Here is a 275,309-nt window from a genome sequence, read left to right as displayed (position 1 = left end):
AACTGTGTAAATCTAAAACAAAACATTTTCTTAAAGATAAAACTGATATCAGCACGTATTAATCTCCCGAGGAATATGAGGGTTTGCTTCTCTATGTATGGCTGCATAGAAATGAGTCCCAAACAATAACTGAGCTGGATCGTTTGTATAGACCTTGAACCTTTTTGCAGAAATATTTTTGTACTAATTCCAGCATATCATATTCTTTGGGAGATAACTCACACCAAACATTACAACCATACAAAGCACATGGTAGAATTACATTTTGCCAAATGCGTACAGCATGTAAGGGATTAAGACCACCAAAGTACAAGCCATGATTATGATTAACATTTACAATGAGTCACAGTTTTTCACATACCTGGAGAGTGCGAGCAGAGGATGATCTTGATGTACAGATCAGCCACACCGGCATAAACAACACTTGTTTTCACAGGGATGTTGTTTCTGCCAATGTAGACGTCTGGAAAAGCACCGTTGCAAATGCTGTTAAAAACAATAATTGCACTTTTGCATGCATTGAACTTGAGATGCCACCTGTTTGCATAATCATATAGAATGTTCAAGAGAGACTGCGTCCCTTCAGTAGTACAGCTAAGCAGTGTGGTGTCATCAGCTAGAAGAATACCTGGTGTATTACCCCAAGGGAGACAGAGTCCATAGTTTGAGTGATTGAGTTCATGCAACAAATCATTAATATAAAGCGTAAACATCCAGGGTGATAAAACACGACCCTGGCGAACACCCTGTCTTACATGGAAGATGTGGGATGAGTGGCCATTACACTTAACGTAAGATTGCATGGATGAACACATAATATAGAGAAGACCGGTTATTCCAAAATGATGTAGTTTATAAAACAATCCATTAAGCCAAACTCTATCAAAAGCCTTTTCGTTGTCCATAAACGTACAATACACTGTAGAGTCTCTTTCCGTATAGTACGAGATACTTTCACGTAACACAAGCGCAGCAATCTCTGCACCAGCTCCCTTCTTAAATCCAAATTGAAAGGGGTGTGGAAAGCCTTTGTATTCTTTTGCCCACTTTTCAATTCTACACAGCAGAAGCCTTTCAAATAATTTACCAATGACAGAAGTAAGCGTAATCCCTCTATAATTAGAGGGATTATCCTTACTTTTACCATGGCCTTTATGTACTGGTAAAATGCTACCAATATTAAACATCTGAGGAACATATTCATGTGAAACAATAGCGTTATACAACGTAAGGATATGGGGAAATAGCGATCTTCCCGCACGTTTAACATGTTCATTAAAGATGCCATCTGGTCCAGGAGATTTACCACATTTTAAACGTTTAATAGATAGAGACAGTTCATCATTGTTGAAGGGGCACAGTAATAGTGGATTTACATCTTTGTGAAAATAACGATAGTCTTCTGGGGATGACAAGATATCACCAACAAAATTATTTACATGCTCAGTAAAAGATACATCAAATGATTCATCATGATATGGTTGCGATAGGTCGTTAAAGTACAGACCAAACAGATTACATATATCTTCCTGTGTGTCGCACGAGTTGCCATTGTAATATAAAACTCGTATATGATCTTTATTGCGTTTGTTACGCTTTGTAACTCTGAAATATTCTTGTATGTCAACTTCAGCAGCTTCATATATATCTTGAAATTTATCATTTTTTGAATTTGCTTTTGGAGTGACGATGTTGCTTCATCAAAATACATACTGACAAGTTCTTCACCACTGAGCATGAGACACTGATGATGACGTTGGGAGCGGTGATCTATTTCACACCCATAACAGTTATTACTACACAGTTCATGCACTTTCACTTGTAGTGAACCAAGTAAAGAGCTTCCAGAATAGATTCAAATCGCAATCTATTTTGCCGCAGTTCATGATTTCTGAAAACTCTTTGTTCAGGAACACTAACTTCCAGAACACTGACACTGGAAAAAAAGTCCATGTTTACAAGCTTGGAAATGTCTTGGAAAGATGATGTTTCCAAGACATTTCCAATTTTGGAAAGATGATGTTTCCAAGACATTTCCGATTTTGGAAAGATGATGTTTCCAAAAATTTCCAATTTTGGAAATATCCACAAGGGGAGATAACTGGTGGGTGATGGTAAATTATTGTTATTTGCACGCCCCGGGACCTAATCCCTTGTTGATTGATGAGTGAATCAAGGCAGTTAATAGTCACCAATGAACAAGGCCTACTGCCTTGTTAATTAACAAGTTTTTTATGCCTCTTAAAGAAGCCCCTGGAAGTGAGTTAAATCTTTGATGGGCATTAAGAAGTGGAATGCATTACTGTGACCTGATTTTCACCTGATGAAGGAGCAAGCATATGCTCCGAAACTTCGTGTTATAAAGAAGTTGAAATCCATAAATCTTGCTTTTCTTATTAATAAGGTAAGTTATTAAAATCTGCTGAGCTGTAGGCTTGTTAATCATGTCGCGATGTGATTATCGCTCTAACACGCCTGAGAGATTCGTCAACAGTGTGGTATGCACAGGCGTTGAAACTAGTATTGTATTACATTGGGTTGGTTGCATATTGTTTTGTGTTATGCTGTCAGTTTGTATGTATGTGTGAATGAGGAACCTCACATATTATGACATTGAAAACAGACTAAGCTTAACATTATTCCATGGTCAATATCGCAATGTTAGTGATATGGTAGTATACGAAAGTTTGTTTCACATTTCTGATAATACCTTCTTTTATGCAGATAAAATTATGAAAAAAATGAACGAATAATGCCATGCTTCTCTCATAGTAAGGGAAGATAATTTATATACTGATTCTGACCAAATTATATATTTCTTTATCGTCCGAACAGAATTCACAAATTACGGATGTTTTGTGTGGGTGGGTGTGCATGCACGCGTGTATAACATCTAACTTGATAGGTATTAAAATCAGGTCGTTTGTAACCATAATGACTATATTGGTTGGAACACTTGAGGAACAAAAATAATTTCACTCTTCAAAAGGAACTAGAACAATAACATTTCTCATGTTTTCATGTGAGCTTCAAAACATTGAATGAAATAAATGCTGTATGATGAAATGGATCAGAGAACATTATCATGGCATAAATGACGTCTGAATGACACATGTAATGGTCACAAATATATAAACACTATGTTAGACACGTCAACTACCGACAATAAGTATGGGAACACCCAAATATCAAAGTATAACAAAGTAAATTTAAAGTGGCAGGGTCGGTTTATTACAAGGGTACATAAAACATTATTTGTTCTTAAAATGTAATGGATTTATGGGCAGATATCATTTACTGCAATGACAGTACAAGCAGCGGAAGAGGATAGGGGTCAAAACTGAAAGTCACAGTATCAATAGTGGGTGTGTCCTCCACGTTGATTGATGCATTCTGTACATCTGCGCCTCATGGACCTGACAAGGGTCGGAGGGTAGCTTGGGGAATCAACTGCCATTCCATCTGGAGCCACTGTACAAGAACCTGAAGAGTCGGTGCCATTCCATGATTGTCTCTAGCACGTCGTTCAAGAATGTCCCATAGATGTTCAATTGGAGCCAGATCCGGTGAATAAGCTGGCCACTGCATCACATTCACATTACTTTGTTGCAAGAAGTCTCTAACGACTCGAGCTCGATGTGGTCTGCATTGTCATCTTGCAGCTGTGCTCCGGCACCAATGGTGTTCAAAGCTGGAAGAACCAGAGGACGCAGAATCTCATCCCGGTACCTCAATCCAGTCAAATTGCCCTGTACATGGTACAGAGGAGTACGGCGATGTAAGCTGAAGCCTCCCCAAACCATCACAGAGCCACCACCAAATCTGTTCCTCTCCCTCACAGTAGCATCGTGGTAACGTTCTCCATGCCTCCTGTAAACCCTAATCCTTCCATCGTTGTGCTCAAGACAGAATCGTGACTCGTCAGTGAAGAGTACCCCGGATCACTGTTGCTGATTCCATCTCAAATGTGCTCTGGCCCAGGCCAGTCTTGCAGCTCTATGATGTGGGCGCAGATGAGGACGTACCGCTGGACGACGTGACCGTACATTAGCAGCTCTGAGACGGTTCCTGATGGTTGAGATGCTGACGTTTGTGTTGGTTGCATGTCTGAGCTGCAGCCGTAGAGCACTGGCAGTTGTGAAGCGGTTCCTAAGGGCGTGGAGTACAACATATCGATCGTCTGCCCTTGTCGTTTTTTCGTGGCCTTCCTGACCGAGCTCTGTCTTGTACTCGGCCGGTGGTTTGGAACCGTTCCCTCAGCCTATGAATGACGGAAGGGGACACCTGAAGACGACGACCAACGCTTCTTAAGGATTCACCATCCTCTAGCCATGCAATGGCCCTGCTTCTGTTGTTGTCGTTTAATGGTCTACGCTGAGGCATGTTGGGGTAATTGTGAGGCTTCAACACTGTCTGCAGCTTCTTTTAAGGAAAAGTTGCCACAACATGCATGGGAAGTCTGTCTTTCACGTGCACTAGGTTGTTGTGTTTGGGCGTTTGAATCAGACACAGTGCAGGTGTGTTTTGACACCTTCGTTTTTTGCTGTTTTGAACACTTTTTAATTTCATCAAAACTTCACGAATATTGAAGCAATTGCTTCAACTGTTCTTTTAACATGTCTTTTAAGTGTCCACTAAGCACATGTCACAGATACATTTCACTTTTATGAATTAATGAAGCCACCGCTGTCAGGTTTGTGCATGGCGATCAAATTTGAGGGTGTTCCCAAACTTTTTGTTTGTAGTATATATCTAATACGTAAAAATTCAGTAGTAAATTTTCTTAGTACCTGAAATATAAAACACGAATTTGGGATGAGATGTTTTAATCTGAGATCAATCTATTAGGTAGCAGTTTACTAAAGTAGAACTTTAATCAACTTCAAAAGATTGATCATTCGCAAAGTGAAGCAGATTTCACTTATACTGCAGTAAACAGTATGGGGATACACACGAAACATACCACTTACGTGATAACAATTCCCTGTTTATTGCATAGAGCTACAACGTTCAGGATAAACAAGCTGATTGAATGTTGATTGATTCCATCTCTTGGACAATGGAGCTGATTTCGACTTGTTGATCTTACTCTCCTGTTGGCCCCAACGATGTGCTACTTGCTGAATTACCTGTTGTTAATTTGCTGCTTGTCACCATGCATATATACTTCTATTCACCTGGTTGTAGTAACATTTATCTTGATAACGGCGTGAGAATATACATGGAAACTCCACTTTATCGACCTTTGGTCCAAACGGTTGAAATAAAAGAAATGTTGATGCCCGTCTGTTAGCAAATTAACATTGGATGATAGAGACAATGATAGGTCTACGTGTTGATAGAAGAGGATATTCCGGATTATGCAAATGAGAGCACACCTAATGAGAAAACGAGCCAAAAATATGTATAAAGATAGTGTTTTATTTCAGTCTCATTTCACTTAGCATATATACATTGAAATATAAAACACATAAAAAACATAGAAGGCGTAAGCCACGAGTGGTAACGGGAGACTATATGGACATATTTTACTTAATCATGTTACAACATGCTACATTTTACATGAATTATAAATAGTTATATTACATCATATTATGAAATGTTTCAAAATATTACAAAATTTTAAATATACATACACGTTTATAAGTACATTATAAATATATTAAAGATGAGAAAGAAGAGACGCTGAATCAGCAAACTGTCTAACAGTTAAAATTCCATTTTGAAACTGGTGTCTCAGTTCTAGAAGACGACGTTCCAGGTATCGGTATTTCTTCTTCGTGGGTTGTCTTTGGCCTTCGGCATATTGCACCAATGAGGTGTAGGAATGAACTTCTGTTCAAGTTGAGCATTAGCCATTTCGAAGTCGAATGTACACTTTCATGCTTCTTCTCATTATATATCCCCATGTAATTAGAGGGGAACTGATCCAGAGCGATTAATGTTTCTCGCCAACAGTCTAATTTCCAAACCAAACTGCAAGCTTTACGGTATCTGCTCCCTCGACCGTGACGGACACAGGGACTGGGCTTCTGGCCACCTTGACAAAATTTCTTCAACCCAAACAGCGGGACATTAGGAAGGGTGGATGCTCATCAGATGCTGTTATTTGAGAATACCCCCGGCAGTTCCTGTCTGATTGCAATAAAGTATACCAGCAGTGTATGCTTTTCGGATTTTCTAATGCATAGATGGCATAGTGACTGATCCAATTTGATCTTATTTCTGTGTTTTTTTACCTCGATATTTAATCATGCCACGTAAACATATGATGTCTATTACATATTATATTTATGACAAATGAAAATTTACTTAGGTATCTGCAATTTTAACTTCAGTACACATCAAATGCTTATATGTATTTATTATGCAACAATGAAGTTCCGTTCGTATCCTCCAAACAGTGTCGGCCCATAAGTTTTTTCAGGGGTCAATTAATATTGCATGCAATTCAGCGATTACTACCCCCTTTGCTGTAACCAGTATTTGGTGGTATAAACCTACACATGTTATATGTTCACCACTGCAATTTCGACTAGTCAAGTCGATAATCCTTTCGTTAATCCCTTAACCAATCATTACTAAAACAACACCAAACATCAAAGACTACCGCCAGTCGCTTTAACGCCCCCATGAAACATTCATGCCGCCCCCGTGCCGCTATTAGCCCATGCAGAACAATCATTTACCATCACCCACCAGTTATCTCCCCTTGCGGATATTTCCAAAATTGGAAATGTCTTGGAAACATCATCTTTCCAAGACATTTCCAAGCTTGTAACTGTGGATTTTTTTTCCAGTTTGAATTTATAACTTGTATGATGGTAAAACCACTCAGATTATCCGACAGAGGTTCCCATTTCGCATTTCTTGTGTAAATACTCAGCATTATGAATTAAGGTCTGATGTGCCAAATGTATTACATTTTATGTAATATGCTCATGGAAGTGCAGCAAGACGAATTATCAGCTGAGATACAAAACAAACATTGATCAAAGGATTAACCGATAACACGCTGGTTGATTAATTACTTTCTTGCACAGCGGATTTGTCAAAAGGTAGTGTTTTTGTATGTAGATTTACTAATCTATACTGATTACACCCTGTCGTAAAGTACCTGTGTAAAAACAACATCTTTCCTTTAATGTATTAACCGCCAGTAAGTTGATGGGGGAGTTCCTCTTTTGCTAGTCGGGCATGTTGTTTATTTAAAGGTCACATGCAACGTAAAACACAACTTTGCAGATTCTGATACCTTTCGGTATGGACTTACCGAAACAAATCGTCAAAAATGCAAATTCAACTTATAAAGTTGAAAAATAACGCGATGAAAAAACCCGCGCGAAATCGGAGTTCAAACGATCCCATAAGTTTCCCCCAGCGCTTTTGGGAAAAGTGGTTTCAACAGATGGACTGTGAAATAGGTTAGCGCAGCTTGGAAGCGGGTTGTCCGGTGAATACTCGGTGAAGGCTTTGGTGTGAGCTATATTTCTAATGTGTTGTTGATATTTCACAGGTGCGAGCATTTTATATGTTATGACAGTAGATTACTGATATAACTGTTTATATAATTTCATTTGTCTATTTCACCACACGTTCTTCTTACCGAGTCACTTTCTCAGTTTGATACTTAAAAGCAATGTGATTATTTAGCAAAAATGTCTAACTGTGATATAGATATGTCGTTGTCACAGACACAACTCAAAGTCTGTTTTATTGACACCTATGTGTCTGCCTGCCTGTCTGCTAATGACAATGTTCAATACACAACTTCGATCACTGACCACATGCAAATTGAACTTAACACCAATCAGGCTACACACCATAAGCAAAAAGCATCGATTTATGGCCCACACGCTCGGTCTCTGTCACATTATGTAATTACACAGACAGGCAGGTGATACTTGTACACATGACATGTTATGATGTCTGTTGATTGCAAAATGTTATACACAAGAAAGGAGCATGTTTTAACAAAACCTAACATCTATCTATATATACACACACGAGACGTGAGGCATCTGCAAATGAACCAGCCGTTACACTTGAGTGCACACCCACCCGCTCTGACTGGGTTCGGTATCCCGGCTGCTTCGTTTCTTGGGAAGTAAACCCAAGTACAAAATATTGCACTTTTGATTTGCGATTGTACGCTTATAATTTTGTTTATATCTGTTTTCATAATCAGCAATGTATATTATATGTCATGAATAAGTGATAATTGTGTTTTAATTATGTTTGATTTTTTGATTGCATATGACCTTTAAGGCGCAAGAGGATCACCAGACCATGTTAATTAGCAAGACAATGGTACGGGCGGGTGGGGATTGTGGGGGAGGAGATGACCAAGAAAAACACAAGTGGATTGATTGCTCATTATTGGCTAATTAAATTACCTTTTTAAAGAAAGTTTCGCGAAGTTTCGATCTCAAACCTGGGATAACTAGCTGCACCAATTAAGGATAGTTATGTACCAGTAAATGCAATCACCCGAGAGAAGTACAGAACAAGTAACATTCTTGAACACTAATATCACAATCAACTGAGGGAAAAGGATGCGAGAAGCAGCATTATCCGTTGAGATGTATGAATGCAATATTTAAAAAAGGATACGTCATGAGCAGGATGGGAGAAGTAGCTTTACCAATTACTTGCAAAGTATATATGCCCACATATACATCACATTTCCTTATCGTATTTCATCATGGCTGAGAAAGGTACAAAGTTAGATGGTAGGAGAGCAGATGGAGAATCGTTGCTGGATGGATATAGGTATCTGAGATGAACTGCCAACAGGAATGGTACCATTATATGGAGATGTCAGTGCCTGAAAACAGCCTCAGTCACTACAACAGCAGATGGGACTGTTGTCAGAAGAGGGGACAAACAGCATACACATCCAGACCAAAGCTCTATTGGTTCCTATATCCTTACCAGTAATGTATAAAAACGGGCACGAGAAGAGCTGACAAGGGTACCAAAGTTCATTGTCAAAATTGGGACAACTGGCGAGATAAATTACAGAAGTGAGAAATTTCACTGTCAAATTTGAGGCTGTCAAAATCGGGACTAAACCTATGTGGATATTGATGGATACATTACTCGAACAAGGTAATAACCTGCCATTGTTGCAGACTAAACTGTTTTATTTCTAATATTTGCATTTTGTTTTTATTCATTTGTGGTAGCAATCAACAGAATAATTTGTTTTGCCGTGTAGCGTAATGCAACAGACAACATACACTAGGTCATACCTAGGGCGTGTGGGAAATATGATTCATGTTGGCATTCTATAATATGTCTAGATATTACTGACATGTTATAAATACGCTATAAGTATAAGTAGATCGTATGCTTTTTATTAAGTTTCAAAATGCACACAAATATGGCAATAAAATAATTAGGATTATAAGACAAAATATAAAGACATACATTGACTTCCTTATTTTTCAGTCATGATGTTTTACCACTGGCAGATGATTAAACTTCAAACTGTTTTCATTTGTTATAATAAAAATGAAGATGGAAATATTATCGAGTAAAAAAGATTTCATTTTGTTGATCAATCTATACCTATACGATCAATTGCGCAGGCGGGTGGCGCAGCAAAGGTCACGAACCCATTGAAAATACTGGGATATCATCCGGGTGCTCAGGGGAGAAAAACAATAACAAAAGCAACAACCAGTGCGCGGAAATTGCTCTGGATCAGTGCCTTGCTAAATGTGTTCATCATATGATTGTTTTTATCATGTTTTTACACCGTCGACTTCCGTGTGCGATGTGTTCACTTCCATCAACCACCAGCTTATAATAACACGTCACATGAGATTAGCCATGTGCTAAAATAACACACAAACTTCAAAGCCTACCCCTTGTCAACGTCCTGATTCTTATAAAAATTGAAAGGTCGGCTTCCTGAGTCGACATCTCAAACTATTTTCATGTGAGTGGTAATAATTCCTGAGCATTAGAGAACAGATTGGCTTGTTTGGAATTTAATGCTTTTCATTAACTAGAATCTCATAAACTATTTGTCTCTGGAATCATCTGTGATATAGAGATATGAACTTATGAAGTGATTTCTCTAGAAATTATTTAACGTTATCTAAAATTAAACATTTAGTCACCTTTTATTGTATATGACCAAATTAATAGTTACACTATAAAGATTTTAAGAAGGAATTCATTTGGGTTCTTTTGCCTCAGTCCGCCCGTGTGTGGACAATATAATAATTATCTATTATCAAGTTCATGATATTTCGTGAATACACCAACTGCATAACACCGTCTCTGACCACAAACCCAAATGGGTTGTTCTCTATTCGCCTACAGTCTTAAAACAACAGTATTGACTGTTGATTTCGCAATGATAAACCACCCAAACGGTCCATCCCTTGTGACAGGTTAGAGGGTACCATTAAAGAATGTATTCTACTACAATAAACCTATTATTCCCTGGCAAGGGTTCACTTTTATGACATGTAATAAACCCTGTCCAGTTAGTCAGTGGGTCCGGTAAACTTTTATGTAATCAATGATGTAACGTAGGTCTATGTAATTTATGTTTATGCAAACCGTGACAGGTCAAAACTATTTGCGCTTCTGTGGATAATAAGTAAAACATACACTTAAAACGGTATTTTGGAAAATGCTAGCCATATCAGGGCAAATATGACAGTCAATATCAATTTTTAACACCTAGAACAACAAGGATGCAGACGAGTGAAGTTATACCAGGGATAATCTACAACGTCTTATAGTCTCCCTGGTTATACTATATAGAATTGGTTCTTAGTTGATCGCATAGGAGGACGAATACACTCCTAGAAGGACGAATACACAGTTTATACACTCACGGGGATCCTTGGGAAAAGGAGAAACTGAAAGAAGTAGTGGTAAAATCCTTCCTAAATTTCCAAAAATTTCCAAGCCTTGGAAACATCATGTTTCCAATTTTGGAAATTTTTGGAAATATGATATTTCCAAATTGGAAATTTTTGGAAATCACCATTTTTTTTCTTGTGTGACAGAAAAGGGACCCTGGTCTTCTGCTACTGCTGCTAATGATGATCTTAATCGATTTCTAAGAACCTTCTCAGGGCATCGAGCTCCAGCAAGATAGGCAGCAAGCTGACTTCTTCTGGACATTGTCCCTTCTCTGATCAGTCCTTCACGTCTTCCGGTCACCTTGTATCTGTACCGCCTAGTAAGATTTCCACTCATCATGTTTCTAGAAACAAAAAATAGCAAAACTGTATTAGTATTTATTTACTTACATGTGTCCTGTTTATGATGACAAAATATTTTTTTGTGTAAAAGGTTTTGTTTCTGTCATACACATTTTAGTTTCTGTCAAACACATTTCAGTTTCTGTCATACACATTTTAGTTTCTGTCATACACATTTCAGTTTCTGTCATACACATTTTAATTCCTGTCATGCAAGTTTTTTGTTTCTCTCATACAAGTTTTTATTTCTGTCATAGATGATCAAGTTTTATCATACAAGCTAATAACTAGAATGTTAAAAAAAAAAAAAATGAACATTGAAATACCTGTTGTTGTTTTTTTGTCAGAGGTGGTTTGGAGTGTTTTTTTTCCCCACATGTTCAGCAACACCGGAGTGCTCATTGTCATGTTTGCTAGACACTTAGTGCACCAATGAGGGAGAGATCTTAGAAATCTTTCTTTCAACCTCCCCCCCCCCCAAAAAAAAACAAAACAAAAAAAAACGCGTTACAAAGTTCTAAATAGGATTAAATCCATAGGGTCGAGATTCAATGCCATCTGCCAACAGGTATCGCTTATCATCTTGAGGCGTTAAAGCCAATTTGGTCACTTTGTCCGTGTAGAGGGTGTTGTGAATGGATCCAATCTGATGATAAGTGGCCATGTTTTGTTTGTGTTTGAAAAGACAGTCTTTGAACATGTGGTGATGAAGATGTTTCTTTCTGAATGTTTCTTGCACCCCTTTGGCGGTGCTCTTCTCGACCCTTTCACCTGAAGTTTTATCAAAAATGAAACTATAGTTTTTGGGTCGAAGTCCGACAAACTCTCTGATAGTCTGACCACCCACTTCATCTTTCATCAGACCAATGACTTTGTGTCTTTCCATGGAATGAAGTGGGTGGTCTTCGGGATAGTTGGAGGTATCAAAGAGGTGGAGGTTAGCTAACATAAAGTCTTGAGGATCGCGGAGAGGAGTACCCACTGGGGACCAGATTTGAAAAAACAAACTGTCTGTGTCTGTCATCAAGACCCTGACATGACCACTTGCATATTCCTTTAACATCACATTATAATGGAAATCGTACAGAAGTCTCTAAGCATGTTCCAAAATGGTGAAGCCCATGGCGACAGGTTGGTTCAAAGTGACCGACACTTTCTCCATGCTCACAACAACCAAATTTTCCGAAAAAACATTCATGCTTTTGAAATTAGGCTTTGCCGAAAACCTTCTTAGTCTTTCTTCAGTGATGATTAACTCAATTTGCTTGTAATTTCTGACATTTTGTAACTGTTTTCCATACACGGCATTGGAAAGCAACTTGAAAAAATCTTTCGAAAAAGCGTCTGTTGCCTCTTTGCGCTTTTGGGTGTTGAAGTCAATGTAGGGTTTCATCCATTTTGACTGAGTAAATTTCAAAATCTTGTGAACTTTCTGCAGCTTCAAACCCAACCGCAAATATTGTTGAAAAGTGCAAAAATAAATGACGTAATTCTCTTTGTCTTTGGACCCGTGAAGATCCGGGGTAGAATAGGTCTTCAGCAACCCATGTGCTTGCCATAACAAGGCGACTATCTTGTCGTAAGAGGCGACTAACGGGATCGGGTGGTCAGTTTCGCTGACTTGGTTGACAAATGTCATCGGTTCCCAATTGCGCAGATCGATGCTCATGCTGTTGATCACTGGATTGTCTGGTCCAGACTCGATTATTTACAGACCGCCGCCATATAGCTGGAATATTGCTGAGTAAAACTTAACTCACTCAATCACCCACTCACTCTTTGTCTTTGAGGGTGGAAAACAGTTTGGTGCCCGTGGGTGGTTTCCTCTCATGCTTCTTCCCCAACAGATTTAATTTTGCGAGCAGATTGCGCTGATAGGGGGACAAGTCTTCAAAGGGAATGCTTTCTTTGGTGGGAGTGAGGGGCAAGGATTGATGGACAGAGTTGAAGATGACGTGGGTATTCTAAATCACACTCTAAAACGTAACCCACATCACCATCGGGGTCCAGTTGCAACCAGTCGATGGCGTCTATTTCCGTTTCATCTACCCATTCAAAATCACCTTGGGGTAAAGGACAACTCATGGCTGCTCCGTATAAATTGTTAATATCATAATACATTAGGTGAGATTTAGGCTTGGATGGATCATAATCGGACATGCATTTGTTGTTGGCGTGGGCATGACGATGATTAATACTAGCCACTCCCCCTCTCACTGCATCAGAGACAAAGTTGTACATGTCTGGATCAGTCATGAGATCAAGGGTCACGCCTGTCATCAAGAGACACGCGTCCATGGCCATCCCCGGGAGAGTAAAGTACTGACATGGATCGAGCTTGTAATAGCTTAGACACATGTTGCGAAATGCTTCGAACACATCGGTCAAAATCAAAGTGTCCACAGCAACGTACAATTCCATGAATTCTCTCACCGATGTAATTTTGAAAGTGTCCCAAATATGACGAGCAAGGCTATACTCTTCTTCGGAATTTGTGTCCTCCGACAGAGAAGAATAAAAGTCATCATGACTCGGAAGTTCCGTGTGGTTTAATTTTTCAAAACTGTCCACGTATTCATAGAAATAGGGTAATTTCCGAGTCAACAAATCCACATGTTTGGGATAGTTTTTCCTCATATAGAGAAATTTTCTTGACCTTTGCTTCTCAAATTGTTTGCCAATGTTTGGAAGCTGGTGTTCAAAAATTTGAAGCTATCCAAAAAACCCAAGGTGATCAATTTGAAACATGATGAAGTGTTCAGAATTTTGACCTATGCAGGTCAATTTGCGATTGGGAAATAACTCAGCCGCTTGAAGAATCAAATGGTTGTCATAACGCGAGGCATTGTGACAAATGACATTTACAAATGTGGATTCCACGTAATTGACGTTGCAATAATTGTGACACAGACCCCTGACTCGACCTGTCAAATGATCGTGATCGATGTGTCTCTCATTGAACTGCACTTTTTCTCCGCAAAGTTAACAATGGGTCTCCAAATCTAAAGCCGACTTTTCCTCCTGTGTCAATTTCATAGGAACTGGGTTGTTTAATATGTCCATGATGTGATCATCCCTGTTCCATAAAATGTTGAGCAGCCTGTTCACCACTGTAGGTTCTTAATGGAAAAGTGTACAAGTCAGGTTCTCTGCACACGATTTGATAATTGTAACCACAGGGAAGGTGCTCTTGCACATGACGACTTCCCCCTGACGTCACATTATGTTCTACAGGAGCCAAGAAGGACTCGAAATCTGCATAGATCACAAAGGGCACTTTATTCGTTTTGCTATACTGACCAAATCCAAATTTTCGATATGCTTGGTTTGGCTCAGGCATTTTAATTCGTTGAGCTTTGTGATGACAGTACGGAAAATGCTTTACCAAAGCGTCTTCAGAAGAAAACGTCCACAAACATTTTCGACAAATGAATTTGGTGTTAAGATCGCCAGCTTTTCTTACCAAACCTGGCAAACTTGTGATCAGAACATAATGTGACAGTGGGGGTTCGCCTTGCTCCTCTACTTCTTGAGTTAACAGAAGGAGGTCGATGTGACGATCCTTAGGGTACGTCAGAATTTACTGAACTGACTCGTAAAGGAAAGACGTGCTGTTGTTGATTCTCGTCTTCATCACAACCATAGACATTGATACTTACATTGTTTGTTTTTTCAAATTTTGAAATGTGATTGAGGCTCATGGGAAATGAACACCCTTTCAAATCTAACTCATGCATTTTACCCTTATAGTGACTCACTTGTTGTCTGACTAGATGGGGTTGAACGGGAAACAAGTGAGCCAAAACGCAATAGACAAAGCACATGTCATCGCCCATGTTCTTGATGTTTAGCAGAGAGCGCTTTTTCTCCAAGGAAGGGGGGGGGAGATACGAACTTCCACGAAAAGGTTGAAATTTGACCACGGATAATGTAACGCTCAACACAGTTTCGAAATTTAAGTTTGAACTTTTGCCTTCATAATTGTCCATCAGTTGCATTATTGTATTCATGGCTTCAGTGTACAACACATCCAAATCATCAGCTTGTGTTGCCTGAGACATTTTTGTTCTAAAGTAGGGCTCAGAATACGAAGTATGGCCATCTGCGTTGGTTTTGCTGAATTTAAATTGAGTACAAAGTGCCCATTTGATGGATCGTTTTGCTTCAATTTCTGTTTTCAAATGTTCTACGATTTCAGACTGAATTTTCACAAAATAATAGAAGGGGTCGTTTCCTTCTTGGCCCTGTGGCAGAAAATTAAATTCCATCGCAGTCCCGTTCAATGCTTGTCTAGAGCACGATTGTTGATTATCACCATTAACTTTCCTATGTTTAGCTGCCCCTCCACCACTTTGTTGATGGTTTGAATGTGACTGTCTTGTGTGTTTGTTGAGAGCTTTTAGCGTGGGGAAGGTTTCTGAACATGCATGACAAGTAAAGGATTGACAAGGAGATGCATTTGGTGTATTGTCTTGGCGATGGGTTCACTTGTGTCTTAGCAAATTATCTCTACATGTAAATGATGACTGACAAAGGTCGCAGTCATAATTTTGTGAAAAAGGTCCGCAGTTTCTCTGGTGTCTAACCAGTGAGCGTTTCAAATCATAGCTTTTTTGACAAAACTCACATGTATACACTGGTTTTGTAAATGGATTAGTCATTTTAAAAAAAATAATTTTTTTTTTACAGAAAGTCTAGCAAACAATGTCAGTGGAACAGTTTTTTTTCTGAAAACGAACAAAGAAACAAGATAGAATTCTTTCAAGGTCAAACAAAATGTTCATAAACACAGAAAATGCACATGTTTGAAGTTACAATAGTTACAATGTCTGACTTTTTTTTGTTATAATATACTCTGCAAAAAAAGAAACGCACAGGTGATAATGAAATTTAAAATTAACTTTATTTTATTTCTATGCAAACAAAACCCGGTTACTTTAACCAAACATAATGTATACTTGTTCATATCCATTAAGTATCGCTCAAACACACCATTTCATGAAATATTGTTGTTTGATGATGGTTTTTGAAAATATCATGAAATGTTCACGTGTAAATGACACTTCGAACGATATGCACGTGAAAGTTGCTTCACCTATGCACCAGTGTGTAGGGTATATGAGGAAGGCAGTTTAACGTGTTCAATTCACTTTCAACGCCAGTTTACTGACGAATTCAACATGCCACGACTTAGCGAAGCTGACTGGAACATCGCCATCGGACGTCTTGAGGCTGGCGAATCTCAGTCATCAGTTGCAAGACACTTCAACGTGCATCACACAACAATTTCCCCGTTTATGGAGGCGCTACAATCAACTGGGCTCGACCCGCGACCGACCTCGGAGTGGTAGACCACGGGTAACCAATGCTGCACAGGACCGCTACATCCGGGTGTTCCATTTACGTAACCGGGCCGTCCCAGCAACACAAACAGCAGAGAACGTCCCAGGTCTTCGCCGCGTCTCCGCCCAGACCATCAGAAATCGCCTCAGACAGCACGGGATACGCCCTCGACGACCTCACGTAGGATGCACACTACGACCTCATCATCGCCTGGCACGTGTTCGATGGTGCAGGAACGTCCAGAGATGGAATTGGAGACATTGGCAGCGAATTTGGTTCAGCGACGAATCTCGTTTCCAACTTCAAAGACACGATGGTAGGACGAGGGTCTATAGACGGAGAAACGAACGTTACGCCCGTAATTGTGTAGTTGAAGCGGACAGATTTGGAGGGGAAGTGTGATGGTATGGGGCCATTTCTTACAACGGGAGAAGTGACTTGGTGCACGTCCGTGGTAACCTGACTGCAATTCGTTACAGGGATGAAATTCTGCAACGTCATCTTTACCTGTCATCAACCCTCAACGTCACGTTTTCCAACAGGACAACGCCAGACCGCACGTGGCTCGCATCACGATGGACTACCTGACGAATCAGAACATCACAGTTCTTCCCTGGCCTTCAAAATCCCCCGATTTGAACCCAATAGAGCATTTGTGGGACCAGCTTGGGAAACGCGTTCTACGTCGTCAGCCTCAACCCCAAACGTTGCAACAACTGTCTCAAGCCTTGCAGGAGGAATGGAGGAGGATCCCCCAAGCACGGATTCAAAGACTGATCATGTCCATGGACAGGAGGTGCCAAGCTGTGTTGCAAGCTCGAGGTGGTCACAACAGGTACTGACCTCCACGCCATCTGTACGCCCGGTGCAATGGTTTAGAAAAATGATAGCTGCATGTTGTAAAGCTGACTCTTGACAACATCCATGTGAAATTTCACGTTCGTGCGATCATTAGTTAAAGTTTTATTTGGAAACAAAATAAATTGTTTACATTCCTGAGTTTTCACCTGTGCGTTTCTTTTTTTGCAGAGTATATATTATTCTGTTGAAATGACTGCATAATCCTATCTGCTATCTCATCATGTTGTGATCTCCTGTAGGCTTCTATCATGTGCTGGAAATTGCTGTGTCTGATGAGAAAGCACATCAAGTCTCGATTGGTTTCAATCCTACCAATTCCCATTTCAAACAAAACATCGAGTAAATATGAGGTTTCCAAATGTTGAACAATATAAGTCCAGTTCGAATGAAGTGCAGTACGTTCTAAGGGATTCATTTTCCTCTATTATTTCAAAGGAATCAATGTGGTCTAGCAAACAATGTAGATGTGAAGAGAAATATTCTGAAATATAGTGGAAAAATTTATTAAGTAACGTTTGGGGTTTTTTTTAACTTGAAAGTGATGTTCATTCAAGGAAAGTAACACTGGTATCTGTGAATAATATCAATGAATTTAAAAATTATTTAATCATAAACTTTAAAAAGAACTCTTACCTTTCCTCAAAGAATATTGCCAGTCCAACTTGAAAATGTTAAAACTCCTGAGGCACCACCTTTGCGTAGGGAACGATAGGAAGAAACTTGAAAGGCACAGATATAACTGATGTATGAGCCAAGTCAGATCAGAGTGAGGGTGCGACCACAAGACCGTCATTTTTATAGTGGTAAAAAAACCGTAGTATTTTAACTGAATATACAGAGCTGTTGATGGTGAGGTACCCTCCCAGCCTCAAGACACGAAACGAAGTGGTATCACATCTCCCCTCCCCGCTCTCGCCCGTCCTCCCCTCCCCCATCCCCCCATCTTTTATACACATGTGTTTTGAAATTGGACGAGGCCCAGCACAGCGCTTGCCACGCGTTTTCGCGTAGTAGCATATACCCTTATATGGAAAACGTACTACTACTACAACTGTGCCTTCGGGTAAAAAGATGGTTCTAATTTTTTTTAGATGGATTGAATGCAGTATTATGTGTCATCGCGTGTGGGAAACTTGTGAACATACTCCGATTCACAGGCTATGGAATGTCATTTTCTTATTTTTGTTTTAACCGTTGGAACACGACAGAGCAACAGCTGGCATTCCATTGCATGTGACTCATGGAATCTAGCCCACGAGAAAAATCGCGGAAACGTAGTAGGACTTCCATATACGGGCATTCGTTACTATGCACCGATTCTGCTTCCTCAAGGCTCTGTTAATGAATTGCATTGGTGCAGCATGATTACAGAATGCCCTTTGACCTTTCTGACCAGTGATACCGTGCACACCTCTGTGGGTTCAGTTCATGAGTTGGAAACAGTCCCCTGCGAGACAAATCGCGGAAACGTAGTAGGACTTCCGTATATGGGCATTGGTTACTATGCACCGATTCTGCTTCCTCAAGGCTCTGTTAATGAATTGCATTGGTGCAGCATGATTACAGAATGCCCTTTGACCTTTCTGACCAGTGATACCGTGCACACCTCTGAGGGTTCAGTTCATGAGTTGGAACACGACAGATCAACAGCTGGCATTCCAATTGAGTGTGACTCATGGAATCTAGCCCGCGAAAATCGCGGAAACGTAGTAGGACTTCCATATACGGGCATTCGTTACTATGCACCAATTCAGCTTCGTTAGGGCTCAGTTAATGAATCGCATTGGTGCAACGTGATTCTAGAATGCCCTTTGACCTTTCTGACCTGTGATATCGTGCACACCTGTGAGGGTTCATGACCTATGCCTATGAAGTTGCCCTTGATGATGTCATCGTTCACGTGACTCCATGTATCGTATTAACCGGAAGTCTGATGACGTCAGACTTCCGGTCACGTGACCTGCACCTCCTCAATGAGACGCTGAACTTATTATATTTACCCTACTTATGCGGATAAAGACTTGTCAGTTAAGTTGTTTTGTGATTCTAATATCTGTGAGATCGATGTTAATGTGACACATCGTATGCTTACTGACAATTATTTTGAATATGAACAGGGCACAGCAGAAATCATTGTTAAGGGTCGTTTAAAAGCTAACTTGAACTTTTGGTGTGATATTGGTACCTCAGATTACATCCTTGATATAATCGGTAATGGCTACAAAATTCCTTTTATTTCCAGACCTCCGAGTATGCATTTGTGCAATAACAGTTCAGCGTTAAAGCATGTGGAGTTTGTGAATGGCGCCATATCTGATTTAAAGAACAAGCATTTGATATCGGAGTGCGAGTTTCCTCCATACGTTGTTAATCCATTGTCTGTGGCCATTCAGTCATCTGGTAAAAAACGTTTGATCTTAGATTTATCTAGAGTTAACAATTATGTTTAAAAGAAGAGTGTCAAGTATGAAGATTGGAAAGTGACTTGTGAGTACATAAACATGAATGACTGGCTTATCAAATTCGATATCCACTCGGCCTATCACCATATCGATATTTGTCATCATCACACAGATTATCTCGGTTTTTCATGGAGTGATTCGACAGGGGAGAATCGCTATTATAAGTTCTTGGTTATGCCATTTGGGCTTACATCTGCTCCATATGTATTCACTAAAGTTATGCGTCAACTTGTTAAGAAATGGCGGTATGAGGGCAAGAAAATAGTAACATTTTTAGACGACGGTATTTTATCTGCTTCCTCTCCTGATAACGCTAATTCTACAGGTGAATGGGTGAAAGAAGATTTGATCTAGTCAGGCTTTGTCACTAAAGTTGAATAGTCGTTATGGTCGCCCTCCCGGTCCTTGAGTGGTTAGGATTCCATATTAACACTGTTTCCATGGTATTGTCTATCCCACAGAGAAAGAGGGATAAGTTAATTTCAGACATTCAGTATCTACTTACGCATAAGCATAGATATCAGAGTGTTAGGTCACTGGTCTCAGTCGTTGGGCAGGTAGTATCAATGAAGATGGTGACAGGCCCAATTGCTCAACTTATGACTAGATCGCTCAGTATGGATATCATATCTGTGTCATCTTGGAACAGCAAAGTGAAGCTATCCTCTCAAAGTGTTTATCAATTGACATTTTGGTTGACGCATATTAATGCTTACTCAAGTACTGTGCTACAGACAAAATCTATTGCAACGCGAGGTGTGTACAGTGATGCGAGTGGCTCTGGTTTTGGTGGCTATTGTGTGCAGTTTGGTCAAGCTATATCTCATGGTCAGTGGTCAGATGACGAAGCTAAGTCAAGTTCTACTTGGGAGAGAACTTCGAGCAGTGCACTTTGTGTTGAAAAGCTTTATTCCCAGCCTGTCTTCACACAAAGTTATGTGGAAAAAAGGAGCATGAAACCTCATCTCCAGGCGGTTGTGCTGGATATCTTCAAACTGTGTTTCTGATTTTACTTATGCAGTGGATACCTCGTTCTGATAACGAGACAGCGGATATGCTAAGTTAAATTGTTGACTATGATGACTGGTCCATTCCAAGCTATATTTTCAAGCAGATAGATGCTAAATGGTGACCCCATAGTGTGGACAGATTTGCTTCGTTTTATAATACCAAGCTCCCATGCTTATAATTATGAGTTTATTCCCCAAGTGAAGGATGTGATGTACCTTTCCAGATCTACAAGCCTATGTTGCGTCTAGGGTTAAAGGAGGCCTCTTTGGCGAACGTGATTTGGATTTTGATATGTTAGCATTGTTTGTTGATTTCAGCATTATCTAATTTCACGTTTCTGTTTACAGATTTGTTGTCCAATGCTTATGGAGATGAGTCGGAGAGGTTGCCAAGTGGTGTGAGGAGTTTAGCTGACGAATTACCTGGGTTGTTGTCTCACTGTAGGGCTGATTCTACGGCACGGAAATACCATTATGGTATTGCAGCATGGAAACGGTGGGCCCTTTCTTGTGATATGCCTTATCAATTGCCTATGTCACCATTACATTGCTCAATATATCTTGTATCTGTTGTTCAGAGATGTGATTCGTTCGCCCCAGTGCAAACTGCGTTTTACAGCATTCGTTATGCTCATGTTGTTGTAGGTCTACCTAGTCCTACTGAGAATAGTTTGGTAAGAAACGTGTTAGAGGCGGCTAAAAGAAAGTTAGCCAGGTATGTTTCTAAAAAAGAACCAATTACTATTGATTTGTTAGAAAAATTGTATGACTTTTGTTTTGTTTCACCAACCCTTAGTCGTTTAAGAGTTATATGTATGTGCCTTATAGCTTATGCAGGATTCTTAAAATCAGCTGAGCTTTTGCATATTACAAGAAAAGATGTTGTATTTTATGATACTCACTGTTCGGGAGAGTTCACTCAAACGCATCTCGTTCAGTTAGTGTTTATGGAATTTAAAAACATTCATGGAAACGCATAGACACTGACTGCACGAGATTTGCCTGCGAGTGAACTAGACACGCTCCCAGATTTCATATGTTAGAATTTGAATTCAGTTTCGGTTTTCAACTTCGCTGACACCAGACGTACATTTAGAGTTAGGTTGGAAAGTCAGTCAGTTGTTAGATATTCATAAATTAGATTAGACAATCAGTGGGGTTTAGTTAGTAAAGAAAGTTAGAGGTTAGATATTCAGGGTTAGATTAGTTTAGTATTAGTCGGGTTTTGAACATTAATAGAGTTAGAATTTAGATATTAGGGGTTAGTGAAATTAGTTAAATTCTTAGCAATTCTTCAACGCAAAAGTTTACACATTCAGTTAGTTCTTCACACTTTCGTTCTTTACCCATAAGGGTTATCATATTTAGTTGTTCAGTTCCTCATTAGAAATAATTGTTATCACATTTAGTTCCTCAGTTTTACATTGTAGACAATAAGTGTTATCACGTTTAGTTCATTAGATTAAATTAGCAAATTTACGTTTCCACAAAAAGCGTCAGAACAAAAATGGTAGCAGAGCGTGGTTAGAATTAGTTCAGTTCAGTTTAGTATGATATTAGTCTGTCGTGTGTTGACAGATTGGTACTCATTATTTTGATAGTGAAGTTGTTATTTTGTATTGTGTTTGCTTATTGGTGGTAAGTTAACACATCTTGAGTGGGTTCAATATGTCGTTACCGCAAAGTAAACAGGAAGAAGCATCCCCCATGAATCCTACAGAAAGTGAGTTGAAACTTTTGAAATTAAAAAAGCAAAAAGCAGCTGCATAAACGTCTCTTACAAAAAGTAAAAACAAATTGTTGAGGCTAATAGAAGAAGAGCTGCCCTCTCGAAATGCTGTGAGGGGCATGATAAATCAGGTAAATGTTCTACAGAGTAAAGCTATTACTGTCATCTGTGAACTGTCAATAGCTTATAGTGAGTCTGGTGAGGTTGATCTGTTCAAGAAAACAAAACAAGAATTAGAAGCAGTTGAACGCGAAACTGACGCTGCTATTGAGCAGGCTAATTTGTTTTTAAAACATACACTAGAGACAAGTTCTGTCAGATCTGTCAAGAGTGGCATTTCAAGGTTGTTTCGTTCGGAGGGCAATGCGCATTCACAGTCACAGCATGTTAGTCACAATTTCAGTCCACAGAAACAAGAAAATGAAGTTAAAGTGGGTTCCAATAAAATTGGACAGAATGATGAACAGATGAAACCGGTAGATAGTTCGAATAGGAACAATGCCAGACATAATCATGAACACACTGCAGATTATCGAGAGTCAGCAATCTCTATGCTTCCTGACAGACCACATGTTAGAACAACGCGGCCAAATATTGCTGACGATTTATGGAGACAACTTAAGCGAGTGTCTATCCCTATTTTCTCAGGCAAAGTGTGAATATGAAGGGTGGAAAGCAGCCTTCATGGCCTGTGTCGATAGAGCACCTGCCAGCAATGAATATAAGCTGCTTCAATTGAAACAATACCTATCTGGAGAAGCAGCTCAGCTTATTGCAAAACTAGGGCATAGCGCTGCTGTTTATGACATTGCCTTAGAACGGCTTGAAAGAAAATATGGGGGCAAAAGAAGACAGATTGCCTTAAAGTTAGAGGAAATATCTAACTTCAAACCATTGAGTCCTGGACATGCAAAGGATTTAGACAAATTTGCTGATCTGTTGGACATTGCAGTAGTTAGTTTTCGAGAGGCTGACAAAGTAGAGGAGTTAGGAGCTGGATGTCTCTATGCTCTACTGTTAACAAAGTTAACAGAAAGCATGATTACTCGTTACAAAAGGTGGATTTATGAACAACAGCGACAGGAGTCAGTTGAGACTCTACGAGAATTGACATTGTTAGAGTCCAATTTTCAGACAATAGCAGTTGAAGCAAAGCAGGGCTTTTCAGGAAAATCAACAGTTGGTAAATCCAAACCAGGCACTTTCTTTGGCAATAAAAATCAGGATAAGACATCGAAATGTATTGCATGTGAGGCTACAAATCACAAGATTTGGCAATGTAAACAGTTTAAGGAATTAGATTTAGGAAGTCGATGGGATAAAGCCAGATAATTGAGTCTCTGCTTTCGATGCCTAGGTACAAATCATCGTGGAAGGTTTTGTAGTAGATATGTTGTATGTGGAATTGATGGCTGCAAAGCAGATCACAATCGATTGCTTCATGGCAAGCAAGGGGCGGTGGGGTAGCCTAGGGGTTAAAGCGTTGGCTCGTCACGCCGAAGACCCGGGTTGAATCCCCACATGGGTACAATGTGTCAAGCCCATTTCTGGTGTCCCCCGCCGTGATATTGCTGGAATATTGCTAAAAGCGGCATAAAACCAAACTCAGTCAGTCAGTCAGTCATGGCAAGCAGAGAACAAGTGGTGGTCCACCTGCAGAGACAACCTTTAGCAAACCATACACGCCTCAAGCTATAGGGTCAGAAGCTGGTACCCAAACAACAATGTCTACATTAAAAGACACGTCAAATTATTTCGCGTTGATAACTATTCCTGTTTTTTTTAAAAAAGGAAACTGTTCTTTGACAGTTAACGCATTAGATGATGCTAGCACTCAAACGTACATCAACGAGGATGTTGCTTCAGAGCTTCAGCCAGTAAATGTCCTGAATAATAAAAAGGAATCATTTAGGAGCATGTCGGTTGAATGTGACCTTGAGAGCTTAGATGGGTCTTTCAAGACAAAGGTCAATGCTTTGACTACTCGAAAAGTAACAGGCAATATGAAAGTAGTCGATTGGAGGAAACATGCGCATAGATGGAAACATTTGAGAAATATTCAGTTTCCAAAACATTGTTTTCGTCCAGTTGTTGATATCCTCATAGGAATGGATTGTTTAGATTTGCATTGCTCACAGGAGATGTGTGTGGTGATCCTGGAGAACCTATTGCCAGATTACCACCTTTAGGTTGGACGTGTGTAGGGAATGTATCAACGAATGAAAACAGGACACATTCATCAGAAACCTTCTTTGTCAGGAATGATACGTCTGGTACAGACAATCTTGATGTGCAATTTTGGGAAATGGCAGAAATTCCAAATCCAAAAACTGATATGAGTCACAATGAAAAGATCGCATTTGATATTGTCCAAGATTGACTAGAATATCAGAATGGGAGATACCGAGTTGCAATACCTTGGAAGGACAATAATGATTGTCTAGCAGATAACTATGAGATGGCACTTAATCGCCTTGTGAATTTGGAGAAGAAATTGTCAAAAGATAAGGTTGTTTCTGATGCATATGCTGGAGTCATAAATCAGTATGTTGAGAAAGGCTATATTAGAAAAGTAGATCCAGAAGAAACTTGAAACAGTAAATGGATTATGCCTCACTTCCCAGTTGTGAAACTTGATCGGACAACCACAAAGGTTCGTGTAGTTTTTGATGCCTCTGCTAAGTGTAAGGGGATATCTTTGAATGACTGTATTCATCCAGGTCCAAAACTACAGAATGACCTATTCGAGATTCTTTTGAGGTTCAGACAGTTTCCTGTTGCTATCATCTGTGACATAGCAGAGATGTATCTCCAGATCGAGATCAGTGAAAAGGATCGACCATACTTTAGGTTTCTCTGGAGAGATATTGATCAGGACAAAACACCTGGTGTGTACGAGTTTTCTAGGGTCGTTTTCGGGATGAACTGTTCCCCGTTCCTTGCTCAATCGGTTTCACAGAATCATGCCGAATTGCAAAGAACAACATTTCCTTTAGCTGCACAGACAGTTTTGAAATCAACATACATGGATGATAATATGGATTCCGTTCAAACAAAAGAAAAAGCAATAGAACCATATGAGCAGTTGAATGCAATGTGGTCATCAGCAGGGATGCATGCAAGGAAATGGATATCAAATTCAGCAGATGTACTTGACAATATTCCAGTAGAGGACAGGCTGAAAGAGATCCAAATAGGCATAAGTGAATTACCTTCAGTGAAAGCTCTTGGACTAACATGGAATGCTGAAAAGGATGTTTTTCAGTTTTCATATCAGATCCAGAACAAGAAGTTAACAATTACAAAGAGAAATTTCCTGAAAGAAATGGCAAAAATATTTGATCCTCTTGGTTTGTTGACACCATTTTGCATGAGATCTAAGATCATACTACAAGAAATGTGGATCTCTGGTGTAGATTGGGACGACAATGCTAGTTCACATTTAACTGAACAGGCATTGCAATGGTGCAGTGAGATTGAAGGTCTTGCATCTCTTCAGATTACTAGATGTATGAATTTCCATCCTGACAACACACAGTTACATGTCTTTGTTGATGCGTCTCAGAGTGCATTTGGCACTGTGATCTATGCAGTTACAAAAATACATGATGGCACTACATCGAGTCATCTTGTTGCTTCAAAAACTCACGTGGCACCCATAAAGGCTGTTAGCATTCCTAGAATGGAGCTTATGGCTGCTGTTCTTGGCGTGAGGCTTCTTCTAGCTGTCTGTCAAGCAGTTGAAATGGCACAACACAGAGCGATTCTATGGACAGATAGTTCTAATGTGCTATGCTGGATCAGAAGTCAAAGTCGCTGTTTCAAAACATTCATTGCCAATCGGATAGGTTTCATACAAGAACACACAAATCCTTGTCAGTGGAAGTATGTTCCATCATTAGAAAATGCAGCAGACATACTTACACGAGGTACACATGTTCAATCCTTAGGGTCTAAAGAATGGCTGCAGGGTCCTGATTTCCTTGTATTGGACAATTGGCCAGAGCAATCTGAAAAAACTTGACTTACCTGAAAACCTGGAAAAGAAGAGGTCTCCTTCCAAAGCAGTAACTTCTTTATTTGCAAACCTTAACTGCGAAGATAATTGGATAGTGGAACCATCAAGGTTTTCCAGCTGGAAACGATTATGCAGGATTTATGCATACGTTTATAGATTATTGAGTAACATCAGATCATCAGGTCTGAACAGGAAACAGGGAGTGATAGATTGTGAAGACATTGAAGATGCTGAAATGAAAATTATAGCAAAAACACAGAAAGCTTCTTTTCCTACTGAATACGTAGCTTTGTTGAAAAGCAACATCTTACCTGTTAGTAACCATATCTTAGCCTTGAATCCATTCCTGGATTAACATGGGGTTATCCGATCAGCAGGAAGGCTGAAATATGCTGAAGTACTTTCCTATGATGCAAGATGTCCTGTAATACTTCCTAAAGGATATCATGTTACCAAGCTGATCATCAAGAACTACCATGAGAAGTGTTTATATGGGGGTACCAATGCTACGTTAGCAGCAATCAGTACCAGGTTTTGGATAGTGTCAGCTGGAGAGGAAATTCGAAGATGGGAGAGAGAATGCTCTTGGTGTCGCAGAAGAAGGGCCAAATCCAAAACATCAAATCATGGCCGAACTACCGCCTGTGAGAGTGCAAGCCTCATATCGGGCATTTGAAAAAGTAGGGGTGGATTATGCAGGTCCATGTATTATTCTTCAGGGTCGTGGCAAGAGTAGGCAAAAGACATATCTTTGCCTGTTTACTTGTTTAACATCCAGAGCTGTACACCTTGAGATTGCCTTTGGGTTAGATTCAGATTCCTGTTTGAGAGCATTGTTTCGTATGGCCGACAGACGTGGAATGCCCAAACTGATCATATCAGACAATGGCACAAACTTTGTTGGTGCAATCAAAGAACTGACAGGGTTGATTTCTTGTCTAAAATCAGACGATGTCAAATCCAAACTGGCCAACAAAGGTATCACATGGCGATTCAATCCACCACATGCTTCACATTTTGGTGGAGTTTTTGAAACAATGATAAAAACTGCCAAACGTGCAATTTTTCGCCAGTTTGAGTTCCAGCAGTATTACTGATGAGGAACTTATGAGTGCCTTTACTGGTGCTGAAGCCTTCATCAATTCAAGGCCAATCACTTATCAAAGCGCTCATCCTGAAGACATCGTGCCTCTGACTTCCAATCATTTTATCCATGGACAGATGGGAGGGGAGTATTCACCGGAGTTAGATGCCTTTGATCTCCATCCACGTAAACGTTGGAGGAGGGCCCCGGAACTTCTCAGACACACTTAGCAACGATGGATGAAAGAATGGTTACCATCACTGAATGTTCGCAAACAGTGGTTCACACCAACAAGGGATGTGCAAGTCGACGATGTAGTGATGGTGATCTCCCCAGAAAACCTAAGAAGTTCTTGGCCTTTAGGTCGGATTGTCAGGACTCACCCTGGGAAGGATGGTCCTTGTGAGGGTGGTCGACATTCAGGTTGGTAAGAGCAAAAGACCAGTGACAAAAATCTGTCCCCTTCACTAGGAATAAATCGAAGTGGGTGACAAAATGTGTATATAATCAGTGTAAAGGTGTAAATAGTTACCAAAATGATAGTTCAAACATATTTGGTTCATTTTAGATTGTTAGTTTATTTAGGTTGATAGATCATATCTGTGTCATCTTGGAACAGCAAAGTGAAGCTATCCTCTCAAAGTGTTTATCAATTGACATTTTGGTTGACGCATATTAATGCTTACTCAAGTACTGTGCTACAGACAAAATCTATTGCAATGCAAGTTGTGTACAGTGATGCGAGTGGCTCTGGTTTTGGTGCCTATTGTGTGCAGTTTGGTCAAGCTATATCTCATGGTCAGTGGTCAGATGACGAAGCTAAGTCAAGTTCTACTTGGAGAGAACTTCGAGCAGTGCACTTTGTGTTGAAAAGCTTTATTCCCAGCCTGTCTTCACCCAAAGTTATGTGGAAAAGGAGCATGAAACCTCATCTCCAGGCGGTTGTGCTGGATATCTTCAAACTGTGTTTCTGATTTTACTTATGCAGTGGATACCTCGTTCTGATAACGAGACAGCGGATATGCTAAGTAAAATTGTTGACTATGATGACTGGTCCATTCCAAGCTATATTTTCAAGCAGATAGATGCTAAATGGGGACCCCATAGTGTGGACAGATTTGCTTCGTTTTATAATACCAAGCTCCCATGCTTATAATTATGAGTTTATTCCCCAAGTGAAGGATGTGATGTACCTTTCCAGATCTAAACAAGCCTATGTTGCGTCTAGGGTTAAAGGAGGCCTCTTTGGCGAACGTGATTTGGATTTTGATATGTTAGCATTGTTTGTTGATTTCAGCATTATCTAATTTCACGTTTCTGTTTACAGATTTGTTGTCCAATGCTTATGGAGATGAGTTGGAGAGGTTGCCAAGTGGTGTGAGGAGTTTAGCTGACGAATTACCTGGGTTGTTGTCTCACTGTAGGGCTGATTCTACGGCACGGAAATACCATTATGGTATTGCAGCATGGAAACGGTGGGCCCTTTCTTGTGATATGCCTTATCAATGGCCTATGTCACCATTACATTGCTCAATATATCTTGTATCTGTTGTTCAGAGATGTGATTCGTTCGCCCCAGTGCAAACTGCGTTTTACAGCATTCGTTATGCTCATGTTGTTGTAGGTCTACCTAGTCCTACTGAGAATAGATTGGTAAGAAACGTGTTAGAGGCGGCTAAAAGAAAGTTAGCCAGGTATGTTTCTAAAAAAGAACCAATTACTATTGATTTGTAAGAAAAATTGTATGACTTTTGTTTTGTTTCACCAACCCTTAGTCGTTTAAGAGTTATATGTATGTGCCTTATAGCTTATGCAGGATTCTTAAGATCAGCTGAGCTTTTGCATATTACAAGAAAAGATGTTGTATTTTATGATACTCACTGTTCGGGAGAGTTCACTCAAAGGCATCTCGTTCAGTTAGTGTTTATGGAATTTAAAAACATTCATGGAAACGCATAGACACTGACTGCACGAGATTTGCCTGCGAGTGAACTAGACACGCTCCCAGATTTCATATGTTAGAATTTGAATTCAGTTTCGGTTTTCAACTTCGCTGACACCAGACGTACATTTAGAGTTAGGTTGGAAAGTCAGTCAGTTGTTAGATATTCATAAATTAGATTAGACAATCAGTGGGGTTTAGTTAGTAAAGAAAGTTAGAGGTTAGATATTCAGGGTTAGATTAGTTTAGTATTAGTCGGGTTTTGAACATTAATAGAGTTAGAATTTAGATATTAGGGGTTAGTGAAATTAGTTAAATTCTTAGCAATTCTTCAACGCAAAAGTTTACACATTCAGCTAGTTCTTCACACTTTCGTTCTTTACCAATAAGGGTTATCATATTTAGTTGTTCAGTTCCTCATTAGAAATAATTGTTATCACATTTAGTTCCTCAGTTTTACATTGTAGACAATAAGTGTTATCACGTTTAGTTCATAAGATTAAATTAGCAAATTTACGTTTCCACAAAAAGCATCAGAACACTCACATCATGATTTTCATTGAACAGTCCAAGACAGACGTTTAAAGGGACGGTTCGTGGTTGGTGATTAGTAGGACTAATTCCAAGTTATGTCCGATTGTGTGTCTGGAAAAGTATCTGGAAGCAGCTAATATTGATTCTGAGTCTGGTGAATATATTTTTAGGAGTTTAACAAAGACCAATTCTGGTTATAGATTAAGAAAGGATGATCGACCTTTGTCTTATACTCGCCTGAGAGAGATTTTCACAGAGGCGCTTGAACCATTTGTTTCCAATATTAAAGTGTATGGCTTACATAGCCTTCGCAGTGGAGGGGCTTCGGCAGCAGCGAATAATGGTGTTCCGGACAGAATGTTTAAAAGACACGGTAGATGGAGGAGTGAAAATGCCAAAGATGGCTACATCAAAGATGATCTCCAAAAACGTTTAAACGTTTCACTTTCCTTAGGCCTTTGACTTTCTTTGAATCTCTATATGTGTCGCCGAGCGGCCGTTCCAATGTTCTGAATGTGTTGTGTTTCTATTTGGAGTGAGCTCTGTTGGGAAGGAGAAATATTGTTTCTTTCGGTTAAATGAAATGAATTAGATAGAAACTATTTTCTCCTTGGTGGTATGCGAATCTACCAAGGTAGGTAATTTTGTCCGACAGGTGGCGCTGTTTAAGGTATAAATGGAGAGGGAATTTCAAATATCGTCGCTCTCGCTCTAGACACGGCAGTGTTCACATCATTTAACTTTTATTTCCTTTAATCTCATGTATATATCTATATTTCATATCCATAATATCTCATATTTTGTTTTATTGTTGCAGGTGGTGGTGGTATTTGACCGTGATGGTTGTGAATTAAGCACAGTTTGGCGCTTGTGAGCATTGTTTGCTGTCTGATTTATGTGCACTTGATGAATTTTGTAAACAGGTTTAATTCCTGTCATCTTCATGGGTAGTAAACCAAGTTTGGTATGTAGAGCTGATTTGCTCATATTTTCTACCGTGTATGGTTAGGTTGCAGAGCCTTTATAACACTGATTTGTTGTGACTTTGTTTGATTAACATGCCAGGCTGCGAAGCCTTAATACTATCCTGTTATACATTGAATGCATTATAATGGTTAGTATATTATGAGCAGCAATGTTTTGCAAACTAGGCTGCAGAGCCTTGAGAATACTGTTATGACATTGTTGTCCTGTGGTGAGACAATGTTTGTTTCATTTTGCATCATGTTGTAAATACTATAAACTTCCAAGTAAGAACTTTAGCATTCGCCGGGAGGGCACAGTTCCAGAGTTTTTTCTCATGTATGAGTTGTTATCTCTGGTTTATGTGGCGGGTTAGTTCTACTGAACATGATGTTGTATTGCAAGTTGCGTGATGTACTTATCTTGTTATAAGTGCTGAATTTTGCTGGAATGTGGTTATATGAGGATTTTGTAAAACGGAATAAATCTGCCATGTGTCGCCGAGCGGTCGTTCCAATGTTCTGAATGTGTTGTGTTTCTATTTGGAGTGAGCTCTGTTGGGAAGGAGAACTGTGCTGAAACTGTCTCTCAACTGTCTCTTTGTACGCTAGTTTACACTCATGAGCTTTAAGATTGATGTCCTTCAAGGTTTGTTCTGCATGATAGAACATGTCCCAATCCGTACACGCAAAACATCCTTGTAGGGTTTCAATAGACTCTTTGTCCCATGATTTGACAGTCTTAACAATAGCCTCTGTTTTTAACTTTTGACGATATGTTGGCAGCAAATACACAGAATTATGGTCCGAAGCTCCTAGGGGTGTTTTACTATATGATTTGCGTTCTTGATGTTACCATAACACAAGTCAAGGATTTTGTCTTTCCGTGTACAACATGTTACATACTGATTGTAGGTGGGGAGCACAGAATTCAGGGTACATCCATTAAAATCTCCAAGTATGAATTTTGGCGCATCAGGACAAATCAGCTCTAGGGATTGGACATGATTATGAACTACATCAGCTGCTTGTTTATTATCGGCAATGGGTGGTATGTAGACACTCACAGCAAAGATAGTTACGACACCACTTTTCATTTATATATACTAGGCACATAGAGAAACTGTGCATACAAAAATTGTAAAACCTAAATTTATCAAACCTGTGTAGACACATAAGGATTGAAACTCAGAGATTAGTGACATGTATCCAACATGCATGCACGTGCCACGTTCCGTGACGTCAGTGGGTTCGTCCTTGAGGCGTGCAATACGTTGTTGCACGTGCATTCCGGGAAAGAGAAACAGAGCAAATGAATGCCACACAATACTGTCACTTTGGAAAGCTCAACACCTGCCCTCGCGATCGTTCAAAAAATTAAATGGCTATTGAAACGCATAGCATGCCAAGGCTCACGTTTGCACAACGTCATGAGGCCATTGGGATGGTCCGTGGGGGAATGTCTCAACGACAAGTGGCTGCACATTTCCACTGCCACCGGAACACCATTTCTGCACTGGTGAGACGCTACCAGAACACAAATGACGTCATCGATCGGCCACGTTCTGGACGTCCACGTGTAACAACGCCAAGACCGGACAGATGGATAAGGGTGACCCATCTTCGCCACAGGTTTCAGACTGCAGTGATGACTGCCCGAACCATCCCAGGACTTCGCCGTATCCACCTCAACACAGTTCGACAACGTTTACGTCATCACGGGATCAGACCACGACGTCCCGCCATACGGCCTATCCTGACACAACGTCATCGACAAGCTCGCCGAATGTGGTGCCGAAAACATGTCCGCAGACCCTTGTTTTGGTGGGTAGAAATGTTGTTTTTACAGATGAGTCCAGGTTTAACATTTCCCATAGTGATGGACGTCAACGTGCCTAGACGCGTGGGTGAACGTTATGCATAGGCCTGTGTCTTGGAGAGGAACTGCTTTGGTGGTGCTTCCGTGATGATTTGGGGTGGAATAACAGCACGCCAAAGAACTCCTTTGGTGATTGTTCAGGGCAAACTTAACTGGTGTGGGCTACAGGGATCAGATTTTTCGACCTGTGGCAATTCTTTTTCTGCAATGTCATGGCCCTGGGTTAACATTCCAACAGGACAATGCCCGCCCTCATACGGCAAGGGTTGCTATGGATTTCTTGCAACACTACAACGTTGACTTACTGCAGGCCTGCAAATTCACCGGATCTCTCCCCGATAGAGCATGTTTAGGACGAGATGGATAGACGTCTACGCCGTCTTCCTCATCCGCCAGATAACGTCTGAGAGAATCTGGCGTGACATCCCACAAGCCTTCCTTGCACGTTTGATAGGCTCTATGCGTCGTCGATGCACTGCTGTTCTCAATGCTGATGGTGGACATATGCCGATGGTGCCGATGGTCCGATGGACCCCCCTGTCCCGCTTGTGGACTCGTGAGGTCATTGTGATTGACATTTCAATTGAAATTCTCCCGACTTGTTATGGTCTCATGATCCCTCCATTAAAGTTTGTATGTACTTTTGACATTGTTATCGTACTTAGCAACTGGGATAATATTTTGACAATGCACAGTTTCTTTATGTGCCTAGTATACATACATACATGAATGATTTCAATTCATTCTTTGAGAATAAAATTCTGGATATCAAGAAACTTCTCAGGGAGTATCAACAGCCAGACATGGTGTTCGAGGAAACCTTGTTTGATGGCATTCCTCTGAGGGAGTTCGCACTTTGTACTCCACAGGATGTTCAGAGTCTCATCAAATCATCCAACAAAACCACTTGTCTGAATGATCCAATGCCAAGCAATCTTGTGGTTGATCATCTCGATCATTTACTTCCAGTTATAACCGACATTATTATTAAAAGTCTTTCATCCGGTGTTTTCCCTACATGTTTGAAAGATGCTATTGTTACTCCACTGTTAAAGAATTCCAAACTTGATACCAACATACTCAAGAACTATCGGCCCGTTTCAAACTTAACTTTTCTTTCAAAACTTGTGGAGAAAGCTGTTACCAGACAACTGATGAAGCATATCAACCTCAATGACATCCTTGATGACTATCAGTCTGCTTATCGTCCGCAGCAGTCAACAGAGACCTTGCTCCTGAGAGTTGTTAATGATCTCAGGTGTGAAGTTGATTCTGGTGACATGGCAACACTGACTCTTTTAGATCTCAGTGCAGCGTTTGATACGGTTGATCATTACAAGCTTCTGGATATTTTACAGCATCAAGTTGGTATCAGTGGAACAGTGCGCTCTTGGTTTGCATCTTATCTCCATGTCAGGCGGCAGTCTGTATATATCTTGGGACAGTTTTCGGATAAGACAGTGCTCTCGTGTGGAGTCCCACAAGGTTCAGTGTTGGGACCTGTGTTGTTTCTCTTATACGTAAACTGTCTCAAAACCATTAACTGACAAGTTTGGGACTCCTTATTTTTCATATGCAGATGATGTTCAACTGATGAATAGATTTAACACTGAATCAATTTCTGACACCCTACAACAAATTGAAAACTGTACTTCTGAAATCAAGTCATGGATGACCGAAAGAAAACTAAAGTTAAATGACGACAAAACAGAGGTAATATTGGTCGGAAGACAAGGTAGATGTTGAGTGAGTGATGATTGCTTCTGCCTGTATCTCCCCATCACGACAATTAAAAGATCTTGGAGTACAGCTACAGTCGAATCTCTCTCCCTGATGCACATCCCATTAATGTCAGATACCATAAATCATGCTGGACCGAATGTGTGTTCCAGTAAAGACTATAAGAAGACAGCATACAATTCAAGTGTCAGCCTGACTTGAGTTGCCTAAGATAATTGACATACAGACCAAAAATATATCATATCTTTAGTATATCTAGAGTAATATGTGTTCCAATAAAGACTGTAAGATGAAAGCATCCATTTCAAGTGCCAGCCTGACTTGAGTTGCATAAGATAATTGACATAAAGACCAAAAATATATGTCAGACCAAGAGGTTGGAGCATGTACATCTATGTGCTAGTATGTGTCTATATCTATTCCACACAGTGGTTTAAAGTTCTTATCCCTTCTGAACCACCATCTATAAGGTCTCTTCTCCAATCGTACAGAAGAAAAACATCTGTTATAGTCCCCTATTGCTTGTGAAACAAATATATAGTTCATGGTGCTATTGTGAAAATAACAGTTTGGTGAACATGAACATTTTGCACAACTTTTTCATAGGAGCATTGAAATCTTTGACAAAGAATATAAAACAACCATGTCATACAAGTGAAAACTACTAAAGATGATGTTCCAGCTGAACTCTACACACTCATGTTGGATAATGATTGGAGCAGTGGATCTTGAAAATGGTGCAAAATCCAATATAGTTGACAGATCAGTACTTAAACTATGTCTGAATATAACATATGGAGTAAAGTCTAGGAGATGTGGAATGTTCAGGTCTTCACGAGAAAAAGGAAAATCCACAGGTTCCTGGATTAACCTTTACAATACAGTATGATACAAGAAACAAAATGAACATGGATCTGCTAAGTGCATACAACTATTGTATCCCATCCAAATGTGCTCTGTTGTAGGAAATATATCTCTTGCCAATGCAGATGTTGAAACAAACAGAAAGTTCAATGTCTCATATGTACCAACATTTATAAGGAAAGATTCCTTTATCTTCTTGCTATGGGCATGACCAAGTCAGACTTTGCTGAGGATAACCCTGATGGGAAAGGAACCACACAGAGCTACTATTGCAACGTATCAGGAAACAAATTTTTATTAGAACTGATATCACCACCTCTTGACATCATGGGACAGTCTCTCTGTCGATCCCTACCACACCCAGATAGTCACTTGTAGAAAAACCAAACTTCACCACATAGTGAACTCTGGTTGTGAGAAGTGATATACCGATGAAGCGACCATATCGGCCAAGTCAGACACCAACGGGTTCAAGGACAGATTATCCGTGTCAGTATACGCCTACAGTTCTGTGGCCGTATTCTCTGATCAAACCGCTAGGCCCGTGGCTGTCGGGTTGCTGGGATGACAAGCCGTTGTCAATAGCCGCCTATCCGGTATCATGGCTCAATCCGGGACAGAAATCCCGTGCACCCGGCACGGTATCAAGCCTGTGAAAGTTCTGCTGCCTAGTCCCACTATGTAAAAAGATAGCAGGCCCGTGGCTCTCGGTTGCTGGGTTGACAAGCCCATTGTTAATAGTCGCCGACCCGGTGGTATGGCTCAAGCCGGAACAGGAATCCCATGCAGTCGGCACGGTATCCAGTCCGTGACAGTCCTGCGGCCGTCCCACCGTGGAGAAGGATAGCAGGCTGTGAGCAAGAGGGAACCGCCACGGAACCAAGATCGCGGAGTGTGTAGCCTGAGTCAAGGTCACCCGGGACCGGAGCTGGCTAGACCTACTCCGTTCCCGTCCCCTGAAGCCCTTGGCTTCTCCCCCTGAAGGGGACCGGCCCTCTTCGTATGCCAGGGCACTGTAACCGGCTTTCCCGGTCATAGCACCCCTGGTTTCCGTGAGGAAATGACTTTGGCCCCCGGCTCGTGCCATCAACCACCAAGTCATTGCGGCTATCTGCCGTCTTGCCGGGTAAATATGTCTCCTCAATTGCTTCAATAGTCGGCTAAATTCACCTCATTTCTGAACTCCATGTCCCGTACGGACTTATCCATAGCGGCCTGAATATCGGACTTGAAACCAGCTAGTAAATCCGAAATGGTAGACATATCCATGTGGGTGGATGATTAGATTTTGACCTAGATCTGGATTTAGGCTCAGATTTAATAGACAAAGAAGGCGATCCCGTGTTGGATTTCTTAGTTCCCGAGAATTCAGAAGATGAAGATACTTACGCTTCCTAGCCATAGAACGACTTTTCTCCATAATAAGCCAACTCTAATCTAACATAATAGACCTCTATCTGATAAAAGCACAGCAATCCTTGAAGAATGAGCCACATAGAGAGTGGGGATCGACATCCACCATAAACTTCTGGCATAGGAGACATATGTTATGCGCCATATTCGTTCTAGTCAAAAAGTCCAAAAACAAGAAAATACACCTAAATACAATATGGAATGCGATGTGACTGACCTATTTGTGAAGAAATGAAGACTTGATTGAAAAATAAATCTCACTGATTCTCTGCATGTCATACGTGTGGACCATACAGAACAATTATGAAGGGTTCTAGGAGAACAAAACAGCGACGTCCGGATCAAGGGAGATAACTCAGGGGTAGATTAGGTATACCACTGGGAATAGCTATGACTTAGTGTTAAAATTTCTTTTGATTTTCTGTATGTATTCTGTGTATCCACAGGAATAAGGCTACCATAATTCAGAGGGAATGTTTACGTTATAGTTACTACCTTTAGACAAATCCGCTGTGCAGGATAAAAGCAATTACTCAATCAGCGTGTTATCGGTTATCCTTAATGTTTGTTTTGTAACTCAGCTGATACTTCCTAGCTCTTACTGCACTTCCATGCGCATATTACATAAGATGTAATACATTTGCCACGTCAGACCTCAATATATACTGAGTCAAAAAATAAACTTCACAAAATGTAATTTGAAAAATAATGATTAATTTTTCTCTGATGATACATCTATGTATACGGGACTGGCATAAGTAGTCAGGGAGTTGTCGATCTTTTCTCTACTCGACAATCTGTTACACTTGCCGCTGTATAAGGAAGCTATAGTTTTCCGTCATCTGAGCCCAGTGCTTCGCCTACTACTTTAGTTATTCATTAGTTGCATTGAAATCTACCTACGGTCATGGATTCAAATCAACCTGGTACAGGTGTTTTAAGTACTCTGTATCACATACAAGAGTCAAAACGGCATAGCACCAGAATAGCTAGGTGAACTGTTAATTCCCTTCAACCAGACAACTGCGATCTGTAAGCAATTCTTATTGAATACTTTTTTATATAGAGTGCCATGGCTTCTTATGGGAAGCGTTTTTTCACTGGTAGTGCGCCATTTCAGTAGAATGATCTGCCCATCGCTATAAAACTGCATCCATGGTTGATTACATTCTTTCACTGCACTATTAACTCAAACATTTCTTTATAGTACGTGTTTGAGCATTCACTTTGTGGTTGGATTTTGCGATAATTTTCAGTATTATCATCATCATTATTATTACTGAATTAGGATCACCACGGCTATTTCGAGACTAGGTACGGTTTTAAATTAATCTGCTGCCTCACGAGGCGGGGGCAGTTCAGGTAGTCAGGACAGGTGTAGGAACCTGATAACGGACGGCATGTGCGATATACGGTTTGGTTGGAAACCAGACCGATATCCAGTTCACTATAAACAGGCAGGTGACTTTATTCAATTGTCTCTATTTACCCAGCAGGGTAAATGGGTACCTGGTGGGATAAGTCATGGTGACTATTCAAATTTCTAGCGCCTCTTGGCATGACTAATAAAAGGTTATAAGTCAGCATTGTGAGCATGTGCATTGTACATGGGAAGGACGTGTTATAAAATTTCATCTATTATTGTTAACAAGCGCCTATTATCCTTCTACTTTCTTACGGATCTTGGGCAGTGTATTCTGTCGAAAGTTTAATATTTTCATCACTACAATGTTTTTAAGAACATCTGTCATTTGGGCGACCTACTTTCTGCCATGTGTCACGACCGTGTTTGAGCTAATCTAAAACGATTTATTTAATTGGTTGGTAAATAGGATTTACTGGGGATGGAATGAAGCTGATTGGCCGAGCGCTAATACATTCAAAATGAACGGTGTAAACATCGTGTTGTTATTTTGTCGTGCTTTACAGAGTGAATTAAGTTTCATCACTGTTTTTCAACGGCAAATTTAAAAAAGTGATTCTCTCATTTGACCAAGGTAGGTTCTTGAGGAATGTGACGTCGCCTTTGGAGAGGCACTGTAAGAAGTTTAGGCACTGTGTGGGAAATTATTTCGTGTTTTTTCGCAAGTCTGCGTTCACTGCATAACGCGGCAGGATAAGTGATCTCCAATATTCATTATATTGTCAAACTAAGACTTGCTTACATGGCTGGGGATAGCAATAGACAATCCCATGTCATCCTTGATAGGATGGGTCTTTCCCCGCCAGTGCTTCTATATTTGATAGGGATTTCTCACACCTGGTTTCGTAATTATCAAAACTTTGACATTCACAATTTATGAAACCATCTCATGGCATGGGATGACAGCTTTCGTTTTTCCACCGTTCAAATTCTTTTGGGAAAAGATTCTTGCAGAAGATTCAACGTCACAGTTGTATTGTATACCCAGTTGTTCCAGCGTGGCCTACAGCTGTTGTCAGACAGTTTTCTACGTCTAATGCTATGGCACAATCTGTTTAGTCAACTCAGATCCGATAAGTTCCACCAGGCTGCCTTGTATGATGCTAAGTAGAGACAAGTTATCCAGTGTAGAGGAGTTGGTTTTTACCTTGTAATACAGTCTCTCCAAGAGTCATCATATCAACCAATGCAGTATCATTTAAGACGGCACTCCTCCTAGGTGTTTTTGCTACAGCATCCAGAGTATCCGATTTACTATGCTATAAATGTTATATCCATTAATTCTTCAAAAGGTTATAATCAGATGATAGATCTGATAGGACAAGACTTTTGTGCCCAATCTGAGCGTTGCGTTGGTAGTTGCAGCTTACATTGACACTAAGACACAATCGTTACCGATTGTTCATTTCGTGCTAAACTAAAGTTGATTCTGAGATATCTAAGAATATTATCTCCTCCTGGTTCAAGAAAACGATATCTTATGCATATTGTGATCAGGATCAAGACTCTTTTAATCTCCCCATGTTATCAGAGCCTTGGCTTCAATTTTGGTGGCTTAGTCGTCAATTCCGTTGGAACAAGTAGTCGCCAGTCGCCAATGGAAATTATCTAACACTTTTATCCATTTCTATCTTAGAGACGTTGCTTCCTCTCTTGAGGGTCTCCACTCACTGGGTCCTTTAGTGGTCAGCGTAGCACCTCGCCTCTGCCTGATTGCCCCTAGGAAAAGTGTGTGTGTGTGTGTGTGTGTGTGTGTGTGTGTGTGTGTGTTACACCTAAGCCTAGGATTACAGGATATGATCAGATACAACCTACAGCAAGCCGGAGATACAACGGTAGAAATCATTGTATTCATTTGGTATCTCCTAACCGAGCACATTATGGTCTGAGTCTCTCACTTCCCGGCTATGGTTGATAGCAACGGGTTGGGAAATCTAATATCCTTAGGGATTGCTTCAAGGATCCGGAAGTGACGTCATAGTTACCGGAAGTGACGTTATGAAACAGGAAGTGACGTCATAGTTACCGGAAGTGACGTCATAATTTTTAAGGAATATTAGGTTTAATGACATATTTCGGGATTCGGATAGAATCATGATACATTTATAGAAATCTATTGTAATCCGGATTTATGGCGTCAGGGATTATATAATCCCTACTATTACGGATTAGGATTATCACGATATCTATTATATCAACCATAACTGTGGGAAGTTAGAAGACTCACCATCTCTGGGAATGTATTCCGTCACTGCTACTGACCAATCTAGAGATAAATTATTTATCTCTGACTAAGTCATAGTTATTCTTAGGAGGTTGAGTCAATCAACTCTCAGCTAGTGGTATAGAGGGTAGTATCTTCCAAGGGTAACCCTCCTTGCTTACTTGGGATTCAGGCTACCATAATCCAGAGGGAATCCAGTTAGGGAACAATTACATGTATTGTTAGTAATTGTTAGTAAACTTACCTCTGGATTATGGGGAGTAGTTCCCACCCTATGTCCTCCCCGCGAAATTATCCTTAGAAGATGTCATAGATGTGTTGTGTTTTAGAAACATTATGAAGGGTTCTAGGAGAACAATACAGTGACGTCAGGACCAAGGAAGATAACTCAGGGGTAGATTAGGTATACCACTAGGAATAGCTATGACTTAGTGTTAAAATTTCTTTTGATTTTCTGTATGTAATCTGTGTATCCACAGGAATAAGGCTACCATAATCCAGAGGTAAGTTTACTAACAATTACTAACAATACATGTAATTGTTCCTTTTTATGCATGTAGATTTACTAATCTATACTGAATACACCCTGTCGTAAAGTCTCTTTGTAAAAACAACGTCCTTCCTTCAAAGGATTAACCACCAATACATTGATTGATTGCTCATTATTGGCTAACTAAATTACTTTTTTAAAGAATGGCGGACATCATGCAATTAGTTGCCAGGTGTGCTATCTTGGGTGACAAATGGGACTATAGACCAATGTGAAAAACCTGAAATGATAGATGACTCGTTCGCATATTAGACTGTTAAAAGACACATGACATGGAACAGGATACTTTGTCAGCTTCAGATGAATGGCATCTCATTCCTTTATGTGGATATTGATGGATACATTCCCCGAACAAGGTAATAGCCTGATATTGTTGCTATAACTTTAGTCTGTTTTAATTGTAATATTTGCATCTTGTGTTTATTTATTTGTTATGGCATTCAACAGAATAGTTCTCTTTGCCCTGAAGTGTAATGAGACAGACAACATACACTAGGTCGCACTCAGGGTGTGTGTGTGAAATATGAATATAAATGTCTAGATATTACAATCATGTTATAAATTCACTAAGTATAAGCAGATCGTGTGCATTTTATTAAGTTTCAAAATGCATACAAATATGATAATGAACTAATTAGGATTATAAGACAAAATATTCAGTCCTAACATTTTTTACCACTGGCAGATGGTTAAACTTAAAATGTTTTCATTTGTTATCAAAATAATGCCATTTAATACAACATTCAGATTGACTAGTAGTGACCCAAGCTCACTACTCTCCCCAAGACTCCCCATGTACTTAGTTAGCCTTCCTTTCAAAACAATGCTATTGTATCAGGCTTCTCACCAAATTCAAGGTCAAGCTATTTCTTAAATCAAATTCTACATCCATTTACGTTAACATTTTTATAAAGTCAACATTAATATGAAATCAAAATTTTACATCAAAATCATCATTTTTATCAAAGTGAATATGTTTTGTATAAGAAACCAAATGATTCATCAAAGTCTACATAATTTTACAACAAAATCAACATAAGATTATCGAGTGAAAAAAGATTTCATCTTTGTTGATCAGTCTATACTTATACTATCAATTGCGCATGAGGGTGATGCAGCAGAGGTAACAAACCAGTCATGAATTCTGGGATATCATCTGGGTACTCACTGGAGAAAAACAATAACAAAAGCAACAACCAGTCCACGGAAATTGCTCTGGATCAGTGGCCCTTAATCTATATACTTATCCTATCTCGAGTCTTGTACTCTCTCTCTTTAATTCAACCGAGTGGAAATGAAACTGTATACAATCCTAGGCCTCGCTTGTACATTAGCCCCTGTACTCCATGCTGCTCCCCTTATAGGACAGCCCCTGTGTCTCCTGAGAAGCATGCAGCACGCTCCACAACCTGCTCATGTGACCACCACTCTCTCATCATGTTCTTGGATCAAAGTCGTAATCAAGGTAGCAGGGAGGCCAGGTGGGCATCCATCGTGGTGAGATAGGATAATTATACAATTCATAGTTAAAATTTCAATTTTTTTAAACTTATCCTATCTCACATCTTGTACTTATCCCATGCTTGGACAGCGGGCACAGATTACCCTGTGTCAAAAACAATGCAGACAGCTGGTGCCAAATAACTGTAGACAACAGTAGGTAGCGATGCACAAGTGAGGCTTGTTACGAAACCAAAGATTACATAACTTCTATGCTTGTGATGGGTTAATCCATGGAACCGCCTGGTGTACTAAGCACAAGACTCCCAAGGAGATGGGCACTCCCGAGTAATGTGCTTTTCCACGGCAACCTTCGTATGAAGACAAAAGGACGGAACGCCTCCTTGATTTACAGAAAGCCCCAGTAAAATAAGATCTCTCAATCTTAATCTGGCTATCGCTACGATGTTGAGGGAGTCTACAAGTTGGAAGAACTGATGTACCAAATCTAGGAGATGCGACGAACCCTTTGACCCTAGGTGGTTGATGTACCAGACCACGGTTGAGTTGTCTGACTGAATCAATAGATTGAAGCTCTTGTGCCCAATGGTTTATTGCCAGGATGACTGCTTTGAGCTCCGATTTGTTGATGTGCAGGGCCTGTTCATCAGATGACCACTGCCCCACCACCTGACGATTGAGTAGAGGGAGGTGTCTACGAACAGGTGATGAGTGGGAATGAATGGCGTTAAACAGACTCTTCAGCAAACGTTCTATTCATCAAGCCTCCACTGAGGGAATGGATGAAGCGGTAGGAGAAGTTGAATCAGCACCTTGGGGTCACCGACTTTCAGATACGGACGAAGGAATCTCTGAATGGGTTGAAGCTGGAGTTGACCCCTGTAGGTGAGGGCTTTGCTGACGTGAGGAGACCCAATAATTCCTACCACTGGTGAGGAGTTATTTCCTGAGACAGCGTCAGAGGGACCCAACGCTGAACTTTGAGACACATGTCTGGAGAACAAACATCATCCCCAGATGCGTGTCGAAGATAGCCCCAATGAATTGAAGCCTCTGGGTTGGTATTAACTCTGACTTCTTTTCATTGATCAGCCACCCTAACTGCCACAGCAATTTGGTGCTGAACAGAAGGTGACGAAGTAGAATAGATTGGTCCTGCTCAGCCTGAATGCAGTCATCTATGTAGCATTTGATCGTGATCCCCTGGCAATGGAGGAAACATGTGATGGATGTTGAACAGCTTCATATTGAAGATGAGGCGGAGCTTGTCGGAAACTTTCTTTGGAACCAGAAAGATAGGGAGTAAAAGACTACGGGTGCTGGACTGAGAGGCACTACCACATGTTTCTCTAGCAACATACCAGTGGTGGTTCGGAGAATCGGTAGTTGATTCATTAGATAAGTTTGTAGGTCAATGGTGGCGATCCAACGAGGGTCATCTTGTATCCCTGACACAGTGTCGATAGCTCAAATGGGAAGTCTAAGATTGTCCAGTTGGGAGCAAAGAGTCCCAATCTTCTGCCTACTGGGGTGTCCAAGATCGGGACAACTGGATCGAAAAATCTCTCATAACTTTGGGTTAGCTGGCAAAAACTGGACCATACAATGATGCTTGAGGGCCTCTTGAAGGTGTGTTTTCTGCAGTTTCATCAAGTCAACCAAAACTTGAAACTTTTCCTGGTCCACCTTGAAGGATACCTGATGGATCTGGCTGTCAACCAGGCTTGACGGAACAGTTCCATGCAATAACGGTCATCATAGGAAGCATGGCAGAGAGGGCCCCTGCATCTGACTGCTAGTATGTAGACAAAGAAGTGCGACATCTGGTCCAGGAGAGTGTTCAACAGCATCAGCCGCCGACATCCACCACAGACAGGATGCAATGGATAGCCGGTAAGGTGAGATGAATTGCAGTCTCTAAGTGGGTCAATTCGCAATCCTCAACCAATTACTAAAAAATGGTGAGTTGTTTCGCTTCAGACCCAAGGTGGCAATATCTTCATCCACAGTCCAGGCTGCAGAGATGGCCCACACCATCATATCAAAGTCGCAAACTTGTCTAGCTGAAGTGTCCTGTGATGATCCCAAGACTCGTGGAGGATGGACGACCTAACCAGAGGTGCTTGAGGGTCCACAAGATCCGACGAAGAGTGAGGCACCATAGAGAGGTTAGTGATGACTGATGATCTGATGTCCATAGACAAAGACGGGCACGGATCAGGGCGACTGACTGTAGCAGTAGGATGATGCGATGAACATAAGTTATCTGCCGAAGGGTAAGGGTTCGGTGAATGCTGCTGATTCACTGAAAGCTGTCGATTCGTCAAATGCAAACAATCCCAGGAGCGCGCGTGAGACAACGTAGACTGATTTGCAGGACGTTGCTGATCCGAAGAATGAGAGCGATCCTGGGAAGGAGGATGGTGCGAAATACTGGCCAAAGCAGGTGATGAAGTCGGGGGTTCACTGTACTGACATCCTTAGTACTAATCCTGCAGAGATGTCGGGCCGTGACTCAGGCACTGATCTAAGGGGCGAATGGAGAGGAGGCAAATCCAAAGCCTGCCCAGGTTGATTTCCGCTGAAAGTACTGCTCAGGCTGACGAAAGGGCACTCTCCGGGGTAGGTTCAGCAAACCAGACAGTGACAAGAATGGGCACATGGACAAAGTGGTATGAAGATCTTACGACGTAGAAGATTCCTTAGGATTTGCCGAATGGTCCATGACGATGACCCGTGAAGGGGAGGATCAACGGGGTGAATGTTCACCTGATGGGCCAAGCACACAATGAAGGTTCTCCGAGAGGTAAGAACCTGATGAAACCTCTGAAAAGTCACGCCATGTGGGTGTGACAGAACGATGAGCAATCTTGATGTGATGATCTTTCTTTGACTTCTTGGCGGACGAAAGACCAAACTCCTCGGACTGCTTACACGAGTCCCTATCAGCGTGGCAGCATGTACCTACCCTCCTGTAGTCGGTAAAGGTGTCGTCATCCAGAGGTTTGCACTGCTCACATCTATGGTCCCATGAACACAAACCAATACAATCCACACAAGATGAATGTGGGTCAGACGTGGAGCATGCTGCATACTTCACAGGAGACACAGAGGCTGTCTTATAAGGGGAGCAGCATGGCATGCAGGGGCGAATGGAACAGAGAGGCCTAGGATTATTTACAGTTTCGTTTCTGCTCAATCGAATTAAAGAGAGAGTACAAGACGTGATATAGGGTAAGTTTAAAAATGTTGCCTTTTTGTAGAATTTGAAATATTCCTCAATACAACATGGCGACGATGAGACAAATGGTCAAAATGTGGTTTTGTCGCATTCTTACATTGTTGTATTTGGTTAATTATGACACTTTTTGCTTGTTTTGTTTTTTTAGGCTACAGCATGACAAGGTCCCACATAGGATTCCATACCATAAGCTTACACATTCTTTACACAACAGGATGCATTATAAATTCAGCCTTTTTCATATTTCAGTGGAGGTCTTATGTGTCAAAAGTAGTGATCACAGACAAGTATTGGACAGTCTGTGAATTCAACAGTGTAGTCATAATACAGCACTATCTCTTGAGGGTTGTCCTTGCTGTTTCCTACATAGCCACAGTCCTCCAGTCTAAAATTGGGTGGCAGTCGTACATCCTTTGTACGAGTTTTGTCCCGGAAGACAGATACTTTTGTAGACTGGACACTTGTGAGATGCACCAAAAGCTGTACCAGACCAAACACTGGCAAGTGGGAGTGGACAAGAACATTCACATGGCCTGGGTGATGCTTTAACTTTTCAAAAGTCACGAGTCGCAATTCAATCTGTAGGTATCTGCAACACAAAGTAAAAAGTGTTAATGGCTCATCAGTCATGATTTACATTCCTTTTTCAAAGTCATCACACAAACTACTAAGGATCCTTTTAAAATAATTACTTAATTTTGAACCTGCCGAAGGACAAATGGACCGAAATCAAAAGTAAACAAGAAGACAAAGTCATCAATATCCCCCGCAATGGCAAAATACTCTTCATGATTATGTCTACGAGTTATGATTATGTCAAATATTTAGGTGTGTATATAGAAAAGTGGAAGGAGAGTATTGAAAGGTTTTTAAAGTTCTGCTCCAGAAAGCAGCACTATGACCAATTTCAGTCAAACTTGTTGCCATGGAAATGCCAAAAATATTTTATTCAGAATTCCAAAACTACCAAAAGGCACCAGTACACCACCAGACCAATCTATGTGCCAAGTTTGGTGAAGAAACATTTAACAGTTTTAGAGTTCTGCTCCAGAAAAGAGCACTACTACAATTTCAGGCTAAGTCAAACTTGTTGCCATGGAAATGCCAAAAATATTTTATTCAGAATTCCCAAACTACCAAAAGGCACCAGTACACCACCAGATCTATCTATGTGCCAAGTTTGGTGAAGAAATAGTGAACAGTTTTAGAGTTCTGCTCCGGAAAAGAGCAATACCACAATTTCAGGCTAAGTCAAACTTGTTGCCATGGAAACGCCAAAAATATTTTATTCAGAATTCCAAAACTACCAAAAGGCACCAGTACACCACCAGGCCAATCTATGTGCCAAGTTTGGTGAAGAAACATTGAACAGTTTTAGAGTTCTGCTCCGGAAAAGAGCACTACTACAATTTCAGGCTAAGTCAAACTTGTTGCCATGGAAATGCCAAAAATATATTATTCAGAATTCCCAAACTACCAAAAGGCACCAGTACACCACCAGATCTATCTATGTGCCAAGTTTGGTGAAGAAATAGTGAACAGTTTTAGAGTTCTGCTCCGGAAAAGAGCAATACCACAATTTCAGGCTAAGTCAAACTTGTTGCCATGGAAACGCCAAAAATATTTTATTCAGAATTCCAAAACTACCAAAAGGCACCAGTACACCACCAGATCTATCTATGTGCCAAGTTTGGTGAAGAAACATAGAACAGTTTTAGAGTTCTGCTCCGGAAAAGAGCACTACCACCAATTTCAGTCAAAGTTGAACTTGTTGCCATGGAAACGCCAAAAATATTTAATTCAGAATTCCAAAACTACCAAAAGGCACCAGTACACCACCAGATCCATGTATGTGCCAAGTTTGGTGAAGAAATATTGAACGGTTTTAGAGTTCTGCTCCGGAAAAGACAAATGTGCACGGACGGACGGACTGACGGACGGAGTCCATTTTAATACCCCCCACAAAACGCGTTGCGGGGGATAAACAGTCCAAAAAAAGGGCAGAAAAATAACACTTTAATAAATTACATAATATAATAGTGTAAATAGTGTTTAGTTTGTTGTTATTTTAAATGGCATTTGAACATGTGACTCAAATGTTTTCATTGTTAAGTGTCTTGACTCAGTGTCATGACTAATCTGTATAGGATGTTTGTTGTTGTTGTAAGTTTTTAATCCAAATCTAATTAAAACCTCTAAGTCGAATGTTTTTATTGTAAAGTATCTCAACTCAGTGTCTTAACTAATGAACTCACTTCAATTGATATCAAATGCAAAGACTGGAATGAGGTCTTTTCATTCACCCAGAACCTAAGTGGCTCTGATACTTTAGTGCTTAAGAACTTTGAATTATGAACTATATGTACTGCCATTTTCTTTTTTTTGTTCCCCCTCATTTCTTGATAAGTGGGGGCGGTGGGGTAGCCTAGTGCTTAAAGCATTCGCTCATCACGCTGAAGACCCAGGTTCAATTCTCCACATTGGTACAGTGTGTGAAGCCCATTTGTGGTGTCCCTTGCCGTGATATTGCTTGAATATTGCTAAAAGCGGTGTTAAACTAAACTCAATCACTCTTAATAAGTGTACTACTAAATAAAGCAAATAACTAACTGCCAGTTTTAGAGTTCTGCTCCGGAAAAGAGCAATACCACAATTTCAGGCTAAGTCAAACTTGTTGCCATGGAAACGCCAAAAATATTTTATTCAGAATTCCAAAACTACCAAAAGGCACCAGTACACCACCAGGCCAATCTATGTGCCAAGTTTGGTGAAGAAACATTGAACAGTTTTAGAGTTCTGCTCCGGAAAAGAGCACTACTACAATTTCAGGCTAAGTCAAACTTGTTGCCATGGAAATGCCAAAAATATATTATTCAGAATTCCCAAACTACCAAAAGGCACCAGTACACCACCAGATCTATCTATGTGCCAAGTTTGGTGAAGAAATAGTGAACAGTTTTAGAGTTCTGCTCCGGAAAAGAGCAATACCACAATTTCAGGCTAAGTCAAACTTGTTGCCATGGAAACGCCAAAAATATTTTATTCAGAATTCCAAAAGAACCAAAAGGCACCAGTACACCACCAGATCTATCTATGTGCCAAGTTTGGTGAAGAAACATAGAACAGTTTTGGAGTTCTGCTCCGGAAAAGAGCACTACCACCAATTTCAGTCAAAGTTGAACTTGTTGCCATGGAAACGCCAAAAATATTTAATTCAGAATTCCAAAACTACCAAAAGGCACCAGTACACCACCAGATCCATGTATGTGCCAAGTTTGGTGAAGAAATATTGAACGGTTTTAGAGTTCTGCTCCGGAAAAGACAAATGTGCACGGACGGACGGACTGACTATGAGATCGGAGTCCATTTTAATACCCCATAAAAGCGTTGCTATGGGGATAAAAGTCCAAAAAGGGCAGAAAAATAACACTTTAATAAATTACATAATATAATAGTGTAAATAGTGTTTAGTTTGTTGTTATTTTAAATGGCATTTGAACATGTGACTCAAATGTTTTCATTGTTAAGTGTCTTGACTCAGTGTCATGACTAATCTGTATAGGATGTTTGTTGTTGTTGTAAGTTTTTAATCCAAATCTAATTAAAACCTCTAAGTCGAATGTTTTTATTGTAAAGTATCTCAACTCAGTGTCTTAACTAATGAACTCACTTCAATTGATATCAAATGCAAAGACTGGAATGAGGTCTTTCATTCACCCAGAACCTAAGTGGCTCTGATACTTTAGTGCTTAAGAACTTTGAATTATGAACTATATGTACTGCCATTTTCTTTTTTTTGTTCCCCCTCATTTCTTGATAAGTGGGGGCGGTGGGGTAGCCTAGTGCTTAAAGCATTCGCTCGTCACGCTGAAGACCCAGGTTCAATTCTCCACATTGGTACAGTGTGTGAAGCCCATTTGTGGTGTCCCTTGCCGTGATATTGCTTGAATATTGCTAAAAGCGGTGTTAAACTAAACTCAATCACTCTTAATAAGTGTACTACTAAATAAAGCAAATAACTAACTGCCATTAAATGCAAAGACATGCTTGGCAATTACCATTTTATTATTGTCATGATTTATGTTTTAATGCTATATATGTCAATAAAAAATGAAAACATTTGTAAAAAAATATTTGTTCGGCCCATATGACTAAGAATAAGGCCCTTTTGACATTTTTTCACGGCCCATTTCACTTTCACCACGGCCCATTTCACTTTTTCCATCATGAACTGTTGCACTCCCACTTGGATTCAGTTGGAAGTTGGAAGACAACTTAACATATGATGCAGTTTTAGCAGCAGTTAAAGTATGATAAAGGTCCAAGCCAAGATGTACATACAATTGCATTTATTATATTCTTTTGATTTGATGTTAAAAAGTACTTTATTACATCATTTATGATTATCTTGTTTAAAAACAGTGTTTTAAGTACATATTTTAGTTGTTATCCCCCAAAGCGCAACTATATTCATTTTATTCCAGTCACGTTTTGAATAAATACAAATTACATAAAGCTACATTACATGGATTATAAAAAAATTGTAACAGGCCCATTGACTGACTGTTAAGGCTTATCATAAAATTGATCTCCTGCCAGGATGTAGTAAGGCAATACATACTCTCGTTAAACCTGTCACAAGGGTGTTAGAGTTTCTGCTCAGGGACGGTGTTATGCAATTGATGTAGGCACAAAATATTACTAAACAGGCTATCAATATATACTAGGCACATAAAGAAACTATGCATTGTCAAAATATCATCCCAGTTGATAAGTACGAAAATCAATGTCAAAGGTACATATAAACTTTAATGGAGGGATCATGAGACCATAACAAGTCGGGAGTTTTTCAATTGAAATGTCAATCACAATGACGTCACGAGTCCACAAGCGGGACAGGGGTCAAACGACCATGTCACAAGCTCAATAACGGGTATGTCCACCATCGGCATTGAGAACAGCAGTGCATCGACGACGCATAGAGCCTATCAAACGTGCAAGGAAGGCTTGTGGGATGTCACGCCAGATTCTCTCAAGTTCTGTTGCAAGGTCAAGGACGTTATCTGGCGGATGAGGAAGACGCGGCGTGAGCGCCGATCCATCTCGTCCCAAACATGCTCTATCGGGAAGAGATCCGGTGAATTTGCAGGCCAAGGCAGTAAGTCAACGTTGTAGTGTTGCAAGAAATCCATAGCAACCCTTGCCGTATGAGGGCGGGCATTGTCCTGTTGGAATGTTAACCCAGGGCCATGACGTTGCAGAAAAGGAATTGCCACAGGTCAAAGAATCTGATCCCTGTAGCCCACACCAGTTAAGTTTCCCTGAACAATCACCAAAGGAGTTCTTTGGCATGCTGTTATTCCACCCCAAATCATCACAGAACCACCAACAAAGCGATTCCTCTCCAAGACACAGGCCTGTGCATAACGTTCTCCCACGCGTCTATAGGCACGTTGACGTCCATCACTATGGGAAATGTTAAACCTGGACTCATCTGTAAAACAACATTTCTCCACCAAAACAAGGGTCTGCGGACATGATATCGGTACCACATTCGGGCGAGCTTGTCGATGGCGTTGTGTCAGGATAGGCCGTGTATGGCGGACGCGTCGTGGTCTGATCCCGTGATGACGTAAACGTTGTCGAACTGTGTTGAGGTGGATACGGCTGAAGTCCTGGGATGGTTCGGGCAGTCATCACTGCAGTCTGAAACCTGTGGCGAAGATGGGTCACCCTTATCCATCTGTCCGGTCTTGGCGTTGTTACACGTGGACGTCCCAGAACGTGGCCAAAAGATGACGTCATTTGTGTTCTGGTAGCGTCTCACCAGTGCAGAAATGGTGTTCCGGTGGCAGTGGAAATGTGCAGCCACTTGTCGTTGAGACATTCCCCCATGGACCATCCCAATGGCCTCATGACGTTGTGCAAACGTGAGCCTTGGCATGCTATGCGTTTCAATAGCCGTTTAATTTTTTGAACGATCGCAAGGGCAGGTGTTGAGCTTTCCAAAGTGACAGTATTGTGTGGCATTCATTTGCTCTGTTTCTCTTTCCCGGAATGCACGTGCAACAACGTATTGCATGTCTCAAGGACGAACCCACGTGCATTCATGTTGGATACATGTCACTAATCTCTGAGTTTCAATCCTTATGTGTCTACACAGGTTTGATAAATTTAGATTTTAAATTTTTGTATGCACAGTTTCTTTATGTGCCTAGTATACATGGTAGTACTGTGTTGTTTGCATTCTTTGGAATTCATCAATTTGTTAATTATTTTTTTTTCTGTCCAAACACAGGCAGCACACATGCTTGGTCTAAATAAATGAATTCATTCTTAAATACAACATAACCAATCAATTTGATCATTTTCAAGAAGTAAGTGATTGAATGATTTGATACGTTATACATTTCAGATCAAGTAAAATAATTTTAGGAGAAATCAGCACATAAGTTTGTCACATAGGATTTTGAACAGTGAAAGAAAACATTTGAAGGATTCTTGTTCAGGAAAGGCAGTAAATTACTATTCAGTAAGACAGAGTTCTGAATGGCAGGAATTACCACTTGCATTGTGAATACTGCCACCAGGCGTATATCCATTTTTGTACTTTGAATGACTTGGCAAACATTATTGTGCCATTGTGTACATCTTTATATCAAATGTATCACAGTCTCTGTAGTGACACTTGAGTTAAAGGAAATTAGTATGTTTGCACAATACTGAAACCTACAACTTTATGGCTAACAACTACCTATTTTAACTCTTATATCACTCAACATAATTACATCCTGGTGATTAGAAGTATAGATGGAGCTGCTCTGCTGGCTGACAGACATCAACTGAGCTCCCATTGGTTTTATATTTACACACGTCAGTAAGTTTTGAGGAACAATATCTTTGTGCTTAACAACCTTGCAAGTATGTGTGGATTCCACCGGTGTGTGATTTTAGCGATTACGTTAAGTATATTTGTCCGCTGTGTGTCATCGTCTTGGAGGCCGTTAGATGACTCCGTAACGGCGAACCAAGATGGATGTCATTGGCACCAGTATGGACTTGAAGATTTGCTGGCGCTGCAGGGAACCGCGATCGGAATTGAAAAGACTCAGAGACTTGCCCCCAGATTGTACATCAGACAAGAATAATTCAAATTCAGGATCAAAAGTTACTTGGAAATGAGGTAAGCGGAGAGAAGTCCGCCGACGGGTCCGCAGCGCAAATCAAGACCACCTCTTCCAACTTTTCATTTATCAAGCATGAGGTCTCTTAAGAATACACTGGACAAACTTTTGGCAAGCACTAAATATTTGTACGAATTTAGAGACAGATGCATTCACAGAGACATGGCTATCACCCTCCGTGGACAGTAACACCCTCTATTTGGAAGGATTTGGTACTCCAGTTTGATTAGACAGAGATTCAGATGCTACGGGGAAATCTATTGGAGGAGGTGTATGTATGTATATAAATGAAAAGTAGTGTCGTAACTATCTTGTGAGAGAGATATGGAACTTCTATCAGTGTCTATGTGGCCTACTTATCTACTACATGAATTCCGTCAGATCTTTGCTGTGAGTGTCTACATACCACCCAGTGCCGATAACAAACAAGCAGCTGATGTAGTTCATAATCATGTTCAATCCCTAGAACTGATTTGTCCTGATGCGCCGAAATTCATACTTGGAGATTTTAATGGATGTACTGTGCGCCCCACCTACAATCAGTATGTAACATGTTGTACATGGAAAGAAAAGATCCTAGACTTGTGTTATGGTAACATCAAGAACGCCTACAAATCTTATAGTAAACCACCCCTAGGAGCTCCTGACCATAATTCTCTTTATTTGCTGCCCACATATCGTCAAAAGTTAAAAACAGAGAAGGCTATTGGTAAGACTGTCAAATCATGGAACAAAGAATCTATTGATACACTACAAGGATGTTTTGCGTGTACGGATTGGGACATGTTCTATGAAGCAGAACAAACATTAGAACGAATGAGTGATGTCATTACTGATTATATAAATTTTTGTGTCAACAAGATAATACCAGAAAAAGAAATCAGAATTTTCCCGAACAACAAGCCCTCGATTACAAAAGAAAGGAAATCTTTATTAAATGAAAAGAAACAAGCATACATGAAGAAAGATATAATAAATAAGGACATCAATCGGAAAGCTCATCAGTGTAAACTAGCGTACAAAGAGAAAGCTGAGAGACAGTTTCAGCAAAGCAATCTGCAACAAGGCTGGCCAGGCGTGAACACGTTCATTGGAAAGAGCAAGCGACAACAAACAATCAACGCAGGGGACAATAAGACCTTTGCTGAGAACCTCAACACTTTCTACAGCCGCTTTGATTGTCATGATTTTACCAATGAGAAAGCTCAAGTTAGTAAAGCCATACAGGATAGTGAAAGTCGTATCCATATATCAGAAGCTGACGTCACTCAAAGCTTCTCCAGAATTAAAGAGGCACTGGTCCTGAGCGATTAATGTTTCTTGCCAACGGTCTCATTACAAAACCAAGCTGCGAGCTGGTCAGCAGCTGCTCCCTCGACCGTGACGGACACGGGACTGGGCTACTGTTCACCTTGGCAGAATTTCTTCAGCCTAAACAGTGGGACATTAGGAAGGGTGGATGTCCATCAGATGCTGTTATTTGAAAATATCCCCGGTAGTTCTTGTCTGATTGTAATAAAGTATCCCAGCAGTGTAGGCTAATTATGTCGTAAATGTTTCCTCTGACCTATGGTTGCCAGTTTCCTGTGGGTGACACAGATACATATAGAATGAAAGAGATTAAATTTTTTTCTAAGTCATAGCTATCCCTAGTGGTATGCCTAAATATCAACATGGTTATCTCCCTTAGCTGTGATGTCACAGCATTGTTCTTTGAACACCTTCATAATTTGTTCTATATGGTCACACATGGAATTGTCAAGTTTAATCTTACAGATTTTTTAATGTACGGTCAGTAGAGATCGCATTTGGTCACCAGACAATCGTATTGTGGCTTTATTATTGCTTATTGTAAAAACTTGTGACTTTGTGTAGTTTAGGAATTTTTCCTGCCCTTTTTGAACTTTCCCCGCCATGTCGCAAAATAAGTGCATTCCTCTAGAAGTAAAATACCTTCCTCTCAGCCTTCTAGTTCAGCAGTTAAATCGGACTCTAAGTCAAAATCTCAATCTAGATAAAGTTCACCATCTAGCCAGGTTGATTTGTCAGCTATTACGGAGCTTTTGTCTTCTTTCAAGTCTGAAATTCAATTATCCATGCGGCAGTCCTTCCATGACTTTGAGTTACGTAACGAAGGGAAAATCTCAGACTTACAGAGGCAAATTGATTTCTCCGGCTCCCTAACTCAAAATGCGGCTTATCTATATGACTCATACGATGAAGGGCATGCTAGGTCCCAAGGTCAAGAGTCATTCCCCGTAGGGCGGCGTGGTGCTCTGCTCGGTTCGGTCCAGCATCACCCACGTCCTGAAGCCTGGTTGACGATCCCCACGGTGGGAGACGCTAAGGCTTTGAGCAGGAGGGACACGGTCCCTGGCTGTCAACCCTTAGGGGTCAGCACCCAAGTTAGCTTGCCTGCCGAGCCGCCTATCATGTCACGCTCGAGTGATTCGGTGTCCCCGGCACGGCTTGGTCAGGATCCCGTTAGCCGGGTTAAGGTGGTCGGCCATTATATAACCCGAATTCCACGGCTCACGCACAGCATGGAGTAGCTTGCTCTACGGGGGAATGTAACGGATGGTGCACGGTCTACCTCAGTTACGGCTACGGTCGACCGGGAGTTCATTGACACGGACGATCCTCCTGTTATTCCGTTAGTCCCGGACCTCTCGGGATCAGAGGCGCACACGGCTTATCCGGCGGCTACCCCAGAACTAGTTATGAAGGAGGGTTTTATTACTTTACCATCCATGGATACAGCTGCGGAGGACTATATACCGGGATGGTCCTTGAAGGAGAAAATGGAAATGCTACATGCTCTTTATCCAAATACTTTTCCGCCTCCTATGGATACTATGGAACAGGAGATACCTATTGAGCTGGGGTTGTCTGGATGTTTGCCACCAGAACGTACTCTGAAGTTATCTTTATCACATTCTTCAGTTGTAAAGGCTACCCTGGATAATTACAATGAGGCATTGGCCAAGTCTACTTCGCTACAGTCATTACCTAGGATTCCTCAGAGACCAGCCTATGCCATCCACAGTCGGGATCTGCCAGCTAGTTTGCCTCATTTGGATAAGGACTTTAGTTTACTGGAGGCTAGGAGTCAGAGACAATGTCATACCATGTCTTCCTAGAGAATTCAAGGAACTGGATAATGCAGCCCATTCTTCTATTGACATACTATCATATATAAACTGTTTTGCGGCTGGTGTCCATGTTCTGCTTCCTCCAGTGTTCAAAGACTATTCGAGTTGTTAAAAAATACTTTAGTGGCTATGTCAGTGCACGTGGTTGCATTGGCTCACTCCTTCCTGGATGTGTTACATCAGAGTGTATCGGATGCTACTCAGAACCAGGTGTACTCGCTGGGCAGACTCACTGCTATGGAGAGGACTCATAAGCTAAGCTCAGTCCGGAATTTACCAGAGTCTACTAAAGATTTGATGTTCCAGCAGCCATTAAATTCTGAGGAGATTTTCAACGGTCAATGTCAGCAAGCGGTGGAAGCGAAAGATGCTACTACCGGTACTTCCAGGAATCTCAATCAGCGTTTGGCTTCGGCCCTATTGAACCAAAATAGATTCAGATCTGCTCCTAGGGGTAGGAGAGAAGGACCACAGTCTAGCTCAAAAATAATTTTTTTTAAATAATAAATTATGAAGGTGATCAAAGAACAATGCTGTGACATCACAGCTAAGGGAGATAACCATGTAGATATTTAGGCAAACCACTAGGGATAGCTATGACTTAGAACAAATTTAATCTCTTTCATTCTGTATGTATCTGTGTCACCCACAGGAAACTGGCAACCATAATCCAGAGATAAGTTTACTAATAATTTCTAACAATATCCGTAATTGTTCCTTTTTCAGATTTTCAAATGCTTGGATGGCATAGTGATCTTATTTGATCTTATTTTTGTTTTTTCCCTCAATATTTAATCATGTAAAAATATTATGTCTATTATTTTGCTATGATATCAAAAACACACATTTGATGTATTTGAATCCGTAAACTAAACAACCCCACTTTGCCATTGCTAAAAAGATCTGAAATTTTACTAAGGTACATAGGTATATACAGTTTTTAACTAAGTACACAGCAAATGCTCATACATGTATGTATTTCTTATGCAACAATGAAGTTCCGTTCGTATCCTCAAAACAGTGTCGGCCCATAAGTTGTTTTTTTCAGGCAATCAAACTTGTATGCAATACAGCGATTACTACTCTCTTGCTGTTACCCTTGCTTGGTGGTAAATCTGCACATGTTATTTGTCATCATTCACTTGATGGTCAGTTAATGAATTTATAAGAGGTATAATTAGTGGTAACACCACTCAAATTACCCGACAAAGGTCCCCATTTGGCATTTCTTGTGTCTGAAGTGAATACTCATCATTATAAATTGAGATCTGATGTGGCAAATGTATTACATGTTATGTAATATGCGTGCATGGAAGTGCAGCAAGAGGAATTATCAGCTGAGTTACAAAACAATCGATCAAAGGATTAACCGATAACATGCTGATTGATTATTGCTTTTATCTTGCACAGTGGATTTGTCAAAAGGTAGTGTTTATGTATGTAGATATACTAATCTATACTGAATACACCCTGTCGTAAAGTGTCTGTAAAAACAACGTCCTTCCGTCAAAGGATTAACCACCAATACATTGATTGATTGCTCATTATTAGCTAACTAAATTACATGTTTCAAGAATGGCAGACATCATGCAAATAGTTGCCAGGTGTGCTTTCTTGGGTGACCAATGGGACTATAGACCAATGTGAAAAACCTGAAACGATAGATCACTTTTTCGCATATTAAACTGTAAAAAGACACATGACATGGAGCTGGATTCTTTGTCAGCTGCAGATGAATGGCATCTCATTCATTTATGATGTGGATATTGATGGATACATTCCCTGAAAAAGGTAATAGCCTGATACTGTTGCTATAACTTTAGTCTGTTTTAATTTCAATATTTGCATTTTGTTATTATTCATTTGTTATAGCATTCAAGAGAATCATTTTTTCCCATAAAGTGTAATGAGACAGACAACATACACTAGGTCACACTTAGGGCATGTGTGTGAAATATGATTCATGTTGGCAATCTATTAAATGTTATACATTCACTAAGTAGAAGCAGATTGTGTGCATTTTATTAAGTTTCAAAATGCATACTAATATCATGTAATAATAATTTATACGAAAATTCATTATTAATTATAACCACAACAAGCAATATATTTTAGGATTCAGATACTAGGAAAATATAATTATAGAATATTAGTTTCATCATGTATCAGTAATAGCTTAGAGAAAGACTCCAGTCAAAAGTAGTAAAACTCATCTCACAGACATACTATTGAAAAAGGTATAAGTTACGGCTGCACAAAGTAATGTCTAGACGATTTAATGAACTGCTTTGATAATGTAAACATGTCATCACCTCCATTAAAACATATTGTGCAAACACTTTTAATTAGGGTCATTAAGCCATCTATTGTAACACCATAACCATCCAAGCAACATGTCATCACAATTAGTGCCAGTTAAATTAGGAAGCTTCCAGGACATGTGTCAATACAATTAGTGCCAGTTGAAATAGGATTAGCAGGATTAAGTACTCTCCCTGTCTGGTCATTTCATTTGTAGGACACACCCCATACCGCATATTCTGTATTTCATTGGTTAGTATAGGGAACACCCATTTTGTATCATTCAAAGAATCATAATCTTTTTATTGTTTCAATTTTAGATAAATAGTCACCAACTACATTTGTTCGTCAGTAGGGTTTAGACTCCGAACACAGGTCATCTCTAACCCTCAGCCCAGAGGGTTGTACCGACTCTCTGTGGCCACCCCATGTTATTTCTGTTCTTGTTAATAAAACTGTAATTAGCTTCTTGTGACTTCGGACTCTTTGCTGAGCTAATTCCCCCAAGCAGACCAGAACGTCAGTTAGATAAGGGGTTTCACCGGAACCAACACTTGGACCCAAGACCCCTATCATAATGCTAATATGATAATAAACTAATTAGGATATACGACAAAATATAAAGACGTACATTGACTTTGTTATTTCAGTCCTAACATTTTTTACCACTGGCAGATAGTTAAACTTCAAAATGTTTTCATTTGTTATCAAAATAATGAAGATATACTATCAATTGTGCATGAGGGTGGCACAGCAGAGGTAACGAACCAGTCATGAATTCTGGGATATCATCCAGGTACTCACGGGGAGAAAAACAATAACAAAAGCAACAAGCATTGTCACTGAGGTAACATAATGCCCCGCCGCAAATTATCAAATCAAACTTATAAAGTAATGAAAGTGAAGGTCGTAATTTAAGATGAAGCTAAATGTAAACACAAACATGACCAGTCAACCTCTCTTGATATCTTGCTCTGTAGTTGTTCAAACGCACAATTTTTTTCAAGACTCACTTTGACCTTGATATGAATGTCTTAGTGTATGAAATATGCAAATATAGTAATAAAGAAATTGCTTATTGAAAAACATTCAAGGGAAGTCTTGAAAGTCTATGAAGAAAATCCAGTGAACTGTTCTTGAGATATCTCGCTGACAATCTTAACACGCAGTTTAAGATGCTGAAATCTTCAAAGTGCTGATGTGACCTTGAAAATTATGTGAAGGTCACCTAAATCGACTGGTACTTGCACCTTCCCTAGATGAAGCTTGGTGTCAAATATGAAGAAAGTCCAGAGAACGGTTCTTGAGATATCTTGCTGACAATCTTTACATGCAGGTTAACATGCTGAAATCTTTAAAGTGTCACTGTGACCTTGAAAATTAAGGGAAGGTCACCAAAATCGACTGGGCCCTGCGCCTTCCCTCGATGAAGCTTGATGTCGAATATGAAGAAAATCCAGTTAACGGTTCTTGAGGTATCTCACTGACATGCTTAACATGCAGCTTAACATGTTGAAATCTTCAGAGTGTCGCCATGACATTGAAAACTAGGTGAAGGTCACCAAAATCGCTGGGCCCTGCGCCTTCCCTAGATAAAGCTTGGTGTTGAATATGAAGAAATTCAGTCAACGGTTCTTGAGATATCTTGCTGACAAGGGTAAAACGTTAAAGTCCCCTTGTGATCTTGAAATGAAGGTCAAGGTCACGAAACCTTTCTTTTACTGTGATGAACCTAGGTACCAATGAAAAGAATCCAGTCAACAGTTCTTAAGATATTCCAATTCGTACATATGGTAATTTCATATTTTAGTTTGTGCAAAGACAACAGCACTTACTCATGCATTCTTTATTGTCAATTCCAGTTCAGTCACCCTGGTATTGTGTTTAATCAACACGATCCCCAATCCACTAGCGTACAAACTCATGCTTCTTTCAGTCTGGATCATGTTACAACAACTCTTCCCACAATTCCACTTCCTAACGGTCTCATGCGTTGCCATGCATGCACAGTACGGCGGACATGAGATCACATTGTTTACCTTTATTAACCCATCAGTCGCACGCAGGTTCACTTTCTCCATTGTTTCAAGCCACTGAACTGTATCATCTATATCATCTATTGACTATTATCGGAACAGAATCCCTGTATTGCCATCCGACTTGTAGCTGTAACAGTAGACTATCATACAGCAATCATGGCGGAGAGGAGACGAGCTCAAGCAGCCAGAAGGCGGCGTAATCGGGTTAACGAGGGTGACAGCGATAACACAGATGTCAACACGGACCAAGTGGCAGCCATGCTCAATGATCACACACTTCCGGTAGTGATGCAGTGCGATTTAGTAGTCGACCGTATCTCACAGCGGCTGAGTTACGAAAACAGCTAGCTGAACGTGGAGTCAGCGTACCAAGGAATTGGCCAAGAAAAACCATGCTCCAGTTGTTCCAGGAGAATCAAGGCAGGAGGCCAGTAGCGGCGACAGTGACATCTTCAGACAGAGCGGCGGCGAGGCTGGATACTACATTAAATGTGGACGAAGGACAAATCCAACCCCCTAATCCGTATATACCCGCGTATACAACCAGTCAACCCTGAATACGGTCGAGGACATCGCCAGCATGACATCCAACTGCGTGCCCCCGGTCACTGTCACAAGTCTACAACGGAAATGGCAGAGTTGAAGAGTGCGGTGGCAAGCATTGCATGTCAACGACCAGTCCCAGCCGAAGAGGTGGATATCAGCTTCCCACTACAGCAAGGTCAAGAAGTGTCCTCAGATTCGCTGCTGCACATACACACAGTGGCTCCTGCTCTCAACAGGAGGATCCAAGATGGCAAGTATTGCAACCTTGCTCTACTTTTAGAGCCAAATCAAGATGCATTAGATTCAAGACTGGCAGAATTTGATGGCAATGTATACCACTTGAAAGACGATTGCAGGTTAAACCGTTCACTCACCTTAGCAGAATTTATTCAGGCACTTGGCATATACAAGGACATTTACTGTGAGAACAATGACGTTAAGCGAAAGCAGTTAGATGGACATGAGCAAACTGTGATTGAACTGGCTACGAATTAAGGGGGTACCTCACATTACGATTATCACAAGTTGTTCGCTGCCAGGGTGGCCTCTTATGCAGAGAAAGGATGCAGCATTCGGTGGGAAATGAGGGACACACGTTTGTATGGACTGTGCTCATCCGGTCGGCGGTCGAGATCATGCAATATATGCCATAGCATTACTTACGGTACAGACTTGTGTCCAGAGCGACGGATGGAGAGAGGTAGGCTAAATAACTTGGCTGACAGGACCATCTTATCAGACCGCCAGGGTGCTACTGACCGCAATGACACGAGAGGACGGGAGATTTGTAACAACTTCAATCACCAGGGTTGCACAAGATCCAACTGTATGTACCTTCATGTATGTATTAGGTGTCACGCCAATACCCATGGACAGGCCAATTGTGTTAAGTCTCCCAACAAGTCTAGGTGGGATACCCAAGCCTGACCATCACCACTGGAGGTAAATGTGGAAAAAGACAGTGTACCTGTTCACCCATCGTGGATTGGGGAATGTCTGACATTAAAGGGGCAAAACCATATTGCAACAAGTAGTAGTATATATAATGGGGGTACGAAATCAAGTCCAACAAAAGCCTCTGCAAAGCCTTATTTCACAAATAAAGCTTTTGTCAGGCCCTTAGATCCCGCCACCATTATATCTACTACTTTTGAACCCCCAGTTAACTTCCCGGCCCCACGTTGCCGGGAATATACCTATAAAAGTTGAGACACCAGCGGGATACCAACCCACATGTATACCTCACGCAAACTATAATAGGCCGCACCACTCAACCAATTGAGCTACCGGGGACTTAGCTGAAGTATCTCGGTTTAACGGGTCTATCCTGGGATTGTATCATCCAAAGCTGGGCTCCGTCTATAATAGCTCCACGTGGTACTACTATACCGCACGTGGCACTACTGTACCGCTATGATGTGTTGACAGGGGGAAACATTGTACCGTAGGTATGACTAATAATTCCTGTCTAACGAACCCTCTTCCTGGCCCATCTCTCAGGTAGTACAAGTTCGGCTCGTCGGCTTTGATGTCTACTTTATCTATGTTGTAAGTTTTGACTGACGATATCGGATCGGTGGCTCGCTTACGGCTATCACCCTCGTGTTCCCCCGGCTGGTATAGGTACCTCACGAGGGCCCTATCTGGTATCTGTTTCTCCTTCCCACGCAATGGAGCAGCCGACTCTGCCACTATTGATTTTAGTTTGATAGCGTCTGCTGGTTTCTTGCCGGTGAGACGGGTAGTTTCGTGGTTTATGGCCGACACCACCTGAGGTAACCGAGCTACCCATTCAGTCGATCGTTTTCCGGTTGGCCATCTCTCGCGCATACTGATGTCCGAATAAGCCGCCGCCAAAGTCCTATTGAATCTCTCAACTATGGCTTACTGCGATGGGCTCGGCCGTGCCATCTGACCTTGGTATCGTGTTTATCCAGCAGGTGTGACATGGCACCCATGAACTCCGCCGGGGTCAACTTGCAGCTCTGTTGGCCACGTCAGTGGACTGCGTTTTGTATATCGCGTTGAATCCTGGGCTACCTGGGCCGAGTCTTTTCGTGGTCAAGGGTTCGGCTTCCTTGTAGCGACTGGCAGCGTCCACGACGGTTAAGGCATACTTGTACCTCTTATCGTGGGGTAGGAATAGGAGGTCGGCCTGGTGAACGCTATTGGGTATGTTAATGCCGAATTTCCTTCTAGGCATGTAGCGTGGTGCCGGTAAATAGATCTGCCACAGGGCTTGTTTTTCAAGCCACGCTTTGGACTCCTCTGGGGGTACTCGCGCCATTTTAGCCAGCTTATGTACGGCGCTAACTCCTTTCCAGTACCCACGCGGGCTGTAGTAAATAGCCTCAAACTTTCTCTGGTTCCGTGACATCGTCGTCGCCCCGACAGGGTATGGTAATTACATATACACCTATGTTCTTGGTTCCATTTTCTCATGCCCGCCGCTGCAGCGTACGTGTTTATCCCATCAATAGCTATCCAACGTTTAGTGTCCATCGGCGACAGGGACGTCTTGTTTATAGTCAGTCCGTATATCCTATGCCCATCACTTCTCAGCGTGTTCATTTTATGCCTGAAGGTACGGGTCTTGAACAGGGCTTTCTTGAATCTGGCGTGTTTGATGTGTTGTTTCACCACGTACTTCTTAACACCTTTCGCCTTCGAGATCTCACCATTGTCGGCCTTCAGGATGGAGTACATCTTAGGCCTCAAACCTACGTACTCGGCTATGGGCATGCCAGCACACTTGTCCTTCATCTTACCTAGGACCTTTTTATTTACCGTGCTGTGTATGGCATGGTCCTTGGGGTAGTCGCTGGTGTCGTACAAATCGAGGCGTTTTTTCATGTCCTCTTACACGTCCTCGGTTCGAATCTCCATCAGCAGGGAATCCGTGTCAGTGTACAGCACTTCACACCTGTCGTCGTACTGTTTTTTCAGCTCGTTGTGGTAAAAGTCGTACATCAGGTGTTTGGATAAATCGAGGATGCTCATCCCCACGTAAACAGGCCGGTTGAATTTTATGTGGCTTTTCTTCATGTGTAGGGCAACTAGGTCATCGGTGAATATTTTGCTCGGTTGAATGCGGACTGGCTATCAGTCTCCTGAGCTTGTCTTCCTCATTCGACCGAACCAGCTTCACGGTCACGCGTTTCCTCAGGTTCTCCATAGTCTTACCAAACACCGAGTTGTTCATGAGCTTGTAGAGGTTTTTCTCAAAGTCACTGGTGGCAAGCTTTCGGAGGTCTGTGTTCATTCTGATGTATGGCTCCATCCAGGGGCTCTGGTTGAACACGAGCACCCTGTGTATTTTGGTCAGCCTCATACCCAACGACAGGTACAGCTGTAGGATGCGATAGTGAACGATGTACTTGGTCTTATTCATTAAGTTGGGCACGAGTTTTTCAACGTCTGTCACCCACCCACCTAACAAGTTATGTTGGTACTCAGACATCCAGTCTGGGTTAACCCTCATACGTTCGGGGGCCAGGGGGTAGCTGTTGTGTGATGTGTGTAATGCCTTGGGGTATTCTAAGTCCACCTCGAGGATATAGCCTTTGTTTGAATCGTCCGCAATGCTCATAACATCGACCTCGTCCGCGATGCCCATTCGAATCCCCCTGTGGGTAGATACTGGCTCATAGCCCAGCCGTACAGGTTGTTGGCATCGAGGTAGAGAATATGATTGGTTGGCTTGCTCAGGTCGTAGCCCTTCACGTATTGATTATTTGCTTTCGCATATCGTTTGGTTGCCATGGAAATCCCACCTTGCAAGCCTTTCTCAATGAATAGGTGCATGTCGTAATCTGTGAGCAATTCCAACTTAACTCCGGTCTTTTCAGCAAGGCATCCCACGACAGACCTGGGCTGGTGTAGTACCATGCGGGGTCGAGTTGATACTGCTTGAAACATGTCCGCCTAAACGTCTCAAACACGTCGGCTAACAGCAGTACATCTGTCCTCAAGTACAGGTCGTGATAGTCACCCAGATTCTTACAGCCCAGTTTATTCCATAAGTTATTAGCGTGCGAGTAATTGTCTTGGGATATTGCCGAGTCGGTCAGGTTCCTGTAAAATTCTCTGATGGGGGGTAGTCTGGTCTCGGCGAACTTGGCCCAGCCATCCATGTACTCGTAGGGGTACACACCCTTCCTCATCAGCAGGGGTCGAGTCTCGGTGTCGGTGTATCGATCGGTGATGGGGAAGGTATCGTTGGCCTTGACCAGACTGTCGAGTGACGACAGGAGGAACTGAACTGAGTCGATGAACCTCAAGCCATTCAAGCTGAAGGAAATGTATCTCTCCATGTTGTTGGGGATGCACGTCAGGTTGCCGTCGACTTTCGCGATGGCCTGCATGATCAAGTGAGAGTAGTACCCTCTCAAGTTGTGAAAGACCACGGGGATGTTTATTGTCTTGGGGGTGATTCTAAGCTTGAGGTTACACGCGCTGTGAGCGGCGCCTCTATACTAACCGGTGACGTGGCAGTGATCTCTCACCGAATCACCGTTAAGTGGTGAGTCACACACGTGGCAGTTAGTGCTACAGGCGTGGGCTAGCCGGTCGGCTTTGGTCATACGCATGGGAGAGACTGTATACAGTGCATTCCTAATAATTTTTTCTTCCTCCTGCAAACACTTTAGAAACTTTTCAGCCGCGTCGGGACCCCTATACACTACGGGAGCTTTCGTTTTCCCATCACATCGGACGACCACGTATCCAAACCCACAGGCCTCATGCTCCTGTGTTTTGTGTGTGAAGCTCTCGCCTGTGGGGGTACCCCCGGCAACCTCAACAGGTTTAACCAAGGCTTCAAAGTCGGCGTAGATGACATAAGGCACAGACATTTGGTTCTTGTGGTTGCCGAATTTTAGGATATTGTCACCTTCCTTAGGCATGTCGACTCGTATGGCCGTCTGCCCCACACCTTGGCAATCCTCCCGGTGGGATTCTAATAAATCAGCTCGTGTGAAGCCGTGTAGGCACCGTTTGCAGAAGTGACTCTTTTCTCTGTGTGCCGATTGGTCGTACAACAGCCTGCTAAAATATTTTATCCACGCGTAGTGGTACTTATCACCTCGCTGGATCATGAATATATTGATAACGCGGCGACCCAGACCCAACGGACTGACCCTGTGCACTATTGTTGTGTTACCTTCGTGCCCAAAGAAGTTTATAGCTATATCATTCTGTTTTTCTATTTTAGTTATCTTGGATATAGGGGTGGGTTCATCTATACCATCCCAGTTGAGCCCATCGTCTTGGGGATAACTAGAAGGCCCGTTCGAATTAGTGTCAGCTGGAAACAAGGCTGACCTGATAGCTAACCTCAGGCAATCGTTTCCTCTATTCTTGACGTTGACCATGGCCTGTTTTTTCTTATAGTAGGGGGGCAAGTCTAGGTATGACCCGCCTCTGAACGGCACGTAGTTAGCTATGTCTAGATAGACATTATCGATTTTATCAACAACCCACCCGGACCCCATGTGTGTGTAGCGTTCTAGGTATTCTCGTATCTGCTGAAAACTGGTATCGATTGATGCGTCTATGGTCTCTGTGTGAGTCACGATTTCTTGTTTACCTCGGAAGTAAGGCTGAACGCACTCAGTGACCCCAGCCCCTGCCTGCTTATCGAGTGACATTTTCACTGTGATCTGAAACTTTATACTTCCCAGATTGTTTAGTTCGTGGTTGACTTTATCAGCTATCAGAGGCTTGATATCTGTGATGTCTATGTTCCTATCAACATGCATGCGCCAGCCTCTCAAATAGTTGCCTACAGCGAGCTCAGTGGGTATGAACTGTAGGTCAATAGCTCTATTCTGCCGTAATAGTTCTACAAGCTGTGGCTTCCTCATATGGGAATAACCACCTAAACCCAAATTGCGTACCTCGGCTTTTAATTGTTTTACAGTGGGAGGTTTTGCTACGGGGTCATGTGATAACAATGCGACTAACCCGGCTCTCCCCAGGTTGGAATAACCCGTGAACCCAAGCTCTTTTGCTTGGACTTTTAGTAGTTTTACCGTGGGAGGGGCTTCTAGGCCTAGTAATCTCAACAAGGCTGGCTTCCTCATTCTAGAGTAACCAATCACACCCCGTTGCCTGGCGATCTGCTTGAGGTCCCGGGTAGTAGACATAGTTGCGTGCACACCTAAGTATATCAATCTCTAATTGGCCGCCGGCAAGGGCCAACCTTGATAAAAAAATAGTGAGGCGCCCATATCAGAGGGTTATATCCTCTCCGTCACCCCAATCAGCTATACTTAGATGAACCGTTTCGATCCAGTACTTACACTGGTGGATATAGTATTCCTTGAAGTTGTGCAGGTATTCCTGTATACTTGTAAAACAATTTATCTGGTATTGAGTCGTGATGCCCGCACCGCATGTGAAGGGGAGAGTATATAACACCCTCCTTAATCCATGCCACTTCCAATATGACCTGAAATCTGAAGCGTCCCCATAAGTTCAGTTCATCTTTGAGTATGTTTTTGACCAGAGATTCGATGTTCCTGGGCTCAATTTCCACAAACATAGTTATACCTAGGTGTTCACAGTCTCTAATTGGGGACTTATCCTGAGGAGGCGCCTACGTTCTTTTATGTAGGCCTTTTTATTCTCGTAGATGAGATGATGTCTGACTACGTTTGCTCTGTGAGCTTTGCATAGGCAGTAGTGCCCTTTAACCCCTATACCACACACAGAACACGTGTAGTTAGGGCTTCCAAAAGGAAACAACAGTACCCCTCAGTCCTGCATCTCCTACCACAGGCTTCTTTCTTCCCCATAAGTATGTATTCGCATCGGTACGGAGCAGGTCTCATCTTAAGCGTACTTATATGAGTACTTAGTCTAATTGTTTTGCAACCAACGCAGTCGCTGCTATACCCAGCGCGATGAAGACCAGTTCACGGTCCATTTGCCCCTTGGATGGTGTGTAGTACTGAGCGAGTGTGGGTTTATTGAGTGGTTCCAGCTGTTTACCTGTTAGTAGGTAGTATTCTCTCGCTGCGTCGTCGACATCGTGGAATGTTTTAACGGCATGGTTCTCACGCCAGAGTTGTTCGTTAATGTAATCGATCCTCTGAACACGTTTTTTCGTGTACTCGGATTGTGCCGATTGTAATTTCTCAACGGCAAGGTCGTGTCGCTTCCTCCCTGCCTGTATCTCAGCCGCGTGTGACTCTTGTAGTTTCGAGAAGAGGAAATTACTCCCGGAAAATGCCAGGGCATTTACTAACGCCCCACCGACCATCATGGCGATTGTAGCCATCCTATATTTACTTCATAATATTTTCAGGTAGTATCCCTTGTTTTACTAGGATGTCCTTTGTGGCCATCGCCATACCAAGGTTCATTATGAGCATACCCATATCCTGCAGGTTGAAATCTAGCTTGATAGTCGGTTGTTTAAGCACCATTTTGGTCAACCGAGCGTATCTTACGTGTATATAACCATGAGATAGCCACGGCAGCAGTTGCGCCTGCAATCAACAAGAGTGGAGCCGGGTTCAACGTGCTACTTTTATGTTGGTGACACCACCTTTTTTTACCGGCAGCTACTCTCTTAGGATTCTTCTGCCTGGTGACTGTAGGGGGGGTCCCCAACTTTGGGTTCACCTCGGGAGGGTTCACCTCCAGTTGGGGTGGGGTCTCCCCCAGTTGTGGGGTCTCCTCCTGTGCAGTATCCATCTATACTATTATTATTATTTTTCACCTCCTTAAATTGGCAATGCTTTGCCGTGATAATCGCCACCGTCACCGGGGCTAAAAACATACCGTATTTGTGGTACAGCACGCAGCTGATAGAGCTCAAGGCGTGTTCAATAAAAGCGTATTTCTCAAGGGCCTCCCACAGGTAAAGTCGGCGCTCCGGGGAGATGGGAAGGAAGTATGACGCAATACCAGTATATATCTGGGTCATAGCCGATCCTATAGTTTTCGTCATCTCTGCCCCGAGTCTAGCCTCGTATCTAGCGTACAGCTTATCGATTTCTTCGTCTGACATTTTGTGAATTTTATCGGGAGTGTAGTCTCCAAAGTAATGTTTGGCTTTGCCCCCAACAGCCAACGCCACAAGTCTCTCTCGCTTGTCATCACTCTTATCATCGCCCACTGGCACCAACAGTTGTTCCAGCAGTTCATCACACTCCATCTTATAATGTAACAAGTAAGTTTTAGTTTTAACAATATAATACCCGATGCAGGTAAAACGAAGCAAAATGAAGGTTAAGTTGCACACGACGAACACTTCAAAAAAAGTCATAGCTTAGCTTTGCTTAGCATTTCTTAGCATTTGCTAAGCTTTGCTTAGCTTTTACTTAGCATTGCTAAGCTAAAACACCCTATAGGCCACGGGTTGGTCGGTCTTGAGCACGAGCTTAGCATGTTTAGTTTCAGCGAGCTGTTTCTTCACCCATTCCCGTTCTAATTTGCTCATCACATCGTTCTCTCTCAAACACTCCTCGAACGAATCTCTGTCCTTGCAGTGAAATAAGGCCACCAATCGCGTCTGCTCCCTGAGGTCTTTCAACACCGAGCTGAACTTCTGCGTTAGCACCCAGACGCTGTGATTTGCGTGCCGGCCAGAGAAGGCCAGGTACGATAGCATGTCTCTTTTTGTTATCTCACAATAGACCGATCCAGTCCCGCCGATAAGCCCTCACCCACTTCGTTTTTGGCGTTAGGGGGACAACCACTGACTAATCACAATGGCGCCACCGCCGTGAAACGTGACGTGATTGCAAATGTTGTTGATGAATTCTGTTTGTTGTACTTTGGTATCCGTCGCCGCTTGTGAATGATATTTAAAAAGGAAAGTTATCGATGATTTTATTTTCAATATATTTTTTAGTTGACAGGTTGTATAATTGGCGGTGAAAATGTAGATCTACATGCCCGATGAAAAATGAAGCCGTATTTTCTACCAAATAATTTATCCGGCAATTCCGTTTAAGTGAAAGTTATTAGCAGGGGAAGGTAACTGAATTATGTTGTTTGTTGCTTTTCTAAAAAATTCCCATCGTAATATTATAAAACCGTGAACACAACCACATGTGCAAGTTGCAGATCGCTTCGGTATCTATAAAAGATTGTCAAAACTGCGGCGTATAAGCACCTTTATTTATTTATCCCTTGTTCAAATTTAGTTACATTAGAATTTTGTGAAAACATGGGTTTCTACCTTTCAAGGAACAACGCAGGGAAAACAGTATCCGTCTACTACTTCGTCCACCTTGTTTGTCTGTATATATTATCTGGAAAACGTTACTTGACCTGTTAACATGGATGTATCTGGACATACCCAGAAGCAAATATTCAGCAGCTTATCTGCAGCTATTCTCAGTAACATTTCTCTCTTCAAAATCTGTACACCATCTTAAAATGACACTGGCTTTTTATTAATCCTTACCAATTTATTTTTCTATGTGTACTTTGTTGTGGAATCCTAATCTACAAACCTCCACTATAATGGACTTCATGAACTGCCAGCATTTATCTACAGGTATGTCACACCACCATAAACACAAAGAATCCAAGATACAGTCTGCACTCTGTACACTGACACATCTTCCATAAATAGGAAACGGTGATGCAAAATCTTTGAACAGAGGATCCACAGTAATCCTAACAGTTAACTAGCATTGAAATAGAATGTTACACAACATACAAATATACTGCTTTTCTTCAGATATATTTAACTGCTAACTACTAATGTAAATAAGAGGCAAAGAACATATTCAAAGTTTAAAGCTTTTTGTCAATAAAATTACATATTGACATTATTGCTTCTAAACAATGATAATCTTATTAGATCTGAGACCATATCCCTTAGGGACATAACACTAATTCTGATCTATTTCCTTTTCTGAGATACTTACTAGTGTCATCAAAATTATATTAAAGTTGCTTAAAAAATTTGGTAAAAGTCATAACAAAAGTTTAGGAAAACATACATGAAAATGTCCTGAAGCTTTCACCTCCTGCAATTAAACCAGTGTGCAATTTAATATGAATTTAAGCTTATTTTCCAAATAAGCATCAACAAACCTTTAACAATTTGTCCAAAACCAACATCTTAATAAACACTGTTTTGGCTCAGTCTTCAAATATTGGTAACCTCCTCAAAAGCTGATGATTTCTAAGAAGTATTACATGAAATCGGGGTTGAATATGATATGTTTCAATATCCATTCCAGTTACATGAACAGTCAACTTAGAATTCTGTAAGTTATTTGGTTCCAAGACTGAATAGTGCCTGAGTGTGAACAAAACGTAGCCTTTGGGTTTTTTTCAAATTCTCTGGATGTTGAAATAACTTTATTATGAGTGATGATACTAGTGATCACTCTCTGAATAATCTTATTAGTAAACATATTATTTAAAGACCAAATATATCTTAAAACAATCTAGCTATCTTAGTACCAAGTGATTGTTCAGCCATGATATGTATATAGTGTTTGTTTGCCTAGTTCTGCCTTAAATTTACATGAATCTGATATGTGAGACAATTAAGTTATTATTTATAATTGATTCGATTATTACCTATTTTTATTACCTTTCCACGTTTCCTGAAGGAGGCAAGATTCTTAAAACAAACCTCGCTATCATTTCCAGTGAATTATAATTAAAATGACAGAACTATGTAATTACTCCTAAAATGTACCAATATACCCCCAACCCCCACCCCACCCCCACCCTACATGTAAAAAGTATGCTGTGACAAAAATCAAAACAAATAATGTTCTCATAGTTAGAAATAAACTTATATTTCACTCCGTCCGATATTCCAGAAAGTCACTATTCTTCTCACATAGTTTTCGTCTCCGATCCACATGGAGTAAGCTAAATCAATTCAAGGTCCCATCTCTTTATAGAAATTCAGAAATATTTAAGACATGGTTTTATAGACACTCATTTGAATTAATTTTGACGCTTGATATTATGCGTGATAGGCAACTGCTGACACTGACAATATTTCCGCTTGGATAAAAATATTACTCCTCGAATATTTTGCACTATCAACAGATACTGTACTGTTCATAGGCCTTCAGAAACTTTAAAACTTTTGAAACTTTAAAACATCTTAAAATGTGTGACAAATTTAAGAATATCTAATCGCGAATGCAACCATATCCACCACATTGTTCTTTAATGTAACAAGTTTTGCTATTTCGGTCGACCCTAACCGAAATCAGCTCGCTGTCAGATTTGTTTACATTGTGTCACGGCTTTCTCGCCTGTCTCATTTCAGGTTTATGGTGTACCAACTCAATGCCTAGTAGTGACGAAAAACGTGAAGCAAAAACAATTTTGTAGTTACAAGAATTGTCCGTGTTTATAACACTTGCAAAATACTAAACTGCTATTTGTTGTCATCTATTGGTAATGCTTTTGCACATGTGCGAAAGTGTGTAAATTCGCAAATTCTCACCTTCGAAAGCAGACGTAGGTTTCGTGGAACGACCGCGTCGACATTTAACTGCTCGTTAGGCCTATCGCATTCCTTGATCTGCCTCAATTTTTATGTCTTGATCGTAATGGTTTTGGTAAAGGTACACATCAAATCACAGCAATATGTAATAGATATAGCTGCGTGCAAATGGCATAATTCAAAGCACATCGCCTCGAGGCATCGCTTGACCCTCGAAATAAGTCTGACAAATCCACACAGCCGCCCGCCTTCTGATTGGCCAAAAGTGGCGCATGCTAGTTTTGATTGACAGACTGGATCGGTCTATTAGCTGCAGTCGAGTCCAGTATGAACAGCGTCGACTCCCTTTAAATTTCCCATGATAAGCTTTCAACCAGTCCTGCAGACGTGTCCTCGGTCGACTCTGTGTGCGTCCGGTCCGTCATCACCCAAGGTCTTTCCGTGTACGTTTTATTCATTTGCAGAGTAGGGCACATGATAACGATGTTGTCAAAGACATCCCAGTAGTACCCCTCCAACATATCCAACACGAAAACGGTCTTCCCACAGCCCGTCTGCCCGCACACTATGGCGCAGTGTGGGTCGCGGGGCAAATCAGTAGGCCGTGGTCTACTAGATGGCCTGCCGGCAGGCAAATCAATAAATGGCCTGCACGAATCTCCCTTTGTCTATATTAAGTTGTGCGTCCATAATCACGTACAGATATAATTTCAACTTGATCTGGATTGTTATCCCCTCGCTGCCGTTGTCGATGCGGCGACCGCTACCGTGCAGTTTATCGTCATCCGTGGATCGCATGTCCAACCACAGCGCATACTTGGTGGTCAGGTACTCGCCGATCTGCACAGCGGATAGGTCCAGGTCCTTGATGAGGTGTTGGTGCCGGGTCGGTAGTTTCATTATCTCATCCCACTGCTGGTTCGCCTCATACCGGCTGATTGGACAGCTGAATGGCTGATTGGGCACGCCCTCACTTCCACCTTTTCAATCTCGGGTTGAAAACTTCTCCGCTGTCCCTTCGAACGCTCGTAATCCTCCACGGGACGACCAGGATGCCTTTCATCGCGATCGGCGCACGCTTAGGTTTATGTTCCACAGCGTGTCGCTCTTATCCCGATTGATCGCTCTATGCCTCAGGACCCTATTGTACAGGATGGCCACCTTCCCCGAAAATACTGGTTTCAACCTGCCTGGCCAGCTCGGGCTAGTGACCATATCAAACCCCAGAGAGATGTTGTCGATGGTGTAACTGGCCTCTTCACCATTCGGCGTCGCGCGCGCGACTTTGCTGTAGTCGTTAAACGTGGAGCTCGCTTAGATTCAAGCCTATCACCCAGCGCGGCCTGGTAAAATGGCGCGGTCCTGTGAGCAACTTTCGAAGTCGAAGCGCACGCAGAACCTGTTCCCGTGATGCGCTTGGGCGATGGCCTTTTCACCGTCCGCGATCTTGTCTAACTGGTCTTCGCGTGAAGCCGTATCCCACAGCGCCAGCACCGGTCGATTTGTTGATGCCCTGGTACACGTCATTGACGCGTTCTCCCTCACTTTTCCAGAGGTCCCCGTAGCAATAAAATATGTCGCTGTTGTCGATGCTCAGCACCTTGTTACCACTGATCTTGATGGTGGTTTACTTGATGATGGCTCGACCTACGTTCCGCACTAGCTCGCATTTGTCATTGTCGGAGGTCAACGTGAGGTTGAACGCCAGTCGAAACGTGCCTGGTACAATGAGGTCATGAGGTTTGGGAATCTAACCAGCAGCGTTTGGTTCTGGTCTATCTTGCTGGGATTGTTGGTGATGGTCGACGACTGGCGCACGGCTCTGACGCCTAGAGGCTCTCTTGATCTTCGAAAAGGATCTAGTTTTCTACCATACATTGTTATATAAATGAAATATATAAGTTTTAATACTAAATAATGGCTGAGTACATCCCTATGGATGATATGTGGGATGATAGTGCCCAGGCATTCGGGGAGGATGACACCACATTCACGAACAACCCCTTAAGTGCTGAACTTGTACAGCCGGCCGTCGACGATTATTACGACGCAGTTGAAAATAGAGACAACATCAAGCCGTTGGTACGAGACTATGCCAAGTTTACCGTCGATAAGAAGGGCACGCTGCGATTGAAGGCTCAATCGGGATCGGGAGATCAACTGGAGAATTGATAGCATATCATGAAAAAAGACGGGAAAGGGCCATATGCTTTGTCAACACTCACCAGTCGCTGGTGGGAGCCAACTGATCCGTGATGAACTAGGCTTCATAGATTACGGTGGCGCACGACCTAAGTTTCCCCCGAAGGTCGTCCAAGATCTGCAAGCAGCCAGGCCTGAACTCAGCGGTGAAGGGGATATACCCCAACGTGCTAAAGAAACGTCTGACAGTATCGAAAATATATTGGCCACGTACCATGACAAACCCTTGCCGGGGCTCGAATTTCCCCTGAGGGAACTGCGAGGCCTAGACGAAGCCTTGAAACATGTACGCGGAGAACTCGTTAACAGCATGGGGAAACTGAATGAAGTGGACGAGCACATCGCTCGCGAGAAAATAAAACTCACCGAAACGGAGGACGATGATATGAAACGTCGTATCGAGGAGAGAATAAAAAACTTGGAAGACGAGAGACGGACTTGGTTGGAATCCGCTTCCTCGAACCGGGAAGCCCTCCGATCCCAGATCAGTCGTGTACGGGAAACCATCGATCGAGTCCTAAATGAGAACACTACGCTAGCTGACAGGATCCGAATCCTCTTCCGAGTGCAAGGCATAACCATCGCCAGCATTTTGGCTGCATTGGGCTTCATCATATCAACCCTGGTGGTGTCATTGAGTGGGGGTACCCCCACGCCTGCCGGCGGCACACCAACACCCACAGGTGGCGTCAAAGACTGGATAAAAAAACACCTGAAATCCCTCGGGGAGGCCCTGGCTAAACTGGCTGGTAAGGCCGCTGAAGCCCTGCCCGGCATCCTGGGTAGCATCGACTCGTGGCTGCTGAGCGCTCTGGCTAAAACTGCCACATGGCTCAGTCAAAACCTGTGGGCAGCCATCGTCGCCGTGGCGGGTTTGGTGTACGTAGCGGCTAAGGAATTTTTAACCAAATGAGCCCCACCCCGACCGCGACCCCGCCAACCACTAGGGCCGTTTTACGATCGATGTGCTGCTGATTGGATGCCTGAATGTGTGCAGGCTGTGGGGGTGACCCCACAGGGTGTGTGGGTTGAACCCTAGGCTCCGGGGGTGGCGCCACTATACCCGTTTCACCGGTCGTGGGTGGTAGGACGTGGGGGGTGTTAACATCGGGGTTGACACCCAACTTTTGGCCCGCCGTGGCTATGACTATTTCGTTGTTGTAGCCCACAACTTTTTTTACTCTCAGTTGCATATCACTCGGAGCCATGTACAGCCCCACGTCGAAGACGTAGTCGACTTTCGACCTGGCGTATTCCAACACGTCTTGGTAGCGTTTGATAGCACTCGGGAGATCAACTGGAGAATTGATAGCATCCTCAACGCTAACAACGAACTGTTTCTGAGCCGTCGTAAGCAGTCCCCTTACCGAGGATGTTGGAACGCGTTTGCGCCTGGCGCACCAACAGCTTCACACGCACGCTCGAATCGAGTCGTTCAATCTGATTACACCGGCACGAGTAAACCCTCTCGACGTGTCCAACATGAACTTTTCCCAGTCATCCGCTGCCCCCTGCTCGAACCTCCAGACTCGGTAATCCTTGCTGTTGTTGAAAGCCATGTAATGGTCATCCAACTCGTTCGTTGTGAGGTGATGATACGACTTGTCACCCCATTCTTTCATCTTCTCGCTGGCATCCACGAGGGGCATGTTGTGAACGATGGGGATACCCAACCCGTGGTTCGGTCCCGGCAAACGCCAATCCGTCTTCGGTTTTAGTTCAAATTCGCTGCAAATACGTTAAGAGGCCCGCTCTATCGTGATTGGTTGTTTACTCGCGCTCCATGCTTTGTCCTGTGGGACCGGGCTGATCTCTTTAAGGATACGCCTGACCTGGTAGTACACGTGGAACGTGAACACAGACTGACTCAGTGGTCCACGCCGAGTGTCGGTCAATGTCACACCACACCCCGTTGTAGCGCACCACACGGCGAAGTTGAGTTGATTCTGCCAGAACTGCATCGGGTTGTTGAACCAAGCATGAACTACCTTAGCGTTAGTCACTGAAAACCTATACAGGCCGAACACATCTATGAACTGGGCGTCGAAATACATCCCATCAGCGACCACGATCTTCAAGTGGGGGAAATCTATGTCCAGTTTAGGGTAAAACACTCCCGGGGAGTACATTTTAAAACTATTATATAATGAGCATATATACTCTAACATGTACATAACACTTCCAGGAATAACGAGCGGTGAGGTCGTTCAGCTGACGCACGCGATCGATAACACGTCGGGTAAAACTCGAAGCCGCACTCTGCGATATCACCTACCTACCGCGATGGAATAACATCAACAATAAGCTGTTCGTTAGTGGAGCTTGCAGCCAGATAACTGACGGCTACTACAGCGTGTGCTCTCTAAGTGACGAGGTCTTCAAACCCCTGGGAGCCGAACTCAAGATGAACGACTCAAACGGCACAGTGGTGTTAATCAACAACGGAAGAAACTCCTAGAGACTCGGTCGCCCATTGGCGAGGACACTCGGTATGTCGCCTGACGAGATAGAACCAACAACTACCATCACAGGCACGAAGTTACCCGACCTAGTACCATACCGAGAGCTGTGCATTCATCTCGTCCAGGTGAGCACAATGGACAACATTCAAGGGGGTCACCCTTCCACGATACTGAGAGCCATACCGGTGAAAACGGAGAAATACAACGACAGCAGAACCGAGTCGTTTTCACCGCGGCAGTATAAGAGGTTGACTCAGGGCAACATCCCTGAGCTGATAATATCGGTGTTAGATATAAATCATAATCCCGTGAATATAGGATACCTCAGCATAACGCTGCACATAAAATGACCAGCGCACAAGGCCCCGGAATGAAGTTGAAAAAATGCATCAATGTGGGGATCTCCAACCTCGGGGACACACGCAGATTCAACGACTCCGGAGTAGATGGTAAATTGTACGCCTTGCAACTGAAAAACAACATTTACAAACGCGTTGAAGTCCCCTCCATCGGGGGTACTAGCAACCTAAGTGATATAGTAGATACCTCAAGAGCGGCTGTCAACACTCGGTACACCCTAGTCAACACCGGTGATGATAAATGGATAATATACCCATCGTTCGGAGGCAAACTGTTCGACTTAGAAGATGTTGAGAGCAACGTGACGGCCATCACCAAAAATAAGCAGTATTCCCTCGTCTTCACCGAAGATGACAAGTGGGTGTTGTTACCCGATAAAGGCGACTGGTTTCTCAATATTAGGCTCGGCTCCCCCTATGTGTTCACGGAGAACAAAGACAACTACCTAAACAAAGTCGTGAACAACGGAACACTGCTCGTGGCTTACGCCCCGCTCAGAGGCGAGCGTAATCATCAGCCCAGTCGCCAGTATGGCAGCCCACATGCTATCGAAAGTAAACCGGAGTGCAAGACGTGACATTGCAGTTGGTGTCTGAATTCGAAGGCGTGGTCAACATCCTGACGAGCCTACCGGATAACGCCACTCTGATCATCAAAGTCTACCTAGGGGAACCATCGCGGGATGATGTCGAAATCGTGAAGGGGATCAAACTCGGGTGGGCGAAACGACACCAGTATCACGTTTGCACCGTTTACGTAAGTGCGGGTGGGTGTCGACTCCAAAACCAGTCTTCAGGGAGTCACCGTGATCGTGGAAGACACGATATCACTAACCAAGATCTTCCTACCCGACAACATACACTTCATGGGGGTGAAGTGCACCCCTGAACTATTATCAGAAAAACAATTGGAAACTATCTCGCAATAGTATTATAGCAATGACCAGTCATCACCCCAACGCTACGCTTAACGACCTAGGGGACACGGAGGGATTCGATCAGCCTGGTGAGGAAGACACCTTATACATCCTGCATTTCAAAGACAACGTGTATAGGCGGGTGTCGTTATCAGATTTTAAAGAGCCTGAATGGTTAGTCAACTTAACCCTCACCTCACCTTATATCTCCTTGAAACAAAATAATACTATCTCCGAGATTAGGAACAACGGCATGATTATAGGATCGTTCGTTCCGGAATCTAGTGTACAAGTCATACCAATACCAGACCACTCAGGCAACATGTTAGCTTCCAGTGGGAAGGTGAAGACAGAGATCAAATTACTCGATTACCAAGAGGTTTTTAGAGATGTCGCGGAAAACTTCATATTCATCATAGACGTCTATCTCGGAGATATAAGTTTGACTAGTAATTATATTCACATTGATATGATGATAGGTTGATCCTCGGATGGGTGAGGTTGGAAAGACTCCTGAGGTGTAATAATACCACCTTAGGCAAGTGTTTGTTCAAACTTGCCTCGTCCACCCAGCATAAATTGGGTATTAATACGGGTATCAGGAAACAAACCTTTAGCCAAGTCCTTTGAGGGAGTTCATGGATAAATGCCAATCTATTAATGGACTTAGAGCTAAGACAAACCTTTAGCAAGCCTTGAGGGAGTTTTACTTAATGGACTTAGAGCTAAGACCCGCTTTTACACGCAAGTTAATCTAAGTGTTATCAGCTTTAAGTACATTAATCGAAGGTTAAATGAAACCCAATTAAAATATCTTTTGTAATATATATTATAGGATGGGCTTTACCCAGTCGTAGAGGAAGTAGCGAAGACCCTGGAAACTGTAGACGGGTTCCGCTTGAGACAGTTATGTGATGTAAAACACCAACTAGAACAAGACCGCGACACGCGGAAAGCACTATATAAGAAGTACCATAGAGCTTTCAATGCCGTGGGCGGGACTGATACTGCCCTTATGGCAACCAGCATGGGACTAGGGGCGGCAGGTGTTGGGTTGTTAGCTACCATCGTGGCTGCACCTATAGTGCTAGGTATTGAAATAACAGCTGGGGTGACAGGGGTGTTAGGGTTGGTGCTTAAGTTTGCATCACGCAGACTGCATCGTAAAGCGTTGAAACACGACGAGATCAGGGTTCTGGCCGAAGCAAAGCTGAACACGGTAAGTGAGCGTATTTCCACGGCACTCACTGACAGTAAGATCTCAGAGGAGGAGTTTCGTTCAATCCTCTCTGAACTCACAAAATATAACAAAATGAAACAAGAGATTCAATCCAAGTCTCGTAAGTCTGCTATCAGCAAGGACGAGAAAAAAAAGTACATAGAACAGGGGATACAAAAAGCCCAGCAAGCCTTTATTACGAACACCGAAGAGATCATAGGCAATTCACATTAAACTGTTTCATCGAGGTCAACGTGACATAGCGGCACGTGCTAGTTCGCAGTCATAGCGGCACAGTCGTGCCACGTGGAGCTATTATAGACGGAGCCCAGCTTTGGATGATACAATCCCAGGATAGACCCGTTAAACCGAGATACTTCAGCTAAGTCCCCGGTAGCTCAATCGGTTGAGTGGTGCGGCCTATTATAGTTTGCGTGAGGTATACATGTGGGTTTGTATCCCGCTGGTGTCTCAATTTTTTATAGGTATATTCCCGGCAACGTGGGGCCGGGAAGTTAACTGGGGGGTTCAAAAGTAGTAGATATAATGGTGGCGGGATCTAAGGGCCTGACAAAAGCTTTATTTGTGAAATAAGGCTTTGCAGAGGCTTTTGTTGGACTTGATTTCGTACCCCCATTATATATACTACTGGTTGCAATATGGTTTTGCCCCTTTAATGTCAGACATTCCCCAATCCACGATGGAATGTATGAACAATCGTAGTGCTACTTCGGATCCAGTGGTAGTGACAGAGGCAGTACAGGCAGAAGTAGGCAGAAGTAGCCAAAGGATATGTGTTAGGACCTTTTCGACAGGCACCCTATCCTGTAAGAAGAGGTTAATTTTGGATTTGACTCCCAGTATTAATGATCTTATCAGTAAGTAATCTGCCTCACTTTCATATGTCACCATAGACAATACAATTGCAATTTTAAACAATAAGGACAAGGGGCGCAAATGTGCAAAGTGGACATTACTGATGCTTTCAAGCAGATCCCCCTGCACCCTAAATACTGACCTTTCTTTGGTTTCCAATGGGATGCAGAGTATTATTTCTATACCAGATTGGCCTTTGGGTGCAGGTCAAGTCCAAAGATCTTCGATGCCCTGTCACAAGCCTTGTGCTGGATGTTGCAGTACAACCATGGCATGCAAAATATTCTACATCTTTTAGACGACTTTCTGACAATTGACCCTGCTGGTTATGAAGCCAGTATAACTATGAAAGAAGTCCTAGACTTGTTTGATGATCTAAATATTCCACTGGCAGTACACAAGACGCAAGGACCTGTCACGAGTCTTGAGTATTTAGGGATCATCTTGGACTCGGAGACTATGACAGCAAGGCTACCAGATAACAAGTTGACGAGAATATTGGCTGTGTTAAGTTCATACTCTAATCAGAATAAGTACACAAAGAGAGAGTTGCTGTCATTGCTGGGACACTTAAACTATGCGTGTCGTGTGGTTCTCCCGGGCAGATCGTTCCTGTCGTACCTGATTCGACTGTCAACTTAGGTTACCAAGTTACACCATCATATCAGGCTATCTAGGGAATGTCGGATAGAAATACATATGTGGGACAAATTTCTGAACCAGTGGAACGGCACTTTTTTTTTCCATGATGAACACGTGACTTCAGCAGGTGATTTGAACTTGTTCACTGATGCAGCTGGGGGTGTGGGACACGGAGGATACTTCAATGGGGCATGGTTTGCCCAGGCTTGGCGTATCGATGTAAAGAACTTTCCAGATGCAGCACATTCCATGGCCTTTTTAGAGCTCTATCCTTTTGTGGTGTCGTCCATTCTCTGGGGACACAAGTGGTCAAAGAAGAGAGTATTGTTTCACTGTGACAATATCACTACTGTGCATATAATTAGGAAAGGTAGATCAAAATGTATTAACATTATGTCACTGATGCGAACCCTCACATGGCAAGCAGCTATTCATAACTTCATTGTGCTGGCAGAACATGTTCTAGGCACACAAAATAACATTGCGGATGCACTTTCTCATTTGCAGTTGCGGAAATTCCGAGCCCTAGCACCACACGCCAATTAGGAAAACACGCGGATATCCATCCAACACCTTGCCCGCCCAGCTCACAAGTAATGTGGACCTGAACAGATATCTGGATACCTTGTGGTCAGCAGCAATCAGCCAACACACAAGAACACCATATTCTACAAGTTGATTTTTTTGTATATTTTTTATTCACTTCAGTTGGATACAATCGTCATTTTGTGAGCCTTAAAGGCAACATGCATAGAAAGACATATTTAGATACTGAATTACAGTATGTGATAGGATTAGTAGACTATGCAAGATCGTGAATCACCATGGAGTGGAAGTACTGCATCTTCGTAAGATGAAGTCATAGCATTGGCAATGCTGGAGATATTACATCCCATTTTCTAACAAATGAATCTATGTTGATATATTTCGAACAAATATATTTTTCAATTTGATATACATCTTTTAATACTGCTTTATAGGTATTAAGACTGGGTTTCAAACCCTTTATGTTCATAACATATATATAGCGTTTGGCCAATAAAATCATGTGGTTGAGTAGGCGGTTGCTAGTGCAGAAAAATAAGATATCTATAGTAGAAAGCTCATATGTTTTGTTCAATAGTCTATTAACAAGATTGGTGAATTCTTTCCAAAACAGTGTAATAGTTGGACATTCAATATATACATGATAGATGTTCTCACTTACCGAACCACACGATGAACATAATCGTTATCAACCAGTTTCATTTTAAGCAAGTCCCTTTTTGTATAAATGGCTTTATATATAAATTTATATTGAAACTCTAGGAGTTTTGTGTCTTTGTTAGATTGTCTATATTGTAGAAATATATTCTTCCAATTTAAATGATCACTCAATTCGCTGTCCCATTTCTGACAGACAAAATTATTTTCTGATATGAAATTATCGTAAAATAATCTTGAGCCTTTACTGGGGTTGTTCAAATCATTCCAAGGGGAACATATTGACAATTTTGATTTATTTGGATGTTTTGTCGTTCGTATAACCTCTTTCCATTTTGGGGGAATACTGAGAAGAACACGATTTAGGTCAAGTATCGTACCCCTAATATCAAATTGTTTTAAGTTCTGAAAATGTAAGGAAATCATGGTCATTACAAATATCTTTAACGTGTACTATTCTTTTTTGGAACCAGTTCAATATAATCAAATTAGGGTGGTAACACAGGTGATTCAACCAAATGGGTTGCATAAGAATTTCATTTATATCATTGTTCCATTCATAGCCCTTAATATATCTACCCCATGCATCGAGTGCGTCTTTCCAAAACAGGTTTTCAATTTTGTATTGTTTACTAATATTTGCGCCTAATAGAAGAATGTCTTTTAAAAGGGAAACCAGCTAAACTATAGCACTTAGAATTTGACACGTATCTCTTTAAACATGCAATTTTTAGTGAATCAATAAAAGTTTTGATGTCAACCATTCTCAGACCACCATCCTCATATTTTCTCATTAAATTAATTCGCTTTATCTTGTCTTTCTTATCATTCCATATGAAATTAAAAAATATACTATTCAATTTTATGAGAACATGAACATGAACTATAGTTGCTAAAGCTAAACTTTTAATAACGGTTCATTTCCAATAAGAGTTAAGTTTCGTTTTTTCCAGTTCAAAAGAATTTTTTTAATGTGTTCTAGTCTCTTCTTTGTATTGATCACCCACAAGTTTTCTAAATGAGCATTAAGCTTTATTCCCCAAACATCAAAATTGTCACATTACCAGTCCAGCTTGAAATCATGGGATAAAGTTAGTTTGCAACCAGCCATTGCACCAATCCAAACCGCTTTTGTTTTGTCAATGTTAACCTTCAGACCAGACATATTGTAGAAAGTGATAAGTGTTTTCATTGCTTCATTAAGAGAGGCTTCTGAACCGTCTAAGAATAATTCAGTATTATCAGCATATTGGCCAATGATATGTTCAATTTCATTTAAGTATATACCCTTAATTTTCTTGTTGTCTCTTATCATTATACCTAGTATTTCGGCTACAAATAAATATAGATAGGGAGAGATTGGATCACCTTTTATTTTTTTTATTGGTTCCCAGGATTACAATGTCATGATATATAGAACAGTGATGTACAGACAGATGGATGATGTACAGGTATCAATATCATGTTAATACACATTTATAAGTCAATAAAAGAGAAATATGACCTCAGGTAAATTGGGTACATTTAAAATTCATCAAAGTACTGGGAAGAGAAGACCCCATTTATGATTGACATCTTCTATTTTATTATTTCGTTTGCATATATGGTTTTCCACAAAGAATATTTCTTTCAAAGTTTTTATAAATACAGTTATGTTTGGATGCGTATTTTTAATACTGCATACGTAAATGTGTCTTTTTGCTGCAATGATGATGTGATTTAGTAATATATTATGATGTAGAGTACCAAACCAAACCATATGTTTTGATAATAGCAGTGGATGAGGGTATAAATTGTTAAGCCAAATTTGCAGGTTTTTCCAAAAGTTTGTGTCTCCTGACATTCCCAGTACACATGACAAACACTCTCATTTAGATCATTGCAGAAACAACATAGACTGCTATCAACCTTTTTCATCTTAAGCAATTCTCTTTTTGTATAAATAACTCTTTGTAGAAATCTATATTGAAAATCTAAAAGTTTTGTGTCTTGCAATCCTTTTCTGTATGCTGTAAATATATTTTTCCAATCAAAGTCTATTTCAGGAAATAGCAGCTGCCATTTATTACACATATTTGGGTGTATATCATTGGAAATAAGTTTATCATAAAACTTCCTGCAGCCTTTAGATGTTTTTACTAGATATATCTGACATTGGTTAATATTTAAATCCCTGACTGGTATTAAATGACAGTGGTTAAGAGTATTTTTCCAAGAGTCAGGTAATACATGTAGTAAATATTCATAATCTAAAAAAGTGCCTTTGATACCATATAATTCTTTTTAAAGATTCTATTGACAATAATCCAGTTTCATCACACATATCCCTAATATTTATAATCCCTTTATCTGCCCAGTTCTTTATGAAGTTTAATGGATTTTTAAAATTATGATTAAACCATAATGGTTGGGATAGAATTTCATTAATGTTATTAGGGTCAATATAATGTTTTTTGTGGAATAGTTGCCATGCTTTTAGCACATCACGCCAAAAAGGATTTTCAATCTTAAAGTAAGTTTCAGAATTTGCTCCAAAATTAAATATGTCTTTAAAAGGTATATTGCATGGATTATTCTTATCACCTCTTTTGAAATACTGTCTTAAAGTAGATAATTTCAAAGCATCTATAAATGTTTTTGCATCAATCATTCTCAAACCTCCTTCTTCATAATTGTTTTTAATTACATTCCTTTTTATTTTATCATTCTTGTCATTCCAAATAAATTTAAAAAACATTTTGTCAAGGGACGTGATAAATTCTGCTGGTGGGTTTGGCAAGGAGTTGAAAATATGGACCAATTTGGAGATTGCTAGAGTTTTTATTACTGTTATTTTACCAATAAGTGTTAAATTTCTTTTTCTCCAAGATGCTAAGAGTCTATTAATTCCCTCCAGTCTCTTTCTTGTGTTGATTACCCATAAGTCTTTAAGATCTGGTGTAAATTTAATACCTAGCACATCAAATTCACCAATTACCCATTCAATTTTCAGATCATTACATATTTTATCCATAGATTTAGCTTTGGATCCAATCCAGATTGCTTTTGATTTGTCTAAATTAATTTTCAAGCCTGACATTTTGTAAAACTTATTAATTGTGTCAATAGCAGAGTACAAACTCTCTTCAGTTCCATCAAGAAATAGTTCAGTATCATCGGCATATTGATCCAGTTTATATTCATTATCATTGATGACAATACCTTTGATGTTTTCATTATTTCTTATCATGCAACCGAGAATCTCAGCCACAAAAAGGAAAAGATATGGGGATAGTGGGTCTCCCTGTCTACATCCCCTTTCATTTGCAAAGAACTCGGATAGATTACCATGTTGGATAACACAAGATGTTGTTTCATAGGTTAATATATTTATCCATCTTATCATTTCAGGGCCAAATTCAAGTTTATGTAAAACCAGGTTGATAAAATCTTTTGAAACAGTGTCAAACGCTTTTTCAAAGTCAATCAGAATCAGCAAACCAGGAATGTTTTGTTTCTTTGTTTCAAACATTATATCATATAACAATCTTGTGTTTTCACTAATAGTCCTACCCGGTATAAAACCAGTTTGGTTAGAGTGAATAAGTTCATCTAAAGTAGTTTTTAATCTATGTGCAATGCAGGAGCTGATAATTTTATAAATAGCATTAAGTAAAGTGATTGGCCTCCAATTTTTAAGTAATGTTCTATCTTTTGGGGTTTTGGAATACAGGTGATAACACCCCTTTTCATATTCAAAGACATTTCATTTTTTTGTTGATACTTCTTTTATAAATCTATAGATCCAAATTTTTAATTCTTTCCAAAAAAAAAAAGAAATCAATAGGAAATCCATCAATCCCTGGGCTTTTATTATTCTTCATCCTGTAAACAGCATTGCTAATTTCATCCAAACTGATTTCTCTTTCAAGATAATCTCTTAGTGTTTTGTTTAAAGTTGGAGTTTGAATATCCTTTAAGCAGTCTTCTTCCTTATATTGTTCCTGAGAAGCATAGAGAATTTTATAAAATAGTTTTACTTCATTCAGTATTGATTTGCTGTCAGTGATTTCGTTCTTATCATTAGTTATTATCTTATTAATTGATTTTTTTGAGAAATTCCTATTTTCTAGATGGCAGAAATATTTTGAAGGTTTTTCTCCTTCTTCATACCAAAGAATTCGGTTTCGGATTTGTATTCCTTTCATTTCCTCACTTTTAATTTCTTCCATTTCTTTCTTATATTTTGTTAGTTCATTCAAAAGTTCTTCATTAATGTTTTGGAAGTTTTTTCGAATAGTATCTTCGACCTGTTTTATTTTTAATTCTAGTTCTTCTGTATGTTTTACCTTTGTTTTCTTTATGTAGGATGAAAAAGATATGGTCTTTCCTCGGATTTTCATTAATAATGTTTCTAGAAATAAGGAGTTGGAAATTGTAAGTTTAATATTTTCAGTGTTTTTAAAGTTATCCATTTTATCTGTTGAGTATTCCTGAACAGTGTCATTTAAAATAGTTCTGACTAAGTTTCCATAATCAGGATTTAACAACAAGGAATTATTAAACTTCCAGTACCCATGTCCTCGTTCCTGGCTTAAAGCGTTTGAAAAAGTTAACGTTATTGTTGAGTGGTCACTTTTATAGCCTGGCAAAATATCTGAATCCAAAGTTATATCAAATATATCTTCTGATACAATAAAGAAATCAAGTCTGGCTTGTTGTCTTGGATTTTTTTCCACCAGGTGTATTTTCTACATTTATCATTCAAATTCCTCCAGACATCAATCAGATTATAAGATTCGATAAATTCTAATACAGTATTTCTTGATTTTGGGTTGTTTACATGCTTATAATTCTCAAGATCAATTGTAGGATCAATCACCAAATTCCAGTCTCCAACAATTACCATAGAATCATTCTCAAAATTCAGAATATTTTCAAATAGATTAATGTAAAATTGATGGTCATCATTATTAGGACCATAGAGATTAGTCAGTGTCAGTCTTTTTATCCTCTACGGTTATGTCAGCGATTATATAATTGCCATTTTCATCTATTAAGGTCCTGTGTATTTTGAGATCAATATTGTTGTTAAAAAGAATGGCCACTCCTCTGGAATTAGATTTAAAAGTTTCATTATTGAAAAACGAAGACAAATGACCATTCTGTATGATACATGATGAAGCATTTGAAATCAATATATTAACCCATTTCTGTATGTTGCAACCAAAACCGAATTTATCCAAGACCATCATAATAAATTTCTTAGAGACTGTAACGAAGCTTTTTCAAAATCTATCAAGATCAAAAGACTTTTTTTGTTTTGTTTTTTGGTTTCAAATATTATATCGTAAAGAAGTCTGATATTTTCTGAAATGCACCTTCTAGGGAGGAACCCAGTTAGCTTATCTTTTATAAGGAGATTTAGTGTCTTTTGAATTCTGTTTGTTATACATGTACTTATCATTTTGTATACTGCATTTAGGAGTGAGATAGGACGCCAATTCTTCAGAAATCTTCTATCTTTGCCTGGTTTAGGGATACAAGTAATCACTCCTCTAGTCATCGTCATTGTCATAGAATTCCGGTGGAAAGTATCCCTAACATATCTCAGAACACATATTTTAAGATCCTTCCAGAAAAATTTTAAAAATTCGATGGGAAATCCATCCAATCCAGGGCTTTTGTTGTTTTTCATTGATTTAATAGCATGTGCAATTTGTCAAGGTTGATTTCACGTTCCAGTTCATCTGATTGGTCTTTATTCAAAGAAGGTGTCACTATCTCTGTAAATATGGCTCTACTCTCGTTATCAATATCATTTTTTGATTTAAGAGGTTTTCGTAAAATCGTTTTTGTTCATTTATGATTGTTTTTCCATCCGTTATTTCTTGACCATTATCAATAATGACAGAGTTGATAAGTTTATTTGTGTAGTTTCTATTCTCTAAATGGCAAACATAGTTTGTTGGTTTCTCTCCTTCTTCATAATATTGTATTCTATTACGAATTTGTATTCATTTAATTTCTTCTTCTTTCATTTTTTCGATAATATTTTCAGAAAGATTTGCAAGAAGTGTTGACATTTTGAAAATCATTTCCTAATTCAATTTCCAAAAAACATATGTTTTGTTCTAATTCTTTATATTTATCGTTCTTATTTTTTTAGATATGAAGAATAAGAAATGGATTTGCCTCTAACTTTCATTAAAAATGTTTCTAGGAATAACGTGTCATTGATAATTAAAAGTAAGTCTTCATCATTAGTCTTATTCACTTCATCGTCTGTATATATAGGGTCTGCGTATTTACGTTTAGTATCATTTAGTACGTCGGTAACTAATGCTCTATATTCCTCACGTCTTAATAGTGACGTATTAAACTTTCAATAACTGCGTCCCTTTTCTTTATTTTTCTCTGTCGATAGAGGTATGGCGGAATGGTCACTTTTGTAGCCAGGTATAATGAAAATATCAGTGCTCATATTAGAAAGATCTTCAGTTACTAACATGAAATCTAACCTAGCTTGTTGGCGAGGGTTCTTCTTCCACCACGTAAAGTTTCTTGTATCCGGGTTTATTTCTCTCCATGCATCTGTTAGGTTTAGGTTTTCTAATTGTTCCAAACGATTTCGCGAGCCTGAGGGTTGTTGACGTTCTTATAGTTTTCAAGATCTATCGACGGGTCCATAACAAGGTTCCAATCTCCGCATATTGCAAATGAATCGTTACCCATTTTTACAATCGTTTTAAACAGATCAATATAAAACAAAGGATTATCTCTCTTTGGTCCTTATAGGTTCGTAAGAGTGAATCTAATGCCGTCAACAGCTATATCTAAAACTATATAATTTCAATTTTCATCTTTAGATATCTTATGTTTTTCATATTGAAAATTATTGTTTAGAAGGACAGCTACCCCTCTTGAGTTTGACTTAAAAGGAGCAATGGTACAATATAGACCCCATTCGTTTTTCATAGTATTCTCTAGTTCAACAGATATATGTACATTTTGTAAACATATAATACAGACTTCATTTTTTCTATATAAATGCATAACCTCTTTACGTTTTCTTTTATCGGCTAAGCCTCTACAATTCGCTGATACTATACTAAGTTTGTGGTATTTACTCATGATTAATTATTCTAACTGTAAACATGCATTTGACTGAAGATGAATGTTGTTGTATCCAAGTGAAGGTTTATGTTTAAGTACAACATGGGATAGAAAAGATAAAAACAAAGAAATATCCGCTGTTACCATGGACTATGTCTACAGAAGGGTAAAAGCTCCGTCTTCCCCTATGGAAAAAGAGAAAATAGGGAAATCATGAATATAACATACAAAGACGATATGTCAAATCTCCTTAATGACAAATTAAGAATCAACTCAATACTTAATTGGGTAATTCTGTCTAGGAGAGTAAATCTAATGTCACAACAAATAGGTCGTGCTTTTTTCTCCGCATTAAACAGGTTGAGCACATTGAGCATTATTCAATAGTGAGTAAATTAAATGTCACAACATACGTGTAGGTCGTGCTTTCTGATAAGTACAAGAGATCAAAAACATGCTTTGTACTTCAAAGAAGAACAAACAGGTTACCTACGATTTGTGAATCCGTATCAAACACAAATAATGTCCAAATTTTCTGAATCACACACGTGCTTGCTGGCAGCCCACTTTAGATGTATTTCACGTGCTCGCCTTAGCGTGGCACGCTCAATAGTGAGAAAATCAAATGACAAAACATACGTGTAGGTCATGCTTTCTGATAAGAAAGAGATAAAAAATGTGAATCGCACATCAAAATAGAACAAACAGGTTACCTGATAAGTACATGCTTCGTACTTCAAAGAAGAACAAACAGGTTACCTATGTTCTGTGAATCCGTATCAAACACAAATAATGTCCAAATTTTCTGAATCACACACGTGCTTGCTGGCAGCCCACTTTAGATGTATTTCACGTGCTCGCCTTAGCGTGGCACGCTCAATAGTGAGAAAATCAAATGACAAAACATACGTGTAGGTCATGCTTTCTGATAAGAAAGAGATAAAAAATGTGAATCGCACATCAAAATAGAACAAACAGGTTACCTGATAAGTACATGCTTCGTACTTCAAAGAAGAACAAACAGGTTACCTATGTTCTGTGAATCCGTATCAAACACAAATAATGTCCAAATTTTCTTAATCACACACGTGCTTCCTAGCAGCCCACATTAGGCGTATTTCACGTGCTTGCCTTAGCGCGGCACAATCAATAGTGAGAAAATCAAATGTCACAACATAGGTGCTGGTCGTGCTTTCTGATAAGTACAAGGGATCAAAACGTGATTCGTACATCAAAGAAGAACAAATAGATTACTTACTTTTTGTGAATCCATATCAAGCACAAATAATATCCAAATTATCTGAATCACACAGGTGCTTCCTAGCAGCCCACTTTGACGTGCACTCAATAATATGTTATGCTCTATGTAACACTCATTGTTAGAAAAAGGTACATAGAGCTTAGGGTACAACAACTTTGGATTATTTTCACATATATTTGTAAAATATGTCAAAATGAATGTGTCCACAGAAAAACAGAAAACTTTGTTTCATGGATATATATCAAGCAATCTTGATGATAATGTATTCAAATATATTTTCAAAGAGATATTGTTTAAGTTCAGTTAGTTTATAGTTATTGAACTCTCAAATGTGCAGGAAAGTAGCATCAACAGGAATGTCAACAATAACATGTTTTGATGTTACTGGTTGTCGTATCTGACCCAGGGAGATCCAGGTTTCTGGGGGTTGCGTGTCTCCAGGACCACTTCAGTGGACACCACCCTGACCCGTGTCCACACACCAGTATCCTGGCGCAGGGTGGCAGCCTGGCGACTTAGGATCGCTCGTCTCTTCTTCAAAAGGGGTGGCAGATCTGTCTGTATGCTAATACCTGACTTTCTGAGCAATTTTCTGGCGTCGTAAACAGCGTCTCGGTCAGGCATGTAAGAAAAAACAGGCTATGACTGCGTTCAGGTTGTTCTTCTTTTGGTACTCTGACACTGGTGTCTGTGTACGGTCTTGAAGAACGTGTCATAGACTTGTTGTTCAGAAAAGTTGAGGTTGTTGACAAAAAAATCACGGAGCCTCCTCTCTGTATTTTCCTGGGGAGATTCGGAAATACCGTAAAATAGGAGGTTTTGCTTTCTGTCATGAATGTCCTTCAGGATGTATTGTCTCTCGAGTTGGCAACGTTTCTCTCTCTCATCGGATAGCTCACTCCATAGTTTCATGATCTCGGAGTCGTGATTAGCGACATCAACTTCAATTGCCCCCAGCTTATTTTCCATATCATGAAACTCGCCTTTTAAAGAGTCAATCAAATTTTGCAATTCAGTTTTTGTAGAGATGATTAATTCTGCAAGCCTCCCTTCTGAAGCAAGGATCAGTTCATCAACATTAGCTGGCTGAGCTACCATTGTGCGTGTAACACGTTGAGTCTCTGCCATCGTGGAAGTAAGACACTCAAAATTATCAAAATTTGTAAAATAATTTTAACAAAGTTTCTTCAAAATGTCATTTGGACGCTGGAATTGTACCTTTCAATACTTTTGTATCATCAAAAAGCTCACTTCTTCGGTGCCCTTAAACTCAAACACGACACTCACACACGACACAATTTAAACGTACCAGGTATCCAGACCTCTGTTACCAATTCCGACAGCAAATCAGCCATTTCCTACCACATCAAAGCAAGCCCCAATCATCAAATAGAGTGGTCTGACATCACCATTCTCTCTAACAAACAAACAGACTTCACTAAACGCAAGCTCACTGAAGCCATCCACATCAAACACCAAAAGCCCACCATCAACCGAGACCAAGGATACTTCATTCCATCCGCTTATGATGCACTCATCCACCAAGCCCAATCTACTGTATAAACTCTGCTGTATAAACATCTCGGCCTACCTTTAGAATACAGCACCACAAACTTTAAAAATCGTCATAATACCCTTTTACGTAATGTAATGTGATTTTGTTCGAAAGCACGATCTCGAAACAATACGCCCTATGACACCTGCATGGCAACACGGTTGTCTGGCTCAGCGAGTGCATATAAGCTCCGCTCACTGGTGTTTCATCTCTACGGGCTATGTCATTGCATAAGCCCAACGATGTTGAGAGTTTCCAGTAGTTGTTTACCGGCGGATGCGCAATATTTCGCAAGCACCAGTTTGAAATATTTTTCTTTTTTCACTAATACGCTCATATTTATTTGTATTACGGGCTGCTGAGGTGTTATGTTTGTGTATTTTGTATTTTGTAATTTTTAAATTTACATATATATTTTGTCATTCAGTAAGTTGCACCATTACATAGAAAAGTGTTTTATTAGTATGTATTTTTTTGGAAGCGGTAATAATGCATTACACTAGACACGTCAGTCGTGTTTGTGCCGGTTCTGTCAATGCATTCTATTTATTAGGATTAATTCAAGGGATTAGGGTTAGGGTTAGGGTTAGGGTTAGGGCTAGGGTCTAGGGCTAGGGCTAGGGCTAGGGTTAGGGTTTAGGGTTGGGGTTGGGGTTGGGGACCTAATGCAATATAGTAGGTACATGTCCGGTGGTTCGGTCAATGCATTCTATTTATTAGGATTATTTCAAGGGGTTAGGGTTAGGGTTAGGGTTAGGGCTGAGGGTTTAGGGTTTAGGGTTTAGGGTTTAGGGTTAGGGTTAGGGACCTAATCCAATATAGTAGGTACATGTCCGGTGTAATACGTGAGTACCATTTGTTGTTTTTCCTTTTTGCATTTTAATACTTTTTTTTCACACAAAAACGGGAAACCAAAAACGTCGAAAGTACATTATGAAATGGGTTAATGTAGAAATTTTGAGCTAATGGAAATTGGCCTGGAATTTGCACTGAAGCCTCTTTCCCACGCAACATAAATTTTGTAAAGTAATGATTCGAAGGCTAACTCGCCCTCGTGCCGTCACTACACATGCTCATGTCTCCCTCGTTCCTTAGTCGCGATCCACATTATCCTTACAGTGTTCCCTACATCACTTTTCTGTCACAAAATCACAGATTTATATAAAAGCGCGTTATTCATGCATACACCGTGAAATCTACATCTGACGCCTGACGTCAACAACCCTTTTCCGTTTGAGGCATATCGGCTCATTCCACGCCACACGTTAATTTGTAGATTACAGAATGGGACGAGTGTGCCAAATGGCATCGGATCCATTCGGCAATTGTCCGTAGAATAAAATCACATGACACCAAGTCTACCCGTAGCGTTCGTAATTGTCCATAATTGTCCGTGACCTATTTGACTCTTTCCGTTCATTTCCGTGTCGGTTAGCTGTCGAGCTAACAATCCGAAGGTCGCGGGTTCGCGCCCTACAGGTTCTCACAAACTGGTTGCTTGTCTTAATGACACGTGACCTACGGCAGTGATCGTCCTCACGAGAAGTTGTGGTGCTGTATTCTAAAGGTGCTCCAACATCTCATTATTATTTGTGGGGCGGTGGGGTAGCCTAGTGGTTAAAGCGTTGGCTCGTCACGCCGAAGACCTGGGTTCGATTCCCCACATGGGCACAATGTGTTAAGCCCATTTCTGGTGTCCCCCGCCGTGATATTGCTGGAATATTGCTAAAAGCGGCGTAAAACTAAACTCAGTCAGTCAGTCATTATTATTTGTACATCATTGGCTTCCACGCCTGTCCTTTGTCTACTCTCTGGCTTCATCACCTTTCTGCCTTGTTAATTATGTTGTTTTCTTTGTTATTTTGTTACATCCAGTATATATATATACTTCCCCCTTCTTCATGTCTCATTATGCTTGACAACGGTACAAGAATCTGTATCGAAACGTGGCACTCACAAATAAAAAGAAGTTGTTATCCATAAAGTTTGTTCTATATTGTACTTCCCAACTTGTAAAATGCCACTCAAAGAAGTTATCATTAGGCACCTCAGGACTGGTGTTTTTGGTCCTTATAATGATCTTGTGATGGAGTGTATGTGTCTCACAGCTTTCTTCGGATTCCTCCGATGTGGAGAATTTATATGTGCTAGGGACTTTGATCCTAACATGAAAAACACCATGGATGACAGTCGATTCGATCACCACATTAAGAAATGTACCATTACCTTAAAAGTGTCCAAGACTGACCCCTTACGGCGGGGTATTTCTATTTCACTTTTCACAACCGACACCATAACATGTCTATATTCCGCTTGTCCAGACTGTTCTCTTTAAGAATGCAGTGCAGTGCTTCAAATAAGGATCCGCTGTTCGTAGATCAGGAGTATCAACCCATATCTAGGATTGTGTTTCTGGCATGGTTGGGTCGTGTTCTAGCAAGAGCCGGATTTAGCTCCGCGGACTACTCGGGGCATTCATTCCGGATTGGGGATTAACATTGAAGACGACCTAATTAAGACTATGGGAAGGTGGAATTCAGACTGTTTTACTAGGTATATCAGGACTTCAGAAGCTACCTTAAGGAATGCCCACAAGTCTATGTGTCGCACATAGCAGTGCGTGTAGCAAGGACAGTAGCAGGCCCTCCATGGTCCTAGGACAGACATGTTATTACACCTTAACTAAGACACTGACATGTGGTTTTGTTTTTTTTTAGGATGTGCTGGTATTTGAGTCATTTATCGGCATCATGTCTAACAAGGCTCAAACACTGTACTATGGAAATTATATTACTCGTTATAGGATGTGTATTACCTGCGTTTATAGCACACCATGTCTACCAAGGTTGACGTACTTAATATATGTTATTTACTCTTTATAGTTATTTAGTATTGATAGAAGTGTATATACCTGTGTCACAGCTCTACAACTTGGCTGACACGTCTCATGTATTCTACTATGTTAATATTATTTCATCTTACCACTTATACTTCCTATATTTCTTTGGGGGCTCTCGGTTGTACCAACCTCGTGTGGGCGTCACAAGCTACTCCATACTCAGAGCATGGAAGGCTTGTCGCCCCCAAAGAGCATTACTTAAGCAGGGATCGTCCGGGTCATCAGATCCCAGGACCGGTATATCCCTCTCATGTACACAAGTCCGGGTCCCTAAGACCCCAGGACATTTCAATCTTCCGGCCTGGGTCAACACGACCCCAGGGCCTCTCTCAACCCGGGTCACCACAACCCCAGGGTACACAGTAGGCAACCGAGGCAGCCCCCATATTGTGCCAAATATTTGTATGTAAATGAAGGTTTCTTGACATGTACTACCTCGTCATGTTGTGTTTTGCACAAAATGGTAATTTCATATTTTAGTTTGTGCAAAGACAACAGCACTTACTCATGCATTCTTTATTGTCAATTCCAGTTCAGTAACCCTGGTATCGTGTTTAATCAACACGATCCCCAATCCACTAGCGTACAAACTCATGCTTCTTTCAGTCTGGATCATGTTACAACAACTCTTCCCACAAGCGCACTTCCTAACAATCTGCGCATGCTCAGTACGGCGGACATGTCACATTGTTTACCTTTATTAACCCATCAGTCGTGCGCAGGTTCACTTTCTCCATTGTTTCAAGCCACTGAACTGTAACATCTACCCACCAGCCACCCCTTGGCTCCACCTGCATTGGCATGTCATGTATTCAATTATGTTAGATAGTACTGCTGGTTGGTGATCGGGTCATATATCATGTATTCGTGTATATATACACATTTTACCACTGCTGGGGCTGCTTCGGCATCACAATCTACTCCATACTCAGAGCATGGAAGGCTTGTGGCCCCAAAAGAGCATTACTTAAGCAGGGATCGTCATCAGACCCCAGGACCGGTATATCCCTCTCACATAAACAATCTTCCGGCCCGGGTCAACATGACCCCAGGGCCTCTCTCAACCCGGGTCACCACAACCCCAGGGTGCACAGTAGGCAACCGAGGCAGCCCCCATATTGTGCCAAACATTTGTATGTAAATAAAAGTTTCTTGACATGTACTACCTTGTCATGTTGTGTTTTGTACAAAACGGACGTCGGACGTACGGATGGACGAACGGAGCCTAATACTATATCCCCCGATAACAACTGGCTTCCGGTATGCTAATTAACTAGAGAAGACGTGGTCTCACATTCTCCTGACAAAATCTACAAACATCACTTAAAAATGCCGGGTGGGAAGAAAAATAGCAAATCGAAAGTCGACCAAAGTAGTCAGCCTTCTGCTCAAAAGTCAAATATGAACAAATTTTTACAAACAAGGAGTAAAACCGCTGAAATGGAGAGTGAATCAACTCAAGGCCAGGTGATTGAAGTGAATATGGCGACCCTCACATGTGAATTAAAACAATTTATCACAAACTCGCTGAACCAACAAACAAACGAGCTAACCGACAAACTCTACTCTTTTAAATGTGAAGTGAACAATTTAAAAGTCAAAACTGATGAAATTGTTGACACAGTAGAGTATAACTCGGACGCTATAAATGTAAACAGTTCTGAAATCGGTCACCTCCGCAAGGAAATCACTAATCTGCATGAGGATATGAACATACGTCTCCTAATTCAAGAGACACATTCCTGTAAGACTAACCTTTTAGTCTATGGAATTCCTGACGATAAAGATGCGTGCAAGGAATGCTTGAACTTTTTACAACACTTGGCTTATCAGATGTTGACAAAATGCAGTTGGTGAATGTGCATCATCTGCCAAGGCAGAGTACCAATCCTAGAACCTCACAAATGCCGAAACCGATTGTGGTAAAATTCGTCAGCATGTTTGATCGACAGTCAGTGATGAATGCTGTCTATTAAAACACTTCTACTCTTCGCGAACGGAAAATAACAATCCAAAGCGACCTACCTGTTGTCCTGAAAAAAATCAGGGGCAAGCTTGCAAATAAGGCATATGAACTCTGCAAGAACTTTAATGTGCAAACAAAGATCATGGAAAGAGGGATAGACATCACTATACTACAGGAAAAGTGCAAGCTATCCCTGGAAGTCTATCGGTCTAAAAGAAACCCCATTGACGTAAACATCTTGCCTGTTTGAAATTATTGGATGTTGTGTTCTGCCCCTCTACCTATCTCACAACTACCATTTATGTCTACAACCCAAGGTTTACCTAGGCCAACATCTGAACTGACTTACAAATTGCCACAAACACTACGTTCGACAGGTGCATGTTATATATTGTCTGCTCTATGTTGGAGCTGTCAACACACTACTGAACACATATTTACATCATGTGGACTGCAAAATGTGACCCACTTTTGTATGTTATATATTGTCTGCTCTATGTTGGAGCTGTCGACACATTACTGAACATTTATATACATCAGGTGGACTGCAAAATGTGACCCACTTCTGCATGTAATATATTGTCTGCTCTATGTTGGAGATGTCGACACATCGCTGAACATGTATATACATCATGTGGACTGCAAAATATGTGACCCACTTTTGCGTGATATATATTGTCCGCTCTATGTTGGAGCTGTCGACACATTACTGAACATTTATATACATCATGTGGACTGCAAAATGTGACCCACTTCTGCATGATATACATTGTCTGCTCTACGTTGGAGATGTCGGCACATTGCTGAACATTTGTATACACTGTGTAGACTGTTAAATTATGTGACCCACCTTTGCTTGATATATTGCCCACTTTAGGTTAGAGCTGTGTACACATTGCTGAACATTGGTATACACTGTGTAGACTGTTAAATATGTGACCCACCTTTGCGTGATATATTGCCCACTTTAGGTTAGAGCTGTGTACACATTGCTGAACATTTGTATACACCGTGTAGACTGTTAAATATGTGACCCACCTTTACGCTATATATACTCCCTGCTCTAGGTTAGAGCTGTCGACGCATTATTGAACATTTATTGTATACCGTTAAATGTATACTGTTATACCGTTAGACTGTTAAATATGTGACCCATCTTTGCGTGATATATACTCCCTGCTCAAAGTTGGAACTGTCGACACATTATTGAACATTTATGTATACCGTGTAGACTGTTAAATATGTGACCCACCTTTGCTCTATATATACTCCCTGCTCTAGCTTGGAACTGTTGACAGTATTGAACATTTATATATACCTTGTAGACTGTTAAATATGTGACCCACCTTTGCGATATATATTGCCTGCTCTAAATTGGAGCTGTCGACACATTATTCAACATTTATTTATATCATTATATACACCTAGAAACATAATTGCATCATCGTAAACATATTTCACACATAAGAAATGTAGCACTAGTTTATAACTAACATGAAATGCATCAATTTATAAAAATATCACTAGCGGTTAGCCTGAGGGTCAAGGAGTTGGAGTAACCTCCCCTGTTATTTACAGTACAACTGGATATAGCCGATTTATGGAAGTCACAAGTAAATATGTTATGAAGGTGATAACATAACAGCATAAATTTATTATCAGGTAATTGGGCATGTACTCTTCGTTATACTCGTCCACCCTGCGTTTCTTATGTTTTATCCTTTTTGGGAGAATGTGATCTCATTCTCTTCTCTGAGACCAACTCGGACCAAGTACATGGCCAGTTGATGCCAGTATGGTAGTTATCACTGCCAGACAAGCAAGACCCATGTTCATAAAGGTCTATTTTATGTTGCTTTGCCCTCTTCCTCATTTTTGGTGTATGGTGAAAACACCAAGAAGCTGTATTGAAAACGGTACAGACACACATGACTTTCCTAGTTGCTTTGTGCACTTGACTGTTATTATTATATATCGATACTTCATGTTCAACTCATACCTACAACAATTGATTTTCATTATAACTTAGATTATTATGGCTGAAACGTTAAAAATAATAACTGCAAATTGTAGAGGCCTCAATGACTCATTTAAGAGAAGACATATTTTCAGGCATCTTAGGAATAGGAACCCATCAATATGTTGTTTACAGGATACCCACTTTACTAAAGATATTGAACAGAAAATTAGTCAAGAATGGGGTTCCAATAAATGTTATTTCAGCTCCTTTAGAAGTAATGCTCGGGGTGTTGCTATCCTGTTTTCTAACACCATTGATGTAGATATACTAAATTCTAGATCTCATGATAGTGGACATTTCTTGGGTTTAGATATACTTATTAATGGAAACAAAGTTACTCTATTGACAGTCTATGGACCAAATGGGGACAATCCAGATTTCTTTAAGAAAAGAAAAAATATCATTTTGGAGTTTGATAACCCTTACACAATTCTAAACGGCGATTGGAATTTAGTACAAGATCAACAAATGGATACCTATAATTACAAGCACATTAATAACCCAGGGGCAAAAACAACAGTATTAAAGATTATGGATACTCATGATTTAAAAGATCCTTGGCGTGAAGCTCATCCGTATAAAAAACATTTACATGGAGACAAAAAAATCCAATTAAACGGTCCAGACTTGACTTTTTTCTAATTTCTCATAATCTAATTGCATCAGTACAATCATGTAACATCACCCCAGCTTTCAAATCAGATCATTTACCTGTAGAAATGGTATTTAAGTTAACAGAATTAACAAGGGGAAAAGGATTTTGGAAATTGAATAACAGTCTCTTAAGTGACCAAGAATATGTCATGAAAATAAAATCAAAGATCAATCAAACATTAGAACAATATAGATTACCAGATTCAAATAACCAGGATGATTATATAATTAATGACAGCCTTCTTTGGGAAACTCTTCTTTTGGAAATAAGGGGAGAAACCATACAATATTCATCAAGGAAAAAGAGAGAGAGAGAAACACTAGAGAAAGACTTGCTATCAGAAATAGACTCTGAATGTCTTATTACCTTACTAATGTCAATACATAACGGACAACACAAACATTATGTGTATTTTTATGTACGATTCACCTGTTATTATTATTATTATTATTATTATGTGTCACAGTTTGAACTAGCATGAAAACGGCATACCGCCCGGGAGAAGAGTGCATTGATGACGCTGTGGTTAAATTGTACTTCATTCGACATCGCAATCCTATCATATTTCTGTATATCTCGTTGCAGATATTTTCCTAATGTTCTTAAACTGTGTAAACCGAATTACATCACAATATTATGCAATGCATCTCTGTATTACAAATCCGCCATAACGCTTATAAACTTGTAGAAACAGTTAATCCTGCTTGATGCACGCTTTAATCATGCTCGACATGATATGAAATGGCATGAAAACAGATATGCACGAGAAAAGCATGCATATTGACATGGCGTGAGGCGATTCACGTGTAAGTTTCTTTTTCATTATGTTAGCTTGATTGTATTGGGGAGTTTCTGTTTTGTGTGTGTTTTTCCCCTTCACTTTCATGTTATTGAAGTTAACCAACATTATACGACAAATATATACTGAGTCAAAAAAGAAACTTCACATTCTTTCTTCAGGGCACTATAAAAGAACAAGAGATGGTAAGATGGTTAAATTGTTATTATTTCATTGCTGAGATCTATGTGATGTACTCGATACACTGACAGTGCCATAATCAGTTCCATTAGGCTACACCGCCGTTCCAACACATGGGTATACAGAATGTCAAGTCACAAGAATAAAAATGCGAAATTTCTCAGTTCAATATCCTGTATGGCCGCCCCGCGCATTCACAACTGCCAAACACCATCTCCTCATCGACTGCCTGATGCTTGTGAACACATGGTTGGGGATTCTGCGCCATTGCTCTTGCAAGGCAGCGCCAAGTTCCTGCAAATTCTGAGGTTGGTACCTAAGACCACGAAGCCTTCTCCCAAGTGCATCCCAAACGTGCTCTATTGGATTAAGGTCAGGGGACCTCGATGGCCAGTCCATGACGTTGATTCCAGCCTTTTGAAGGAAATTTCGTGTCAACATCGCGGTATGCGGCCAAGCATTATCATGCTGGAACTGTAGACCTGGGCCATGAGCCGCCATGAAAGGAACGAGTTCAGCACCTGGTCGCGGTAAGCAGCAGCTGTGAGGTTTCCACGAATGACCAGAAGTCGGGAACGGTTGTTCCCACAGAAAGCACCCCACACCATGCAACTTCCGCCCCCGAATCTGTCGACTTCCTGTACACAACATTGGGCATACCGTTCACGACGTCGTCTCCAGACTCTATGCCTGCCGTCCGCGAATCTGAGGGTAAACCTGGATTCATCGCTAAAGACGACTCGATTCCAGTCTCTCTGGGTCCATCGGAGGTGACGTTGGGCCCACAGCAGACGTTGACGTTGATGAAACGGCGTCAATATTGGCCCACGATATGGACGTTGAGAATGGAGATTGGCAACCCGCAACCGATTTCGAATGGTCTGTGAGGACAGTCGACCTCTAAACATCTCAGCCCTGGTTCGTGTAGCCGGCAGAAATCTGTCACGTAGGTGACATAGGACGATTTGACGGTCTTCTGCTCGTTGGCGTCACACGTGGGCGACCCGACCTTAGGCGATCAGAAGTGGTGCCAGTTTGCTGTAGACGACCTGCGCAAGTCATACACAATGCACGACGGCTGCATCCAATTGCTCTTGCGGCGTCAATAACTGATCTTCCCGCTTGCAACAGGCCAACGGCACGTTCACGTTGCACATTTGACAATCGTGGCATTTCAAGTACCGTTAGAACTGTGGTTTAAAAGTGTTTTTTCAATTCTTGAGGCCAATGCAAACACGTACGTATGAAGAAAACTTCGATGCCAAGATCACGTGATCGACTGCACGTGCAAAACCTGATTTGGCACTAACGTCATTTGCACGACAAATGGATGGGTTTGAGTGGGTTTTGCTAACGTTTTTCTAAAGTCGAAAGATAGGGATCCCATTTCGGATACATAGATGTATCATCAGAGAGAAATTATTCATTATTTTTCAAATTACATTTTGTGAAGTTTCTTTTTTGACTCAGTATATATGTCTTCTTTGATTGCATGTGTTTTAGTATGCACTCACTCTGAATGACTTATTACCTTAATAATGTTATTACATAACGGAGAATACAAGCATTATGTGTTTCTATATTTACGAGTCATCTCAGTGATGTTTTGCAAATGAGTAAATCTTGATGCACGCTTTAATCAAGCTCGACATGATTTGAAATGGCATAAAAACAGATATGCACGAGAAAAGCATGCGAATCATGCTCGACATGATTGACATGGCATAAAACAGATATGCACGCATGACGTGATTCACGTGTAAGTTTCTTTTTCATTATGTTAGCTTGATTGTATTGGGGAGTTTCTGTTGGTCTTCTGTGTATGTTTTTCCCCTTCACTTTCATGTTATTGAAGTTAACCAGCATTATACGACAAATATATATGTCTTTTTTGATTGCATGTGTTTTAGTATGCAGGTTTACATCTTGTAAACGGGTTTACAATTTCTTTTCACAGTTGGTGTTTCTAAATTTAAGAGTCGTTTTCTTGTAAACTCCATGAATGTCCTTTTTCCCCCTCTCTAACCGGCAGATCATGGTTATAATCTGCCTTCTTACTTTTTACCATTCTTTACAACAATTACTGTTCGTGACTTTCCCTTGATGACAAATGATCGGAGTTCACATAGTGCATGTATGTTTCTAAATGTTATATTTTGTATTCAGAATGCAATTGATTGTTACCATTTTTGCAGATGTGACTTAATTCATGTTTCGTGGTCAGTTTATACCAGTTCTAGTTTGTACCCCCACCATTGTCGCCATTCATTTGATCTCATAACGACCGATAATGCCAGTTAACATTTCTCAATACAGGCAATCGGTGGGTTTGTTCTCTCTAAAAATCTCTTCTGAAAAAACACATTTATTAAACTTTCGAAAGTTTGTAGTAATGATGACGTGCCTTTACGATGCTAGAATATCTCTACTCCTAACCTTATTGCTATTACTTTGTGGTGATATCCATCCCAACCCAGGACCAACGTGTTATACTGATCTTAAAATTATCCATTTAAATGCCTGTAGTGTTATAGATAAAATTGAACTCATAGGTCTAGAACTGAACGAATATGACGTTATCTGTTTGACAGAAACCTGGCTCCATGAAGGTATTTTAGAAAGTAATATTTTTATTCCAGGCTTTCAGTGTCCCTTTAGAAAAGATAGACTTACACGGGGTGGCGGGGTCGCTGTCTACGTTAAGAACACATTCATCGCCAAACGAGTAGAATCCTTAGATAAGATTGGTCTGGAAGCATTATGGATAGAGCTCCGCTACAAAAGCAGGAAGTATCTAGTGGATGTATTCTAGAGAGCAGACAAAAGTGAGCAGTATTGGAACCTGTTAGATCAATCGATTGGAGATGCAATGGATATGGATTTAGATACAATCATTGTTGGAGATTTTAACATTGATATTTACAACAAATTAGACGCTAAAATAAACAATCTCATGGTGGCTTATGGTTTGCATCAACTTATAAACTCACCAACCAGAGTCACCCAAAACAGTAGAACCCTCATTGATTTGATATTTGTTTCTCGTCTCGATATGGTAAAAGAGTCAAATGTTTTAGAACCTTTTTGTAGCGATCATTGTCCAGTATCCGTAACAATAAAAGAATGTATGAAGTCTACGAAAATATATCTGAGAAAAGTTTACGATTACACATTGGTAAACAAAGACGATATCTGCTTCCACGTTGATAATACTGATTGGGAAAACGTACTGTCATCACCTGACATAAATGTGAGCACTGGTGCATTTGTGAAAACCTTATCTCATATCTGCGATTCCAATATACCAAACAAAATTGTTACAATAAGATGTAAAGATACTCCCTGGATGAATAATAACATTCGCAAACTCATGCGGAAACGAAATCGACAACATAAAATAGCGAAACAAAATAATGGTGTAAATGACTGGGATACTTTTAGATCATTAAGAAATCAAGTGACTTCTGCAGTTAGAAAAGCCAAGAAAGATTATACAACAAAATTAGACACTCAAATAAACAATAATCATAGCACTAAACTATGGTGGCGTTTAGTTCAAACTATATGAACAGAAAATCTGAAAGTACCTCCTTTCCTCCTATTACCCACAATAACGAAGTCTATCAAGAACCAGAATCAATAGCAAACGTTTTAAATAATTACTTTATTGATCAGGCAACAATCGCTGACTCTAATAAGGATCCTCCAAATATGACATTAAACAATAATAGTAAATATATGAGGAATATATATCTTACAAAGCAGGATGTTGAAGATGTTCTATCATCGTTAAACATTACCAAAGCGAGTGGACCGGATGGTATTGGAAACCGCTTCCTACGTTTGGTATCCCCCTCCTTGTCACTAGCATTAACTAACCTCTTTAACAAGTCACTTCAAACACCAGTTTTCCCAGACATATGGAAAGAATCATCAGTTATACCAATCCACAAGAAAGGTAATATTAACGACTGTTCGAACTACAGACCCGTTGCCTTAACATCTTGTTTATCCAAGGTCTTTGAAAATGTATATTTAAATATGTCTTTAACTTCATGAGAGATAACAATTGCCTCTCAAATTTACAATCTGGATTCATGCCAGGAGATTCAACAGCTTACCAACTCACGCATTTGTATAATTTTATTGCTAAAGCTATAGACAACGGAAAAGAAGTAAGAGCTGTATTCTGCGATATAAGCAAGGCATTTGATAAAGTTTGGCACAAAGGGATTATCCCTAAACTAAAATCATGTGGGATAGATGGGAAGTTACTGAAATGGTTTGGAAGTTATTTGCAAAATAGAATGCAAAGAGTAGTTATCCAAGGTTACAAATCAGAATTAAAACCGATAATAGCCGGAGTGCCCCAAGGATCAGTCCTTGGACCTATTCTATTCTTAATATACATAAACAACATAGTTGATGGAATCGAAAGTAATATCGCTTTTCGCTTGAGCGACACATCACTCTATGTAATAATTGGCGATCCCCATCACGAGTGCATTTATTCTTAACTCAGATTTAGACAGAATATCTAAATGGGCGGAAACCTGGCAAGTGAAATTTAATCCAAACAAAACTGAAACTATCCAGTTTTCACACAAAACGAAACCTTCTACGAAACCTCCCCTCTCGATGAATGGTACACCTATAAATGAAGTGCAGATTCATAAACACCTAGGCATTATTTTTCAGGAAAACCTACTCTGGCATTCCCACATTAATGACATGATAAGGAAAATTAGCCCATTGATTAATTGCCTTCGTAGTTTTAAATATAGACTATCACGCAAAACTCTCGAAACAATGTATAAATCCTTTATCTTACCTCTATTTGACTATTGCTGTCATCTCTGGAACAACTGTACAAACGAACAGTCACTTCACTTAGATGCCTTACGCACAATATGCGGTGCAGTTAGAGGTACAAGCCATGCGAAACTATATCATGAGACAAACCTGACTTCCTTATCGAAACGGAGAGAAACTTCTAAATTAACATTATTTTACAAAATGGTAAACCATATGGTTCCTGACTATCTTTGTGATCTTGCTCCAGGGAATGTTTCTGATAACAGTAACTACAATCTTAAGAATAATGAAAATTATCAGACTATAAGATGCAAATCTACTAATTATGCCAAATCGTTTTTGCCCGATACAATTAAAATGACAATTCATATATTTTTGTTTGTGCAAACAGATAAATGTTTTCCCACTTGTATGTATCATTTACCTATTTATGTATGTAGTACTATGTTGCTGCGCACCCCTTTAGTCATTCAAGTGTCACTTCTTAATATTACGTATCGCCTGGCCTTACCAAGTATTCTCAGCAGCGGAAGTATGCACCGTTTCCTTTACATACCTTTAGCATGCACACTTTGTTTGCTTCCCACAACCCCTCTCTACTTCCTTCTGCTCCAAGTCATAGTGCTCGCAACATAACAGCAGCATACAAATTTTCTACCCGTTTTTCTGGCACCGTGAAGTGATTGGTATCGTTGGCTACTATACCTCACTGTCGATGGTAAGCTGCCAACTATCGCTGACATGGCCTCCAGGCGCTCTGCAAGGCAAGGTAGAACATACGCTGCAAGCTCAAGTCGCCTTCCTCAACCAGCGAAGGGATTGATACGCATACCGCCATGTTGGAGATGAGGATGGGGCAACCGCGCAGTACCAGGAACGCCATACCTGACTACAGATGTGTTGCGCCAGAGACTACAGGCTATTGGGGTTAGTGTGCCTTCGACATGGGGAGGAAGACCGTGTTGCAGCTGTACAAAGAGAACTGTGCGATCAGCAGGGGTGTTGAGGCGGTTCCAGTAACCCTCCCCCGTAACAGTGGCTCAAGTCCGACATCGGCCATTCCGTCTTCACAGCACACCCCCTCGCACATTGGAATTTCCGGGAACACTGAGGAGACATCCGATACCAGGGCGACACCACCAACTCCTTCGGCTGACATGATTGGCGTAATGAGAGAAATGAAGGATATGATTTCTACCCTCTCACAGCAATTAAATTCAAGGGGTAGGTCAAACGATGATAACATATCACCACCTTCAGTGCAGTTTGTGTCATCCGATACCATTCCCTACGTAAATTTTGTTGATGAACTTACAAGAAGGAAAATACACCAGGGGAAATATATTAATCTAGCATCACTGCTGCTGCCTACACAAGAAGCTGGAGACTATAGAGTCTCAGAAGAATCAGGAGGGTGTAGGACTGTCAAAGCCGATCCCCGACTCAGCAGAAACTTGAACTTTGCTGAATTTACCAGATCTTTCAAGATCTACAAAGACATTTTCAGCGAAGCGTGGCCAAACAGAAGAGCCCAACTGGACCAACACGAACATACCGTTGGAGAGCTACACAACCTGTACGGTGGTTTCGTCCATTATGAATACCACAAACGCTTTGCTGCTCGTGTTAATGGCACTAGCTAGCTGAGAGGGGATACACCTCGACTGGGGATCCCGATACCAGGATCTACACGACCTGTACATCCGGACTACGCTGTAGGTCTTGCGTACGATGTGCCAGCATTAGCCACGACACAGCTACATGCCCATCAGTGCTGGGGCAAGAGAGTGACTTGCCTCGGGCGGCAGCCATAAGGAAGACCTACACCCCTTCATCGACTACAACCGATTCATATGGACGGCAGAGGATACAACACCAAGGGCGAGAAGTTTGCAATAACTTCAACCAGGACGGATGCATGAGATCGCGGTGCAATTTTCTTCATGTTTGTGCCTCTTGCTTTGGCCAAGGTCACAGTAAGCTCGATTGCGGAAGACCAAACATGCTCATGACAAGAAGCAGTCATCACGAGAAAAAATGACCATCATTGACACCACTTAACGTAGACCAGTTACAAGAAGAACTGGCTTCCCATCCAGACGCAGACTTTGTGGAATATGTAACCAATGGACTTACATATGGTTTTCATCCCCTCGTGTCATCAGTGCCAGATGAAACTTGTGAGTGTAGGAACAACCTGAGTGCTCGAAAAGACCCCGCAACTGTTACTGCATTAGTGCAACAAGAACTGGACAAGGGCTATATCGATGGACCATTTAAACATTCACCTTTTGAACTGTTTAGAGTTAGTCCACTGGGGCTAGCAGAAGGTAAATATAGCATGAAGAAAAGGCTGATCCTCGATTTATCAGCACCTCATGACCACTGTGAAATTATGAGCATCAATGACATGATAGACAAAGACGTGTGCTCGCTAACCTATGTGACAGTAGATGATGCAATAAAACAATTGAATAATGTTGGCAAGGGTGCTCAAATGTGCAAGGTGGATGTCAAAGATGCATTTAAACAAGTACCAATCCATCCCGATTTCTGGCCATTGTTTGGATTCAAATGGGCAAATCAGTACTATTTCTTCAAACGTCTCGCGTTCGGGTGTAGATCTAGTCCTCGCATCTTTGATCATATCTCACAAGCTATTGAATGGATTCTAAAAAACAATTACAATGTCAAATTCATGCTCCATTTACTTGATGACTTTCTAACCATCGATAGTCCCACTTATCCAGCTACCAGTACTATGAACACTCTCAGAGTTGTCTTCAAAAAGCTACAGGTTCCCTTATCTGAACATAAAACGCTGGGACCAGCTTGTGAGATGGAGTACCTGGGTATAGTGCTAGACTCTGTGACAATGACAGCCCGGCTCCCCCGGGACAAACTGTCCAGGATATCCACCATGATTCTAGATTTCAGTCACAAGAAGAAGTGCACCAAACAACAGCTACTATCTTTGATTGGACATTTGTGCTATGCCTGCAAAGTTGGGGTGCCTGGGCGGTCATTCGTGTCGTATCTCATTGATCTCTCCAAGTCAGTGAAAAAACTGCATCACAGAGTGACCATATGTGCGGAATGTCGTGCAGACATGAACATGTGGCACACGTTTCTTCACAAGTGGAACGGGGTGTCATTCTTCCATGAATCGTCATCGACACCAGCTCCAGACATGAGACTGTATACTGATGCCTCTACCTTAGGATTTGGAGGATATTTCAATGGTTCATGGTTTTCTGCACCATGGCCAGTCAACATGCAACGTCTGTGCCGTAGTAGCAGTCGATCTATGGCTCTCCTAGAACTCTACCCCATTGTGGTAGCAGCAGTGATGTGGGGTGAAAAGTGGTCAACAAAAAAAGATTGTGTTCTATTGTGACAACGAATCTACTGTATGCATTATTACAAAGGGTAGATCAAAATGCAAGGACATTATGCCTTATATGCGCAGGTTAACTTCTCTAGCTGCTTCTCATAATTTTGTTGTACATGCAAAACATGTGCCTGGTGTCTCTAATCAAATTGCTGATTCTCTATCTCGGCTGCAGATCGCTCGGTTCCGGACACTAGCCCCCAAAGCAGATCTTCAAGCTACACCGTGCCCACCCCCGTCACAACTGACATGGGTCTGGCAAAACATCTGAACACCCTATGGGATGCAGCAATCGGAACAAGAACCAGAACTACCTACGCAACTGGTTTCCAGTCCTACATATCATTCCTCCTTCGATACAGCTTGTATACAACTCTGACGCAGCCCTTCGGAAACTTACCACCAGTGAACTCGGCACTGCTACAACAATATGTGGCTTACTGTTTTGGTGAAGCTAAACTTCAGTATAGCACTGTGAAGTCATACCTTGCGGGCATTCGATTCACCTATCTGAAAGCAGGTATCCACACTGTGTTTGATCTAGTCTCCTGTGGTGCTCTAAACCAACTGCAGACTCTTCTACATGGGTACAAAAGACTGCAGAAACCCAGTATATCTACACGCCTGCCTATAACTTATGATGTGCTAACAAAGATTGTGCTTAAACTAAGAGAAGGAGTGTTAGGACCATTTAACGATCTGGTTATGGAGGTCATGTGCACAACAGCCTTCTTCGGATTCCTCAGGTGTGCTGAATTTACATGTTCACGTGAATTCGATGCAAGTACCAACGTAACTGTGTCGGATGTGACAATGGATCATATCCAAGGGAAGTGTACTCTGACACTCAAAGCCTCCAAAACTGACGTCTTCAGACAGGGTGTCAACATATCTCTGTTCGCTAACTACACGGCCATCTGTCCATGTGCTAACCTTAACCGCCTCAAACAAGTAAGACTCTCTCAGGGTGCCGCGAACAGTGACCCTCTTTTCGTAGACTGTGTGGGGAAGGCGATCACACGTACAGTGTTGCTCCAATGGCTTGCCCAAACTATGAGACATGCAGGACTCGATTCCAGGAAATATTCAGGACACTCATTCCGTATTGGTGCAGCCACGTCTGCGGCTAGTGTACGCATGGAGGATCACTTGATAAAGACACTCGGCAGATGGCAGTCTGATTGTTATAATCGGTATGTGCGTACACCCGAATCTGTTATTAGGAATGCACAGTTGTCACTCATACGGCATCTACCCAAGGACTGAGCCTTAGCAGCAATCTTTCTCATGGTTGCATTATTTGCATGTCTTCATGTTCCTATCACATTCATGTTTGTATTTCGCAACTTGGGGGCTCTCATTGCTTAAATATTTTAACGGGGGACTCGCTTTCTTAAATATATTAATTCATTCGCTTTGGGCAATTACCCACTTAACACTGGATCCTTATCCCCCAAGTTTTAAACCAGAGCTCAGGTTACAGCCGGGTCCGCAGACCCCACTTTAGCAATCAGAGTCCGCAGACTCCACACACCTCTTCGTCCAAGCCGGCGCAGCGGTTCCAGTGCGGCAACCTAGCTCTTGGTCATCCCTTCTTCAGTTATCAGTCAGCTCCCAAGTTGTGCCAAATAAATGTTTATTAATAAAACAACTGTTGTGTTAAATTGCTCGTTGTGTTGTGTTTGCACAAAATGACAATTCATATATTTTTGTTTGTGCAAACAGATAAATGTTTTCCCACTTGTATGTATCATTTACCTATTTATGTATGTAGTACTATGTTTCTGCGCACCCCTTTAGTCATTCAAGTGTCACTTCTTAATATTACGTATCGCCTGGCCTTACCAAGTATTCTCAGCAGCGGAAGTATGCACCGTTTCCTTTACATACCTTGCGCATGCGCACACTTTGTTTGCTTCCCACAACCCCCTCTCTACTTCCTTCTGCTCCAAGTCATAGTGCTCGCAACATAACAGCACGTACAAATTTTCTACCCGCCCTCCCAATCCCAGGTGGTACGTTTTGTTCATTCCGTTGTTTGTACATATTCTCTCATAGTACCATATCTTCCATAACATTACAATGTGTCCATGCTCAGAGTATTGAAGCTGACTATGCTTCATGTAATTCCTCCCCTGGTTAGCAACAGGATCCGCAGATCCTCCCTTTATAGTCCATGTCCGCAGACGGGATCTTTTGTCAAGCGCCGCAGCGCTACCTCCACCCCTCCCCCATAGTGTGCATTTGTTTTCATATTCTGCTGTATGCTAGTATTCTTTCATAGCGTTTCGTTTCAATCATTTATAACATTACAATGTTTCCATGCTTAGATATGGAAGCCAACTATGCTTCAGTCAATTCCCTCGCAGGTACAACAGGATCCGCAGATCCTCCTTTATATTCCATGTCCGCAGACTGGATCTTCATTGTCAAGCGCCGCCGCGCTACCATACCCCCTTCCACAGCCTGCAATTTGTTTTCCTATTCTGTCAAATGTTTGTAGTATTTCATAGTATTGGTGTTAATCTTCTATAACATTACTATGTTTCCATGCTTAAGTATTGGAGCTGACTGATGCTTCATGCAATTCCCTCCCGGGTTACAAAGGATCCGCAGATCCTCCCTTATATTCCATGTCCGCAGACTGGATATCATTGGCAACCGCCGCAGCGGTTTCACGCCACCCTCGGGCTGGTACCCAACTATCACTGGGTCGGGCAATTACCCACTTAACACTGGATCCTTATCCCCCAAGTTTTAAACCAGAGCTCAGGTTACAGCCGGGTCCGCAGACCCCACTTTAGCAATCAGAGTCCGCAGACTCCACACACCTCTTCGTCCAAGCCGGCGCAGCGGTTCCAGTGCGGCAACCTAGCTCTTGGTCATCCCTTCTTCAGTTATCAGTCAGCTCCCAAGTTGTGCCAAATAAATGTTTATTAATAAAACAACTGTTGTGTTAAATTGCTTGTTGTGTTGTGTTTGCTACAAAGGATCCGCAGATCCTCCCTTATATTCCATGTCCGCAGACTGGATATCATTGGCAACCGCCGCGAGCGGTTTCACGCCCACCTCGGGCTGGTACCCAACTTCGGTCGGGGCAATTACCCACTTAACACTGGATCCTTATCCCCCAAGTTTTAAACCAGAGCTCAGGTTACAGCCGGGACCGCAGACCCCACTTTAGCAATCAGAGTCCGCAGACTCCACACACCTCTTCGTCCAAGCCGGTGCAGCGGTTCCAGTGCGGCAACCTAGCTCTTGGTCATCCCTTCTTCAGTTATCAGTCAGCTCCCAAGTTGTGCCAAATAAATGTTTATTAATAAAACAACTGTTGTGTTAAATTGCTCGTTGTGTTGTGTTTGCACAAACTGTGGAATGACCTACCTACAAATACTACAAACGCTTCCTCTGTTGGACAGTTTAAGAATTCAATCACACCACAAGTTAATACCAACACAATGTTTGATCTAAATTTTGGTAGTCGATTTTGTCAAATAATACACTGCCGCCTTAGATTGGGATGCAGTGACTTAAACAGTGATAAATATAATTGTTTCATTTCTGATAATGATTCTTGTTCCTGCTCACAAGATTATGAGGATGTATTCCACTATTTTTTCATGTGTCCTAAATATAATACCATCCGATACGAATCGTATTTCTGTGTGAAAGGTTTCTCCCTGCGGGATGTGCTAAGTGGCAATAACTCAGTATCTCATCAGACAAATATGGATATTCTACGGTCCGTCCATCAATTCATTATTACATCAAAACGTTTTGATTCATAAAGTTTTGTAGCTTCTCTTATTTTTTTTATTTGTATCAACAGGCCACGAAACAAAACCAAGATAAATTTTTGATATCCATGATTGTTATTATTCAGAGATAACTTGTTATAACCACTATAAATATTTATTATGCACAAATGTGAACCTTCACTTGTATTATGGAGCGGCATTAATATAAGCCATTTAGGCTTGTTTGCCAATCCTTTTCTTTCTTCTTGAATAGAATAAAATATGTTTAAACCAGACTCTGTTCAAGAAAAAAATGGATGAGACTACAGACATTGAATTTGGAATCAAGAAATTTCCTGAATAAAAGCTTCACAGAAATCCAGGATACCTTTGGAAATATGATAAGAGATCAAAAATTAATTGAAAAAGAAGTGAGAATGTTCTATTATAAACTCTATCAACAGCAGGAAATTTCAGATATTGATTTAAACCAAGTTTTTAAAGATATCACTGTTCCAATCTTAAATGATGATACAGCATCACTATTAGAAGGTCAAATCTCTATGGCAGAATTGCTAGAAGTCTTAAAAGGAACAAAAAATGAGAAAAGCCCTGGGCCTGATGGTTTTACTTCTGAATTTTACAATTTTTTTCTGGAAGGATCTCAACAAATATCTTTTAAATGCTATCAATTATTCTTTTGACACAGGTGAACTATCTATCACTCAAAAACAAGGACTTATAACTTGTATCCCTAAGGGAAATAGACCTAAACAATTTATTAAAAATTGGAGACCAATCTCACTCCTTAATGTTTTCTATAAGTTAGCTTCAGCTGTTATTGCTCAAAGAATAAAATCTGTCTTGCCACACTTGATCAATGAAGATCAAAAAGGATTTATGGCAGGTTGTTATATTGGCGAAGCCACCCAGCTTATCTATGACATCAGGCATTATACTGAAAACTATCAAATTCCAGGCTTGCTTCTTCAAGTAGACTTTGAAAAAGGCTTTGATACAGTTGATTGGAAATATATTGATAAAGTACTAAGTTTTTTTCAATTTTGGCCCAGTAATTAAAAAATGGATAAACATACTCTACAAAGATATAAAATCTTGTATCCTTGTGAATGGATTTGCTACTCCCTTCTTTCCAATATCACGTGGCTGTCGACAAGGCGACCCATTATCACCATACATTTTCTTACTGTGTGTAGAAATCCTTGCCATTATGCTGAGAAACAACAAAAATATTAATGGTGTAAGAATTGGAAATATTGGATATATTCTCTCACAATTTGCTGATGACACAACTATTAATCTGGATGGAACAGAAAAATCTTTATATACAACAATATATGAACTAACTTTCATTGCTAGGTTTTCAGGACTTAAAGTTAACATTGAAAAAAGCAAAATTATATGGATTGGATCTAAAAAGAGATCAAAACAAAAACTATGTAACAAATGGAATCTTGAATGGGTAGAGAGCTTTAATTTGCTTGGAATAGACTTTGATGTAGATTTGGATGTGATGTTAGAAAAAAATTACAATGATAAACTACAAACCATGTTAAATTTGATGAAAATCTGGTCACTTCCATTGGGAAGAAATACAATACTGAAATCACTTCTCTTGCCTAAATTGTACCATCTCTTCTCAATGTTACCTAATCCAACTCAGAACATTGTCGACGAACTACAGAGGAACTGTTTTCAATTTATTTGGGGTGGAAAGACTGACAAAATAAAGAGAGAAAATGTACTGTACACATAGAGATTTGAGGAATTAAAGTACCACATATCTTTAAAACAATACAGTCACAAAAACTGTCTTGGGTGAAAAGAATCTTGATAAAAGACTCAAACCTCCAAAATCTTTTGTTTGTAAATCTACCCCGTTACCAGTAAGTTTCTTTGAAATTGGCCCAAGTCAAATAAGAGAATATGCTGACAACATGAATAATCCTTTTTGGAGCGATGTACTTATGGCTTGGGCAGATTACATTGAAACCTTATTGCAACTATCACCAAGTGTAGAGGAATTTCTGACATTTCCTTTGTGGATCAACAACAAACTAATTATTGGTGATAAAACACCTTTTTACTCAGATTGGTACAAGAAAGGAGTAAGGTCGGTTAAAGATTTACTGGATAATGATGGAAAATATTTGGATTTTAATGAATTTGTAGCTAAATTTCAGTGCAATGCCAACTTCTTATCTTATCAAAGCCTGATCAGCTGTGTGAAACACCTCCCCAAAAATATTAATTTTGCTACCCTAATCTCAGATCACTTATCATTAGAATTGCCTATAGTGCCTTATTACATTAATAAACTGTTGGGTTTTGATAAGGGTTGCAAGTTGTTTTATATCACTCTTCTCCCGCCAATATTCAAGAAATCAGTCTCAAATTTAAAATGGGAAACCATACTTCAATCCAATATTGATGAATCAGATTGGAGAATGCATAACATTATACCATATAGATGTACACAGAGTACGGAATTAAGACATTATTAACAATATTTTAGGCACAAATTATTATTTACATAAAATAAAAGTCAGTGACTCATCACTGTGCAGCTATTGTAATACATGTACTTCTAATGAAACCATTTATCACCTTTTTGGGGATTGTAATTTGATAAATAGATTTTGGAAGAAAATTGAAGAGTGGCTCATGTCTGGAATAAGGATTAAATTCACTCCACAAATCATACTATTTGGATTAAAGGAAAATCGAAATCATCCTTTAAATATAATTTTGCTTCTTATTAAACAGACAATTTTTCACAACCAAAAGTATGGAGTAGTACCAGATCGAAAAAACATTTATAGAATCTGCTGCCAATTATCATGCCTCAAAATGTATTGCTTTTACAACCTGTTCATATGATAGATTTCCAAAATTTTGGTCATCGCTACACACTTTATTTGCCTCGTAATATATTACTTGCTTTGGGCAAAGTCCAAATTTAACATGGAATGTAAGCAAAGACTGTAGACCAATAAACATTTATTTCCATAGCTGTATAGACTCTGATATTAGAATCTTTATATATATACATATTCACTTGAAAGTGTTAAAAGCATGCAGTTGTCAATCTATCCTATTGATTACATGTGACCTGTACAAATGTCAGAGAAAAAAAAAGCAACAACCAGTCCACGGAAACTGGTCTGGATCAGTGCCCCTTTAACATCAGAAAAGCAAAAGGACCTGGCAACCTTGACGGCATTGTGTTGAAGGAGTGCCGAATTCAACTGTGTACAGATTTCACTAGATTGTTTCAATTCTCAGTGGATACACACGTTATTCCTTCAGTCTGGAAAACATCAGAGATTGTACCAGTTCCCCAAAAGACACAACCTAAAGTACTCAACGACTACAGGCCAGTTGCTCTCACATCTATAGCAATGAAGTCGCTGGAACACATCTTGCTTGGACATCTCCGACAGGAAGTTGCCGACATACTGGGCCTGCTTCAGTTTGCCTACAGGTCAAGGAGAGGAGTTGTTGATGCCACACTGTCACTCCTTAATAACGTCAATAAACATCTAGAGACACCTAAGTCATACATCAGGATACTCTTCGTTGACTTTTCACCATCCAGCCACATATCATGATACAGAAACTGTTAGACATGGGTGTTAACTCATACCTCATCAAGTTGATCGAAAACTTTCTTGTGGACAGACAGCGGGCTGTATCGTCGAGTACGTGAAAGTTAACGGGGCTGTATCGAGTAAACAGACCACCAACACTGGTGCACCACAAGGCTGTGTAATATCTCCTGTTCTTTTCACCCTCTACACTAATGATTGTGCAAGCTCGAATTCAACCTGTTCAACTGTAAGGTTCGCAGATGATGCAGCAATTGTCGGCAAACTGAACGACACTGATTCTGAAGAACTGTATAAAGACGACATTTATCATTTCACGACTTGGTGTGCAGAAAACCACTTAATCTTAAATGTCACAAAAACAAAGGAACTGATAATTGACTTTCAGTTTAAGCCCACAGAAATGCTTCCAGTGATAATCAATGGTGAATGTGTTGAGACAGTGCTGAACTGGAACTCTAACACTGAAGCCCCATACAAAGAGTGTCAACAATGTCTTCATCTCATGCGTAAACTGAGATCTTTTAATGTTAACCCATCTGTGATGTCATCATTTTATGTAGCATTTATTCAGAGTATTTTAACATTTTCCTTCCATTGTTGGTACGGGTCTCTCTCAGTTCATCTCAAATCTAAACAAGACAAAATTGTTAACACTGCAAGTAAAATCACTGGAGTCAGATTTGAATGTTTATCATCAATATATGAGCGGCAAATCGTGAATCAAACTGTCAAAATTATATCTGACCCAACTCACTACTTATATTCGGAATACAACCTCCTCCCTTCAGGCCGCCGCTACAAAGTTCCAATTGTGAAAACTAAGAGAGCCTGTACATCTTTTATTCCAAGAACCATATCTCTTTTAAACAAATGTGAAGATACCTAAATCAATCAATTTATGTAAATATGTTTTGTATCTCTCTGATGTGTCAGTATCTCTGCTGATGTAACACAAATTCCTGGAAAGGCATTAAAGTATTCTATTCTTCTGTTCTATTCTATATGTGCATATGAAGTGACACGCAGCAGAGTACCAAAAACAACAACTGGTAATTGATAGCAAGTAGCTATAGCAAGAACAACATATAGTACAAGTCACGAAGCCAATATACAGAAAGGATTAAATTGTAAACAAGCTGACTGGATGCTAATTGAATATCAGAAGTTGATTCATGCTAAAAAACAAGAAGTTGTTATCCATAAAGTCGTACACATTGTTATGTATCCCCATGCTGTGTAAGTACTGGCCATAAAGACAAAAAGCGAGGTCAGCTTGTCATTTGTAACATTGTGGGCTTCACTCCCATTAGTTAGACATCCCATTAGTTAGACATCCCAATTGTTAGACACTGGACAAGGGATTAACTAGGACAACACCCATATATAAATGTGAATGTCCCAATTGGATATTTCAACCAGAATAGTTGAACCTAAGGTGAGGTGAGGTGAAATTGGGTTTTACGTCGTGCTTGAGAATATTTCGCTCATATGAGGACGTGCATGCGTGTGTATGTGTATGTGTGGCTGCTTGTACTAGCCCAGACTTAAGCTGGTTTTATAGTGCTAGCCAATTGAGATACCATGCCGCAGTTAAGCATGAATACCCTCACTCAGACACATTATACTGACACAAAGCCGACCAGTCCTTGTTGTACCCATTAATGCCGAGCGCCAGGCAGGGACCAACAAGTACCATATTTTAACTTCTTTTCGTATGACACGGTCGGGCTCGAACCCACGACCTTCCGCTCTTCAGGCATTGAACTATGGAAAACTGTTATTGTGTATATTATGTTGGAGTGTTTTTTGGACAGAAAATGTTCTTTTCAAATTTTTACCTGTAAAGAAATGTACCCCGCTGTATATGCTTTATGCCGAATGAGGTAGAGTCCCACTTTCTGTTGATGTTAAAACTCGTAAGTTAACTTTTTGTTCTAAATTGTTTACAAACAATTCATCTAAGTTATCTGCAATCTTTTATTCTATTCTATGTAATCTTCATACTCAGAGCCTCAGAGGTGGAAAATTCCATTCCCTTTTGAAATCTCAATTTGTATTTGAAAATTATCTAACGTCCCTACTGTTTAACAAAGTTATCCCCTTTCTCCATTTTCGTATTTCATCCCACCATTTACCAGTTGAAGAAGGAAGATGGAATACCATACCAATAAATCAAAGAAAATGTAAATTATGTTGTATGAATGTTGTGGGTGATGAGTTTTATCATATTCTTAAATGCAAATATTTTAGAAAAGAAAGATCAATGCATACACCAGCTTCCTTCATAATCAGACCAGATACCTTAAATTCAAATCACTCTTTACAAGTAAAAAGATATCTGTTATGAAAAATCATCTCAGTAAATTCTGTAAATATATCATGCAAATTGTAAAACTATTCCTCCATAATTTTTATTGTCGTTGGTACCTCATATGCTGATATCGGCATGAGAGTAATAAAGTTCTGTTCTTTTATTTATTTTATGGGCCATTCCTATTTCATTAAGAGGTAACAGGCAGGGGATTAGCTGTGCACTCAACCAGATGGTTTATTGTTTTAACCTGTCTGACTATTGGGATGTCTGACAAATGGGAGGATACCCATTGTGTAGATCTTTCTTTAATCTCTTGACAGCTTTCCCAAGTTGTCTCAGAGGTTTAGTTTCTGACTGCCAGCATGTTACGGTTGCTGAACTAATCTGCTGTTGTTACAAGCAGGTCGCATAAAAAATTTAATGTACAATTTACATATAGGGCTTAGTAATGAGTGGTACTTGTATTTCTTAGGAAAATGAAAGAAAACACAGATGTACAATTTTTTTTATTTTTGAAAACAACCATAGGCAATAAAATAGGATAGACATAATATCATAGTACATCATAACTGACTTTATAAATGGACAATTATTCTTGGAAATCAGTGGACATCTGAAACAATATGTAAGAATGTACTTTAAGGATGGACAATTACATGACATTTTATTCTTGCAGAGCAAAGGACATATATTATTCATTAATAATTACATTATAAAATGGACTAAATCTGGACAATGAAAGAAATAATTTTATACACGAACACCAAAGGACATCAAAATGAAATTTACAGTTAAGTATATTTGCTTCACGACTTGTGCTATGTGTGTGCGTTTCCTGTTATCTATTACTTGTTACAGGTAGTGCAGTACTGCTCTCACTACATACCTCTCATCGCCTGGTTGTGGTCACTTTAATCGAAATGTCGCTCTATGCGATTAACAAGACATTATCATATGCCTCGTGATATCTAAAGATCAGTTTTGCTGATCTGTATCAGATATCATGATATCTTAAGATCAAATGTTCATATACAGTTCATGTCTTTGTATAAAAATGATGACTTACACAATATGGTAAATAATGGAATAGATAGTAAAACGCTGGCTATATATTTGTCCTTTTGGGTTGTTAATAGTAACAGGATTGCATCATGGTTATATTGTTGATTGCTGTGCTGTATCCGTACCAACATTTCTTTCATCTGTTTAGGAAAACTACAAGTCCAATATAACCTAATTGATGCTTGGTGGCAAATGAATAATAATACAGGAAAAAATACATGGTGGCAGAAAAACCCTAGACAACAGGCTCATCTTGATTTTTCTTAGTATCAGAAAATCTTTTTTAATTTGACCTTGGAGTCTAATATTATCCCTGATATAAATCTGACCACTCCGCCATCACACTAAGTAGTAGATACAATAGCGGTACGGGATCAAGTCCAACAAAAGCCTCTGCAAAGCCTTATTTCACAAATAAAGCTTTTGTCAGGCCCTTAGATCTCGCCACCATTGTATCTACTACTTTTGAGTCCCCGTTAATTTCCCGCCCACACGTGGCACTACTGTGCCGCTATGCCACGTTGTTTTGTTAACTTCCCAGCCACACGTGGCACTACTGTGCCGCTATGCCACGTTGGCAGGAGGTAACATTGTACCGTATGGTACGATCAATAATTCCTCTCTGACGAACCCTCTACCTGGTCCATCTCTCAAGTAGTACAAGTTCGGCTCGTCGGCTTTGATGTCCACTTTATCTATGTTGTAAGTTTTGACTGACCATATTGGGTCAGTGGCTCGCTTACGGCTATTACCCTCGTGTTCCCCCGGCTGGTATAGGTACCTCACGAGGGCCCTATCTGGTATCTGTTTCTCCTTCCCACGCAATGGAGCAGCCGACTCTGCCACTATTGATTTTAGTTTGATAGCGTCTGCTGGTTTCTTGCCGGTGAGACGGGTAGTTTCGTGGTTTATGGCCGACACCACCTGAGGTAACCGAGCTACCCATTCAGTCGATCATTTTTCCGGGTTGGCCATCTCTCTCGCATACTGATGTCCGAATAAGCGCTCGGCCAAAGTCCTATTGAATCTCTCAACTATGGCTTGGCTGCGATCGGCTCCCGCCATGCCACGCCTGACCTTGGTATCGTGTTTATCCAGCAGGTGTGACATGGCACCCATGAACTCCAGCCGGGGTCAACTTGCAGCTCTGTTGGCCACGTCCAGTGGACTCGCGTTTGTATATGCGCGTTTGAATCTGCTGGGCTACCTGGGCCGAAGTCTTTCGTGTGGTCAAGGGTTTGGCTTCCTTGTAGCGACTGGCCACGTCCACGACGGTTAAGGCATACTTGTACCTCTTATCGTGGGGTAGGAATAGGAGGTCGGCCTGGTGACAGCTATTGGGTATGTTAATGCCGAATTTCTTTCTAGGCACGTAGCGTGGTGCCGGTAAATAGATCTGCCACAGGGCTTGTTTTTCAAGCCACGCTTTGGACTACTCCGGGGGTACTCGCGCCATTCTAGCCAGCTTATGTACGGCGCTAACTCCTTTCCAGTACCCACGCGGGCTGTAGTAAATAGCCTCAAACTTTCTCTGGTCCCATGGCATCGTCGTCGCCCCGATATGTACACCTATGTTCTTGGTTCAATTTTCTCATGCCCGTACGCGTACGTGTTGATCCCATCAATAGCTATCCAACGCTTAGTGTCCATCGGCGACAGGGACGTCTTGTTTATAGTCAGTCCCTATATCCTATGCCCATCACTTCTAAGTATGTTCATTTTATGTCTAAAGGTACGGGTCTTGAACAGGGCTTCCTTGAATCTGGCGTGTTTGATGTGTTGTTTCACCACGTACTTCTTAACACCCTTCGCCTTCCGAATCTCACCATTGTCGGCCTTCAGGATGGAGTACATCTTAGGCCTCAAGCCTATGTACTCGGCTATGGGTGTGCCAGCATACTCGTCCTTCATCTTACCTAGGACCTTTTCCATGGTCCTTGGGGTAGTCACTGGTGTCGTACAAATCGAGGCGTTTTTTCATGTCCTCGTACACGTCCTCGGTTCGAACTCCATCAGCAGGGAATCCGTGTCAGTGTACAGCACTTCACACCTGTCGTCGTACTGTTTCTTCAGCTCATTGTAGTAAAAGTCATACACCAGGTGTTTGGATAAATCGAGGATTCTCATCCCCACGTAAACAGGCCGGTTGAATTTTATGTGGCTTTTCTTCATGTGTAGGGCAACTAGGTTGTCGGTGAATATCTTGCTACGGTTGAATGCCGGACTGGCTATCAGCCTCCTGAGCTTGTCTTCCTCATTCGACCGAACCAGCTTCACGGTCACGCATTTCCTCAGGTTCTCCATAGTCTTACCAAACACAGAGTTGTTCATGAGCTTGTAGAGATTTTTCTCAAAGTCACTGGTGGCAAGCTTTCGCAGGTCTGTGTTCATTCTGATGTATGGCTCCATCCAGGGGCTCTGGTTGAACACGAGCACCCTGTGTATTTTGGTCAGCCTCATACCCAACGACAGGTACAGCTGTAGGTTGCGATAGTGAACGATGTACTTGGTCTTATTCATTAAGTTGGGCACGAGTTTTTCAACGTCTGTCACCCGTCCACCTAACAAGTTATGTTGGTACTCATGTTGGGTTAACCCTCATACGTTCGGGGGCCAGGGGGTAGCTGTTGTGTGATGTGTGTAATGCCTTGGGGTATTCTAAGTCAACCTCGAGGATATAACCTTTGTTCGAATCGTCCGCGATGCTCATAACATCGACCTCGTGCGATGCCCATTCGAATCCCCCTGTGGGTAGATACTGGCTCATGGCCCAACCGTACAGGTTGTTGGCATCGAGGTAGAGAATATGATTGGTTGGCTTGCTTGGGTCGTAGCCCTTCACGTATTGATTATTTGCTTTCGCGTATCGTTTGGTTGCCATGGAAATCCCACCGCAAAGCCTTTCTCAATGAATAGGTGCATGTCGTAATCTGTGAGCAATTCCAACTTAACTCCGGTCTTTTTCAGCAAGGCATCCCATGACAGACCTGGGCTGGTGTAGTACCATGCGGGGTCGAGTTGATACTGCTTGAAACATGTCCGCCTAAACGTCTCAAACACGTCGGCTAACAGCAGTACATCTGTCCTCAAGTATAGGTCGTGATAGTCACCCAGATTCTTACAGCCCAGTTTATTCCATACGTTAATAGCGTGCGAGTAATCGTCTTGGGATATTGCCGAGTCGGTCAGGTTGCTGTAAAATTCTCTGATGGGGGGTAGTCTGGTCTCGGCGAACTTGGCCCAGCCATCCATGTACTCGTGAGGGTACACACCCTTCCTCATCAGCAGGGTCGAGTCTCAAGTCCGGTGTATCGACATCGGTGATGGGGAAGGTATCGCTAACCTTGACCAGACTGTCGAAAGTGACGACAGGAGGAACTGAACCGAGTCGATGAACCTCAAGCCATTCAAGCTGAAGGAAATGTATCTCCTTGTTGTTTGGGATGCATGTCAGGTTGCCGTCAACCCTCGCGATGGCCTGCATGATCAAGTGAGAGTCGTATCCTCTCAAGTTGTGAAAGACCACGGGGATGTTTATTGTCTTGGGGTTGATTCTGAGCTTGAGGTTGCACGCGCTGTGAGCGGCGCCTCTATACTTACCGGTGACGTGGCAGTGATCTCTCACCGAATCACTGTTAAGTGGTGAGTCACACATGTTGCAGTTAGTGCTACAGGCGTGGGCTAGCCGGTCGGCTTTGGTCATACGCATGGGAGCGACTGTATACAGTGCATTCCTAATAATTTTTTCTTCCTCCTGCAAACACTTTAGAAACTTTTCAGCCGCGTCGGGACCCCTATACACTACCGGATCTTTGGTTTTCCCATCACATCGGATTTTAACCACGTGTATCCAAACCCACAGGCCTCATGCTCCTGTGTTTTGTGTGTGAAGCTCTGCCTGTGGGGGTACCCGGCAACCTCAACAACAGGTTTGACCAAGGCTTCAAAGTCGGCGATGACATAAGGCACAGACATTTGGTTCTTGTGGCATGCATTGCGAATTTTAGGATATTGTCACCTTCCTTAGGCATGTCGAATATATTGATCCACCGGCTGACGGACTGATGGTATTGGCCGCCTGCCCCACACCTGTGGCAATCCTCGGTGGATTCTGGAAACAAGGCTGACCTGATAGCTACCCTCAGGCAATCGCCTCCTCTATTCTTGGCGTTGACCATGGCCTGTTTTTCTTATAGTAGGGCTAAGTCTAGGTATGACCTCGCCTCTGAACGGCACGTGAAGTTAGCTATGTCTAGATAGACATTATCGATTTTATCAACAACCCACCCGGACCCCATGTGTGTAAGCGTTCTAGGTATTCCTCGTATCTGCTGAAAACTGGTATCGATTGATGCGTCTATGGTCTCTGTATGAGTCACTTAATCTCTTGCCTACCTCGAAGTAAGGCTGAATGTACTCAGTGACCCCAGCGGGGGTTCCCCCACCTGCTTATCGAGTGACATTTTCACTGTGATCTGAAACTTTATACTTCCCAGATTGTTTAGTTCGTGGGTTGCCTTTATCAGCGATCAGAGGCTTGATTTCTGTGATGTCTATGTTCCTATCAACATGCATGCCAGCCTCTCAAATAGTTGCCTACAGTAGCTCAGTGGGTATGAACTGTAGGTCAATAGCTCTATTCTGCCGTAATAGTTCTACAAGCTGTGGTTTCCTCATCTATGGAATATCCGCTTAACCCCAAATTGTGTACCTCAGCTTTTAATTGTTTTACAGTGGGGAGCTGAAGGTGACAGTTCAGCGCTACGGGGTCATGTGATAACAATGCGACTAACCCGGCTCTCCCCAGGTGGGAATAACCCGTGAACCCAAGCTCTTTTGCTTGGACTTTTAATTGTTTTACCGTGGGAGGGGCTTGCAGGCCTAGTAAACGCAACAAGGCTGGCTTCCTCATTCGAGAGTAACCAATTACACCCCTCTGTCTCGCGATCTGCTTGAGCTCACGAATAGTAGTCATAGTTGCGTACACACCTAAGTATATCAATCTCTAATTGGGCGGCCGGCTAGGGCCAACCTTGATAAAAAAATAGTGAGGCGCTCATAAAATCAGAGGGTTATATCCTCTCCGTCACCCCAGTCAGCTATACTTAGATGGTCCGTTTCGATCCAGTACTTACACTGGTGGATATAGTATTCCTTGAAGTTGTGCAGGTATTCCTGTATACTTGTAAAACAATTTATCTGGTATTGAGTCGTTGATGCCCCCTACCACATGTGAAGGAGAGTATACTTAACACCTTCTTTAATCCATGCCACTACCAATATGACCTGTAATCTGAAGCGTCCCCATAAGTTCAGTTCATCTTTGAGTATGTTTTGACCAGAGATTCAATGGCGTGGTATACTTTCCCTGGGCTCAATTTCCACAAAACATAGTTATACCTAGGTGTGCACAGTCTCTAATTGGGGACTTATCCTGAGAGAGGCCTCTACGCTCTTTATGTAGGCCTTTTATTCTCATAGATGAGATGATGTCTGACTCACGCTTCCCATGTGGAAACAACAGTACCCCTCAGTCCTGCATCTCCTACCACAGGCTTCTTTCTTCCCCATAAGTATGTATTCGCGCGATCGGGTACTGAGCAGGTCTCATCTTTGGTATACTTATATGAGTACTTAGTCTAATTGTTTTGCAACCAATGCAGTCGCTGCTATACCCAGCTGACATGTGATGAAGACCAGTTCGGTCCATTTGCCCCTTGGATGGTGTGTGTAGTACTGAGCGAGTGTGGGCTTATGTAGTGGTTCTAGCTGTTTACCTGTTAGTAGGTAGTATTCTCTCAGCTTTCGCTCGTCGTCGACATCGTGGAATGTTTTAGCGGCATGGTTCTCACGCCTGGAGTTGTTGTCGTTAATGTAATCGATCTTCTGAACACGTTTTTTTGTGTACTCGGATTGCGCGGCTTGTAATTTCTCAACAGCAAGGTCGTGTCGCTTCCTCTCTGCCTGTATCTTAGCCGCGTGTGACTCTCGTAGTTTCGAGAAGAGGAAATTGCTCCCGGAAAATGCCAGGGCATTTACTAACGCCCTGCCAACCATCATGGCGATCGTAGCCATCCTATATTTACTTCATAATATTTTCAGGTAGTATCCCTTGTTTTACTAGGATGTCCTTTGTGGCCATCGCCATACCAAGGTTCATTATGAGCCTACCCATATCCTGCAGGTTGAAATCTAGCTTGATAGTCGGTTGTTTAAGCACCATTTTGGTCAACCAAAGCGTATTCCTACAGCTAGACTGGCGACCACGGTGGCGTGGTATGCGCCGTTGACTTAACGTTTTCCCCTCAGACATTATGTATATGATATAAAAATATAAATTTTATAACATGATATGTGGGTTGACCTCTAATTGCGGGGGTTTCTCCCCGGGATCCCTGGGCCGTGTATATAACCATGAGATAGCCACGGCAGCAGTTGCGCCTGCAATCAACAAGAGTGGAGGCGGGTTCCACGTGATAATTTTATGTTGGTTACACCACCTTTTTTTACCGGCAGCTACTCTCTTAGGGTTCTTCTGCCTGGTGACTGTAGGAGGGTTCACCTCGGGAGGGTTCACCTCCCTGGGGGTTTCCCCCAGTTGGGGTGGGGTCTCCTCCTGTGCAGCATCCATCTATACTATTATTATTATTTTTCACCTCCTTAAATTGGCAATGTTTTGCATTGTGATAATCGCCCGCCGTCACCGAGGGGCTAAAACATACCGTATTTGTGGTACAGCACGCAGCTGATAGAGCTCAAAGGCGTGTTCAATAAAGGGTCTTTCTCAAGGGCCTCCACAGGTAAAGTCGGCTCGGGATGGGAAGGAAGTATGACGCAATACCAGTGTATATCTGGGTCATAGCCGATCCTATAGTCTTTGTCATCTCTGCCCTGAGTCTAGCCTCGTGATCTCGCATTGTACAGCTTATCGATTTCTTAGGCTGACATTTTGTGAATTTTATCGAGTGTAGTCTCCAAAGTAATGTTTGGCTTTGCCACCAACAGCCAACGCCACCAGTCTCTCGTGGAGTCACTCACCTGTATGCGATTGTGGCACCAACAGTTGTTCGAAAGCAGTTCATCACACTCCATCTTATAATGTAACAAGCAAGTTTTAGTTTGAACAATATAATATACGGTGTAGGCTAAACACAGAGAAATGAAGGTTAAGTTGCACACGACGAACACTTCAAAAACAACCATAACTATAACTTGCTAAGCTAAAACACCCTATAGGCCACGGGTTGGTCGGTCTTGAGCACGAGCTTAGCTAGTTTAGTTTCAGCGAGCTGTTTCTTCACACGTTCCCGTTCTAATTTACCCATCACATCGTTCTCTCTCAAACACTCCTCGAACGAATCTCTGTCCTTGCAGTGAAATAAGGCCACCCATCGCGTCTACTCCCTGAGGTCTTTCAACACCGAGTTGAACTTCTGCGTTAGTACCCAGACGCTGTGCTTTGCGTGCCGGCCGGAGAAGGCCAGGTACGATAGCATGTCTCTCTTTTTTGTTATCTCACGATGAGCGCTGCAGTCGTCCAGTATGAACAGCGTCGACTCCCCTTTAAATTTCCCGTGATAAGCTTTCAACCAGTCCTGCAGACGTGTCCCCGGGTCGACTCTGTGTATGTCCGGTTCCGTCATCACCCAAGGTCTTTCCATGTACGTTCTATTCATTTGCAGAGTAGGGCACATGATAACGATGTTGTCGAACACATCCCTGTAGTACCCTCCAACATATCCAGCACGCGGTCTTCCCACAACCAGTCTGCCCGCACACTATGGCGCAGTGTGGTTCGCAGGGCAAATCAGCAGGCAGTGGCCTACCAGATGGCTTGCCACCATCAGTAGATGGCTTGCACGAATCTCCCATTGTCTATATTAAGTTGGCGGCGTCCATAATCATGTACAGATATAATTTCAACTTGCCAGCGGATTGAGCCTTCTTGGTAATCTGGATTGTTATCCCTCACTGCCGTTTCGTCGCGGCGACGCATCGCTACCGCAGTTTATCGGTCATCCATGGATCGTGATGTCCAACCACAGCTGCGTGCTTGGTGGTCAGGTACTAGCCCGATCTTCACAGAGGATAGCCCCATTCTCGCATGCCAAGGTTTGGGAATCTAACCAGCAGCGTTTGGTTCTGGTCTCTATCTTGCTGGGATTGTTGCTGATAGTCACCGACTGGCGCCGCGGCTCTGACGCCTAGAGGCTCTCTTTGATCTTCGGGAAACAGATCTAGCTTCCTGCCATACATTGTTATATAAATGAAATATATAAGTCTTAATTATTAAATAATGGCTGAAGGCGGTCATGAGGACATACCTATGGGATGATATGTGGGATGATAGTGCCCAGGCATTCGACGAGGAGGAAACCTCATTCACGCAAGGCAAACGAACTTCGTGAAGCAGGCCGTCAACGGGTTTTACGATGGCTTAAAGGGGATAAAAATTACGCCGTCGAGCCGTGGGGGCGAGACTATTCCAAGTTTTTATGTCGATGGCAAGGGCACCCTGCGATTGAAGGCTCGCCTCGAGATCGATCTCATGAATAAGTGCACGAGAACCGCTGCACTTATCAACACTCGCAGTCGTCATGGGGTGACATTATCTCTCACGATGAACTAGGATTCATAGATTATGGTGGCGCATGGCCAAGCTTCCCGGAGTCCGCTCAAGATCTGCAAGACGTCAGGGTGCCACATCAGATCAAGACATGACTGATAACATTGAAAAGCTGTTTGCCACCTACCATAACAAACCCTTACCCGGGTTCGGAATTCTACCATTCGAACTGCGGGGCTGGACAAGGCCATGCAAACCATTCGGGGACATCTCGTGGAACAACACGCCAAACTAGGCCATAGACGACCACATCGCCCCATGAACAGGTCAAACTCGTGAAGCGGAGGGACGCAGTCTCTGAAAGCCACCATCGAGGAAATGAATATCGTAATTTGAAGAGGAAAGGAAGACCCGGCTGGAAACGGCATCCTCCTTCCGAGACCAGCTTCGATCCCAGATCAGCTGTACGCGGGAAACACCAGGACACCACGTTAGCTGACAGGATCCGAATCCTGTTCCGGGAGCAAGGCATCACCATCGCCAGCATTCTGACGGCATTGGGCTTCATCATATCAACCCTGGTCGTGGTCATTGACAGGGGGTACCCCTCGCTTCGCTGGCGGTAGTGGCACACCACCAAGTGGTGGGGGCGTCAAAGCCTAGATAAAAACTTCGGGAAGCCCTGGCTAAACTGGCTGGTAAGGCCGCTGAAGCCCTGCCCGGCATCCTGGGTAGCATCGTCGCTCGCGGCTGCTGGCTGCTTCTGACTTAAACTGCCACGGCTCAGTCAAAACCTGTGGGCAGCCATCGCCGCCGGGGTTTGGTATAATGAGCGCTAAGGAATTTTTAACCAAAATAAGTCCCACCTCAATCGCTAAACCCCCACCAACCACCAGGGCTGTTTTACGGTCAATGTGCTGCTGCAGGTGTGTGTGTGACCCCACAGGGGTGTTGGTTGAACCCTAGGCTCCGGGTGGCGCCACTATACCCGTTTCACCGGATCGTGGGTGGTGGGACGGGTGGACATTGACATCGGGGTTGGCTTCAACTTTTTGTCCGCCGCGGGCTATGACTACTTCCGTTGTTGTAGCCCACCACTTTTACTCTCAGTTGCATATAAACGCCTGAGCCATGTACAGTCCCACGCCGAAGACGTAGTCAATTTTCGACCTGGCGTATTCCAACACGCCTTGGTAGCGTTTGATGGCACTCGGGAGATCAACTGGAGAATTGATAGGGCATCCCTCAACGTTAACAACGCACTGTTTCTGGCGCCGCCATAAGCAGTCCCTTACCGAGTGATGTTGGAACGCTGCTTTATGCCTCGCGCACTCCAACAGCTTCCACACGCATCGTTCAATCGAAGTCGCTCAATCTGATTACACCGCACGAAAAAGCCTCTCGACGGTCCAACATGAACTTTTCCCAGTCATCCGCTGCCCCTGCTCAACCTCCAGACTCGGTAATCCTTGCTGTTGTTGAAAGCCATGTAACGGCCATCCCACTTGTTTGTTGTGATATGATACGACTTTTGTAACTCCAATCTTTCACCAGCTGTTTGTTGGCTTCCGGCCGACAGGGCATATTGTGAGCAGTGGGGATACCCAACCCGTGGTTCGGTCCCCGCAAACGCCAATCCGCCTTCGGGTTTAGTTCGAATTCGCTGTAAATACGCTCAGAGGTCCGCCTATCAGACTGGTTATTTACTGCGCTCCATGCCTTTATCCTGTGGGAGCGGGCTGATCCTCATTGAGGATACGCCTGATCTGGTAGTACACATGGAACGTGAACACAGACTGACTCCAGTGGTCCACGCCAGAAAGTGTCGGGTCAATGTCACACCACACCCGTTGCTGTAGCACTACACGGGCGGTTGAGTTGATTCTGCCAGAACTGCATCGGTTTGTTGAACTAAGCATGAACTACCTTAGCTTAGTCACCAAAAACCTATACCGGCTCGAACACATCTATGAACTGGGCGTCGAAATACATCCCATCAGCTAACCACAATCTTCATGTGGGGAAATCTATATCCAGTTTAGGGTAAAACGCTCCAGGGGAGTAAGCATTTTAAAACTATTATATAATGAGCATATATACTCTAACATGTACATAACACTTCCAGGAATAACGGGCGCAGGCCGTTTCAGCTGATGCACGCCGATCGATCGATAACACGCCGGGTCAACTCGAAGCCGCGACTCCGCGATATCACCTACCTACCGCTGATGGACTAACATCAACGCCAGCAACAATAAGCTGTTCGCCAGTGGCTCTAACCAGATAACTGACGGCTACTACAGCGCGCTGTGCTAAGCTGACGCAGGTCTTCAAGCCCCTGGAGCCGAACTCAAGATGAATGACTAAAATGGCACAGTAGTGTTAACCAACAACGGAAGAAACTCCTTTGAGGCTCCTCGGCCGACCATTGGCGAGGACACTCCGGTATGTCGCTCTGACGATAAAACCAACAACCACCGTCCACAGGCACGAAGTTACCCGACCTAGTACCATACCGAGAGCTGCATTCATCTCGGCCAGTTGAGCAATAACGGACAACATTCAAGGGGCACCCTTCCACGATACTGAGAGCAGTGCCGTGAAAACGGAGAAATACAACGACGGTAGAACCGAAGTCGCTTTCACCGCTGCAGTATAAGAGGTTAACCCAGGGCAACATCCTGAGGTGATAATATCGGGTGTTAGATATAAATCATAATCCCGTGAATATGGATACCAGCATAACGCTGCAACATAAAATGACCAGCGAATAAGGCCCCGGAATGAAGGTAAAAATGTGTCATGCGGGATCTCCAATCTCAGGGACACACGCTGATTCGGACGACTCTCGAGTAGATGGTAAATTGTAATGCCTTTGCAACTGAAAAACAACATTTACAAACGCTGCTGTGAAGTCCCTGGAGCCCTAGGTGATATAGTAGAGACACCTCAAGAGCGTCGCCAACACTTGGTACACCCTAGTCAACACAGGTGATGATAAATGGATAATATACTCATCGCTCGGGGCAAACTGTTCGACTTTAGAAGATGCTATGGAGAGCACTACTGTCTTCAAACAAGCCATATAATTTCGTCTTCACCGAAGATGACAAGCGTGGTGTTGTTACCCGATAAAGGCTTAATTGGTTTTTCCTTAATATTAGCTCTGCTCCCCTATGTGTTCAATCACGGAGAACAAAGACAACTACCTAAACAAAGTCGCATTGAACAACGGAACCCTGCTCCACGCTTACGCCCGGATCATAGGCGAAGCGTAGTCATCAGCCCAGTCGCCAGTATGGCAGCCCATTACGCTATCGAAAGTAAACCGGAGTGCAAGACGCGACATTGCAGTTGGTGTCTGAATTTGTTGGCGTGGTCAACGCCCCTATGCGTAGCCTGCAAATGAGAACGCCACCAGATCATCAAAGTCTACCTAGGGAATTATCGGCTTTGTGAAGTCGAAATCGCGGAAGGGAATCAAACTCAGTGCGGGCTTAAAACACTAGCAGTATCATCGTTTGGCAAAACCAGTTCTGTGGAGTCACCGTAGATCGGTGGAAGAATAATGATATCACTAACCAGGATCTTCCCATCCGCAGACAACATACACTCTTTATGGGGTTGAAGTGCTCTGAGAAATTTATCAGAAAACAATTGGAAACTATCTCGTAAGCCCGTATTATAGCAATGAAGCAGGGGCCCCGTCCCCTAACGCTACACTTAACGATGCATCTTAGGAGACACGGAGGGATTCGATCAGCCTGGTGAGGAAGAAGGTATTCATACCGCCCTACACTTCAAAGACAACGCGTATATGTATGGCAATGGCCCGATCATCTACCCAACATCACACTCGGGGGTCTAGGAGACATATAGAGGGATTCGATCAGCCCGGGGGCGGACGCGCACCTTGCACGCCCCGGCTATACAACGGTGTACGGCGGCAGCATCTGCCAGATCGACTTTATAGAGCCCGAAATGGGTTTGCTCCACTTTACTTGACCCTCACCACACCTTACGCCTTTCCGTGAGTGGTAGTGGTAGACTTATCACTAATAGGATATCACTGAAATTAAGAACAGCGGTATCTTACTCGGGAGGTTTCTTCATCGGACGACTCTCAAAATAGAGGTGAATTTCCTCATGAACCCCAAATCGCCCGGTTACATGTTAGATGTACAAACCAGGAATGCATAGTTATCATTTAGGGATATATATAATGCTGACCTACCATTTTTTCTAGGTTTATGCCCTGCGGCTCCACATTAATCATAAAAAATCTTTTAAAGCCTGCCCGTTAGGGTCTCATGGGACCCTTTTATCTGGGGTGGAAATAAGATCATCTGTTGATCCACCTAGAGACCGCCATTGTAGTATGCGCTTTCATACGACGGGACTCGGCCCGGTGAGGGGTTGCTGCCCCCTTTAATGAAGCCACTCTATATTTAAGTGCGCATAAAAGAAAGGTTACCTATTGACCTTTCCGCTTTATTCACTTACCCAGAACGAAGGCCTTATAAGCTTCCAAAGTACGCTTGGGATCGACTCATTAACTGAAGCCCAATTAAAAATATCTCATAAGACATATTACAGAGGCGACAGAATGGGGCTGTACTCCAGTCGAGGAGGAAGCCCCAAAGCCACTGGAAACCGTGAGGACGGGTTCCGCTTTGAGACAGTTATGTGGCACCAAACGCCAACTAGAACAAGACCGCATTAATAACGGGCAGCATTGTATCGGCACCATAGAGCTTCCAATGTCATGGATGGGGTTGATACCGCCTATGGCTGCCAGTATGGGGTTAGGGCAGTAGGTATCGGGTTGTTGGCTACCATCATAGCTGCACCGCGAAAGTGCTAGGCATCGGGGTAAATAACAGCTGGGGTGTCAGGGTTGGCCGGATTGGTGTTTAAAGCCTGTCAACGCAGGCTGCACCGAAGGCATTGAAACCACATCGAGATCAGGATTCCCGGCTGAAGCAAAGCTGAACACCGGTAAGTGAATGTATTTCACAGCACTCACTGACGGTAAGATCTCAGAGGAGGAATCTGCTCAATCCTCTCTGAACTCGATAAGTACGTAAGATGAAACAAGAAATCCGCCTTCAAGTCTGCGTAAGTCTGCTATCGGGCGAAGACGAAGAAAAAGTACATGGAACAATGGGTGCTGAAACATTAAACTGTTTCACGTCCATGAGTGCCACGTGGGCTGGGAAATTAACGGGGCCCAAAAGTAGTAGATACAATGGTGGCGAAGATCTAAGGGCCTGACAAAAGCTTTATTTGTGAAATAAGGCTTTGCAGAGGCTTTGTTGGGACTTGATCCCGCATCGCCATTGTATCTACTGCTCACTATCAATCTCAAATAACCTTAGCAAAGAAAAGGGAAAAGGATACTGGAAATTTAATGCCCGCCAGATACCATAAGGAATTTGTGTCTAATGTTCAGAAGATCTTACGAAAACAAAAAATTGAATACGCAGACGCATTGAATTCCAAACCGTCGATGATAACATGGAAGATATTGATGACTTGGATATTAATTCAAAAATCTCTGACGGTTTATTCCTAGAGACATTGCTTATGAAAATACGAGGCTACTGTATATCTTTTCATCATTTATAAAAAAGATAAATGTAACAAACTCCAGAACCTAGAAAACAAAATAACTGAAATTGAAGATGACCTTTTAGAAAAGCAGACCATCAAAATATAAATGAAAAGGACACTTGGAGACCTCTCTAGACTTAAAAGAGAATTTGAAAATATGAAAGAAGAAGAAACTAGGGGACAACATGACTTAGGTGGTATGAAGAAGGAGAAAAACCTTCAAATTATTTTTGCAATTTGGAGAACAGAGACTATACAAATAAACTAATCAATAAAGTGATAAATAGTAATAACTGTATAATAACTGATGGAAAAGAAATAAGAAATGAACTAAAACTTTTTTAATGAGACACTATATGCAGAGCAATCCGAAACCGACCAGGAGCGCGATAGATTGGAAGAACCAATTACACTCAAAGAAACAGCAACTGCCGTAAAAAGCATGACAAATAATAAGAGTCCAAGAATTGATGAATTTCCAGTAGAGTTCTTTAAATTTTTTTGGGAAAGACATAGGAAACGGGATTTTTAGGGTTTATTTCAGAAGCGTTTGTTGTTGGAAGAAAAGCTTATTAGATAATTGTAAACAGACGAGTTATTACTTGCTTACCAAAAGGTACAATGTAATAAAGATAGAAAATACCTGGGCTACAATTGGTGCCCCATCTCGCTATTAAACACTTCCTTTACAAGATCTTAAGTACGTGTATCACCAACAGATTAAAAAAACCTCCTCCAGTATCTCATTGATGGAAATCAAACAGGATTCATATTCAAGCAATGTATTACTAATAATTATTAAAAAACCTGTATGACATAATATATGAGATGAAAAAGAGGATAGACCAGGCCTGTTAATTCTAATAGATTTTGAAAAGCATTTGATACTGTTTCAAAACAATTCCATATTCAAAGTGTTAAAGAAATTCGGTTTTGGGCCAAAATGATAAAATGGATTAGAATCCTCACTAACAACGCTACCTCATGTGTAATTCAAAATGGACACCTGTCCTCTTTTTTTCTCAAACGGACCGGGATGTCACAAGGGCTGATCCAGTGTCCCCATATCTTTCTTTTGTTGCAGAGGCTGCGTGAATTATGATCAGAAATAATGTCCACAGAAAAAGGAATAGAAATAAATAATAAAGAACCTCAATTAGATCAGATACGCTGGACGATTACAGAACTTTTCCTTGATGGATCTGAGAATAGCTTGAAGGCGTGCGTTCTCTGATACACTGGACACTTTTCACCAAATTTCTTGGACTTAAGGTGAATATTGAGAAGACTAAAGCAACATGGCTAGGATCCAAGGCAGACTCTAATGTAACACTATGTGAGAAGATAGAAAATTAAATTGATAAAATCTGACTTCAAGTATTGGGAATTACTTTAAATTCACAGTTGGACAATCTCTTACTGGTCATAAATACTAGAAAGAGACTAGAAACAATACATAAACTACTGGCAAACTGGAGAGAAGCAAGTTGGATCTTATTAGATAAAAAGTACTGTAATAAAATCATTGATACTATCCACATTAGTTCATATATTCTCATAGAACTCCATCGTGATGGAATAATGTAACAGGAATACATGAATGCACAATTGTAATAATCCTGAACTATAACTTGCTATCAACTCTATGTCAGTTTTGCTAATCAAAGAAAATGTAGGTTATGTTGTATGAATGTTGTGGGTGATGGGTTTTATCATATTCTTAAATGCAAATATTTTAGAAAAAGAAAGATCAATGCATGCACCAGCTTCCTTCATAATCAGACCAGATACCTTAAATTCAAATCACTCTTTTACAAGTAAAAGATATCTGTTATGAAAAATCATCTCCAGTAAATTCTGTAAATATATCATGCAAATTGTAAAACTATTCCCTCCATAATTTTTATTGTCGTTGGTACTCATATGCTGATATAGACATGAGGGAGTAATAAAGTTCTGTTCTTTTATTTATTTTATGGGCTTGGCATTCCTTGGCTTTCATTAAGAGGTAACAGGCAGGATGGCTGTGCACTCAACCAGATGGTTTATTGTTTTAACCTGTCTGACTATTTGGGATGTCTGACAAATGGGAGATACCCATTGTGTAGATCTTTCTTTTAATCTCTTGACAGCTTTCCCAAGTTGTCTCAGAGGTTTAGTTTCTGAATGCCAGCATGTTACGGCTGCTAAACTAATCTGCTGTTGTTACAAGCATGTGGGTCGTATCAAATTTAAATGTACAATTTACATGTAGGTGTTAGTAATGGGTGATACTTGTATTACTTAGGAAAATGAAAGAAAAAGTAGATGTGCAACTTTTTCAATTTTGAAAACAACTTTAAGCAATAAAATATGTTAGACATGTTATCATAGTACATCATAACTCACTGACTTATAAATGGACACTTATTCTTGGAAATCAGTGGATCTTTGAAACAATCAGTAAGAATGTACTTTAAGGATGGACAATTAAAAGACATTTTATTCTTGCAGAGCAATGGACATATATTGTTCGTTAATAACTACATTATATAATGGACTAAATCTGGACAATGAAGGTAATAATTTTATTTGTGAATACCAAAGGATATCTTAAAGAAATTTACACAGTTAAGTATATTAAGCTTCACGACTTGTGCTATGTGTGCTTCCATGTTTATCTATTACTTGTTACAGGTAATTGCGGTACCGCTCTCACTACCTACCTCATCTCATCGCCTTGCCGTGGTCACTTTTAATCGATATTAGGCTCTATCGATTAACAAGACATTATCATATGCCTCGTGGATATCTAAAAGATCAGTTTTGCTGATCTGTATCGAATATCATGATATCTTAAGATCAAATGTTCATATACAGTTCATGTCTTTGTATAAAAATGATGACTTACACAATATGGTAAATAATGGAATAGATAGTAAAGCGGCTGGCTATATATTTGTCCTTTTGGGTTGTTAATAGTAACAGGATTGCATCATGGTTATATTGTTGATTGCTGTGCTGTATCCCGTCACCAACATTTCTTTCATCTGTTTAGGAAAACTACAAGTCCAATATAACCTAATTGATGCTTGGTGGCAAATGAATAATAATACAGGAAAAAAATACATGGTGGCAGAAAAACCCTAGACAACAGGCTCATCTTGATTTTTTTCTTAGTATCAGAAAATCTTTTTTAATTTGACCTTGGAGTCTAATATTATCCCTGATATAAATCTGACCACTCCGTAGCCATCACACTAAGTAGTAGATACAATGGCGTATGCGGATCAAGTCCAACAAAGCCTCTTGCAAAGCCTTATTTCACAAATAAAGCTTTTTGTCAGGCCCTTAGATCTCGCCACCATTGTATCTACTACTTTTGAATCCGATTAATTTCCGCCCACCAACGGCACTACTGTGCCGCTATGCCACGTGTTTTGTTAACTTCCCAGCCACGCGCGGCACTACTGTGCCGCTATGCCACGTTGGCAGGGTAACATTAGTACCGTATGTCGATGCATCAATAATTCCTCTCTCTGACTAACCCTCTACCTGGTCCGCATCCATCTCAAGTAGTACAAGTTCGGCTCGCTCGCTTTGATGTCCACTTTATCTATGTTGTAAGTTTTGACTGACCATATTGGGTCAGTGGCTCAAGCTCACGGCTATTACCCTCGTGTTCCCCGGGCTGGTATAGGTACCTCACGAGGGCCCTATCTGGTATCTGTTTCTCCTTCCCGCGCTAAATGGAGCGGCCGACTCTGCCACTATTGATTTTAGTTTGATAGCGCGTCTGCTGGTTTCTTGCGGTGAGACGGGTAGTTTTCGCGTGGTTTATGGCCGACACCACCTGAGGTAACCGAAAGCTACCCATTCAGTCGATCATTTTTCGGGTTGGCCATCTCTCGCATACTCGATGTCCGGAAAAGCGGCTTCGCCCAAAAGTCCTATTGAATCTCTCAACTGTAGGCGGCTGGCGATCGGCTCCATGCCATGCACACGCCTGACCTTGGTATCGTGTTTATCCAGCAGGTGTGACATGGCACCCATGAACTCCGGATTGGTCAACTTGCAGCTCTGTTGGCCCGTCCAGTGGACTCTGCGCTTGTATATGCGCTTGAATCAGCTGGGCTACCTGGGCCGAAGTCTTTCGTGGTCAAGGGTTTTGGCTTCCTTGTAGACTGACTGGCCCGCCCACGGCGTTAAAGGCATACTTGTACCTCTTATCGCATGGGGTAGGAATAGGAGGTCGGCCTGGTGACAGCTATTGGGTATGTTAATGCCGAATTTCTTTCTAGGGCACGTAGCGTGGTGCGGTAAATAGATCTGCCACAGGGGCTTGTTTTTCAAAATGCGCTTTGGACTACTCGGGGGTACTCAGCGCCATTCTAGCCAGCTTATGTACGGCGCTAACTCCTTTCCAGTACCCACGCGGGCTGTAGTAAATAGCCTCAAACTTTCTCTGGTCCCATGGCATCGTCGTCGCCCCGATATGTACACCTATGTTCTTGGTTCAATTTTTCTCATGCCCGTGACGCAGCGACGCGTGTTGATCCCATCAATAGCTATCCAACGCTTAGTGTCCATCGGCGACAGGGACGCCTTGTTTTATAGTCAGTCCCTATATCCCTATGCCCATCACTTCTAAGTGTGTTCATTTTATGTCTAAAGGTACGGGTCTTGGAACAGGGCTTCCTTTGAATCTGGCGTGAATGATGTGTTGTTTCACCACGTGCACTTTAACACCTCTTCGCCCTCCGGATCTCACCATTGTCGGGCTTTCAGGATGGAGTACATCTTAGGCCTCAAGCCTATGTGTACCTCGGCTATGGGTGTGCCAGCACATCTCGCCCTTCATCTTACCTAGGACCTTTTCCATGGTCCTTGGGGTAGTCACTGGTGTCATACAAATCGAGGAATTTTTTTCATGTCCTCGTATTAATCGCCCTCGGTTCGAACTCCATCAGCAGGGAACCGCGTCAGTGTAGTGTGCAGCACTTCACACCTGTCAGCCGTGACTGTTTCTTCAGCTCATTGTAGTAAAAGTCATACACCAGGTGTTTGGATAAATCGAGGATTCTCATCCCCAATGCGTAAACAGGCCGGGCTTGAATTTTATGTGGCTTTTCTTCATGTGTAGGGCAACTAGGTTGTCCGGTGAATATCTTGCTACGGGTTGAATGCCGGACTGGCTATCAACCTCCTGAGCTTAATTCTTCCTCATTCGACCCGAATCCAGCTTCACGGTCGCGCATTTCCTCGAGGTTCTCCATATAGTCTTACCAAACACAGAGTTGTTCAAGAGCTTGTAGAGATTTTTCTCAAAGTCACTGGTGGCAAGCTTTTCGCGCGGTCACAATGTTTCATTCTGATGTGGTGGTTCCATCCAGGGGCTCTGGTTGAACACTCCAGCACCCTGTGTATTTGGTCAGCCTCCATGCCCAGCGACAGGTACGGCTGTAGGTTGCGAGCAGTGAGCGATGTACTTGGTCTTATTCATTAAGTTGGGCACGAGTTTTTCAGCGTCTGTCACGCGTCCACCTAACAAGTTATGTTGGTACTCATGTTCGGGTTAACCCTCATGCGTTCGGGGGCCAGGGGTAGCTATTGTGCGTGATGATGTGTAACGCCTTGGGGTATTCTAAGTCAACCCCGAGGATATAACCTTGTTGAATCGGGTCCGCGATGCTCATAACATCGACCTCGTCATGCGTGCCATTCAATCCCCCTGCGGGTAGATGCTGGCTCATGCCCAACCGTACAGGTTGTTGGCATCGAGGTAGAGAATATGATTGGTTGGCTTGCTTCGGGTCGTAGCCCCCTTCAATGCATTGATTATTTGCTTCGGCGCATCGCTTGGTTGCCATGGAAATCCACCTCGCAAGCCTTTCTACAATGAATAGGTGCATGTCGTAATCTGTGAGCAATTCCAACTTAACTCCTCGGTCTTTTCAGCAAGGCATCCCAAGACAGACCTGGGCTGGTAGTACCATGCGGGGCTCGAAGTTGATACTGCTTGAAACACGCCCGGGCCTAAACGCCTCAAACACGCGCCGGCTAGCAGCAGTACATCTGTCCTCAAAGTATAGGTCGTGGATAGTCACCCAGATTCTTACAGCCCAGTTTATTCCATACGTTAATAGCGGCGAAGTAATCGTCTTGGGATATTGCTAGAGTCGGTCAGGTTGCTGTAAAATTCTCTGATGGGGGTAGTCTGGTCTCCGGGCGAACTTGGCCCAGCCGCCATCCATGTACCGCCAGAGGGGTAGTACACCCTTCCTCATCAGCAGGGGTAGTCTCGGCGTCGGTGTATCGACCGGGTGATGAAGGGTATCGGTTGAATCTCAGACCAGACTGTCGAAAGTGACGACAGGAGGAACTGAACCGAGTCGATGAACCTCAAGCCATTCAAGCTGAAGGAAATGTATCTCTCCTTGTTGTTTGGGATGCATGTCAGGTTGCCGTCAACCCTCGCGATGGCCTGCATGATCAAGGGAGAGTCGTATCCTCTCAAGTTGTGGAAAGACCACGGGATGTTTATTGTCTTGGGGTTGATTCTGAGCTTGAGGTTACCGCAGCGCTGTGAGCTGGCTACTCTATACTTACCGGGTGGACGCGGCAGTGATCTCTCACCTGAATCACTGTTAAGTGGTGAGTCACACATGTTGCAGTTAGTGCTACAGGCGGGCTAGCCGGGTCGGGCTTTGGTCATAATGCATGGGAGCCGTAATGTATACAGTGCATTCCTAATAATTTTTCTTCCTCCTGCAAACACTTTAGAAACTTTTCAGCCGCTGGCCGACCCCCTATACACCAACGGATCTTTTGGTTTTCCCATCACATCGGATCTTTACCACGATCCAAACCCCACAGGCCTCATGCTCCTGTGTTTTGTGTGTGAAGCTCTCGCCTGTGGGGGTACCCCCGGCAACCTCAACAGGTTTGACCAAGGCTTCAAAGTCGGGCGAGATGACATAAAGGCACAGACATTTGGTTCTTGTGGTTGCCGAATTTTAGGATATTGTCACCTTCCTTAGGCATGTCGACTCGTATGGCCGTCTGCCCCACACCTTGGCAATCCTCCCGGTGGGATTCTGGAAACAAGGCTGACCTGATAGCTACCCTCAGGCAATCGTCTCCTCTATTCTTGACGTTGACCATGGCCTGTTTTTCTTATAGTAGGGCAAGTCTAGGGTATGACCCGCTTCTGAACGCGACGCGAAGTTAGCTATGTCTAGATGGAGCATTATCGATTTTATCAACAACCCACCCGACCCCATGTGTGTGTAGCGTTCTAGGTATTCTCGTATCTGCTGAAAACTGGTATCGATTGATGCGTCTATGGTCTCTGTATGAGTCACGACCTCTTGCCTACCTCGGAAGTAAGGCTGAATGTACTCAGTGACCCCAGCGGGGTTCTCCCCACCTGCTTATCGAGTGACATTTTCACTGTGATCTGAAACTTTATACTTCCCAGATTGTTTAGTTCGTGGTTGCCTTTATCAGCGATCAGAGGCTTGATTTCTGTGATGTCTATGTTCCTATCAACATGCATGCCAGCCTCTCAAATAGTTGCCTACAGCTACAGTGGGTATGAACTGTAGGTCAATAGCTCTATTCTGCCGTAATAGTTCTACAAGCTGTGGTTTCCTCATACGGGAATATCCGCCTAACCCCAAATTGTGTACCTCAGCTTTTAATTGTTTTACAGTGGGGAGCTGAAGGTGACAGTTCAGCGCTACGGGGTCATGTGATAACAATGCGACTAACCCGGCTCTCCCCAGGTGGGAATAACCCGTGAACCCAAGCTCTTTTGCTTGGACTTTTAATTGTTTTACCGCGGGAGGGGCTTGCAGGCCTAGTAAACGCCAACAAGGCTGGCTTCCTCATTCGAGAGTAACCAATTACATCCCTCTGTCTCAAGCGATCTGCTTGAGCTCACGAATAGTAGTCATAGTTGGCGCATACACCTAAGTATATCAATCTCTAATTGGGCTGACGGGCTAGGGCCAACCTGATAAAAAATAGTGAGGCGCCATAAAATCAGAGGGTTATATCCTCGTCACCCCCAGTCAGCTATACTTAGATGGTCCGTTCTTCGATCCAGTACTTACACTGGTGGATATAGTATTCCTTGAAGTTGTGCAGGTATTCCTGTATACTTGTAAAACAATTTATCTGGTATTGAGTCGTGATGCCCCGCCCACATGTGAAGGAGAGAGTATACTTAACACCTTCTTTAATCCATGCCACTACCAATATGACCTGTAATCTGAAGCGTCCCCATAAGTTCAGTTCATCTTTGAGTATGTTTTTGACCAGAGATTCAATGGCGGGTATACTTTCCCTGGGCTCAATTTCCACAAACATAGTTATACCTAGGTGTGCACAGTCTCTAATTGGGACTTATCCTGAGAAGGCGCCTACGTTCTTTTATGTAGGCCTTTTTATTCTCATAGATGAGATGATGTCTGACTACGTTTCCCATGTGGAAACAACAGTACCCCTCAGTCCTGCATCTCCTACCACAGGCTTCTTTCTTCCCCATAAGTATGTATTCGCATCGGTACTGAGCAGGTCTCATCTTTGGTATACTTATATGAGTACTTAGTCTAATTGTTTTGCAACCAATGCAGTCGCTGCTATACCCAGCGCGATGAAGACCAGTTCCCGGTCCATTTGCCCCTTGGATGGTGTGTAGTACTGAGCGAGTGTGGGCTTATGTAGTGGTTCTGGCTGTTTACCTGTTAGTAGGTAGTATTCTCTCGCTGCGTCGTCGACATCGTGGAATGTTTTAACGGCATGGTTCTCACGCCTGAGTTGTTCGTTAATGTAATCGATCTTCTGAACACGTTTTTTTGTGTACTCGGATTGCGCGGCTTGTAATTTCTCAACAGCAAGGTCGGTCGCGCTTCCTCTCTGCCTGTATCTTAGCTGGCGTGTGACTCTCGTGAAGTTTCGAAAGAGGAAATTGCTCCCGAAAATGCCAGGGCATTTACTAACGCCTGCCAACCATCATGGCGATCGTAGCCATCCTATATTTACTTCATAATATTTTCAGGTAGTATCCCTTGTTTTACTAGGATGTCCTTTGTGGCCATCGCCATACCAAGGTTCATTATGAGCCTACCCATATCCTGCAGGTTGAAATCTAGCTTGATAGTCGGTTGTTTAAGCACCATTTTGGTCAACCGAAGCGTATCCTACAGCTAGACTGGCGACCACGGTGGCGCGTGGTATCGCCGTTGACGAACGCTTTTCCCTCAGACATTATGTATATGATATAAAAATATAAATTTTATAACATGATATGTGGGTTGACCTCTAATTGCGGGGGTTTCTCCCCGGGATCCCTGGGCCGTGTATATAACCATGAGATAGCCACGGCAGCAGTTGCGCCTGCAATCAACAAGAGTGGAGGCGGGTTCCACGTGATAATTTTATGTTGGTTACACCACCTTTTTTTACCGGCAGCTACTCTCTTAGGGTTCTTCTGCCTGGTGACTGTAGGAGGGTTCACCTCGGGAGGGTTCACCTCCCTGGGGGTTTCCCCCAGTTGGGGTGGGGTCTCCTCCTGTGCAGCATCCATCTATACTATTATTATTATTTTTCACCTCCTTAAATTGGCAATGTTTTGCCGTGATAATCGCTGCCGTCACCGGGGCTAAAAACATACCGTATTTGTGGTACAGCACGCAGCTGATAGAGCTCAAGGCGTGTTCAATAAAAGGGTCTTTCTCAAGGGCCTCCCACAGGTAAAGTCGGCGCTCCGGGGGGATGGGAAGGAAGTATGACGCAATACCAGTGTATATCTGGGTCATAGCCGATCCTATAGTCTTTGTCATCTCTGCCCTGAGTCTAGCCTCGTATCTCGCGTACAGCTTATCGATTTCTTCGGCTGACATTTTGTGAATTTTATCGGGAGTGTAGTCTCCAAAGTAAAGTTTGGCTTTGCCACCAACAGCCAACGCCACCAGTCTCTCTCGCTTGTCGTCACTCACCTGTGGCGATTGTGGCACCAACAGTTGTTCGAGCAGTTCATCACACTCCATCTTATAATGTAACAAGCAAGTTTTAGTTTGAACAATATAATATACGGTGTAGGCGAAACACAGAGAAATGAAGGTTAAGTTGCACACGACGAACACTTCAAAAACAACCATAACTATAACTTGCTAAGCTAAAACACCCTATAGGCCACGGGTTGGTCGGTCTTGAGCACGAGCTTAGCTAGTTTAGTTTCAGCGAGCTGTTTCTTCACACGTTCCCGTTCTAATTTACCCATCACATCGTTCTCTCTCAAACACTCCTCGAACGAATCTCTGTCCTTGCAGTGAAATAAGGCCACCCATCGCGTCTACTCCCTGAGGTCTTTCAACACCGAGTTGAACTTCTGCGTTAGTACCCAGACGCTGTGCTTTTGCGTGCGTCGGGCCGGAGAAGGCCAGGTGCGATAGCATGTCTCTCTTTTGTTATCTCACGATGAGCTGCAGTCGTCCAGTATGAACAGCGTCGACTCCCTTTAAATTTCCGTGATAAGCTTTCAACCAGTCCTGCAGGCGTGTCCCCTCGGTCGACTCTGTGTATGTCCGTTCACATCACCCAAGGTCTTTCCATGTATGCTTCTATTCATTTGCAGAGTAGGGCACATGATAACGATGTTGTCGAACACATCCCTGTAGTACCCCTCCAACATATCCAGCACGAAAACGGTCTTCCCACAACCAGTCTGCCCGCACACTATGGCGCAGTGTGGGTCGCAGGGCAAATCAGCAGGCAGTGGCCTACCAGATGGCTTGCCACCATCAGTAGATGGCTTGCACGAATCTCCCATTGTCTATATTAAGTTGCGCGTCCATAATCATGTACAGATATAATTTCAACTTGCCAGCGGATTGAGCCTTTTTGGTAATCTGGATTGTTATCCCCTCACTGCCGTTGTCGATGCGGCGACCGCTACCGTGCAGTTTATCGTCATCCATGGATCGCATGTCCAACCACAGCGCGTACTTGGTGGTCAGGTACTAGCCGATCTTCACAGAGGATAGCCCCATTCTCGCCAAGGTTTGGGAATCTAACCAGCAGCGTTTGGTTCTGGTCTATCTTGCTGGGATTGTTGCTGATAGTCACCGACTGGCGCACGGCTCTGACGCCTAGAGGCTCTCTTGATCTTCGAAACAGATCTAGCTTCCTGCCATACATTGTTATATAAATGAAATATATAAGTCTTAATATTAAATAATGGCTGAAGGCGGTCATGAGGACATACCTATGGATGATATGTGGGATGATAGTGCCCAGGCATTCGACGAGGAGGAAACCTCATTCACGCAAGGCAACGAACTCGTGAAGCAGGCCGTCAACGGGTTTTACGATGGCTTAAAAGGGGATAAAAATTACGTCGAGCCGTGGGGGCGAGACTATTCCAAGTTTTTTGTCGATGGCAAGGGCACCCTGCGATTGAAGGCTCGCCCGGAGATCGATCTCATGAATAAGTGCGCGAGAGAACCGCTTGCCTTATCAACACTCGGCAGTCGTCATGGGGGTGACATTATCTGCGATGAACTAGGATTCATAGATTATGGTGGCGCATGGCCTAAGCTTCCCCCGGAGTCCGTTCAAGATCTGCAAGACGTCAGGGGTGCCACATCAGATCAAGACATGACTGATAACATTGAAAAGCTGTTTGCCACCTACCATAACAAACCCTTACCCGGGTTCGAATTTACCATTCGGGAACTGCGGGGGCTGGACAAGGCCATGCAAACCATTCGGGGACATCTCGTGAACAACACGGCCAAACTAGACGCGATAGACGACCACATCGCCCATGAACAGGTCAAACTCGGTGAACGGAGGACGAGTCTCTGAAAGCCACCATCGAGGAACGAATACGTAATTTGGAAGAGGAAAGGAAGACCCGGCTGGAAACGGCATCCTCCTTCCGAGACCAGCTTCGATCCCAGATCAGCTGTACGCGGGAAACACCAGGACACCACGTTAGCTGACAGGATCCGAATCCTGTTCCGGGAGCAAGGCATCACCATCGCCAGCATTCTGACGGCATTGGGCTTCATCATATCAACCCTGGTCGTGTCATTGACAGGGGGTACCCCCACGCCTGCTGGCGGCAGTGGCACACCACCAAGTGGTGGGGGTGTCAAAGCCTAGATAAAAAAACTCGGGGAAGCCCTGGCTAAACTGGCTGGTAAGGCCGCTGAAGCCCTGCCCGGCATCCTGGGTAGCATCGTCTCGTGGCTGCTGAGCGCTCTGACTTAAACTGCCACGTGGCTCAGTCAAAACCTGTGGGCAGCCGTCGTCGCCGTGGGGGGTTTGGTATACGTAGCGGCTAAGGAATTTTTAACCAAATAAGTCCCACCCCGACCGCAACCCCACCAACCACCAGGGCTGTTTTACGGTCAATGTGCTGCTGCAGGTGTGTGTGTGACCCCACAGGGGGTGTTGGTTGAACCCTAGGCTCCGGGGGTGGCGCCACTATACCCGTTTCACCGATCGTGGGTGGTGGGACGTGGTGGACATTGACATCGGGGTTGACGCCCAACTTTTTGTCCGCCGTGGCTATGACTACTTCGTTGTTGTAGCCCACCACTTTTTTTACTCTCAGTTGCATATCGCTCGGAGCCATGTACAGTCCCACGTCGAAGACGTAGTCAATTTTCGACCTGGCGTATTCCAACACGTCTTGGTAGCGTTTGATGGCACTCGGGAGATCAACTGGAGAATTGATAGCATCCTCAACGTTAACAACGTACTGTTTCTGAGCGTCATAAGCAGTCCCCTTACCGAGGATGTTGGAACGCGTTTGCGTCTGCGCACCCAACAGCCTCCCACCGTGCACGTTCGAATCGAGTCGTTCAATCTGATTACACCGGCACGAGTAAACCCTTTCGACGTGTCCAACATGAACTTTTCCCAGTCATCCGCTGCCCCCTGCTCGAACCTCCAGACTCGGTAATCCTTGCTGTTGTTGAAAGCCATGTAACGGTCATCCCACTTGTTTGTTGTGATATGATACGACTTGTAACTCCAATCTTTCACCAGCTGTTTGCTGGCTTCCGCGATAGGCATATTGTGAGCAGTGGGGATACCCAACCCGTGGTTCGGTCCCGGCAAACGCCAATCCGTCTTCGGGTTTAGTTCGAATTCGTTGCAAATACGTTCGTAGGCCTGTCTATCGTACTGGTTATTTACTGCGTTCCATGCCTTGTCCTGTGGGAGCGGGGCGCTGATCTCATTGAGGATACGTCTGATCTGGTAGTACACGTGGAACGTGAACACAGACTGACTCAGTGGTCCACGCCGAGTGTCGGTCAATGTCACACCACACCCCGTTGTAGCGCACCACACGGCGAAGTTGAGTTGATTCTGCCAGAACTGCATCGGTTTGTTGAACCAAGCATGAACTACCTTAGCGTTAGTCACCGAAAACCTATACCGGTCGAACACATCTATGAACTGGGCGTCTAAATACATCCCATCAGCGACCACAATCTTCATGTGGGGGAAATCTATATCCAGTTTAGGGTAAAACGCTCCAGGGGAGTACATTTTAAAACTATTATATAATGAGCATATATACTCTAACATGTACATAACACTTCCAGGAATAACGGCGAGGCCGTTCAGCTGATGCACGCGATCGATAACACGTCGGGTCAACTCGAAGCCGCACTCTGCGATATCACCTACCTACCGCGATGGACTAACATCAACGCCAGCAACAATAAGCTGTTCGTCAGTGGCGCCCGCAACCAGATAACTGACGGCTACTACAGCGTGTGCTAAGCGACGAGGTCTTCAAGCCCCTGGGAGCCGAACTCAAGATGAATGACTAAAATGGCACAGTAGTGTTAACCAACAACGGAAGAAACTCCTTGAGGCTCGGCCGACCATTGGCGAGGACACTCGGTATGTCGCCTGACGAGATAAAACCAACAACCACCGTCACAGGCACGAAGTTACCCGACCTAGTACCATACCGAGAGCTGTGCATTCATCTCGGTCAGTTGAGCACAACGGACAACATTCAAGGGGGGCACCCTTCCACGATACTGAGAGCAGTGCCGGTGAAAACGGAGAAATACAACGACGGTAGAACCGAGTCGTTTTCACCGCGGCAGTATAAGAGGTTAACCCAGGGCAACATCCCTGAGCTGATAATATCGGTGTTAGATATAAATCATAATCCCGTGAATATAGGATACCTCAGCATAACGCTGCACATAAAATGACCAGCGCACAAGGCCCCGGAATGAAGGTAAAAAAATGTGTCAATGCGGGGATCTCCAATCTCAGGGACACACGCGGATTCGACGACCCCGGAGTAGATGGTAAATTGTACTCCTTGCCACTGAAAAACAACATTTACAAACGCGTTGAAGTCCCTCCCCCTGGTGATATAGTAGATACCTCAAGAGCGGCCGTCAACACTTGGTACACCCTAGTCAACACAGGTGATGATAAATGGATAATATACCCATCGTTCGGGGGCAAACTGTTCGACTTAGAAGATGTTGAGAGCACTACCGTCGCCCGAAACAAGCCATATACGCTCGTCTTCACCGAAGATGACAAGTGGGTGTTGTTACCCGATAAAGGCGACTGGTTTTTCTCAATATTAGGCTCGGCTCCCCCTATGTGTTCACGGAGAACAAAGACAACTACCTAAACAAAGTCGTGAACAACGGAACCCTGCTCACGGCTTACGTCCCGGATCATAGGCGTAGCGTAGTCATCAGCCCAGTCGCCAGTATGGCAGCCCACATGCTATCGAGTAAACCGGGAGTGCAAGACGTGACATTGCAGTTGGTGTCTGAATTTGCTGGCGTGGTCAACGTCCTGGCGAGCCTGCAAATGAGAACGCCACTCAGATCATCAAAGTCTACCTAGGGGAATTATCGCTGGGTGAAGTCGAAATCGTGAAGGGAATCAAACTCGGGTGGGCGAAACGACACCAGTATCACGTTTGCAAACCAGTCTGCAGGGAGTCACCGTGATCGTGGAAGACACGATATCACTAACCAAGATCTTCCTACCCGACAACATACACTTCATGGGGTTGAAGTGCGCCCCTGAGAAATTATCAGAAAAACAATTGGAAACTATCTCGTAATAGTATTATAGCAATGACTAGGCCCCGTCCCAACGCTACACTTAACGATCTAGGAGACACGGAGGGATTCGATCAGCCTGGTGAGGAAGGTGGCTCATACGTCCTACACTTCAAAGACAACGTGTATAGGCGGGCGGCAATGGCCGATCATCTACCCAACATCACACTCGGGGGTCTAGGAGACATAGAGGGATTCGATCAGCCCGGCGTGGATGGCACCTTGTACGTCCTGCGCTTATACAACGGTGTGTACTTGCGGCAGCATCTGCCAGACGACTTTATAGAGCCCAAATGGTTGCTCAACATGACCCTCACCACACCTTACGTCTCTTTCCGTAGTGGTAGTGGTAGACTTATCACTAGGGATATCGCCGAAATTAAGAACAGCGGTATCTTACTCGGGAGGTTTCTATCAGACGGACCTCAAAATATGAGAATTTCCCAAACCCCAAATCGCCCGGGTTACATGTTAGATACAACCAGGAATGCACAGTTATCATTTAGGATATACGCTGACCTACCATTTTCTAGGTTTATGCCCCCAGGCTCCACATTAATCATAAAAATCTTTTTAAAAGCAGCCCGTAGGGTCTCATGGGACCTTTTATCTGGGGTGGAAATAAGATCATCTGTTGATCCACCTAGAGACCGCCATTGTAGTATCGTCATACGACGGGACTCGGGCCCCGGTGAGGGGTTGCTGCCCCCCTTAATAAGCCACTCTATATTTAGTGCATACGAAAGGTTACCTATTGACCTTTCCGCTATTCACCTACCCGAGAACGTAGGCCTTATAAGCTTCAAGTACGTTGATCGACTATTAACTGAAGCCCAATTAAAAAATATCTCATAAGACATATTATAGGCGCACAGAATGGGGCTGTACCCAGTCGAGGAGGAAGCCCCAAAGCCACTGGAAACCGTAGACGGGTTCCGCTTGAGACAGTTATGTGGCATAAAACGCCAACTAGAACAAGACCGCGACACACGGGCAGCATTGTATCAAGTACCATAGAGCTTCCAATGTCATGGATGGGGTTGATACCGCCCTTATGGCTGCCAGTATGGGGTTAGGGGCAGTAGGTATTGGGTTGTTGGCTACCATCATAGCTGCACCCGCAGTGCTAGGCATCGAAATAACAGCTGGGGTGTCAGGGTTGGCCGGATTGGTGTTTAAGTTTGTGTCACGCAGGCTGCACCGGAAGGCATTGAAACACGACGAGATCAGGATTCTGGCTGAAGCAAAGCTGAACACGGTAAGTGAGCGTATTTCTACAGCACTCACTGACGGTAAGATCTCAGAGGAGGAATCTCGTTCAATCCTCTCTGAACTCGATAAGTACCGTAAGATGAAACAAGAAATCCGGCTCAAGTCTCGTAAGTCTGCTATCGGCGAAGACGAGAAGAAAAAGTACATAGAACAATGGGTGCGAAACATTAAACTGTTTCACACGTCATAGTGCCACGTGTGGGCGGGAAATTAACGGGGGCTCAAAAGTAGTAGATACAATGGTGGCGAGATCTAAGGGCCTGACAAAAGCTTTATTTGTGAAATAAGGCTTTGCAGAGGCTTTTGTTGGGACTTGATCCCGTACCGCTATTGTATCTACTGCTCACTATCAATCTCAAATAACCTTAGCAAAGAAAGGGAAAAGGATACTGGAAATTTAATGCCTCGCTGTGATACCATAAGGAATTTGTGTCTAATGTTCAGAAGATCTTACACGAAACAAAAATTGAATACGCAGACGATGACCAAATCGATGATAACATGGAAGATATTGATGACTTGGATATTAATTCAAAAATCTCTGACGGTTTATTCCTAGAGACATTGCTTATGAAAATACGAGGCTACTGTATATCTTTTTCATCATTTATAAAAAAAAGATAAATGTAACAAACTCCAGAACCTAGAAAACAAAATAACTGAAATTGAAGATGACCTTAGAAAAGACCATCAAAATATAAATGAAAGGACACTTGGAGACCTCTCTAGACTTAAAAGAGAATTTGAAAATATGAAAGAAGAAGAAACTAGGGGACAACATGACTTAGGTGGTATGAAGAAGGAGAAAAACCTTCAAATTATTTTTGCAATTTGGAGAACAGAGACTATACAAATAAACTAATCAATAAAGTGATAAATAGTAATAACTGTATAATAACTGATGGAAAAGAAATAAGAAATGAACTAAAACTTTTTTTAATGAGACACTATATGCAGAGCAATCCGAAACCGACCAGGAGATGACTGAAAACATACTGGAAACAATAGATACTCCGGAAATGAAAGTTGATTTATTTGATAGATTGGAAGAACCAATTACACTCAAAGAAACAGCAACTGCCGTAAAAAGCATGAAAAATAATAAGAGTCCAAGAATTGATGAATTTCCAGTAGAGTTCTTTAAAAAAATTTGGGAAAGACATAGGAAACTGGATTTTTAGGTTTATTTCAGAAGCGTTTGTGGAAGAAAAGCTATTAGATACTGTAAACAGAGGAGTTATTACTTGCTTATCAAAAGGTACAATGTAATAAAGATAGAAAATACCTAAGCAATTGGCGCCCCATCTCGCTATTAAACACTCTTTACAAGATCTTAAGTACGTGTATCACCAACAGATTAAAAAAAAACCTCCAGTATCTCATTGATGGAAATCAAACAGGATTCATATCTGGGCAATGTATTACTAATAATATTAAAAAACCTGTATGACATAATATATGAGATGAAAAAAGAGGATAGACCAGGCCTGTTAATTCTAATAGATTTTGAAAAAGCATTTGATACTGTTTCAAAACAATTTATATTCAAAGTGTTAAAGAAATTCGGTTTTGGGCCAAAAATGATAAAATGGATTAGAATCCTCACTAACAACGCTACCTCATGTGTAATTCAAAATGGACACCTGTCCTCTTTTTTTCGAAACGGACGGGGATGTCGTCAGGGCGATCCAGTGTCCCCATATCTTTCTTTTTGTTGCAGAGGTTGCAGAATTATGATCAGAAATAATGTCCACATAAAAGGAATAGAAATAAATAATAAAGAACCTCAATTAGATCAGTACGCTGACGATACAGAACTTTTCCTTGATGGATCTGAGAATAGCTTGAAGCGTGCTCTAGATACACTGGACACTTTTCACCAAATTTCTGGACTTAAGGTGAATATTGAGAAGACCAAAGCAATATGGCTAGGATCCAAGGCAGACTCTAATGTAACACTATGTGAAGATAGAAAATTAAATTGGATAAAATCTGACTTCGAAGTATTGGGAATTACTTTAAATTCACAGTTGGACAATCTCTGGGTCATAAATACTAGGAAAAGACTAGAAACAATACATAAACTACTGGCAAACTGGAGGAGAAGAAAGTTGACCTTAATAGATAAAAGTACTGTAATAAAATCATTGATACTATCCACATTAGTTCATATATTCTCATAGAACTCCGTATGGAATACGTAACAGGAATACGTAAATGCACAATTGTAATAATCCTGGAACTATAACTTGCTATCAACCTATGTCAGTTTGCTTTTATTAAAGCAAACATTACACCCTGTCCATCAGTACAGCTGCTTTGTATGAATTGTATGAACTTATATGCCATTGTATGAACACATTCTTTATTAAAGCAAACATTACACCCTGTCCATCAGTATAACTACCCGGTATGAACCGTATGAACTTGTATGCTACTGTGCAAACAGGTAACCATATACAGTGTTTGCTTTATATACTACTGTATGAGCATGTTCTTTATTAAAATACAGACTACACTCTGTCCATTAGTATAATTACCCTGTATGAACTGTATGAACTTGTATGCTACTGTACGAACATATAATCATATACAATGTACAACATATTGTTTTATATACTGCTGTACGAACATGTAACCCTGGTGTACTGAAATAAAAATTGAAAAAAACAACAACAAAAACTACAAGTCCAAATTAACCAACATATTAATACTAAGTATGTGTATTCATCTGTCCTTATCAATGTTGAGATCTTTCTAATTATGAGTGTTTGTATGTATACTGGACTATTATACTGATTAAGAAATGAAATCTATGTACTGTGTCTACAAGTTTCAAAATGATTATACCGCGATAATCTAATCATAATCTTACCATAGATATAGTAGTTATTTGCTTTATTTAACGTTGCACTCACAACTAAGGTATTTCGGTGACAGGGTAGTACACTTATTAAGAAATGAGGGGAACAAAAAATTGAAAGAGTGGTGTTACTACCCAAAACAAACCCAACAACTGAGTATTAAAGATCACATATACTCTAGGGGGTAAAAATACAAAAATCACTAATTGACATTGTTATAAATGAAACCTCGTCATTGAAACTACTCATTTCGATCTTTTATTAACTTAAACCGACCTTTTTGACAACAGTGCACAATTCTCACCTGCGAACTAAAAATTTCAACCAATCAGAGCGGCGCATCTCTGTGACGTAATGTGAGGAATAGATATGAGGGCCGATGTAGAATTCATGTACATTTCAGGGGGTAATTTATATTCTTTACAGGTTTGTATAAACCTGAAATCGTGACAATTGTTGTGAAAAATGAAATCTATATGTTCTCACAATCTACTGTCCTTTGATTTTGTCTCCTGCTTTGCCTAGTTTCCGAGTTACAACTTGTTTTCATAAACGATTCTGTGAAAATGGCTTGGTGTCGCTAGGCCTCATTTGTTCGAGCCCGACGCTAGTGATGACAGACATCTGAAACATCACTCTGTATATCCCGCACAACTGTTCACAACATTCTTGTAGTGCAATGCCAGGTATTCTGTCGGGGCCGATAGATTTCTGAATATTAATCTTCCTAAATCTTAGCAAGGTCGGTGATTACTAAATTATCATCTTCTGGTAGGCTTTGAATGAAGGCATTGTTTGTCTGAGAGAAGTAATGTACATCAAATCTTGAGTAGAACTGATTGAGATCTCTCGCAAATAAGACATTGTTTTGAGTGTTCAGGACTTTACATTTACTGTCGTTGCCAATCATGGTTTTAATTCAATTCCACGCTGCTTTCAAGTTATTACTTTGAACTTCCTTTTCTATTTTCTTTTTGTAATCAAGTTTATATTTTTTAGTCACACGTTTGATATCTCGTTGTATTTCTTTCACTCGAGTTCTGTCTCCTGCACAGAAAGCGCTTCTTCAAGTCCTTTCAATTCAATGCTAATCCAAGGTTTGTTGTTAGGGAAAAGTTTTATGGTTTTTGAAGGAACAATATCATCGATAAAGAACTTGATATAATCTGTTACAACGTCGTTCAGCTCATCCAGATCAGTCGATGATTCACGGAAGTTATCCCACACTGTACAGTCAAAGCAACCTTTCAGTTGATTAATAGATTCTTTTGTCCAGATTTTAACAGACTTTACTGTTGGTTTTTGTGATTTGAGAGTTTGTTTATACTGGGGAACGAGATAAACAACGTTAAGATCTGACTGACCAAGTGGCTGCGCTTCACATACGATTTATAGGCTTCTTTTATGATCTACAGATCTAAGGTTTTATTTTTAGCGTCTCACAAGTGACATACTGGTGATAATGAGGCAGTACTTTATTTAACACACAGCCATTGAAGTCCCCAAGAATCAGTTTTGGTGCATCAGGTGAATGGGCATCGAGCTTACTGATGTGAGCAGACAGTATTCCCCGCCGCTGTGTTTGAATTTGCCTTCGGATGGATATAGACAGTCGATATAAATATCTGACCAAATTCTCTTGGCAAATACTTGGGTCTCATCGATATGAATAAGAGTTCTATATCCTCCGTGCACAAGTGTCTCTTACAACATAATTACTGCACCATCTTTCATTGATATATATGCACACTCCGCCTCCGACTTTCTTACCAGTAATGCCGCTGTCCAATCTGATAGGATTGTTGAAGCCCTGGATCCGTAGCGCATCATTGGGGATTTTGTTGTTCAGCCACGTTTCAGTGAAACATAATAAACATGACTCACGGTATTCATACAAATATTTGACACTTGTTTCAAGTTCCGGCAGTTGTTGCCGCAAGGATCGGACGTTGGAAAGCCCTATTGTAGGTAGAGGAGGGGGAGTTTTTCCTTACTCGTACACGTTGTCTCAAACCCCCTTTTTTACCTCTTTTCCGCTTTTTAGCATCATTCCTGGAACATTCCTTTGGTAAATCAAGTGGCGTACTGTAATCCGATGAGAAAGTGTTGAAACGCAAGAGCTGATCGCGTTCATACCGTAGAGAGAGATGCTGAGGAACTGGATGTCCACCATCTTGAATAACATCCAACGGACTTGTAGCAGTCGCACAGTAGAGCTGATGGAATAGGATGATTCCTGTTAACGTTACCGCTAACCCAGTGCTCATTGCTTTCTTCATTATGATGAATACAACATTTGTGCACTAATGTTCACAACTTCAGAAATATAAACTCAATTTAACAACAAAACTCAAGAATAAATCACAGAGCTCTTTGATTACGTGTCGCCAGGCGCAGCCCCACCTACATTTGATGGTCTATGGAGACCTTAAAGTCTCTGTCTGTTAGGAAGGCAGATACAAAGTTAAGAAGTGCTCCTTTTAAACCTTTTTTTTGTAATTTTTGGATGACACCCTGTGTAACAGGCCAAACTTTCCCCCTGGCCAAACCTTCCCCAGGGTAAGAATATCCTGGGACAAAACTGCCCAAGGGAAAGTTTAGACCGGGGAAGAAATGGCCTGCTTCACCGGTCTCCAGAGCATATCAAAGGCCTTGGAGAAATAAAAAAAGACTGCAAGTGTGTATTTTGTTTGTGTTTTGTGTTAGATGTTTAACTCTTGGCCTTGTTTGTGTATGGGTATGTTAAGGGAATATTTCCAGGATTTTGGTATTTTACCCAAGCTGTATCATAAAGTTTTAGTAGTTGGTCTACTAATGGTTTGGGGGCGTTCTGTAACATGATAAAGCTGGTATTGTCTTGACCTGGGGCAGTACTTTTTTGTGGTTTTGGTATAAACAGGTACAGCATAGTGGGACATGTAATATGGTTGCAGTTAGGCTGCATAGTTTAAATAAGGGGACTTATAAAAGATAGAAAAAGGGTTTAAGTTGGTGTGTGGGTGGGGGTAGGGGGAGTGAAGAGAAGGCAGTAGGGCAGGGGCCGTAGCTGGTTGTTGTTTGCTGCAAGCAGCTGGCTGAGGTGGGTGGCCTTGACCTTGTACGGGAGAGGGTTTGTTCACATTTAGAGAAGAGATGGCTAGGCTAGTGCGCAGACATCGTGGAAGACAACCAGTGCTATGGATAAGTGAAATTTTATTGCCTGGTCTAAATGTATACTGGCTACATAAAGAAACTGTGCACACAGAAAATGCCTTCAGAATTGGAATACAACACAGCACAGATGAAATGATATAGACACTTTATAAGCTGAAGTATCGAGCCACAAGAAATTGTCAAAAGAACATGAACAATATCCGTAACGATGACGTCAGAAGTTCAAAATCGAGTAGGGGGTCCCACGACGAAGTCACAAAGTCAATAACGGGTATGACCACCGTGTGTATGAAGCACAGCAGTTCATCGAAGACGCATAGAGGCTACCAAATGAGCATTGAAGGCCTGGGGAATGATCTGGGACTTGGTCACTGCTGTCTGGAACCTGTATCTGAGATGAGTCACCCGAATCGATCTGTCCTGTCTTGGCGTCGTTACGTCGGGAACGCCCAGAACGTGGGTGGTCGGCGACATCATTACTGTTTCTATAATGCTTGACCAATGCAGATATCGTGTTACGATGGCATTGGAAATGTGCTGCCACCTGTTGTTGGCTCATTCCTGCTCGAATCATTCCAATGGCTTCATGACATTGAGCAGATGTTAATCTTGGCATGATGTCAATGTGACTTCTCATGTGAATTTGTGAACGTTTGAATGACCAAATATCAAGCTTTCGACAGTGACAGCAATTTCAGAAATTCACATGTTGTGTGCAGCTGTACGGGCTGCACGTGCAGTAACACATTGCAAGGCCATAGGCCACCGTCAATGACGTCACGTCACCTGGCACGTGCATGAGCGTTTGATTGTCTCCAATACTTGCTATGTTCACAAATGTATTTATGTATAACGACGCTGTGTGCCTATATTTATATTTTCTGTGTGCACAGTTTCTTTATGTGGCCAGTATATATGCTTGTAATCAGTAGGGTTGTAGAAATTTGTTTGGGATGTTCTAAACATTATCTAGAAGGTTGGAGTTTTGTAGGAAAGTGGCTAGGGCTTGGAAGATAGTGGGCGGATTGTGAGGGTTGAGGAGTATGTGAATATTATTGTGGTATTTTGTGGGTATGTTGCTGTGTAGCTGCTTAATGTTTGTTTGTTGTTGATGTTTTTGATGTTTGAGTATGTGGGGATTTTTCTTATTGGAGATTTTATAATAGAGGTGACCCAAGTTGATTTGTTTGTGTTGATGTTGTGTTGGAAGTTTGTATTTAGTATGTTTGTTTTAATGAGTTGTTTGATTTCTGTTTTGGATGTGTGAAAGTTAATGTTTGGTGATATGTGGGATGTCACGAGTTTGGCTGCGGTGTCTGCAGTGTCATTTCCTGGGATGTTTGAGTGGCTGTGTATCCACATGATTTAAACATATTTATTTCCAAAGAAAGGAACCGGATTGGTAAACAAGCATAAGCTTATATGAATACCGCTCTGGGATACAATGGAATGAAGAGTAAACATGTCATAATGATTGTACAATGTGAATGATATATAAATTTTGCAAAAACGAGAAATAACACCAATCATTGTTAAACAGTACATGTCATATGAAGAAATTATTTTGGATCAAATCTGCCTGTTATATTTATAAACGAGTGCACTGAATTTAAAAGTTCTTTGTTTACTATCGAGGAACACCTTTGGTTTCCAAATAAAATTGATTTTAGGTCAAATCCTTTAGTATAAAAATACATAATATGACGTTGTAAAGAGTACATGAGAAGAAATAATGAGCATAGTCTTCATAGTTGTGGCCACAAGAGCAAGATGATGTTGGAGATATAAATCTTTCATATTTGTGCGCATTAAGGTCACTACATTCAACTCGGAGACGAGAGTGTATGATTTGACAAAATCTGCTACCGAAATTTAAGTCAAAATGAGTCAATATTAGAATCATTTAAAAGTACATTTTTGAATCTCGATAGGCATGGTGATTCTCTATGTTCAGCTGGCAATGAATTCCATAATTTAACAGTATCTGGAAGAAAGGACCTCACATAATTTACAGATTTACAGTTTATAGTCTGAAGATTTGAATCACCGCGCAGATTATAGCCAACAATATCTGATACTCTAGGCGGAACAAGGTTACTAAGGTAACTTGGCGTAGTGTTATTAACCATTTTATAAAACATAGTCATTTTAAGAAGGTACCGTCTACAACACAACGGGTGACAATCAGTTTCTTTGTATATTTTATGATGGCTGGTACCGCGAACAGCACCACACACGGTTCTTAGAGCATCAAGATTGGGCTTTTCAAGTATATCTGCTTGCTGTTTAGTACAATTATCCATATGTGACTGCAATAATCAAAACTGGTAATATGAACTGTTTGTACATGGTTTCTAATGTTTTTCGATTTAAACGATATTTGAGACTTCTCAGACAGTAGTATATAGAATAGCGGTACGAGATCACTTTTGGCAAAAGCCTCTGTAAACCTTTATTTCATAAATAAAGCTTTTATCAGGCCCTAATCTCTTCCGCTAGTGTATATACCACTTTTGAATCCCCAGCCAACTTCCTGGTCACTCGTCTATCTTGTTTCATATCAACCTATATAATGTTGATCTCCGCGAAACAATTTAATGTGAACCTCCTATGATTTCATTGGTTTTCGTAATGAATGCTTGTTGGGCTTGTTGTATCCTTTGTTTTATGTACTTTTTTTTCTCGTCTTCACTGATGGCAGTGCTTTTACGAGACTTGGTTCGAATCTCCTGTTTCATTTTGCGAGTTCAGAGAGTACCAAACCAAACTCTTCCTCTGAGATTTTCCTATCAGTGAGTGAGGTGGAAATATGATCGGCTATTGTGTTTAACTTTGCTTCGGCTAGAATTCTAATTTCGTCTTGTTTCAATGCTTTACATTGTAATCTGCGGGATGCAAACTTAAACACCAATCCCACCAACCCTGACACTCCAGCTGTTATTTCAATGCCTAGCACTATAGGTGCGGCTACGATGGTGGACAACAACCCGACACCTACCGCACCTAATCCCATACTGGCTGCCATAAGGGAGGTATCAACCCCACCCACGAAATTGAAAGCTCTATGGTATTTCTTACATAATGCTTTCCTTATGTCACGATCTTGTTCTAATTGATGTTTTATGTCACATAACTGTCTCAAACGAAATCCGTCTACAGTTTCCAGTGTTTTTGTTACTTCTTCTAGGACTGGGTACAGCCCCATCCTGTGTACATATATATATTTTATAAGAGATTTTTTAATTGTGTTTTATTTAATTTTTGTACAGTGTATTTGAGGCTTATAAGGTTTAGATTATTGTACAGGAAAATATGTGAGAGGCTAATAGGTAACTCTTCGTCTACACGAACCCCATAGATGCTTACTAAGGGGAATATAAAACCTGTTAAGGGTGCGGTTCCAGTTGTATGACGATACGGCAACGTTGGTGCCAAGATATGGAGTCCCAGTGTATTGTCAACCTGGGTAAAAGTTGTCGTTCTGTATCCCCAAAAACCAACCCGAGATAGACTTCTATGACGAGTGTGGTGTTTCGTTTCACAGTCATAAGATCCAATTGGGAATCGTGTACGCGGAACCTTAAATCTGAATCCCCGTTTGAAACTAACATGTTGCCCGTGTGATCCGGTATTAGTCGAGCATTTATACTAGAATTCGGAATGAAAGCCCTTAGCAAGATACCTTTGTTCCTAATTTCGGAGACAGAACTATTTTTGTTTAAAGAGATATAAGGTGCGGTGAGGGTCATGTTGATCAACCATTCGGGTTCTTTAAAGTCTGCCAGAGCCACCCGCTCATACACGTTGTTATCTTTTAAGCGCAGGACATACAAGATGTCGTCCTCGCCGTGCCGATCGAATCCCTCTGTGTCCCCTAGATCACCGAGTGTGATGTTTGGGTGATGACTGTTCATCGCTTATATAAAATGTTATAAAATCGTTTCCAATTGTTTTTCTGATAATTTCTCAGGTGTGCACTTCAACCCCATGAAATGAATGTTGTCGGGTAGGACAATTTTGGTGAGTGATATCGTGTCTTCCACGGTCACGGTGACTCCCAGCAGACTGGTGTGGGAATCGATGTTCACCCGCACGTAAACAGAGCAAACGTGGTATTGTTGTTGTTTGGTCCACCGGAATTTGATTCCTTTCACGATTTCGACAGATGATGATGGTTCACCGAGGTAGACTTGGATGATCAGCGTGGAATTCTCTGGTATATTTTCCAGGATGTCGACCACGTTGTCGAATTCAGACACCGTTTGCAATCCAATGTTTTGCGTCCCAGGTTTACTTGATAGCATGTGGGATGTCGTACTCGAGAGTGCGCTGATGATCACACTGTGCCTCTCTGTCGGGACGTAAGCCACGAGCAGGGTTCCGTTTGTTTAGGTAGTGGTCTTTGTTTTCTGTGAACACGTAGGGAGAGCCGAGCGTGATGTTGAGAAACCAGTCGGTTCGAGATTGTACCAAACCCCATTTGTTATCGTCGGTGAAGACGAGGCTGTACTGCTTGTTTCGAGTGACGATCGTGGCCTCGACGTTGTCTAGGTCAAACAGTTTGCCACCGAACGCTGGGTATATCATCCATTTATCCTCACCGCTGCGGACTAGGGTGTACCGAGTGTTGCTGTTCGCTCCTGCGGTATCGATGATATCACTTAAGTTACTGTTGAATCCCCCGGCGGGGACTTCAACGCGTTTGTAAATGTTATTTTTAAGTTGCAAGGCGTACAGTTTACCGTCTATTCCTGGGTCGTCAAATCCTCGAATGTCCCCGCTAGGTTGGCACATTTTCTTAATCACGTTCCTGGGCCGTGAGCGCTAGTCATTATCGTATGTGCAGCGTTATGCTGAGGTACCCTATATTAATAGAGGGTTTTTTATATCTAAAATACATATTTTTAATTCCGAGATGGTACCTCGCATTAATTTCTTGTACTGCCGTGAAGAAAACGATTCGGTTCTGCCGTCATTGTACTTTTCCGTTTTCACCAGTACGGCTCTCAGCAGCGTAGAAGGGCATTCACCTTGAATGTTGCCCATAGTGCTCAGCTGGTCGAGATGAATGGAACTAGGTCGGGTAATCCCATGCCTGTGACAGTGTTTGTCGGGGGTATTTAGCTCGACGGCAACCCGAGTGTTCTCGCCAACGGCTGGCTGAGTCTCAAGACCTTTCTTCCGTTGTTAGTTAACCACGACCTGCTGTTCGAGTTGTTAATTTTGAGTTCGACTCCAGACCTGCCACAGCGGCGATGGCTGCCCACGGGTTTTGGCAGAGCCACGTGACTCAGTAGCCACGAGACGATGATACCCAGGATTCCTGGAAGCGCTTCGGCTGCTTTACCTGCAAGTTTAGCCAGGGCTTCACCAAGTTTTTTTATCCAATCTCTGACGCCGCCGCTTGGTGATGGTGTTGGTGGTGTGCCTCCACCGCCGCCCTGTCAGCAATACGACCAGGGTCGATATGATGAAGCCAAATGCCGTAAGAACGCTGGTAATGGTAATGCCTTGTTCCCGGAACAAAGTTCGAATCCTGTCGGCCAGCGTGGTGTCCTCGTGGACTAGGTCGATGGTTTCTCGCACGCGACTGATTTGGGAACGAAGGGCTTCTTGGTTGGTGGAAGCGGCTTCTATTCGAGCCAATCTTTCCTCTTGTAAGTCGCGTAATCTCTCCTCGATACGCTGCCTGCTGATCTCGTCGTCGTCATCCGCTTGTTCGAGTTTTGTCTTCTCGTAAGCGATACGGTCGTCTAGTGAGTTCAGTTTGGCGATGTTATTAACCATCTATCCGCGCATGGTTTGCATGACTTTGTCTAAACCTCGAAGTTCGCGAAGGTTGTAAGGGGTTTTGTTCATCGTGGACAGTATCTTGTTGAGTCTGTCTTGAACGTCTCTCAGATCGTCTTGATCCAACGCACTCGCCGTGGCGCCGAGTTCGGTTCGAGTCTTTTGCAGATCTTGAACGACCTTCGGTGGAAGTTGTTTGGGGCATGCGCCACCATAATCTCGCATGTTTAATTTGTTGAGGATCAGTTGATTCCCACCATGGCGATTGGCGAGTGTGGACAAGTCAAGTGTTTTTTTTGTGTGTTTGTTCTTGAGATCAACCTCCGGATGAGCTTTCAATTGCAGCGCCCCGTTGTTACCAATTTCGAAGTTGGAATAGTCTCGTCCAAACGGTTTGATGTAATTTTTATCTCGCCTCAATGCGTTGTAATATTCGTCTACGGTCTGCTTTAAAAGTTTGTTGCTAATGGTGACACCCATGAACGAGGTGTCCAGCTGAGGGTCGGTGAAATCAGTCATTTCGATATCGTCCATTATATTAATTATATTAAACGTATATATTTTTTATATATATAATGTCACAATATGGAAGAAAGCTAGATCCTTTTCGAAGATTAAGAGAGCCTCTCGGCGTCAAAGCTGTGCGCCAGTCGGTGACTATCACCAATAATCCGAGCAAGATAGATCAAAACCAAACGCTGTTGGTTTGATTCCCCAACCTGGGCGAGAATGACCTTATTGTTCCCGGCACGGTTCGACTGGCGTTTAACATCACATTGACTTTCAACAACGACAAACGTGAACTCGTGCAGAATATCGGCCGTGCCATTGTCAAGAAAACCACCATCAAAATCAGCGGCAACGAGGTGTTGAGTATAGACGACAGTGATGTGTTTTACTGTTATATAGATCTACGTAAAAGCGAGGGTGAACGTAATAATGATGTGTATCAAGGTATCAGTAAATCGACTGCGCGTCGGGTACGTCTTCACACAAGATCAGCTCAACAAAATCCCAGTGGGCGAAAAAGCCATCGCCGAAGCGTATGGGAACCGGTTTTGCGTGCCGCTCAACTTCGAGTTGCTCACGGGACAAGCGCCGTTTTACCAGGCCGATCGGTTGGAATACGAACTCAGGTTTAACGACTACTGCAAAGTCGTGCGTACGCTGAACGGTGATGCTGGTAGTTACGCCATCGTAACATCTCGCTGGAGTTCGACATGGTAACGAGCCCGGAGCTGGCCTGACAGATTCCAAACCTGTACTCGGGAAAGCTGTCCATCCTGTATGACCGAGTCCTGCGGCACCGGACGATCGTACGGGACAAGAGCGACACGCTGTGGAACATCAACTTGAACGTGCCGGCTCAATCGATGAAAGGCATCTTGATCGTTCCTGTGGAGGATTACGAACCGTTTCGAAGAGACGGCGAAATCACGAAATCACGAAAGTGGAAGTAACCATCGAGGGCGTGCCCAACCAACTGTTCAGCCAAGGTATGAGGGCACACCAGCAGTGGGATGAGATGAAAAAGCTACCCAATGCTGTGAAAGAACTGGATCTATCCTCCATGCAGATTGGGGATTACCTGACCACCAAGTACGCGCTGTGGTTGGACATGCGATCCACGGACGATGATCGGTTGCACGGCAGCGGACGCCGCGTCGACAACGGCGGCGAGGGGATAACCATCCAAATCACCAAAAAATCCCAAAACGAAGGCAAATTAAAATTATATTTGTATGTGATTATGGACGCGCAACTTATTATAGACAATGGAAGATTCGTGCAAGCCATCAATTGATTTGCCTCGAGATCCACACTGCGCTATCGTGTGCGGTCAGACGGGCTTTGGGAAGACCGTTTTTGTGTAGAACATGCTGGAAGGATACTATCGGGACATGTTCGATAACATCGTTATTATTTGCCCTACTTTACACATCAACAAAACGTACACGGAGAGATCTTGGGTAATGACAGACCCGGACGTGCACAAAGTCGATCGGGGGACACGGCTGCAGGATTTGTTGAAAGCTTATCACAACAAATTTAAAGGGGAGTCGACGCTGTTCATCCTGGACGACTGCAGCGATAATAAAGAGATAACAAAAAAGAGAGACATGCTATCGTATCTAGCGCTTTCTGGCCGACACGTAAAACACAGCGCATGGGTGCTAACGCAGAAATTCAACTCAGTGTTGAAAGACCTAAGGGAACAGACGAGAAGGGTAGCCTTATTTCACTGCAAGGATAGGGATTCGTTCGAAGAATGCTTGAGAGAAAACGACGTGATTCCTAGCAAACTAGAACGGGAAAGAGTGAAAAAACAGCTCGCCGAAACGAAACACGCCAAACTCGTGTTGAAAACCAACCAACCCGTGGCTTATCGAGTGTTTTAGTTAAGCAAATTCTAGCAAATTCTTAGCAAATGAAAGTTTATAGTTTTATATTAAATGTCGACTTTTGAAATTCTCATTGTGTGTAACTTAACTTTCATCTCGCTATGTTTCACGTGCATTGGATATTATTTTATAAGAATTAAAAATCGTTTGTTATATTATAAAATGGAGTGCAACGAACTGCTCGAAAAAATGTTGGTGGCGGATGATAAAAGCAACGACAAGCGAGATAGACTGGTGGCGCTGGCGGTCGGCGGCAAAGCCAAACAATACTTTGGTGGGGACAATCTCACTCCAGATAAAATTCAGAAAATGTCCACCGATGAGATCGATAACATGTACGCGAGATACGAAACCCGGCTCGGGGCCAAGATGACAAAAACTATAGGATCTGTCATAACGCAAGTCTACGCCGGCTTAGCGTCGTACTTCATTCCCATTCCACCGGAACGTCGACTTTACCTGTGGGAAGATCTCGAGAAAGATCCGTTCATCGAACACGCTTTGGGCGCTGTCAGCTGTGTGTTGTACCACAAATACGGTATGTTTTTAGCCCCGGTAACCGCGGCGATTATCACGGCAAAGCATTGTCAATTTAAAGAGGAAAAAAATAATAATAATAGTATACAAGATGGAAACTGCCCAGCAAGAAATGACACAGGAACCGACACAAGTCACCAAGAAGAAGAATCCTTAAAAGAGGCGACGCTGGTAGAAAAGGCGGTTTAGCCAAGCACCACAAAAATAATTATACTCTGTGGATAGCTGCAGGCGCAGCTGCTGCCGTGGCAACATTATTTATGTTATATAATAAATCACAATCAGCACCAAAACCAACACAACAACCACAATTAGAGGTAAACCCGCATATTATGTTATAAAATAAATATATTTTCTGTTGTACATATAATGTCTGCAGGAAAAACATTCGTTAACGACGCATACCACGCCACCGTGGTCGCCGGTCTAGCTCTAGGTTACGCTCTTTTAACAAAAATGGTTCTCAAACAACCGACGATCAAGCTCGATTTCGACCTGCAGGAATTGGGCATTCCTCGATAATCTCCAGGGTATACGTTACGATCACTCTCCACTATACCCTGGATGCATCCACGGCTTGGTCTGATAATTTTATTACCTCCCCTTGCTGGCTTTTCCAAACAGGTGTCTACGCTGGGAAGTTGAGCGAACCAATCACAACTCAGTTTCGCTTCTTAAATTATCTAACCGCTTAAACTTGGCAACACAAGTGATGCACAGGTACTCTGAATGAGGAAGAAGGAGTTCTTTCATATATTTTTTTATAGTTTCAGATCTGTCAATTTGTCTGTAATATTTCCCCCAAAATCTGAGTGGCACTGCGAACAAACCTTCGCGACTGCGACCGCTATCTTTGTTGACACTGGCAAGCTCGGATGTAATGGCGGCTTCGCTGATTGGCTACAGCGAGAATGCGGAGCCAGCAAAGGGAGGTAATAAAAGTATCGGGCCAAGCCGTGGATGCATCCAGGGTAAAGTGGAGAGGATCGTAACGTATATCCTGGAGGTTATCGAGGATGGATATGGGCATGCTCATCATGAATTTGGGCATGGCGATGGCCACCAAGGACCTCCTCGTAAAACCAGGAATCAAACCGGAAAATATTTTAAAGTAATATATAACATATATATAGAATGGCTACGATCGCTATGATGGTCGGCAGGGCTTTAGTCAACGCCCAGGCATTTTCCTAAAGTAATTACCTTTTCTCGAAATTACAAGAGTCGAACGCGGCGGCTGAGGTAGAACGAAAACGCCACGATATTGCCGTGGAGAAATTACAAGCCGTGCAGACCGAGTACGCAAAAAAACGCATGCAGAGACTCGATTTCATTAACGATCAACTCGAGCGTGAAAACCATGCTGTTCAAAGTTCAAGAACGTCGATGATGCCGCGAAAGAATACTACCTGCTAACCGGTAAACAGCTCGAACCTCTCGACGATGAACCCACATTCTCTCAGTATTACGTGCCTTCCCCGGGACAAAAAAATCGACAACTGATCTTCGTCGCACTGGGTCTAGCCGCGACCGTGTTAATTGTGAAACAATTAAACTAAATATTCATATGAATATAACAAAGATGCGACCCGCTCCGTATCGTTGTCAATACGTGCTTATGGGCAAAACTGACATTTGTGGCAAGAAATGCAGGACTGAGGGGTATTGTTGCATACACATGAAGAGTATAAGAAAAGGTTGCGTGAACTGCACGTGCTCTGTATGTGGCATTGGAGTGAAATGTCATTACTGCTTATGTAGATCCCACGGGGCGAACATGGTCCGAAACCAACTTATTTACGAGAAGAAAAACGATTAATTGAACGAAGGGCCTCCTCAGGATGAAAATTTAATGTGAGCTTTATTTTTTTTAACTCGTCAACGGCTGCCGGAGTTACCTCCCCTCCATAATCGAACAACTAATTAGAGAATTGACTTTGCATCTAAATATAACAATGAATACTGTTTGAGAGCCGACCGATCTACAGTTCGTGCGAACTACTAGAACCCTGAAAGGTTATCTGAAAATCTGGCGGATGAAAGTAGCCAAAATTATACCAGTCACCGACATCAAACCTATAATCACCAGCAAACTTGAAGAGGAACTGAACGACCTGGGACGCTTCAAATTTCTATTTGTATTGAAAATAACACGGATTGATGGGGCCTTGGGGTTTGTTTTCCCCATCACAGGTGGATGAAAAATCACGACTCAACCCGAGATAGATACGTATTTCAACACCTCATTACTAAACATACAAGAACACCTGGAACGCTTCCCTCTGTTGAGTACAGAATCGAAACGGTCTATCTAAGTATAGCTGACTACAACGCTGAAGTGGACCTATTATTGCCACCCCTCCACATGTTCACATAAAATATTAAAAAAGATTTTATGCGCGCTTTACTTTTTACTCAGTAAATAAGACTGATAGAGTTACCTCCCCTCCATAACCGGTGGCCTAATTAGAGATTGGGTTTGCAACTAAGTATAACAATGACTACTGTTCGAGGGCTTAAACAGATTGCAAGAGAACGAGGTGTAGTGGGTTACTCACGATTGAGGAAACCTCAGCTGTTGAGATTACTCAACATACAACCCCCTCCCACTGTGAAACAACTCAAACTCCAAGCGAAAGAGCTGGGGCTGACGGGTTATTCCCGCCTGAGGAAAGACGAGCTTGTTGAACAGCTGCATGACCCCACTCTGAAACAACTCAAACTCCAAGTGAAAGAGCTCGGGCTGACGGGTTATTCCCGCCTGAGGAAAGACGAGCTTGTTGAACGGCTGCATGAACCCACTGTGAAACAACTCAAACTCCAAAGCGAAAGAGCTGGAGCTGGTAGGTTATTCCCAGAAAGCCGGGCTCGTCGTACTGTTGCACCAACACGGAATTACACAAATCACACAACAGCTATCCACTGGCTCCCAAACATTTGACAGTTAACCCAGATTGGATGTCCGAATATCAACAAACGTTGCTGGGGGTAAATAAGCTGGCTAACGTTGAAAAACACGTACCCAACTTGATGAACAAGAAAAAATATATCGCTCACTATCGCAACCTGCAACTGTACTTGTCGCTGGGAATGAAACTCATGAAAATTCATAGGGTGCTCAAGTTCGACCAAAGTCCGAGGATGGAGCCTTACATTAGAATGAACACGGATTTACGAAAGCGGGCCAACAGTGATTTCAAGAAAAACCTGTACAAGCTCATGAACAACCGGTGTTCGGTAAGACGATGGAGAATTTGAGAAAACCTGTGAACGTGAAACTAGTCCGATTGAAAGAGGAAGGAAACTGATAGCCAGCCCAGCATTCGCCCGAAGCAAAATATTCAGCGACGATCTGGTAGCGTTGCACATGAGAAAAAGTGAAATCAAATTCAACAGGCCTGTTTACGTGGGGATGAGCATCCTCGACTTATCCAAACACCTGATGTACGACTTTTATTACAACGAACTGAAGGGCCAGTACGGCGCCAGGTGTGAAGTGCTGTACACGGACACGGATTCCCTGCTGACGGAAATTCGAACCGATGACGTGTACGAGGACATGAAGAAAAAAATACACATGTACGACACCAGCGACTATCCCAAGGACCACCCGATGCATGAAACTATCAATAAAAAAGTGCTTGGCAAGATGAAGAAACAAATGCGCCAGCATGCCGATCGCGGAATACATCGGCTTGAGACCCAAAATGTATTCCATCCTGAAAGCAGACGATAATGAAATCAGAAAAGTGAAAGGAGTGAAAAAATATGTGGTGAAAAAACAAATCAAACACACCAGTTCAAGGAAGCCCTGTTCAAGACTCGCACTTTCAAACATCAAATGAATAAGCTGAGAAGCGACGGAAACAGGATATACGGACTGACGATAAACAAAACGTCCCTGTCGCAGATGGACATGAAACGTTGGATCACCATCGACGGAATCAACACGTACGCGTCTACGGACACGAAAAAATTGAACTAAAAGAATAAATATATATATATAATGCCACGACATCCCCTAAAAATTTGAAACATTTATTACACCTCACGTGGATACTGGAAAGGCGCGAGCGCCATACACAAGCTTGCTGAGATAGCAAGAGTATCACAAAACGAAGCCAAAGCATGGTTGGAAAAGCAAGCCCTGTGGCAAATCTACCTACCAGCACCGCGCTACATACCTAGAAGGACATTTGACGTGTCAACGCCCAATCGCGTTCACTAAGCCGACCTCCTGTTTCTACCTCACGACAGGGTGAGACCTAAAACATACAAGTACGCCCTAACCGTCGTTGACGTGGCCAGCCGCTACAAAGAAGCGAACCCTTAACCGCGAAAGATTCGACCCAAGTAGCTCATGCGTTCGAGCGCATATACAAGCGCAGTCTGCTGGCATGGCCCACCGAGCTGCAAGTCGATCCCGGACGGGAGTTCATGGGTGCCGTGTCACAACTACTAACCAACCAAGCACGTCCAAGTCAGGCGTGGCGCTGCTGGAGCTGGCAGCTCCATCGCCGAGATAGATTCAATAAGACTTTGGCGAGTGCTCATTCGGGCATCAGTAATGCGTGCAGGAAATAAGTCTAAATAAACCCAACACCGAATGGGTCGCGCGGCTACCTCAAGTGGTGTCGGCTTTCAATCACGAAATCACTCGTCTCACCAATAAAAAAACAGCCGACGCTATTAAATTGAAATCAGTGAACGCTGAATCGGCAGCACAATCGCGTAAAGGAAAAGAGAAACAAATACCCGTCCGGGTTATCGTGAGGTACCTCTACCAGCCGGGAGAACACGAAGGAGACACTCGGAAACGAACCGACCCGACATGGTCGATCAAAACTTACAACATAGATAAAGTGGACATCAAAGACGGTGAACCGAACTTGCACTATTTGAAAGATGGGCCGCCGAGAGGTTTCGCCAGAGAGGAATTATTGATCATACCTCACAACACAATGTTACCCCCACCCAAGAAGTAGCACTTACCTCCCTGTTGAGTGATCACAATAGTGTCACATGACCAGGAAAGTGTTGGTTTGCGGTCATAGTGACCAGGAAGTTGGCTGGGGATTCAAAAGTGGTATATACACTAGTGGAAGAGATTCGGGCCTGATAAAAGCTATATTTATGAAATAAAGCTTTACAGAGGCTTTTTTCGAAAGTGATCTCGTAACGCCATTCTATATACTACTCAGACAATTCACCATTAGTGCAACTTTTTTAGCACAGTCGTTAACTCACTAAGGCCGAGAGATGCACTTATGCTACAAATTAATTAGCTTCTCACAGCAAAAGCCGCACATGTGCAACAACAGAAAGCACCTCTTATTCAGCGAGAGCCGCACATGGGCGACAACAGAAAGCACCCCCTTATTCAGTGAGAGACACACATGTGTGTCGCACTTTTAAAAATCGCACTGTACCTATTATTTCAATCAATTTAGTAGTACTGAGCAAAGATTAGCTTTTCGTATGAGAGTTGCTACCTTTAGCATTAATCAGAAGAAGTATTTAAAGTGTTTTGATAACAATTGCCAATCATTATCATAGGCTTATACAGCGTTTGGCAAATGAACACATGTTGGCGAGAAAGGGGATTATGAGATGTTTTTACAGAGGAAAGTGTCTGGTACTCTTCATTGGGAGTGGATACTAAAATGCTTCTTATGCACACTGATTGAATTAGATGTAATGGTTTAATATACTACTGAGGTTACTGAAGATTATGTTTTCTTCAACTACCTAATAATTGGAAACAATAGATGAAATTTCAAGGACATACAAAGAATTCCAACACACTAGAATAGTTTGAATTTACTTTCTAGGTGGGGCGGTGGGGTAGCCTAGTGGTTAAAGCGTTGGCTCGTCACGCCGAAGACCCGGGTTCGAATCCCCACATGGGTACAATGTGTGAAGCCCATTTCTGGTGTCCCCCGCCGTGATGTTGCTGGAATATTGCTAAAAGCGGCGTAAAACCAAACTCAGTCAGTCAGTCAGTACTTTCTAGGTATTATTACGTTCAAATCTTTGAAGGGCATTTAGAAGTGGAATGCATAAGAAAAGCAAGATTTATGGATGTCAACTTCTTTTTTGTGAATAACATGACGTTTCAGAGTGTATGCTTACTCCATCAGGTGAATGAAAGAGTAAGCATAAACTCCGAAACGTTGTGTTATTCACAATAAAGAAGTTGACATCCAAAAATCTTGCTTTTCTTATTATTACGTTGTCATGTCATATAATGAATCGTAAACACAAATAATTATACATCCAAGCTCGAGTAGATTAGACATAAGTTACTAATTTAAAGCTGAATTGTAACTATTTAGTTTTCATAATCTAAAGTTGATAATGTTACCTAATCGAATTTAAAGTGATAACTCGTGCCTTTGCATCGAATACATATACATGTCAGTGTTATTACAACAACGAAATCTTTTACTATGTTACAAAACACAGTAAGTTGGTAATTAAATAAATTCTTACACATAGACAGAAGTAATATTATAAGTTATTACATGTAAACCATACAAAGGTATTTCAAGCATTTTTGTTCAAGCTGTTGAAAGTTTCATGTTGATTTGAATTGTCAGTTTTCTATGCATTTTACATGAGCATTGTGTAAAAACTTTTGTATTTGATTCTGTGTAATTATCTGATCCGGTGTAATTATCACGTGTATCAATCAACTCAGTCTCTATTGATCCATCGTCAATAAAAGCAGGATAGTATATCAGTTATGGTATCGATACACATGCATATAATCATTCAATCAGATTACAGTAATGAGATAATTGAACACCTCTTTCGACCTTGAAATAACAGCCTCCAGTAGAATGCATATGTAGTTACGCGCTTGTTAAGTTTTGTCCCGTGACAAGTGTAAAATAAACAGATGCAATGTTGTATCATTGGACAACCTGCTTTATGGAGTCACGCCCCTGTTTGTATGTTTATGCATACATGCACATCTTTAATCTTATGAACCTCTTTTACATTCAGTATAAATATAGGCACGCCCATCTTCATAAATATTTGGGGGGATTAAACTGCAAATTTCTACATTATAATAATTCAGTATCGTGTCACTTTTTGAATTCTATAATACGTGTACTTTAATTTAGATATTCATTCGTATTAAGGTGAAGATTATATTTACATGTACAGCAAACCATTAAGTTTTATGTACTAGTTGTGTGCGTAAAATGTCTATAAAAATAAATACTATCTCTACTCAACGGTTGAATTTCAATCACTTTGTTTTACTTATCAGACAGACAGACAGACAGTTTTTATTTCAGTATATAAGGCCATGGCCCACATTACAGAATAATTTTACATTTTATTTGATGCTGGTAAACCAGTAACAGTCATACATTATTGCCTTTGTAAACTATGGAAACATTTTTGCACAATGTACAGGCATAATATACCCTTCTAAAGATAACATGTGGATCTTATGTGCCTGCATGAGGTGCAGATAGAAGAATTTGATTTATGAGAATTGGGGGATATATTATGAATTACAATGCCCCCAGGATAGTAATGTATTAACTTAGTATAGGTTAGAACTGAGAACATGTAGTGAAAGAAGTAGGTAAGTTGAACCGAATAGCACAGCTCAGGAGGAAGCCTGGGGTGGAGGTGGGCTTGAAATAGCAACCAACATGGCTAGACTGAGCGAGACAAAGGAACATGGACTGCATCATGAGAACCGCATGTCTTGCGCAGGCTTAGGGGTGTCGTGCACATGTAAAGCTAATAATGAGCTATTAAGATTTGAAACAAATGTATATGTAGGGGATTTATATGATTTGTAGAAGAAAAATAGGAGTATGCGTGGGTAAAAAATATATATAATTAACGAGGTAGATGTGCGGTGCTAGCCGAGAGTAGAATCTGAAACTGTATCGCGGAAGTGAAATGTATGAAAGTTAAGCGACCGATAGACCCTCACAGTTAAATATTGTGTGTGTGTGTGTGTGTGTGTGTGTGTGTGAGGAGTTAAGCGAACCAGTGAGTAGGTATAGTTGGACTATAAAAGAAAGCAAGATAATATGATAGATTGTTATGATACTGTATATGGCCTTAATGTAGTTGTGCCCAGATGAATGTACTGAGTTACATTAGCTACCTGTTTCTGCACAAACAAAAACATAACATTTACATTTTGTGCAGAAACAACATGAGCAGGAAGTGAATTAAGAAAACCACATTTATTGTACATACACACATAATATTGGCGGAATGAGATAAAAATACATTTATTATACAAACACATATAATACTATTTGGCACATAATTGGGAGCTGGCTCGGTTGCTACTTACTGATATGTATAAGATTAGTTGCAGGGGCAGTAGCCCGGCCTGGACAACCCGAGATGGGCCTTAATTGCAGGGGACGAGCGGCCTGACAAAAGCAATGTGCAGAGGCATTAGCCGGCCTGCATGAAGTGCAGATAGAAGAATTTGATTTATGAGAATTGGGGATATATTATGAGTTACAATGCCCCAAAGCGAGGTAGCAACCCGAGAGCCCCCAATGATATAGTGTGTTGAGTAGATAATTAATTACAAGTAGAAAACCTGCTAAAGTGCATGAGTATTCAAGGCACATGAGAACCGGAAGCACTGGGAAAATGTCAAGAGCGGCCATGGTGGACTGGGCACGGGCGACATCCGCTTCGAGGCAATGCGAATGTACCTAGTGAAGCAGTCTGAAGACCATCTACCCAGAGCCTTAATCATATGGTCCTGTATCTTGGCGTGGGCTGCTGTGGTGGCGGCGCCGATCCTGAAGGAATGCCCTGAGTAGGGCTGGCTGGATTCAGCCGGATCTGGACAGTGCAACATTAAGCCTTGACAGAAACAGGGCTCTGGACACTGGTATACCTAACCTATCAACAAACAATGCGTCGAAGGCTTGAGCTCCCACCTTGAAGCCTTGCGGCGCATGAGACTTCTCAAACTTGAGAATGCACAGCAAACTCCTGTGGTAGGAAGGCACGCGTTGACCGTAACTCCTTGACAGAATGGATCTGTTTTAGACGATTTGAGCTTCACTGAACACTTTGCTTGGACTGGGTGGATAACCACGTCTTCAACACACAGATTGACATGCGGATCGAAGGATTTGGCACATGTAAACTCTCCACAGCGAGAGGAACCCGAAAAAAAGCTAGAAACACATAGACTCCATGACTAGATCGTCGAACACGCGGAACCACCCCTCCGCAGAATGGTCACGAGCGCGTGTCAAAGATGTCGTGTAGGTAATGGGTAGACGTTGCTTGGTGGTGGCGCAATGTAGTTTCTTGTATCCTCTGAGCAGTGTTTGGAGTCGACTCATGCCTGGTGAAGAAGGGTGGTTTAGGCAAGTATCAATCCTGCTCTCAGATACACAAAAGCGGATACCGCCAAGTAGTTTTTAACTGTACAACACTGTAACTGTAAAGTGCTGAAGCAATGGGAGATGAAGTATTGTAGTAGATTTTCTGTTATGACTGGGAGTTGGGTAACGCTGGAGGGGCTGGGAGACTTCGATACTTGATGAGGAAGTTCTGGTAACTCTGGAAGCCGGTGATGTAAGCTGTAATTGTTCATCGGTGCAAGGGGCGCTGTCCACATGCTGTCTAGGTGTTGATTCAGTACCACGTCACCTCTGAGCTGCCTGGGCACCGGGTTGCACTGTATGCCGCCTGAGGGGCTAGCCGATGGAACTTGTGAAACTGAAATCGAGACAAACAGTCAGCCACTTCATTGTAAGTTCCGGGAACATGTTTAGCTAAGATGACATAGTTACCCACGGCAGCCATCCACGTTAGCTTGCGCATGAGTGCCATGATATGTTTATCTTTAGCTCTACCTTTATTAATGATTTGCACCACGGCAAGATTGTCACAACGAAATAAAATTGGCTTTACCCCAGTACTTTCCCCATTAACGAACGCCGCCACGGCGATTGCATAAAGCTCAAGGAAAGCACTACATTTCATGAGACGCTGAAGTTGGCTCTTATGTCACTGGGCCATAGCTTTCGGTAAACCAATGGCCTTGATAGAATCCTCCATATCCGGCCGGACGCCGCTGCCGCCTGTGAATAGTTCCCATGTCATGAAGCGTCTGTGATCCTGGCGTGCGCGGAAAAAAGAGATGCCGTTCCACTGAAGCAAGAACTGTTTCTACATACCTAAGTCTAGGCTGCACTCTTTGGACAGAGACACGCGATGGTGCAGTTTCGACACTGAGGAAGACAAGCGGATCAGGTATGAAACAAAAGGCTCTCCGGGGATCACCCGGCATCGTGAATTCAGATGTCCAAGGAGGGACAGTAACTCTCTTTTAGTACATTTCTTTTGTTTAAGAAAGTTTAGATCACTGTAGAAATCGCGAAAGTACCTTTGTCTTGGGGTAAGTGGGCGACATAGTAGTAGAATCTAGAATGATTCCTAGGTACTCTAAGCTGTAGTGGGTCCAGTTGTTTTCTTTGCAGAGAGAATATTAAGTTGCTGGAACAGTAGTATAGGGATGACATGGTGTACTGTCGCGGGATAGTTAGCTGTCGATTGTCAGGAAGTCGCCGAGTAAGTGCAAGATGTGGTGGACGCCATAGTTGTGTTGCAGAATCCAGCATATAGCTTGGGATAAAATGATCTAATATCTTTTGGGCTTGATCTGCATCCAAATGCCAGTTGTTTGTAAAAATAGTAGTAATTTAAGCCATCCTAAAGTCCGAAGAAAGGCCAATAGTCCTGATGGATTGGGACCTGTTTAAAGGCGTCACTGATGTCTGCCTTACACATGGAGGGCATGTTGTCCCGCCTGTAGAATAGCAAGTACTGATAGCCTTATCGACAGTGGCGTGAGGGACAACAAGCGAACAAGAGTCTTTGTCGATTAGCTTCGCTGATGCTGTGATTGACATCGCCGTATGCGGTGCCGATAGGTCTAAGATTAAACGTTGTTTTCCTGAATATTTGCCAATGGCTAATCCGAGTGGGTTGATACGAAAGTGATTGAAAAAGGTTGAACTGAGAAAAGGGCCACACCGCCAAGTAGCCTTTGTCTACTTCAAGTTGCACGGCTGCGCCCACTACCTCTGGGTGTCCCTGGCACTAAGGTTATTTTTACACCTCTAAGTTGTGTTCTGGAAGGTGCGAGAGCATTGATCGAATCCCACGGTGAAGCCTTGAAGAACGAATTGACTAAGTCACGGTCTGGATGCATGCATAATTCAGAGGACAGCTTGCTAACGCCGACAGGAGGGTTATCTGCCAGTGCTTGTCATTTCTCAGGTTTACGTTTGTTTTGGCTTACAGGAGGACTGGCCATGTATGGTGGACTGACAGTTCAGGGCGCGCCGTGCAAAACTGCACCTGTCTCTGACAGCCTTGTAAATCGTTAAAGCTATTGCACACCTCCGGTCGTTATATGGTAAACTCGGGCGGCCCTTGGAGTCTTGCTCCTTGATCGATTCTGGTTGAACTGTCTCGTCTATGGGGAATCTACTGCGTTTAAAGCGATGCATTCGGAGAAGGGCACTTTCGGATTGGATATGATCCAGGCTGTTGCATGACATGCATATTTTCCTTCACGATTCGCACAGCAGCGTTGAAGATGTTAAGTTGTCTGGTTTCGACCAGTCGATCTGTTTTTCGATAGCAGCATATGCTGCTACCCTCATCGCGAAAAACGCTTATGGTATTCGTGAGTACTCTCTGATTCGTACTGGTGCTGATAGGTCTAGGACGTGATTCTTCATGGGCCTCCATACTTTCCTTCCACGCACGGAATTACCTGCAGCATAAATATTCCTATAGACTTCGAAAGCCTTTTATGAATTCCGTGGGGAAAGCACCCTATTTAGGTTAGCGGTTGAACATGCCGGTTCTGTTTGCCGTCCCGAAGTCGTGAACTGTGGTTAACAGCATAGCCAAGTTGACGTATTACCTGAGCGGATCTTGGAGGCTAGTTGCCGGGGACAAGGGTCGATGGGAGGCAGAGAGTCTGATGGGATCACTGCTGTTGGGTGCTGCCAATGTGAAATAGATGCCGCCGCATAGGGGCTCTCTGATCTGCAAACTGGTAGTTGAGGCTTGATGAGGTGCTGAAGTCGCCCTCGGTACTGGGGTTTGAAGTCTGGTTTAACGCCATTGAAGAATACACAAGGTTCTTTAGCTCCTGCATTTGATTGTTCAACTGACTGTATCGCTGATCCGATGTTCGAGTCAGAGGGTCTCTATCGTGAGGATCGTCTACTGCCGCCAGTCGCGTTGGTGTGATGATTGAGAGCCTCGATGGAAGTTGGTGCCGACGGACGCGCGGCAAAAGTCACTATTAGGGCGGCATGCTGACGCAGTAGCGGACGTTGAAAGCGCCTCGGTTGACCGGTTGACGCTGGGGACAGGTGGAGGCTCGGGTGCTGGGATCGTGATACTTGAGACTTCGCGGAGGCTGCAACTCTTGATTTTCGCTCAGGTTGCGGCATTATAGGCCTTATAGAGCTGAAGCAGCAGCTTCCCCCTTGCGCCTGTGGGAATTGAGCGCCCAGGGCTCGCATAAACGCGTCCGCCAGGGTGTCCCTGCTGTGAATATGGGGACCCCGTCTGGCTTGTCTTACGTTGTTGTGCAGTGGGGGTGCCTCCTGGTGGGCTTAAGTCGTCTGTAGCTAGTCTAGCGTCACAGGCGCTGGCCATGATGGTCTTGGTATTGATACAGCGAGCGGTGAAGTTAAACCTTCAAATAGCAACCAACATGGCACTAGACTGAAGCGAAGACAAAGGAACATGGACTGCATCGCCAGAACGCGTAATGCGCGGAGCTGTCAGAGTCGTGCACATGTAAAAGCTAATAATAAGGCTATAAGATTTGAAACAAATATATGTGGGGATTTATATGATTTGTAGAAGAAAAAATAGAATGCGTGGGTAAAAATATATATATAATTAGCGGTAGATAGATGCGGTGCTAACCGTAGTAGAATTACGCCGAAACTGTATCGCGGAAGTGAATAGTATGAAGAAGTTAGCGACCGATGGACCCTCACGGTTAAATATTGTGTGTGTGTGTGTGTGTGTGTGTGTGAGGAGAAGCGAACCAGTGAGTAGGTATAGTTGGACTATAAAAGAAAGCAAGATAATATGATAGATTGTTATGATACTGTATATAACGCAATGTAGTTGTGCCCAGATGAATGTACTGAGTTACGTACTACCTGTTTCTGCACAAACAAAAACATAACATTTACATTATGTAAGCTTTTATCAGAAAACCTAGCAATACTTATCAAAACATCAACCTTACATGACACAAGTCTAACAAAACTATCCTTCCACGGGTTACCAATATATAGGTATGGTGGAAAACATTCAATCCTATGCATCTTTTAAACATTGACAATTAAATGGTATTAATCTTCAACTACTGGTATGCCTTTGCTATAGCAATATAAACAGAGTCTATTACAGTACAGTGTATCATGCCTCCCTGTTACAGTTGGAGGTTGGAAGCTATTATATCTGGACTAGCTTAAAACATGTTTATAATACTGTAGAATATATCTAAGGAAAAATATCTTTCAATTTGCACAAGTGTCATAAAGTGACAGTATGTTGTTACAATCATACAATTTTGCTTTGTAAAGTGTCTGACATTTTTGCACAGTGTATAGGCATAATATATCTAAGAAATAACATATGGAACATAATGTGTAGAATATTGACTGAAATTTATGCATTTCTAATTTTACGAGCCTTCATAAGAAACTTATCAATACTTATCAAAACATTTTCATCCTTACATGACATAAGTCTTGCAAAACTTTCCCAACCCGGGTTTCTAATATAGGTATGGTGGAAACATTAAATTCTTGCATCTTTATAGCGTTGACAAACCATCAATAGGTGGTATTCATCTTCAACTAATGACATGCCTTTGCTATGACAATATAAACAAAGTCTATCACAGTACAGTATATTATTATGCCTCCCTGTTTCAGTTGCAAGTTTGAAGTTATTACATTTGAACTGGCTTAAAACATGTTTGTAATACCATGGAATGTCTAAGGACAGATATCTTTCAACTTGCAACATTGTCTTAAATTGACAGTATGTCTGATATTTGCTCAAAAGTGAAACAGTATGATGCCAATCTTGGTTCAAACAATCAGACAAATGTGTTTTCGATCTCTGAGATCTATCTACTCCTATTTGTCTTATGTGTATTATTTCATGGATCGTTACGATGATGTATGTTTACTAATGTTGAAACTGTTACATGATAGCTTGAGTTGATAAAGCCGAAACCCAGCATATCAACTGGTCAACGATATAGCCAATAATCAATCTCTATCCAAGCTGTTGAGTGACCAAACGTGGTCTTCAGAAATTTCGCCCACGCCCCATCGCCTGTCCCTTCCTCTGTGACACATATCTCATGATAATGATTGGTCACAGATAACAAATGATCAGCCACTATATTGAACAGTTGAGATGCGGAACGTTCTATTCAGAAAATTTGATGACGCCCTATCATGTGACTCTTTGTTTTATGTCTATACTAGGAATATGTATTATACAATTTTTATATGTGTGTTCATATGATGACGTATGTTTTTTGCATTACATCTAGATGAAACAAAGTGCCAAGCTATGAATATGCTCTATGTTAGTCACAGACTAGCGTAATAGTACTTTCCTTAAAATATTCAGTATACACAAGAAAAGTATCGGCAAAAACGCTAATATCGTAGAAGATTATAAAGCATGTAAGTAAATTCTTCTTTACAGTATGTCATTGTCATAGATGTTTTGTAAAATTAAATCTCACATGATATAAAGAAAGAATTTGTTTATGTATATGTCTCATCTCTTACATACAAAAAATACATACATATGTTGATAAAATATAAATGTACAAGCCGCCAAAGGTCTACAAGAGTAACTTGCAATAAAATTACATAAAACGTTGCAATACATGATATGTATTCACACATTGTTCGAACCGATGACGTCGACTATAAACGCCAGTGTCAAGCGAACTCTGCATCGGATATATCAGACCCATCTTTTAATATGAGTGAATCCGAGACATCGAACATTTCTATGAATATGGATAATCTTGCAGAAAAACTTGTTCAAGCCTTTCAAAATGACAATGTATTGAAAGTCAGTAGTAGCCAAGGCGCTGCACCCTATGATTCAAGAAGAAATCGAACAATTGACAGCCAAGAATCTGGAACTGGAGGGAAAGATTGATGACCTAAACTGTAAACTTAAAGAGAGAGATACTGTTATTGAGACATTAACTGAGAGGTTAGACCGAAGTGAACAGTACTCTCGCAGAAATAATCTACGGCTTAGTGGTATCACTGAGGCAGAGGGGGATCCACGTTGGCAATGTATAAAATGTCTACATATTACAGTCCTTTTATATTCACTCGAACAGGTTGTTTACTTTTATGAATTTTCAAAAATGCATAAAAATATACTGATAAATACATTAGGATTATAAGACAAAACTATAAAGACATTCATTGACTTCAGGTTTTTTCAGTCCTAACATTTTGTATAACTGGCATATAAATGTCGAATTGTGTTCATTTGTTGCCATAATAATGGATCCTAAATATAGTTGCAGGCAACGATGAAGGCTCCTTGGCTTTAGTTCTATCTATTGTATATGAGGCTAGAAATCATCGTCCAAAACGGAGCCAGAACACATTTTTGACAGGTGAGCGGATCTTCCAAATACAGCAAGGGTCGCGGGGGTGACGTACCTTTTAAGAAGATCCGAAGAAATAGTTCCCTCTTTAAAAGGCTGTATCTCCGTTGTTCTTGGGTCTACGGTCAAAACAATTAGTGTTCTGGAATCACCAAGTCTTCATCTACCATACTGGCACTTTCTGTGCAGAATTTGCACATTTTGGGAACAAACAACTCTGAAAACTGCTGAAAAACATGGCCAAAAACTGAAAACAAAAATAACTGCCAAACGGTACATTTTAGCAACTTGACCCATCCAGGCAAAATTGTTGGGAATTCGATTGTGCATCTGTACAAGAGATTTGGAAGTGTTGGAACAACTAGTTCTTGAGATATTTGCTGTCAAACTTATCTCCCCTTTGCTATTGGGCCTATAGCCTAGAGATTTTCAAGGGGAATATCTACAACTCAGTGCGCATCTGTGTGATGTTTTTGTAAGCAATTCGGAGCATTGGTTTAGGAGTTATGTTTGGTACAAAAATCAGCGGAATAATAAATAATAATAATCCGAACAATTACAATAGATCTCCTGCCTAGAGGCGCAGTGCCCTAAAAATATAGGATCCTTAGAACCATTAAAAACTAAAATAATGGCCTCCTCCTCCCTTTACAGCCAACCTTCTCCATCACTTTAACAAGAAATAAATCAAAGCACCATGAAAATAACCATAATGAATAATTTGAACATCATAAACTGAACACAAAAACCTTAACTGTAACACAATACGCTTCTCTGGGTCTATAAAGCCATTGACATGAGAGTACACAGTCACTTCTTATGTCCAGATTTAGCTTTTTTCAAAACCTTTCCACAGGACCATCTATGGTCACTGATGTTCTTTGCTTTAATTTCTTCATGCTTTTTCTTTTTCTTTGCTTCCTCTGCTGCTCTTGTTTCTCTCTCATTCTTTTCTCTGTCAGCCTTATCCTTCTCTTCTGTGAGCTTCCTTTGATCCAGAGTATGCCGATTTTGCTGCCGATATGATGGATCTGGTCAGAGGAACTTTCTCTGGTTGTTGGAGCTGGGGATCTGAAAATTTAACCATGTCCTTTGTTGATCTGAAGCCATTAATGGTGTCCTCACTCAGTTGATTTCTCTCCAGGGTGACAATGTTGTTGTTGACAGAGGCACCCCTCTCTACATCTGCATTTCCATGAGGCAAAACAAGGGCAGCCTCACAACTCTTGAAAGGTGGGAATACCTTGGAGATGCATTTGGTGTGGTCAGCCTGAACACATTGCTCCAGTAGTGATCAATTCTCATGTTTTCATCTGTGACCCTGATGTTCTTGTCCAACAGACACATTTGCCGCTCATCTAGGACGTGGACCACTTCTGTAGAAGGGATATGGAAAGCCTTGGCCAGATATTCAACATGAGTAACAGTTCCTTCAGTTTTCTTGAATGGATTTAAGCAGGACATATATCTGAGCAGCTTGTTTCTGAATGGAAGTCTTGACTGTAAGAAACTTGCCACAGTCAGACAGAAAAACCTCATGCCCAAAAATGCCCCCAAAAATCAGTCTCCTTTGATCTTCTTTCAGGGCTTTCATCTGTTATCTAGCGTCTTCTATGGTGAGATCACTGTCAGACACTTGGTTGGACCTTGAAACATCAACTTTGGCTAAACCTGAAGACGTTGAACTTTCAAGTAGGTCACTCGTTACAGATCTGAGCAGCAGGGTCTTCAACAGGTTTGACATTTGCTCATAAAGGAGATGAATCTGTGGTTTGTCATGCTGGACGTTGCACATAAAGTCTTCAAACAGGGTGACCACTGAAGTTAAGAACTTGAGCTGAACAAGGGTTAATGGATTCTTCACAGCGATCTGTATTCTCTTGAAAGCTGAACTCTGTGGAGCTTTCTTTCTATCTGTCTGTAGATCTTCAACAATCCCTTGACACTGTTGTAGTATCCTAGAAACTGATGGTCCTATGGACAAACACCTCAAACTTGTATGCTGCAGGAACATGTGCTGTTCTAGATCCAAATCCAGCTGAATATCCCTGTAATACTCTCTTCTTGTTGATGAGTATTTGAAGAGGGTGTGGAGATCCATGGCTAATTGCTCACACTCCTTTCCATATGCTTCTAATCCCTTTCCATCACTGTTGTGCACTACATATGGATACGGGCTTCCAATTCATTGCTTCTGACATCCAAACTACAGAAAGTGAGTGAGTAGTTTAGTTTTATGCCGTTTTTAGCAATATTCCAGCAATATCACGGTGCGGGACACTAGAAAAGGGCTTCACAACTACAGAAAGGCAAGAATCTCTGGTTAAGACTGGATGTTTCACTAGTTAGGTTCACAAAATACACTTCAGCCTAAAACAAGTGCCATTGGAAAAGACACATAAAAAGGCAATTTCATCACTGAAACAAAATCTGGCTATTACTATTTAGCTGTAGCAAATCGGCTAAATGCAGGGTTCACATGCAGCAGATGTCTGAAAAATAACATTTTTTTATAGGATAACATACCAAAATAAAAGGACTTTATAGGATTTTATAGGATAGTGTCCAAATTATAGAATTTAATAGGAATATAGGACTTGCTTGACACCCTGTTAATGAGTAAAATAGATTTCATCTTATGTAAGGATATACATATTATACTTATACTATCAGTTGCGCTTGCATGTTGTGCAACAGAGATTCCACCCAATCAAGAATTCTGGGATATCATCTGGGTAGTTGCAGGGAAAAAACAATAACAAAAGCAACAACTATTCCCGGGGAATGGCTCTGGATCAGTGTCCATTTAAGCTACAAACATTAATTTCACACATTCACTGATATCCTAACAGGAATGTGTGTTATGGAACACCATGAAAATAAGTAATTTCATGAAATGCCTTGAAATTTTAGGGAATACGTGAAATCCCTGGGGGTCACAGCGATTTCATGAAATCACCGACTCTTTCAGAGATAACGTGAAATCCCTGGTTTCACACATTCCCTGTAACATATACACACAATCAAACTTCTCGGTGACAAACCTGTTTTTATATTGGATAGTACATAATTGATAGTAAAATCAATTTTGAGAAGACAGATTATCATTTAATCACAACAAAGTTCTATTTACACACAATCAAACTGCTCAGAAATGAACCTGTTTCAGGCTCTCCCCACTCTACTCGCTAGACAGTGGACTGTTCCATTATACCTGTAGGTGTTACCCTAATTAACCTTTTAGTTCAGTGTGTGTCAAAAGACTGTTTGTCAATTGGGTGTCCGTTGATTGGTAGAAAATCTCTGGCAGAGATTACCAAGTGAAGGCTGCACAGTGACGCAGACATTTGGGCAGTAGATGGGCTGGACTGACTAGACAGTTCGTCCCTTCAAATCTCTGGCTTGGCTTTCTTCTGGTTTGTCTGTGCCATTCTCAATGTCTGCCAGCTCTCCCGCTGTCTCCTGCTGTTCCACAGTGGGGATCTCAGTTTTCGGTGTATATCCACGAGGATTTGATAGTTCTGTCTTTCATTCAGCATAAAGCTTCTAAAGCATTGGAACCAGGTCACTTGACATGATTTTGTTGAAAACTAGCCTCAACTCGGCATCTATGACAAGTAAAAATTGGGACTTCAGTGCATTTGAACAAAACATGGAGTTGACTACATGTAATATAAGTGAACCTAACGTACTGATTAATTCTATGACATTTTCTGGCCTAGATGATAATATGCATCTCATTCAATTTCAACTCACCTGATTTAAACTATTTTATTCAATAACTGAATGGATCGGTAATCAGGCATTACCCCCATATGAATACCTCTCCGATACAAAAATGATACATTATATAAAGTTTGTTTATCAACACTGAAAAACACACTTTAAAGTCACAGCAATAAGTAATAATATAATAGTAAATCAACAATACATGATATAGAGGAAATTAGATGGAGAAACGTTTTGTCAGGGTAAAATAGTTGTGAACAAAGTTGACAATATTTTGATTAATTTCATCAGAAAATGAATAATTTCCATATAAAACTCACCTGATTATGCATACTGTCTCACACAGTGTATTAGCTGACATTTCTTCCATCTGAAGACTGTCAAGCTCTCCATCTAAATCACTCTTACTGCCAAATAAAGCAATAAAACTGAAGCCCTGGACCCACAAAACATCCCGCAGGCCCATGAAGCGCTTGTACAATCAAACTGTTTCATCACCAAATGCATTGGACATAATTTTTTTATGTCCATGTTAGCTGGTGAATCAACTAATTGGCACATGCTTATTATGACGTCACATAGCAACATCAGATGCCAGTCATTAGACTACATTTAAGTTACAGTGGCCCACATATTTCAGATAATGTGGACAGATTTATGATAAGTCTGTCCATCCAGCTGCGATAATCACAGAGAAAGACATGATCACTTTAACCTCCATCAATTTGTACTCTGAGAACAATAATTTTAAATATCTTACTTGGGATTTTTCTCTCTGTATGGTTCATCAATGGCCATCTTGCAGCAGGCACACTTGATCAAACTGTGATCACTTGGAATAAGAAACAGTTTTCCAGATTGAGCGGCATCAGTTTCTTCAACACCCTCTTCATCTTCCAATTCTGTGTTGTCTCTGATAGATTGAGAGGACAAGAATTAAATTACCAGCAGACTAATCTGACAATCTAATAATTTGATATACAACCAGTGAATTGTTTGCCTAGTCAGACAAACAACAAATAAAATGACACATACTTTCTTTGACCCATAATGCAGAAAATTGACAAGAGCTATTACAAAAATGCATAGATTTTGACAAAATGATTTGATTTCCAGACATTTAGAAATTTACTGCTTTTAATTTTTTGGGTCACATACAAGATGCCTGAAATGACTGGTGTCTGCATAATCACCCAATGTAGGCTGTCAACATAATTGAAAACATTGGGTGCAATCTTTTATGAGATATCGTGCTTAAATAAGTTTGAAAAGCGGTCAAAGTGTCGTGGTGACCAAATTTGAAGACATTGGGTACAACAGTCCATGAGATATCACTTTAACAAGAGTTAAAAGTGTGCAAAGTGTCATGGTGACCTTGAAAATAAGGCCAAGGTCACCCAAATCAAATGGTGTCTGCGTAATCTCTCAATGTAGGCTGTCACCAAATTTGAAGACACTGGGTACAACAGTCCATGAGATATCGCGTTAACAAGAATCGGGACGTACGTACAGACGGACGTATGGACAGACACCGCTGAATACATAGTCCCCGTTCCGCGTTGCGGCGGGGGAAAAAAATGACGGTATGAAAACCGAAAATACTAAACTTTTGAACTGCATTTTGGTATAAAGAACCGAAGGCAAAATACCGCAGTTCTACTAATACCACGGTATACCGTTTCACCCCTACTGAATCCCATAGAACATATTTGGGAAATTGAGAATACACCACAAATCTTCCAGTACAAAATCTTGATCCAGCCCTGCATGAAGAATGGAATGCAATACCAAAATGTCAAATTCAATTGATAGTCAATCAGGAGGAGTGTCAGAGATGTTATTGCAGTTGGAGGTTACACCAGATATTGACATTGTACTTGGGTATTGATACCTATGTGTTTTCTTGAGCATTGCATGCCAGAATCTTGAAAATCACTGCATTTGTTAATGTCATATGACCATAGTTATCAGTACTACAAAATGAGTAAATGTTTTTGCCACGTTTCTTCTATGAATAGACTACAGCTTTTCCTTCTTTTTTTTTTTTAAATTGCCATCCTCCTTGAGGGTCAATTTATATTGAGATTAAGATAATTTGAGGTTTGGATATGTTCCATTCCTATGGTTAATGTAAAGAAATTGATACTATTAAAAATATGGGGGTGCTTTAATACTTTTTTTCCATGTCTACATATTTATAACTGAGCTGCGAAACATGCATTCTTTAATTCTTTATGGTGATTTGAATCGAATGTTCAATGGTCTCTACGACCCATCAATATGAAATAAATGAAGCATGGAAACAAACACTGAGATAAAAAAAACTGTGCATTGAAATGTCCACAAAAGAAACAAGCATATTTTACACTATGGCATTTTTTCCTATTTTGAGTCGTCTATTCATCTACAGAAGCTTTTTACAGATTATAATGTTGCTAGGTTTAACTATTTGGTAGGAAAAAGAACATATATTACATAAATGTTCAACGGTGATCCGCTGGTGCCACTGTCAATACAATGTACACTCCAACTATATCCCTTTGATGACAACGTTTTGTCGTGAAAGAAACGTGCATTAATTTTCTCTCTAGTCTTTAACTGAATTAACTTTGTACAAACAAGAAAAACTCTTCAGGTAAGATAATTAGCTAGCATTTATAAGGTATCAAAGCTATTTAATTATACATGACATCAACATCGAATTTCTTCACGAGTGAAATTGTTAGGCTCACCTACTTGTCGCTTGTGTTGACTTTGTGCACATTTCAGAGTCTTATAGTATACTAGTTAATTATCAATAAATCATGTAGAATTATATCATTTTATTATGAAAAGCTATTGCATACAAAGTAATTGCAGTGAAAACCAGATATGATTGCCTTTGTTTAGCATATATTATTTTTAGCGTATGACATATTCATACGCTGTCAGTGATGATCTTTCTCACACTAATGTGGGCTTATTCTGTTAAAATTACTCCTGTTGTTTTTTAATTTAATCAAAAGGATTGACTGTATTTTTTTCGGTTCAATGAGGTATGAATCTAAAAACCAACAAGTATGAATAACCTGAGTAAATAATATTGAACAAACCTGGTGATATGTTTCTGATGTAAATTTCACATGCAATTTCAGGACTGTCAACTGAATGTAATGATACAACTATTGTATATTAATACTTAAACTGAACAGAACAGTTGTTTTGCATATATACAGATATGTCTAAACATATATATAAAGTTTAGTTCAGAACAGTATGTTCAGATACTACAATTTTGAACAAAGAAACTGTCCCTGAACATGCTAATTTGTCCCTGAACATGCTAATTTGTCACACTTGGTTGCCAGTATTGGCATAGTGATATCATAGTTGTATATATTTGTTATTTTCTATGAGATGAAGGCAGGTAAAAAAAGAGTATTATCTACAACATGTCCAAGCATGTGTATGCACACAATTATAGGCCTAAACATTCCTTCTGGGTTGTGTTAGCCATTTCCTCTTCACTTAGTGATGTGTTACAGACTATCCTTTAGAATAAGATACAGAACAAAAAATTCAAGGGAGGGAATTTCCTGGTTGAGTCCAAAGAGTATCAGTGGTTACTTCCCCTGAATTACTCTCTTCAATTCTTCCATGTCGAATCTTCATATTTTCCTCTGTAACCACTGTGTGACCACGTGTGTTTGGACTGTCCTTTGGAAATCTCATATGTTTGTTTCTTCATAAGTCCTTGTCCTCTACTACTCAACCTTTTGAACTCACTGGTTAGTAATATCGCATTGGTCTTCCGACAATCATATATTTAATTGACTTTTGGTTTTGTGACTGATATTCCCCCGCCCTGTTTTTTTCATTCTTGAACATTGTACTTAACATTTAAGCTACTATGTCATAGATGAAGTGCGTAGGATGTCAAGTTCAGCTCAGACTAGGACCCCCATTCCTTATGTATATCTTGTTCACAGGACCCTCCTTGTTCACTTAATTCTAGGTGTTTTGTTATGTCAGGTCTTACTGAACAAGACTGGCTTAAAATGAATGAAGCATGTCTTACAAACTAGAAACATACGCTTTCTTCATCCACTGTACCTGTGGGAAAGTCTACATCATCTAACATCTCCTATTGTTTCACCTCAATCCTCTGTTCAGACCATAGACGTGTCCACTATCATCGTTTTGTCATCTCTTACAATGAACTTACCACATCATTTGGCTCAGCTCAAGTTTTTTTAACAGCTTAGCTTCTTTAAAAAGGACATTAAGCGTTCTATTACGTTCATCCTCTCATAGCTCGGCCACCCTACCTGGGAATGAATTGTCTGCTATGGTTGCCACGCCCCTACCTGACTCAACTACGGATGGACTGCCTGGATCTAAAGCTGTTACATCCCATGCCTCGGATACTCACAGCTCACCATGGCGAATTTCCCATGGCCATGGCTACTCAGTCTGTGTCACTTCGGCGCCCACAGGGCAAACAGAGTCACAGCTGACAATTAAAACCACCGTCCCAGACATGACCACGGGTCAAGCTCTGCCGGACCAGCTGGTAATGCCACTCAGGAGGGCACTACGGCAGCTGATTTAGCCTCGTCACCACCTATCTTTACCACGGCTACGGACCGTCATTCCGGTGATATACATATTGATGTGGACAGTCAGCCTCTCATTCCGATATTCCCAGACCTTACAGAGGAAAGCATTACTGGACCGCGGGGATCTACCACCATTCCATCCCACAGCTCTAAATGTCCTTGTTTACCATGGCACATTTTGTAGGGCTACTCCTGTTCTACTGGCAGCGGCCACAGGGCAAAGTCAGTCCGGGCTGATCTACTATGCCCCTGTATCAGATCAGTCCATGGCATCGCTTTCTGACGGGCCAGCTTATCATACCACAATGTTGGTGCTATGGGACTTAGCCTCAACTCAAGCTGTATTCGCTATTTGTTGTGCGTTATGATGTCACAATGCATGTGACATCACAATACACAAGGAAGAGTACAGTATAAGTGAAGTTGAAAACTTGAAGTGTTAATTACATAATGATGATTAATTCATGCTAGATAATAGACTTGAAACTTGAATTGTTAATACACAATGATTGCTAATTACACAATAATTACTTGATAGTAGGCTTTTCAAAATTAATACATAATAGGCTTCACATTTATCAAAAGTTCATCAAAAGTTAATCAATAGGTCCCACGCGCTTGGCAGATAGACACCTTGATCACGATTCATTGCCGGTTTATGTCTTATTTCCACAGCATCCTGTAGTTTCCTCCAACGCCAGTCGTTGTTATTGCTCGAAAGCACCCTGATGTCATCCCACATGATTACATGATTTGGGTTATTTGCCTTGTGCTCCGATATAGCTGACGACCTGTGTTCAGCAACATGGGTGTTGATGGGCCTGAGAGTCTTGCCAATATATTGATTGCCACAGCTGCATGGTATTTGGTATATACATCCTCTAGGGTTGGGACTTCCATTGCTAGATCCTCTTCCATTTGCCCGGAGGAGTGTCTTAATTGTTGTACCGCTAGAGAAAGTTACATCAAAGCTCGCTTTGCTCTTGATTAGTCAGGCTATCTGATGGCTGACTGGTCCCACGTAGGATATTGTGATCCTGATCGGGGATGGTTCAGGCTTGAGGCACGGTTCTGATGATTCAAGCGTTTTGGTGATAGTATACAACTTCTAAATGCCGCTAACTTAAGTCTTGTTTGGTGCCTACGGTCACGGCGTCCCAGGACTTGGCACTACCAGCAGCATTGGGATTGTTTGGCTCTCTACCTTTGTCCCTGGCACCCAAGTAATCCTGGCCGCATTCCATGGTTGTGAACATGTTTTTTTAATAAATTTCACACAAATATTGCCTAGGCCAGGGATTTACCTTCTCTCCCTTAGAATATAATAGACACCCCTATGTCAATCACAATCAAATTTTCCCTGCCTCTGCTCCGGAGGTAGACAAGGATATTTCGAGCCTGGATTTGAAGAGAGCTACTTCTACGGGCCTTCATGTTTCAATAATGTGATATCACGGATCATTGAACTTGCTCTTTCATAGATATTTTATCTTATATCAACTAGTTTTGCTTAGGAGTTTGGCAACTCCTTTCCCCTGTGTTTTGAAGTTCATACTGGTTTTAAAATGGGGCACCATGATGGCAGTGTCCGCTCACGAAGTAGTGCTCGCTCATTTTTATCCTGGGTGTTATTTATCAAGCAGTAGCTATAGTGTTTGACATGATCAATCGCATTCCGTTTTGGGTTATGTGGTTTTGTGTTAACCCAATTTGCATACAACTGGACATGCGTCGGTCAGTGAACTGTTTTGAAAATAAAGGTCTACACGTGATGTGGAGAAGCAGCAGGCAACCCACCTCGTGTCTTGAGTGTTTAATTGGTGTTATTGGGAGTCAGCTTAAATGCGAACTGGAGACAGACAATTGCACACAGTACAATTGGCGACGAGGATGGGATTCCTGGCGTTGACGACGCAAACCATAGAGAGATCATCAGACATATTCTACACGCTAGTACCGACAGGTGAGGGTGACGCTTACGAGAAAACAAAGTATGCACTAAATGAATATTTCCAACCACGTGTGAATGTGCCATATGAGAGGCATGTTTTTCGTGCCATGTGTCAGACGGATGAGACTGTTTCTCAATTCATAACTTGTCTGCGACAGCAAGCTGACAATTGTGAATTCGGCAATATAGGAGCTGTTGACGAACAAATTCGAGACCAGGTCATTGAAAAGTGTTCCTCTCACAGGTTGAGGATGAAGTTACTGGAAAAAGGGGGTGATTTAACACTGGACATTTTGGTGTCGACTGCGAGAGCGCTGGAGGAATCAGAAGTGCAAGCCAAAACTATTGAAGGTCCAAGTGTAGTGAATGCTATGAGGAGTTCTAAACAGTCAGACGGCAGAAAGTCTGGGAAGAAGGGAAACTTTAATGTGAAGAAAAACAGGAGTGATATAACTTGTTACAGATGTGGTAACAAGGGACACTGGTCTAAAGATGAGAGTTGTCCTGCACTCAAGAGGATGTGTAATCGATGCAAGTTTGTAGGACATTATGAGAAAATGTGTAAGACAAAATTACAAACTGGGAGAAAAAGAACAGAAAATGGCAAAGTAAGACAAGTAATAGATGAGACACCCAAGGATGAAGATTCTAAAGACAAGGATTTTGTATTTGGAATTGATACTCGTGCTAAGGAAATGCATGATGGGACAATTACAGTCACTGTTGGGGGTGTATCTTTGAATATGTTGATCGACTGTGGGTCGACGTGCAACATTGTGGGACAGAAAACACGGAACACTTTGAAGAATGAACATATCAAGCACATCGGAGAAAGAACTACTCGGGATATTTATCCATATGGGGTAACAGAACCGTTGCCAGTGTTAGGTATGTTTACCACTGACATTTCTGTAGGTGAAACAACAGTCGATCAAGCTGAATTTATCGTCGTGAAACATGACGGACCTCCTCTCCTGGGAAGGAATCTATCTCGAGAACTAGGAGTTTTGGCTCTTGGACAAAACGTTAACAAGCTAGAATCTCCACGAGACTTTGTAAAAGACTTTCCAGGCCTGTTTACTGGATTTGGAAAGCTCAAGAATTATCAAATGACAATTCCTATTGATGAGACTGTGGAACCAGTCGTACAGGCACTTCGTAGAGTTCCGTATCATCTCCAGGGCAAACTGGAAGAAAAGTTAACGGAATTGGAAGAACTTGACATCATAGAGAAGGTTTCAGGACCAAGTGATTGGGTGTCACCAATAGTCATTGTACCAAAACCTGGAGGTAAAGACATTCGGGTATGCGTGGATATGAGGAAAGCAAACGATGCAGTGAGACGTGTAAGACATCAAATGCCTACTATTGATGATGTGTTACAAGATCTCAACCAAAGTGCAGTGTTCAGTAAACTTGATGTAAAATGGGCGTATCATCAGATCTAACTTTCTACAGAATCACGTCACATGACAACATTCAGCACTCACAAAGGTCTTTACAGGTACAAAAGACTGATGTTTGGTATTTGTTGTGCTCCTGAGATGTATCAGCAGACTCTCCAGCAAGTATTACAGGGATATGAAGGTGTGAGTAACATTATGGATGACATTATCGTTCACGGTGCTACTATTGAAGAGCATGACGGGAGAATGGCAAATGTCCTGTCTGTGCTGCAAGAAAAAGGACTGACATTGAATGCTGGAAAGTGTCAATTTAGAATGGAAAAACTACAATTTCTTGGACACGTCTTATCCGAGAAGGGAGTGAGTCCAGCAGAAGATAAAGTCAGAGCAGTTCTCGAGGCTAGAGAACCAGCCAACACAAAAGAAATCAGAAGCTTCTTGGGGTTAGTCAACTTCAATGGGAGGTATATAGAAAACCTTTCGACAGTGTCGGAACCGTTAAGACGTCTAACAAGAAGCAATGTGAAGTTTGTTTGGGAACCTGAACAACAGGCTTCTTTCAATCAGCTGAAGAAATGTTTGACTAGTGCCAAGGTACTGGGATACTTTGATAGGAACGCACCAACACAAGTGATTGCAGACGCAAGTCCTGTTGGAATCGGGGGCTGTACTAGTTCAAGAACAACAAGGTGTGCATAGAGTCATATCTTATGCAAGCAAGAGTTTATCAGACATTGAGAGACGGTATTCTCAAACAGAGAAGGAGGCATTGGCTCTTGTGTGGGCATGTGAACGCTTTCACCAATACTTATATGGTGCACCATTTGAGTTGTTGACGGACCATGACCGTTGCAATTCATATATGCAAAGAGAGGGAAACCTTGTGCCCGAGTGGAAATACAAAGGGAAAGACTACAGTGACAGAAGAAGGAATGCGACACAGTCAACGATTGAGTGTGGTGAAAAAGTTCTGAAGAAACAAGTACATGACAATAAACTTTCTACAAGTTTTCACAAGGAACCATTTACTGTTGTCAACAGGTATGGCAATACAGTAGAAGTGGGAACTGAAAGTGGTCCGGGTATACAGAAGAAATGTGACACATGTAAAGAAATATAATGCAAGAAGTGCTAATGGTGAGAAGGACATTGTGCAGCCTGACAAAACTGTACCAACTGACATTCCTAGTGCAAGGCCACTGCGTTTCAAGTCTGTGCCAACCAAGTACAAGGATTTTGTACTCGGATATCTGAACTGTTGAATTATGTTTCAAAGAATTTTGGACACTAATATATTCAAAGGACTGATTAATTTTGGGTAGTTTGAAAAGACGGCTATGTGTTTTTCGTTATTTGGATTACTTTTGATTTGAACAAGAATGTATTTTAGAAATATCATTCTATCAGCTGAGTGTTTTATTATTTTCTAAACACCATTGACTGGTTTCTTGATGTATTTCAAAAAGCTGATTGAAATATTTGATTTTTGCAATTCTCAAAAGTGCTAAATGTATGTACTGTAACAAACACTTTAGATAAACTTACTTTACTTCCGAGTTTTTGAAGAATAAGGTAATATCAATATGTTTTACATTTCTGGATGGACAATTATTTGTGAGAGCAAATTGTTAAAGTAACATGGTTCTGGTAACAGTTTGTTGTTATGTTTGTTTAAGACAAGTTATTAATTTGTATTATAATTTGGAAACGTGTTACCATATTCATAAAGTGTTCAGGAATAGAATGCCAGGTAAAATCTTGAGATAGATCATAGGTTTATTTTATTTAAGGTAAAAAGGGATGTAGTGTTTGACATGATCAATGTAGTGTTTGACATGATGCTGAAACTGTTTTGAAAATAAAGGTCTACACGTGATGTGGAGAAGCAGCAAGCAACCCGCCTCGTGTCTTGAGTGTTTAATTGGTGTTATTGGAAGTCAGCTTAAATGCGAACTGGAGACAGACAATTGCACACAGTACAGTAGCCGACGCTTAACCTTTCTCAGAACTCTCGATGAGGACCGTCCAAGGTTGCCCTATTTTTATGGACAGGGTGTTTGTGTAGGATAAAGCACGACTCCGAGGTTATGGTTGGGAAAGTAAGACCCAAGACCGAAAGGTGGGGAGAAGTAAGACCGAGAGCGCATAGCCTGGCCTGGAGGATTGTCCTGAGGGTTGGAGAGCCAGAGAAGATCGTTTCGATGCCTGCTTGGTGCTTGAGAAGTCTGCTGATTTGATGGGAGGTCTTGCCAATGTGAGGAAGGGTAATTCTAATGGGGGCGGCTTCATGCTTTGTCATTTTGGGTTTGTCCTGGAGCGTGGTGGAGATGGTCCTCTTGACTAGGTTGGTGAAGACTGGTTGAGGTTGGTGAAGACATGCTGTAGGTGGTTAAGTTCATGCTCTAGGTCATCGCTGTTGGAGCAAATCTTCTTGGCGCGCCTTGTCAGGGTTGAGATGATACCAGACTCGATACAGAGAACGACAACAAACTCCCCTTCTTAGATGTCCTTGTTTCCAGAGACCCATGCAACAAGATCCAAACCACGGTCTACAGAAAACCCACCCATTCAGACCAGTACATTCATTTCAACTCTAACCATCCCCCTAAAACCAAGTCTGGTATCATCTCAACCCTGATCAACCCCTTGATCTCTGTTGATCTCAGGCACTAATCTCCTTATGCTGATTGACTCAAAAAGTTCTCTTTTGCGCCAATTGCTGATGTTGGAAGCCAGGATTTCAGTGTGTTGCCAGTTGATAGAGTGATTTGGATTTTCAACAATGTGTTCTGACAGGGCAGATTTGAGATCAGATTTTTCAACTGAAGTTTTATGTTCTTTTAGTCTTATGTTGAAGGGCCGACAAGTTTCTCAAATATAGCTACTTCCACAATCACAACTAATTTCATAGACACATCCTCTGGGATTGGGTTCTCCCTGATTGCTGCTACCTCTTCCATTCACTCTCAGGATGGTTTTGTCAGAATAAAATGTCACATCAACACTGGCAGTTCTTCTAAGAATTCTGCTGATGTGATGGCTAATCTGGCCTTGGTAAGGAATATTGATTCGGATGGGAGCTGGTTCAGATCCGAAGTATGGGTAATCATACCCAAAGGGCCAGAGGGGGGGCTGTCCCGCCAGGCAGACATTTGAACCAAATAGACATGCAGAGAGGTGCGCCAGGCCGATTTGCCGGTGTCCTTTGAAGTAATTAATGCCAACTAGCATTTTAAGTTCTTCGAGAGGCATTTTAGAGTTGCAATCGCAATCATGGCTCACGCACAGGTAGATCTTAAGTTCATTCCGTCCAACCGTGGAGGAAGAATATTAGTTCATCAAGGATACATGTTCAAGAGCAATAAGAGACATTCCTGGCAGTCGTGGGAATGTTTGTTGAAGACCTGTCCTGCAAGACTGTCAACAGTAAACGACATCTTGACCAAACAAAGAGCAGATCATAACCATGAAAAGTATGAAAAGTGCTTAAAATAAATTTATGTAATGTATGTATGAAAAGTGCTTAAAATAATTGTATGTAATGCATTTAAATTGCTCAGTGTGTGTATGAAATGTTTGAAAATTGCTAGTGACTGATTAATTGTATGAATAAAGGAACGAATGTACGACCATCTTGCCAGAGGTAAATAGCTTTTTTTACATGTCCCCCAGATTTAACCCCCCACTGCCATTGTTTTGCTAATCCTTTTTAAATTGGCAAAGGCTAAATGTTGCGCCAGGCCGACGTGCTAGAAGGGGCTGAAATGAGCAAATTAACTTGGTTGTCGGTCTGGCGGTTCCTCCCCGGCCAAAGGCTTATCTGGAGCTCTGTAGACATGCTAATTAAATCTGCCATTTAACCGACCTTTTTTCTGTCATGTTTGACAACCATGTGTGAGCTAAATATAGAACTAATTATTCAATGGCTTATAAATAGTATTTACTGCAGACTGAACAAAACTGACTGGCCGAGAGCTTATGCATTCAAAATGGCGATGTAAACATGTGTTCGCAGTTTGTCAAGTATTACTGACAAAATCAGTTTAATCATCAACACATTAACAAGTCAAAATGTCCATGAAGGTAGGTTTCTTACAAATTGGACACGCCATTAGGGACACGCTGTAAAAATTTTATGCACCATGTGGGAAATTATTGTGTGATTTCCTCAGGCTGTGCTCAGGGTGCAACTCTGCTGAGAAAAATTTAGTCATAATATTGCCCAAACTAAGATTTTTAATTTTTTTTTTTTATTTCAGTACACCAGGGTTACAGTTGATACAAGGTGGCTATGTTCATGGACAGAGTAGCTGTTTGCTTTAATAAAGAGCTCAGCTCATTTATGTCTTGTGTATTTGTTTGTCATGTAACTAAAGAAGTTTGAGCTCAACATATTCCTTCATCTTGTCAACGTATTGTACGTACACTTCATCTTAAACATGAGCTAATTCCCCAGTCGACAGTTGACGCATAGACAGTTGCATTGTTATAGTTGATAATATTACCAGTAGTAGTAGTAATAGTTAGAGAATAACTAACTTGGTACGAGTGAGTACGGGAAATATGCACTGTGTACTTAAATTAAAAACTGTATACACCTATTTACCTAAGTAAATATTCAGATTTTGGGGGTTGTTTAGTTTACGGATTCAAATCAATCAAATGTGTGTTTTTAATATCATCGGTAAGAAACATCACATGACACAGATGCCAGGGAGCAAATAATCAACATGAACAGTACAACTAAAGTACTGTCGGAAATGCTAGAAAAATGCTTTTTAACATATGTTTAAAATTCAGAGGTATTACAGTTACTTAAATTACAAATATCACTTCAAGAAACATCTACCTAATGTAGACCAAGGGTATAATTTTTGAGACATGCTCTAAAATGTGTTTTTACTGATGAAAATACCAAAAACTTAGAAAAATAAAGGGTAGTGGGACGTTATTTGATACAAACATTAACTGCCTGTGTTACGTCATCAGCATCCACGGTATCGACAGGTGAAATTGACACCTGAGCACACGCTCGGGCGAGGGGTCATCTCAATAGATGTTTTCTGCAAAATGTTGAATATGTATACGTATAGTATACTGTTATTGGTTATGTAAGGGATCATTTGTGTATGTGTGTTTGTTGTGAAATAAACATACGAATTACTGTACATTGGAAAGAATCCTATCACTTGTGTTATCTTATCGATTGATTGTAGAAATGTGCAACGTTTTAATAAATGTTTTGCATGTCAACAGTATATTTCATTGAAAAAATATAGATGTAATTCGTTCAGTTTAATCAGAGACCATGAAGACAGCACAGCATCGGCAAATACTCCGGTGGCATCACTGTTTATGTGCGACGATGCTACTCCAAGTAGTTCAAAGACTACGTCGTGAATGGAATAATTGTGTTTTCTTTCATTTAAAGACTTGTGATGCAGATGCCTTGTCAATCATATTGGGTTTTGTTCTACCACAGCGATCGCCCCTATACAGTTCATCTGAGGAGAACTATATTGACAACCTTGACATGAAACCCATGTAAATATCAACAGAAATGGACAACGCAGCAAACATCATGCTTCTCGGTGATTTTACTGCATGAGCTGGACAAAATAATGATTATATTTTAGATCTGGAATCTGACATTGATATATTTAATCTTGGAAATGTTGATGATTTGGACTTGTTCACACAGACAAGAACTAGAGAAAAACAAGATGTAGAAACAAATCATTTCAGTATTTTGTGAGAACTGTGTAAACTTTGGAGTATCCATATTGCCAATGGTCGAAAACCTAATGATATGACTGACTGACTGACTGACTTTGGTTTTACGCCGCTTTTAGCAATATTCCAGCAATATCATGGCGGGGGACACCAGAAATGGGCTTCACACATTGTACCCATGTGAGGATTCGAACCCGGGTCTTCGGCGTGACGAGCCAACGCTTTAACCACTAGGCTAACCACCGCCACCTAATGATATGAAGGGATCTTTCACTTGTGTTAGTAATAAAGTTACAAGTCTGGTAGATTACATTAATGCATCAACACTGATGTGCTAAACAGGACAGAATCTGATCATTTACCTATATCATATGAATTATAACTTTCCGTTCCTGAACCTGAAAATCTTAAATTTGATATTACTTCTACTCCTGCCAACAAATACAAGTGGTTTGATAATGCTCTTAATAAAAGAATGTTCATAGATTAGTTTAGCTCTCCTACAGCTCAACAGAAAATAGATTCTTTCTTTTGCCTTGTTCATGTTCATGTTGATATCAAAGCTACTATTTCATGTGTTTTCATATTCATAATAAAATCCTTATCAGCCAGCAACAATAGCAGCAGTATTCCTATTGAATTGTGGTATTCTTATTTTAGATCTTTGTTGAATCCAAAATTTGATGAATGTTTCTTCTGAATTTACAAATACTGCTAATAATTCTATAACTAATCATGACTCAACTGATTGTGAAGATTGTAATACTCTGTTTTCTCAGATTATTAATTCTCATAAATCAGGAAAAGCATCGGGACCAGATGGGATTTCTCCTGAGTTTTATAATAAGGCTTCGTTTATTATTCCTATTCTAGATGTTCTGTTCAATACCATCCTACACAAAGGACAATTCCCTGAATCCTGGAATTTTGGCATGATCTTGCCTTTTTTCAAGAAGAGTGATGTAACAGACCCAAATAATTATCGTGGAATATCACTCCTTAACATATTGGGTATAAGTGTTTACGTCTGTGTTGGAACTACCTTTGAGGATTTGGTTGGATACAAATTCTATTATTCATGAATTGCAAGCTGGATTGAGGAATGGTTATTCCACAGTAGATAATATTTTTGTTCTGCAATCGTTATGTCAAATATCTTCGTAAATCAGGACACAGGTTCTATTGATTTTCATAAAGCTTTTGACTTTGATAGACAAAAGTTATCGTACATATTGCATAAAAAAGGTGTTGGGAAATTTTATGATCTTCTTTTTATGTATAACAAGCAGGTGTCACTAAGGTGACATAATCCCCTGCCGCAAATTATCAAATCAAACTTAAAAAGTAATGAAATTGAAGGTTGTATTATCTCATTACTGTAGTCTGATTGAATGACTATATACATGTGTATCAATACCATAACTGATATACTATCCTGCTTTTATTGACGATGGATCAATAGAGACTGAGTTCATTGATACACGTGATAATTACACCGGATCAGATAATTACAGAGAACAAATACAAAAGTTTTTACACAATGCTCATGTAAATTGCATAGAAAACTGACAATTCAAATCAACATAAACTTTCAACAGCTTGAAAAAAAAGCTTGAAATTCTTTTGTATGGTTTATATGAAATAACTTATAATATTACTTCTGTCTATGTATCATGGAATAATTATTCATACCAAATTCATTATTAATTAGTACCACTACAAGCAATATATTAAGATTCAGATAGTAGGGAATATAAATATAGAATATTAGTTTCATTATGTATCAGTAATAGCTTAGAGAAAAAAACCCAGTCAAAAGTAGTAAAACTCATCTCACAGACATACTATAGAAAAAGGTGTAAATTACGACTGCACAATTTCACAGGTGTTCAAGATAAAATCCTAGCCTAAGGTATCAAGGACTCAAGCTGTTAGTAACACAAAGTTATGTGTAGACAGTTTAATAAACTGCTTTGATAAGAAAACATGTCATTGCCCATATTACAATAACATTAAGCAAACACCAATTTAAAGTCACTAAGACATGGCCCAGAGTAAACACATCTATTGTAATCCAAGCACCTATAATTGACACATCAACTTAAGATCTAGCATCCAAGCATCCAGTAAAAGTGCCAACGAGATTAGTGCCAGTTGAAATAGGATTAGCAGGATTAAGTACTCCGGCTGTCTGGTCATTAAAGTTTTTCTTGAAGGACACACCCCATTTTGTATATTCTGTATTTCATATGCTAATGTAGGTTACACCCATTTTTGTATCAGTCAACCAGTCATAATCTCTTTATTGTTTTAATTGTAGATAAAAAGTCTCTAACTACATTTGTCCATCAGTAGGGTTTAGACTCCCAACACAGGTCAGCTCTAGCCCGCAGCCCAGAGGGTCGTATCGACTCTCTGTGGACACCCCATTTTATTCCAATCTTGTAAATAAAATTGTGATTAGCTTCTTGTGACTTCGGACTCTTTGCTGAGTTAATTCCCCCAAGCAGACCAGCACACCAGTTAGATAAGGGGTTTCACCGGAACCCTCACTTGGACCCAAGACCCTTATCATAATATATGTCTAAGAATTTTTTGAATAACCAACTGTGTTTTCTAACAAACGTAGTAAAAGATTTCAGTTTTGTAATAACACTTACATGTATATATACATTATGTGTCGTTGCAAAGGTGTGAGTTATCACTTTATATTCGATTAGGTAACATCAACTGTAGATTATGAAAAATAGATAGTTACAATTCAGCTTTAAATTAGTAGCTTATTTTATGTCTATTCGAGCTTGGATGTATAGATATTTGTGTTTACGAATCATTATTATATACCCATGTAAACTTAGAATAGTAATACAGGGGTGCAATACAGATGACATGGTCAAATTCCGTATTGAACCCCTGCTGGTTCTACTGATTTGTTTTATTAAGTAACAGATTAATGCAAGTGTAATGCTGCAGCTTGAGTTGGAGTTGTGTAAACACCCAGCTTCCCGCCTAATGTTACAATAAACCCAGGTTCTACAAAGAGTGTAATGACACTGTCCGAACCACTAGCGTTAAGCTATTTTTAAACACCAACTAAAGTGAAAAATACACGAGAAGAATAGTTACAGTCTTTAATGGGTACTCAAAAACCACAAGCACACGTACAAGAAAAAAATACATCAGTGTACTAATGAAATAAATAATAGAAACTTTCACCACATGCTCTGAAATACACTACATACTATGCACAAACCTAAAGTACCATGTGAGCACAAACAAATGTCTAAATAACCTTACCAGAGCCTTGTTACTAATTCTTCACCAAATTAAAAAGTCCACACACACCCTAAGGCAAAACCCACGTGGCCATGGTGAGTCTTCATAGCAGAAGGTCCGTCACCATCCCTCTCCCACCGAACACACTCGCTTTTTTTTTACCCACTTGCCCGTGCATGGATCACACAATCCACATCGACCAATCAGCGCTTTGGTCTGTCACGCTCATCTCTTGTGATTACAGTCCGTTTCATTATCATCCGCACATGCATTCTGACGACTACACGAGTCGGGTCTATAAGCCGTTTCACACATCATAGCTCATGAGTCGTTACACAAAGACATCTCATAATGCCCTTTCTGTGTTTACGATTCATTATATGAAACATGACAACGTAATAATACCTAAAAAGTAAATTGAAACTATTCTATTGTGTTTGAATTCTTTGTATGGCCTTGAAATTTCGTACATTGTTTCGTATTTATTAGGTAGTTGAAGAAATAATCTTCTGTAACCTCTAAAACATTACATCTAATTCAATCAATGTGCATAAAGAGTATTTTAGTATCCACTCCCAATGAAGAATACCAGACACTTACCTCTGTAAAAACATCTCATAATCCCCTTTCTCGCTGACGTGGTCATTTACCAAACGCTGTATAAGCCTATGATAATGATTAGTAATTGCTATCAAAACACTCTAAATACTCTCTGTGAACAACACTAAAATGTAGCATCTCTCGTAAGAAAAGATAATCTTTGCTCAGTACAACTAAATTCGTTAAAATAATAGGTACAGTGCGATTTTAAGAAGTAAGACGCACATGTGTGTCTCTCGCTGAATGAGAGGTGGTTTCTATTGACGCACAAATGCATCACTCGCTGTGAGGAGCTAATTAATTTGTCACACATATGCATCTCTCGGCCTTAATGAGTTAACATGCTGAAACCTTCAAAGTGTCGCTGTGTCCTTGAAAATTACGTGAAGGTCACCAAAATGGACTGGGCGCCTTCCCTAGATGAAGCTTTGTGTCGAAAATGAACAAAAACGGTTCTTGAGATATCTTGCTGACAGGGGTAAAATGTTAAAGTCCACTTGTGACCTTGAAATGAAGGTCAAGGTCACCAAACCTGACTGGGACCTTTCGCATACTGTAATAACCCATGGTACCAAATATGAAAAGAATCTAGTCAAAGGTTCTTAAGATATTCCAGTTTGTACGGATGGACAATGCCAAATACTATATCCGTCCGCTTAGTGCTAAACGCGCGGCTGAGCATAACAAAGTGAAAGCTTGTACTTGTCTGAATAACCATAAAGTAGAAACATTTATTACTACCTGTGGTGTCCATCAGGGATGTATTTTAAGTCCAGTTCTGTTTACTCTTTTTATAAATGAATTAGCACTAGATTTTAGAAATGGTACCTTAAGAGGGATTTTTGTTACAGAAGAAATAGAAGAAATTTTGCTACTGTTATTCGCTGATGTTGCATTAGTAGACGATTCGGTAGTTGGTTTACAGAAAAAAAATAGATTTTTCATGTGATTATTGTGTGAAGTGGGGCTTAGAAGCTAACCTTGATAAATCAAATATAATTGTTTTTAGGAATGGTGGTTTCTAAAGGGTGTAGAAAAGTGGTTTTATTCAGGCAAAGAGGTTCAGGTTGTAGCGTATTATATACCTTGGTATTATTTTTACGTCAAGACTACTTTGGTCCAGAGCATGCGAGACCCTCTCATTACAGGCTAGAAAAGCTCTGTTTCCAATAAATAAATTGATGAAAGTATATCCTGCTCTTCCATTCAAAGTAGCTGCAAAAAAATATTTGATACAAAAGGAATGCCTATTGTATTGCATGGGGCTGAAATATGGGGTTTCTTGTACAGAGGTAATATTGAAAGAGTACAGTGTCTGTTTTTCAAACAAAAATTCACCCCAACTTGTATGGTGTTAGGAGATGTAGCAAGGCATCCAGTTTGTGTTAAATATTTCAGTCGCTGTGTCAGCTATTGGTGCAGACTTTTATGCATGCATTCAGGGCCATACCCCAAAGCTTGCTATGATATGTTAAAGATCTTTGATAACAATGGAAAGGTAAATTGGGTAACTGGACTTCGCAGACTTTTATTTTCAACAGGATTTTCTTATGTCTGGATTGCACAGGATTTTGGTGATTATAAAATATTTGAGTATGTTTTACCAAAGATGCGTATACATTCAATTTCAAGAATGGCATGATCAGGTCTGAGTGATTTCTCATTTTACTCTAACTTTAAATCTCTGTTAGATACAGAAGAAATATGTAATAGAATTGTTCAGCCACAAAGATTTACTCCGTATACACTGTAAACTACGCGTCCAGTCTAAGTTAAAAGTGAGTAAATTGAGATATGATAATGACACTGAATGTAATCAACTTATTGGTACCAACTTATTTGTTCTAAATGTAACATGAATATTATAGAAGATGAATTCCACCCGATATTAGTGTGTCCATGGTATAAAGGTTTGAGGGAGCAGCTTATACCCCGTTTCTTTCACACCTTTCCCTCTAAGGATAAGTTATACCAACTCTCGTCACCACAAAATGTGAAACTTGTTAAAACCCTTGCTATATTCCTTACGAGAAACCTACCTACTTAATTATGTATCAAAAACTACTTTTGTATGTGCAACTATTATTCTGTATATGTATGTGCTCTTGGCCTTGAGGCCTCTACACAGAATAAACTTGTCACTTGTAATAAACATAATATTTTTACATGACATGATTAAATATAGAGGTAAAAAAGCACAGAAATAAAATCAACTTGGATCAGTCACTATAACATCCAGGCATTAGAAAGTCCAAAAAGGCTACACTGCAGGTATACTTTATTATAGTCTGTTTGGGTCAAAATGATACCAATGAATCACAATCTAACTCCAAATTGGATCATGATCAAACTTCATTTCAACGTAGAATGTAATGAAAACATCAGACCAACTCTGGAAAAAGTTTCATAACGTTTGTCTCCAAAATAAAAAAGTTACTTAACAAACTATCATCATTTTGTTTTGATTTTTCTGTGAAGTTTTAAGAGGGTAAAGTAACTGTAGTACTGTTGGAGGAATAGCCTCAAGGGCGGGAAGCACATGCAGCTTAGGATGTCAACATTTAGGGGTTGTATCAAAATTCTTCCGGACATGAATCTATCAGTTTCTTGTTACATGGTTATGTAGAGGAGCTATCTACCCATTGTGTGCTTGCAGTGTGGCTAGCGTTCACCCTTGTTTCATCCAAAAACACTGGTTCGAAATCCTTCTTGACGTTTTTGTCTGATAATGCATAAGTATGTGTTGCGTAATCACACGATATCAGCTCTTTCACATACCACCCCGCCTGTTTTCCCCATTTACCTTTCGGTAACGAAACCCAAATGTATGCGAAAGTTTCCATAAGTGTTATAACGCTATTAGCGAATATTATTGTTTAACGGTATGCAAAAATTGGGTATGCTAAGAGCAAGGGAGTTACCTCCCTGGAGAATGTAAAAAAAACACTGGAATAAAAGCACGTGAATTCCAATGCACGTTTTGATTTATTGAAATCAAGTGCCCTGATAACCCATCGGTCATCAAAAACAGTACATTGGCGACGAGGATAAGGGAGATCATAATTATCCATCGATATTATGGCAGATCAAGCTCCTCAGCCTGACGTACAGCCGCGAGCAGTGGTAAACCTACCGCACTATCCCCCCTTCGATTGCAAGTCGGATGGAAAGCTCGTTCGTTGGAACAAGTGGAGATCTCGCCTTGTGAATAATGTGTTCGTTGGATATAACATCACTGATGATCGACAGAAGAAAGCATTGCTGTTATCGTTTGGAGGTGATGATTTGAATGACATTGTGGATTCATTTCCCGAAGCGGATTTGGCACCGGGAGCGGGTGAGACACACTTTGGCAAAATAGTGACTGCTATCACTAATCATTTCAATCCAGAGGTCAACCTTGAATTTCAAAGGTATGCTTTTCGTCAATTAAGGCAGAAAACGGACAATATTGATGAATTCTATCATGAATTACGTCAGCATGCAAGTACCTGTGGTTTTGAAGATAGGGTACAAAGTGAAATCAAATCACAACTGATAGCAGGCTGTAAATCCAACAAGGTGAGGGAGAAAGGACTTTCAACCCCAAATATGACATTGGTTGACTTGCTCACTCACGGTAGGACATTGGAACTTACCAATAGGCATGCTAAAGAAATACAAGCAGCTACAAATTCCAGTACTAACAATGAACAAGCACACAGAATTTATAGAGAGAAAAAGCACACCAAAAAGTTTTCAAGGAAAGAAAGCTCAAAACCCTCAGCTAAATGTGACAATTGTGGACAAGACTGGCCTCATCAGGGTGGTCAAAGGAATTGTCCAGCAAGAGGTCAAGCGTGTGACAAGTGTGGTAAAATGAACCATTTCTCAAAAGTGTGTAAGAGCTATGGAAATAAACGTTTTCAAAGGAAGAAAGTACGGAATGTTGGGATGGACAATAGTGATGCAGAAGAAGACTATGTTTTCTTAGCAAAAGGAAATTCTACACAATTTCCAAAATTTGACTTGAACATTAATGGCAAGAGTGTTAGTATGTTAGCTGATTCTGGAGCAAGTGTAAACACTATCTCTGAAAAGGTGTTCAAAATGCTGAATCCAAAACCAACCCTAGAGAACTGTCAAACCAAGATAATTCCATATGGGAAGAAAGATTCAGTTCCAGTATTAGGACGATTCAAAGGAACAATCAAGTCAAAAACAGCAACAGTGACTACAAACATCTGCGTAGTTCCTGATGACGAAGAGTGTCTTCTAAGTTGGAAGATGTCACAAGAACTCAATCTTCTGCAAGTTCATGAATCCGTCAGAACTGTCAAATCTAGGGACGATGAGCTGATTGCCGAATACTCTGACCTTTTTACAGGTTTAGGGAAACTGAAAGATGTTCAGGTCAAGCTTCACATTGACAAAGAAGTTCCACCAGTTGCTCAACAATACAGACGTGTCCCATTCCATGTCAGAAAAGACATAGAAGAACAAATCAAGAAAGATCTTGAACGTGACGTCATAGAGAAATCTGTTGGACCAACACCCTGGGTTTCGCCAGTGGTAGTAGTTCCAAAGCCCAACAGTCCAGGTAAAGTGAGAGTATGTGTTGACATGAGGTGTCCAAACACTGCTATCAAACGAGAACGACACAATTCTCCCACACTTGATGAACTCACAACCATACTAGCTGGATCTACTGTGTTTAGCAAAGTTGACCTTAACCAAGGTTACAACCAACTTGAACTCAGTGAAGAATCTCGATACATCACAACCTTTGCTACTCATCTTGGACTCTTTCGCTACAAGCGTTTGAATTTCGGTATCAACAGTGCAGCTGAAGTTTTCCAAGAAACCATTCGTCAAGCAGTGAGTGGTCTACCTGGTGTTATCAATATCAGTGACGACATTCTCATTCATGGTTGTGGACCTGAAGAACATGACAGCAACCTCAAAGGTTTGTTTCAACGGATGAGAGAAAAGGGACTGACATTAAATCCAGAGAAATGTGTGTTTAATCAAGCATCCATTGAATTCTTTGGACATGTGTTCAGTGGTCAAGGTATCACACCAAGTGAAGCAAAACTGTCTTCAATAATGGACATGCCATCACCAAAGAATGCTACTGAAGTAAGGAGTCTGCTGGGAATGGCAAACTTCTGTGGTGCAAGACACGTTCCCAACTATTCCACACTCACCTATGAGCTGCGTCAACTCACGCACAAGGATACACCCTGGTCGTGGACAGCCACTCATGAAGCTGCTCTTTGCAAGTTGAAAGAAGAGCTCAAGAAAGCTACAACCCTGAGTTACTTCAATCCAAGAGCTCAGACAGAACTGTATGTGGATGCCAGTCCAGTTGGATTGTGTGCAGTTCTCTGTCAATCAGAAGAGCAAGGAAATCCGAGAGTAGTTCAGTTTGCCAGTAGATCTCTCACACCGACTGAACAACGGTACTCTCAAACTGAACGTGAAGCTCTTGCTATCACATGGTCATGTGAACATTTTCACATTTATGTGTTTGGTTCTTCCTTCACAATATACACTGATCATAAACCATTGACAAGCCTGTTTGGAAACCCAAAAGCAAATCTGCCACCAAGAATTGAACGTTGGATGATGAGAATCCAGCAATATGACTTCAATGTTGTCTATCGACCAGGTGCAGACAATCCAGCAGATTATCTGAGTAGACACCCCTCTCAGATGTTCCAGAAGAGTGAACAGGAAGCCGTTGCTGAAGAATACATTCAGTATGTGGTATCTAAAACAGTACCCAAGTCAATGACTATAGATCATGTTGTGAATGCCACTGACAATGATCCTACACTACAAGCAGTCATCCAGTCAGTGAAAACTGGAAACTGGAAATCGTCATCAAATGACGTTAATCTCAAAGTGTACGACACTTTGAAGAAGTGTCAAAATGAACTAACACTTGTGGTGAATGATAGTGTTCTGCTAAAAGAGACAAAGATTGTCTTACCTGAAAGCCTATACAAGCAAGCTGTGGACCTAGCCCACACTGGGCACCAAGGAATAGTTAAGACACTATCGCTACTGCGAGAAAAAAGGTGTGGTTCCCAAACATGCATCACATGGTTGAAAGCACTGTTAAAAACTGTCTAACGTGTCAAATCGCAACTGAAACGCCATCAAGAGAACCGTTACAAATGTCAAAGCTACCTGATGGACCATGGCGTGAACTTAGTGCGGATTTCGGGCAAATCGAAACTGGAGACTATTTGTTGGTTATCCAAGACGAATATTCAAGATACGTGGTTGTGGAAATCATGTCAAGTATCTCTGCTAGGAGTGTGATTCCAAGATTGGATAAGGTTTTCTCTGAATTTGGAATACCATATGTGCTCAAGACTGACAATGGCCCTCCATTTAATAGCCATGATTTCAAAGTCTATGCAGAAAACACTGGATTCAAACATCGGAAAATAACACCCTTGTGGCCTCGTGCAAATGCAGAAACGGAACGTTTCATGCGTACCATAAAGAAAACCATTAAAGGTTGTTTGGTACAAGGGCATTCCAATTGGAAACAGGAGATGTACAAGTTCTTGTTATCTTACAGAACTACACCACACTCATCCACTGGTGTTCCTCCTGCAACTGCGTTGTTTCAACGTAACCTCAGAAACCGATTACCGAGTATAGACAGTCAGGTTAGTGAGACTGATGCGCACATGAGAGAGAAAGATGCCCAAGCAAAGCAAAAGATGAAAACATATGCAGACAGAAAAGTGTATGTAAAACCATCAGATTATCAGAAAGGAGATGCAGTGCTGCTGAAAGACATGTCAATTCATAAGTCTAAAACGCCTTATGAACCCATTCCTTACACTGTAACCTCAACCAAGGGTTCCATGATAAGTGCTAAATGTGGGGACAGACAAGTCACAAGAAACAGCAGTTTCTTCAAACCTGCTCCTTGCCAACCCACAGAATCTCAAATTCAGGAGACTAAGGACACACTTGACATTGACATGCCAAGTGATGAGACATCAAATGACACTGTTCCTGAAGAACCGGTTCCAGAAATGGATTTGAATGAACAAATCCAAGAACGAAGATATCCAACCCGAGAAAGGAGACTTCCGTCCAGATTTAATGACTTTGTTGTGTAAAGAAAAACAAAACAACAAATGCAAAGAGGATTTTTGCATAGTAATGTGTTCAGACTAATTCTTATGTAGTGGGGTTTTTCTTTGAGAGACTTTAAATAATGTTTTTGGGGTCTGTAGTAAATTTAGTATTGTTTAACACATGGACGCTAAAGTTAATTTGAGAAATCATTTTATAATTTATGTCAAGATAACATTCTTATGTTTATTTTATTTTAAAGCTAATTTTTCATCCAAGGAGAAGAGGGATGTAGTGTTATAACGCTATTAGCGATATTATTGTTTAACGGTATGCAAAAACAATTAAGAGCAAGGGAGTTACCTCCCTGGAGAATGTAAAAAAACACTGGAATAAAAGCACGTGAATTCCAATGCACGCTTTGATTTATTGAAATCAAGTGCCCTGATAACCCATCGGTCATCAAAAAAGTACAGGTATCAGTAGTGAGTGTTGTTCCCATATCCCTGGATGTGGAGTGTCAGTGAGTGAAGTCAGGATTACCCATCTCCCTGGATGTCAGTATCAGTAGTAGTGTTGACCCATCTCCCTGGATGTAGAGTATCAGTAGTGAGTGGGGACAATCCATCTCCCTGGATGTGGGCGGTCAGTGGTGAGTGGGGTGCCCATCTCCCTGGATGTAGGTGTCAGTAGTGAGTGTTGTTCCCATCTCCCTGGATGTGGTGTCCAGTAGTGAGTGGGGTACCCATCTCCCTGGATGTGAGTGTGTCAGTAGTGAGTAGGGTACCCATCTCCCAATATGTAGGTGTCAGTGGTGAGTGGGGTACCCATCTCCTGGATGTAGGTATCAGTGAGTGAGTGGGGTACCCATCTCCCTGGATGTGGAGTATCAGTAGTGAGGTGGGGTACCCATCTCCCTGGATGTAAGGTATCAGTAGTGAGTGGGGTAGGCACGGTATCTTCCTGGATGTAGGTGTCGGTAGTGAGTGTTGTACATCTCCCTGGATGTAGGTATCAGTAGTGAGTGGGGTGCATCTCCCTGGATGTAGAGTGTCAGTAGTGGAGTGGGGTACCATCTCCCCGGATGTAGAGTGTCAGTAGTGGAGTGGGGTACCCATCTTCCCTGGATGTAAGTATATCAGTGGTGAGTGGGGTACCCATCTCCCTGGATGTAGGTGTCAGTAGTGAGTGGGGTACACATCTCCCTGGATGTAGGTGTCAGTAGTGAGTGGGGTACCCATCTCCCTGGATGTAGGTGTCAGCAGTGGGGTACCCATCTCCCTGGATGTAGGTGTCAGTAGTGAGTGGGGTGCCCATCTCCCTGGATGTAGGTGTCAGTAGTGAGTGGGGTACCCCATCTCCCTGGATGTAGGTGTCAGTAGTGAGTGAGGTACCATCTCCCTGGATGTAGGTGTCAGTAGTGAGTGGGGTACCCATCTCCCTGGATGTAGGAGTATCAGTAGTGAGTGGGGTACCCATCTCCTGGATGGATGTAGGTGTCAGTAGTGAGTGGGATACCCATCTCCCTGGATGTAGTGGTATCAGTAGTGAGTGTTGGTACCCATCTCCCCTGGATGTGGTGTCAGTAGTGAGTGGGGTACCCATCTCCCCTGGATGTAGGTATCAGTAGTGAGTGGGTACCCATCTCCCCTGGATGTAGGTATCAGTAGTGAGTGGGGTTACCCATCTCCCCTGGATGTAGGTATCAGTAGTGAGTGGGGTACCCATCTCCCTGGATGTGGAGTATCAGTAGTGAGTGGGGTACCCATCTCCCTGGATGTAGGTATCAGTAGTGAGTGGGTACCCATCTCCCTGGATGTAGGTATCAGTAGTGAGGTGGGTACCCATCTCCCTGGATGTCAGGTGAGTCAGTAGTGAGTGGGGTACCCATCTCCCCTGGATGTAGGTGTCAGTAGTGAGTGGGGTACTCCATCTCCCTGGATGTGGAGTGTCAGTGGTGAGTGGGGTACACATCTCCCCTGGATGTAGGTGTCAGTAGTGGGTGTTGTTCCTATCTCCCCTGGATGTAGGTATCAGTAGTGAGTGTTGTTCCTATCTCCGTGGATGTAGGTATCAGTAGTGAGTGGGGTACCCATCTCCTGGATGGATAATGGTATCAGTAGTGAGGGTACCCATCTCCCCTGGATGTAGGTATCAGTAGTGAGTGTTGTTCCTATCTCCCTGGATGTAGGTATCAGTAGTGAGTGTTGTTCCTATCTCCCGGATGTAGGTATCAGTAGTGAGTGGGGTACCCATCTCCCTGGATGTAGAGTGTCAGTAGTGAGTGGGGTACACATCTCCCTGGATGTAGGTATCAGTAGTGAGTGGGGTACCCATCTCCCTGGATGTAAGTGTCAGTAGTGAGTGTTGTTCCATATCCCTGGATGTAGGTATCAGTGAGTGAGTCCCCGACGGGGGTGCACATCTCCCTGGATGTAGGTGTCAGTAGTGAGGTGGGGTACACATCTCCCTGGATGTAGGTATCAGTAGTGAGTGTTGTTCCTATCTCCTGGATGTAGGTGTCAGTAGTGAGTGTTGTTACCCTATCTCCCTGGATGTAGGTGTCAGTAGTGAGTGTTGTTCCTATCTCCCTGGATGTAGGTATCAGTAATGAGTGGGGTACCCATCTCCCCTGGATGTAGGTGTCAGTAGTGAGTGTTGTTCCTATCTCCCCCAGATGTAGGTGTCAGTAGTGAGTGGGGTACACATCTCCCCCAGATGTAGGTATCAGTAGTGAGTGGGGTACCCATCTCCCCTGGGTGTAGGTATCAGTAGTGAGTGGGGTACACATCTCCCCTGGATGTAGGTATCAGTAGTGAGTGTTGTTCCTATCTCCCTGGATGTAGGTGTCAGTAGTGAGTGAGTGTTCCCATCTCCCTGGATGTAGGTGTCAGTAGTGAGTGTTGTTCCATCTCCCTGGATGTAGGTGTCGTAGTGAGTGAGTGTTGTTCCCATCTCCCCTGGATGTAGGTGTCAGTAGTGAGTGGGGTACACATCTCCCCTGGATGTAGGTATCAGTAGTGAGTGGGGTACCCATCTCCCCTGGATGTAGGTATCAGTAGTGAGTGTTGTTCCTATCTCCCCTGGATGTAGGTGTCAGTAGTGAGTGTTGTTCCCATCTCCCCTGGATGTAGGTGTCAGTAGTGAGTGTTGTTCCCATCTCCCCTGGATGTAGGTGTCAGTAGTGAGTAGGGTACCCATCTCCCCAATATGTAGATATCAGTAGTGAGTGGGCTACACATCTCCGCAGGATGCAGGTGTCAGTAGTGAGAAGGGTACCAATCTCTCCAGGATGTAGGTATCAGTAGTGTGTAGAATACCCATCTCCCCAATATGTAGGTGTCAGTAGTGAGTGGGGTACCCATCTATCCAATATGTAGGTGTCAGTAGTGAGTGGGGTACCCATCTCCCCTGGATGTAGGTATCAGTAGTGAGTGGGGTACACATCTCCGCAGGATGTAGGTGTTAGTAGTGAGTGGTGCTTCTACCCCCCCTGGATGCAGGTGTCAGTAGTGAGTGGGGTACCAATCTCTCCAGGATGTAGGTATCAGTAGTGTGTAGAGTACCCATCTCCCCAATATGTAGGTGTCAGTAGTGAGTGGGGTACCAATCTCCCCTGGATGTAGGTGTCAGTAGTGAGTGGGGTACTCATCTATCCAATATGTAGGTGTCAGTAGTGAGTGGGGTACCCATCTCCCCTGGATGTAGGTGTCAGTAGTGAGTGTTGCTTCTACCTCCCCTGGATGCAGTTGCCAGTAGTGAGTGGGGTACCCATCTCCCCTGGATGTAGGTGTCAGTAGTGAGTGGGATACCCATCTCCCCTGGATGTAAGTGTCAGTAGTGAGTGGGGTACCTATCTCCCCTGGATGTAGGTATCAGTAGTGAGTGCGGTACCCATCTCACAAGGATGTAGGTGTCAGTAGTGAGTGGGGTACACATCTCCCCTGGATGTAGGTGTCAGTAGTGAGTGGGGTACCCATCTCCCCAATATGTACGTGTCAGTAGTGAGTGTTGTTCCTATCTCCCCTGGATGTAGGTGTCAGTAGTGAGTAGGGTACCCATCTCCCCAATATGTACGTGTCAGTAGTGAGTGGGGTACCCATCTCCCTGGATGTAGGTGTCAGTAGTGAGTGGGGTACCCATCTCCCCTGGATGTAGGTATCAGTAGTGAGTGGGGTACCCATCTCCCCTGGATGTAGGTGTCAGTAGTGAGTGCAGTACCCATCTCCCCTGGATGTAGGTGTCAGAAGTGAGTGGGGTACCCATCTCCCCTGGATGTAGATGTCAGTAGTGAGTGGGGTACCCATCTCCCCTGGATGTAGGTATCAGTAGTGAGTGGGGTACCCATCTCCCGGATGTAGGTGTCAGTATTGAGTGGAGTACCCATCACCCCTGGATCTAGGTGTCAGTAGTGAGTGGGGTACCCATCTATCCAATATGTAGGTGTCAGTAGTGAGTGGGGTACCCATCTCCCCAATATGTAGGTATCAGTAGTGAGTGGGGTACACATCTCCGCAGGATGTAGGTGTTAGTAGTGAGTGTTGCTTCTACCTCCCCTGGATGCAGGTGTCAGTAGTGAGTGGGGTACCAATCTCTCCAGGATGTAGGTATCAGTAGTGTGTAGAGTACCCATCTCCCCAATATGTAGGTGTCAGTAGTGAGTGGGGTACCAATCTCCCCTGGATGTAGGTGTCAGTAGTGAGTGGGGTACTCATCTATCCAATATGTAGGTGTCAGTAGTGAGTGGGGTACCCATCTCCCCTGGATGTAGGTGTCAGTAGTGAGTGTTGCTTCTACCTCCCCTGGATGCAGTTGCCAGTAGTGAGTGGGGTACCCATCTCCCCTGGATGTAAGTGTCAGTAGTGAGTGGGATACCCATCTCCCCTGGATGTAGGTGTCAGTAGTGAGTGGGGTACCTATCTCCCCTGGATGTAGGTATCAGTAGTGAGTGCGGTACCCATCTCACAAGGATGTAGGTGTCAGTAGTGAGTGGGGTACACATCTCCCCTGGATGTAGCTGTCAGTAGTGAGTGTTGTTCCTATCTCCCCTAGATGTAGGTGTCAGTAGTGAATGGGGTACACATCTCCCCTGGATGTAGGTGTCACTAGTGAGTAGGGTACCCATCTCCCCAATATGTAGGTGTCAGTAGTGAGTGGGGTACCCATCTCCCTGGATGTAGGTGTCAGTAGTGAGTGGGGTACCCATCTCCCCTGGATGTAGGTGTCAGTAGTGAGTGTTGCTTCTACCTCCCCTGGATGCAGGTGCCAGTAGTGAGTGGGGTACCCATCTCCCCTGGATGTAAGTGTCAGTAGTGAGTGGGATACCCATCTCCCCTGGATGTAGGTGTCAGTAGTGACGGGGATACCCATCTCCCCCGGATGTAAGTGTCAGTAGTGAGTGGGGTACCTATCTCCCCTGGATGTAGGTATCAGTAGTGCGTGCGGTACCCATCTCCCCTGGATGTAGGTATCAGTAGTGAGTGCGGTACACATCTCCCCTGGATGTAGGTGTCAGTAGTGAGTGGGGTATGCATCTTCCCTGGATGTAAGTGTCAGTAGTGAGTGGGATACCCATCTCCCCTGGATGTAGGTGTCAGTAGTGAGTAGGGTACCCATCTCCCTCGAATGTAAGTGTCAGTAGTGAATGGGTTACCCATCTCCCCTGGATGTAGGTATCAGGAGTGAGTGTTGTTCCTATCTCCCCTTGATGTAGGTGTCAGTAGTTAGTTGGGTACACATCTCCCCTGGATGTAAGTGTCAGTAGTGAGTTGGTTTCCCATCTCCCCAATATGTAAGTGTCAGTAGTGAGTGTTGTTCCTATCTCCCCTGGATGTAGGTGTCAGTAGTGAGTTGGGTACACATCTGCCCTGGATGTAAGTGTCAGTAGTGAGTTGGTTACCCATCTCCCCAATATGTAAGTGTCAGTAGTGAGTGTTGTTCCTATCTCCCCCGGATGTAGGTATCAGTAGTGAGTTGGGTACCCATCTCCCCAATATGTAGGTATCAGTAGTGAGTGTTGTTCCTATCTCCCCCGGATGTAGGTATCAGTAATGAGTGGGGAGTTAGCATCTTGGACATACTCTGGAAACATGGCACCACACCGAAAATGTTCGAAAAGTTGTTTCAAAAAGGGAAATATGCCTTGGAACTTTGCTGAAAAACAAACCCAGGGAAAAGCAAAGTAGATTTAAAATGCCCCAGACTGTCAGGTTGACCCCTGAGCTACATAAGAAAGTGACCAGTGCAGGGGTGACTGGAGTCCAGCCAGTACAAACACTCACCAATCTGCCATACCGCCTGTTAAGGCCGAGGATGAGAAACACCCATCAGGAGGATGATTGTTCACTGAAAACAAAAAGTGACAGGTAAGATGACTATAATCTACTAATTCATGTCACCCAAGCTTTGAAATACTTGCAGGTAACAAAAAGTCCTCATTGTTAAATTATTTAGGTGGCCAAACTTGCCTCATTAAAAGAATTTATCTTTAAACAAGGTGACATAAGACATTTTCAATTTTATTCACATTTTTCAGTGATTAAGTGAAGTAAGTGGCCAAATTCAGACTCATGAATGAGTGTTTTTCAAAACCAATTAAAAAAAACAGTGTTTTAATACCATAATGAAGGGATAAACTGGGATAGAAATAGAAAATACAGCAAGGGAGATAATTCACAAATGTCGAACACAACAACATATTGTAAAAATCATTTAGAAGTTTCCCAAGTTGTCAGCGGGGTTTATTTTAAATCTGCAGGGCTGCTGCTGATGTGTATCATCTGTTCCACGTTGGGGACACAGAGAAACTGTTCAATGAGGCATTTCGTGAGCATGCCACCACATCGACAAACTGTGAGGGGGACCTGGTTATGGATATAGAGCATGAACAGCAGTGGGGCCTCAACTGGACAGAGAGACTGAAATGTACCAACTGTGGCTACCTGTCTAGCATCATCATGAGCTCTCTACAAGGAGGTAGAAGTAGCTGCGGCAAAGAAGGGACGCCGCTCCTCCACTGCTAACACTGGACTCAGATAGGCCTGTCGAAATGTCCCATGGGGTGTGAGAGTTTCGTGTCCTCTGCATGAGTGCAGATATTCCACCCCATCCAGTTCAGGCATGCAGAAAGCTGCAAACAGAGTTTGTGATAATATTAAATCTCAAAATGTGAAGGATATGAGGGCCAGGAGGGTGGAAATGAGGGAAATAAATAAATGCAGGGGAACAAATTTAAATAATGTTAGCATGTCTACAGATGGCATGTACAACAACCCACTTTGTTCAGGTGTTGGGAAAACCCCTTTTCAGCCAGCCACTCAAGTTACCTATGTAGCCACTGAGAATGAGACTTGTGACCACCAAACAGGGCTCCAGATAACTTTTGGGGGTGCGAGTGTACTTACACATCATATTGCAAGTGAAGGTGTACTGAGAATTTTGAAGGAGTACTGGCATGTTTTTGTGTGACCGAGTTGATGTGGTTTGTCTGGACGATTCATCGCTCACTATTTCCAACCATGTGTTTGTATTTGAAGACGCGTGAGAAATAACTGGCGACCGTGTGATGTGAAATGTCAGGTCCGACTGGATATAAATAGGAACAGTGTAGATTTAGCCAATCGAAAAATAGTGGATTTATATCGTTGCATGGCAACGCATAAAGGGATTCCTACTGTGGGGTTTCCTTATGTGTCAAATCGTGTTTCGCAAAAGAAACTGAACAAGTATTTATCGAAATAGATTTCCATTTGCCGACGACGCACGCGAAATTAAATGTTAGGCGTATGAAGGTAATTATGTGCGTACTACGATGCGCTTGAAATCTTATATTATGTGCGGTTTAGGCGTCCATTACGCATGTACGCGCCCCTTATCTGTAGCCCTGACCAAAGATTGGCTCTACAAACAAAATCAAAACTTTGTTCAAAGCACAGTTTAGTTGACAACATTTCTTGTGTAAACAATCCAGACTGCACTGCTGATTTGCACATGTCAGAATCAATAGGGAATGAAAAACAGTTAGCTTCAGAGTGTTTCAGGGACTTAAAGAAAGACCAAATTGATGTAGAATTTTTGACAACAGATGCTGATAGTGCAGCTTACACAGCTCTCACTGAAATGTATGAAGCAGGGGAGATGGATGTTTGTCCGCAAACCTTTCTCGATACAAGGCACCTATCAGCCAGTCATAGAAAATTCATAAAAAATTCTAAATTTGTTGTGGACATGATGCCTGCTAGAACTAAACAAGATAAACAGAATTTGGCAAATACATTTTCTTTAGACTGTGCATCCAGATGTGCAGCTGAGTTTTCAGCTGCTTACTCAAGTCATGCCGGTGACTTGCCAAGGTTGAAGAAACCTCTGTCATATACCTCTGATGCTATTGCTTACTGTTACATGGGAGATCACACTAAATGCAGAAAGCAGTCACTTGTGTGCAAGGGGGGAAGCAAAATTGGTTATTACACAGTAAATATTTGGATAAAAACTTCAAAATTACTTACAATAAAATTCATTTTCAAAATTTGAGAAAATGCACTGACTTTCGTCTCGGCCCTAAAATAATAGACAAGACCCAATTCAACCTGAACAGTCAAAAAGTGTGAAGCTACAAACAAGGCACTGCGCAGGTCATTACCTTGTGATACAACCTTTACTCGGAACTTCCATGGCAGAGCTCACAGTGCTGTGCATAGTGTTAACTTTAAAAGTCCAGCAAAATCACTCTTGACGCTGAGACATGGGCTCGGGTGTGCTGTCACTGCAAAAAGTAAAATTGATAATGAAATCAGCAAAAGCCACAATAAAGTACTTAAAGCTAAAACATACAAGAAATAAAAAATAAGTAAGGACTGCCGTGCTAAGAAAAAGTTAGAATTATTCAAACTCCATCATTGCCAAAAAAAATCAATATTCAAAAGACATGTTATTGAAAAGAAATACTGCATATTTGAGACATCAACACCAAAGAGGGGATCATCCACACACAAAACAGGCCCCAAACAAAAAAAACTAAAAACATAATGTATATGCTTACATTAAACAGTAGGGTTTATGACTCTTGGTGCACAAGCCCTGTTGTCGACAGTGAATTCTTTCCATATTGTGTTAGTTCGTGGGTCTCGACAGTCAAATGGTCAGTGTTTACAGAAGAAGTGTTGTGACAGAGATGGCTCACTTCATTTTTTTGCCAGAGCTGTCAGTTTTAACCAAATCATCTGGTAAACATTTATTTGCTATGCATAGGGCTATTCTGTGGGCTTTTGTTCGGTCCCTGCCTTGACTGACCGATACGAAAAGAAGCACCGCCCATAGCCCTGCTTATCTCGGCTGCCCAACCAGTCCCTGCAACCAAATTTATCACTTGGGTCACTCATTTTCCTTTCAAAATTCCCTCTACATTTGTCCCAAAACGTTTCCATGGCAGTAGATCCACATGGAAAGCCATAAATTATGAACTGCTGAAATATGCACTTACCCTACAGGTTACACGACACCAAATGTTTTCCCATAGACTTCTATAGTAGCCTTATATTTTTTATAAAATTATCCAGGCTATCAACAGCCATTCCATGTACACATGGGTACACTCTGGCCTTTAAACTACAATGAAACACAATATCTGGCCAACTTGTCCGGCTTGTTTTGCGAGCACAGGAAGCGGAACACATCAACCCCAGTTCCGCACCAAGTGTCACCTACTGGAAAATATCTGTACACACAATAAGTATAAGTCATGGTGATGAAAATCACAGCACTGAATACTTAAAATTGTGGTCAGTTTTAATTACTGGTTGGATATGCTTTTAAAAAACATAAACACCTTACACTATTTCATCCAATCACAGCTGTCACATGTCTCTATCTCTTCACTTGTTTACATACGGTCCGGCTCAGTGAGCAAGCAATTCTCATTTAGTGTAGTATAACCTTTATGCAATATGTCAACAATCAAGGGAAATAACTCTGCACCCTAATATTTCAAATTACCCCCACCCACCCTTATCCATTGGCTTGAATACCCCCCACACAACCATGTATTGTTTCTCTTACAGACACTCAGCACATTATTATCACACCCACCTCCATTCCATATAACATGTGATTCCACTTTGACACAGGCCTGGGTATCCTTAAACAAAACCACAATACAAAAACCTTAATCCACGAAGCATGCTAAGGGTCATCTGTTCACCAGCTGTGAAGGCACCAAGCACATTGGGTACAAAATTTCATAATGGCTGTATATACACTAGTTGCTTCACCTGATTTAAATGGCGACAAGTACTGAAAATTAACCTTGTTTAACATGGCAAGACATATACTTTCCAGCCACCTGCATTATAGGGGACTAAAATACTAGCCACAAGAGAAAGTGCACATACTAAATCAAAATATATATTTGAACTGCCTCTGTACACAAATACCGATGTAACCAGTCATTAGTGACTTTAATTCAACAAATTTCATGACATCAGTGGCTTCGGCATGAGCATATGCAATAAGTTTGTGCATCATGATAAACTGCGGGAATGTCAAAAACTAATTTCAAGTCAAAAAGCTTAATTAATTAAGTCTTATGTTTGATCATTCAAAAATTTCAGCAGTTAATAAACCCCACATCATGCCACTATTCATGACTGCACAATAACACGAGGCTACTGGGATGGCCCGTGGGGTAATGTCTCAATGTCAGGAGGCTGTGAAACACCATGTCAGCACTGTTGAGACGTTATAGGAAGACTAATGAAGTTGCCAACCACATCATGCACCATGTCTGTGTCAAAAGGCCGAGCATGGACATATGTATACAACTTACCTATCTATATATGGCACAGGTTCCAGACATCGATGACCAGTATTCATTGTGTCATGCAATACATGTGCCCTGTCACCTAGCTACCTTAGTTAGTCACTAGGTTGAGTACAAAGAGTTAACACACCTAAACTCACCAATAGTTTAACCCATGCACATGCAATACATGTGCCCTGTCACACAGTTACCCAGGTTAGTGCTGAAGAGTTCTCACTGGTTCAAAGTCAAGGTTGGATGGCACTGGGTGGCTGACTGCCTGGGGACTGCATTTGTGCATCTCTAAGCTTTGTGTCCAACTGTTTTAGATCAGGCAGGACCTGAAACAAGTGTAAAGCAAATATTATCTTGTCCTACATGGGGTAACATTGCACAGCTGCATTTGTTTCAAACAGGGACAGATATCCTTCAACCCTGCACCGATTTGCCTGAACTCTCAATCCCAATTGTACATTATTATACTCAAACTACACATCAGAATTAACCATTAACCCAGTGAATCACCTACCCACCCAGCCAATGAGAGAGTCACCTACCTAACCAGCCAAGGTGTGGGTCACCTGCCCATGAGTTACCTGAATGAGTTACCTAGCTAGTCACTGCCTAGCCAGTCCTGTCATCCAGGCAGCTTGCATGTGAGTCACCTAGCCAGCCAGGTACCCATGCAGCAACCCAGATAGCATTCCGACGTTGACCCAACGTTGGCAATGGTTGGCAACGTCGCGGTCGGATTTCATACCTTGGTCGGACGTTGGCCCAACATCGGGGAAGCCTCGCGGATATTTCATTAAAGGGACGCTACTCCAAACTGTTAGCTTTTCCCAGAGGGCGCTCACATTCTTCGAGCAGATGACGCGACATGATCACAAGCTTGGACATCGGAGTACAGGTTTCCTCGAATATATAGCGGTAACTGTTTCATTTTGTGTTTTTATTATGTTAACTCTACCACCGAAAAACAGTCATGGTTCATTCAGAAATACCAACGTGAATGATTATTTACTTGAAATTAAATGACCACATCGCGGTTCTCGGCTAAGGAAATTCATGACTGAAACCCAATAAGTACAGGTATGTGATCACACTGGTGGCTTTGAAAATGCAGCATTCCAGCATCAAAAGAAAATCGAGCTTGTCAATATCAATTGGTTCGCTGTGATCGAGTGCATATAAATTTAAAGTTACAAGTCGTCGAAAGTGACCCTCGCCTGCTTTCGCTGTATTGCCCGGAGATCATGAGTCGATCCATCCACCTACATGACCACCGAATGATCCCCGTGATGTGGCATTTGTTATATGATGGTTGATTGTGGCAACAGTAAAAATATTACAGTTACAGTACCAATCATCCATACACTTCGTCGAGCGGAGCTTCACTGGTGTAAGCGAATCGCGAGTTCAGTTTTCGATCACTGTCTGAAGCGTGTACAGACTCGTGCGGTTATATTCGGACACTTCACGTAATTTCTATAGGCTAACATGTTATTTCAGTGCAGCATAAATAATTTTCATGAAGGGATCTTTGTAAAATTTGACACCAAGACAGGCAAATGTGAAATACACGCTTTGGCTCTGCCCACATAATTTTAGTTCAATTTTCCAACCACTATTTAAATAATTGTTGCCAATGCCATTCGATAAATAAGCAGCAGAAATTATGTGATCGTAGGTAAGATTATTCCTCACGAATGTGCAAAATTTGACCAGCATCTTACCAAAATTAAATCAATGAAAATTATTTATGCTAAACTGAATTAACACGTATGTCTATGGAAACAAAATCGCTTCAGTATGCAAACATATATACATGTAGTTGATACGACTGCATTGTTTTTTCGACTTTTCTGATATCAGCAAAGCTATGCTATTTTACAAATTTCCCCAACATCTGAATAACTACAAAACATTTTTTATTTTGCATTTATTCTATACTTGAGTTACCAGTTTTAATAGAATGTAAGATACAATAGAAAGGTAAATTCACTACTTTACAGTAATCACCATATCTACTTAAACTGACACCAGTTACATCATTCTTTTCAGAAATGGGGTTAATCTAGATCTATATTGGTTAAAGTAAGAAAGTCATAGCTTGTGGTTTCTGTGCAGGTGATGTTTACAGCTTGTGGCAGCATATTCACGTGAAGTACAGAACATGAAGGAGTGGTGATTCCAACTGATGTACCCATACAAAAGGTATGTATAATGCAAAAAAATGGAAACATCTTCCAGAATGAAAATATCTAAATAAAAACTTAATTTTAAAACTTGATATATCCAAATCATTTAAGTATTTTTATAATGTGATTCAGTGACACCAGGTATCCATTGATGTTTTAAAAAGTAGCCAATGTTTGTTTACATCAATAATAGATGTCTTGTGAAGTCATTAGATGTTTATGTCATTTATTTTTATTCAGAGGCCAAGGCACAAGCACAGACCTTGTATACAGATGAAGATCTCCTGTGATTATTTCTTTCTCCTCCTCATCTGATAACTGAAAATATAAGGATACCCTGCCACTCAGTCCAAGTCCTGACTTGTAATTTAAGAAATAAATTAAGATCATCTCAACCAGACTTATCTTTTGTTCATTGTGTTGCTGTCATCATCAAACTTTTAACTGATAAAGAAAATGGATTGTGGGGCATCAGATGCAGAGACTATTTTGCTGCTCTCACTCTTGCCCTTGGTGTTAAATGTCTGGGGTAGGGCCAAGAAAAATTTAATGTTTCAAATCATTGAGTTTGGATTTTTTTCCAGGGCATGTTGCTTAATGGTTATCTATTTAAAAATCAACTATTTTTTTAATATCGTTTATGATATATATAGACTTGAAAGTTGTTTTGAAATATGCATAATATTTTAACTAATTGTATTCAGAAACAATTAAAACTTTTCTTGAGCCTACATAAAGCTGTCCAGTGGTGTCCAGCAAAGATAGAGAGAGTGAATTCAACTTGAAGAATGTATTGCTTGCGATGTGATAGTATTGCGAGATTTGTACAAACATTTCAGGGTAGGTAAGAGATATTGAGGAATGAAACAGACGTTGATCCAACATTGGGCCAACGTTTGTTTGCCAATGTTGGGCCAACGTTGAACCAACGTTGGGCAACGTTTCTTTGCCAACGTTGGCCCAACGTTGGTCCGACGGTCACGCCTACGTTGGGCCAACGTTGGTGTCCAACGTTGGGCCAACGTAAGTGGTGACGTTGGGCCAACGTTGGGCCAACGTCAGAATGCTATCTGGGAAGTGGATCAGTATTCTTGGTCCAGAGCTGTTTGATAAGAGAAAGGGTCTTACGGATAATGATAAGGGTTGGATAACCTAGCCTTACCTGATATAATCCTCACCCTCACATCCCCGGCAGCGAAACCTGTAAAAATGTACCACGAGATAGGATACTCACGAAAACAGGTGACAGGGCGAAACACATGTCACCCGCAACTATCGACACCGTCGGGTACCAAAATACACGAACAGACAATTGATAGAAAATCACAACTCGAGTCCATACAGCACAATGTCCAAGTTTATATATACAGCAAGAACTGTGATTACCACTAATCAAAAATACGTCTTCTCTTGTGAGCTCACTTCTCACGAAGACAACAGTGCCATATCAGCCTGTCAGCTCATCATTCTGCAACTCAGGAACCGGTGTTAAACATTCTTATCAATCTAAATCGTTAGACTATGATGGTACATTACCTAATGCACAAACTGCATCGGTCTCTCTTGCCTGACACTTGGTATTTGTCGCACATGACCGATCATCATTGGGCAAGAAATCTCCAAAATCTTCTTGCATGGTGGCCATTTTTATTCGCACACTGCATCATCCGCTTGGTGTCGCTGCACTTGATCGTCCAAAGCTGGGTCCCGTCTCTCATATTGCAATATACGATAATACAGCGCACTGTGGTAGCCGAGAACCAACAAAGTTCCAGTCTGTCCTAGCAATAAATGGGAACCAGTCTAAGAGATTCGCAGATTTCTACAGATTTTGACCCCAAAATGCCCTCTGTTAGAATTGTGAATAATTGCATTTAAACACTTTTAAAACTCTGGTAAAATCATCGTAAGTGTTTTGGTATATTTCCTCCTTGAATTTATTCAGGAATATTCTGAAAACATAACGCATTTCACCTATAACCGTTGATATTAAACGCCATTGGTGAAGAATGTCTGGAGGAAATATACGACTGTACATATAAAGGACGATATAAGTGCTGTACTGCGCCTGTGCTCAATGACGCTTCTGTTAGATCCTGTTCGTCATCGAAACCATTTGCTGAAATTGTTTCTCACATATATGTATGTGTGTGCGTGCGCGCGCGCGCGCGTACTCAGAGAGAGAAAAAGAGAGAGTGGGTGAGTTTAGTTTTACGCCGCACTCAGCAATATTCCAGCAATATTGCGGTGGTCTGTAAATAATCCAGTCTATACTAGATAATCAAGTGATCAACAGCATGAGCATCGATCTGCTCCCTCCTTTGTGCTTGTAATCACAACTATAGTACGTCAACTCATCAATTGTATAAACTCAACTCTAATCACAATCAATCACTCTGTACATCAACCTCCTCTGCTGTAATCACTTATCTAATATCCAATGTACATCAACCTTGTTAATTGTATATACTCACTATACAGCTATGTATATATTCTCCTTGCTTCAGTTGTTGTATAACTTGCTTGATAACGGTGTTAGTACCTACACCGAAACGTCGCACTCATTGCAATAAAGAAGTTGACTTAAAGAAATCAGTTTTCCTTCATCTTCACAACTTCTAAAATGCCTCTCAAAGAAATTAGCTGTGAATTATTTTTTGTTTTATCGTGTTCATTGTAGGTAAGAGAAGAAGCCAGAAATGTCGATAATTACCTTGTTCTGTGTGATTTTGCGTCAGTCATGGCGTCATGCTGCACAGAAACATTGACAATTTCGTGTAAACATATCTCATTACTGTATTGCATCTAGTTATCATTTGCTATTTCTTGCTACGACACCCTTTCCATGCATATTTTAAAGTATTGAGCAAATGCATATGCTACGAATAGACGAATGGATGTCTGTAAATTTGAGAAAATGCTACACACGTGTAAAGTGCGAATTTGTCTTTGTTTACATTTCAAACAAATGTTGTCATTCGAACACAGTTCGTTTTCTCACCCAGTATCTTTCCTTTCAATTCATATCCACAGTTGGTATTGGTCACAAAGACCAGTTGTAATTTGATTCTAAAATGTATGAGGAAATCAGATACCAAATACCGCAGTGAATCGCCATTTCGTAATAAGTCAAAAATGGCGACATTTATGATGAAGCCTTTTTTGAGAGGTCATGTTCAGTACTTTAATTTAAGATAACAGTGGATGGTATCACGAAACAGGAAATGTCCCGCAGAATTCGAAACTGTGAAGTGTATTTGAATGCTTGATTTTTAAAAAGTGAGGGTTGAAGAGGAAGGACATGTGTGTCCTTGTGTCATCGGGGTTAAATATTATGATATTTTTTGCCTACTGTCAGCTTAATACAGAATTGCACCGCTTCCGTGGTGTAGTGGTTAGAGCGTCCGCCCGGAGAGTGGAAGGTCGCTGGTTCGATCCCTGACCGTGTCATACCAAAAGACGTTAAAAGATGGCACTGGTTGGTCCCTGCCTGGCGCTCGGCATTAATGGGTACAACAAGGACTGGTCGGCTCGGAGTCAGTATAATGCGTCTGAGTGGGGTATTCATGTTTCACTGTGACATGGTATCTCAGTGGGCTAGCACTATAAAAACCAGCTAGTCTGGGCTAGTACAAGCACCACTGCCTATGAACCCCCGCACCCCCTAAATTATCCCGCCTAATCTTACAATTTGGAGACTCAAAGCAGTGGTTCATGGTAACCCTACATTTTGATCAGGGTGAATACGATCACCCTGAAAAAAATTCCGATGGCCGTCCAAAACCAGCGTACCCCCTTAACGAATTACCCCCAAAATTTCGACTGAACCTAACCTGTGAGATACAACGGCGTGGAGTGCCATCGTAGGCAAAGCCCGCGTTGATGGCGACCACCTTGAACTGACAAGTGAAGGCTTGGAACCTGGCGGCGATCTGCTGTAGGTTCTTGTCAGTTGTCCACGCGTTCACCCTGGCTTTGTAGTCTTCGAAGAGGTCACGCTACGTGGTGAGGCCATCTTCGTTGGAGGTGTATAGGTGTGCAAATCTGGACAAGAAGGGACAGAGGCAGGCGCTTTCCCTTGGCTGGACCGAGAGACCCCGACGAAATTACCCTGCTCGTGGCATTGTTGCTGTTCTCCGAACGAAGTTAAAGAGTGGAATGAAACGCAGCCGCATTCTCCATCTTATATAGTCGAGCCAGTGCGCATGTCTAGGTGTCTTCTGATTGGTTGATACAGTCATGACAACCTTCACGGAATCAAGTTACAGCGCTTGTTCTTAATTCCAGAAACATTGTTTCACCCCTGCCCACATTGGTCAGTGTATATCTGTCTCACTGACACACACCGGGTGTCTTCATACAGGAGAGCTCAGACACCCTCACCAACACCCTTCCCCCGTGATGCTCGTCAATGTTGAGTTGTCACCAGTCTTTGACAGTTCAGTATAAAAATGTTAGTCTGTCCATTCATACGTAATCCTATTTTCATCACACTAAGGAATGTGAGAGTCATCAATTGTGTACATAACTACATTTTAGAATTATGCTTAAACATTATGGGGGAAGGGGGTGTTATTGAAATTGTACATGGCATTCAAAGGGGGGTGCACTTACGTTGCACATACATTTTTATATATATTTTTTTGGGGAGGGGGTGGTGTCATTCACATTGTACATACTTCTCCATAACAATCATCATCATCCCCTAGCAATAAATTATGAACGGTCCCTAAACATGGCACATTAAAACACACAGAGAAAATACGCCTGTGTATGAGAACACACCACAATCCTGGCCTCGTGATAACTGTGTTATGCCAGGGGGGATTGGTAAACTGACCAGAAAGCACTGTATATAACTCATGGAAACGAATAAGGGAACACATGAAAGTACAAGTGTTCCTATATTTGTTTCCAGAATTTCACCCACAGTGCAATACAAAGCTTGTGAAGAAGCCTGGAAAAGAATTAAAGGAACAGTTCAAATCTCTATATTCCATTACTGAAGAGGCCACAGGCCTATAGTACAAAATATAAAAACAATAATGGCATACAATCACAATGTTTGCAAACGTTATTTTCTTTGTTCAAAAGCATGGTGGATATACATACCAAGTATACGAACATAAGTTGTATTATTAGAGTTCATTATCAAATTAAATTTCAACATGGTAGGATGTGAATAGTAATATTGTGGTAGACATTTTGTCCTTAATTCAGCATAGTAAGGACATACCAGCAAAAAGTGGAATTCATCTTCAATTACATTTAGTGCACAAAATTTGCACAATCTGTTATCTCTTGGAATATTATAATATCTGCCCTTCTCGATCATAAGATCATGTGAAGAGCATCTAAATCTGGATAATGAAACGTGGAATTTTCTAAGATTGATATCGTGTAGGTATTGCTCTGTATGGAAAAAAGATTTAAAAGTACTGTAAAAAGTGGATTTGGGCGACTGTATTAAAGATGAGTTCCAGGTCTGAATGTACGTATCTTTTAATCTTTGCGATAAAGCATTATAAAATGACTTCGGGCAGGTAATCTTTTGTGACAAAAATACATCACTAAAACCACAATGATTTAGTAAATTTCTAACATTCGTTACCCAATTTGATTTACCGTTGGTGTCAAACAAATACATCATGTTATAACATTTCTTAGGAAATCTTGATGCAGGCATATTCAAGAGCTTTACCCAGTATTTGATAACTTTTATAACTAAAGGAACAGTTGTACTTCCATGTGTTCCCTTATTCGTTTCCATGAGTCTATATAGGGAATATTTGCTACACTGGATCTGAACATTTACTTGGTAATGGTCATGTATGTTTACACGCTGTGCATGAGATTGTCTGTATATTATTTGACGCCACATTTTTCAATATTCGAGCTCTATGATGGCACCCTGTAAATAATCCAGTCAATATACTCGTACTTTGCCTTTTATAGCAATGATAGATTGTTGGGTGCCTATGTTCCCCCCTGGAATCCCTAAGGGTGTGTCTCACCAGAGGTCTGATACCAACACACCTAATGTACCTGTAAACTAATATTAAGTCAACCATACAGACCCTGAAACACATATATCCAATACAGACCATGCAAGTCTAGAATATGTGGCAAGTATAGAATACCACAGTTTCAGGAAAAATGTAAAACTGTTTACGCCCCTGGGCTCAATTGTATTATATTCAGGAAGCAACACACGGATTTAACATCACTGTATCACATGTACATGGCAGCTATAAAGATAAGGTCTGCAAAAATATGAAAGGTTTATTTGGGCTGTCGTAGAATTTCCAGATTTGAGCACACCCTCATCAGTGAGTGAGTGAGTGAGTGAGTGTTAGCAATGTTATAGGCGGTGCTCAGAACCTTGTTCAAACAATTCAGTCGCTGATAGAGCTAGTAAGTGTTTTTCGCCAGAATCAACGATAATGTAGTTTCTGGGGTCTGTCTGGAGGTCGTCCATTACATATAAAAGAACATCAAATCACACTACAGTGAAACCTGCCAACACCTGCTCCTGTCTAATCTGGCACACTGTCAAAACCGGCATAAAGTTTTGGTCCCGCCATTTCACAACGATATTATTATCATTAAAACATTTTCCTCAATGCCTTTGACATTTGTGTGAAGACATGTTCAGGATTCGAGCTACACAATGATGCTGTAACATATAAGGTGGTATTTGGTATTCGGGAGAAGGGGGGGATGACACCTTCACCTATAAATCTGCAAAGATATAGAACTTGTCAGATATTACTCTGGGGTATAAAAGTGTTCCGTCAGTCACAACCACACTGACAGAGTCTGTCATACACACCCTGAAACAGAAATACCCAGTGCAGCCCATGCAAGTCTACAAGATGTGGCAAGCCCAGATTTTCACAGTTTCTGACAAGGAAAAACATCCCTAGGCTCCTTTTATTTTACTTTATGAATATGATTTAGAAACTGTTATTCTTTTCTGTAAATATGTACTTTTCTGACACTAGATGTTAGGTGTCTGTTTCCGCCACTATGCACTACCTGGTCGGGGTATTGCATCCGTAAACATATGTAAGCTACGGGTTGTTTGAACAACACTTGCTCTCCCTGACCCTGCCTCCCTGACCCTGCCTCCCTGACCCTGCCTGCCTGACCCTGCCTCCCTGACACTGCCTGCCTGACACTGCCTGCCTGACCCTGCCTGCCTGACCCTGCCTGCCTGACCCTGCCTGCCTGCCCTGCCTGCCTGACACTGCCTGCCTGACCCTGCCTGCCTGACCCTGCCTGCCTGACCATTCCTCCCTGACCATGCCTCCCTGACCATGCCTCCCTGACCCTGCCTGCCTGACCCTGCCTGCCTGACCATGCCTCCTTGACCATGCCTCCCTGACCCTGCCTCCCTGACCCTGCCTCCCTGACCATGCCTGCCTGACCATGCCTGCCTGACCCTGCCTGCCTGACACTTTGACACCTTGCGTGACACTGCCCACATCCCTGACACTATTCTGATTAATGTTTCCAGGGAGATCAATAGATCATCTTGTGCTCACTTGGAAGATTACTTGATGAAGTAACAGTACTGATCACGTGTTTCTGTAAGTTCAGTCTAACTATCATCAGAATCATTTATTTCTTCTGTAGTTTCTCAACTTTATCATCAAATTCTTATTTGATTTTTTTGTCTAAATGGTCAAGTGTAGTAATGTGATTATCCGTTTGCATTGTGATCTGTATAGACTGGGCCACCCATGTCTCCAGACACAGACCAGATACAGCACAAAGAGCAACAAAGCTCTGTGGCTCACCTGAAGTTTTAATGGTTTAGTTGGAAACACCTTCAATTGGCCAGGGTATAGAGCCAGACCAGCTATGACACTCCACTGCTGTTGTATGTCATGGGGAATGGTAAAGTGGTAGAGGGAATTTCTTTTATTTATGAGTGTTGTCGAGCTTCTGCTGCAGAAACACTGCACATACACAGTAGAATGTTTTGGAAAGAGCACCAACTGTATTTTGCCCTTCATAAAAGTGTAAAAATATATTTTTACTCCCGAAACTTCTGGTACTTGTTTCTTCTTCCAACTTGACAGCAAAAATGTTACATCTGTACTGCTTGGTCGTTCATCAGTTTTACCAGGTGTCCAAGAACACCTGGTGTCTCAGGGCACCATAGTCATCTAAGAAGTGCATCAAACTTACGCTGCAGGTTGGGTCTGTTTAAACTGAGGGGTTTACTCCAGTAATGCAATATGGTTGTGCTGCCATATTTCTGGAATACTGCTTACTGACAGACAGACAGACAGACAGACAGACAGATTAAGATGTCTGTCAGGTTCACTATAAATTCTTGCAAGTGGCTTATGTTGCTGTCTGTTGTGTCTCATCAATGGCCAAAGGGGAGACAATTTCAAAACTTTGGTGGAAGAGTTTGCTCCCTTGATGAGCTGTCAGTGAGTGATTCTCAGGGTGCTGGTATAGACTTTTAAAGGCCAGGTTAGTGTTCTGCCAAGACAGCGGCCTTGCAGGATCAGTGTTGATTGGCATATAGTATTAACAACCGGTAGGATATTAGATATAGATGAGTCTTTGTCATATATGATGTTTTTTACAACTTTATATACTGCTGGATGTTTCTATTTCAACCACAGAAAAAGTGATCGACTTTGCTTCTTTTATCACAGGAAACGGTTGTTTGTTTCATACTGTTTCTGTTTAGATTTCTGTTTAATTTCAGAACAGAACCTTGAAGAGACATGGTAATGGCAGTGATCACCTACATGATGTTGAGGCTGAATAGAAGACATGGGGTGTTGCTGCTGCTGTCCAGCATGTCCAGTTTTCATTTTCATATTTCCAATGAAGGGTATTTTTGTCCACACTTGGAAGAACACAGCAAGAGTAGAGTTACATCACAGGGTGCACTCTTTCACTCACTATATCAATCACTTGATTGTCTGGTCCAGACTTGATTATGTAAGTTCTGAACTAGAATATAACCAGGGTTAGGTTAGATACACTGTCAGGTAGATCACAGTAAGGGTAGAGTTACATCACAGGGTGCAGTCTTTCACTCACTATATCAATCACTTGATTGTCTGGTCCAGACTTGATTATGTAAGTTCTGAACTAGAATATAACCAGGGTTAGGGTTAGATACACTGTCAGGTAGATCACAGTAAGGGTAGAGTTACATCACAGGGTGCGGTCTTTCACTTACTATATCAATCACTTGATTGTCTGGTCCAGACTTGATTATGTAAGTTCTGAACTAGAATATAACCAGGGTTAGGGTTAGATACACTGTCAGGTAGATCACAGTAAGGGTAGAGTTACATCACAGGGTGCAGTCTTTCACTCACTATATCAATCACTTGATTGTCTGGTCCAGACTTGATTATGTAAGTTCTGAACTAGAATATAACCAGGGTTAAGGTTAGATACACTGTCAGGTAGATCACAGTAAGGGTAGAGTTACATCACAGGGTGCAGTCTTTCACTCACTATATCAATCACTTGATTGTCTGGTCCAGACTTGATTATGTAAGTTCTGAACTAGAATATAACCAGGGTTAGGGTTAGATACACTGTCAGGTAGATCACAGTAAGGGTAGAGTTACATCACAGGGTGCGGTCTTTCACTTACTATATCAATCACTTGATTGTCTGGTCCAGACTTGATTATGTAAGTTCTGAACTAGAATATAACCAGGGTTAGGGTTAGATACACTGTCAGGTAGATCACAGTAAGGGTAGAGTTACATCACAGGGTGCAGTCTTTCACTCACTATATTTATCACTTGATTGTCTGATCCAGACTTGATTATGTAAGTTCTGAACTAGACTATAACCAGGGTTAGGGTTAGATACACTGTCAGGTAGATCACAGTAAGGGTAGAGTTACATCACAGGGTGCGGCCTTTCACTCACTATATTTATCACTTGATTGTCTGGTCCAGACTTGATTATGTACGTTCTGAACTAGAATATAACCAGGGTTAGGGTTAGATACACTGTCAGGTAGATCACAGTAAGGGTATAGTTACATCACAGGGTGCGGCCTTTCACTCACTATATTTATCACTTGATTGTCTTATCCACACTTGATTATGTATTTATGATTGCAAGAAACCAAACGTTAATAATTTCACACATAAGTTGTGAGTGATGCTTAATATCATGTTTACCTGCATGTCTGATTGAGTAATATACAGAAAAGATGGTTCACTCAAAACACTCAAGACAGAAAGTTCAACCACTATTCAGTTACCTTGAAACTTATTTTCATTTCATACAGAATACAATAACAATATTTGCCAGTTTGTCTGCATGATTGTTAGTTTTCTGCACTCAGCAATAGTTCCAGCTGTGTGATGATAGTTAGCAAATAAATGAGTCAAGACCAGACAATTCAGTGATCGAAATCATGCGGTAATCCAAAATAATCAAGACATAATGCCACGCCTTAAACACTGAAACAGGGGAATATATCGTATCTGCTGTAGGGGTAGAGTTCTCAACAACGGAAATTATGTAGATAAGTAGATATTGGTGCAATTTTAGTTCAGAAATAAAAGCATTACGATATTTGTTTGCTGGCGTTTATGGGCCGTTGTAACATTAATCCCTTGGGGTGGCACAATAAACTTTGTGACAGGTGCCAAACTTTGGAATATGGCTTTAAACACGTATTCCCCCAGTGTATTTACTCCTTAAGTCCCTCGGATTACACAGGAAATTACACGTATTTCTTCCGCTAACCAGCAGTGACGGGCTGTCTGTTTTATTTGTAAACAAATATTTGGGGAAAATATGGCAACACTGAAATTACCGTGGACACCAGTTTGTATCATAAGTTCTTGTTTACCCATTGCCTATTGCGACAAAAACAAATATAATATTGTGCCAATGTTCGAAGTGTGAAATGAGGTGCCAAACTTCATATCACCTCACTGTAGCCTCCTCGCTGGTTCTCAAGTATGGCGCTGGTCACGTGACTTGGTACATCGAACGTTCAACGTAATATAATTCTTTCTCAGTATCCAGCTCCTTTAAACAATCACTCCGTGTCTATTTTAATACGTGGAGATTAGGAGAAAAATTATGGCAGTTCTTCAACTCCAAATTTTATAACACACTAACACACACTGGGCAGAAAACGTCCTCTAAAATTTACCAATTTTCAGGCAGACGTTGTCTGAAATTTGGTCACAAACTGTGACGCTCGTAACCGGCCACCGGACCAAGGTCAGAGTTCAAGTACAAAGTTCATGACGTCATCATCGCCTGTTCTGACGTCACGGGGTTCCAGTTTGCCGAAGGCTCTTTTGATTATTCTGGCGCAGTGATGAGGCCGTGCCAAAGTCTATATTGTAAGCTTGGTCTCTCGTAGCGTCCCAAATTGTTATTAACTATTTATTTACAATTAGTCACTGCATTAAGCCTCGTCACTTTCTGGAATACTCCCACTTAATGTGAGACAAAGTCCCAGCTAGCCTAATATTTTAATATCTCTCATGCGTCAATAATTTTATGAACAAAAGCCTTTCCTGAAAGAGCTAGCTAGATAGAGTAAGATATTTTCACCCGGAAAACAAGTTTGATTTTTGTTAAACCTAACGATCTCAGCAATTAATGACTGTGTTGTATGGAGGCCCATGTAACTGTAAGGGGAGAAAAGGATTGCCCAGTTCTCTTTATATTTCAGTGTAGTAAATTGCATATTTTGTGGGTTCTGCTGTAGGGTTTATGAGCCAGTCACTGGTTTTACGCCGCCTTTAACAATATTCCAGCAGGGCACACCAGAAATGAGGATTCGAACCTGGGTATTCAGCGTGACAAGCGAACGCTTTAACCACTAGGCTAGGCTACTCGGCCCGCTGTCTGTCTGTATGTGTTCGTCAGTCCGCGTGCGTGCGAACTGATGGATATAACAAACTGATGGATGTAATGAGCTGATGGATATAACGAACTGACGGATATAACGAACTGACGGTTATACCGAACTGATGGATATAACGAACTGATGGATGTAACGAACTGATGGATGTAACAAACTGATGGATGTAACGAACTGATGGATGTAACGAACTGATGGATATAACGAACTGATGGATATAACGAACTGACGGTTATACCGAACTGATGGATGTAACGAACTGATGGATGTAACAAACTGATGGATGTAACAAACTGATGGATGTAACGAACTGATGGATATAACGATCTGATGGAAATAACGAACTGATGGAAATAACGAACTGATGGATGTAACGATCTGATGGAAATAACGAACTGATGGAAATAATGAACTGATGGATAAACGAACTGATGGATGTAACGAACTGATGGAAATAACGAACTGATGGATGTAACGAACTGATTGAAATAATGAACTGATGGATGTCACGAACTCATGGAAATAACGTACTGATGGAAATAACGTACTGATGGACGTAACGAGCTGATGGATATAATGAACTGATGGATGTAACGAACTGATGGATGTAACGAACTAATGGAAATAACGAACTGATGGATGTAACGAACTGATGGAAATAACGAACTGATGGATGTAACGAATAAAGCTTTGGTCTAGGTCACTTGGTGTTCATCTTAGATATAATGAACTCAAATTAATAAACGCCTTCGAATTAGCATTAACCACAGTTTAATGCATTTCCTTTATTTCCAATGTTGAGGTACCAAGTGTTTGTTTCAATGACCCGCAACAGATTTCTCCCTTCGGTAAGGTCGTTTTTTTGTCTGGCAATAGAAGTTGACAGATGTATCCATGTTTGCTATTACAAGATGCCGACAGTCACTCCATGCCAATCACTGATAACCGCATTTTGACACATTTTCCATGACGCCCCCATCTAAAACCCATTCTTTCTTCGAGAGACCACATGGTGTAGGAAGGAGCTTGCCCGTCAAGCCACAGAAATGTGTTGTTATCGCACAGATCTCGCAACCCAATCCAAACCTCAACTGAAACAAGACAGCCAACATTATTACATCCATTCATCCAAACATCGTTTAACACCTTAAAAACCCTGGCTCTGGACTCTGGACCCTTATAATTATAGATCAGATATCGACAATAACTTCAGCTGAGGATACACCATATGGTTGAACAACTTCTTTATTCAGGTGATGCGACGTTTTCATACCGAATTTTGTATAGTTATCAGTTTCTCCCATAAAGCTTGTCCCTAAATAAAGAAGTTCTTCATCCATACAGTTTGTCTCTCAATAAACAAGTTGTTTCCATACAGTTTGTCTCTCAATAAACACGTTGTTCATCCATACAGTTTGTCTCTCAATAAACAAGTTGTTTCCATACAGTTTGTCTCTCAATAAACACGTTGTTCATCCATACAGTTTGTCTCTCAATAAACAAGTTGTTTCCATACAGTTTGTCTCTCAATAAAGAAGTTCTTCATCCATAACGTTTTTCTCTCAATAAACAAGTTGTTCATCCATACAGTTTCATCCATCTCTCTCAATAAACAAGTTGTTCATCCATACAGTTTTTCTCTCAATAAACAAGTTGTTCATCCATAGTTTGTCTCTCAATAAACAAGTTGTTCATCCATACAGTTTGTCTCTCAATAAACAAGTTGTTCATCCATAAGTTTGTCTCTCAATAAACAAGTTGTTCATCCATACAGTTTTTCTCTCAATAAATAAGTTGTTCATCCATACAGTTTCTCTCTCAATAAACAAGTTGCTCATCCATAAGTTTGTCTCTCAATAAACAAGTTGTTTATCCATACAGTTTGTCTCTCAATAAACAAGTTCTTCATCCATACAGTTTGTCTCTCAATAAAGAAGTTCTTCATCCATAAGTTTGTCTCTCAATAAACAAGTTGTTCATCCATACAGTTTGTCTCTCAATAAACAAGTTGCTCATCCATACAGTTTGTCTCTCAATAAACAAGTTGTTCATCCATAGGTTTGTCTCTCAATTAACAAGTTGTTCATCCATACAGTTTTTCTCTCACTAAACAAGTTGTTTATAAATACAGTTTGTCTCTCAATAAACAAGTTGTTCATCCATACAGTATGTCTCTCAATTAACAAGTTGTTCATCCATAAGTTTGTCTCTCAATAAACAAGTTGTTCATCCATACAGTTTTTCTCTCAATAAATAAGTTGTTCATCCATGCAGGTTGTCTCTCAATAAACAAGTTGTTCATCCATAGGTTTGTCTCTCAATAAACAAGTTGTTCATCCATAAGTTTGTCTCTCAATAAACAAGTTGTTTATCCATACAGTTTGTCTCTCAATAAACACGTTGTTCATCCATAGGTTTGTCTCTCAATAAACAAGTTGTTCATCCATAAGTTTGTCTCTCAATAAACAAGTTGTTCATCCATAGGTTTGTCTCTCAATAAACAAGTTGTTCATCCATAAGTTTGTCTCTCAATAAACAAGTTGTTCATCCATAGGTTTGTCTCTCAATAAACAAGTTGTTCATCCATACAGTTTGTCTCTCAATAAACAAGTTGTTCATCCATAGGTTTGTCTCTCAATAAACAAGTTGTTCATCCATACAGTTTGTCTCTCAATAAACAAGTTGTTCATCCATAAAGTTTCTCTTTATCAGACTCTCCAACTTCAAACATGCCACTCAAAGAAGATAATTATAGATCGACACGTTAGAGAAAGATAAAAGACACTCTTGCCGCTTCTAATGTCTGTATAGTTTTACCAATATCTTCTTTCAATTCCTCATGCTTTATTTCATTGTGTGCACTTGGAGCCTGGATTCAAGAGCCACAACACATTTTAAGGATCGCCTTGTCTTGCGAAATACGTAAAACTAGTGTATAAAAATATGCATCGATTGCTCTGGAAATACGAATGGCTTTACATATTCCTTTAAAAAGAAGTAGGGGATATTCCATTCCAGGGCATACCACACGCCAATGCCAATGCATATGAGAAAAAGAAATATATATCCATACAGAGGAAACATTTCCAAAGGAATGGAATAAATTGTCACATTTTCCCTTAATTTCTCTTCATCATCTGTTTCCTCCTTGGCTTCATCATTTGCATTTTATCAATCTTGTAAATCAAATATCCCTTACTTGAATGGTGTACTTTGCAACAAAATGGAATCATGTTGTCAAGCTTGCTGGCTTGGTTGATACAAGTCATCGTATCTGAGTAGACCGATGCGCTTGACATCACTGGATTGTCTGGTCATGCCTCATTTTTACAGACTGCCACCACACAGCTGGAATATTGCTGAGTGCGGCGTAAAACAAAACTCACTACCCAGTGCACAGCCGGATACCTAGTATTTTGTTGACATGAACATTATAATACTCCACGTGGTAGAGACAATGAGATGATGTGGTGTACAAACCTCTTCTAAACGAATCCATAGTGTTGAAGAATTTCGCTACTTGACCCAGTGTTTCTTTTATCGTCCACTTTGACCAGTTTACCTCCGTCACCTTCACACATTTTATTCGCACTTTCCCAACTTGTTGCATCATTCATCCTTTTGATGTAGATCGTCTCACTTCCAACCGTACCTTTACGGTAATCTTTTATAAGGTCTACAACAGGAAATAGTTGGACTAATGAAAAACAGATGCAAGGTCATACGTTATTCTGGGAGGGAATCTGTGATGGTCTAAATGAGACAAGACACACAAAAGTAGCATCAATTGTTTGGGACACCCAGCTACACCAACCCAACGATGGTGTTTAAAACCTCGCGTGCGTGCGTGTGTGTACACCTGGAAAAAACATACATATGTTGACCGCTAGCAGAACTATGTTAAAATGAGATTTTGTATGGTGATGCGTATGATAACGATGTTCATTTAAGAAATTATATCAAGTGTATGGTGGAACGTGTTCCCCAAATACAGCCTGTGGAGCATGGCCTGAAACAAGCCCACGAATACTCACAAGTGCAATAAGTTCTTCAAAGCAACTGGTCGGGAAACGAATGTCCACTGAACATATATTATATCAACATCTATTGTAGGAACATCGAGCTAACCCAACTGTTATTTGTGAAACCTGTAAATATACATACAAACACATACGCCGCGATCCACAAGTACACGTGCATACAAACGAACATCCCTTTCCCCTGCCCTCCAGGCGCATAGCCAGGAAAATACAGAGTGTAAGCAGATATGATGAAACATTTTGAAATCAGGGAGTGAGTGAGTGAGTTTAGTTTGACCCCGCACTCAGCAGTATTCCAGCTATATGGTGGCGGTCTGTAAATAATCGAGTCTGGACCAGACAATCCAGTGATCAACAGCATGAGCATCGATCTGCGCAATTGGGAACTGATGACATGTGTCAACCAAGACAGCGAGCCTGACCACCCGATCCCGTTAGTCGCCTCCTACGACAAGCATGGGTTACCGAAGGCCAATTTTAACCCGGACCTTCACGGGTGGAAATTAGGGAGAGTATAGCACATCTAAAAGTAATATATTGCATAGTGTAGACAAAACACGTTTTATCTTTTAATGATCCGCGAAGCAAGTTGCTTTCGGGTCCCACGGTACTATACCAGAAACCACCCTGAAAACATGAAGACAAATTAAATGTTAATTTTTTTTTCATGTTCAATCGCACCCTGTTTGATTTCAATGTTAAAGTGTAAGCACGTGCTTTTTGTGCTCCGCTATAGCAACGCCAGTGCCATCCCAATCCCCTGTTTCCCAGAACGCCAGTCGTCGAGAAACTGTGGCAAGACATCCGTGCCCCCTAAAATCTGACCCTTCGCCCAGCCTCTGCTCTTCCTCTCGACCGGTGGATGTTTCTCTGTCGTTTCCTCTTGGAATGGCCCCCTGGGATTACTCTGGACACAGCCGGCACCGAGGGTGCATTTGGGCTTTGAAGAATCTTTGAAACCTTGCCAATGAAAGGAAGATAGTTTATATTGTCACTAAGAGTGTGCATATACGTATACGTGTGTACGAAAATGTCCTCAACAAATGAACCAAAACCCTGATCCTTGACAATAACAAAACATGACAGGTGTGTGCAAACAGTTTTTAGCAATCATGCCGTACTGACTGAACCCGTCGCAAACACATGCAAAGGCAGGGCAATAGTGCATATGTGAGTATCACGGCACCACCTAGTTCAAGTACAAATAGGGAATTGTAGCGGAAAGAGAATTGTCACTGATACGTCAACTTAGCATTTCTACGATAAAACGTTTCGAAAGCTTTACTCAAAACCTTGAATATTGTATAATTGATCTAACAACCCTTTGAAACGTCCGGTAAGTGTGCATTCTCGATTGTACCTCGAAAGCATGTGACATGTTAGACACAGAAGACTGGTGCGGATTGACTATCGCTCCACACAAGTGAGTGAGTTTAGTTTTAAGCCGCACTCAGCATTATTCCAGCTATATGGCGGCGGTCTGTAAATAATCAAGTTTGGACCAGTGACGAACAGCATGAGCATCGATCTACACAACTGGGATACGATGACATGTGTGAACCAAGTCAGCGAGCCTGACCACCAGATCCCGTTAGTCGCCTCTTACGACAAGTATGGGTTACTGAAGATCAATTCTAACCCAGATCTTCACGGGTCTCGCTAAAGTTGACGTCATACAGTTCAGTTTATTCAGGTAACTTTGAGTTTAGTTAGTAAGTATGTGTAAGTTTGTTAGTTGGTTACTATGACAACAAAGCGAAACAACGTACCCACTACGCATTTAACGCCCTTCGTTCTGCTCCGATGAAGTCGAGAATGCACTGCGCATGGTGTCGTCTTGGATTCATATATGGCCCGACGCTTGGAATAGAATACATACAATTTAACGTTATTAACCATTATGCACTCCCTCATACAACGGGCTCTGTCCATATCCCAAGCAACCGGCATCTGTGAGATCAGCAATATAAACAACTTAACCTAATTAAAACTGATAGGTTCGCTCATCCAACAAGTTTTGCAGTAGCGTACCTGCCATTAGGTACTTTAGGCACGTGCCTACACTTAATTATTTCGGCTTGTGGTATGTTATGGATATGTTGTTTTTTAGAGCAGTCTCGGTTTCTATGAAAGGTAGGGAACTATCATGCTACCTTGATGCCAACATGGCGTCCAGCACATTAAAACAACTGACAAGTATTTTAAGATTTCATCCGTGAAAGATGATACTAATGAGCTTGCTCCTCAGCCAGAGAAAAAGAAAGTATCCGTTCCAGAGTCCCATGCACCACCATATTTAGATCCGGTCAGTTATGGAAATGGTTTGGCTGATCAGGAAAAGAAAGATTTCCTTACATCGTAATGGCACGAGTGTCACTTGTTGAAATTATGTTATACACAAAGTAATCAGGGGCTAGCATTCTAGTATTCAATATGTATTCACAACATTTCATGCAACAGTTGGCTTCAGCCGTTACAACTAGCACTAGTGTACAGATCTACAAACTCGTACATCAAGGTGTGCCCACACTTCATTTCTTTACAGATCTACAAACTCGTACATCAAGGTGTGCCTACACTTCATTTCTTTACAGATCTACAGACTCGTACATCAAGGTGTGCCTACACTTCATTTCTTTACAGATCTACAGACTCGTACATCAAGGTGTGCCTACACTTCATTTCTTTACAGATCTACAGACTCGTACATCAAGGTGTGCCTACACTTCATTTCTTTACAGATCTACAAACTCGTATATCAAGGTGTGCCTTCACTTCATTTCTTTACTGGGTACGCCCCTGGTATGTGTTTTCCCCAAGCACTCAGCCTGCAGAGCGCATGTATGAGACCAGCCAACACTCTGCAATCGATCCATCCATGCACTGATAATATTCTTTCAGTTTCTACTCCTACTCTAATCGCTCCATACCCTAAAATACATTTTTCTCTGAAATTGTAGCTCACGTGCGTTCACAATAAACAATAACAGTACATCCAAGTTTTGAGCTCAATGTGTATAACAATAAGAAAGTCATTAGAAAGTAAGTATTAAGAGAAAGGTTTTGAGTTGGGAACGGAAAGTAAACTGTTTACTTCAGTTAAAGACATGATGTGACTTATTTGGCTTAGCAGGACTTTTAAAAAAGCAAGGACAAAGAAACTATTTTGTGCAATCGTTGATTTTCAAAATGGATTTGATACGGTCCGGCGTCCAGGGCTTTGGTAGCAGTTATTACAATATAATGTATCTGGGCAATGTTTTATGGACATTTCTAGCATGTACAAAAACATGACAAAAATATGTGTTTCATGTTAAGGTGTGCACACAAGTGTTTCCTATGTTAAACTGGCATTAGACAAGGAGAACACTTTTCTCCCCTTCTCTTTGCCATTTCCTTAAGTCATTGAGAAAACACCTTTTTGTATGCTCCATGTATTAGTGTACTAAACCCATGTGAATTTAAAATATCATTGCGTGCTTTTTGTTGTTGTATGCAGATGATGCAGTTCTCTTGGCTACAAATATGCAGCATTCGCAAAAGATTCATCCAGTAGGTATTGTGAGAAATGCTGGCTTAAGGTTATTGTCGTGTAAGCTCACTTGGTTGCAAAGCTTTATATTTACATAGTATTGAGGGCTTGTCCAACCATTTTAGCAAAATCATGTGTAAGCCCGGTTTTTATATTATGGTAGCTACGCACCTGGTTGTCGGATGATATTATTTAATTGTAATAACTAATTGAGAATCATCGTGCATTGGAATCACTAGAACAAGAACACCCAAGTCCAGGAAGACATCACTTTTCTGTGCATGATTTGCGATATCACTTTAGAAACATATACACGGTGAGCGGTAATGTCTGCCTTGGGTAAAGATATATACAAAATACGTGGCACAATCCCACATAGGAAGTGAGTGCGTGAGTGAGTATGGTTTTAAGCCGCTTTTAGCAATATTCCAGCAATATCACGGCGGGGGACACCAGAAATGGGCCCATGTGGAGAATCGAACCCTGGTCTTCAGGGTGACGAGCGGACGTTTCTAACCATGACGCTACCCCACAGCACCCACATTGGAATTAGTATGAGCATTAGTTTGAAAATAGATGCGTGTGACACTGCTGTCATCCAGGTAACACTACAGGTGAGGCACACTTTTATTGGAAAATATTGATTGACGTTCCATGACCTCTACGCGACCTTCACACTGATAAAAATGTTGGAACAGAAGAAGTCGATAACGGGTGTGACCTGCTGAGAACCTGTCAGAACACTCTAACACTAAACACTCGCGATTGGCCAACAAGTGCTTGTCCATGTACCTCTAACGTCGCTGATAGCGGCCTTAATGTAAACTACGTTCAGTACAGGCCGACGTTCCGGGCAATTCCAGCAGAATACCTTACAGAGCAGTTCCGACCTACACTATATAATAAATAACCATACTGTACCGTATGACAAGTAACAGTTCCTAGTTACATTCTTACCCTTGTTGAGATTTCCAGAGGTATCCATATGTCACCAGCCTGAAGTCGTTTTCTGTGAGTCACCTGACACAAAAACGCTGTCGGTGAATAGACACAAAAATGCTTTCCTGTAACTTGGCAACAAAACTGCCGACACATCTCTACACCAACAGGATGAAGGACATATCCCAGCAGCTGCTTCATCCTGTAACTTGGCAACAAAGCTACCGACACATCTCTACACCAACAGGATGAAGGACGTATCCCAGCAGCTGCTTCATGGCGATCATAATGACCAGACTCGTCCAAGACCACATGCTTTCATCTGATGAACCCCAAAATATTAATCATTGCACTTATAGCACCAAATTACTTTAACCAAGTGAATGCTCAAAGCGATAGATAAATATTACTCAGGACACTCCAATTTCATGTTTAGCTCCCTGTGGATATAGAATCCAAGCGAGAGGCCATACTTTTAACAGTCACATTACAATCTAATCCTACCGGGTACCCATTCACTGCTGGTGAGAGTTACGAACAAAGTCACTTGCCGTGTGTTTCAGTGTACGGCAGGACCGAAGACCAAGAAGCTCTGAGAGTTCTGCTGTGGAGCGCTTTCCCAACCGAGTAATCTCAATAACAAGAGTATCTTGGCATTATTTGAATAGCTTCCTATACACATGACCACGCATCACTGTGTATGGATTACCTTAAATGGAATTCGTAACCAGCTAAACATATCTTTCCTTTCGCTGTAGTTCACGCAGGCTAACATAACTGCATTCTTTAACTGATCATCTCTTGTTCATATTACAGGGTCCTTTTCCCATCGTGTATTCAGTATTCTACCTATACATTTCTGAGTAATGTAAAATTGTAACCCAGGATCCATGATCCATATGATCCATCAGAGATGCTGGCAGATAATCAAGGAAAGTAATCAAATCCCTAATATACCTACACAAAAAGATTTTACCTTTTGTTTTGTTTTGAACAATTGTCCAGCAGTAGGTCGACGGACTGTCAAAACAATCGAGTCGGTAACACTCAAGCGAGTGAGTGACATCATGAGCATTGGCCTAATCTTTTCTCGATGTTGGTCACAATATTTATTTTTCGTGTAATCGAGAATTGTACGGGCTCGACATTTTTACAGCCTCTTGATTGATTCATAATAAGTAATTTGTTTGACTTTTTTTCAAGAATGGCGTGCCTTTGTGACGCTCTATCTAAACATTTAACAAAATTAACTCTTCATTTATATGTGTGGAATTTCTTTCAATGAAATTACTTGTGTTCTTGTATTTTGATAGTTTGACAATTAGAAATGATTTCAGTAAGTTAGGAAAATACGGAAAGGGTAAAACCGGCCATTATACTACCAAACATTTGAATATGCTGTATAAATGTACACATATAATAATAATATGTTTGTATTAGCTACTAGTATATCCAACGTCTGTATGAAGTATGTCCAGTTAGAATTGCAGCTTCACAAGAAAAATCACGGTCTCGGTAACGATAGCCACGATAATGATGTTGTTTGGTTGGTTGTTTAACGCCGCACTCAGCAATATTCCAATATTATTTACAGACCGCCGCCATATAGCTGGAATGTTGCTGAGTGCGGCGTAAAAATAAAATCACTCACTCACTCACTATGTATGTCGACCTCGGAGCGTGTACGTCGTGTTATTCACAATAAAGAAGTCGACATCCATACATCTTGCCGTTTAGAAATACGCAGCTTGTGCTTTTATGAATGATTCTTATGAACAAACACGTTAAACAATATGGAAGCAGGAATCTTTATTAACACATAATCCATATCCCGTCACACTGGTCAAAACATTCGTTTGAACTCCGGCAAACAATGTGTGACATAAGAATGTATAAATATAACAATTTAAACATAAAATTCATTGTAAGAAAATCGTTTGGTGCGAGTATTCTCAATTTAAACACATACTACTCAACAGAGGTTACGGATGATCATATCCTTTCATACGGACAGCTAAGCTAAGATCAGGAGTGCGTAACTTCTATTGAGTGGCATACTTCAATATTGGTGACTAAAATGGTTGGGTAGCCTTGAGGTTAAAGCATTTTGTTTGACATCCGAGGACCTGGGTTCGATTCCCCAATGGGGAGTACAATGTGTGAAGACTAGTTTGCGTTTCCTCCACCACGAATTGCTGGAATATTGCTAAAGCGACGAAACAGACCTAACTCAACAAATGTATTCAAATTTATATTTTGCCTCAGGAAATCATTGGACATTTTGACATGTTTGAGAAGGAAGGTTAACGCCACCTTTAAAAATAATCCAGCGGCGGGGACGCGAAAAATGGGCTTACATAGATCTTATGAAGGGAATCGAACCTGGACCTGCAGATTGATAAGCCAGCACTCTAACCACAAGATTACCCTAATCTTTGGTTGTCTGTGGAAGCTCGATTAAGGTCAAAGTAATATGTCACTTTGACCAAATGATTGGAAGTGGTGTAGAACAGTATATTTTGTGGCTGTTAAAAACAGCATTATTTCAGTAACATAAAATACTTTATGTGTGATATACGTGGAATGTCGTAAAGGTGGGCCAGTTTGTAGAATCACGCAAGTACAATGTCATACAGAGCATCCCAACACAAGTAAGGGAGACAACTTCATCATGCATGTGATTCAATTCAGCTCAATTCTATTGTCAGTGTGATTTCTACCATGTACTCTTGGTAACGTGTTATATCTGGGATAACATTTCCTTAGTAAAACGCAGACTGTAGTACCTTTGGGGTTCAGTCCGATTCGGGATTCGAACCCACATTCTCCCTGTGAGTCATCTTTTTTGTGTGTGTGTGTGTGTGTGTGTGTGTGTGTGTGTGTGTGTGTGTGTGTATTTATAGCTTCGGTCATGGGTGAGTTTAATTTCACGCTGCACGCAGCAATATTCAAGCTATATGGTGGCGGTCTGTAAATGATATACTCTGGATCAGACAATCCAGTGATGAACATCATGAGCATCGTTCTACGCAATTGGGATACGATGACATGTGTCAACCAAGTCAGCGAGCCTGACCACCCGATCCCGTTAGTCGCCTCTTACGACAAGTATGGGTTACTGTAGGGCAATTCTAACCCGGACCTTCACAATTCGCTTCAGTCATGGGAGCCATGTCATTTCCAGAGGGGTACCCAAAGTACGTGATCTAGAACACCAGGTGTCCGGCTTACATTTTGTGGAAACTACGGTGGCTGAGTGGGTTAGATCGCCGGCTTCCAGAGCGATTAGGTGCCTTACTCGAACAGGTGGTTTCAAATCTCGGGTGGGACCCCAAAAAGTACTACAATATGAAAGTGTAATCCCAAATACAACATATGTTTCATTTCAACACTTTTCATAAAAACACTGTGCATCCATGTACTGTTAGGTTAGTGAAAAATACTTTTATACCAAAGCGGGAGACAGAATTTGGATTAATGCCACTTTGGACAGTGAAAAAGGTACTCTGTGCAAAGTTGTCGTAGCTCAAGAACGACAATAACTACAATATCTAAACACTTACTTACGACGGCGGTGCACGACGAACACTGTGTTCATCCCTAAAGCATTAAGAGTATTACATCAGATTCCGTATTAAGACTTGCAGGCGGACTCAGGACTGATACCGTTGGCTCATGACTGGGAACGGTTCAACATGAAATGGATACAGGAAGTCGGGAATAAGAGAAAGGTAAACAGGGAGACGTGACCAAAGCTTTCGCGAGGCAAGGACACGACAAGGTCGTCAGAGGAAAATTACGAAATACATGAGTTAAAGGGCGGAGACGTAAGTAGCGAATCATTGAAAAGGAGAGTCACCGAACGGTTCTGCCCGGAATTCCTCCAATTACGACACACATGAGTGCAAGGTCAGATACCGTTATTAACGAATCGAAATGATATGTTGAAACATGTGATCAAGATCAGGTCAGGCTCGAGCCTTTTAAAAAGACATTTTTTGCGCTAAAATTGCCTTACGACAGTCGTAAGTGCACAAAAGCTTGTGGAATGAGGGCAACGACTGAAGCGCCGTAAAATCTGCTTTGAACAGGTGAGAAGCCGCAGCAATAGTAATACTGACAACACAGACAATATCAAGCTTGCAATAAGACAAAAACATGACCTAAAGCAACATGAAGAGAATAAATCATATTGCATAATCATATACCCATATTAAGTGCCAAGGAAACATCAAGTACCTTCACCACAGTTTGAAATACCAGAGTGTGCAAAGGAGGACTTCTCTCCAGCCTTATCACAATGTTAACTTGGGTTGGCTAAAAGATAGATTTGGATGTACCAACAATGGGAAGGAATGTTTACAATTATCAATTGAAAATTCTGTCATCAATAATTTTTTAGAGTAACTACTGTGACAAAATATGTGTTAATTTACACACAATAAACAAAAATTGCACCAATATTCATGGATCACTTGTATATTATGTTTTTGTTGGTAATCCATACATAAATGTTTCATCACTTGCTGAAATATATTGATTTTTTTCATACGTTTTTTGCATTTCTTTAACAAATTTTCATCTCCACAAAATATCAATTCATTAAAAATAAGTTAGGGATATTGGTATTTTTATGATTGATATTTTATCAGTGTGTCAATGAATAAATAGATCATTATTCACAATTTCAAAATTTACATATATCCCTAACTATTTTTGTCCAGTATATTTCAATAGCAATTATCAATCTCCATGGGTAGCCAGCACCAGTAAACTGTTGTGACTAAGCAATAGGAAGTATCCCCCCTGTAACATGACTTAATGTCATTGTGCTAAGACTTACAAGTGGGCCCCAATGCAATCATTGTGCTTCATTGTTTCAAAGTTCACAACAAGATCAATGTCAATGTTAAGATCTATTTAAGCAAGTGGGCCCCCAATGCAATCGTTGTGCTTCATTGTTTCAAAGTTCACAACATAGACTTCCAATGTCAATGTGCTAAGATCTATTTAAGCAAGTGGGCCCCCAATGCAATCGTTGTGCTTCATTGTTTCAAAGTTCACAACATAGACTTACAATGTCATTGTGCTAAGATCTATTTGTGCAAGTGTTCCCAATATCCCCAATGCAATCTATTTGTGCGTTGTGCAACTTCATTGTTTCAAAGTTCACAATATAGACTTACAATGTCATTGTGCTAAGATCTATTTGTGCACGTGAGCCCTGGGGTCTGTAACTCAAAGTAATCTTAGTGCTACATTGTTGATCTCAAAATCCACGACTTATACTTACAATATCATTGTGCTAATATCTATTTTAGCAGGTGGGCCCTAGGCCCCATTTCACAAAGCATCTTAGCTCTACACTGACAAATCTCCAGAATCACAGCATAGACTTGGCATAGTTTGTGACCCCTAACCATGCTTATTTCCAAAACGAACTTTCAACCAGTGACATATGATTTGATCATCAATGCTCTTTCATATAGCACAAACAATGAGCACAACAACAAATATAGATATGTACAATCGATTCTGGAATGACTTGAAACAGGAATATAATATCAGATTGTTCGATGAATGACCTTTGAGTGCTGTTATCGTACTGGCTGCCGTTATACAAATCAATCTTAGCGCTAGTCGTTGTTACAGTCTAGTTGTTACAGCTTTTGCTTTGTGAATGTGGGTTTAATAGTCTCGATTCTTGCACCTATTATTTATTTCAATTAACTTTATTCTGAAAGATTTTGTAACATCAACTGTACGCCACACCACAATGGTTTTTCAGCTACAGCTTTATCTCTCTGGAGAATGTTATATGTTATGTGCATTAGAAGGTGCTTTCAATAGTGGTTCTGGCAGTTAAGATATACTGCTAATAGGCGTGCCCAATAGGCTAAAGATGCTCTCGATATCAATCACTGGTTTGTGTGGACCAATCATTTTGGGTGGAAAATTGTTGGTGTTTTATTGTATCTGATTTTCATGTTTTATACCCGTCTATTCAGTAGTAAGTTGTTACAGCTTTTGCTCGTCATACTGAAGACCCAGGTTTGATTTCTCACTAGGTACCATGTCCCCTGCCGTGATATTGCTGGAATATTGCTAAGAGCGGGGTAAAACCATACTTACTAACTCACTCACTTTATATCACAAATATTGTTGTTTGATTGTGTAAGCTATAAGAAATATTAGGCCATATCCTGGTAGTAAGGTAAAACAAGAGCCATAGGGTTGAGATATGCTGTCAATGAAGACAGTCGGATACATTTGATTGTCATGGGTAGCTAGGGACCTTTTCAAACCCAGGGTCACAAGGAGTTCTGTATCATATGAGATCTTCCAGAAAGTCAATAAATCCCCGATTTTGCTGGGATATTGCCAAAACCAGTGTTAAACTTCACTGACGCACTCACTTCTCCACCCACCCACTCCCTCCCTCCTCAACCACCCACCCACTCACTCACTCACTCACTCACAAACCCACCCACACACCCAGAGGTGGGGGACACCAGAAATGGGCTTCACACATTGTACCCATGTGGGGGATCGAACCCGGGCCTACAGCTAGACGAGCATACACTTCAACCACTGTGCTACAACACCGCCCCGAACTTATTCTGAAATTTGTTTTGTTTGCGGAAGGGGGCTGGTGTTGATCATGTCCATCGGTGGTTGTATTCTGGATGCTCCTGGGGTACAAAGTTAGGAGCACCAAAATATTTATGTATTGGAAACACCTCGTCTTTACTTTGGTGTTTTATGTAGGAGATCTTCTTTGTGAAAATATCCTGAAGTTGGTCTGCTGGCAAGTCACTGACACCGTAGACAGAGACCCTGTAGAGGAGGAAGTTGATGATGTACATCATGTGTGAGGAGACGTAGTGGAAGCTGATGGAGAACTGGCTGCAGCACTCCGGACCCTAGAACAGATAACAGCGTTCTACAGTGATGTCACTCCGGACCCTGGAACAGATGAAAGTGTTGTACAGTGATGTCACTCCGGACCCTGAAACAGGCAACAGTGTTGTACAGTGATGTCACACTGGACACTCCAGACCCTAGAACAGATGACAGTGTTGTACAGTGATGTCAATCGGGACCCTAGAACAGATGACAGTGTTGTACAGTGATGTCAATCGGGACCCTAGAACAGATAACAGTGTTGTACAGTGATGTCACTCCGGACCCTAGAACAGATGACAGTGTTGTACAGTGATGTCACTCCAGACCCTAGAACAGATAACAGTGTTGTACAGTGATGTCAATCCAGACCCTAGAACAGATAACAGTGTTGTACAGTGATGTCACTCGGGACCCTGGAACAGGCAACAGTGTTGTACAGTGATGTCACTCCGGACCCTGGAACAGATAACAGTGTTGTACAGTGATGTCACTGTGGACCCTGGAACAGGCAACAGTGTTGTACAGTCATGTCACTCCGGACCCTGGAACAGATGACAGTGTTGTACAGTGATGTCACTGCGGACCCTGGAACAGATAACAGTGTTGTACAGTGATGTGACTCCGGACCCTGGAACAGATCACAGTGTTGTACAGTGATGTGACTCCGGACCCTGGAACAGGCAACAGTGTTGTACAATGTCACTCTGGACCCTGGAACAGACAACAGTGTTGTACATTGATGAAATACTGGACCCTGGAACAGACAACAGTTTTGTACAGTGATGTGACTCCGGACCCTAGAACAGATGACAGTGTTGTACAGTGATGTCAATCGGGACCCTAGAACAGATAACAGTGTTGTACAGTGATGTCACTCCGGACCCTAGAACAGATGACAGTGTTGTACAGTGATGTCACTCCAGACCCTAGAACAGATAACAGTGTTGTACAGTGATGTCAATCCAGACCCTAGAACAGATAACAGTGTTGTACAGTGATGTCACTCGGGACCCTGGAACAGGCAACAGTGTTGTACAGTGATGTCACTCCGGACCCTGGAACAGATAACAGTGTTGTACAGTGATGTCACTGTGGACCCTGGAACAGGCAACAGTGTTGTACAGTCATGTCACTCCGGACCCTGGAACAGATGACAGTGTTGTACAGTGATGTCACTGCGGACCCTGGAACAGATAACAGTGTTGTACAGTGATGTGACTCCGGACCCTGGAACAGATCACAGTGTTGTACAGTGATGTGACTCCGGACCCTGGAACAGGCAACAGTGTTGTACAATGTCACTCTGGACCCTGGAACAGACAACAGTGTTGTACATTGATGAAATACTGGACCCTGGAACAGACAACAGTTTTGTACAGTGATGTGACTCCGGACCCTAGAACAGATGACAGTGTTGTACAGTGATGTCACTCTGGACCCTGGAACAGATGACAGTGTTGTACAGTGATATCACTCTGGAACCTGGAACAGACAACAGTGTTGTACAGTGATGTCAATCTGGACCCTGGAACAGACAACAGTGTTGTACAGTGATGTCACTCTGGACACTGAAACTGGTCTGCACTTACTGCTTGAATCGGTGATGCCGGATAATCCTTGAGATACCAAGGTAACGGGCCAATCAGATGCTGTTCCATGCTTTGAGGATGAAACGCGTCTCTGCCAAACTTGTCATATGATACATAGGCTTTGATGCCCAACTTTTCCATACAGCGTCCAACATCCACATCTTCATCACCTCCATCAGTAGCGCATCCTCCGCTGAAACCTTTCTCAACCACCATCCGCAACGCTGCCTTACTCAACACATAGCTACCACCTCCACTCATGTAGCCATTGTGAGCAAGCACCTTGAAATGGTATCCAATGTATACTGGATTATTTGGGTCAAATTTGGATAAAAGAAAACGTAGGTTTTCCATGATAATGAAACTGTCATCGTCTGCTTTTAAAATCCAGTCGTAAGAGTCTCCATACTGTTTGTATGCTTCTTTCAGAGCTTGCATGGTTTTGGCAGTGAGGTGTGACCGGCCATCCGAAATGTTGAGCGATATGTGAGGGTACTTGGAATGGTGATATGTAAACACGAACAGCAGCTTGTTGCATCGCGATCCCCATGTCGCATTCACTGCATACACTTTGGAATCTTCGTTCTTCACAGTTGTTGGCACAAGACAAAGAATACGAACTTGTTTCTGTAGGTCTTGGGAAACTGTGTCATTCATCAAAACTGCAAGGAGATCATATTAAGCATTACTGAATACAGATCACATTAAGCATTATTGAATACAGATCACATTAAGCATTACTGAATACAGATCACATTACACATTATTGAACACAGATCACATTATGCATTACTGAATACAGATCACATTCAGCATTATTGAACACAGATCACATTATGCATTACTGAATACAGATCACATTATGCATTACTGAATACAGATCACATTACGCATTATTGAACACAGATCACATTACGCATTATTGAACACAGATCACATTAAGCATTGCGGGAATTGAGATTTTAACATCAGTGGGGTGAGGTGAGACAAGTTGAGATGAAATGGATTTCAGTTAGGTGAGTTGAAGTGAGGTGAGTGAGTGAGGTGAGGTTAGACAAGGTGAGGTGAGACAAGGTGAAGTGAAATGTGATTTTAACATCAGTGGGGTGAAGTGAAATGTGATTTTAACATCAGTGGGGTGAAATCAAGAAAAATCTGACTTTAATATCAGTGAGGTGACACAAGTTGAAGTGAAACGGGATTTTAACATCAGTGGGATGAGATGAGGTGAGATAAGTGGGGGTGAAATGATTTTTACCATCAGTGGGGTGAAGAAAGGTAAGGATTTTAACATAGTATGTAACATCATTTCATTCCTAGAGGGACATACATTCACAGAAGAGAGACAAATGACAAAGCGAGGGTGAAGCACTTACTGTTCCTCATGGACGGGTCCCTCCATGTAATTCCAGCTGTGTCACGGACCTCAGCCCCAAAAATATCACTGGAACAGAAATAGTAACCTTTAACCTGTTCCAATTATGAATGAACAAGAACAAATAGTTTTATCTCACCTTCAACTACATGGTGGCGTGTGGTCCTGTGCACAGAGCTCAGGTCATGAATCAGTTGAAGTTAAGCAACGTCGAGCTCAGACAGTCCTTGGATGGGTGACCGTGTTTGGCAGCTTGACTCCTGAGAGATTCTAGGACCTCAGTGCTGCCCCACAACGAAGCACATATGATACATGTGGTCACACCTCAGGCAAGTGAGTTTGTTCAAAATTGCCTCTGTTCACCCAGCAGAAAATGGGTACCCGGTTGGATAGTCATGTGACTATAACCTTCTAGTGCCTTGGGTTATCCGGGGTAATAAGAATTGGATTCTGATTAAGCGCCACAAGCAATCACTTGGTGTTTGGATACGGTGCGCTATAGAAGATTACTTATTATTATTGAACTAGCATACTCAGCAGACCTGATAAGTAAGCAAATGCAAATATTTACAAAGTATGTCCCATTGCAAGGGAGACACCTTTCTTTAACTGTGAACTCATGTATTACAAGTGATCTTGTTTGTTTGTTGTTCAATGCCTAACAAAGCAGTATTCAAGCCGTGTGAGGGCAGTTTGTAAATAATTGGGTCTGGGCCGGAGAATCCAGTGATCAACAGCATGACCATCGATTGGCGCAATTTGGAACCGATGTTATGTGTGAACCAAGTCGGCGGGCCTGACCATCCGATCCCGTTAGTCGCCTCTTACGACAAACATGGGTTACTGAAGGCCAATTCTAACCCGGACCTTCACGGGTGCCAAAAATGAAGATGACAGACTTAAGGCTATGTTCGTCAGTGCAGCACCCCAGGAACAAAGCTACCACTTCTCCTGTGTTATCTGCTACTAGTGGTGGTCCGATTAATTGAAATAATCGAAGATTGGTCGCAGCGACCAAACGACCAGGCAATCGATCACATTTTCTCATAATCGAACATAAACGATTTTGGAACTACTTTGAAATACTTGACAATGGAACGTATCTTAGAAGTTGTCAGGGCCTGAAAACGTGTTTAATTCCCTTCACTATCTGAAAATATTTCTCTAAGACTCCAGGAAGTTTATGTTCATGATATATCAGTCATCACGTTAAAGTAGCAAGTTGCATCATGTTATACATATCTGCAATAACAACCTGGAAAGAAAAATCTGAAAAATGACGCTAACCAATTTTTTTCAATGATTGTTCGTTGGTAATGAAGCAATCATCAATTGGGAGATTTCAACCAATTCCCAACACAATCTGCTACATGAATTGTGAAGATCCATCCAATCAACTGTCAACTAATGTCATTTAGCAGTAAACCCTTTTCTAATTAACACAACACTTTTTCTGATTAACACAAAGCTTAAACTACAATGTTTTGAAACAAAACTGCCAACTCTTCATGTCTTGATCATTTAACATATCTCTCTATGATAACAAACATCATTTGGAAAATTGTATAAAATGACAATCCTTTACTGTTATTGTCATTGTCATACTCACAGACATCGTGGCCGTACAAGAAGAATGACAGGGTAGAGAAACAGACCAGCAGGAGAAAAAGTCGCAGGCACTTGGACACACTGATCCTCCTGCAACAACACATGGACATTACAAACCTTGTTTGTTGATTCTAACAATATCAATAACACAGAATGCAAGGAACAATAGAAAGAGAGATCAAAAAGAAGAGAGGAGAAGGAAATGGGGAGAGAAGAGGCAGGAGAAAGAAGAAGGGAGGGGGGAGTAGAGAAAGAAAAGTGGAGACGGCAAAGAGTGAGTAAGTGAGACAAGAAAATGAGATGAGAGAGCATGTAGAGAAGAAACTAGAAAAGAAAGAAGAAGATGATGAAAGGAGACAAAGAAGAGGAAGATGATGAAAAGGACACAAAGAACAGGAAGAAAAGACAAGATGCAAAGAGAAGACAAGGAAGAGGAAGACAATGAAAAGGAGACAAAGAACAGGAAGAAGAATAGATAAGAAAAGAGAAGATGAAGATGAAGAACAGAGAAGAGGAAGAAGAATAGAGAAAAGAGGTAAAGAAAACCAAGAAAGGAAGAAGATAAAGAGGAGACGAAGAAGAGGAAGAAGAAAAGACAGACAAGGAAGAAAAGAGAAGACAAAGAACAGGAAGAAGAGAAAACAAAGAAAGATGAAGAAGAGACAAAGAAGAGGAAGAACATGAACAGGAGACAAAGAAGATGGAGAAGAGACAAAGAAGAGGAAGAAGAAAAGATCAGATGAAGAAGAGGAAGAAAAAAGAGAAGACAAGAACAGGAAGAAGAGAAAACAAAGAAGATGAAGAAGAGAGGAAGAAGAGGAAGAACATGAAGAGGAGACAAAGAAGAGGAAGAAGAGGAAGAGGAGACCAAGAAGGGGAAGAAGAGAAAACAAAGAAAGAAGATGAAGAAGAGACAAAGAAGAGGAAGAACATGAAGAGGAGACAAAGAACAGGAAGGGGAGACAAAGAAGAGGAAGAAGAAAAGAGAAGGCAAAGAACAGGAAGAAAAGAAAACAGAAAGAAGATGAAGAAGAGGAAGAAGATGAAGAGGAGATTAAGAAGGGGAAGAAGAGGAAGAGGAGACAAAGAAGAGGAAGAAGAGAAAACAAAGAAAGATGAAGAAGAGACAAAGAAGAGGAAGAACATGAAGAGGAGACAAAGAACAGGAAGAAGAGAAAACAAAGAAAGATGAAGAAGAGACAAAGAAGAGGAAGAACATGAAGAGGAGACAAAGAAGAGGAGACAAAGAAGAGGAAGAAGAAAAGATAAGACGAAGAAGAAGGAAAGAGAAGGCAAAGAACAGGAAGAAGAGAAAACAAAGAAAGATGAAGAGACAAAGAAGAAAAGAGAAGACGAAGATGAAAAGAGAAGACAAAGAAAGGAAGATGAAAATAGAAGACAAAGAAAGGAAGATGATGAAGAGAAGACAAAGAAGAGGAAGATGATGAAGAGAAGACAAAGAAGAGGAAGAAGAGGAAGGGACATGAAGAAAAAGCAGAAGGAAAAGACAAAGAGTTGAAGGAGAAGATGAAATGAATACAGGGAGTATGAAGAGCAGAGGGAAAAGACAAGCAGGAAGAAGAATCACAAGGGTTTTACATCACACAGTTAAAAGACTACCGGTACATATAGCATTTCTTTAGGACATACAGTTATTTTTACCACACCAAATCAGTGACAAAGAATACAAAGTACTTATAATATACGGAATAACTAAATCATGGTTCAGTACACTACACCAGTTCATTACTTTACTGCACCCTCGTTTTAACTCTTAGAACCCTTGAAGGTAGTTATTGGGGTCCTCTTGACCCAAGTCGGGCAAGGAAACAAGTCCAGAATAATTTGGCAAGTCGAGAGTCCCTCATCCCTGAAATCATGCTTTGTTCCTGGTATGTTGTTTGTATGCCTTATGTTCCAAACAGTGAGTGAGTGAGTTTAGTTTAGGCTGCTTTTAGCAATATTCCAGCAATATCACGGCAGGGATACCTGAAATGACTTCACACATTGTACACATGTGAACCCACACTCTCAGAGTCAAATAGCTGACTTCATATGCTGGCAGTGAGTCTGGATTCAAATCCTGTATGGGCCTCAACCGTCAAAGGTAAAGTATTTATACCTTACTGAGAAAGTATAAACCCAAACATAATTATATGTTATATTACTATTATTAGACCAATTTTATTTCTTGTTTTACGGATCCGCCGCTCATAATTTTTCAAGAATAAGAAAAAAATATAAGTAAATTTTCCCCACTCAAAAAATAAAATCTTAATGTCTTGTGGCTTTATTGGTCCAAATTGTAAATTTACAAGAAAAGTTTTTTTTAGATTGTGATTTGCCCCATATACACTTTATAAATTGCCAAAAGTAAAATACTTTTAGCATTTATTTATTTTTATTTATATTCCCTCCTGCCTTTAAGTTTTTTTAGTACAAAAATCCGTAAAACAAGAAATAGAATTGGTCTGGCCTAATATCATTATATTATTTTATCATCCAAAACGGTGTTCCACTGGAGATACTGCTTGTGTGATATCAAACGATATATCCTAATTCGTTTTGACAGTAGATTTTGTACAATACCCTGACAATGCTCTGACATCATAAGCTTGATGACATCACAATGCTATGACATCGCTGCATCAGATATTTGTAACTTTATCAACTCGTGTTGATATAATTGATATCAGTAGACTCTTGGGTGAGATTCTCTATATACTATTATAATTCTATATTATTATATCATTATTATATCAATCATACTGTACCCTGTACCTATTGTCATTAATACAGATATACTGAGTGGCGATACACAATGTTACTGCAGGAGACACAAGAAATGGGCATTCATACAGATATATAATCAGGTCATCTACATAACCTTTGTGGACTTATCAGACACTCAACAGCACACCCAGCTATGGCTTCTGGGAACATGTGGGGAGATAGAAAAGCATTGTTGTGGATGCTTCTTCTCTGAGATAGGTGAAATGGTGTCTGTCTGAGTGTGTGTCTGTGTGTCTGTGTGTCTGTCCATCTGTCTGTCTGTCCATCTGTCTGTCTGTCTGCTAGTCAATGTGTCTGTCTGTCAAAAGAACAGGTTTAATGCTCCATTTTACACTAGCGGATTGAAAACAATATCACAGTGTCAAAATACCACTGAATTAAAAAAACCATTGAACTTTTTAAGAATTCAAATTTTGAATAAGAATGCTTTTCTGACTGACATGGTCACTTTAAAATAGTCTACAAACCTGGATAAATTCCTGTGTTATATATATTACACATTCATATAATATTTATCATGTAAAACCTAAATACACTACTTCAAAGGGATGCCTGGTGGGGTAGCCTAGTGGTAAAAGCGTTTGCTCGTCACGTCGAAGACCCGGGTTCAATTCCCCCACATGGGTACAATGTGTGAAGCCCATTTCTTGTGTCCCCCGCCATGATATTGTGCGAATATTGCTAAAAGCGGTGTAAGCCTAAACTCACTCACTCACTTCATGGCGATGTATGAATGTACAAATGCAAAAGTCAGTGTCTCATTTGGTTGTTATCAGATTTGTCTGTGAGAAATGGTAGGATGAAGATCTCTAACAGGGTTTGACCTTGACATTGACCTACAAGACCCAATTCCTAATTCTGTAAATAATCAAGTCTGGACCAGATGATCTAGTGATCAATATCATGAGCATCAATCTACGCAATTGATACAATGACATGTGTCAACCAAGTCAGTGTCAGCCAAGTCATGAGCCTGACCACCCAATCCTGTTAGACGCCTCTTACGAGTGTGTGAGTGAGTTTAGTTTTACACCCCACTCAGCAATATTCCAGCGATATGGCGGCGTTCTGTAAATAATCGAGTTGGGATCAGACAATCGAGGGATCAACAGCATGAGCATCGATCTGTGCAATTGGGAACCGATGACATGTGTCAACCAAGTCAGCGAGCCTGACCACCCTCCCGACTCTCACGATAAGCATTGGTTACTGAAGATCAATTCTAACCCGGATATTTGTGAGTCATATTTGACAAATTTAACAATATATCACAACAGACTACATGACTCCCCTGGTCGAGATGTTGGAAATATGATATGTTGCTGATTAATTTCTAATGACAACGAAATACCAGTCTGACATTTAAGCCAGTTGTTTACATACCAACAACACCCCACAAAACTTCAATTACATCACTATAAATAAACTGTCTGTAGTAAAGCAGCCATCATTGTATTCGTTGTGATATGAATATATGCACAAATTAATAGTAACATAATTATCTTTCACAAAAGAACATTACATGTGAAAAGGCAAATATGAGGGATTTAGATCCAAGAATTTGTTTGTCGGTTGTATGTTGAATAACACCCCACTCAGCAATATTCCAGCTTTTTATTTTTTCTGTAAAATAAATGTCTGTACTAGATAATCCAGTGATTGACATCATGAGCATCAAGTGGGATACGATGACATGTATCAACCAAGCCAGCGAGCCTGACCACCCGATCCCGTTAGTCGCCTCTTATGACAAGCATGGGTTGCTGAAGATCAATTCTAACCCGGATCTTCACAGTAAGCTAAATAGGGACACCACTGTTTATGAATGAATGGATAGTTTACTGTGTTGTTTATAAATAACGTACATATTTCTCGGTCCATCAGGTTACCACACAAAGTGGCAATACAATATCTATTCAAGAAACAAATATATCCCAAATAATTATCTGTTAAAATATCCTTCAACTGCCTTTGTTTCCATTCTAACCCCCCAAAATGAAACCGTAATACGTAATCTAACGCTTTATGTAAAACATGCTGTTATCCTCAGAAGTCATATCTTATCTGAACTGTAATTTCTTTTTGTCTGTCACATGTGCTGTATATATACTAGTATTACTTGATGGGCCGGAAGCCTTAAGTACAATAAATATCTGTGACTGACTTGGACTACAGCAGGTACAGTGTCACACTTCCAAATCTTACCTTCCAGAGACCCACATCATCTTTTTAAGCATGTTCCTGAAAAAGAAAGGCATTAATTAGAAACGTATTTGCTAACAATAAATTCTATGTAAGTATGATCCCCAGGGAGCTGAGATTCATAATAAGTTGTGCCATTGAGTGAGTGAGTATGGTTTGACGCCGCTTTTAGCAACATTCCAGCAATATCGTGGGCGGGGGACAGCAGAAATGGGCTTGACACATTGTACCCATGTTGGATTCGAACCCAGGTTTTCGGCGTGTCAAGTGGACGCTCTAACCACTACTCTACCCCATCTCCCCTATTTTTCTATGAATTATTGAAGATACAAGTAAATAGATTTATTGTTAATGTATGGGCGACACAATGGCGACAGTGCAGTGCTTAGCAAAGAGAACAACACGCACACATACATACATATATTGTATAACGCCAATATCTAGCTCAGGTACCCAAAGGCACCTTGTCTTTTCCCTCGATCACTGAAAGCAATCTCAACGGCACATCGTATTGTCAATCTCAACTCCCTGGAGAACATACAACTCTTGCAGCCACTATCCGCACCAAGTTAATGTGGCTTTCCCATCCGTACGAGGTACCTATTTACAGCTGGGTGGACTGGGACACATAGTCACAGTACTTTATCCAAGTTCACTGCACGTTGCTGTACCCGCAACTAGGTGTTTGTACGTAAACATGTGGCCACCATCTAGTCATTTACCAACAGAATCGTCGGTTCTTTTAAGTGCACAGGGTTGTGTACTGTACACTAGGGGTTGTGACAACACTGAAAGAGTCTTACACCCAGCCACAGGTGGACTCGATCCTGACACCTCAAGCTCGCTGGATCACCAACCTGGCGCCTTACACAGCTCGCCCACCACGCCCCCCAAATATACACCAGGTACATCTCCATATACACAAATGTAAGGCATGCTATATATAGTCTGTTTGCAGTAAAAACGTACTGATGAATTTCCCTTTAAACAAAAAAGTAAATCAAATAAAGTGAAAATAAGATTGCAAATCCTCATAATTTTACCTTGCCAATTGAACACGTAAATCTCAGAATTTTATTCAACTTAGGATAAAAGTTGTTTCACAAACGATCATGGTTTCATATCACTGTTATTGGTTTGTATTGCTTCACCACAGCGCTATTCAAAGCCGGTGAAGTAAACTAGAAAATATTAAAGGAACGCTTGAATTTTCCTGTGTTCCTTTATTTGTTTCTCTAAGTATATATACTAGATCACTGATTGTTTGCAGGATATCATATTTTATTCATCAAACAGTCATTTCATCTAACTCTGATGGAAACAATCCACACCATTTCATCTAACACTAAAGGAAACAATCCACATCATTTCATCTAACACTAAAGGAAACAATCCACACCATTTCATCTAACACTAAAGGAAACAATCCACACCATTTCATCTAACACTAATGGAAACAATCCACACCATTTCATCTAACACTAAAGGAAACAATCTACACCATTTCATCTAACACTAAAGGAAACAATCCACACCATTTCATCTAACACTAAAGGAAACAATCCACACCATTTCATCTAACACTAAAGGAAACAATCCACACCATTTCATCTAACACTAAAGGAAACAATCCACACCATTTCATCTAACACTAAAGAAACAATTACACCATTTCATCTAACAATAAAGGAAAATCAATACCATTTCATCTAACACTAATGGAAACAATCTACACCATTTCATCTAACACTAAAGGAAACAATCCACACCATTTCATCTAACACTAAAGGAAACAATGAAACCATTTCATCTGACACTAAAGAAACAATCCACACCATTTCATCTAACACTAAAGGAAACAATCCACACCATTTCATCTAACACTAATGGGAAACAATCCACACCATTTCATCTAACACTAAAGGAAACAATCCACACACCATTTCATCTAACACTAAAGGAAACAATCCACACCATTTCATCTAACACTAAAGAAAACAATCCACATCATTTCATCTAACACTAAAGGAAACAATCCACACCATTTCATCTAACACTAATGGAAACAATCCACACCATTTCATCTAACACTAAAGGAAACAATCCACACCATTTCATCTAACACTAAAGGAAACAATCCACACCATTTCATCTAACACTAAAGGAAACAATCCACACCATTTCATCTAACACTAAAGGAAACAATCCATACCATTTCATCTAACACTAAAGGAAACAATCCACACCATTTCATCTAACACTAAAGAAAACAATCCACATCATTTCATCTAACACTAAAGGAAACAATCCACATCATTTCATCTAACACTAAAGGAAACAATCCACACCATTTCATCTAACACTAAAGGAAACAATCCACACCATTTCATCTAACACTAAAGGAAACAATCCACATCATTTCATCTAACACTAAAGGAAACAATCCACATCATTTCATCTAACACTAAAGGAAACAATCGAAAAATCCACCATTTCATCTAACACTAAAGGAAACAATCCACACCATTTCATCTAACACTAAAAGGAAACAATCCACACCATTTCATCAACACTAAAGGAATAAAATCCACACCATTTCATCTAACACTAATGGAAACAATCCATCATTTCATCTAACACTAAAGGGAAACAATCCACATCATTTCATCTAACACTAAAGGAAACAATCACACCATTTCATCTAACACTAAAGGAAACAATCCACACCATTTCATCTAACACTAAAGGAAACAATCCACATCATTTCATCTAACACTAAAGGAAACAATCCACACCATTTCATCTAACACTAAAGGAAACAATCCACACCATTTCATCTAACACTAAAGGAAACAATCCACACCATTTCATCTAACACTAAAGGAAACAATCCACACCATTTCATCTAACACTAAAGGAAACAATCCACACCATTTCATCTAACACTAAAGGAAACAATCCACACCATTTCATCTAACACTAAAGGAAACAATCCACACCATTTCATCTAACACTAAAGGAAACAATCCACACCATTTCATCTAACACTAAAGGAAACAATCCACACCATTTCATCTAACACTAAAGGAAACAATCCACATCATTTCATCTAACACTAAAGGAAACAATCCACACCATTTCATCTAACACTAAAGGAAACAATCCACACCATTTCATCTAACACTAAAGGAAACAATCCACACCATTTCATCTAACACTAAAGGAAACAATCCACACCATTTCATCTAACACTAAAGGAAACAATCCACACCATTTCATCTAACACTAAAGGAAACAATCCACACCATTTCATCTAACACTAAAGGAAACAATCCACACCATTTCATCTAACACTAAAGAAACAATCCACACCATTTCATCTAACACTAAAGGAAACAATCCACATCATTTCATCTAACACTAAAGGAAACAATCCACATCATTTCATCTAACACTAAAGGAAACAATCCACACCATTTCATCTAACACTAAAGGAAACAATCCACACCATTTCATCTAACACTAAAGGAAACAATCCACATCATTTCATCTAACACTAAAGGAAACAATCCACACCATTTCATCTAACACTAAAGGAAACAATCCACACCATTTCATCTAACACTGAAGGAAACAATCCACACCATTTCATCTAACACTAAAGGAAACAATCCACACCATTTCATCTAACACTAAAGGAAACAATCCACACCATTTCATCTAACACTAAAGGAAACAATCCACACCATTTCATCTAACACTAAAGGAAACAATCCAAATCATTTCATCTAACACTAAAGGAAACAATCCACATCATTTCATCTAACACTAAAGGAAACAATCCACGTCATTTCATCTAACACTAAAGGAAACAATCCACGTCATTTCATCTAACACTAAAGGAAACAATCCACATCATTTCATCTAACACTAAAGGAAACAATCCACATCATTTCATCTAACACTAAAGGAAACAATCCACACCATTTCATCTAACACTAAAGGAAACAATCCACACCATTTCATCTAACACTAAAGGAAACAATCCACACCATTTCATCTAACACTAAAGGAAACAATCCACACCATTTCATCTAACACTAAAGGAAACAATCCACACCATTTCATCTAACACTAAAGGAAACAATCCACACCATTTCATCTAACACTAAAGGAAACAATCCACACCATTTCATCTAACACTAAAGGAAACAATCCACACCATTTCATCTAACACTAAAGGAAACAATCCACACCATTTCATCTAACACTAAAGGAAACAATCCACATCATTTCATCTAACACTAAAGGAAACAATCCACACCATTTCATCTAACACTAAAGGAAACAATCCACATCATTTCATCTAACACTAAAGGAAACAATCCACATCATTTCATCTAACACTAAAGGAAACAATCCACACCATTTCATCTAACACTAAAGGAAACAATCCACATCATTTCATCTAACACTAAAGGAAACAATCCACATCATTTCATCTAACACTAAAGGAAACAATCCACACCATTTCATCTAACACTAAAGGAAACAATCCACACCATTTCATCTAACACTAAAGGAAACAATCCACGTCATTTCATCTAACACTAAAGGAAACAATCCACGTCATTTCATCTAACACTAATGGAAACAATCCACACCATTTCATCTAACACTAAAGGAAACAATCCACACCATTTCATCTAACACTAAAGGAAACAATCCACACCATTTCATCTAACACTAAAGGAAACAATCCACACCATTTCATCTAACACTAATGGAAACAATCCACACCATTTCATCTAACACTAAAGGAAACAATCCACACCATTTCATCTAACACTAAAGGAAACAATCCACACCATTTCATCTAACACTAAAGGAAACAATCCACACCATTTCATCTAACACTAAAGGAAACAATCCACACCATTTCATCTAACACTAAAGGAAACAATCCACATCATTTCATCAGACACTAAAGGAAACAATCCACACCATTTCATCTAACACTAAAGGAAACAATCCACACCATTTCATCTAACACTAAAGGAAACAATCCACACCATTTCATCTAACACTAAAGGAAACAATCCACATCATTTCATCTAACACTAAAGGAAACAATCCACATCATTTCATCTAACACTAAAGGAAACAATCCACACCATTTCATCTAACACTAAAGGAAACAATCCACACCATTTCATCTAACACTAAAGGAAACAATCCACACCATTTCATCTAACACTAAATGGAAACAATCCACACCATTTCATCTAACACTAAAGGAAACAATCCACACCATTTCATCTAACACTAAAGGAAACAATCAACATCATTTCATCTAACACTAAAGGAAACAATCCACACCATTTCATCTAACACTAATGGAAACAATCCACGTCATTTCATCTAACACTAAAGGAAACAATCCACACCATTTCATCTAACACACTAAAGGAAACAATCCACACCATTTCATCTAACACTAATGGAAACAATCCACACCATTTCATCTAACACTAAAGGAAACAATCCACACCATTTCATCTAACACTAAAGGAAACAATCCACATCATTTCATCTAACACTAAAGGAAACAATCCACATCATTTCATCTAACACTAAAGGAAACAATCCACACCATTTCATCTAACACTAAAGGAAACAATCCACACCATTTCATCTAACACTAAAGGAAACAATCCACATCATTTCATCTAACACTAAAGGAAACAATCCACACCATTTCATCTAACACTAATGGAAACAATCCACATCATTTCATCTAACACTAAAGGAAACAATCCACACCATTTCATCTAACACTAAAGGAAACAATCCACACCATTTCATCTAACACTAAAGGAAACAATCCACACCATTTCATCTAACACTAAAGGAAACAATCGAAACCATTTCATCTAACAATAAAGGAAACAATCCACATCATTTCATCTAACACTAAAGGAAACAATCCACACCATTTCATCTAACAATCCACATCATTTAAAGGAAACAATCCACACCATTTCATCTAACACTAAAGGAAACAATCCACATCATTTCATCTAACACTAAAGGAAACAATCCACACCATTTCATCTAACACTAAAAGAAACAATCCACACCATTTCATCTAACACTAATGGAAACAATCCACACCATTTCATCTAACACTAAATGGAAACAATCCACGCCATTTCATCTAACACTAAAGGAAACAATCCAAACCATTTCATCTAACACTGGAAAAATGGAAACAATCCACACTCATTTCATCTAACACTAAAGGAAACAATCCACATCATTTCATCTAACACTAAAGGAAACAATCCACGTCATTTCATCTAACACTAAAGGAAACAATCCACATCATTTCATCTAACACTAAAGGAAACAATCCACGTCATTTCATCTAACACTAAAGGAAACAATCCACATCATTTCATCTAACACTAAAGGAAACAATCCACGCCATTTCATCTAACACTAAAGGAAACAATCCACACCATTTCATCTAACACTAATGGAAACAATCCACATCATTTCATCTAACACTAAAGGAAACAATCGAAACCATTTCATCTAACACTAAAGGAAACAATCCACGCCATTTCATCTGACACTAAAGGAAACAATCCACGCCATTTCATCTAACACTAAAGGAAACAATCCACGTCATTTCATCTAACACTAATGGAAACAATCCACACCATTTCATCTGACACTAAAGGAAACAATCCACGCCATTTCATCTAACACTAAAGGAAACAATCCACACCATTTCATCTAACACTAAAGGAAACAATCCACGTCATTTCATCTAACACTAAAGGAAACAATCCACACCATTTCATCTAACACTAAAGGAAACAATCCACATCATTTCATCTAACACTAAAGGAAACAATCCATACCATTTCATCTAACACTGAAGGAAACAATCCACACCATTTCATCTAACAATAAAGGAAACAATCCACGCCATTTCATCTAACACTAAAGGAAACAATCCACGCCATTTCATCTAACACTAAAGGAAGCAATCCACGTCATTTCATCTAACACTAATGGAAACAATCCACATCATTTCATCTAACACTAATGGATTCACAATCCACACCATATCATATGACACTTAGTGAAGTTGAGTTGAGTTTTACATCACACTGGCATTATTTCAGAGTTCAAATGAGCTTCTTATAACACTTATTTATTCACTATATTTTTATCCACCCAGAGAAAATGTCATTGCACCGATTTTTAAAAACAAGCAATTTGTCTCAAACTTTTACAACATTGAAACAATCCACGCCATTTCATCCAACACCAGTGGAAACAATCCACGCCATTTCATCCAACACCAGTGGAAACAATCCACGCCATTTCATCCAACACCAGTGGAAACAATCCACGCCATTTCATCCAACACCAGTGGAAACAATCCACACCATTTCATCCAACACCAGTGGAAACAATCCACGCCATTTCATCCAACACCAGTGGAAACAATCCATTTCACAGTGGCCATTTCATCCAACACCAGTGGAAACAATCCACGCCATTTCATCCAACACCAGTGGAAACAATCCACCATTTCATCCAACACCAGTGGAAACAATCCACACCATTTCATCCAACACCAGTGGAAACAATCCACGCCATTTCATCCAACACCAGTGGAAACAATCCACGCCATTTCATCCAACACCAGTGGAAACAATCCACGCCATTTCATCCAACACCAGTGGAAACAATCTACACCATTTTGTCAAACACTAACAAACAAAATGGCGGCATTTAGCTTCCAAGCACAAAATCTTTATGACCAAATAGTAAATAAACACTGCCTGATTACATGTGCAGCTTTTCCTTCTCACATACCTGTACGTCTCGGCACACCTGCGCTTGCTGACTGAGTGCAGGCAGCACACACACAGGTGCTGTGACACGCAACCTATGCCGATACCGTAACATGATACATGTCACAGGTTAGAGGTCATGTAACATGTCCTACTGCAGGCAGTACGACACAAACACAACACACGACACATGTTGTGTATACTAGGTCATACGCATTATAATAAACGGGTCAAGATACAATACAGTATCTACCCTGCATGTTGGAGCACATGGGCAACTGAAAATATGGTTTTAAAAATAATTAGGCCAGACCAATTTTATTTCTTGTTTTATGGATCCGCGTGTCGTATTATTTTCAAGAATAAGAAAAAAAATACAAATTAATTTTCCCTGCTCAAAAAATAAAATCCTAATGTTTTTTATGGGCCAAAAATGAAAACTTTGAGAATTTAGAAAGAATATTACTTTGACTGGAGATTTTATTTCTATATTTTTGCCTCCTGCCTTTAGGTTTTCTGAGGACAAAAGTCAAGAAATAAAATTGGTCTGGCCTTATAATAAAAACAAAGATACAATATGTATCAAAATACATAGGTCATGATACAATACAACCGATCTCTATCCTGCATCTTGGGGCCCAAGTGCAACAGTAAAAAGGTTTAAAAACTTATAATGAAAAAAAATACACATACAACATGTATTACAATATAGGGCATGATACTTATCACTGTACATAGGGCATGATACAATATGTTTTAGGTCACAGAGGTCAAGATATATCTATCACAACACACAAGTCAAGATACAATATGTATCACAGGGGTGGAAATAACCCATTGTCCGACGCCCGAGTCCAGACACAATATGTATCACTATACACAGGTCAAGATACATACACTATAGGTCAACATGCAATACTCACAATACACAGGTCAAGATACAATACATATCACTATACACAGGTCATGATACAATACATATCACTATACACAGGTCAAGATACAATACATATCACTATACACAGGTCAAGATACAATACATATCACTATACACAGGTCAAGATACAATACATATCACTATACACAGGTCAAGATACAATACATATCACTATACACAGGTCAGGATACAATATGTATTAGGACACATAGGTCATGACACAATACATATCACTATACACAGGTCAAGATACAATATGTATCAGGATACACAGCTCATGACACAATACATATTACTATACACAGGTCAAGATACAATACATATCACTATACACAGGTCAAGATACAATATGTATCAGGACACATAGGTCATGATACAATACATATCACTATACACAGGTCAAGATACAATATATATCACTATACACAGGTCAAGATACAATACATATCACTATACACAGGTCAAGATACAATATGTATCAGGACACATAGGTCATGACACAATACATATTACTATACACAGGTCAAGATACAATACATATCACTATACACAGGTCAAGATACAATATGTATCAGGACACATAGGTCATGATACAATACATATCACTATACACAGGTCAAGATACAATACATATCACTATACACAGGTCAAGATACAATACATATCACTATACACAGGTCAAGATACAATACATATCACTATACACAGGTCAAGATACAATACATATCACTATACACAGGTCAAGATACAATACATATCACTATACACAGGTCAAGATACAATACATATCACTATACACAGGTCAAGATACAATATATATCACTATACACAGGTCATGATACAATACATATCACTATACACAGGTCAAGATACAATACATATCACTATACACAGGTCAAGATACAATACATATCACTATACACAGGTCAAGATACAATATGTATCACTATACACAGGTCAAGATACAATACATATCACTATACACAGGTCAAGATACAATACATATCACTATACACAGGTCAAGATACAACACATATCACTATACACAGGTCAAGATACAATACATATCACTATACACAGGTCAAGATACAATACATATCACTATACACAGGTCAAGATACAATACATATCACTATACACAGGTCAAGATACAATACATATCACTATACACAGGTCAAGATACAATACATATCACTATACACAGGTCAAGATACAATACATATCACTATACACAGGTCAAGATACAATACATATCACTATACACAGGTCAAGATACAATACATATCACTATACACAGGTCAAGATACAATACATATCACTATACACAGGTCAAGATACAATATATATCACTATACACAGGTCATGATACAATACATATCACTATACACAGGTCAAGATACAATACATATCACTATACACAGGTCAAGATACAATATATATCACTATACACAGGTCAAGATACAATACATATCACTATACACAGGTCAAGATACAATACATATCACTATACACAGGTCAAGATACAATACATATCACTATACACAGGTCAAGATACAATATGTATCAGGATACACAGGTCAAGATACAATACATATCACTATACACAGGTCAAGATACAATATGTATCAGGACACATAGGTCATGATACAATACATATCACTATACACAGGTCAAGATACAATATGTATCAGGACACATAGGTCAAGATACAATACATATCACTATACACAGGTCAAGATACAATATGTATCAGGACACATAGATCAAGATACAATACATATCACTGTACACAAGTCAAGATACAATATGTATCAGGTCACATAGGTCATGATACAATATGTATCAGGACACACAGGTCAAGATACAATATGTATCAGGACACATAGGTCAAGACACAATACATATCACTATACACAGGTCAAGATACAATATGTATCAGGACACATAGATCAAGATACAATACATATCACTGTACACAAGTCAAGATACAATATGTATCAGGACACATAGGTCATGATACAATACATATCACTACACAAGTCAAGATACAATATGTATCAGGACACATAGGTCATGATACAATACATATCACTATACACAGGTCAAGATACAATATGTATCAGGACACATAGGTCATGATACAATACATATCACTATACACAGGTCAAGATACAATATGTATCAGGACACACAGGTCATGATACAATACACAATATCACCGTACACAGGTCAAGATACACCATGTATCAGGACACATAGGTCAAGATACAATACATATCACTATACACAGGTCAAGATACAACATGTATCAGGACACATAGGTCATGATACAATACAGCACAGGTCAAGATACAATACATAGCACTGTACACACGTCAAGATACATGTATCAGGACACAGGTCATAATACAATACATATCACCATACACAGGTCAAGATACAATATGCATCAGGACATGTAGGTCAAGACACAATAAATATCACTATACACAGGTCAAGATACAATGCATATCACTATACACAGTCAAGATACAATATGTATCAGGTCACAGGTCAGGATACACATGTATCAGGACACAAGGTCAAGATACGATATGTATCAGGACACATAGGTCATGATACAATACATATCACTATACACAGGTCAAGATACAACATGTATCAGGACACACAGGTCATGATACAATACATATCACTATACACAGGTCATGGTACAATACATATCACTATACACAGGTCAAGATACAATATGTATCAGGTCATATACAGGTCAGGATACAATATGTATCAGGATCACAGGTCAAGATACGATATGTATCAGGACACACAGGTCATGATACAATACATATCACTATACACAGGTCAAGATAATATGTATCAGGACACATAGGTCATGATACAATACATATCACCGTGCACAGGTCAAGATACAATATGTATCAGGACACATAGGTCATGATACAATACATATCACTATACACAAGTCAAGATCATGTATCAGCACAGATAGGTCATGATACAATACATATCACTATAGGTCAAGATACAATACATGTATCAGGACACATAGGTCATGATACAATACATATCACTATATACAGGCAAGATACAATATGTATCAGGACACATAGGTCATGATACAATACATATCACTATACACAGGTCAAGATACAATATGTATCAGGACACATAGGTCATGATACAATACATATCACTATACACAGGTCAAGATACAATATGTATCAGGTCACATAGGTCATGATACAATACATATCACTATACACAGGTCAGATACAATAACATATCAGGACACATAGATCATGATACATGTACACAGGTCAAGATACAATATGTATCAGGACACATAGGTCAAGATACAATACATATCACTATACACAGGTCAAGATACTAAATATCAGGATCAGGTCATGATACATACATATCACTACATACAAGTCAAGATACAATACAGGACACACAGGTCAAGATACAATATGTATCAGGACACATAGGTCATGACACAATACATATCACTATACACAGGTCAAGATACAATATGTATCAGGACACATAGGTCAAGATACAATACATATCACTATACACAGGTCAAGATACAATATGTATCAGGACACATAGGTCATGATACAATACATATCACTATACACAGGTCAAGATACAATACATATCACTATACACAGGTCAAGATACAATATGTATCAGGACACATAGGTCATGATACAATACATATCACTGTACACAGGTCAAGATACAATACATATCACTATACACAGGTCAAGATACAATATGTATCAGGACACATAGGTCATGATACAATACATATCACTGTACATCATCTATCAGGTCATCTTACATGCGTGCACACATAATAGATAAAATATCTTAGGTATATTGAGAAGTTTGATTTCAACACATGGACTTGGCAACCTGCGGTCTTTCTAATCATTTCACATATTCTTATTGAGGTTTTCAGAGGTACAGATAAGCGTATCTGTCAGAAGTTACGCAAATATTTATGTGAAAACTCAATTCCCATTAAGTCTATTGCGTACAAGTACGCTTGATTTTTTAAAATGCCCAATATATTTGATCTTACATCCGTACACACAAAGTAGATAAAATAACTGAGGTATATTGAGAGGTTCTATTTCAGCACATGAACTTGTCAACTTGCAGTCAGTCTGATCATTTCTAATATTACAGATTAAATATAAATAACAAACACGTAAACCAACATTCAAACTTTACTATAGTTTCACAATTAATGAAAAATGGCAAAATACCCAATTGAGTTTGAGAGAGGTGGGTACAAGTTACTCAAGGAAAATTGGGATACTCAATTGATATAAACACTAGCAAGTACATAACTCAATGACACAAAAGCTGTAACTCTGTATCCACTGTAAATATCCACAGAAAATGATCAATATAAAACATAAATAATAATTTGCAAGTGAATACATAATAGCTCACTGCGCGTTTTGGGACAGTAGGGTAGCCTAGTGGTCATAGCGCTTCACGCTGAAGACCTAGTTTCAATTCCCCGCACGGGTAAAATGTGTGAAGCCAATTTCTGGACCATGATAATGCTGAAATATTGCTAAAAGCGGCATAAAACTAAATTCACTCACCCACTGTACGTATAACTAGAACATGTAGGTGAGAACAAACCCAGGGTCCAGTGAAGAGGGACAACTTGTTGTTTAATGCCGCACTCAGCAATATTCCAGCTATATGGTGGCAGTCTGTAAATAATCAAGTCTGGACCAGACAATCCAGTGATCAAAAGCATGAGCATTCATCTACGCAATTGGGATACAATGACATGTGCCAACCAAGTCAGCCAACCTGATGGAAGTTCCAGCATTGCCCTAATCTCACCTCACCTCAAGCTTTTAGCTTTAAATGCTTAAATACTTTGCCACACTTTCTGAAATAAAAGGCTCTAGTGATTAAAGAGCTGAAGGTTCAATGGCTGAAAGCCTTTGTTTGATTACCAAAACAGTTATTTTTTTGGCCACTTGTAAAGCTCACATGAGCTGTTTTCACTGATATTTAGAATTTTACATGTTAATTCATTTCATTGAGAGGTATGTACCCAGTTCTATAAAACATGCAGGAGGCAACAACGTTAACCTATTAGGTCTGAGTGAGTTTAGTTTTGCGCCGCACTCAGCAATATTCCAGCTATATGGCAGCAGTCTGTAAATAATCGAGTCTGGACCAGACAATCAAGCGATCAACAGCATGAGCATCAATCTACGCAATTGGGGACCGATGACATGTGTCAACCAAGTCAGCGAGCCTGACCACCCGATCCCGTTAGTCGCCACGTACGACAAGCATGGGTTATTAGGAACACAATATAAGAAGAAATACGGTACAAGCGACACTACTCACTACACCATGCTCCTTATCCGGAAACATGTAAACAATTTTTTAAACAATTTGATTTTTAAATTTGTGAGGAGTGAGGGCTAATTTGATTTTGAGATTTGACTGACTGAGTGACTGACTGAGTTTGGTTTTACGCCGCTTTTAGCAATATTCCAGCAACATCACGGCGGGGGACACCAGAAATGGGCTTAACACATTGTGCCCATGTGGGGATTCGAACTCGGGTCTTCGGCGTGACGAGCCAACGCTTTAACCATTAGGCTACCCCACCGCCCCGATTTGATTTGGTTTAAGGGACCGTTCATAATTTATGGCTAGGGGGGTTGATGATGATTTTTATGGAGAAGCATGTACAATGTGAATGACCCCTCTAACATTTATGTACAAAGTAAGTGACCCACCCCTGCACGTCATGTACAAAATCAATTACTCACCTCCCATAAGTTTTAAACATAATTTTTAAATATTTTTATGTACAAAATTGCTGACCCCTATCCCCCCTCCCCTTAAAATCATCATCACCCCTAGCCATAAATTATGAACGGTCCCTCACATTATTTTCCCTTCACCCATCCCTACAATAAAGCCCTAAATAAAGCAAGTCTAGATTTCTTCAGGTTCTGATTCTCCCATCTCAATTGTGTTAGTTTTCAGTGCGAAGGAATTATTAGCTTCCATCCAAATTATATATATTCAAAGTATAAGCGTTTTGGTCCATGTTTACCTGATTTCAGCGTGTGCCATACATTTTCCCCGGTGTGGTCCGGTTGAGTGAGTCTCATAACATTACGGCTTGGTGAATGAGATCCAACATATTCGTTATATAAACCTCAATCAAGCCAATGAACTTGTCGACCGAATCACGAATCTGTTTAAACCACCTCCGTCGCTATATGGTGAAATAACGCCGATGCGACGCACAGGTTCGATTCATCTCAAACACCATAGTTGCATTCACGTTTTGTGAAAGTAAAACCCGGACCACAACGTTCGGTTGACTCAAACACTCAAAAGAAATTGTATGTGAAATGAGAATCTAGATTATCATAATGCATGTTTGAATGACGTTGTAATTTATATACACAGTATTTTGACTGACTCTACCTTTATCACGTCGCTGAAGTGTCCTCCATTTTCGCCACTAGCGTCGAGATAGCCATGTGTATATGTCCGTTCACAGCCGGGAGGCCAGCTCGTGGATGTTGACCCAAATCATATTGACTCAGCCACAGCACTGCACAATCCTGTCCGTTGTTATAACGGAGCTTTCGTTGTTATCGGCGATTTTACAAACGAGGCAGTCGGAAGCAGACAATGTCTACATAATCTCGACTGTAGGCTTCACAATCTTTCGCTGGTGAGGATTTGGGCTCATAAATTATGTCTCACCAACGTCCGATTCAACCTATCATTCTCTCGCTCTCTCACCGCGACGTCAGTGAATACCAGTCGCCTATCTGAATCGAGTAGGAAGGAACTCGCTTAATTTGTAGCAAAGCTGTCAGCTGTGGTGGCTGATTAGGGCCATCGCTTTCTCGTCTTAAAATCCGGAGGCCCTAATCAGCCACCGTCATGGTAGCTGTCAGCTGTCAACCTACAATATTGCTTAAAGCGGCGTAAAAGTAAATTCACTCACTTTTACTCGGCTTGGAGTGAGTTTGGTTATACGCTGCTTTCATCAACATGTCATGGTGTGGGGCACCAGAAATGAGCTTCACACATTGTACCCATGTGGGGAATCGAACCCGGGTCTTCAGCGTGACGAGTGAACGCTTTAACCATTAGGCTACTCCACCGCCTGTGCTCGGCTAGGGAAACCACCAATAATTATTATTATTAGTAGTAGTAGTATTTTTATTATTATTATGTTTTACAGATTTAAGATAGTATGCAGCAGAGA

The 275,309-nt window shown here is 41.2% G+C and overlaps 3 protein-coding genes and 2 long non-coding RNA genes across 7 annotated transcripts; 2 read left to right on the top strand and 3 right to left on the bottom strand.

Moving 5' to 3' along the window:
• Positions 1–46,195: 46,195 nt before the first annotated feature.
• Positions 46,196–185,585, bottom strand: LOC124271736. Its single transcript, XM_046706896.1, has 2 exons — positions 185,424–185,585; positions 46,196–46,560 (listed from the first exon to the last, which is right to left on the bottom strand). The coding sequence occupies exons 1-2, from the start codon at positions 185,459–185,461 to the stop codon at positions 46,236–46,238; spliced, it is 363 nt and encodes a 120-aa protein (XP_046562852.1). The 5' UTR covers positions 185,462–185,585; the 3' UTR covers positions 46,196–46,235.
• Positions 185,586–216,383: 30,798 nt separating this feature from the next.
• LOC124271735 lies at positions 216,384–220,384 on the bottom strand. The gene is made up of 4 exons (XR_006897117.1): positions 220,318–220,384; positions 219,397–219,445; positions 217,952–218,074; positions 216,384–216,439 (listed from the first exon to the last, which is right to left on the bottom strand). It is a non-coding gene; the product is annotated as an uncharacterized LOC124271735 (long non-coding RNA).
• Positions 220,385–220,957: 573 nt separating this feature from the next.
• Positions 220,958–222,626, top strand: LOC124271734. Its single transcript, XR_006897116.1, has 3 exons — positions 220,958–221,035; positions 222,236–222,322; positions 222,547–222,626. It is a non-coding gene; the product is annotated as an uncharacterized LOC124271734 (long non-coding RNA).
• Positions 222,627–249,181: 26,555 nt separating this feature from the next.
• On the bottom strand, positions 249,182–274,951 carry LOC124271731 (glycoprotein-N-acetylgalactosamine 3-beta-galactosyltransferase 1-like). 3 transcript variants are annotated; one of them, XM_046706890.1, is made up of 6 exons: positions 274,514–274,951; positions 259,187–259,222; positions 254,190–254,278; positions 252,582–252,649; positions 251,206–251,867; positions 249,182–249,633 (listed from the first exon to the last, which is right to left on the bottom strand). In XM_046706890.1, exons 4-6 carry the CDS (start codon positions 252,589–252,591, stop codon positions 249,370–249,372), a joined length of 936 nt encoding a protein of 311 aa, XP_046562846.1. In that variant the 5' UTR covers positions 252,592–252,649; positions 254,190–254,278; positions 259,187–259,222; positions 274,514–274,951; the 3' UTR covers positions 249,182–249,369. The 3 variants fall into 3 exon arrangements, with proteins under 3 accessions (XP_046562846.1, XP_046562848.1, XP_046562847.1); XM_046706892.1 differs by lacking the exon at positions 274,514–274,951 and adding an exon at positions 274,134–274,431; XM_046706891.1 differs by lacking the exon at positions 274,514–274,951 and adding an exon at positions 267,080–267,152.
• Positions 254,889–255,707, top strand: LOC124271733 (vicilin-like seed storage protein At2g18540). The gene is made up of 2 exons (XM_046706895.1): positions 254,889–255,178; positions 255,386–255,707. The coding sequence occupies exons 1-2, from the start codon at positions 254,889–254,891 to the stop codon at positions 255,705–255,707; spliced, it is 612 nt and encodes a 203-aa protein (XP_046562851.1).
• Positions 274,952–275,309: the final 358 nt, after the last annotated feature.

The sequence above is a fragment of the Haliotis rubra genome, unplaced genomic scaffold (genome assembly GCF_003918875.1).
Source record: "Haliotis rubra isolate DU_JTF1 unplaced genomic scaffold, ASM391887v1 Scf163, whole genome shotgun sequence".
NCBI lineage: Eukaryota > Metazoa > Mollusca > Gastropoda > Lepetellida > Haliotidae > Haliotis > Haliotis rubra.
This window is presented reverse-complemented; position numbering and strand designations above follow the sequence as displayed.

Coding starts and splice junctions, on each gene's coding strand:
- LOC124271736 (XM_046706896.1), bottom strand. CDS start 185,461: ATGGCCATTGATGAACCATACAGAGAGAAAAATCCCAA. Junction 46,561..185,423: donor TACAGAGAGAAAAATCCCAA/GTAAGATATTTA, acceptor TTTGTGTTGCAG/ATACCTACAGATTGAATTGC.
- LOC124271731 (XM_046706890.1), bottom strand. Junction 249,634..251,205: donor CGGCATCACCGATTCAAGCA/GTAAGTGCAGAC, acceptor TATCTGTTCTAG/GGTCCGGAGTGCTGCAGCCA.
- LOC124271733 (XM_046706895.1), top strand. CDS start 254,889: ATGGAGAAGAGACAAAGAAGAGGAAGAAGAAAAGATCAGATGAAGAAG. Junction 255,179..255,385: donor GAGGAAGAAGAAAAGAGAAG/GCAAAGAACAGG, acceptor AAGATGAAGAAG/AGACAAAGAAGAGGAAGAAC.